General features: G+C 44.0%; 4 protein-coding genes, 2 long non-coding RNA genes and 1 other non-coding gene across 11 annotated transcripts; 4 read left to right on the forward strand and 3 right to left on the reverse strand.

Moving 5' to 3' along the window:
• Positions 1-34,032: 34,032 nt before the first annotated feature.
• LOC126866795 (frizzled-2-like) lies at positions 34,033-162,184 on the reverse strand. 4 transcript variants are annotated; one of them, XM_050620754.1, is made up of 3 exons: positions 161,858-162,184; positions 105,676-105,828; positions 34,033-39,966 (listed from the first exon to the last, which is right to left on the reverse strand). In XM_050620754.1, exon 3 carries the CDS (start codon positions 39,916-39,918, stop codon positions 37,696-37,698), a length of 2,223 nt encoding a protein of 740 aa, XP_050476711.1. In that variant the 5' UTR covers positions 39,919-39,966; positions 105,676-105,828; positions 161,858-162,184; the 3' UTR covers positions 34,033-37,695. The 4 variants fall into 4 exon arrangements, with proteins under 4 accessions (XP_050476711.1, XP_050476709.1, XP_050476707.1 ...); XM_050620752.1 differs by lacking the exon at positions 105,676-105,828; XM_050620750.1 differs by lacking the exons at positions 105,676-105,828; positions 161,858-162,184 and adding an exon at positions 125,798-126,443.
• Positions 155,201-172,606, forward strand: LOC126866805 (uncharacterized). The gene is made up of 3 exons (XR_007690044.1): positions 155,201-159,461; positions 159,526-159,712; positions 171,809-172,606. It is a non-coding gene; the product is annotated as an uncharacterized LOC126866805 (long non-coding RNA).
• Positions 172,607-190,277: 17,671 nt separating this feature from the next.
• LOC126866797 (kelch-like protein 17) lies at positions 190,278-199,048 on the forward strand. Of its 2 annotated transcripts, none has more exons than XM_050620757.1 (9): positions 190,278-190,508; positions 195,117-195,237; positions 195,361-195,526; positions 197,269-197,462; positions 197,679-197,896; positions 197,959-198,141; positions 198,216-198,294; positions 198,362-198,540; positions 198,630-199,048. In XM_050620757.1, the coding sequence occupies exons 1-9, from the start codon at positions 190,312-190,314 to the stop codon at positions 198,829-198,831; spliced, it is 1,539 nt and encodes a 512-aa protein (XP_050476714.1). In that variant the 5' UTR covers positions 190,278-190,311; the 3' UTR covers positions 198,832-199,048. The 2 variants fall into 2 exon arrangements, with proteins under 2 accessions (XP_050476714.1, XP_050476715.1); XM_050620758.1 differs by having other exon boundaries at positions 197,679-197,848; positions 198,630-199,035.
• Positions 196,238-197,098, forward strand: LOC126866802 (probable small nuclear ribonucleoprotein E). The gene has a single exon (XM_050620762.1). The coding sequence runs from the start codon at positions 196,338-196,340 to the stop codon at positions 196,620-196,622; it is 285 nt and encodes a 94-aa protein (XP_050476719.1). The 5' UTR covers positions 196,238-196,337; the 3' UTR covers positions 196,623-197,098.
• A 1,636-nt stretch (positions 199,049-200,684) lies between the features above and the next one.
• Positions 200,685-213,695, reverse strand: LOC126866799 (knirps-related protein-like). The gene is made up of 3 exons (XM_050620760.1): positions 212,944-213,695; positions 208,136-208,213; positions 200,685-204,483 (listed from the first exon to the last, which is right to left on the reverse strand). Exons 2-3 carry the CDS (start codon positions 208,211-208,213, stop codon positions 203,287-203,289), a joined length of 1,275 nt encoding a protein of 424 aa, XP_050476717.1. The 5' UTR covers positions 212,944-213,695; the 3' UTR covers positions 200,685-203,286.
• Positions 213,696-216,795: 3,100 nt separating this feature from the next.
• Trnap-cgg (transfer RNA proline (anticodon CGG)) lies at positions 216,796-216,867 on the forward strand. The gene has a single exon. It is a non-coding gene; the product is annotated as a tRNA-Pro (tRNA).
• A 36,323-nt stretch (positions 216,868-253,190) lies between these two features.
• On the reverse strand, positions 253,191-258,210 carry LOC126866804 (uncharacterized). Its single transcript, XR_007690043.1, has 3 exons — positions 257,869-258,210; positions 254,529-254,576; positions 253,191-254,297 (listed from the first exon to the last, which is right to left on the reverse strand). It is a non-coding gene; the product is annotated as an uncharacterized LOC126866804 (long non-coding RNA).
• Positions 258,211-288,358: the final 30,148 nt, after the last annotated feature.

The following is a 288,358-nucleotide window of genomic DNA, read 5'->3' on the forward strand; positions in this document are numbered from 1 at the left end:
TACCGATAATCATTACCAGCATAAAACGGAATTTTCTTGATTACCAAGAGCAATTATCGTCGACGGAGATTTTTCGGTTGCTTTCGAGCTTGCAATTTCTATTGACATTACTGATGTTGGTCAATGTCAAAGGGTCACACCTAAATGACCCACGTTCGTAAAAATTTATTTGATCGATTGGTCGCGTGTATACAAACAAATTCGCGTCCACTCTAAGTACAACGTTAGGCGGCGCCGTGCCGCGACGCCGGCCATCGATAACGAAAATCATGCCATGCCGCGATCGTTAACGGGGTTCTAAGAGGAAGTCGAATAGATTGCACGAGGAGAAGGGAGAGTACAGTATTAGAGAGAAATGGAAGTCGAGCAAGCTTAATTGCTTGTGGCTTGGACGAATTCGGATGATTAATGGTATCGGGGATTGTCGCGTGGATTAGATGGATGGCGTTTCAAGGCTAGCAGAGTAACATGGGTTGTACTGTTTTAAACGGAGCTTTAAGTCCCCATGGCGTGCGTAATGGAATGTCGCGTTGCATAATGGAAGCGAGCGCATCGTGGTGGGTTTTGATGCTTTTACGATCGCTGCAATATTCCTGGTGATCGTAAAATTTCTCGGCTGTAGAGTTTCGTCATGTTTTACCTACGTTCTTAGCTCTTATGCCCTTTAACCAGCGTAATCTTTAAATTAGTTATGAAACTACGAATGCTATATTTATGAATTGTAAATCATGGTTTGTAGTGGTTATGTAGTAATTATGAAGGGCGATAAAATTTTAGAATCTTGTAGCGTATATCGAGAAGAGTAAAAGATGGTCAACAGAAATCTTAAAATGAATATTTTCAAGAGAATGAAAGATGAAAGCTTGTTTTCGCGTTTTTAGAGCATCTTTCTTCCTTTTCAATAGAAAATCTGTAAATTTTCCAGCAATCCTTCCGCAACTCTAATCTATATAATCTAGGGTTGTATAATTTGAATTTTATTATTCCATTACTATTCTACTATTGTATATTCCATGAATGTATTCTATTATTCTATTATGATAGAAGTACATTTACGTGAATCTGCCGAGGTACAGACAATTCACATAACTAGCGCCCACATAATAGGAGTTTAATAATTCTTCCCACTAACTGCAACTTTCGTATAAATAATAGGAACTGATATTCCAATCTGTTGGCTCAATTTTCTCGGATTCGTTTCATCCAACATTGACTAAAATTTTGTTTCGATAGATGAGATTCGACGGTATCGTTGCTCTATTAATAAGATAACGAGATTAATTGAAAGAATGACGGAGACAGGTGGTAATTAACCCACTTCAAGTTACTACTAGTTCAACCTGTATATTTGCTCTAAAGAAACTAGACACTCTAGCCATGAAAAAGTCAATTCCTGGATCAATTTCACATTATCGCTCTTCTCTCGCCAACTCGAAAAACCTCCCTTCGTCGAATTCACCTTCTAAACGCTCTTACAGCCCGACGAAGCTTCACTACCAACTATATTTCACATCCCAATTAAACTCTCTGTTCAAACGGAGCCACCCAAGCGCAGCGTTCGCGCGTTGGGTCCGCCCAGCACCCAATGCATCAATCCACCACCAAGCACGAGCAACACCCGAAGAAGCAAAAAAGCCATGCATACATTCAGACCGTCGACCTTGCTCGCCAAGCGAACCAGGTTCGCGTTCTCGTGAGGCCCCGGGGAACGGGTTGCCGATCAGGGATTCCCGAGCCGTCACCTTCGGCCAGCGAAAGCAAGGATGAAAATTAATGAAACCACAATTGGCGTTAATGGCTTCCCGTGGCACCAACCGACTCGAGAGAGTGAAAGAGAGAGCTTCTCGTTGCTCCTCGATGCTCGTGCATCCTCGTTACGGATAAACGTGGCGATTTTCGAGGGTCCAACACCGTGTTGCGATCTTACGATGAATGCAGAAACACGCGTGATATACATTCGTATTGACTTTGTTTCTATCCGAATATTTAAGAACTAAGAATAACTTCGGCAACTGACAGTTTACGCGTAGCAATCATGAGATCTTCCTACAGATTTTGGGGTCTATACGGGGTCTTAAGGAATTCCTGCAACTCTTTCGGAGGATCGATTCTAGACACCGAAACATATACCAAAACTAGTACGTAAAATCGCTGAAAATATACTTGTAATAATTATTAATGAGCACTAAAGTGATATAGGAAATCTTCAAAGGCGTTTTTCTGTAAACTCACCGTAACGTTTCTGTAATACTGTAAACTCACGTTAACGTTATTCCATATTTTTGATTCGTCTTATCGCGCGGAATCACATTGCTCGATTATACCACAAAATACTTTAACTTCGAATGAATTTTTTCAAAGTCAGTAGCCACTAAACAAGTTGCATTTTCGCAGATCTCCGAGTTGCATCGTTTACGTGACTGGCCGTTTGTGAATCATAGCTAAGAAAGAGGTAGTCACCACGTGACAGCCGATTTGTTTGAAAGGCTCGGAGGCAAGGGATATCCGCGGCTCGCGACACGATCCAGATCCGAATTGGTTGAAGAAGATCGTGGTTCTGCGTTGAACGTGTGGCTCTATTTATAAATGGGCGCCGCGTGTGCGGCCACCGGTAACACGCTCCGAATCACTCGTGCCCGATGTTAATTCATTCGATTCTCGGTATCGCGAGCTGGGATCTTGTCTTTAACGCGTTAAGCCCTCGGCCTTGACGTTCCGTGTAATTACACCGCGTGGTCGCCGCGCGGTGAATCGCGCATCCTGAAACGAGTCGAGCCGGAGTAGTAATATAACGTGGCGCGATGCCTTTTAATGAAACTTCTTCTCTCGAGTCCTGACGAGGCTTCAACGTCGCGTGGTTAACGATGTGAATGGTGAGATAGATAGGAAGATTGACCGGGTTGACGTGAGGTTTGTTATAAATACGCGAGTAGAAAAGGGCGCTCTTTCTCTTTCTCTTTCTATTTCTCCGGTTTAAAGATGGTAATTATAGTTAATGGGTAGAGTGCGAATTTTTATCCATTCGTAAGAAACTCAAAGGCGCAAAAATCCAGAAAATGCATATAATATGCAAAAATATATAAAATATCCGAAATACGGTACTCGTTATAATATTTAGTAGATGAAATAGTTCCCTGCGTAGATGCCATTTATTTAATCGTATTTATTAAAACATGAATCTAGAGAAATACCCGCGGTCTATTAATAAGGGAGCAGTCGAGAATTTCCAATGTACATCAACGAATAGTCGTAGGAACCTGTTCGAAGAGTAATTTTGGGCGAATTCTGTAGTAAGATAAATTTTATGTATCGTTCGAAGAGAATGTTTGAAATTATGTATAGTAATATCACTGTATCTGCGGAGGAGGTAAGCGATTGCGAGCGCATGTGTACACGAACTTCCTGTTTCATTTTGGATGCCTCTATACGCTGCCAAAGTTTGCCTGGTGAAACCGGAAACACCCTGTATATAGCGTGTTTATCGAAGCGGATGTACATATAAGATATTACAATGTAGTCTCAACAAACAAATACTTAATCTATGGAGGGAGTTACGGCCATGTTGCGTTGAAAGACTTCGTGTGGATCGACTGTGGTCTGTACCAAATATACACATACATATGCGTTAGATCAATTTTACGGAATTCGTCGACAATTAGATCGATTCGAAAATAACTGGCTCGGTTATCCACTGGTTATTAATAAATAAATTCTTCAAAAATAGAATTGCTCTTTCACGTAGTACACTCGTCCTGCGGTAATTTAGAATTTTGTTACTTTCCACTTCCATAAATTTTACTTTATAACACGTTGCTCTACAATACGAAATATTTTTGGAACAAAGCATTTCTCTAAAAAGTCTTTATAAAAGATCGTCGAGTCTCCTATGCGTTAAATTCTTCCTGCAAACGCTTTACGTTTCTTTATTTTCTAAATCAACCAAGCACACCTGTTATACTTCCTTACTTGAACCAAACCTCGCCAAATAAACCCACGACAAAATAAATCGTAAAAACGCCAAGCACGTCATTAAACCGAGCCACAATCGCCTTCCGAGTAACACGGTTGTAATAGCAATTTTCGAAAAGGAACACGTGTACGTACGTGCGAGGGACGTTCGTGCGTCTTGTTAATTAACTCGCAATCCGGTAATTGGCCGCGATAATAAGTTGCAGTTCTGGCACGCGGGGTCGTTCTACGGCTCATCGTCGGATGCTATCTGGTTTGCCGATGTACATCGTCGACCCTAGGAAACGTTAGAACGATAAAGAGGTTGCAGGGTCAAATCGCTTTAATCCTCCTTCCTCTTCCTTCTCTTTTTCTTTTTTTTCTTTTTTTTTTTCTTTGAATGGGTTGTCTCGAGGCGCGGTCGCGTTAGCCAAGGATGAAGAGATTCGAGATACACGGCTGGGAAAATTCAGCCTCGAGATAATCTCCAACCCTTCGGGTTAATAGCCTGTTCTCCTCCGAAAAATTTACCTTAATTCTGGCCGGCTCTCTTCGCAGCCGGAAGTCGTGCCGGGCTACTGCGACTTCTCATCGAGAAGTCTGTTGATGTCTACGTGAAGCCTGTTCTCGCGTGTTTTATGTGGTGAAACGAAAAGTTTACCAGTCGTAGACTCCTTGGATTTGTTAATTGTAGGATGATATTGAGCTCAGTGTATTCGTAGTTGTAAATTTCCTAATTTAAACAGTATATGATGTTTAATGTTTATGGGAAAAATATACATTATTACTCGTTTATGCCAACAGTATACACTATGTGCAGCTTATGTAAGTAGATCTCTGTTAACAGTATGTTAATTTTAGCAAAATGTTTTAGCAAAACAAATTCATGGCAAATTGATGATTAGAAGCAGTTCTTGTTACCACTTTATGAAACCAACAGACTATAAATTTAAATTTTCTATCGAAAGACGTAGTAACAGTACGTAAGTACCGATGAAATGGCATAGATTTACCTTAAAACACTTTCCCTGATAATACATGCTACTAATTATTATAGTATCGATATCGCTTTACAGTTACAGCCTCCAGTTATCCTTATTATATCGTAGATATTATTCAAATTTTTACTAACATTTTCCATTCTCACACCAAATGCGAGCGATTTTTCTAACCCGACGATGCAAGCCTCCGAATGCAATTACAACGTAGAAACGATCGCGAAAATTTGTACGTCGACGGTGTCCAACCATAATCATCTCAAAGCCATCCAACTAAGCGCAAACATTACCCACAAAGATACAGAACCCTCTGTCACCCCCTACAGGTCTCGATATCGCGATAAACATCCCCGAGCGTGTCATCGTCGACGCGAAGGGACGCGAATCGAAGTAGGAACAGAGAGGACACGCGATGCCTGAATCTGATCTGCGAGCGGCGCGTCTCCCGGTCCTCCATTTTCATAAATCAGCAAGTAGCGATCCGGAATGATTAATCCTCGACTCGATAGAGAAAACAGGGGGAATGAAAATGCAAATTTCGATCAGGAGGTCCCCGGACGCGCGACACTGTACGCCGGCACCCGTCGAAAGTGGATGACGAGCCATCCGCGATTCCGCATGCAATCCATCCGCCGATCGGGGAACTCAGTCGCGAATAATGTCCTCCGGCTGTCGTGAAAGTAGGCGTCGCCAAAGCGTATGCGTACATTAGCATTTAGCAATTAGTAGGGAACGGTATTCCATCAGCGTCCCTCCGTTTCACCCCCGGTTTCACCCCAAGTTTCGTTCGTTCGGCTGCCTGCACGAGGATTAAGAGCGCGAAAACGCACCCGCGACCGTCTGCGCGATCGAGAAGGGTTGAAGACTCTGTGTGTGTGTATGTGTGTATGTGTGTGTAAAAGTGGTGTACGCGCTCGATCGTAATGGTATAAATATGGAGTACCTGCGAGTTAAAGGCGGCCGCCGTGTTTCGCACTTTCAGCAAGGAATTTCCGCTTTTCGTTGCGTTTGTCGCGCGAGACCCTGTGAGGCGGGCGTTTCTCAAACGCGGCCGTTTTTCATGTTAATGGCGAGGGTCTTCTTTCGCGAGGAAACTCGCGCCTTTCTCACGTCCATGCTTTTCGCGATATATCACAGACTTTAGTTTTTCTCCTTTTTTTTTCCTTTTTGTAAGGAAAATGTTTGCCGATAAACGGAAAGAGTTGGAGAAATATGTTTCTTTTTCCATCGTTTTGATGAAATGTCGCGAACAGAAACGTAAAGTTTCTTCGCGAACAGGTATCGAAATAAAAATGTTACGTTGTTACGTTTATGAACAAGTCATTTCCTATCTATCTGTACGCTATTGCATGTCTTAGCAACATGTTTTAACGAACCTAATTAATATTTTTATTTAAAATCTAAAAAGTTCCAAAGCTTTTATTGCTTTGCCTTCGATGTCCTACTCTTTAAAAGCCTGAAACCGCATCCCTTCCTCGACTATCTTCGACATTGCCTTTCTACGCATCATTCCGCCATCGCAAAACCTACCCCATCGCTATCCACGCGTTGCGCCGTCTCTTTCCAGCGGATCGTAACCGTTTTCCCATCCAAACCACCGTTCTCCTTGACTTCAACCAGAACTTCAAGACATCCGTTCCGTTCCACGAACCACAAACCGCGCCATACATAAAAGGTTCCAGCATCTGCTCAAGAAAGATGTACGGAATAAGATATATGTATATTTCAATTTGCTCGCTCTTTTGCTTTGCTTAAGAATGCAGCAACCGTAAAGATCCCGTCCGCTCTTCCACATTCAGCTTTCGTACGCTCTACAAACAGGGATTTCTCCACCGTGCAACGATATGAAAATTCAAGTCAACGAGAGGTTGGTAAATATCTTAAGCCGTGTAATGGAATGTTCGCACATTAGCGACAGGCCATTAATATGGTAGTCGTATTCGCGGAGAGTGGCGTTTCGCTTTTTAGCGGACAGTAAGTGCCCGGTCACACGAGCCTTTTTATTACAAACCTACGGTGAAGTACACATTTGATCCAGAGAGGTATGAAAATTATTTTCTTGCTTTCAATGCATCTAAACGCTCTCACAAATATTGAAATGTGATTGTTTTGTAGAATTTTGCACGAGAAAGCATAGAAGAGTAACAAAAATCAAAAGTAATTTACAACCTATCATTTTCTTTACTTTTTGCTATAGAATCTTCACATCGAGATTCTTCGTTTCAAGATACTTGCACATACGTATGTAAGGAAAATAAGATCTCACTGTTCGTTCAGACAAAAATTACAAATTTCACTCTACTTTGAAAATTACAGAACTATCAAAAAAAAAAAAAAAAAAAAAAAAAAAAAAAAAAAAAAAAATGGAAGGAAGCAAATAGCTTAAAAATAATAAGGGGGTTACGTGCAGCAGAAAATTTTTTTCACAAAAGTTTCAATAAGTTGGGTTTTTCTAAGAGATTTATAACAGAGTCTTGTATTCGTCTGTTCAGCGTCATTAGCGAGTATTTGGTCAAAATATAGCTGAAACTGCTTCGATGAATTAGGTGAAAATAGATCACGAGGTTTGGCAATAATTATATGTAAATAAAATTCGGTTCTAACGTGGATTTCCTTAATACGAAATTGTCGCGCATAATTATACTCTTCTTTGATAACAAAAACCTTCAGATTCATCTAAAACGAATGTCAACTTTACGCGACCAGGTTTAAAAGAATACGTACAACGTAACGTTCATTGAAAAAACGCTCGTGTGGTCGAACCCTAATAATAAGTGGGTTACCACGGATGTACGCGCGCCCACATACCCCTCTGTATACATAATTGTTTGGACACGAAAAGCTGCGCGCGTAAAACACCGTTTCCTTACTTGCCCGTTTCTTCCCTTTGTTTGCTCTTCCATGTTCGTGCATCGCGCCAGTTAAATTGATTTTACCTCCGCCGCTTCGTGTATTTGTCTTCGAAAATACGGAGGAATTCCGATCCAGCGAGAAACAATCGAAGCCACGCCTCGTTTCGTTTTCATTTGTCCGTTTGTTTTCCTACCTGGCACGGTAGCCGTAATGCAGCTCGATAAATACCACTTATAAATTCTCTCGGACGATCAGGGCTGAATTTCTTTCTCCCGGAAATAATTAATGAATGGACGTTACTGTTCGTGTCAACGTATTTACACGAGTGAATGATTTGCCCGTTCTTTCAATATTTCGCTACGAATCGAAGGTTTTATCGAAAAGCTTCAGAAATTTATTATTATAATTAGTTATCGTAAAAGAAAGTTGCCGTTTTGATATAATATAAGTACTCCTTTGAGAAAAAAAAAAGAATCAAAACTAAAAAGTAGAACGTAACGATAAATATAAAGCAAACATTTTATCGAGGTATGCCAAAGGTTTATTATTAATTTCACGCATATGGTTACAAGAAAGGAAAGTCGTTCCCCCTTAATGAATTTTCTATATCTTCGAATAACAACCAGCATTACATGGAACAAGCAGTATTCGAATCGTACAGGCAGATCAGAAAAAAGAATTAAACAACGAAGAATTAATAAAAAGCAACGAAGCGGAGGAAGAATCGTCCCATAATTTTTCCTCGCTGCGTTGCAACGATTTTCTCTCTATTCATTGAACAACTGCGCTATAGAAACGATCAACGACCCTTAGATAGCATTAACACAATGATCCCGCTTAATAGGTTTAGAAATGACTCCCGACTCATTAAAAAAAGCTGGTGCACGTTTTGGCGAGCACGATTCTCTCTTGGGGAGGAAGAGTCTCGTAAAAAACTACCCTCGAAACGCTATTGACAGCGTATCATCGAACGATCAATGTAACCGATGATGGGACATCGTTAAACGCGTTTCTGGCTCGTCTATCATCGTGCAGCGTGGCTCGTTCACGCTTCCGAAAGCTTTTATCGCGATGCTGAACACGTTACAACGTATTACATCATACTCGACACCAGTCGTCCTGACATTAACGAGCAATAGTATTTTCTAGCGAGCTTTCGCTACCACATCCTCGTCGACGACTTGCTCGAAAAACTCAAACGGCCTCGTGAACGAGCAATAATTTCTGCTCACGTGTACGTATTGTTTGGAAATATTTCTTGAAATATACGAACGTACACTATGTGCAACGCGATGTTTCGAAAGCAATGGACCTAACCGCACAGTGCTTTGGAACAGAGAAATGAAGTGAGTACACGTTATCGATTGGGTTACAGGAGATTGCGAAAACGCTATTCTGCCGATGAAAATTAGTAATTTCGGTAGTATAAAAAGTGGAATTCGAGGTATGCGAATTCTATTAAAAAAAAACATACTTATTACTATAATCAAAATTTAATTTAATTACAAGTGAGACAAGTCAGATAAAATGAAAAAAGAATAAACACATGGCTGCGCAACTCCTACACTAGCAAATTTTTGACCGTTAATATGTCCGACTTCTCTTCTACATTTACAACAATACTTTATTCAATTTAGCTGTACCAAACGCATAGTATGCATGGCATTCGGTATCAAAAGCGAGAATAGAAAATATCTGTACAATGACTGTATCGTCAAAGTAAATAAAGAATTTATCCGTATTTTTTCTGGCCCATTGTCTCTGATCGGATTTGATCGACTATTCGCTTAGGTAAATCGGACTGGATTAAGCTGTCTGTTTCTATGCCAGCTTAGGAATGGAACGCGGTAATCCGACACCCGGTTAATGCTCGACAGGAAGTCAACGGGAAGACGAGGAGAGGAGGCACGGTCGATGAGTGATACCGGCCGCTTTACAGCTATCCCTTGGGGAAAAAAGCTTATAACGCTTTTTCTCTACGTTGTATCGCTTTATAGTATCATTTTTGGGAGTCTCTTCAACGAACAATCCCTTTATGCTAAATTTTAAAATTATTTTCCTATAAAAAACGAGAAATACGATTTGTCATATTTTCGTCACTGACATTCGTTTATCCTCCAATCATTTCGAAAATATCTTTTTTTTTCGCTTTAAAAAATTCGAAGGTCCCGAAGAAAAATCATACACCAGGCAAAATGCAGGGTGGATCGGAAGGAGTTTCTCCTCTGCGAGAAGGGGCGTAGAAATTTCCGATTAAAAAGGCAGGATATCCAACAATTTATCGTGAATTCTCCGGCGTGGAAAACGGTAAAGCGAGGTGATACATAGCGATGAGGAGAGGGGAGGGAGGGAGGGAGGGCTCACGTACGCAATTGCATGCGGGAAGAAAAACGCGAAATCGTGATCACTCTGCCAGTGTTTGCATTGTTCGCGATTTCTTCCCGCCAAGGCGATGATGATGACGACGCTTTGCCCCTGGCGTTTGCTATGTTCGAAGGAAAATGGGAGAAAATGTCATTGGCCGGGTGCGTGGAGCTCGCGTGCTTTGTAACCGCGCGCGATCGATCCTCAGACGCGTTCACCTACAGCATAGGGGTGCGAAAACGATCGTACGTCTAATGGAAATCGGCTGTTAGCTATCTCCCGATGGTTTCTCGATTCTTTAATGAGAATCAAGGGTGATCAGGAACCTTCGAACGATAGTATTATCGTTAAATCGAATACGCGTGTGAATCCTTGACGAAGAACAATGAAACTCATCGTATTCCTTGTTTTAATCACTGTACCACTTGTTTTAGATAAACGCGATTGACTGTGCTTTCAAAAAATTACCACTTATGGTTTTACATGGTTATACCGTGTCTGTGTTACTCGAACAATTTTGTATATTCTTATGAAAATATCACGCAACTGTTCTACGTTTCCATGTTTGCAGACCTTTGTGTTTATTTGCAGTTTTCAAGCAAGAATTTCAAAAAATATAGGATATTAGAGTTTTCAATTTATTATAAGTTGATATACACATATTTTGAAAACTTTGATCGTCGTAAACGCTCTGATATTTTAACAAGAATATAGAAAATCGTCAAAGAAAATATAAAAGAATCGAATGTTAGAAATAAAATTTCAAAATTGCGCGATTAAATCTACATTTCCAATGGGACATTTACAATGCCTCGACGTATTGTCACAAGATCAATAATAGCCTAACATCGTATCGCAACGCCCACGTCATTCTCCTCGCTTCGTCTCGTCACATTATTACATTGTATTATCATCGCGTTATTACAAAAAGAAGAAAATTGAGTAGGTTGAATATAATGCAGTAAATACGTTAGAGAAAGTCTACGTTTACTTAAAATGCCATGTGTATAGAATGTACCTTCTGTTCTTGGATTTCATACAAAGAATGCAACGATATTCGCGACCATTTCAATTCAACGAAATAATCGAGCAAAAGATTTAATTATTTGAACGCTCTAAAGATCGTAAATTATCTTGGAACGCATACGACAAAGAAAGTTGAACGCGTAAAATTAAATTCTCCTGTTACACCAAAGAATGTTTTTTGTTGGAAACCGGACCGTTTCCGGACGGAAGTCGAGGTAAAAACACGGGCGTAACTCGCAATCACCGTTCATATTGCTTGTTGTTCAAAGTAAGAATTGCGAGAGGTAGTTGCGGGCTCTGGCAATACCTGGACAACGTTGCCTTGGTGTTTCCCTAATCCAGGAAATTGCTCGTCCCAGCAGGGCGATTCTGTCACGTGTACGAGGCGAAATGAGTTTCCACGGAAGAGAAGAAGAGGTACATTTCCGAGGAATGCGATAGAGAGGAAGAATATTGGACGATGTTCCCATAGATTTACGTGAAATCGCTGAATTCGAATGTTAGCTCTGCTGACAATAGCTTTCCCGATAAAAAGCATCACATTCAGATTTTTCTAATCCTTCGTCGCTGTGAAAAGTATTTCAGTTATCTTTGTCGTACTAAATTAATCGACGTTCTTATTAATTCTTTTCTTCGACGTTCTACCGATGAGAAAACTCTTATTCGGTAAGAAACTCTAAATATTTGTGAAACTTTAACAAAATACGAGTTCCAACGACAGACGTTATTGGAATTCCAATATCTGGAGCTTTCGTCACCCGATATTCTTTTCTATTATTTAAACGTTCTACCATTCGATTGTTCTACCATCGAAATACTTTATTATTGAAATAGTACATTTCCTTCGTTACGTTAATAACGAAATTGGTATCGGTATGAAATTAATCAGTGCGCACAAGTGTCTGGTATGTAACGATACCACAGAAAAAACTTGTCAGAAAAAAGGAAGAAACGTTTTAGAAGCTAGGAAGTGATAAAAATGTCTCAACAATTAGAAAATCAAGAAACGAGCATTTCTCTATTACGAAAATATCAACTATCTTTATCTATCTACTAATTCTGACACTGGACCTTACACTAACTTCCAAAACGCTATCTTCAATGGCTACCATACATGGAAACGATCACAAAAAGAGCCGAAAAACCCTCTTCACTCCATTTAAACAGTAGCATACAATACGAAAGACGCGACGTCACCATCGAATGGCCACGAAAAAATCGAGTGGCGCTCGATCGCATTTACGGACAAACAAAACGTATACCAACCGGCCCCAATCTGAGCTCCGATCTCGGGCACGAAACAGCCAGCTGGTAACAAAGGTGACCAGAATCGCGGATCATAAAATGCAGCAAAAATAACTCCGAATTTAGCATCGTACACGGGCCATAAATCCACGCCGCTTCCGACGTTAAGAGTCGCCCGTGCACCTCGATCGGCCTCGTGTGCAAGGTTCTTTGACCGGTGTACGTCGAAACGTTTGCGAGGGTGTGTACACGCTTTCGCTATGGCGCTATAAGCTTTGTAACTTTCGCGTACGCTGGCCTCTGTACCTGTGATCCAAGGGGTTGGCGAAATAAAGCGAGCCACACAATGGTTAATAATCCTATTTCCTATTTATAAAGTTTCGATCGTTGGTTTTGTTGCATCACAACGAAAAGGGATCTTGAAAAACGGCTTGGACCTGTGCCGAATGAAAACTAATTTCGAAAAACAATCGCTTATAAAGAAACGATCTTGGAGGTGCATTTATCGTAAATAAATTATCGTCGAATGTTTTATCGAACGTCTCCTTAAGCCACTTACGCATTTTTTACCTCTATATTTGCCTAATTTTAATATTCGTGTAATTGGTTAGCGCTTGTTCAGTTGCTATTTTTCTACAAAGATATATGTAGAGGAATGCTATCACAGTGATTGAATTTTTGAATATTTTATTCTTTGAATCGCTCAAGTTTCTGTTACCATATAGCAATATGCTTAACATTCTTTTCGCTTTTAGCGTGCCAAAGATATGCCGATGATTTTCAAGTACAGGAAAGTTTAAGAGATCAATGCAGTCAATGCATATAAATGGCGCATTACACGAAGAATATCAATAAACGACTAACATATAAACATAATAACTCGGTATCAGAAACATGATCGAAGACTGAATCCTGAAATCATCGATCATTATACCCTCCCCCAGTCTTGTATTCACCGATTTGTTCGTACAACAAGCAAATAGCTTAACCTTCCTGTTAAATTTTTACTTCTCTGTTAAAGCATCGAACGTCATTTATAATTACAATTACAGCGTCGTTCGGTAATTAAAGGCCTCTTAAACAAGATCGATATGATCGAGTCTTGAGAGCGAAATAAACCAGTCTGCTCATTACATGGAAACCGTGTTGCGCGGCATAATTAATCGATCGAGCCAGAATCAATAAAATTTCTTTCGATCGTACGATTATGAAGCCCATAAAGCGTTCCATAATCACTGGATCTTCCAGTCAATAAAATTCTCAACCGGTGCCGATCACCGAGGAACATTTTCGCTCGATCGTTTCAAATCCGCTTGATAAAATCTCTTTAACCCCAATTTCCTGCAGCGAGCAAAGAGAAAAAACGAACAATGGTCATTTAGAGGAAGGATACAGAATCTGGTTAGACTTGGTTAGACTGAGCGACGCTTAAGCGCGATTAACTCGCCATGTTATGTCTCCAGGATCCTGCGGGACCAGTTTACGAGACGTCGCGTCGTTTTCGTATAGCGCGAAATTCGAAACTCGATTCTCGCAAAGTGTTCCCGTTGAATTAATTCGATGGTCCACCGCGAATATTTACTGCTCGTCGCTCTGTGTATTTTTCGGTTGCCCAAAGTCTTCTTTACTTTCTGTTTTTAAATCAGTGATTTATAAAATTTAGATAGCGATCCTTCTCCTTTCTTTATGAGGAAGACGAACTCTTAGGAAAAATCAGGAATGTTAAATTTTAGGAATTGAGCTCTCGGTTCCTCTTAAAAATCATACTTTTTAAAATATTAATCCTCGATCGTTATTATTAGGCCATAGCTATTTAGTCTTTAGCTATCTAATTTTCGAACATTTTTTTCTAATTGATACTTTTTATTTTACACTGCGGAATACGTTAATGACATTTGTCGAGTAAGATTTACAAGTTAAAATTAACCTTCTCAAAGTGCAACAAAAAAATGGTACAGAATTTAGAATAAATTTTTGTTATCACAATCTTAAGAGACACTCTTAAGAGACAACGATATCAATCGATTCAAAATAAGATCTACTCGGACTATAAAAGCAAAAAATTGATCTTTATCAAATATAATATGAGAGTATAATTGCACGGTAGCTTGCAATCTGTAGGGTATAAATATAGCCAAGGAAAATAAGCAACATGATCAAGGTAAATCTTTAAGCGAACCCATAAAACATCGATCTTTATGATGTTCATGAAGTATACGAATTACGAGCGTGTTTCGTATCATTTTTAATCGAAGCTGAATATCCGATGCGTGCAAAGATTCGCGTTGTATGTCGATCGTGAGGATAGATATTAAACGCAGAGCGGTCCTTGGCGGCCAAGATGGATCGTGCGAAAACTATAACGACGCGCGAACAAGACTTTCACTTACACGTCGAGACCGATTATACAATCACGCTCGATCTTCCCTTAATTATGGCTCACGATCGCCGGTCGAGATATAACAAATTACCGGATCTTAATTTTCTTCTTCCTTCCGACGTTTCCTCGAACTTGCTACTACAAACTACGAATAAATACGACGATGTGAGAAATTATGGGTCTGAAGGGAGTTGCTTCGACGCCATAGCCAAGTATCGAACCAGTTGCTTGCGAAAATTGTATCGCGCAACGATCGTATTTTAGAAACAACTTACGCGATAATGGAAAGTTGCATATTCGATACTGAAGTTTCCCTCGCTCAAACTTTTTATTGTTTTCAGTTGACACATTTCACGAGACGACCGAGACTCGATATTGCCACATGTGGATCAATTCCTTTTATTTTCTGTATAAAGAGTTAATTATTAGCAAAGTTCAAATATTTCTCTATAAAAAACGCTGGTATATAAATTAATTTCACGCTGAAAACGTGAATTGTTAAAATTGAAACGAAATATTACATCACTCTCGCACGGTCCATAAAACAACTTCCAACTTCGCTATTTAATTAACGTTTCCGTAAAATTAGCAATACTACGCTCTTGTATCTTTATTAACTTGGCTTCCAATATTCAAATCGGATTTTAATTACTCAATCAAGTGTTTTAATTCCAAAGCAACCAGACTAGCCGTGTGGAGTTAAATCTTAATCTCTTAAAGAAGAGACAAGCGTTCGTTTTAAAATAAAAATTACTTTACCTCGGCCTTATCCTTCACTGATGATCGATCAACATCCGCACTGTTCTCGACAAAAACAAGAAAATAAAGACGAAACGCGTCAGATTTACGGCAAACATTAAGCCTCCCTCCCAGCCCCGGTGAAACGTGGCTCGTCGATAAATCGACATCGATCATTGTTTCGTCTCGGCGATCAAGGGGGTTGACGTTAACGACGGAATTCAAGCCTGGATGGTGTTGGCTCGTAAAACGGAACCCCTCCTTTTCTCCAGGCTTGTGCACTGTGCACGGAAACTTCAGCCGGTCGGACGGCCGCGAAACTCGAAACCCTGGCGTTGAATCGAATTAATTGAAATGGCCGGAGCTATTATAAGAAGTTGCGGTGCTCGTTTCGTCGGGAATCGGATCGATATCCCCTGACAGCAGGATAGAAAGAGAGAAAGAGAAAGAGAGAGAGAACTTCTCTCTCGTTCACGAGAACCAGTTTGTCGTCTGGCTTTATTAAAACATGTAATTACAATCTTATTATAAACTTATCGTCGCTCGACGGCCCCTCGAGAAACGACACTCTAGGCTACCGGTGAAAATTACTTGTGCCGCTTTTCTCCAGATCACGTGAACCCGATCGATTATTCACGGCTCGTTTCCTTCGATTAAAAGACGAGATTGTGGCGCGCCAAGAGATTCTTTTCTTTTTTTACTTCTTGTCGTTTTATTCGCTTTTGTCAAACGAGCTAGTTCGTACTTAATTTTAACATCGGCGGATACTTTTCTCTGTTATGTCGGGATCTATTTACATTAATCTCGAGGTCTTGCTCGATCAGATTTAACACGGTCTTAATGATGGCAAATTTAATAGCGACGATTGCTACGAGAGTGAAAAGGAAGTTGTAACGTAGAGGTTGTAGGGAGGATCTAACAACCGGTGGTTTATTTGTGAATTATTTTGAAGAATAAAACCATTTAATGAAAAAGAGGCATTAACTTTATTGCAGACGAGCAAAAAATGCACCAAGTTTCCACTACGTCTACTTGGGAATTAATGAGAGCTAACAAGCCAGATAAATCTTCTAAGTTCTATAAAAATATAATCGCGAACGCAACCAATTAGCTCATGTTATTTCCTATATAAATAATAATGTATCATATGATGATACAGTTAGTAATTTTATATCAAATAATATTGCCCAGGTCTCATCACGTGGAGGTTGTTATGTGTGAAGACCCACCCTAACCACATCCTATCCACCCTCCTTTTACGAACAAAAATTTATTTAAAACATCAATTTATAAACGAATGCTCTTTTCAGTGTAAATTTGTAAAATGTTGCATCTTTTTGATCGTTTTACAAAAGAAAAAGGAGCAAAAGGAGCTATAAGGAAGATCGACGCGAAAGACTAATCCTGAAGATAAAAGTTGGAAATTAATCATAAAAATAGATAATTGAATTAAATTTTAAACTAATGATATAACACTATGTGAGACGCTTGTTTATAATATATCAAGAGTTTTACTTTCATATCTTACTTTCATTGCAAAGGAAGGTGTAGAATAATCGAGAGTTAAAAAGAACATCAAGAAAAAAGACAAAAATAAAATTAAATACGTCTCACAAAGAGTTACATTTATTAAACTTAAATCGACGCGAACTATCTTTTCTATTACACCAACTAGAAATACCCATACTTAATATTAAGATTTTTTCTAAGCAATAATTATAAATCTAAACCTAATCCTAATTATAAATCTAACCTATCCTATCTATCGTCAATTTAATGATTTCGATAAATCTTATAAACATCTGACTGTAATAAGGGACGAGAAAGGGATATTGCATGGAACAAACGTATCTTTCAAAATATTGAATATTTTTCACGAACTTTAAAACATGTTTCTCGCCTTACTAATTCCATCACTGACCAACTAGAGATTTCGTGGAGTCCCTACACATTACAAGTCTAAAAGTTTTATTCAGACTCTATATATGTACGTATATTGAGATCTAATTATTCTTTTATGGTTTCTATCTATCTAACAATCTGAATATAATATAGAGAGGGAAAGGGATATAGGAGATTCGAGTCTTCTTTCGTTGATTCCATGATTAGTTTCTGAAACAAACTCAAATTATAAAAAGATTAGATAAAAACTTCATGGGACTCAATGAAATTCTCAATAGGTGAGACTCAAACATTTTTGTGTACTATCATTCTTCCTTCTTCCTTTAATTGCTTTCCATAATTCACAGTGTTCCATTCTAGAATCTTTAACATTGCTAAAAAAAGACTAACAGCTACCGCGATATTTTATTCGCAACGCTAAAGCAAACACGATTATTATTTTACCGCAACACTAATCCAAACCGAAATCAACACTGTCACAACTCTAATTCAAACCGAATTTAACATTTCTTCGCAACTCTATTTGAAAGCGCGAAATTTGGACCACATACTTCGCAACTCTAATTCAAACAGATATTAATTACACATATTAAAAGCGAGCATAGTGACAAAATAGTAACAAGAATGACTTCCCATGCTCTGGATAATCCAGAAGATGAGCAGTCATTAGTAGTTGCCCTTTTCTATGGCAGTTTGCCGGGCCTCTTCGGCTTATAGCCTCTTCTTTTTTCGGGCGCAATGCCCGCTGAAACTTAAATCTAAGCTCGAGTCTTTCTAATCGCAAACAAAAGAAAAACTTATAAAGGTAAAATAAAAATATAAATCACAGAAGCTGATTCAAGTGCACATGGATTGAGCATTCGCATGTGCGTGCTCGAGCGATACACGACCGCGGAATTCAAAAAACCGATAGGTAAAACCTTAAACGAGCGGCATTCCCCACTAGTTCTAGTTTTACTGACGATTTTTCAAATTAGATTTCCTGAAACAGGTTGGTCACGCGAAAACGCGCCTACCCGACCATAGACTGTGCCAACCTGCCCGGCCCTACCTACTTATAATTAACAGACACACCAGAAAGTATGCTACCTATCCTACCTAGCCCTATATTTAAAAATGGCAAAACAAGCACACCAACACACTCACTCCACGATTCTCTCACATACTACCCGGGTGCAAGGGCCTACACTAGAGAGCACGTCCCGGGACGCCTCCGACACCCGAGTTCAGCACGCTACTTGCACACTCTAATTTACGTACCATTTTCCTGAAATCGACTGACGAAAGCTAGTAACCATTGCGTAAAACGTAATAAAAGTACACGTAAATTTCAATTTTAATTATGAAAATTAATAACAAAAAGATTAAGTACATCTTTTATACAGACGTTGTTATTATAAATGATTACAAATTAGACAAATTTAGTGTTACTATCATAATTTGATCTGATTGGACGAATATTTGTGAATTGTTTTTTTATTATTTAAAGTTACAGCGAATAAAGTAATAATTGAAACGACGCAATTCCACAGCCTAACCACACACACACACATAATGTGGAAAATACGTCGTGCACGATATACTAACGCATCGTCAGTCGCTAAGAAATATTTATAAGCTTATGAACTATGGTCATCGTACTCAATGCCTTTTCTTCACTCAAGTAACACCTGGGCACGTGAGTGAGGTCCTGGCAAAAAATACGGAAAGGGTTAAACCTGAAAATCCTGAGCTAAAAACTGATTAGTACATCTACTTTACGTCTACCGGACTAAAATTGCATCAAAATAATGTAATAATATTGACTTTATACTCTACTTTACTAATTTGATTATTGAAATTATCACAGTAAAAGAAAAAAACTGACAAGTAAGAAATTTATTTAATAATATTGATGCAAATAACTTCAGGCGATCTCTTCGTCAAAGCACATTTTTGGAAATATGTAAGCAGTGTTGTAAACTCGTTGCTTTGATTCCAAAATTTGCCTGTCGCGAAGTTTCTTCTTGCACATGAAATTTCACACATTTTTATGCGCAAAAAGGCGAACTCTAGTGCCTTTGTGTTTTAAACTTTACTCGTGTTCATAATATGAAAATCAAAGAATTCATACGTTAATATTTTCAATATTATTTCTAATAATATTATTGGATAATATTATTATTTAACTTCTGCATATATCTTGGTGAACAACAACTTTCAATCAAAGATAGTTAAACAAATTATTAATAGTATGTGGTTCATATTAATTATTCACATTATACTAATATCATTAATATAAAGTGTAACTCGTCGATGTAGTATCGTATGTAACATAATAAATATAATAAAACGTATTATAATAAATGTGTAATACAATAAAACGCGATGTGCAAGAAGACCTATCCTGAACTAGTAAATAAAATACAGAAAACAAAAATATTACTACTCGCGGGTATAATAAATACCCGTGGTCACTATGCTGGCAAAAAGATTCTACGTAATACAACCAGTCACCCGTGCCGATTCGGACCTTTCATCCTACGACATGATTGAGTGACCGGAGGAACAAAAATGCATGCAACTTACAATTAGATGCGTAGGACGTTGTCAGCACTGCTGCAATAGTCTAGAAGACATTATCAAGGAAGAACCATCAAAGCTCATGGGAGAAGTGGAGGGTGTGAAAAATCTGTTACAAAACATGGATTGCTGTAAGTTACTATTAAACATTATGATTATTTGAGAAATTTGAAGTAATAAAAGACTAATCTCGATTAAACATAAAATTATAAAAGCCTTGTATTCAAAAATTGTAAATCTAATAGTTTCTAAATTTGCCCTAATCATATTCTAATTAAAGACTAGCAATTAAAGAAAAATATACAAAGATACTTACATACTTGGCTTTTGAAGCATCATTTGATCCTCTCAAAGAACTGGTAAGTGGTAGACAGTGGGGCAGATCTGTATATAATGTAATATAAAATATAAATAATAAAATATGGAACGTTATAATTTATTGAACAAAAAAATTTCTCTTCTAATAATTCCTAATTACTAGAAGAATTGCAACTCTAACTCAACAGTTCAAGATCTAGGAATTGGAAATCTAATAATTTCTGAACCATGTTAAACGTCTTTCTTCTAATTCAATATTAAAACTTTAAAACTTTATTTCAAAATTTAAATTACAAAAAAATAATACTTACACTCTTAAACTCGTGGAAAGGTTTTATCCTCTTGAGCATTGATCCTAATGCCGAAAACGAATAGTATTTAAAAAAAGAGTATAAATAAAAAAAAGAAAAATAAAGTACTATTAACGCGCTCGTTTAAATAAAACGCCGAACAAACACTGAATCTAATTTCGCGTATGACTATTGCAATTAAATTTAATAAGAGCTATTGTGCTCTAAAGAATATTAAAAAGAAACTATTGCGTTGCAAACACTGACTCTATCAACCGCATTGCACGTTGTCACGAACATTCTCTGAAAACAAATCTACATTAGTAGCGAGGCGGAGGGGAGTAGGGGAATAAGTAAGATATGTTTTGCTTTCATGCGTTTTTTCTTTTGTTGTTGTCTATCGAGTTATTTTGAAAATACTGCTGTTTTTATAAAGCTATCGAAGACAAGTTACGTTGTTGTCATTCATTTCTCAAAGTATCATAATGAATATTACGCAAATGAAATATGTATTTGTAACATGCGAATAAGTAGAAAATATTACTTGAGAATATGCAATATTTTTAAACATTTAGAGATGCTATAAATAAATGTATGTTAATATAATATAATCGATTTCAAAGATTATACTCTAGGCTAGTTCAATTTCTTGCTTATATGTAACAAAATTTGACAAATCTACTTTAAATTTGAAAACTTGTCTAGTAATTCGCTTTGTTCAACTATTTGGAAGTCTGTTTAGTATTGGCATTGAAATAATGAAATAATATTCCGATAATTTATCTCAAATAAATAAATCATTCATAATATTCGACATAGCAAAGTAATTTCTATAGTCTTTTCTAATTTCATGTCGGTATTCTCGAAAAACACAAAGTTATTCATTGTTCTACTATATTACACATGAACAACGAATCATAAGATCAGGGATGAAATATGTATCATAAAATAAATAATTGTATACCAAAAATTACCAATGATTCAATGAAAGGGCAATATAAACTTATCCATCTCCATGAAAAAGCATTAAATTAAACATTGACCGTTATGGCGTCCATATTGGAATTCCTGTTTCTTGGCGCCAATAACCTGCAAAAGAGAGAATCAACAATTTGGAACAAATATTCGAAATTAAAAAGAATATTATATTAAAATCAAACAATAATCAAATCAAAATCTGTGTCAAAAGCAAGAATACAAGTTATTGGTAACTCTAATGACCAAATACACGATCGAAGAAAAAAGAACAACCGAAAAATGCAGAGGCTATTCAACTGTCATTTTAATCAATTAATAACTAAAATAATGCGTATTAATTAAGCAAACTAAATAGTACAGTGTAAAAACAGCAGAACAACGGTAGTAATACAAAGACAGCAACGACGGAAATTCTACGTAATTATGTACCTGCCGCGAGTTGATACACCTTAACGACACGATCTTCGACCTACGAATGCCACACCGCGCCGCTGTTTGTCTCACCGAGCGAATTATGTAAAGTGGTGGGGATGTTCAGCCCGGTTGCAAGTCTATCGCATTCGAGCCGACGAATTTCTAGAAAAAACTATGAGCTATAGGAAATGTTTACAACAGCGAGGGACAAGAGTGGTGTTATATTACATACACATACGAATTTGAAACACGACTATATTACAGTAGAAATATTATTCGTTCTCTTTAACGTGACCAAATAAAATTCATATATATTATTCCCAATGAATATGCGGAGAACGTGTAATTAAAAGTAATGGTTTTTTTTAGTATGAGACAAAGATATATTTTTGATGGAGAGTTTTAGTTTTATGTTGTACGAGTAACACTATTTTAATTTAATTACTTATTACTATTCGTATATTATGCGTTATGAACGGGTAATGGTATAGAGAACATTGTTTTAATTAAAATCGTAATTAGAAAAGAAGATTGAAATGAATGTCTAGTCTAGAATAAGTTGTTCTTAAAGCTTATGTCTAAAAAGTAGTACCATATTTAGTCGCATTAAAGCTATCTATACATATTCTGTAATGAAATCGTTATTAATTATTATTAATGAATATTAGCAGAGAGGACCTAGTATTTCAAACATCCTTCTTAAATAACGAATAGCTCTGGAAATAGATCAGATTGAGACACGCTGCATTTTTTGATTAATCAAGAATTATAGATAAACCTTTTTAAAATAGACAAAAAATGTTTCCAGGTCACGTTATTGAAATATATTGAAAGCGGGTGACCGCAACAGTAAATCGTCAAGCATCGTTGAATTCATTTTTCTCTACCCTAGCATGGCATCAGAGGAAAAAAATTGTATGATTTGTGACTGGAGGTTTTCCCACTGTGATGTTTCTAAAAAAAAGAATCCCAAGGAACCGGCGTAACTAAGTGCCAGGAAAGAAGTGACAGCTTTATGGGAACCATACCCTTGACCTGAGCTTCCAAGCACGATTCAAGCTTTAGCTTTTGCATTCGAAAATTCCTCGCAAAAATATTTCGACCATTACTTCTAAAGTCTATTGGCGAAAAGAATTCGAAAAAAAGATTACACATTTGCTTTATAAATTCTTTTGAATCTTTAAATTGCCTGTTTTCCTATATCACCTATGTATTACATATGTATACATGTATATGTAATACATTACCTAAAATCCATTCTTTTGACCTATGAATACATGTATGAATAAGAAAAAATTCAATTGCTATGGTTTATGAACCTATGTGTCTTTAAGGAAGTGTATAATTACTTCTGCAGCTAAAAAATTTAAGGTCTTTCTACGATATAGTAGACTATTATAGTAGTACAGATCGTAATTATTCTCTGCATCGTTTATTAACGACACGCACTTATTAACGCGCATATGTAAAAAAATTATTTGATAAAAGTTGTCACAATCTTGTTCTTATCCATACGTGTAATTTGTTCAGGTACTTCTGATGAATAACCTGTTATTACGCAAGAGTAGATTGGTTTTTCTTCCAGTCTACATCTGCTACATAATAATCAGGCTGTTGCATTTTTGTCGCGATCTTTATAAAAAGATCAAAAAGTTGCTTATATTATAAACATACGTTCCTCTTGACGTATGATATAAAGAATAATCTTTATCGAAGGAGTACTTTTAAAATTTCTTTTTAAATTCTAACGAACAACTTCCCATACTTTATTTTTTTATTACAACTTGTGCTCATTTAAAAATAATTTCGCTACATTCTTAAACAGTGCAATTTTTTCCACATGCTTTCTTCATCTATCCATAAATAATAAAGATTTACTATCCATTTAAGTGCCTCACCCTGCATATAATATGTATATCCTTGTTCGCGAAGGTATTACGACATCCCACAAGAAATACGATTTTCTTTCCATATCTACCAGCTATAGGCGATCATTCTCATTTTCCGTCTCGTTACTGCACTTCGTACATGTATCTTTTCATATACGTTTTAAACTGTTGTTCCCTCTGAGTTCTCGTCGGTCATAATTTAAATCCTTCGACTTGAGCTCGTTAGAGCGCAATATAACAGCGAAACTGAAACGATAATTTACACCGATATTTATTAATAATGATACACGTATCATCGCCATTTTTATTACTATTTTTATTATTTGCCACATATACGCACATACACATGAGCTATATAAATAATAATGGTACTTTGTACTTCTAGGCATAGAAAATAATTTTAGAGATAATTTTTTAAAGTATAGATATTTTATGACTTGTTGTAGTTTTGCTCTTTTCTCTTGGATTATTGTTTATACGATATATATTCTATATAGATAAATAATACCCTATTTAACGTTCGAGTGCTATAGTAAATTGTTCCATTAACGTAAGCTCGATTCTTTGTTCGTGCAAATTTGTTATATTAAATATTTGAAAGACGTTAAGAGCCTTGTAATTCTTGAAGAATCTTAATAGATTTAATTGGGCTAAAGAGCTTGGATATCTGGGAAGGCTCGAAAGTCTTCGGATTCCCAACTCTTGTAGAAATCTTTCAGCATTTCTGCCATTTCAACCAGGCGTGGATATAAAATCGTTAATTAGAGTAATCTCCGACTTAAGCGCGGTCATAAAGAAAGAAGCAATTACGTTACTCAAGTCATTTACCATCGCTACGTCAATACCATTTTATTAGATCTTGTTTTGGATCAAATCGATCTATCTTTTACGTTTGAATGATGCAAGTGAAAACAACTTCGTAAAGTTTTTTGCACGATCTCGCACCACGTTAATAAAACATATTTTTACTCCTTATAGCTTACAAACAGTCGGTGTATCGGCTGGAATTTAGATTGGACAACCTGAGTTCGTTATACTTTCCAAGACTAGTTGGATAATTTTATGGTTTCGAAGAACTACTCGCGCTCATAGATAAAAGTATAATATACGACGCTTACGTACTTTATGGACATGAACACGAGGAAGTAGCTTGACATTTCTAGGGATATTTCACAATCTAAAGTCTCCCGTGAAAATAAATAAAAATACTAATAAATTTCCTCAAAAGTGAAATTACTCCAAACGCACGAGTCATAGATAATGCAAAAGCGTGGAAACATTACCAAAAGACCAACACAATCATCCAAAAGTCTGTCTACGTTTACTACCATTATTCACAGGATAGAGAACCCACATCATCCACAGTACACATACACTAATGGTAACGACCAAATGTCATCCTCCACTGTCCACGTCTCTTTTCCACCCTATTCTCGTGAATCACCTGGTCCAAGCGGAGTTACACAAAGAACAGGAAGACATCAGTACCCCATACACTCCACTTATCACTCGTGTGTCCTAATGGACCCTCGAGCAAGGGGTTGCCGGCCGATCGATCTCGCCATGAGGTTAACTCTAGTCTAACCACGTAAATGTTGCTTCAGCCGCGTTATTCGCGACTACTTGCTCTCGAAAATCAAAGGAACAGCGTTAAACGAGAATAATTCGGGAATGAGTGTGCGGATTCATTGGAGGGGCGAATAGAGAGGAAAAGAAGCAGCGAGGATATTGCTAAGATTGGAGCGCCGTGTGTGGGCGTCGTAAACACGCGGCAATTTATGTTTCCATTTAACGTCTCTCGTCACCGTGTAAATTCTGCATGCGACAATGCGCGTCTCGTAAACGATCTTGATTTTTCGCGATTCGCCTGATTTATCGGAATAGTCTGTAATCGATCGGTAGCTTGTCTTCGGTAAACTGAGAAAGGAAATTTAGAAATTGAAGAAATTAAAGAGCTAAAGTTAAGGAGAAGCGAAATGGAGTTGCACGAAAGAGATTGGATGTTAAAAAGTTTGAGAACAGAAGCGATATTAATGCCTGTATGAAGACCGTACAACATTTTTTCTTAGTGACTAAAAAAAGAGAACTTCAACCTTTTGCTTGCGGCACTGAGCCACCCTTATGGTACGAATTATAGTTCTAATTCCATAAAATCAGATTGATTCGTAACACAATTTAGAATTATTAAAAACAAATTATGTATACTGTTCCAATACTATTTTTTTATTAAACAAAAATATCTGAAATGTCCAAAATGTCGGATTCGTTATAACGGATTTAGACAAAGTAGGTTTCATTTCCATTACTACTCGTCAAGGAAATATCAAAGCTCGTCTTGTAAAAGTCACAGTATCAAAAATACATCGAACACAATGAAATCATTCGCAAACCAATCGCGTTAATATCTCTAACATTCTCATTTAAAATTCCATCGATTTCCAGGAATAAGAAAGGGCACACGACATTTTTTAGTTAAAATTCCGACAAACGTGGCGCGATTTGACTAAGAACGGCGGAGGGAGCGAAAAACTGAAAGCCTGCCGGCACGGGTGAGATTTACGTGGGCCCTTAACTCGTCGTCCCTTTCGGTTATCTCGCGCCACGAGGACGGAAGGTGTGCTTCAGAGAGAAGAGCGGACGCGACGATAAGCAGCATCTTGTTTCGGCGATAACACGTAGACAACGCGCTCCCGGGGGGGAAAAGCTGTATACACACTTGTGGGAACACAATTCAGGGAAACGTCTTCCGTTCTGCGGGCCGGTGCGGCGTCACGACGCCTCATGCGACACGCATGTTTCCTCGTGCTGACAGTCAAACGATCCACGGATCTCGTCCTTGGAACCCCGTGGCTACGGCGGCCCACACAAACTCGTGTGGCCTCCAGTCTCGCGAACCAGAACCGTGTAAAAACCACCACAAGCCACGAGCTAGCGAAACGATCCGCGAAAAGCATCGCGAGCAAAGTGCTCTGGTCGTTTAGCCGTCGACATCCTCGTACGAGAGATCGTTCTGGTTCTGGCTACGAGAAAAAGTCGGTTTCATAGAGGGGTAAAAAAGTCAGAGAGAAACGGGACAAATGGCAGAAGTATCGCGGTGGAACAGATGAATTTTTTGCCAAGGAATATTGAAATAAGGAGGCTGAGTAATGGATGACCTTGGGGATTAAAAGATCCAGGCGTGGTCGAGATTTGCATTGGAATTAATAGTTTGAGATTTGAGAGAGATTGGAATGACAGATGGAAGAAGTTTTTAGACCTTCTTGAATCCTTTTTCTCAATATGTGCTGTTAGCAGTTAAGTATAAATTTGAGATTTTGAGGAAAAATTTCCCTTAGATTTAAAAATAGCAAAAAAGGTTCGGCACGCCGAGTGAACGAATCTGATTCAAATAAAAATGGTGCTTTTTGTCCTGCAATCTATAATATTATGTACTTTGAACTCAGGCATTTAAATGATCTTTAGCCTGCCTATACTGTCGATATTTAATTTTTAACATGGACTATAATACGTTATTATCAGGTTACACGTGTTAGTACATTCACAGGAAATCTACTCCACTCGCTAGAGGTTTTTTGCAATCGTTATTCCGAGTTCGTTCGACGATTTAATAGCCTTGAGTAACCGCAATCGAAGAAAAAATCAGCTTCATAATGCCGCGATCGATCGACCGTGACGGAAACCGTCTTCGGTCGAGATTTCCGGCCGCGACATCGTGGCAGACAGGTCCTGGACATACAGACTTCTATCGTCTTCTGTCGAATCTATATTTAACATGACAGTAAGATCCAACGACGATGTCCAGGCATGCAGTGTAATTTCCGTGATTCGATCTGTTGGAAGACGTTGTTACGTGGAAGTTTAGAATCACTTTCTCAGCTGTATCTATGCTGGGTCTTCTGCTAATTTATGTTATTAATTCGAAATTAATTCTGCAAATATCAATAACGATCGTTCTTATTTCGATAGATATTTCACTCCAAACTAACATCTTTTGTAAATTCTCGTATTCGATGAAACACGAGCTATATAATATCAATACCAACTATTACTATTTAATATTAAAACAACTATTAATATTTAATATCAAAGCAACAGTACATACTAATTAACGTCATATTACATAACATCGAAGGGGGTGAAAATTTGGAATTTCATAAAATATCTCGCATCGACTACAACGTCAATGGTTCACAGACGGTGTCATGGGGCTGACGATTCACGACGGATCAGCCTCGTCGAAAAACAGCGATATCGCGAGCTTACGACGTACCGCGGACAGCCGCCCTAGTGAAAATATTATTTCAACAGCGTCCACGAGGCTTTACGAGGCCGCTATTATCCCGAAGCCGCCTCGTTTCGTCGCTCTGACGCGATACACGCGCTCTGCCACGAGTGTGGGGTGATCTTTAATTGAGCGTCGATATCCCCGTTACAGGGGCTGAATCTGGAGCGCGAAACGAGGAAAATATGTTACGCGGACGTTCAGCGTAGGGGGTTTGTTTGCTGAACCGTGAGGCGTTCGAGTGTATGAAATCTACACCGATGCGATGCTTATCGATATTTGTTTTATAGCAAGTAAAATGTTGTTCGGCGTGTGAAAGGGCAAAGAAAGTGTTTTAAACGATACGATTAATAAATTGTACGATTACAAGTACCTGACAATTACAATGTGGCAAGAAGTTGAGAAGACAGTCGGTCTTCCGGGGTATTGATCGAATATAGAAGACGGTCAGTCGTTTCGGGAAATTTTCCAAAAACAAAGTGGATACATTGAAATAATTACTCGAGAAATATTTCATGTCGTACATAATTAAATAGCGATATTATAAATTAAAGACCAGGAGTAAGAAAGAGAAGCGATTCCGTAATATTTTTATCGACTATATTTATATATCGTCTAGATATATAAATAATATTTCTCTAGATGTTTTCTACGAAACTTCCTTATTTTGTATTATTACTATACAAAATTTTGAAACGTAAAGAACTGACAAGCATTATGTATTAGCCGCTTTTAGTGCTATCAACTGAAAACACATATCTGTGTACCCTCTGATAAGTAGACATGTAAATATGTCCTACATTTTTGGGACATGCTACGTCTTTCCACTACAATACATATTTTTGCTCTTACAAACGTAAAACGAACAAACGTTGTCCGATATTTCTCCGAAATATTCGTATTTACAACTTTCTCCAAAAATGTTGACATTTATATAGCACGCTTTATCGTAAATCTATCTATAAAGAATCTATAAAGAATCGATGATAATTTGTAACAAATTCAAATTTTATCAGACGTAAAAATTACGAATGTTATGTTCCAGAATTAATTCGATATTTAACCATCACGTACTAACGTTATTGTTACAAAAGATTGTCATTTAAACTAATTCATCGATAGGTATGTTATTCCACTCGAACAACGACAATTGACATTCCAACCATTGCACTACTTAAATCACAAAATGTCCTTTATCTATCGCTCCAAAAACTATCAAACCAATCGTTTGTCCTGCCTAAAATCCTCGCTTGCTCGACATTATCCTCGCACCCAGAGAGCTCGGAAACCCCTTCGCATTTACCGAACATTCTCTCTGCTCGACTCATTTCCCAGAAGTGTCGACGAATCGCGAGAAGAGTAACAGAGATGAGGTTAATCGAGTCGCGCTCGCTTGGCCCGTTAATCCGTGGCCACAAATAATTAATGATCAGCTGCGTGTCCCGTCGTACACGCAGCTGTTGGCATGGCAAAAGAGGATTAACTGTACAAGGGAATCGAATTTGAATGGAGTCCAGGGCCTTCGAAAAGCCCTTCCTCCGCCGTCGTGCGCATTAATACGCGCCTCTTCGAAGCGATGCGCTCACGAGTGCAGGCGCAGTCGACGACCATCGGCGAACCCTCCTCATGTACGCGAGTAAATTCGTCCAGGAATGATCTTAGGATGAATTAGAGCTAGCGTCGCGGCCGTTTATGGTCACCGGAACGACCCGTTTTATTGGCCGATAAACGGTTTCCGTTTTGACTTCCAGCTTATAGGAACGTGCTTTGCATCACGACCAACCACAAAGTAGGAATTTTCGATTTCTTTTATGTACTTTTACTGGTAGATTAAGCGAAAGACCCGACTTTTAAAGATACGAAAAATGAAAGGAAGCCTTTTGTGCAGTTTTTGATTTATTTGCTTTTCATTTCAGTGGCTTGTTTCCTCCATTTTTATTCCTTCCCTCCCTCTTTTCCCTGCCTTTTTCGATGAAACATAGCTGAGTATTGTAGGTCTGACGCTAGCTATAAAGCCATAAAAAATGATTGCTGGAGCTCTGTTCGTACAAGGTTGTTCTATGCTAATTTTACCAGAAGCTTGTAAAAAGTTTCCACTGTAATTGAAATAAATGGTATTATAGCGGGGAAAAGGAGTGAAAATTAATTAATGTCACCAATATCGAACGAATTGAATAACGTCGTGAATTCTGATAAAATATCCGAGGAGAGATATCAATTATTAAACATTTATAACCACTTGTTACATGATACACGTTATTTTTCGATCATAATGCCGTTCACCACGGAGCACGATTTTCTCGAAAACAAGATAGAGACGTGAATGCAACAGCTCGAACTCCGATTACGCGTTATCGCAAGGCTCGTTAGATTTGCGCGTGTAGGCAATTTATGCGTATGAACGTTACCACACGACCATCCCTTATCGCGGTGTCAAGGGTCGTCCCAGCGTTGGGTTTGCCTCTCACGTTCATTTCAAGGGAGATTAATCGTCACCGCGACCATAATCTACTGCTGTATAAATTACCAACTCTACGTATTAAGATACAAGTGTGTAAATTGAATTTTCTTCTCATCGAATCCCGTACACGTACCATCGTCTTTCACAAACGACCAGACGTTCGTTTAATCGACCCTTGACACGGTCTAAACTGAGCATCTATTTCCTGTTAAAGACTTTGATGTTTATCTGGAAATTATTTTCTCAAGTATTTCAAACTTTTCTCAAATCTAGTTCGTCTAAGGAGGGTCACGATTTTAAATCACAAGAATTAAATCTAAGACACGAATAAAATTTCTATCATTTCAATCGTAGCGATCTAACCACGTGGAATCGTCATATCGGCGCAAACTTAGAGAAGATGGAGTTATCATGCTAATCTAGATTTGGAGCCTATTTGCGTCAATGAGCGCATATATTTGGGGGAAAACGGGAAAACGGGAAACGGGAAACGGGAAACGCTTGCATGCCTCGATACGATCTAATGTTAGACAGTTTGGAACGTAAAGTTCGAGGTCCCTTCCAAGCCGCATGGAAAACGTTCGTTCTCGACAAACAGAAAGAGCCTCGTCGAATACCATTTCTACCACCGTAAATTAGTTTTCTTAGGCGCAATTAGTCGTCGTCGATCACTGAGACAAGCGTTCGCTACCGATCAGAGAAACCTTTCGGCAAATCTGCTCGTAAATCGTTCTCAGGCCTCGTTCCTCCGGTAAATAATGGAGCACGAACGTCTATTTTCGTCGGTGGTAGTTTTCGTCGACGTTATGTCGATTTCGTTAGATCGTCAAAGCTACAAGGGCATGTCTCTCGTACGTTCCTTCGGAACTTTAAGAATAACTGTTTCATGCACGTGACTACACGGAACTTTCAAATTAAGAGTTATCGTCAGACGATGGATAAATTTCGGAAATTTACGACGAAGATCTTTTTCTGAGAAGATGTATGTTGTGATTTCGACGTGCTTTGACTTCGTATCGCGTACGTCAAGAAATTAATCTCGATGGTTCTGAGATATTTATTTATTTATGGAAAAAGATAACGAGAATTACGCGCTACATATAGGGTCGGGACATTTACGATCCATTCTAGAACATAGAAATTCTTTTTAGATTCTGAAAGCCTAAACATTTATATTAGAAGATAAATTCAAATAAATCAAGCTAGTAAGTATACAAGTCTCGTGTTCATTTTCTCATCAAAGAATCATTGTTGGCTTGTGAATGCGATCGTTAATTCTAAATAGCTCTATAAGCATATAATCGTAAGATTCTGTTCCCTCTTATAATTCCTTTATAGCATCGAATATTGAAACTTTCGCGTTACGTATTACTACGATATCGGTCGGAAGAATGAACTTGAAGATTAAAGGATCCCAAAGTATCAACGCGGAGTAATATCAATTACCTAAAAACAAGCACCAATTACTCGAATATTCCAAGCAAGTGAACAGCTCGGCCCAAGATGCCGCACATAAATTGCGCGAAGGCCATCAACAGCCAGCAAACAGCTTAACTAAATTACCCTGATCTGCAACTGGACGCGACAAACGCGACGCTCGGCTAATTAGGCAAAGGATAGCGCGGCGGTTGAACGTTCGGACGACACGCGAATTACCGACAAGATGGCGACGGTCGTGCGACAATCCTCGCCGTGGAAGGCGCATCGTGAGCTGCAATTAGGGAAATCAACGCAACGCGTGGTCAGTTAACTTAACGAGTGAATGACTAACGGAGATCCTTATCTTCCGTAGCAGGCAACGAGGGCGGTAAACGTCCGAGAGCTTGGTTAATACGGTTTGTTTATGGAGGCGATACTCGACAGTACCACCATAAATTCGACGACGCCGGGGGTTGTGTTTGCACCCGGTGCTGACTGACGCTGGCAATGACTCATGGAATAAGGGTGGCTTTGCTTAGGTTCCAGGTTAAACGGTGATTTTCACTGAGCCGATTCGTAACGACGTGTAAATAGTCGGACGTACTCTGTCTCTCGAGGACGGACGAAGCGGATCGCCGTCTGCGTTTACATTAATTTCCAGCAGCCCGACTGGGATTCGAGGGTGTTATAAACAACGTGGCGTCTCCGCCGGAACTTTTGTCTCCAGACATATCCTCGTAGGTTTCCAAAGATTCGCGGCTTATCCATGCGAGTTCCATGGAAGTTCCTATGAGAATACAAGTTTCCGATTCGATCAATTCGCGCTTCGAAAGCTATTGTACGCGTACAATTTTTAACTATTTATGAATTGAACTTGCGATTTCGTTTCGTTGGAATAAAATTCGCCAGGCTATTTTATCATTGTTATCTACTTGAATGTTGAAATAAATGTAGCAGATTCGATATATGGATGATCGTTAGTAATTATCGTACATAATTCCGAACACGTTAAGGTATAGTCACTCAAAAGCCTATAACGATACTTATAATAGTAACATGTTAAATCAACGCTCGAAGACGTCTAATAATAAACACGTAAACAAGTCTAACTTGTAGCAAGTAAAACTCACGATTCTCAGTAGCATCCTCATCAATATCAATGAGAAACTCCATTTCCCTCATTTTCATTCGAATACAAAGACTCTTATATCGTATAAAATAGAATAAGTACTTGAATATGTAGAAATGCAATATCCTAGAGTCAAATGAAAAATTCAAGCAACTTGAATAAACATCGACGTCGCAAATACAAATAAGTACGTAAAACTATCATTTGCGTTTGAATTCTTTCTATGGCGTCATCCTCTGGTCGGGTTACTTTGTTCCACTGCCAGACAGAAGAATGTAGCCACTTGTTCGAACCTCTTAAACAGGAGGGGCCTTTTTTGTTTTATACAAACTGAAGTGCGCGTCTCCGGAACCCCTGTTTATATTCAAGCATGATTTAAAGGACGAAATATTTACTCAACAAGATTTTACGTCAAATAATTATGACTCGAGTATCCTTTGGATCGAAATATAAGTATCTTCTAAAATTTTACTTTTAAAAAACAGTATGCTGAAGAAACAGAGCTTGTTTGCTTTGAATTAGTATCCATCTTGAGATGTCCAAAGATGAGAGAATTATTTTCGTTGTCTGTTCGCCACCAAGTGGACTCAATCCTATTTCCTATACTTCGGGTTCTCTGTTTTAGTATATTTATAGATTACGTGTCTATTATTTCACGAAACGATACGAATTCTGTGGCAAATATGAATCGATCGATCGATCAACTTACCTGCCTTTCGCGTCGCAAGTATAAATCCTTATTTATCAAGAAAATCACTAAAAGAGTAGGAGTAACGATAACGATCGAGAGGATCGAGGAAGACTCTCAGGTTGTACAAGCAATGAACGCAAAGAACTTAAATAATAATAAAGTATATTAAAAATCGTATACAATTTTGATTTCGATATATGTATATGTATAACGATATGGTCATCGGTCGTCGGTTACTCGTTAACTATGTACTATGGCAACGTAAAAACTTGTATAAAGATGGCGGTCGAGCGTAAAATCGGATCAAACAGAGGATCCACAGTATTTTCAGGAAAAAGAACATAAAAGCTGAACGAGGAAAACGTACTGAAGAAAAATAGAGGGAGACATGATTATTTTGAAATTCCATATATACATATACTTCCCCTGTCACAGATATTTTTATACACATATAAAGAAAAGAAAAAACGAAGGAAAAGAGAAGAACGAGAAAATAAAGAAAGATCATACCCTAATGAACCAACTCGATGGATGAAATTCCGGGACACATTCGTTACACACAGTATTTTCCATTTTATTGACAATCATCGTGACAAAAAGTGGCTTACAAATACTCGTTATAAACTCCTCCCTCTCGTTTTTTTCTAACGTCGCGTTCGTTCTTTTCGTCGCATCAATCGTTCTGCCATCGCGATAGCAGCGCACTCTTTCTTTTCCCCCTGTCTCGTTCACCCGCCTTTTTTCCTCTCCGCCATCGCCACTACCATCGTTCCATCTCGTCTCGTCATGCTCTTTCTCACTCTTTCCCCCCGTCACTGGTCGTCCACGAACGCGACATTGTCCGTTTTCGCTCGTAACAGCTTGGCGTGATATGTGACACTAAAGGTTCTTTACTCTCACTACTTTACAACATTACACGTGTACGTTTTCGTTTGGCAGGGGTCCCCGTCCGGGATGCGATACGGGTCGTGTTATCTTTTTTGTTCTTTTACTTTTTAAGTTGCTTGAGGCAGTTATCGTTTTTCAGTCCGTTTATTTCTTTCCCTTTCGCCCGTCGTTTCTTATACCTTTCCCCCGTTTCCTTCCCGCGTGCATTCCCACCTGCTCCACTCGCAAGACATCTCGCGGGTCGATCGCGAAATTTTCACAGACCAGAAACACCAGCAGCGGCCAGTGACAATGGAAAAACTACATAGCCAAGGTTTCTCTCTCTCTCTCTCTCTCTCTCTCTCTCTCTCTCTCTCGGTGTTTTCTCCTTCTCTTTGTGTTCGGTGACGTTAAAGGAATTTCTAATCTCACGATTGCACGCGATTCGGTTTCCGAAATGTCTTGCGAAAGGAGCAACGATAAAAAATACACTTTCGAGAATCGTACTTTTCCTTCTAGTCCTCCCCTTTTCTCCTTCAGCGATTAGAAAAATTGTGAGATGTCGACATCGCGTCGCAGAAGCACGCGCGTCCTCGTGTCAAGGTCCCGCACATACTTTTACGATCATATATGTATATGTGTGTGTATATATATATATATATATATATATATATATATATATATATATATATATATATATATACATACATATATATATATTTATAATGTATCTATAATATATATATATTTACGTACTTAACCATTTATTCGTTTATCCGATTTCGCACTCTGTCAACAGCTACTTGTCTATTGCGGACACAGAAGACACGTAAACGTGTATATGAATTGTCATTTTTTTCCATTTTACCTACGATTTAGTCTTGGGATGTACAGAAGTTGTTCTTGTCCTCGTTTCTACGTGCGAGTATGTACGATAGTGTAGTGTATGTGTGTGTAGTATCAGTGGTATTGATATATGTGCGTATGTGCACAACTCCCTAAATCTCTAACTATCAGAGACAGAAAGCCATGCGAGGTATAAAAAACAAGTGTCATTCGGAATCGTGTTACCTCTGCCATCTTTTCCCTTGCAATCTACGCGTGTCCCTCAAGATGCGTGTGTATGTATATATATCATATACATACATACATATATATATATATATATATAAAACGGTAAAGGTTAAGGGGGGCTTCGTTCGGCGGAAAAAAAGACACGTTTGACACCCGAAATTATGTTTTAACGTATGTGTACATACCGTAAGCACACGTTTTTATTTTCTTCCCCGACGCATTCACGATGCGATTGACGCGTTCCTCCGCCCGCGGCAAGACTAGCGGCTCTTTCGAAGCTTCTTTTTATGATATACCCACTGTTATTTGATATCAATTACTCATTGCACCAATAATTTGACACGAGTTCTTTTTCTTTCCTCTCTTACGCCGTGTCAACGATCGATTCACCTTCGAAAGATTGGAAATGGATTTCATAGCTCCACGGACTACACGGTTACACAGATGCGTAAAAAGGAACGCGTAATCATCGCGACTGCGCATGCTCGCGCCTGTACATTCGTATATCTCGTGTCGACCGATAAATCGTTTTTTGATGATCGTTTCCTTTCCATTTCTCTTTTATATATTTACAGCGTTTTATCTAACACCTAAGAATAATATTTACAGTTACCTTCGTTCTTCGCATTCTTCTCCTCTCTTTATACGTCTCCGCTATACACTTGCTCGTCGTACTTCATACGATCGACGACGGTGAGCCTGTATTCGTGGCTACGAGTACTTTCATTGGTCGAGGATGATCAAATCGATCCTTCCCTGTCTTATACGTTCGCTTCGATTCTTTCGACTAGCGACTAAAATCGTATGAAATTATAAAAACACGCGCTTTGGAATGCCGGACCACCGCCGTAACCCTTAAGTAACGACATCTATAGAAAGTTTCTGTTGTACACCTATACTTCTGTTATGGCTAGGTTAGATAAATAGACGAGACGATACACGTTAGACGGACATGCGGACTGTACGAGTTCCGCTACGGTATATAAGTAAGAAAGATTACAGATAGATACGAATAAGAGACAATTCTCTGTCATACTATCCCATTCGCGCCATATCACACTTATACGTTTACTCTACATCCGATCCACGCACTGTCATTACAATCTCACTACACCGGCCGGTCTCGAGCGCCATTTTTTAAGTGTCGCCCTCTGGAACGGTCGCTTCAAGGATCCGTACCATCGTTGCCGCGCTTCGATTCGAATAGCGTTCGCGATACCTGTTTCTTCGCTAATTATCAGAATTTCACCGCTAAATTCTCCAAAATGGTTACAGAGTTAATCGTTAACCTACACATGTAACACGGGATTGAAAGTGACATAGAAAGAAGTAGAAAGGGGTAGAAAAAATGAAGGCGACTCGAGACCCGCGGGAAAGACACGTACGGGCTAATACGTATATTCGGTAATCGAGAAGCACCGTCGCGAGTCGTCGACGCTGTTCGACGCGCGTCGCAAAAAGCCACACGCCGGCGGTACCGAGAAACGCGCACACCTTCGACCCTCTTTTTTCCCTTTCTTCCGAGCCTCGTCTCAGCGTTGAAACGACGACGACCAACTTGCTATCGGAAATCGATTCATACTTCGGTGGCCTGAGTATACGAGGGTGCGAGCCCGTGTGCCGGCGTGAGGGGGCCCGTGGTTGACGCCAACGACCTCCTCGAATATATAGTAGCCGCCGAGTGTGGCGTGTGTGGCGCCGTGTGTGGCGCTGTGTGCGGCGTATGCCTGCGCGAGGCCGAGGCGAAGGGCTAAATGGGCCCGTAGTTACTAAGGGCGGAAGGCCTCTCCTGTTGCACCGATTGCTGCTGTTGTTGCTGCTGGTCGCAGCCCGCGGTGTTCATGTCGCCCCCCGCCGACTGGTGACGTCATACGTGCGACAGAGGAGGTTGTTTGAGGACGTGATGATGGAGATGGTGTTGGGACGCGCTTGCCACGCTGCCAGGTGGAAGTAGAGCGCTTCCAGGGCCAGGTGCCGGTGGATACGGCACTCCGACACGTCCTACGACGCCCTTGATGCTGGTGCTGCCGATTCCTCCGCTGACGCCAGTCACGCCTGCTACCATACCGGCGCCACCGCCTCCGTGACCGCCTCCGCCGCTTCCGCCGCTGAACAAACGCCTCCACAGACGTTTCCACGAGTCGACGGTTTTGCCGCTCCAGATCCACACGCCTGACGTGATGCCTACCGCGAGCGCCATAAAGTACTTGAGCATCAGGACGAAGTAGAGAGGTCTTGCCCTTGGCCGACACGGGCAAGCCAACGAATCGAGCCACTCGTTTCTTAACGACGTTTCGTACATGTGACAGGCCAACACTACTCCGGCTGGTAGCGTGTATAGAACGCTGAACACGCCGATTCGTATCATCAGTTTCTCCAGTTTGTCCGCTTTCGCTCCTGGTTGTCGCTTTATCACCGATCGAATTCTGAACAGGCTCACGAAACCCGCCAGAAGGAAGCTGGTCCCCAGTAGAAGATACAAGAATAACGGTGCCAGAATGAAGGTTTTTATTCCATCCGGAGCTACCGTGCAGACTCCTGCTACTGGATCCCCTGCTACTCCCCCCGCTAGATACGCCGAGAAAGTTTGAATCGCGGGTACCAGCCAAGCTGCTAGATGGAAGTACTGGGAGTACGAGGCTATAGCTTCGTTGCCCCATTTCAGTCCTGCCGCGAGGAACCACGTGAGCGCGAGGATCACCCACCAGACCGAGGACGCCATGCCGAAGAAGTAGATCATCAGGAAGACGGCTACGCAAGCTTCCGGACCCTGTGCCCTCGACTTCAACGCTGGCCCGTCGCAGGCTATCTCCTCGTGGCCGAACACGCTTCTCGTTAGATAACCTATCGATACGAGGAAGTAGCAGGCTGACAGGAACACTATCGGTCTCTCAGGATACTTGAAGCGCTGGGTGTCGATCAGAAACGTGGTGACGGTCACGAGCGTGCTTGCGGCGCACAGGCCGCTCCACAGAGCCAGCCACACGGCCGCGAACCCTCGCTCTTCGGGGGTGAGAAACGCCCCGTGGCACGGGAGAGCGCAGTTCGGTACTCCGGCAATGTCCTGAATGATGCTCCGGCCGATGCTTATCGGTGGCGCCGGTATGACCCCACTTACGGCCATGCCTGCCAGTCCAGCCCCGTTGCCGATGTTGCCGGTGCTGCTGCCGCTTATCGGTCCCGGAATGACCGTGCCCCCCGCCCCCAGGGGTACGAGGGGTGCCCTGCACCGGCACACGCAGTCCCTCGCCCTTTCCCCCGGGGGATGCTGGCAGTTTTTTTGGTTTTTGCCTGGCTTGCACCGCGGTGGCTGGGTCGTCTTCGACGGCCTGGTTGGGCGTGGTGGCGCTGCTGCTGGTAAAGGGGCGCTACTCGCGGCTCCTCCGTTTCCGGATCCATACCCGGTGCTGCTAGTACGATTGTCTTGTTCCATGCACAAGTTCTCCGGGTCACCATGGGCTGGCAATCTTTCACAGGCCATTCTCTCTGGCCAGGAGAATCCATACTGTTGCATCAACGGCGCGCAACCTGCCCGTGCTCTTTCACAAACGCTTCTACAAGCTGGAAGAGGTTTAGTGTACTCGGGCAAGCATATCGGGGTATACATCGAACAGAGGAAGAATTTCAAATCTGGCGAACATTTGATTTCGACCAATGGCCAGAATTGGTGCACCTCTAAGCCAGCCTCCTCTTGGTTGTCGTGATTCAATTCGTTCGGCATGGCCGTTAGATTGTAACCGATTCCACGACACATTGGGATCGTGATCTCCTCGCATCGACCGTTTCCGTTAACAGCTCCACCGCCTAAAGACGAGTGTCCAACGCCGCTGCTTCCACCTCCAACCACGCTGTTACCAGAACCAACCATGCTACCGGAAGCCGAGCCACTGCCAGGCACGACGCCCACCATCGACGACGACGAGGCAGAAGAAGAGGAGGACGAAGAACCGCTCGATACCGAGCCCACGTTGCTCACTGGACTGATCGCTGATTCTAATCGCACGTTCGGTAATACTGCCAGCAGCAGCAATGGTAACAGGGACGCCATCGTTCGGCTTGGAAGCAGCTTCGTCCGTCGAACGAGTCCCATTTTCCAACGTCGCTTGCTTTACTCCTGCGTGGATCGCATCACTCCGGCCTGAAACACAAAATATTATAGTGTTTTTTAAACGTTTATGAATATCGTGTAGTTCAAGTGGTATCAACCTATTCGGAATTCATTTACGTGAAATTTATTTTTTGACTGCTTGGTCATCAACATACGCCATGAAAGAAACACGAGACCATTCCGGGATAATTCGTGCAATTTTTCATGTTGCCTCGCGTTTTAGCACGTTTCTCGTTAATGCGTGTGTCACTGGTTCTGGCCAAACACAAAGCGTTTCAGCTGGCGCATACAATGTATGCGTATCAATTAGGTTAATGGATGGACGTTAACGCTCTGGTATCTTCCAATTTCGCTGCAATCGTGTTTCGTGGAATACTGCTTTTGTTGCCCAATTCATGGTCGGAACTGGAGCGTACTGATAAACTATCCGATGTACTTTAAAATAATATAAAGTTATTTAGCCGGTGGATTTTAACAGAGAATAGGCACGCGAATAACACAGAAATTTATTCAATTTATTCAAATTAGAACGATCAGACTGGCATAATGACGATCAATTTTCCGGCATGCGCGAAAGACTTGGGAAGAAACAAAGACAAGATTTAAATAATCGTTATTATTCGAAATAAATAAGTTTTAATTGATCTTTAATTAAATAAAATCAAAAACCCCACAAACCACTATCTTTGCCGCTCATCATCCGTCTCGCTCCGTAATCAGCCATCCCCTAAATGTATTCCATCCTCCATACGTTTTCGTTCGAACAGGATGCAACAAAAACGTGTTCAATCTCAGAGGCCCTTACGGTGGTCCTAATTAAACCCGGGAACGAAATGGTTCTCGCCAATGGAAAAAAAGACATCGGCCAGAGTTGTAGCTAGCATAAGATTATATAACGCGAACGGTTGAAGGCGATCAACCGGCCGGTGCTCGTATTTGCATAACCACCCGCCGAATCTCGATTCGTTCGTTAAGAGGCCGCCGAAAGACGCGACCGTCTGCGACCCTAACGAACACGAAGGGCGCGGGGTTCAGGTGGCTGCCGCATAAATCAACGTCCGACGAGGCTAGATCCTTCGCTAGAGATTCCAAGGCAAAGGGTATACACACTCGCACGAGCTTCTATACGCTATGTGAGAAAGGAACGGAACTCTCGATTGGCACGCCATGCGCGTCTCTCTGGATATCTCTCGCCGAGAAAACAGAAAAAGAAACACGACGAAGAAGAAGGTGGAATTGGAAGGTGGAATAGGGCAAAGGAACGCGTGGAAGCGGAGCAGGCACGACGTGACGAGCGAATACGACGAGAGCAGAAAGGTTAACGTGCAATGGAGGGAGCATCAGCCACGGGACGACGACAGTCGGTGGATCTTATAATAGTCGGGCCGCGGAAAACACGTGACCGGAGCGAAATGTTATTGTAGGAGGCGGTGTTAGTTTTACCGTTTGTTAACTGCTAGCACCCCGAGACGCACGCGTTCCCCGAGCTATTTATACGATCTAAAACCCGCCACTGTGTTGCATCTTCGCGAGAACGACTAACTTCTGCCCCTCTCTCCTCGTCTCCTACGAGGCTACGTGTGTGGCTCGTGCCGGAACGGAGATTGACGCGTGCAAGGAAAGGATCAGGGAAACGATCCTGAGCGACGTAGACTCGCTGCATCGGCAGATGGAAGGATTGAGAGAGAACGGAGTTAAGCTGACTTCACACAGAAATATACAGTACTACCGCTTACAAGAATCGATTCAACGATGCAAGTAGAAATTAATATTAAGGATCTAATATCAATATAGCGTCGTACTTTTCTAATGAAATTAAGAAACCGAATAAAAAATCGACTCGATCGGTTTAACTTTCGAGAGGCTCGTGTTTCTACCGTCCTAACATTCTTCTGTCGTTGGACGCGCACGTACGAGTACGTTCGTGTGAAATTAGCCTAAGAAAGCGTTACGGTGAGTCAAATCGTGTGGCTGTCTAGTCGAGACGGATGTGTATTTTCCTCCCTTGCCCGGCTTCCGGTTCAGAGCCAGGTCTAAGCCATCCAGAGAGCCTGTATTCGACGTTTTGCGGTACTAAGCCGTTCATTCGTCATGAACAATGGTATTCAAACGAAATGCTGCCTCGAGAGACCGGGACGAACCGGGAGGATCGAGGATCCTTAAAAAGCTCCAGTCTGTAAAAGTTGCAAATATGCAAGTAGTCAACCTCGTCGATCGTCGTCGTCTCGGAGTAGAATACTCGCGAAACTCGTGCATCCAGCGTTGGTTTTAACAAAGAAGGAGCGTATAAAAGGCGTCTCTATCTCGCAGAAGCTCTGTGCTCAAACACGAGAAAGGTCAACTGGCTGGCATGTTAATTCGATATTCATGGCATTCAGTATGCAGGTTCGTAACGTCTGAATGGACGACTTCGATCGGTCTCTTGCGATGTCTTCGCGTTCGACAGCACCTTTTTTCGTTTCAGCCACCCTATATCGTGCCTCTCTGATATTTGAAAACACGTGACTCATGCGAGTGGAACCCACGCCCGCTAAAGACACCCCTTGAATTTAAGGGGGAGCATGTGAACGTGCACCTTTGGACCTTTGGTGTCCATTTTTTGGTGTTCACGTGACCATTTTTTACTACGTAAGTTTAAAAGAACGATGACGATTAGTTCGATATGACTTTAACTCTCGAGATCAGTTATACCAATGTATTCTCGGTGAAAATTCATCGACTAACCTTGTCATCCAAATATTCAAATTTCCTTCGAGTATCCTTTTTCCCAATTCTCGAGCTTGAAATATCTAGAATATTAAGAGAAAACGACAGGAATAATAAATAACCGCGACACCTGCAACCTTCTTCCAGTCTGGACCGACATCGAATCGAAAGGATCATCGAGCATTTTCAAAGAGTGACAAGCGGATCGATTAATCGCTCTCGTATCATTCAGCCCTCCCACTCACCGCGTCTCACAAAGCAATTAAAATCAACGAACCTGCCTCCAATACATCTTTCAGAGTCTCTAACGTAAAACAGCGGACAGGAAGAGAACGCGCACGCCTTTTCGATTATTAATCCACGTGGCCTCGTCGTCGTAATTCATCCAGCCAAACGAATCCCACTCGTTCGCTCGCGCGAGCACCTTATAGCGGAACACGGTCACGCGCGATTCGACCGATCGATCGTTAATCGTCGAAGAACAACGTGCGGCGCTTATTGACGCGTCAGAGAGGCCTGGCCCACGACCGGGAAATTATCGCGCTCGAAAACGCGATACTCCGTGCTTCATCGCCGCGGGAACAAGCTATCGCTTATTATTCCGAGCTCACCTTCGCGCTCCTTCCCTCTACGTGACCATCGTACACCGCCATTCACCATCTTGTCTCGTGGAATACGGCGTGTTCGTGATGAAGATGATGCTTTCCCTCGCCCATTCGCGCTATAATTTCCCATTAAGGTACATTTTCGCGGGATACTTTGGACGTTCCAGAAGGGGAGAGGATGGTGGATCGTGTCGGGTAATGAATCAGTTTTAAAGGCCTCGCCCTTGCCAGGAATACGGCTCGGCCCCGCTGCCGGCGTTGTTTGGCTTATGATTTACTCCTCTCGCATGCAAATCCTCCGTCACGTCCTTCCGTTTCTTTCTGAAGATGTGGGCGAAACGAGAATACTCGCCAGGAAATTTTTCTTCCGACGTCTTGTGATTGCGGAGGGGCGTTCTTTATTTAAGGGGTCGTGGTCCGTTTGGCGAATGCTCGTTTTATTCTAATTTTTTGCGGACTTGCTTCATCAAACGATAAGCTTCTTCAATTCAGGCGCTTATGACTGTGACAGTAATTATTAAGCAAAGGAATTATTGGTTTCAAGTAAATCATGGTCAAAATTCGATTTATTCGAGCAACTCTGTCGACGCAATCGTTGAATTTCAGTTTTTACGTATTTCAATAAACAGACTAACGAACAGCGTTTGGAACAAATATCATCACCTAAAGTAAAGACATTTCTGATAATGCAAATCCAGCAGAAGTGGTATTTTAACAGCAACAAATGTTTAGTAGATATATATACATGTATTATTCATACTTCGTTTCGATTTATTTACTGGCTTCTTATTTGAATATATATTGAAGCATCATATTGAACCACATATTGAAGCATCGAGATATTAAGTATATTTGATTGACAGTTGCATTTCAATGTAAATGGTTCAAGTGCCTTCATTACGTTATGAATACAAAAAAGATAAAAGCGTCGGTATAAATTCCAAACCACGAGCGATTTTTTAAAGCTGTTGATAGATCACGTACGAAAACAAACGTCGGCAGAACGTTACGTAAAAAGAAGAGGGCCCGACCAATTGGATTTCTGAGCAGGGATTCGAACTCGAATTTTTCTTTCACCCGTGCCTGACTGCTTTAACCAATTAAGCTGTCCAGCCTGTCAACAGATCCTTTCCCCGTGAGTCACACGCTCATAACGGCCTGATAAATGCGGGCGTCCTTGCTCACGTACGAAATTAAGATTTAAAAACCAATAAAAAACACATCAAATTTAAGATCAACCTTTCTATTACCAATTAGAAATACTCGTCTACGACAATGGTATTGAAAATTCGCTTCACGATTATGAGAAACGTTATACTCCGTTAAGTTTTGCCACTGTTATACGCATACTCGCTGTTATTCCCAGCGAAACAATGAGAACCACAGCAATAATTTTGTATGGTAATTACGGTAAACGTTCGGATACCAGCTATTATTCCAGGAATAATGAGTTGATTGATGAATAGTTTTAGATTCGCGTGCAACAGTGGGGATCGGGTAATTATCATTATCATCGGTACTTCATCAATGTCTAATTTCTACTGGATTTCCATCTATATTAGGACTGGAATACAGAAATTGAATAATATCGGAATTTCCGAATGACATTATCTTCTTCCATCGGAGACAGCCTATTATACCTGTGTTGCGTTGATTAAAGAGATTAAAGAGATATCGTGCATTTCGTAATTCGATTCATCGTGATAAAAAAAATCAGAGATTGCAACTTCAATTGCAACGAAAAGTATGCCATTATAGTCGCCGTGAGAGAACTTTACAAACATCGATAAATACGTGTCCGCTTTTAACCCTCGTGCGTTTTCTACGTGACAATCTGACAGGTTGCAATAAATATAAAAAGACAGGCTACGTCTTACATTATTCCGGAATAATGCGAATAATGTTATTTCAGAATGCACAACAAACGTTCGTTCTTCTACTGCTTACTTGCTTACTCTCTTCCTTCGACAATTTTTAAATTCCCTCCTTTTCCGATTTCTTAGATCTCGTCAAATATCTAGAAAGAGCAAAAGATATTTTTCTTACCGCATAAAATGCGATTCGAGTCGCAAAGAGAATTATCTCATCACTGCGTTGATTTATCATTAATTCACTGAGTGAATTAACGAGACATGGTTGAGATTCGAAAAACCTGGAAAACATTTAGAAACGACGAATAAAACTCTATACTCTTTTTTAAACCTGAATAATTCGGTACACCGAAGGCGCGAAAGCGGATATCTGAACTGAACGTCAACCACGCCGTAACAACTGCGTTCGTCGTACAACGAACACTTTCAGTTGAAAGCATGACGCAGCAAAAAGGGGGTCCTTCCCTCCATCTTGTCAAAATACCGTCACTCGGGATAACAAACCGTAATTGAAACTAAATTCCATTGCACACAAGGTACAGGCGACGCGCGTCGAACGCCATCAAGAGATCCTTCGTGGAGCGCGCGTGTTCGCTCGAGCGAATCAAGGAGGCATCAAAGCTAAATGAGAAATCATCCCGGGACACGGAGCTGGTCGATTCGTCTCGGGGGCATCGCGTTTTCTCTCGATGGTCGCCTCGCGGAGGGGTTTCTCTGATCGGCGCGCGAGAAGCGGCCAATTTGTCGACGCCAGGTGATCATAACTCACGGCGAACGAGCCTGCGCTCGACGAGGACGCGGCAGGAAATCGCGTGAAAAGGCTCCAGGCTCGAGTTCACTCGCCTCCGTGGTCTTTGATCTCTACAACGCGTGGTCGTCGAGAAACTTTTCATTTTGTTGTGCGCTAACTTAGAAAATAAAACAAAGGTCTTTGGAAACAAGAATAAGTCTTTTATTCGAGAGAAGAATCGAGAATAGGACGATCAGAGCGAAGGTACGCCGAACCATCCACAGGCTCTAGAAAAGAATTCTAAACGGTGGAAAACCTTTGTCCAAGCGAATTTGAAGGTACGGCGAACTAATTTAATTCAGTTTAGTTCAATTCCTAATTTCTAGAACAAAACTGCGATAGAAAATAAATTGACTCGCGATTGACTGAAAAAGCATAGCAGGGTTAATCGTTCGTGGTCGCGTTTCCTTTTTCGATGGCGAAATATGCGAAATATATTATATCTGTGTTCTTTGCAACAATTATCGCACAAGCATAAATTAAACGTATAAACTAGTCTTCCATCTAGAGACAAGCCTATTCCGTAGTTCGGTTGAACAAAACGTAGGGTTGTGTCAAGCTCGCGATAAGCAACGTGGAAGTCGCGTATACCGAGCTTTTCAATTTCCTCGATTCGCTACTTACAAGGGCGATAAAGTCCGCTTTCTACGGGCCGCTAAATACAGCAGGCGGAATAATAACGCGTCGAAACTCCATTACGATTTGAAAGGGGGCTCGAGGCAGACAGCGGCGCGCGCGAAAGGATTAACAAGTTTGTTTCACCGCGCAGACATTTAACGCGCCGATATATAGCCTTCTCTCTCCATGCAGCAGCTCCCATGCACGGGCTGCTTCAATTATTAACATTCCGCGTCGAACCCGTTCCAAGCGCGCGTATTCAGCCTGTCCCGCGGCGCAGCTCGCGTTTACTCGTTCGCTGGCTCGCGTCTAGCCCCGCAATAAGACGAACGAACAGAAGGGAGACGCTACCACAGACCGCGAGAACGAGACTGCGAGCGATTTCGTTGTTCGTGTGTCCCAGTTGCTGCCCTCCCCGAACCGTTCTCTCCGGCTTGAATTCATGATTAATGCGTGTGACGCGCGATTTGATATAAAACCTGACACCGCGCGCCGTCAGTTTTGCCAACTAACGAGCGCGTCGCGCGAGCACCTTATCCATACCTCGCCATAAATCAAAGCGATCGCGCGGAGATTTATGCATCTTTCGGGGCCATAGGATTTCTTCTTTCGGCCTGTGTGTGGGTCTGCCCGAGTCTCGTGGTTCTCGTTTCGCGAACAAAGAAACGCGTTTCTGGGATTGCGTATCTTTGATGTATGGCTGTTACCTTTGACCGGAGGCTCGTGACGAAATTGTTGGAGGAGCGTTCATCGAGCCGAGATTTCTCCTGTTCTTTACGACGGTTTCTGGGTTTTTCGTTTAATTGAAATTCTACGTGTCGGTAGGTTTTTTTTTGGAAGATTTATAAGAAGCTTGCGTTACAGGGTTAGACGATGCCTGGAGATTTCTCGAGATTTCGCAATCTCTGAGAATGCCCGGCTTAAATTCGATTCTAATCTCTTTACTGTTACAGGCTTTCGAGAAATCTGACAAAATTCTCTGACACTTCCCACGACGTCTGTTTAACGGAAGATAAGAATGCTTTCGAAGGAAACGCAAGAATCAAATTTTACTCGATCGACCGAAACGATGACAAATTTATCGAGTGATTCGTATTTCTCTGCGATCTGCCTAGATTATTCTTTGCTTTAACTTCTTGCATCGATTTAATGGTTTCATTTTACAACGTGCAACAACGTATACTCGTGATACAAATTATAAATCCTACACTTGGTATCGTTGTAAATTCAGTAGTAGATATCCCGCACTCGTAAAACAGAAAATTACTCGATAAAAATTCATTCTGTGTTGCAAAATTCTTGTTTACCACGTTCGAAAGATCGACAAGCAGCCATATCGAACAATGCGTGAAATTAACGTTAAATTAGTACACGTTCTTGAAAAACGTACGGTATGTGTCAATGAGACAAAACCTTAACGTTAAAATTCCGCAAGGCAAAAACTCTATACACGAAGCTAGAACTTTTCAAACTAGTAGAGACAATGTAGGCAGAAAAATCCTTCGTAAAACTTTTTCCTACCGCGGAGCACGATTTCTATTCTAACGACGTTAATTCACTCGGTTAATAAGCAGCCAAGCTAACTGAACGTCAGCACGGTGGAACGCCGACGAAACTCTTTCTATTTCGAACAATATTCGGCAAAACGAGCAAAGCTCTAGACACCTGTTGCGACTCTAACCGGAAAACGAGCCACTTTTCCCCGGTAAAAATCCGCCCTCGCGACGAACAGTCGCCACTCCGCCGTCCGAGCTGCTCCAGAAAACAAAAATCCTCTGCCATTCGTTTAGACCAGCCTCTGGCGAACCATTCGCGAATCCGCCGACTTCGTCCTATTTTGATACCAGTGGAATTCCATTTGTGTGAACCGTAAAAACAAGACTCGGTGATCGATCGATTCGAGATATGTCATTCAACGAGGCTCGTTGAAAATTTCATGAAAAGTAAATGGAAAAATTAACTTTCAGACAAATAATTGCATAGAACGCTACCAGGAGTATCTAAAATTTGAAAAGTATAACGTGGAATTCGCTTAGCCGAACTAATATTTCTATCGTTTAAACGAGAAGCATAAACGAATTGTCGCGATACAACAGAATTCATTTCGACGAACAAATAGTTTCTACGTTCCTACATAATTCGCTAATTTTCTCCATTGAAATTCAAACAGGTAATAGGAGTACGCGCGCAGATATGTAAATGTGCACTCGATTAACCAAAGTTTGCTTGATCAAACACCAACTGAAACGTTCCAACAAATGAACTTCGACTACATCCCGTTTGCTCGGAACTTCGCGTGGCTCGAGTTCGATTTACGGAGCAAAAAGGGTACGTCGTCGCGAGAATCGTATAATTCATCGCGAATAAACAACGAGAGGCGAAATACAGGGTCTCCCATAAACGGTGAAATTAATTCCTTCCGAGAAGCTCGATCGGGGGCAACGGTGTTAATTATAGACGAAACATGCGCTCAACGTTCGATCCGTTCTCTCTGGACGGCGAGATCTTCGTCCCGATTGGTCAAGAGGAAACCTCGAGGCGGAATTTCAAATCGGCGTCCCGTCGCGCGACGCGTCGTTGCATGATGGATCGACAAGCGGAGAATAAAAATCGCCAAAGGAAACCGCCACGAGTTATAACAGCAACGAAAGTGACGAGGAACGTCTTGAGAAAGAGGGAAGAGGAGAGAAATCGTGAAACACGAGTGACCTACGGGTTTCGTGGAAGCCACGAAAGAAGAATAAATTCTGTCGAATAAATTCTATTCGCGCCCCGCGACCACTCTTCTTCGTCCCCCTTCCCCCTCTCTCTTTCCTTTTTCTATACACGTCGACGTTTTTGCATAAATTATCCTGTTACCACGGGAGGTCTGTCGCGAGGTTGCTCCTTTCTCGATAGGGAAAATATTTGCGAGCGTGGGGAAGCGTATCCGGCGACAGAGTGACGCTCGTTTTATTTCGCGCTTACCCGGCTCGTCTCTCTTTTGCGTCTCCCCTTTCTCTCCTGCTATTTTGACTCTCTCTCTCTCTCTCTCTCTCTCCCTCTCTCTCCTCTTTTTTACTTTTTTCTTATTCTTCGCTTTACTTTTTAGTTCTTTTCTTTTTTCGTTCTCCGATTCTTGTCCTTTGATATTTCGTTTTCTTACGGAGTCGTTTCGATTCCAAGTAGACGCGGGGAGACCTTGACAATCTCTCGCGAAAATATACGAGCGGAGATATTTTTTTCGCGCCAAGAGAGTGGAGAAAAGATCGTAAAAATTCGAGTTACGATAAGAATTTGAAGGCTGTTTCCTGGGGCGGGATATGTCCCTTCTTGAAATTCAAGGGTATTCCCGCCGCCGCGAGAGGGCAAATTGTTGGCGCGTTTTTCGAACACGGAATGGTTGGTATCGAGACGCGCATTCTTCCGCGTAGACCATAAAATATTCTTACCAACTTGTGCAAAGGGTAGAACTTAATTACGATATTTTTTGCTTAACAGACACGAAATAACACTATCAATTTACGAAAGTTTACACAGTTGTGAACGTACAGCGGAAAAGAACACGTAAGATTACGATTCCTTTTCGTACTCAAAATATGTTATCATAGCTATACACAAATTGAAGCGATTCTTTAAAATACAGCGTCGTTGTGCCGTTTCCAACTCGCATAATCTAAAAGAAGATTAAACAACTTCCTGGAAAACATGTTTCTCGAGTTCTTTCTTTTGAACCACTCTATATGAGCTATAAACGATATCAAGGTGCTATAACTTCAAAATTACATCTCAAGTCTTCCAAGTAAACGTTGGTTTGCGCTAGCGTTTTATTGTACGTAATTTACATAAATTAGGATAAGACCTTGGAGTTGATTAAGAGTTTCTGGAATACCCGGAGGAGAAGTTCGGGGATGACGAGATGGTATCACGAAGATGTACCAAACTTTGCGTAGGTATATATCTCTATAAATCGATTCAAATTACTCGCAACATCCACAGGTACAGAAAGTCATCTTGTACGGATTTAAATGACGAAGCGTTAAAAATATAGCGGAGAGCAAAGGAAGTTAACAGACAGGTCTCTACTTTGAAACTCTACACCTCCACCTCGATATCACGTTTCGCGGTTAGGTTTCACGCTTTCCATATTAAAAATAACGACATTAATAAATTGTCGTCTCACGTTGTAAAAGGCGTGCGAGCAACAACGTTCGAAAAGATGTCTCGAAATGATATTCCAATAAATTCGCGTACATCGTTCCGCGACATCGATACGTATGTACTTTAGCTGCAGCTTGGTCCAGATCGGTGTGATTAATCGGCAGATCGACGAATAAAAATTCATTCGAACAATGCCCGATTCTGCGACCTCTACCCATGTTCCTAATTTTCAATATATGAATTTTAATCTTTACACTTTACACGACTATTTGGCATTTTTTCAGAATTATCCGCCAATTCTCAATTTTTCGTCTCGTCGATTCATTTCGTCGTCGGATTGACAATCGTCGATGCAAAATATCATTTGCGGCAAAAGAAAAATTCGTTAGTCGTAACATTTATATAACGTCTGTTTCTAGGACGAACGAAACAGAATCAGAATATTAAAAATATAAATTGTTCGTATTTTCCTACACTTGAAAGTATCGTTCGTTTAATTCCACGGTTAATCAAATATCAGTTTCGTTTTATGTTTATTCTCCTAACGATAAATATAAAACATCGTCTTACGAAAAGCAGCAATGAGATGACCAACGACATACTTCACCGGTTAAATGACTTCAGGCCTTAACCAAAAAGGAAAGAAAATGTAGAAAGTTCTTGCGAGGCTAATCACACGATTAATGGCGGCAATTAATTAAAATTATGCCCGCTTGTTTCGTAGCGATCGATCGGATGAGAAGCACTGACGAGTCGATGCGGACAAACGGCAGGTAAAATATATCTGCTGTCGCTCGAAACATTTTGCACGGGACGAAGATATACGTCGAACGACTGAATATGTACAACGTTACGAGAGAGAACTCGCCAAAGAAACCAGAATTTTATATGTGTGCGCACTCGATGAAAAATCGTCACGGCGTTTCTTCGTCGCGTCGGTCGATTCTTCCAGGACGTCCAATCTCCACGGAAGTCGATCTCATCGCCGATTCCCTTCGACTCTTCGGAATGACGCGATTACAGCGAATAGTGATTTATCGGTAGGTTACTTCAGGTACCGCGTTGTGCAACGAAAATTAAGTGCGACGTTTCGCCTGGGTTTTATTTAATTTGACATTTTCTTTTATATTAAATTGCACTTATTAAATCGCTTTCGTTTTCGATTAAAAGATTAAAACGATTAAAAGACACGAATACTTGTTCGCGATTTTTGTTACCTGATAAATAAACAATTTCTAACAAATAAGGGTCGTTTAAAAATGGAGAATTAGTATCATCTACTAAATCATATCAAATTCTCTTGTGCCACTCTACACTGTGCAAATTCTATGATTATTTTTTCACGAAGGAAATATTCTATCCCATATTCTATTTAAAAATTCGAAGATACGCTTCAATTGCATATAGTCTGCACTCCAGTTCCACCAAATTTTTCTTCAATAGATAAAAATAAAAGCAATTCGTGTTTTTCCAACTTGTTGCGCGTGCAACTTCAAAAGAGAAGTTGAGCTTCATCTACAAAATGTACGCTACGCAAACAGAACGGATAAATTCGCTAGGTTGTCCTCATAAAACGTGCCGTGAAAGCGCGTCGCGATTCGCGCGACACACGGCCGCTATTTAAGCGGTCATTAACGCGATTCGTGTAAACACAAATCACGATCCGCGTTAATAACCGGATGTCCCAGCATTAATTAACGCCGCTGGCAGCCGTGACACAGCGCGACGGGAAAGTGCCCCGTAAATTCGAATTAAACTCATCCGCAACGCGCGATCGGCATGTACGAAGCCCAAATCCCAAATTAAATATCGGATCGTAACGAATCGCGCCACAGATTCTTACCAATGGACCGGCCGTTAGTTTCCCTTCCGTGCAATGGAAAACCACGATTAACGGGCCACGGTTTCCATCGATACGCCGTTTGCGTAATTTTCGCGCGCGTTGCGTACGATTTTCGCTAAAAAGAAGCGAACCGAATCGAAATCGAAGCGATCGAGGCGCGATACGCGATCGAACGTGGTGCATCGGCCAGATCGATGAACCGGCTGGCAACGCGTTTCCGGTCGAGCTGTCTGTTCCGTGAATTCTACGCGGCATCGTCCATTTATCGACGAGGCGGATCGCGATTAAAATGGCAATCGAAACGCGAGCATCGGCCGATCGCATCAGGAAATTTGAAGGTACGTACCCTTCAAAGCCAACGAAAATGTGCTCTATGCGCGGCTTACGAGCCTGTAAAATATCTTTTTTTCCGTTGCATCCTACCGATCGCTGCCAGCCGTTGCTAATAGGGATCGCGAGTTAGTAATTTTTCTTGTCTCGGGATCTACGGATACGTATCTAGCTAGAAATTCGAGCGTTATGTATTCGATGCGGATGCTAATTCTGGCTGATTAAAACTGTGCACGGCGGTGATGTGGATATTACATCGATGTAATCTTCGGTGGTAAATTTTTTGTAGAATACCGATAAGGAAGATCGTACATCGACGGTGATATTTCGATATAGGATGACACAACCGTTGAAGGCTATATATCAAATATTTTGATTTTACGATTAACATGCATACGCTCTTCTCGGAAAGATTAGATATTCGCTTTTAGCCAGATAGAAATACGATTAAATATACTTGTTTGTTTTTTCAACTAACAGATACGGCACGGTCTGTTCTTGGAATCCTAGTAGGAAAATGTAATTTTTCGCAAACTTATATTTTATTCCGCGTAAGTCGATCGATTTATTGTTCTGCGTCGATAAAAATGTACTTGTCGCGGGCGTTTCTTTGCCGTGATCTTCTAGCAAAGACGTTATTGCCTACGGCATGGACTCTATACAGCATTGCCTACAGACATTTCATCAAGCTCAGCGTACTCTGAGAAAAACACGACTACAGGGTCCACAGATGATCGCTATATCTCGCCTTGTCTACGATCTCGTATCCGAGTTAAATTAATATAATCCCAACGTTCTCCACTGCGAGTCGTGCAATTCCGCTTCCATTTTCTCGCGGAACGAACGCTATCAAACTTTTCCGTAGCGACGGTGAACTTTTACGATGCTCGGTCACCATTTTTCCGTATTACTCGCCGCAACCGGAACCAGGATGCCGACGATATTACCCACGGAGTGGAGGCAGGGAAGCCCTCCCGGCGTTTGTATACTCGTTGCTCGGCGTTATCGCGAAAAAAGATGGGCGGTTTCGCGAGCGTTTCTAAGATTGGCCGATGGAGAGAAACCCCGAGAGCCAAACGGATACGAGAACAAAACTCGATTTCGCTCGGTGCTCGTTCCCCGGACGAGTTTATTAAAGCCATCCTCCACCACGACGAAGAAACACCCACGGTGTGGCGAAGAAACAGAGAAACGCGACGAGAAAAACGCGCGAGAGGTGGAGAGAAACGGGAGGGCAAGTCGCGAAAGGACCGATAACCGGAACTATTTATTAGAGGCCCCGGGGGCGATACGCGCTCGCGAGCAACCGAGCCACGCTTTGCCTTTATGAGATTATAAAGCACGCTTTATACGCGTTTCCATGCGGCCTCGCGACCCATGCTCGAGTCTAATAACTCTATATATCTTTGGTCCGAGACAGCAGGCAACGGTGGCGGACGCCCCGCTTCCTTTTTCGAACGCCTGACACGCGCGTAATCGCGCGAGACGCGACCACGATCGACAGGTAAAAACCGTGCACAGGTATTCCCGATAGTCGCCCACGTCAGCCAGCTAATATACGAGCTCTTCGACGCGCCGAGCAGTTGCCACCGTGGAATTAAGCCACGTCGACGGCTTTCCTGACGCGTGCGTTTCTGTTTCGTTCGAGGGTAGAAATTGATACGTATGTTACGAGTAGAGATCGCCAATATTCACGCCAATCCACCTTTTTACGCTCGTTTTAGTACTAGGAAATATCACTTTGGGTATTTTATATAGACGCCATCCTGCACTCTACACATTTTTCCACCTCGAAACGTCCCGTAAACGCGTAAAAACCCACGGTCTGGTCACGAGGGATCGACAGTTTAGTTTATTACGATTGCGTTTAGACAGTGACAGAAGATCTTACCGTTACGCGTTTGTGGTAATCGTTAGAATATTTCATTGCGTTCAGAAAAATATGAATTTGCATGGACATTCGCATCGTTACGTGGACGTTAGAAACAGCTTCTAGGCTGACAGAAGAAGCAAACTGATTAGTCACACTGAAAGTACTGGTAATTGGATGATTAAAACCGAAGATAAGATATTTTTCTTCCATCAAAGGTTGTAAAATGGAGTTGATTTCGCGCGAATCTCGCAACGCAGAAAGCAAAGTGTACGAAGCTTTATCGCTATCGCTTGATCGCTTGTTCCGAAGCGTATGGGAACCTAACCTTAAGTCGGCTGGCAAGACATTTAGAACGAATCGTTGAGCTTAGGCGCATATGAATAATGGATCGGTCATATGTGCCGGTATGTTCATCAAGTGAGAAGCAACGATAAATGCAGAGATGGTATCTTTCCAATACACGTATCCTACCACGTTATACAAACAACTTAAAATCATAAAAATTCCTTCGTAATAAATAAACTTTTATCGATATCCGCATATCTTTACAATGTTTCTCGTTGCCATTTTTACGATTTCTTTCTCGGAAACCGCAACTTATTGATTTTTCTTTTCTAAAACGTAATCTTACTCGTAACATTTGTTTTTATTTTCGAGAACATGCACGAACAACGTAACGTTTTCTTCGTAAAAAGTAACATCCGACTTAAATCCTCGACTCTGCAACGTTTCACTCGCGACGAAGGACAAAGAGAAATACAGCACGGAAAACGAAGACTCGAACCCCGGTGATACTCCAACGTATCGTTCGCCGCGTAACTCGACGAAGACAGGCAGGAAATAACTTTCCAATCCGAATTTAACTCGGACACCAAGCGACTAGCCTTCCGCACCTCGTTCCCGACGCCTATTTCCCCTGTCAAAATTCGGATACCTTCGACTCGGCAATAGGATACGACACATGGCCGACGCGCGTATTCGACGTCACGAGAAAACAAACACGTATTAACGTTACAGTGCGGAAGACTCGAAGGACCGCGGAGAGGAAGAGACGGAGAGAAGACGAGCTTACGGTTTCGAGCTACGCGCGGTGAATTTCTTTTCAACTTTGAACGAGAAACCCTCCCCTTCTTGCGGTCTCCGTCCAAGCGAACGGGTTCGTAGCCGAGGAAAGGTGAAACCCGAGAGTCCGCTGCGTCGCGAAGGAAGTGGTCGGGTATTGGGATCCACTTTAAAGTTGACACCTCGCGCGTTGGCCCGTTTTCTCGTTTCGCGTTTGCTCGTTAAGGGTTGGGGTGGAGAGAGGAAGAACGGGCACGCGGTTAGGCCGTTGCCGAAATACCGGTTGCGTGTTTCGGTGTGCGATTACGATGGCCGTCTGCATCCTGATCACGCGACACCGCCGCGCGTCTCCTTTCCTTTCTCTTCGTCTTTTCTTGTCTCTCCCTCGCGAAACACTACCCCGGGGATAAATGCGCGCTGCATGGACGGCGGGCGTGAAAGAGCGTGGCGGAGACACCGGAGAACCTTCGTCCAGAGCCGCGTCCAACCACGTTACAACAAAGAAGAACGAACCGGCATTTTTCTTGCTTCTCGCGAAGCGGCTTTCGGTATCGTCGTTTCGACGATTTGTACGATGCAGCGAAGGTACGTGTCTCTGATCGAACATCCGTTAAATAACAAATGAATCGCGAGTAAGATATTTATTTTGAGAAAAGAATTGAGAACTTTCGCGTATCGAAGCGTTTAATGAATCATCGGGAATTGTAAAAAAAAAAAGGTTGTTAACGTTTGTCTGCAGCGATGGCAAACTATCGATTACATGCTATAAAGCTAAAAGAAGGCTCGACGAACAAATTTACGCACCTAGCGAAACAACCGTAAACCGTAACTTTCGCACTTTGCCTCTCGCGAGTTTCTTCTTTCCACTACTCGAACCTAACGCGAAAAACCATCGTCAAACTTATCTGCCGCCGCATCGCCATCAAATTTAGCTCGGCAACGCGTTCACCCTTCTCTACCAAACGGCTTTCGAATCTTCGACCACGAGCACAAACCTCGGGAACATTTTCTCCGGCAATCGCGCGGCTGACTATCGCCGTGACATTCTACCCCGTGAAACGCGTCAGTGGCCGAGCGAGCAAGCGCACAACTACTGGCATTTCCACCGCGGAACAATAATCCAGGGGTTAATGGCAGCGCGGTGTGCCACGAGGACAGAAGCGGTTCGCAGTCGCTTTTGTCCCAGCTGGCGAGTTTACTGCTCGCTCGTCTCGTCGTGGGGCATGAGTAAACGCGGCCAGGAAAGGATTAAACAGGCACAGTCACACCGCCAGCCCTTTTCCATTTTTCCCTAGCTACGTGCTTGCCGTAGCTTCTTCGCGTTTAGTCGACAATTTTACCAAATTTTATTTTATTCTATTTAACGTTTCTAAGAAAATCGAATCTGCAGGCTTGTCAGGTATGCCGTGAATTTATCTAATTCCCAACTAGACAAAAGTAGAGAATCGACAGGAGATTACTCTACGTAGAAAATAAATAGAAAAAGCAGCATAAAATTGCTTCGTCTTCGAGAAAGTGAAAAGCGATAAAACGAATCTGTTAACTGGAAAGACGAATTAACTCGTCATCCGGCTTGTCGATACTTTGAATTTCGATAGTAGCTGCTTATATATTCGTGGAACAATTTACTCTTTACTGCCGCTACTAACGAAAAGTAGATTGTAAATGTCCAATAATAATCATGATGATGACGACGACGATGATGATAAAATAATAATAATAATAATAATAAGACGTTCAGGAATGAAAAGCGACGCGATCAAATTTTACTCGGCATTTGATTTCCGTTGCTGCTTCTGCTCCAAACGACTCAAATCGAAGCAAAGTGAAACAAATTTTAAAAGTAACTAAAATTTCACTGTATTTTATTAACTGGATGGTGGCCGCGTTTAACGCGTCCCTAGGATCGCATGCGCGCGCAAACTCAATTTCTCTTGCCTCGTACCTAACCAACCCCTCCTTTACCACGTTTCCTCTCGTTCCGTTCTCTGTATCTTCCACCGATCCACCACGTGCACGCTAATTAATTAGCAGTGAATTATGGATTCGCTGGGCCCGTTAATTGGACCCGTCGCTCCTCCCGCGGAAACGACGCCCGATGGCGTGTCCGCTTATGTTCCGCGAGCGCTTCCTCCTCGCCGTGGCAACCGCCACGATCGGGGCCGTGACTCCTTCCTTCGGGGCGGATGCACCAAACGACCCGGTGTGTGTATACGCTCGTAACTCGTGCGCTATCGACGTTATCGAGCGCCGTTTTGCCGTGCTGGTGTCTGACAGGGCCGCAACCACCGACCAATCGGCCGGGGGAATCTCTCGCTCCGTCTCTCTCCTTCTCTCCCTCCGCTGGTTAGAGTACCACGGTGAAATTGCGGTCGAGGAGGATTCGTGTTCGGGAATGCTTTTGCTGCATCGTTGCAGCCAAGCTCGTTGAAGCGAATTTTATGGTTTTCGGAAATTTTCTGCAGGAATGTACACGAGTACGTGTAAAGAGAAAATTGTATTTGGTCGTTCGATAAATAATACGCTTTTACGTAGACGTAAGTTTCTACAAATATTTTGTTACGTGCGTGTTTCTTCGTAGGAAATTATCGTAGGAAATGCGATAATCGACGCAGATTGTCTGGGAAACGATCGATTAATCGACAGTTCGCGTTTACGGGAAACGATGGCGTAGAATATTTTGTAAAATACAAGTTATCAGGGAAACGATTAATCGGTTAAAAGTTTCTGTTTATCGGGAACGACGATCTAAAATATTCCGTAAAAATTTGTAAAACCTGTTTGAGGGAAAATTGGAGGAAAATTGCGAATTAATAATCGTGTCGATCCTTATAATCCTAACTTAAAATTCGTTGAAACGCTGCCTCGTTATACGATAGCTTAATATTCTTCGGGCAAATACCTCGTACGTGGAGCACAGGATTTCTCAGCGAAAATAATTCCACGTAAGCTGAAAATTTTCTAGAATTTACGATCCCTCCCTTAACAAACTTTGAATATGAATAGTGAACGCTGAGTTTGTAAATTTAAATTGCGAAGTACAGGGTGAGAATAGGAATGAATAATATTGCAAGAGGTATGTGGCTGCTGAAAGAAGAATATTATTTCATAGCGTCGAAAGAAGGGACGCTTTTATTAGTTTTTCTTCGCCCCTCTTCTATTCACCTTTCCTCTCCGTGAAATCATTTCGTGTGCCGACTCACTATTTCGATTCAACTTTCGCGTATTTTTTTAAGAGCCCCTGCCTTTATTTCGATTATCTCACAGTCATCGTTCGTGCGGAACAGTAAATTTGCGAAATCATCTCCGACAAACGAATATATTGAAACTCTCTTAAGACGTCTTCGCGAAGAGAAAGCTGAAAGGGAAGAAGCCCTTTTTCGTTCATTTTGCTCGTTTCAATGCCGTCGAATATTGGACGAAAAGCGCCCTACGCTTTTCTTTATCGATAAACCCGCAATTCAAAAACGTTCTCGAAAGTAGAAAGTTAAACGGAAAGTCGCTTCACGAGCGAGAAGATCGCCGTACTTTGTTGGAATTTCGACAAGGGTCTAAGGGAGAAGTTATATCGAAAATGGTTTTCGTCTATCGATAAGTCGAGAGCGTTTATTCGAGACGCGGATACTCGCAGTTCGTTCGTTATAAACTAAATCTTTCAACGACTGGCTTGAAAACCTATCGGATAATAAAGTACAGATAGAGTCGCTTCTCTATAAAAAAAAAAATGCGTCTCTTCGTGTCTCTTCCTTATGGAAGTTTCGCTCGCCCCTGTAAGACACACATTAACGCTCTCAAAGTACTCCAACTGTCCGCAGAGCAGAAACCGATTCGAAGGACGAAAACAGCGCCTACAGCTTTGTCAGTAACGACTCCTATAAACCCCAATAAAAGGTCCCCGTCCCCTAATTCTTACCGCCCACGCACAAAGAGGATCGAAAGATTGTTCGGCAAACGAGGCGTCTAATTCCAGGAAGACACGAAGAAGGAGGTGGTCAGCCCGGCGCGTCCCTGGTCAGAGCTGGATAGAAAGCTTGCAGCGTGTAGTCGTTTTACCTGGCTGTTCGTTCTCTACTCTCCTATCTCTATCGTTTAGCCAGCGGCCAGGGGAGGCGGTGCAACGATGACGCGCTGGAACACCGGCAAGTCGTTGCCACGGCTGGCTGTTTACTTTTCACGAACAACCAGCAAGCAAGCGCGAGCAAGTAAGTAAGCGGCGGAACGAGAGCGAGCGAGCGAGCGAGCGAGCGAGCGAACAAGCAGAAGAGCAGAGGCAAGGCGTGCACCGGTCGTCCTCTTGGCTCGTATATACTCTGGCGAAACCAGCTCGAAAGATCGGCCAGGTAGGGCGGCGGGGAAGGTCCTGGACTCTCTCGACCTCGGCCGCGCGGATAGAGAGGAGATGGAAAGAGGCTCGAGACCGTAAATCATCGTCCCACTCTCTCCCCGGGCTCTGGCGAGGATCTTGTGCCTTGTGCCTCGAAGATGACGCATCTGATGGAAAAGGGAGGAAACGAAGAACAGGGGAAAAAGGGGAGAAAAAGAAACAGAAGCGAACGAGGCGAGGCGAAACGGAGAACGACGCGAGAAGGATGGACAGATATAGGAGGGTAGAAGTTGGTGAGAGAAAGAGAGGGACGAAAGACGGACGGGACCTCTGGTTGCGCGCTCGTTATACCTCTCTTGCTGCTCTTATCCGCGACGATCTGTCTCCTACCCACGGCTGGCCTTGAACCCGGGGTGCGCATCGCCCAACGAGACCCAACGATGGCCACTCTTCTTCTGGTCTGTACCAGGATAGCGTACTGGACATCGCGTACTCGTCGATGCCTCTTCTACGAGGTATCTGTTCCTCGTTCGTGAATCAGACGGGGTCACGTACGTGTAGCGTAATGGGATAGGTGCTGTAGCCAAGTAAGCATGGTTTTGCATGTATTCTCGAAGAACGGAATTGTTCGTTCATAGGGGAAGCGTAGTTTGAAAGGTTCTTGCGTATCTACCTGACGCGTAAACTAATTATTTTGTCAAACTGTTGTATCCTATAGATACCAATAGAAAGAGCGTTAACGAAGGATTGCAAGTTACAAATTAAAACTTACCGCGAATATATTCTCTGACGCGGTAATAACAAGTTTGGCAATAAAACGCGTGAAATTTTAGCAGGATTTATGCATTTCTGCAGGATCATTCTATTTGAAAAAAATTTTTTTTAATAGAATTATCGAGGTCTACAATTTACAACCGTCGAGCGAATTATTGGGCGAAAAAAGCCAGATATTAATTCAATTCGTCTTTTGTTTCTGACTTACATAATCTTGAAACATTACAGATAATCCTCTGTCTGAGAGATCGAGGCTAAAGTTGGAGTTCAAACTAATCTCGTTACCAGTACAACCTGTCTTTATCGAATCTCAACTATAATCCACGTCACAAGCATGACTCGATGTTGCAAGGCAAGGGATTAATCTAGATCTGCCTATCATCCTTCCAACAGGATGATTACGAGGCAATTTCGTTATATCGTGTGATTTTTGCAATACCGTCCATACTGCTCGATAGCCTTTGGCACGAACAGTCGCTTTTTCGAAACCTAGCAACACAGAAATTTAATTAACGTACTTACTCGCTCTAAATAGAGGGATAACGACGTTTGCGAAAGATCTGGTCCTAGCTTTTCCAAACTCGACTGCCTTCCAACTGTCGATCAACGATGGTTCTTAAAGAATTTTGTTCTTCGTGTATTTACAAAAGTAGATAGAGACGAGAAAAGAGACGTTTAATATTTGAAAAAAATGCTCAACGTAAAATTTAAACGACAGATGTTCGATCACACCGATAAGAAATCTTCTTCGTATTTTGCTCAAACTCGAGATATTTCTCGACGTTAGAAAAATGCGATTCGAGAAAATAACCGAAAGAAAGCAAGTAACGAAAATAACGAGAGAAAATCGGTGGAAATCCAGGACACGCAGTATACGATACGAAGCTCTCTGTTCGAGCAACCGTTTCGATCGATCCTCACGAAATGGAACCCCTAAGATAACTCAAGCTAATCCAACCTGACTCCTTTACCCAGACCTCGCAGACCCTCGAAAGGATCCTAGGACCGAGTTCTATAGGGCGGACACGAGGGCAAATAAATTTGCCGGATCGGTGTAATATCAGGGAGGACGAATTTCGCGGCGGCCGCGGATTCCACGGATTCCGTTCGGTAACTTCTGCAATTTGTCTCGCGAGCCACTCTTCCTACGCGCTTCGGGAGTCGTTTAGTCGGAGCGGCGAGTTTCTCTCTGTCTCTCTCTTTCTCTCTCGATGCCGCGCAATTTATATCGTCGAGAAAGTCCGCTCGAGATATCAGTCTTCCCGTACGTCGCATTGTTTCCATCGAGGCTATCGCTGGTCCCCGGCGTTCGAATATTTCGCGGCGTCACGCTCGTTTATCACGAGAGAACCGTCGCGTCGCGTCGTCGTGCTGACTCGATCGCGTTCCACCTTCTTCTCTCTCTCATAATTAAGTGACAACGAGCCGTTTAAAGAGTTTGTAAACACGAAACACGGCAGCCAGCTTATCCAAGCACAAGCTAGCATCCTCTCATTAAGGCAGCCCTGTGCTCTCCGCATCCTCGCCATAAATCCGACTATGCTTCCTAATTAAGGGCACATGTAGACGCCTTGAGGATCGTGGAGCCTGTCTTTCCAAACGGAACTGGTTCCCTTTAGATGGACCTTGCGGAGATTGCTTTTACATCCTGGTGTATATGGGGTGCGGTAGGCCGAGTAGCATAGAATAAAAATACGGTAGAATTTAGCTGAACCAGTTGCGAAACGGTTCTTCGGACCAGTTCAGGATAAGAGCAGTTTCGTTCAATCGTCAACTAACAAAAATTCTGGTTGGAGACAATACGACTCTGGTTGTACGTGGCATTCGTTTTCCAGAAAAATTTTCGAGAAGTTACAAGACGTTTGCCGTGTGTTTAACAAGAAATTGGTATATACGGTATGAATAGCAACTTTAAGCGTACAACGGGCGTTACATACGATCCCATTAAAAGTCAAAGTTTTGTCAAACACTTGTAAAAGTTCCAGATTTAGGGTCTTACAACGGTGCTAACGAAATCTCGAAATCTCTCTTTCGTACAACAGACACGGTACGTACATTCATAAAAGGTGTAGTAGATAAAAGTGTGGTTAGTATGGAATACTTCGACGAACTATTACGGGTACAGTCTATAGAGGAAGATCATTGGACTTTGCTCGAAAGCCTGAATTTTCAGTGGAAGCTCGCGACCGATCGCCAAGAGGTGTCTCCAGTTATGCGGCCGGTAACGGTAAAGCGGTTAATTCTCGACCTTCACGGCTTGTTTTTGCCGGGCCCTGAGGAGGTGAAGTATCCAAGCGGAGGGCCAGGAGAGAGGCAGGCTGGTTTCCACGCGGCCGACGCCAATGCAAATCGCTACCGATGCATCACCGAGCTGTCAACCGTTCGTTGCTTCGCGATAAACTTTCCCGCTCGTCCGCTCGAACCGGCCCCCGCCGGGTAAACAGAGAGCGACAGAGGCAGAGAGAAGGACAGAGGAGAGTGGCTGTGCACGACCGATATGCACGCGTGTGCATGGTGCGCGCGACCGCGACCGCAAAATAAAATTTACGCCGCTGTAAACGGCGAGACAATGGTCACGTCCGCTGAAAATCGAGATTCGAATCGTTTCGACCGAGCTGAACCTCGGCTCGTGTGGTATCTGATTCGTTGCTAGACGAATGTCAGGGACTTTGGTGTCGCGAACGAGAAATTCCTTCGGTTTTAACCCCGAACTGCCGTGATTAATACGCTGCCGATACTTATGCAAATTTATGCTTTTCACGGACGTAGCTATAAAAACGAAGCTTACATCTACTTTCGATATTACGCGTCGCTCGGCGCATTTTTACGTTTTCGAATTTTCCACGAATACGTGCAACTTGGAGAATTTATTCTATTACGGTAGGCTGATCTTAACGTACTTATCGCGTTATATAAAAAACAGAAACTGAAACGAACTACTCGAGACGTCAATAAGTTAATCCAATCTGTTGCAAGTTATCTATGATCCAACGATAACAACCGAGGCGTACATTGAAAAGCAACAATTTTACAGCGTACTTGGTAGACTTTGCAGAGATAAAAGAAACTGCTTTTAAGCTGAAAAGAGTAAAAGGTGCGAAGGATAGGCGTTTTTTAATCGATATCGCGATTGGAGTACCGCGGATGGTTCGACCCGAGGATTTGAACGCGTGGCTACCTGTTTTGAAACAGGCTGTATGGGCAGCTTGTTTGAAAATCTGTTAAACAAACGACGGGTAGCGTGTTCGACGAGAAGCGGAAAGAAAAATCTTGTATAAATAGTGGTCTGACGGTGCGTTGTTCAAAAAGGGACAAGCAGATAGGAAACAGCAAGGGGAAAAAAATAGTAACCGGTTTGTAAGTCGATAAAAAGAGTGTCTAGTATACGATGTTTATCTTATCTGTTTATTCAAGTCGTGTTTACTATTTGACATGATCAAGGTAGCGTTTGATCAGATTCGACAAAATCGCTGAAGATAAGCACTGGTTTGAACCGCGATTAGCCATGTTCTTCTCGTGTTTTCTTAGAGATTTTTTTTAATCTCTTCCCCATTTTTCTACGCTCATCCTCCAAATTCTCTAGATAACTCGCCGTGTAATACGGAAAATATCAGAAAATAAATTTTCACTCTTATTAACCTTTAACAACTGATACGTATCACGATACAGATACGGTACACTAACAAGGACGCTGTTACGTTTCCGGTAAAATATATCGCTGTTACGGATTTATTACGCGAGTTTGCTGTAAATTTTAGATAACAGATATCGAGATAACAAAATTTTGTAGAACCGAGAAGAAAAGTCAGACGCGTTTCTTCAACTACGCGAAAAAATATATCGTGCAAAGTGTGTCGAATTCCGAAACGGTAGCAAAGGATCAAGTTTACGTTACGCTTTCGTCGAATTTACGAGACACCGATTTCCTTACGAACGATTATCGGTGCAACTTTCTAATTGTTCTTTTCATACGCGTACAAAAGATGTCAAGCAACGAATAACCTCTTTCCATAGAGAAACTACGTCCACCGGAGATAAACGAGATAAAATCGCGAAACTCCACCATAGATCGTATTTGTACATCTAATAATACTCGTACTACGAGGAGTATCTGTCTGAAATTTCTTTTAAGAAATGTATAAAAGTTAAAGAGACGAAACCCATACTAATCTCAAAGCATCGCACGTACGTGACACTGTTAGAGCAAAGACGTTGTTAACCTCCTATTTTCCTGTTTAACGACATACAGCCGTCATCCACATAAAATTATCTCCGAATACTTTCCTGACAGCGCTTATCTGTACTCGTCTAAGCTTATCTATCGGTCGTTTGACATTTCAAATACGTACACGATTTTTAATCGTTCCCTCCGTGGACGAACGTTCACCCTCGACGAGATACCTATCGATTTTCCGTGACAGACACCGTGCGCCGAGGATCTTTTCCGCGATTATTTCGCCTCGACGCTTTCACGTAAATGCGAATTTACAGGTAACACGAGTGTCTGTGTGGCCGGAGTCCCGGTCTCTGTCGTCTAAAAAGGAACCTCATTCATCGCGACTGCAAAACGCAAAACGCGAAACGCAAAACGACGATGATGAAAAGCTGATGAAGGGATGTCTGAACGCGTCCAACTGGATTGCGAGCTTTATTAGACGGGATAACGCCGGATGGCAGAATCGCACAAGGCGCGCGTTTGTTCCATATTTCCGCGAAAAGAAGGCTCGTCCGCGCGACCTGTCGATGGATCGAACCGAACGATAGCTTCCTCGAAATCTGCCGCGGTTCCCTTTAATCACGCGCCGACGATGAATGCAGAGAGGCGATATTATATTCATCGGGGAAAACGGTTAATCCTTTCCCATCCGGTTGCTTTCGAAACGTTTGTACGCCGATGGAAATGCTGGAATTGGAAACGTAGCTGATCGATCGAACGTGAAATTAATTGTAATGGGTAGCGAGGTTCGATGAAAAATGTTAGAAAACGTGCAGTTTCCAGACGAATTTACGACAACTGGAGGAAACAAACGTGCGTTCGTTTCGTGCAAGAACGATCAGCATCGTCAATTTCGTCGCTCGATCTTTCAAATTGACAAGAGGTGGAAGAAGTCGCGTCGACGTAGACCGCTTCAGCGACGTCAAAAATATCAAAGCCGCGGAACGAGTTAGAAAATCAGATTGCGTTTAATCGAAAGCGATAAATCGTTTGTACGTACGAACTACAAATATATTTTTCCGGCGAATATCTCGATCTAAACAACCGACGCTGTCTCGTGAAAATATACACTGTGATTAGAAATTAAAACACAGAACCTCGACGCGTTTGATCCGCTCCGATCTACCTCGTAGCTACCTTATTACCGACGAACCAGGCAGAACCAACGAACAAAATATCTTTCCACCGTTTTTAATCCATCCACTTCTAACAATTTTTCTAAACTCTTTATCTCCCCCTCCAACTGCAATCTCGGTCAGATTAGAACACCCACTCTTCCCTCCGACAGCAGTCCCGTCTTATCAACGTCGAAGGCTGAAACTGTTCGAGTAGCAATCGTTTAACCCGTGTACTGACAAGCGCGCTAAAAACAGCTGGACGAACGAGGCTAGCAAGTACGTCATTATTTTGCGGCTCGTTTAAGGAAACGGTGGGTTTTTCGAAAGCCGGTGGACAGAGGGAAAAAGGAACCTGTTCGTCGTGCACGGTTTCTCCGGACGTATGCACGACGCGGGACGCGAGCGGAATTTCCTACGACATGACACGCCGAGAAATCTCATTCTCCCCCGTTTCTGTTCCACCTATCGACGGTCAGTCGCGGTTAGTTTCCACCGAACTGAGAGCCGAACGCACGCGGTTTAATTGATCCGCGCAACAAAGCCAACCCTTCGTCGACCCGGCCTGACCAATACAGGACTTGCGAGGCCGTTTCTTCGGGCGGACTTCTTTCTTGCGCCCGGGGAAAACGCTAATTAAGACTCTCCCCGTTCCTCTTCCTTTCTACGGACTGAGAGAGAAAGAGAGAGAGAGAGAGTTATCACGAACGCGGCGCAGCTCGACGTCTCTGCCCCGACGAATCGACCGCCGCTTACCCCCTTTCGCTTTGACTTTGCCTTCGAGGAATCATCGCCGAACCGTTTCCTTCGATTCCTTGCACGTTGATGGAGGAGTTTTTTTTTTTTTTTTGTTTTTTAAGAACGTCATTGAAGATGGCTGGTTGATTCGAGAGTGGGGTCGAAAATGTTCCTCCAGTAGCTAAGTTTAACGTGTATACGAAAGGCGAAAATTTGGGACCATTCGCTACGTAGTTCGTCAGACTTGAGAATTTCTTTTGAGGAAATTTCTGAGAGAGGATTTTCTGCCAAAGGGAGAAAATTAATTTCTAATTGGTAAGACGATAATATGGTTTATTATAATATTACAAAGTGGTCTTAAACTATTAGTCGGTGACGTACGAGGAATCATGTATTTTTGGACAGAAGGGTTGTTCGTGTAAAATATAGAATTTAGAGTGGAATTTAGGAAAGGACGAGAATCGATAATATTGAATTTAGAATTTACGTAGGAGTAGTAGGTGGCATTTTTGTCCTTATAAAGACTACGATTTTCAGAGGTAGATGTTACCATTTTATATCGTGCCTTCGAAGAATCGAACATTTTGTACCTAATGTAGCGAAATCTACGCAACGAGATTAAGGAACTAAGGGATTAACGAAAGACGAAGTCGACTGGTCTAACCACTGCAGCCTCTGACAGGCTCATTTCGAAACAATCTACGCGATAAACGCAAGAAAAAAAGTCATCCGTAACAAACAGCTTAACTCTTTCAACCAACCCATCGTTCACCCATCCCATCTTCCTCCTGCTTCCAGGTAAAAACCACATTACATAACTCGAAGGAAAACTTATATATTTCCTGGCAATTGTAGGGAATTGCATCCCGCCCCCCATGAAGATGAACGTCTATTCCGCACGAAAATACAATTGAATTCTCCTTGATGGTACCCGTGGTGGTTGCTGGAGGTTGGTATTGATCCGGAAAAAAAATTTCAACTGCCGGTAGGAAATATGCGGTATCCTTGTAGACACACCATCGCGACGGGAAGACCGTAAGGGGAAATCTTATGGTGCGGTGACGACGTTCCTCGTTGGCACACGGTCGATAGGGCCGCCACTCCACCAGCCAGCGTCGCAACCACCGTCATTCCACCCACCATCGGCCCTCCCCTTGGAGAAGCTTTCCGACCGTGCTGGTGCTATCGACCCAACAGTTTCCCGTGACGACTATACGTAAAATTTCGACCAGCTCTGCCAACCATAATCGTACTAAAAATAAACCTACCCGTTCCATCGTACTCGAGAACTAGGCTAGATCGAAATGGGAAGAATGTGAGATAAAGACAAATTCCGACGGCCACGGTGCATCGTCGAAAGAAACGTAGAAACGTGTATTTGATTGTCCACGCTGGGTTTAAAAGAGGAAGTTCAAAGAAGCGAAGATGGGAACATTTTCGATGAAACGCGGTGAAACGCGTAAGAAACGATTTAAAATAACGCGTAATAAATAAATATTAGCGCATATCGTTGCATTGTAGTATCTGAATTAATATTGGAAACATTTTTAATCGCCACATAAATACGTTACTATTCTTTCAAGCAAAGACCATCGTTACGCCATCGTTATAAAATTCCCATCGGATAGATCGTAATATAGATATAAATAAAACTAACGTTAACAAATATATCGTAATTTTGATTAGTCCATATCGGAAAGATCGAGAAAGATGCATCGAATGGGTCGTGTTTTTTTCTAGAGACGATACATCAAGCTTGATGGCGTAAAAGGGAACATTATTCGAGGGAATTACAGTCATTCCAGCAGAGAGGAATGTTGGAAGGAGTGATGGATGACTCCGGCGAACGTCTCGAAGAATATGCTAAAAGGAGGGAAGTGGGACATTTTACGGGACTCTATTTTCTTGTATCGCGTTTACTGCCACGGGAGCCTTCGGTGACTATTAAAATTCTGAGTCTTGAAAAAAATGATATCGGATCGTTCTATATCGAAGTTCCGACCGTAATATGTCGTTCAAAGACATTCGTAAGTATCACGATTATAGCTAAAGATTAATCGCGATTAACGTCTCGAGCGAATCCCGTTACTTTTAATTCCTGCAAAAAGTTACAATAGGATAATTCTACGTTAAAGTTCTCGCTCTAATGGGATACGTTTTATAGTTGGAATCTTTCTAAAGACATTATCTTGCGATTTAACGCGGTTAACGATTATAACGAAGTATCTAATTATTCAATAGCCGTGCGATTGCAAGCGCCGATCAAGGATTAGCCATAGGTCTCTATCTTCTTCGTCGATTATTTATCTTCCAGCAAAAATCTCACAAAACCTCTTTGAATCTCCATCCTCTGAAGATACTATCGCGTAGAAATTTACGCGAAGCGTGTTTTTAAAAAGCAATTGAAAATATTTCGGACGCTCGCGCGAAGATTAATCATCGATGTGACGATTAATTAACTCTGAAAATTAATGTCCGACTATTGTCAAGATCTGGTATCGATCATTCGGTATGGATTTTAATCAGTAAAATACACACGTTTGCGTAAATCAAACAGGACTTTAATTATATTTCGATTGAAAATCAACAACCTATGATTACCAACCTCTCATTAGCGATCGGTGATTAATATTTATTATAATTACCGATTGACAACCAATTCCATAAACCGATTAAATCAATCACGATTTTCTACGGTCATGTTGTATCTTTCGATAAGAATACGCGAATAAATCAAATGGAAAATTCCAGTCCATCTATCCGCGTATAAATTGCACGTATCTATTAATCGCAATTAGATACAAAGATTCGCTCGACGAACGAAGAATTATATACCTGTTGAATGTAATTGTTGTACGATTACGATCTGGCGAAGCTAAGAAGACACTAACGTGGCGAAATTTCAAATTGAACGGTGAATGGAAAAAGAGAAAAGAGTACGAGGGAGACGAGATCTTAATGATTAGCAGAGGAGTGAGTTGGTGATTGGCGGAACGAGCGTGCAAGTGAATGAGCGGCCAATGGAGGGAGCCAGGAAGAGAAACAGGTGCAAAATATAGGCGGTGTGCGTGAGAGCGAATATTAGAGCGGGTAGCAATAAACTGCAATAAAGATCAGATTGTATGCGAAGAGTGAAAATTCTTTCTCGCCCAGCCTACCTACGCGCGGCATTAATATTTATAATCTGCTGAATGTTATCGGTTAATAGCGCGACACGACGTTTTCGTATTATAAGAACTCATGTAGGTTCTCAATGAACTCTATCGCGAGACACGTGATAATTTAGGTGGGCTATTAGTTTGGCTACCGGAGTGGAAAGAAACACGTTTTCTTTTCTTTGTACACCTTCGTTCTACATATATTATACAAGTTGGTTATATATGTTCTTTTATCCTACCGTAAATATAGAAATAGCAAGCTTTTTCAAAAACAGTAATTTACACGATTTTTTAAACAGCTATCTGTATAGCGAAAGTAACAAGACAGGAAAATACGTTTCATATATTTCGATACGTTTTCCTAAAATTTATCGAGGTTGTCTTAAGAAGTCGAATCTTCTCTATACGATTACCAGATACTTTCGAACAAAAGTTTGCATCTCGTGACATCTTGTTTCGAGTCGCCGTGTGTTTCACACAATGTAAAAATTGAACGCCAAGTCGACTTGGAAATTTGCTAACTTCGTCGTTAGAAATTTATTACGATTAAAAAATCATGATTTCAAATTGATTCGTACGTACGACGAACTCGCCATTCTCGTTAGTATCCAGAAACTGGATATCGATAGAGGATAAACTCGAATCACTTTCCAAATGGCAAGTCCATTATTACGCGATAAAAATATAGTTGCATTTTAAAGAGCGATTATAAATCACGTTTACAAGAAGTATAGGAGATTTCTAGACAGTGACTAGCTTCCATAGAAGGACAGGTTTCTCGTTCGAAACCTTCGCGCAGTTAGCTCCAATTTTTTCGTCAGCTTGAATGAACCAGGCAACGATCTAGGGCTCGGAGAAAGCTGCAAGAATTGGTTGGATTAGAGGAACACGACGAGCGTGCAATGGCAAGAAATAGAAAAGGAGAGAAAGAACAGAAGCCAGGCAGGTGTGCAGGAGGCGTATATTACAAAACGAGGGAACAAGGTGTAGACAGACCTCGTCTTCGAAAATTCTATTAAAAATCCCACAAGCGAATTCAACCCTATATACTATATATATACGTATACGTCCTGTAATTTACGAATTATTTATGTAACTGCCTGTATCTTATTTTATCTATTTGCCATGTTCTTACGTTTTATACGTAATAACAATAATAATATGTCTATATATATATTTATAATCGTTGGTCTTTAGGTATCAAACGATATTCAAATGCCCAATAGAATGCTACTTTGAAACATCTTGAGACACATTCTCTAAAAACTTGGTCCCTTTGAAAAATTCTCAACAATTAGCAATCAATTTCCGAGTAGGATGTCTCGGTAACGTAAAGAAAAATTATAACGCAAAATTATACTCGACGGTTTCTTTTTTCTTTTCTTTTTTTTTTTTTTTTGCATACTCATAACTCATTTAAAAATTTCCATGAAAGGAATAAAAACGTCGACTCTGAAGATCGATCGAAGAGCAAAAGCTACTCATCTTCCAGCATTATTCGCGCAAACGGACCAGAATGAAGGGCAAAGTGGAAAAAAAGGAAGATAGCGGCGAGATAAGCATATAATCGGCGGATTCTCCTTTTTCCAAGGATTCCGCGGGGTAACGTGACACCGGTAGGAAAAATATCACGAGTTTCACTCGCCGCATGAACATGGACCCGACAAAGTAGCTTTGATCCTTATCGAACGCATGCCCCGTCCGCACGGAATCGCGCGCCGGCCTTAAAAAGCTCCGTAACGTTTAGCAGTTTCGAGTTACCTCTGGGATTCAAAAGAGCCCGCGGCGCGCTATCGACCACCGCCTAAACAAATATACCACGAATATCCAGAATTCGCCAGGAAAGGTAACACCATTGCCGTTTTACCGCAGATTGCGGAGAAATTTTGCGAACAATAGAAGAATCGTTCGCGTTGAATCTGGCAGGATCTCCAAGATGCTCGATAATAAGGGATATTCAGGTGGTTCTTTCAAAGACCCTAGCGAGGAGGTTTAAAAGAGCTTGCGGTTTTGCTTTTAACTGGCAATTTTTCCACCTTTTCGTCTCTATCGAGATAGACAGCTATTATTACGTTATTATATCTGTATTTTGTTCAAAACGGATAACGCGTTACGCGTCGTCGATTAGTAGATCAGTAGAAAGTACTTCGTAGTCGGGTAAAATCGTCGAGAAGAAATTCAGAAATTCAGAAAAAGATTTTCTAATTTTTTCTCCGATGCGATCGATAATTATGAGAAACAAGGAGTCGGTTATTAATTTATTGCTACGAGGAAGCAGCTGGAGCAATGGATTCCTAATAGCAAACGTGCAACCTCGACGCGTAACCCTAAGAAATTCCTTGCCGGAAACCAGCTGGTATCGACACCCCTCTTATCACTCGCCTGTACCGCGATCACGTTCAACCATTGAATCGACTCTTTATTTGCTCCTTCGATTTCCATCGTGCGTCCCTTGCCTCGCCCTCTGCTCCATCGTAGCACCACACAGGAGCCACGGAGACAACAAAGGAACAATTCTTTCCCCTATACCGCGGCGCTATCTCCTTTATTTATCTATCGGTCATTCGTGGAAGGAGACGGGGCGACCGGCACGGATTCCACCCTCCTCGAACGGAAAGAGTTACGATCGGCGATCCGGCCAGGATCCACGGAGCACTCCTGACCTCTCGAAGGGGACCTCTTGGCGTCTCGATGCAGATTCCACAGGCCATGGTCCCAGACTTATACCACGACGCTCCACGGTCAAATGGAGAGGAGAGACCAACGAGACTCGACGAGAAGGAGGAAGAAAGAGGAGCAGGGGGGAGGAGGAGGAGGCGGAGGAGCGGAAGAAGAGGTAAGAAAAGAAAGAAATACACGCGAAAGGCAGAGGCTGAACGAAGGAACAAGCTAACCGAGCAAACGGCCGGCAAACCAGGCTCTCGCTGCAGGGAAGAGGGAGAGGTAGTCGTCTCGCAACTGGTGTTAACTCGCATGGCTCGAGGAGAGGAGACCACGAAGAAGACAACGACCAACGACCACGAGCAGCACGTTGGCCGGCCATTTTTTTCGACCCTTTTGCGGCGCGCACCCGTTATGCAGATACGTGGTGGCTCTCGCCGGTGTGTTCCTCGAATCGTGGCTTGGCTGCTGGGTTGCTGCCCACACGGACGAGTCGAGGGGGCACGAGCGCGCGAATTATGCGGAATTGTGTAAGCCGAAGTACACGAAAAGTGGGCCTGGCGCGTAGGAAAGTCGCGTGGGAGCGAGACCCGGACGAATGTCGCGAAAGTCGGAGGAAAATTTCGCTCGTTTCGTTTCCATCGAGCTATCTACTCGCGAATCTCGTTCTTGTTTCTTCGTGTGTGGGTATACGAGTGAAAGTATGTGTGTATGGCGTGGATACGTGTGCGAGTACACGTGCGTGGATGGAACTCGCGTATTAAGCGGCAAGTGGGTACGCGAAGTGTTTGTTACGTTTGCGAGGAGTAATTGGCCGATCGAGTAGGTTTTCATAGACAGCGAAAAGTGTATTTCTTAACTGATGCTGCGTTTGTTGAAACGTCGCGATAGCGAGTGAGATGCGAGTATGCGTTTTCTCTTTCTCAATTTCGTCGAACTCCGACCGCTACGATCCTTTAACGTCGCACGCATCAATTGTGTCACGACATTAAAAGGCAATATTCGTAGTATAAAGGCCGAGCATAAATTGAAAATTCACGTTATAAATTTATCGGAAATATCGTATATACGAGTTGATCTTAACGCAAAGTTAATCGTTAATTTTCGGATATAATCTTCGATTGAAACGTTGCTCGGCTAATTTTTCACGCAAGTTATCAATCAAGGGTCAATTAACGTACTGCAAACATCTTTTTCAGCCGATTCGCGTTAACGAATCATGATTATGAAAGAGAAATCCAAGGAATTGTTGCACGTTTCTCTGTCGTTAATTCTTCTTCCACCTACAGATTCTACGATTTTACGATGGTGTAGTTTACGACGATTAGTCGATGCGTTGGAAATTCTTTTTGCGTCTCTGACTGTAAAGAGCTTCTGCGAAGTATCCATTATTCCAACACGCGTTTTGCATCTCAACGAATCAGTATGTAAATTAGATTTATTTATGTTTTTCCATGGTCGACGCGTTTACGCAATGTATACTTATTATTTCGCTACTTTGTTCTTAACGGGTCCAACAGACGCGCGAATCGACAAAGAACGTATAAAGTAGACAACTCGCAACTTACGAACCGGAATATAGATCGATACAGTGGAACTGGAAATATGAAAGTAAGAAAATTGAAACAAAATATTTAGCGGAAAATGTTACGGCAAAAACGATACGAAGAAGGTAATTAAACTGTCACGCGTGGAGATATCGATGGTCTTGTTGTCCGTGAACGAAGATAAATGCGCGCAATAATCTCTATATTAATCCTAAACGTTGTAACAAATCCAAGCCATTTGTCAAGCGATTTGAATTAATTAAAACAACCGCTTGTAGCTGAATATGACTAGTTTTCTTAACGCTATAACGAACCTGCAGCGGCACACGGCTTTCATAACGTGCTCTCCTTTGACTTTCAATTTCATCGGGACGCTCGAAACCAGATAAAAGTAAGTTCGTAGAAACGCGATCACGAGTTTACCACAAGTCTGCGCAAACAGAAATAAAGATTTACCAATTAGGAGGTTTTATTATCTAAAAAGGACTCAATAACGAAGAGAGAAGAACGCGCAAGGCTGTAAAATAAATTTGAACTCTGATAAATCCTGACTTTTAAGCTGACTTTAACAACCGATGACTTAGTTCCACTGACCTAACCAAACATCCACGAAATCCCATTTCCTAGACTATAATTCTCCACGATAAGGAGCCCGTCTCGAAACGACGAACAAAAAACCCGTAAACCCGTTCGCAAACAATTTCGCTTCTCGACGATTTACGTTCTCCGATTTATCTGCGAAACGATACCGTTTTATTAAAATTCGTGAATGCTTAATCGCGCGAAAGGCCATCAGGGTCTACAAGATTCCATCGAACAATGTACCAACACGCGTACGATGTACAATTTTAATACCAGCGTTCTGTGTTCGCCGTTTAACCGTTGGTTTTATTAAAACTCGCACGCTGAATCCAAACCTTCGCCCTTCTCCGTTCACCCCTTTGCAGCAGGTCGATCTCAACAGACAGACCGCCCCGATATACATATACACACGCACACACGTGTCCCGATACTTTGCCAGCAACGTCCAGGCAAATACTTAATTCCTGCCGTTCTATTCGGCATTTAACACGCGATTTCATTAAGCGAGATGCGTTGCACCGTGGAAAGGTTAATCCAATGTGCGCGGGCTTCCATATTCCGAGGAACGGGGGAAACAGAGCTGCATACAGAGAACCAGAAGAGAAGAGAAGAGAAGAGAAGAGAAGAGAAGAGAAGGTTGGTTGTGCCTCTCGCGTACGTCGATTACGGTTTCACCTGGCCATCGGAGGGAAAGAGACGGCGGTATAACGGAGAAGAGTCAAAGAGACGGTGTCGCGTACGCTTCTTCTCGCTTGCCTCTGTGTGTACGAGTTCGCAGAGCGGCGAGGTGGAGCACGCAGAAAGGGAAAAGGCTGTGGAAGGGTGGCGGGAAGGGAGGCGCGGCGACTGCCGCTAGCTTGACGCGACATGAAAAGCGCTCGCTCAGTCAGAGGGGGCGGCGGCGTGGCAAGGAGAAGAGAAAAAGTCCCGTGGCAGAGAGCGAGACACGCCGTTCTGGCAAGTTTTTCCGCAAAACAACGGGGAGGAACAACGGCGACGCGGGTATAATGCCGCCTCGTTAAAAAATAATTCATTTAACCACAATGCTTCGACGATGTGCGAAAAAAGCAAGTTGCACGAGCCTACACCAACACCGTCGTCGATACAACGCGCTACGCGCATTGGTGAGCTCACGGTGTAGACGTCTGTCTCTCTTTGTCGTACCAGCGACCGAGAACCCATCCCCTTTCGTCTACTATACTCGGCTGCTTACAATAACGAGGCGACGATAGTAGGCGGCGTGTATAACAAGGGAGGGCAGATCCGCTGTAATTAACGCAATAAATAAGTATCGTGTCCCGCGATCGCGAAAACGGCAGACGAACAGAATTTGTTGCGATCCGGAGGTCCTTTTTATCTCTCGACTTTGTCTCCTCTTTGGCAAGGCGCGAGTTATCGGTTTTTCGTCAAGGATATCGTTGGATTCGTCGTAGTTGATGAGCGAATACTCGCGTAGAAGGTACGTAAGGTTAAGTTGGTTTATCGCGCCTGGCAAGGTTTCGTTCATTCGTAGAATTTGTCCATCGGTTTTCTTTTTTTCTTTTTTTGTTTCACGTTTGTGCATATTTATGTCGTATAAACGTTTGATCGGTAGGTTCAGCCGCGAAAGTTATAGTTATTTGACAATAGCGCGCGATTGTTTTACTGGTTAAATTTTTCTGTCGAGTCCGTGCGCTTGATCCACGTTTGGTTAATTTTTATGTACGTTGGTACGTAACCCTATATTCGTTAGGATAGGAAGTCGTAGCAGCATGCTTGAAAAGGAATCTCAGAGAAAAAAGCTGCCCGTAGGTCACGCTCTTTTAAAACGGAGCTGCGTTCTTTGGATCAGCACGGCGATGCGATAACATCGGTCAGCGTTTGATAATGCGACTTTATCAGATTTTATATCCGCCAGTCCATTAATGGCAGTGCTTGAAAGTCACCGACCGTAACGCAGTACATATTTAGTTTAAATTGTTCAGATTACTTATCACTTACCCGCTGCAAAAAGAGATACATAAAAAGGCACTAGATAATAAACGAATACTTTCCGCAGAAGCGCGAAATAACTAATTTGTTCCAACAACACGCTTGTTTCCCCCATAATTAAAACACTCAAGAACGCTTTAACGTTTCGCGATCTTCTAACGTCCTAACCAGGCGATAAAACACGAAGACAGCTAGGTATAAAATAACAAAATTCTACGAAGTAATCTCGGTTGGTACGTACTACGCGTACCAAGATCCTGCAAGTATATATATATATATATATATATATATATATATATATATATATATATATATATATATATATATATATATATATATATATATATATATATATATATATATATATATATATATATATATATATATATATATATATATATATATATATATATATATATATATATATATATATATCACGTAAATATAAATATAAAGTAAGGAGAGAAAGCGCGATATCTCTCCGTACTCCGAAACAGCCTCTGCCGGTGGAAAACCAATAAAATCAGGAAGCAGCGAAGTACGGAAGAGTGGAGCGTTCGATGCGCGACCGAGAGAAGACGCTTCCGAGCGAAACGGTTGAATTATAAAATGTGTTCGCCGAATGGTCGTCAATTAAAGCGTCATCCAGCTTGAATAAATTTATAAGCTGGAGTCGACGGTCGATAGGACGGGCAAGTCGCCGGTGAATGGAAACGATCCCCGCGATTCGAATGATAATAACCTTCCCCTCGCGATCCTCCCGCCACCACGCACCACCACCGTCGTCCTTTCTTTTTTCCCTTCTATTTTTGTTCTCTTTTTTTTTTCCTCGACGCACCGACCGATCCGCGAGCACGGTCTAATTTTTCTTTTTCTCTTTTTCCTTTTCTCTCTCTTTTCCAGAACAATCCAATGTAACCATTGTCCGTCGGTTGAAAGCGTGTCACCCACAAAGAGACTCGCAGGCTCGCAGCCCGCTTTTCGCCCTTTCCAAACATTTTCTTTTCTTTCATTAAGCGGCCTTTTCACACCGCCTTCGCCGACAGACCGTTCACCTTTGCCTTTCATGGGGTTTCACGGGCCAGGGGAGCCGAAGAGGGTGGACCAAAAAAGGCCATGGATTCTCGGGGAACCCGTTCGCATAATGCCAGACACCTCCAGATGTAGGTTTACCGGATACTAAAGCGTGGAACGCGGCTTTTTGCCCGGGCCCAAGTGGGACGACGCGCGAAACGTCGTCGCCGATAATGACCGTTGGCCGTCCTCCTCTCCTTTTCGTTCGTTTTCTCGTTCGCTCTCACCTGTACTATCCCGAGAAGCGACTCGTGCCCTGGCTTCTTTTCTTCGTCCTCTCGTCCACGGACGATGACGGGACACACGCGGCGCCCGTTCGGTTCGATCGGTCCATTCTCGGCGAAAAAACGCGGGAACACCACCCGATCGAGCCAGAGAGGGGAAAAAGAGACGTCGAAGAAAATGACAAATGGAAGCTAGAAAGTTGGAACGAAGAGTAACAGGTTATGGGAGCGCATAGGCGTTGTTGTAGCTTTCTACGCTCCAGTGAAAAACTCTCGTGTGTAATCACGTGGTTCCGTGTGTATGTACATATAGGGATAACGAATACGCGCAAGAAGAAACAGTTGTTTCTTTGAAAGAGCGCGCGCACCATCGATTCTAGTATGCGATATATTGATATTTTCTAACGAGTTTTTTCCAATTGTCTAAATCGATAGAACGTTTGATCTTTGTCGCGAGGCAATAGCACAACTCTCAATTAACGACTTTTCTCGGAGTAAATGTCGAAAACTTCGACTGGTCGAAATATATCTTCAGACATGCGATTAAGCGGAATAGCCAAAGCAAACTAAACCAAACCCAAAGTCACGCATCAGCTTTTCGACTTTGCTTCGAGCAAATTCCTCGATCGAAAGTTATCGGAAGGGAAAGATCGAAGGTCACCGGGGAAAAAGATTTGCCCGATATCCAAGAATAAAGATATTTTAATACGACCTAGCTAAAATAAGAACAACCTGTTAGATTCAAAGATATAATAAACCTTGCAAATATATCTCAGAGAATGAAGTTTAAAGTGCGAATAGAACGAATAATAGTACGATGATCCAATATCTTAAAGATATTCAAGAGGATGGCAACGAATCAAGACGAGAACGACGGCTTTGCCAATGGGACACCGGTTAACAAGCGCGTCTATCGAAACTTTCCAAACGAAAAATATTTCTCTCGTCCGTGGTGTGCGCGCAGACCGTACAAATCGATCGACCATTGCTCGCTGTAAAAAAGCATCGTTCGAACAATCTACGGAGCGGCAATTATTCCAACAGCGACCTCGACAGCTAGCGCGTAATCGAGGCTAAAAACGGAGCTGTCTTGGACTTCGTTCGATCAAATCTGCCCAGCGAAAAAGAAACGAAAAGAAAAGAACGAAGAGAAAAGAGAAAACACGCGGAGGATGGAAAAGAAGATTTGGCGTCGTTTATCTCTCCGGCTTTTTACGACTATCGTGGCAGCGGCAGCTTCCTTCCTGCCTTCCAGCGAGTCTCCGCGCTCTCGTTAAATTTGCACCAGGCGACGTAGATATTTGCGGTCGTATATTTTTTCTTCGCCTGGCGCACGCGCGCGTCTCGCCACCAAATCTCGCCCGATATTTATTCCTGCGTGTCGTTCGAACGGAAACGCGGCACGATAAACCCGCGTAAAGTCGCGTTTCTCTTCCCGTCGCGGAACTCGAATATCGCCTCTCTATCAGATACCCGGGCATCCTCCTCTTCCCTGTCGCGATAACGCGCCCGCGTACTTACAAGCTTCAGATTACGAGCCTCGTCGAGCCACGCAAACCGGCGTGTGCAGGCGTTAATTATCGTCGCCCGGCATTACGTTACTTTCTCGGATGGAAAACGACTACGCCGCTGGCGGATGTCGACGTTCGCCTCCGACATGAAACCAGACATACGTGGTGATATTGAATTATTCTGGTTTCAGAGTTTCTCATAGAAAAGTGAAATTTAATATGAAATTAGCTGACAATTGTTTTTAGCTGTTGAAGTTGTCGTACAACAGCTATCATGGTCGTAGAGAGTATGTGGTATAGTTTAGAGAAGCTTTCGTTATAACGTATGGTTTAATAACCATTTACTTACACAGCTAACTACTATGTATACATACGATTTAATTTACTAGGAAATTTCTATCGTAATCCTTTGAAAGGAGCTATTTCGTTAATAAAATTTAATAGTGATTTTGCTTGTTTTTGGTTAACGACAACACCACGGAAGCCTAGGAAAGTCTAAGGAATCCATACACAATCGTATATTCTAAATAAAACTACAGAATACGTTAATCACAGTTATCTTTGCGAAAAGATGCAACCGTTGGCAACTATAGAAAATTTGTACAATAATCGACCAGAATGCTAGACGCACTTGACGAACTGTTATATTTTGAACAAAACATTTACCATGCTGAGTATTCATTTTTCGTGCAAAATGTCAATATCCAATGTACGAAACTGCACTCTATCTCAATATACGTTGACTCGTATCTGGCAACGATTCATCGAGAGATTCCATTGAAAGCAACCCTGCACTTTCTGCGTAACCTCGAAACATCGTCGATTCAACTCCTCGGAGGACTGTGCTCCGAGAAGCCTATATTTTAACCAGAAACGTGGCTGCGTTTAACGGGCGGAACGAGGTAGTTACGAAGAACGTATTCATCCCGTTGTCCCTTGCTTCCTGAAACGATCCAAAAGGACGTCGACGACGCGACATCACCCACCTGGGTGGCGATATATCACGAGAAACGAGCGAGGATCGACTTCTTATTGGCTTGGCAACTGGCACCGTCGACTCGAGCAACATGACTAATTATCGCTGTCCCGGTTCGGTGCCGTCTAGTTTACCTTTGCACGCTTTCCCGCCCGTCATTTCTCACGCGTCGACGCGACCATAGGTCTCTCAGTATTTCTCGCGCGATTCGCACGCCTTTTACGCACCCGCCAACCACTCTCGAACTGGTGTCAACTCGAAAAACGAGCGTGCACGCTGCTGTCACCATACGGCATCCGGAAAGGTGGTCGAAACGATCGTTCTTTTTACGTGGGTGCTGAGAGCTATCCGCCAAACGATACAGTGGCTCGCAGAAGTATTCGAACAGTCGCGATAGGAAGCTCGTACGTGTATATCGTGTGTGTTAAATGGAATTTTATTAACGCTGTAACGAGTAGACTGCGAATTTTCAAGCGTTCATGGGAAATTTCGAGGTACCATATTTTCAGAATGTACGCAACATGCAAAAAAGTATGTAAATTCAATTTTTCAAATTAACTTTCGTACAAATATACACAATATCGGTAGTCTAGTACGAAGCACGACTGTCACGACTACGTCGCTGAAATTTAAGGCCAATCTGAAAACATACAACAGTATTTTTGTAGAATTCCTTAAAGTGTAATTATCAGAAATGTGGGAATCGCGCGAAGATCGAGAAATCGATAAAAGTTGGAAATAAATGTTGGATTTGTCAAATAGATCGTAAGTAATACTTGATATACAACAAGTTTGAAACTTTCCAGTAGGAAATATGACAGTCTGAAACTCGGTTTCGAATAAATATACGCACGGCAACGCTAGACACCGCATCTAAGACGTCGAATCAAAGAGACCGAAGAAAGTCTATTTATATGGTTGCTATTTAAAGAGAATCTATTTAATAACTCATCAAGCACACGTGCATTTGATACTCCAAGACTCGACAATCGACTTGCGACCATTTCCCATCAAAGGGGATATCAGAAGAGCGTTTATTTATATACTGGTTCACCGATAATCCAGCTTCAATTAGCACGGCCAAATCAGCCGGGGAAAAAAGTAAAAAAGGAGAATTTCTTTTGTAGGCGCCTCGCTTTCACGGTGTCTTTCGGTCTAACGACTTTCCCCATTTTTCTCGGTTGCCGTTTTCACGGTTCGTTTCACGATCGACGATACAAAAATACTAGCAGGTACGTTGTTAGGGTACACAGCGGTAGACTGTTGCGACTTGGGACACACGAAGGAACCGTTTTCGCTTCGTTGACGCCAGAACCTGAGAGTTTCATCGTACAGCTCCGTTTGCGGTCATTTTTACCACGTATGATCTGCTTTCGGAGTTTGTACCGTACCTTTGATATTACTCTTTCGTCGAATCATATTCGATAATACCTTTCGTTAGCTTCGTAATTAATCGAGGATAAAAATGCGTGCAAAAAATAGAATGCAATTTCTGGGAAACTACGTGCCTGTGGTAGTAACAAAAATAGAATAAACTGGAGAAAACAAAAGAGATCGACGATAGATTAACACTTAAACAAATAAATATTCTATCTATCGATTCTAATGAAATAAGCAAACGAAATGTTTCTTTATCTAAATTCAAAAAAAAAAAAAAAAAAAAAAAAAAAAGAAAAAAATCGAGAGAAGGAAGAACAAAAGTAGGAAATGTTGTACGTCAATTTTGTATTTCAACAAAGATATAAGAACTCGTCGCAAGTGTGAAAGTTCTAGGAATAAGAATATCGAGATAACAAGGAAGAAAAAGAAGAGAAGAACGTTGAAAATGACTGCATCCGGAGTTCTAGCGCTGATCTTCCCCCTCTGTAACGATCGGTGCCCTGGACGAGACGACCAGCCTCGTCAACTTTGTTTGCCGATGACATCTGTGCGCTCTCGTAATTGCGTACCTGCTATTCATACGCGATGAGACTACGACTCGAATAAGGACTTCTATCAAGGACGCGTGTATGTACGTCTATGCACGTCGAACCTACGTTTATGCAAATAACAGCAGCCAGACTTCGCGTCACGTAACCAACTCGACCGCGAGAAACGCGATTCTTTCTCGCTCGACGATTGATTGCTACGGACTGTTACGTTCTTGCGTGGTATCTTGACGAGGGTTTAATTGAAACGTAGGAATTAGACGTTCTCGATGGGGTTGTAAATGCACCAGATGCGTGTTGCCTTGTCATTTTCGTTTAGCCGATTACCCGAAGACTCGCAAATTTATTCTCGCCATCGGGATGGATAGATCTCTAAGCATAGAAATATTCCAATATTTCTGGCTATGGAACATTTTGTTTCTTTTCTATTCTTTTTCTCGGATCGTAAATTTGTACCGTAGAAGAAGAAACATGTACCATTAATAAATTACAATGGAGTTCGAATATTCCTAGGAGTATTTCGACTTATCGAATAGCTTTGAATTATTAAACATTTCTAATTAAGTAGTTTTACGACAGAGGAAGATGATTCTCGAGTTCTCGCGCTATAACTCTCTAGTCCTCGCGATGGTCGTACGCTTCCATAACTAGAATTATAAAATATTACCTTCGTCGAAAGTTAATCGTCCAATTAATAACGTACACGATTCTAAATGTCAAAATGTTCGCACGGATTACTCATCTGTCGTATAATAGACAGGAAGATGACGAACAAACAACGGTTGTCTAATATTTTCAGGCTAAGGTAATAATTATTTAACGGTTGTAAGTCGAATTAAACGAGTAGGAGTTAAGATCGTAAATTGCATATTTCGTAATAGATTCTCGTGTAGTTCCAAAGGACGTTAACAAAATTCCCCTGAAATTTATGTAACAAGTAATTTAAATATACGAAGCGCTACGAGAATACCTGGCATCTGAAAATAACTAGCGACAAGACCTCTGGTTCGCGATGTGTTAACACATTGTTGACCCGTCGCGAGCATACTCGTATTTTCACGCACAAATGTTGTTGACCGGCCGCGAGTATACTCGCGTGCTTGTATATGCATCGACTTACGCAATTATTAAAATACATTAAAACACGAAATTGACTAAGTTATTATTACATCATTGTTTGATATGCTAAATACTCCTTGACCTTTCGGGTATCAGCGAATCGATCGAAGTTTAAATTAAATTTCCTAAAATTCGTAAATCTTAGTAGAAGGAAGAAGTCCGAATTACATGGAAATAATTCTACGGTTTTAAAATGCACGTTCATCTTTGTATAAAACAGCTAGTCGACGATGTTGTTATCAACTATAATAATTTCGTGTTTCTACGTTGCATTCTTCTTAAAATTCCAAAAGAATCAGAAACAACCTCTGCACAGAATTTAATATTCTTGCACTATTATTATATTACGATCTTTATTCCTATCAACGCTAACGTAAGAAACAGACGGCTGCATAAAAATCTTATCCGCGAGCAAAAACACGGTAAATAAGATAATGGTCATAAATCATAAGAATTCACTTATCTATTAATTTAAAAATGACTCACCACAAACCCAATTCCGATTTTAGAAAGCGAGACCTTACAGATAAGCGGAATCGCGATAGCGCCGATACTCGTTCATTGTGCACGTAGAAATTTTCACAAATATTTTACATATAGCCTTATTATTTGTATACGGGAAACCGTGCAACTAAAAAATAGCAACTCGGGAAATTTCTACGATCGGCATGTGTCGCAAACGGAGCAATTTAGAGTAAAACATCGACTGTTCGAAACAATGGACAGATGGAATGTATTCGACGCGCTTGTTACCGAAACAAAAATCACCGAGTCACGTGGCCACACAGCGCGAAGATCGAACACGTTCCACGGCGATTTTCTTTTGCCTTCGAATCCTGACAGAAACACCGGCCACTTTCACTTCTTTTCAACAGCTTACGATTGTTTCCTTTCGCAATGTCATCTTTTTCTGTTTTCGACTCGGTCACATTGGAATACCAAACTAATCTTTTGAATATCGACGCTGCCAAGAATCGTTCTACAAGATGTTTGTATCCTATACAAAGTTGCTACGATTCGAACGATCAGAATTAATGGAATTTAACCGGAAACTAAACGATCACGCCTCCTCCTCAAATAAAAATTTCTATCGCGCAATCATAAAGATAAGATACACGACATTTTGTAATAGTCGGAAGTATCGCTTTAAACCGGATCGTGCGCGTTCGTAAATATGCGAGTTTTCGTTCTTCTCATAACGAAGCATCTTTCTTTTATTTTACTACGTATTAAAAAAAGGAATACGGTATAACGAACGTAATATAATAACAGTAACTATGCGCTAATCTTGACTCCTCTCTAGAACTGTCCAGATTATTTCGCGCTCCATCGAATTAAAAACCATATTTCTACCATTTACGTGTAGCTATTCGTCTCAATTTGTAACGAAACCGATTTGTACTCGCAAATAGTCGACTCTGCGTAAATACGTATACGGTACGAGACAATGGTAGATACAAGCAGGAATCGGCATAACCGCAAGCGTCGTTGCGACAGCAGCGTCTGGTGTATTTCGAAAAAGGCTCGGACTGCCTCGTTTACCGAGGAGCTCCGTATCCCCTCGGTGTATACCAAAACCATCGGTCGCGATTTGCATGGATGATTTCGCGGAGAGGGACACGAGAAAAGAGGATCGGCGGGCGTTTACGTTAAAAGAACAGCCAAAGAGAGTCAGGGAGAGAAGAAGGGTTTTGGGAAAGAGATTCGGGTATATAGGCATCGGAAGAATGAAATAGAAGGGGAATTGGAAGCAAGGTCTGTGTCGTTCGGTATTCAGAATGCAGAAACGAGCGAGGAAAGAAGAGAAAGAGAGAGCGTAGGGTGGCTCGGCAGTTTGCGTGCATGTGTTTCTCGTTCGTCCCTATGCACGAGAAGAGAAGAAGAGTCCGTGGAGACCCGCGCGAGTCGACCAAGAGAGGAAAAGGAGAAGAGAGGATCGAAAAGACTCGAGATAGAAAGAGAGAGACGGAAGCGAGAGGCCGCAAAATATATGCTGCATGCTCGTGGATGCTCGTTTGCAGCGTGGCCGTGGAGGGACGGAGATAATCGCGGGTATACCGGCTACGGATAGAGCGAAACGGAAGAAAAGGAGAACGTGAAACGGTTCGCCGAGGAGGCTGGTCAATGGCAGGCCGGCTATCGGAACACCCTTCTCGAAAACAAAGCCGGATCTCACCTTGATTTATCGCTGAGTGCTGCTGCCGCGATACTGCGTGCTCTTGCTCCAGACTACGCTGCCGCCGGGGTGAACTGCCCCGGCGAAAATTAATCCATTATCAGGCGAACGAAAACGGAATAGCTCTGCTGGTACAGAGTCCAGAAAACACCACTCGGCTACTCTATACTCTGTACGAGAGACCACGACGCTCCTTCCGGACTCCCTCTCTGCTCGTGTGCTCTACTCTTTTTTGGTCGTCACCAAACGACTAACCTCCGTCCGTCGGAATCGCGTCTACACACTATACACACAGTGCTGCCCGCCACTCTAAATCGGCTCTGTAAACGTATGCACGGTGCACGGATAACGTGTGTCACGGCTAGCAATCGAGTGCTTACACACGGCAGCGGATCACACAACGCGCGCTACGTCCCTACGTCCGCGTTCCCATCCACGCACAAAGACACCGGACCCACGTATCTCCAAATATTTTCCTTCGTGCGCACGCTCCCGGACTGGCTGTGCGAGATAAGTACGTACACGTTCGTTCGTTCGTTCGTTCGTTCGACAGCCACTACGAGGCACAAACGCGATGCGATATAGATACACGTGCGAGTCACCGTACCGAGCACGAACCACCCCCAACATCGGTCCAGAACGCACTGACGTGAATGCAACCGAGGAAACACGAAAGCGAAGCTCCGACCGTATTGGCGTCTAGAGTGGGGGATGCCTTTCGGTCGAGTTCGGGACGCTTCGGCGAGCCTCGCGTCCCCTCTGCCTCCGCCACTCCGCCACTGGATACTTTACACAAGCGTAGGATTCTCCCGTTCTCTATGTATATACGCTCGCGCCATATACGCTGTGTAAGAGGAGTCAGTTCGGACGTGTATTTGGACTCTGCTCTTCTCTCTTTCTTCCTCTATCCTATTTCAACTCTCTCTCCTTTCTCCTTTTTACTTTCTCCCACCACTGTCACTCCTTTCTGCCGTAGTTCGCGCGAACGCCAGCTTCGAGTACATGCACACCTGTTTACGCGTATACGTGCGTGCACGCGACGCGTACCACCTTATACCCTCTTGCGGCAGTCGCCACTCACCACACGCGCGATGACGTCACGCTGGGCGCCGTGGCGTGGATAACGAGATGGCCCGAGTCTTCCCCGGGACCCTCGATCGCTAATTATCGTCCTAGAGGTTTCGCCTCGTTCCGCGACCGGTTTGCTCCTTTTTCCTCCGTTCCCGGCCTGCTGCCCGGCAGACAGAGAAATCGTGCGGCCCGAGGAGGCACCCGGCAGTCACCCTTCCCGGCCACGGCCGACGATTTTCGTTTCGGAGCGCTCGTTCCACGGTGGCATTAATGATGTCTCGTGTAGGTACAGTCACGACCGGTTCCTCGGGACCTACCTCCTATCAAGATCCAGTATCTTCGACTAGCGACTCGGAGGACACGCCAAGGGGCAGCCGAACAATTCCCATCTAGGGTTTCACGCGGTGTGTAAGACACGTCGTCCTGGTCCACACGCGATCCCTCCAGCTACGCTGCAAACGTACAGACGGACGACTGTGCGGTGTGTTCCCAACGAGAGATCTGCGGACGAAATTCCGCGAGCGTGGACCGTGTGAGTGCAAAAATGAGCATCGCGTCCAACGTATAAATAACGAAACAGCCGTGTTGTAGGTGGCTGCGAGGGCCCGTGCAATAAATAACAACCTAGCGGAGCACACCTGCAGCGACAAGGCGTGTCCGATGGACGATGAAGTTTAACGTCCCTCCCTCGTTTATTTCTCTGCCCAAAGCTATTGCAAGACGCGACACCAATAAAATGCTAATCGCCCTTCCTCGTTACGTCGCGCCCTCTGCCTTGCCTTCTATCGCGACCCCGGCAACGGGCTGGTTATACACGCTGGTTATCTATTATTATTCATATCGCGTGCATTATCGTGCATTATCGTACAGCGTGTTTACCGATTTGCACGCTATAAAATTACCGTTAGCTGATAACATCGCGTAACATAATTTGTTCTAATAGATATCCTGTACACAAATACGTTCAATCTGTTATACTCGAAATGACAGCATTTTAATATTCAAATTCATATTTTTCCATGAAAATCAAACACTTGCCACGTTTCTTCGCGGATAAGTCTCCGCCTTTTCAATTTACCTATTTAGAATGAATCACTTCCTTGTCGATCATTTACCGGACACCCTGTATACGTCGTACAGGAATGGCTCGTTCCCCAACAATGAGTTCTTTGAATTGTAGCGTGACTGAGATAATTGGACGTATCTGTTACGATGAACTTTTTTCTACGATGAATGTAATACATTCTCTGAAGTTCATTTGAATATCTAAATACTTAACTGCCTACGATCTCGACATCCGCCTCTAGCGTAACTAATCCTCTCAGCCCACCTAACCTACATATTCTTAAGCAATTATCAATGACATTCTGTATCAATTACCATCGTTAATTATGTAAGACGTAAGAGAAATGTTAGAAAATCAATTAGTTTCGCGTTAAGTTGTCCGCAAAGTACCGTGAAGGTTCGCGGTCTATTCGACCAGCAGAGTTCTAGAGAATGTACGATGTCCCCTGTTGTAAAGGCGCCGTGTCCTCGGCGTCTCTGTGGCACGAAAGGGAAGTTGGAGCCCTCGGGCCACGGTTACTTTCCCCGGCGCTCCCGGAATAGCTGGAGAAACTGAGGGTAGCTTTTTTCCCGCAAGGCAACGAGCACGGGTGCATAGGAACGTCGAACGACAGAGGATTGGTTCTGATTACGATCTCGCGCCACCCCAATGCGAGGAGCGCGACGGTGACGACGACTGTAATTCCGAGTACAAGAAAGGTAGTTCGTTATGACTTTTCCATCTGTGGGTGCGAGAGGAATCGTTCCAAGGAGCTGGTCGAAAGTTTCAGGAAATCAAACGTTTGGTGCGTATCGAGGTTGTGCGTGTGAGCTGTCTAGAAAGCAAATTGATCGACTTCGTAAATTGAGAAACAGGAGAAAATAAGATTTTTGCAAGCGTCGTTTCTTAAATTAAACGTACACGATATAGGAACATAATACGTAGAAGTTAATAAAGAAACTAGCTTAAGTCCTCTCGCGTAGTACTAAAAAATTCCCTCGCTAAACACCAAGCTTAAAATAAACGAAGCTTTACGAATGACAAGTCGATCGATCGTTCTATTGGGCATAAAATTGCACAACTTGAAAACTCGTCGAGTCTGTAATATCGTTAAATGACAAATTACGATACAAGAAAGCCACGATCACGTGCATGTAAAACGGAGTCTAAAATTACGTTCTATCAATTTATATTCGCGGCGAATAAAAACGTAGACGATTGTAGTATGTTGCACGCATCTCGATCACGACGCACTATCACGACAAGGTATCTCAGATTATCCGAGTACTTTCATAGCAGGCTGTAATATAGTAATCGAGCAAGTCTCTCCGCGTGTCGATTATGGCTCCTTGCCAAGGACTCGTGCGAAAGAAAACTGCCAACGGTTCGCCTTACGCTCCTTATTAAATCCAGCAAGGTTCAGCAATTCGAGCGAGAGTCAGTCAGTCGACCCGTGGATTTTCGAGAAGCGGAGCACGGTGATCCCTTCGCTCAGCCCGATACGATTTATCGAAGAAAGGAAGGATATTAATTAACGAACCGACGCGGGAAAGATTCCCGCGGACAATGGGCACAAGTTTTTCCAACGTCTAGCTGAAAAGTCTCTGGCTGGCGAGGGGAGAGAGAAACGAAGAATTGTTCCGGCGGCAACAATGCCCCGGCTAGAATTCGCCGTCGAACTTAAATTTTAAGAGTCACTGGCACGAATAGACTTGCCGACCTCCGTTAAAAAGCGTTTTTTCCGCCGCTCGAATGGACCGCGAGCAGTTCGCCGCAGAAAACCCTTACTTTCCGCGCGACGAATAATTTAAGAGAGAAGAAGATGGCAACTCGAACGGAAGAAAACGAAGAGAGACGGCGAGAGACCCGGTGGAAAAGTTTTTGCGCAACTTCTTCCTTCTTTTCTTTTTTTTCCTTTTTTTTTTTCATCATTTGTTCGCCTCTATCCATCGATTTCCCGAACGGCGATCGACGTCTACGACGGATTTTCCTCGGCGACTTTATTGTGGCGGCGCGCTCCTTTCCGAGGATTCAATTTCATTCTTTCTCGTCGTCGAAAGCGGGGGTAACCGGACCGAGGGTGAGCGTCAAAGCGAAAGTTTCCATAATAACGCCTTTACCGCCGATACTTGTGCGTCCTCGTCGCCGACAGAAAGCCAGGAACTTGCGCAAACGAACGTGATTTTTGCGGGGTCACCGAGGCAAGCCACGACGAGACAAAAGAATCGAACTTCGTTTATGGATCACGATATATGTTACAGTAGCGCCCACCAATTCTTGGAAATGGGACTTGAAGTGAACTTCAAGCGTGCCGAATGAGATAAAGCGCCGAACGAAACTTGAAACCGATCTTTATGGATTGTTCGGGCAGATATCGATACGCACGAGTTCGTGTTCGCATGTGCCATGTATCGGCATCACAATCGCGCTCAACCTTCCTCCTTCTTTCGGTTGGATTTGCAAAAGTCACCTGCCCGGGCAAGCGTTCAGTTTCGCTCCCAAATGCGGACGCCGAAGTACGCACTCGGTACTACGAATATAGATCAGAAAGAAACTGAATTACACGTAACCGATGAAGTTATTACCGTAACGTCAGAGCTCATATTTACGAGCTCTTGTCACTGTCAAACTTTCGAAAATGATTATCGAGGTTCGTATAATTTTTCCTGCGTGTCGCCGTACCTATTAAGGAGACGTCGACGTTACACTGGTCTTCTCGCTTAACGCTTACATCACGACGGAATAGTTGAAAGAGCAAGGAAACTCGCTGCTTTCTCGTCTCTGTCTCAAGCAGAATGGTTTCTACGAAGTCTTCGAGAACAACGACTACAGACTCTCTGAAACAGAGCTCTTCGTTACCAACGGAAGTTCTAAAGTTGGTTCTTCTATTCGGACGCAGAAGCGAGCGAAAAAATACAGATTCCCTGAATACTTTCAGCAGGATGCATTCGATCTAAAAAATGTCGTTGTTCGTTTAATTTTACGCTATCTTTAAAAACGGAATAAACAAGAGAATTGACTATAACACTGAATCACGTATGACCACCTTCCTTTCCCATGAGTAACATCGAGTTTCCCAATACATGTAGCGTTCTCGATGAAGCCTCGTCGACCACTGTGCCTTTACAACCAATAGAGCGGACCAATGGGGAGGCAGGGGAGGGAAGGAAATTCTGTTTTCCCGTGTTTTTCAACGCGTGACAGAGCGAGATCTATCGGGATGAAGTCTTCAGAAGCGGCACGGCAGGTCGGAAATACAGGTTTTTGTCGAGGTATGGAGAAGTTACGACTCTTCTTCTCCCCCGTAGCTCGAAACCCTAAGCACAGACCATTGTTGGGTCACGGTTGACATTCACGGCGTCCAGGCGTTCCATCGGCATCCTCGTCGTCACCGGGAGGAATCTCCCGGGAGAGAGGCCTCCCAAGTCACAAAGGACCTCTCGCTTCTGCACCCTCGAACTTCCTGCGCCGTAGAAGCCGCTTTAGAAATCCCCCGAAACCAATTTATCTTGAGAAGCCTGGGCTAAGCTAAACGGATTTTCCCTTGGCTGGCATTAGACGCTTTTATTCGACGTGAAATTAGCTTACCGACTCGCCGGATCGATCGTCGCGAATTACTCGCTCGCTCCTCGTCCAAAAACGGGGAGAAGGAGCTACAGGATCCTCTCTGAATCAGGACCGTCCTCCTTCTCTCCCCTGTCTCCTTCCCCTCTAACCCTCCAGTCCCGATTCTCAATCGCTCCCACGCGTTACCCGGCAGCTTCCTGCCACGTTATTGTTTCGCCGTGCGAATGACGATTCCACGTTCCGGACTAACGAGCGAGTAATCCAGGCGTCCAGCCGCATCGCGAAGAAAGGATCGCGTCTAAGCGACTGCGCTATACTCCATCGTGAGATTACCACTTCCTGCGACCTATCTTCCACGGTGTACACGCGTTGACGCGTGTATACGCTTGTCTCGCTTATTGCACGCGTACACGTGTATATGTGGAAGGTGTGTGGTGCGCTGACCGACGACGACGACGACGACGCGGCCGGGTGGTCGGGACCGACAGATAACGCGACCATATCGGTGCAACGAGGAACGCGATCCAGGTGCATACTGCATACACGCGAGATACGCTGTCTGTTTTTTCCCTCTCTTTTTCCATCCGTTCTCATTTCAGTCTCTCTTACAGTCTTTCTCTTTCTCTGTTTTTAAGCTTTCTATTGTAACGGTTTAACGCTCGAGCGTTCCAACGGTGTCGTTCGTTATCTGCTTATGGTTAGCGATACCGCGAGTTACGAAAGCGCCCGTCGTTTCTTTCTCTATTACAGCGGCGAGACTTCGGTGAGAAAAAAAGCTTCGACAACGAGCCTCGAGCCGGCAGTTACACACAACGGTGACAAGAATTCTTCAGATACAGCGATTAAGTTACGGGCTAAGCCACTCTACGTTTCGTTTCGAAACGCGGACTCGTGCAAGTAGCGGCCACGTCGAGTCATCCTTGCTTTCCACTCGAGACTACAGGCTTCGAAGTCCCAAGGTTCTAAAAAGGAAGAAGGGAAAAAGAAGTCAGAGGAAGATGGTAGAGACAGAAAGGGAGGCTTAAATGACCGATAGACGGACGCTGCGGGGTTCCGTTCAGGCCCAACCAGTTTCTGGACACCATTTCTCGCTCGAGCCTCCCCGAAAAAAGGCGCAGTTACGCGCGTATTTCACTCGAAATGGACTTGTTCCTTTCTTGCCCGTACCCGAAACGGAGCTTCCTCTCTATTGTTCGCCACGTGAGGGAACGTACGCGACGTTCCTCCACCCAGGACGTTTTACAAAAGTTTGCAAACACTGTAGGCGATCTTCCGAACACGCACGAGCGAACGGCGAGCTCTGTCGCACACGAGGATGACGAACGAGGATCGTCCTCTCGACCAACCACCGCAACCACTCTGTGTTTCAAACGTGGCCACGGTTATTTTATCCGTGAAATCTGTCCGTTCGTCGCTGCATTGACAGCTACACGGACGTGGAATATATTATGAAAATAAAGAAGATGGCCTATCTATCAGGAACGAGAGGAGACGTCCTCCTCCATCTTGTTCGAGAAGTATCGTGTTTTTTCCAGTCGGTACGCGTGTTCGTGGATTATGAGATGTTTTTTATACCGACTCACGAAATAATTTGAACAACTATCGTTGAGTATTTTTACGCCTATACTGTACGCGTTACGTAATGTATTTCCAAATTTTCTACACAGTCATCTTCTTTAACAGTCGCGACGAAAATTTCGTGTTTTAAGGTCTTTTAATACACCGAATCTGTTAGATTTTATTTAGCGGATCGTACGATTGCTGTCTCGAAATTATGTCGACGAATTATACCGAGATATTGCTCTCACCCACGAATCCTCTTTCAGCAGCGCAGAAGAAGGGAGACTTTTCACGGGCAACTTAATAAATCGTCTTCCGCCTCTCGCTTCGAAGAAAGACTCTCTCCCTCCGGACGATCTCGCAGATTTCCGTGTGCTCGCCATTGGCTGAATCGAGCCGCGTCTTTTAATCGAAACATCGTCTGACGTGGAACGAGCAGGTGGCAGGAGCTGGGAAAAAATAGACAGGGATAGGATATAAAAAACGCAGTCGCAGAAGGAAAAGGGGAGGTCTCTAATAAATCGCCCAACAAAGGACAGTGAAATCGAACGACTCGTGGACCTAGTAGAAACGTTCTTGAGAATGTCGCGTGGATACATCCCTCGGGGTAACCCGAGACGAGGAAGAAAGGGAGGAGATGCCAGAATAAGATTTAATAAATGCCACAGGCCACAGGTAGGCGACGTCTTAGCACCGCAAAGCCGCCTACGAGGAGTCAGATTTCCTCGAGACTTGGATAGCTCTCTGCTCTTTCGCGCTCTCCTCTCGTGTCTTCTTAACCAGCGCATCCGTTTCGTTCGATATACGCGCACCGTACGCCAAGCGGACACCTCGCGCGTGTGTCCACTCGTTTCGCGATTCGTTCGGCTACACGATGAAATTCGAATCGAATCGAATGGAATCGGATCATCGCGATACGTTGCGTTGCGTCACGTTGCAGCGGTGGCTGACGGCGCCCGCGTCCAACGCGGCCACGAAAATTTCATATTCGGAGACTTGAACGCGTGGACGTGCACACGGTACAAATGTCGGGTGAAATTATTCGAATCGGCCACGACCACCCTCTCGCTTGTCAGACCCGTGGAACCAAGCTGTCGCTCAATGCGGCTATTCACGCTCTAGCGAAAGTTCGAGTTTCAAAGGAGCTTTAATTCGCGGCCATTTTTATGCAAAGAAGCTGATCGCGCGGCTGCCCGTCGCCGTTGGGAACGAGCCAATTTAATTTCGCCCTGTCTTCTCACTTTTTTACTACGCAATGGAAACGCCGGCTTTTCACTCTCGAATCGTTTAGACTCTTCCTGAATAGCTAGTAGTTGTAAGAACCGTATACAGCTACGTTTTATATCGTTCGTTCCTTTTAGAATTCTTCTCAATGGACAAATACCCGAAGTAACCGAATAGTTGAGGAACGCGACGCGAGAGTTTCATGGTCGGAATTTTATTTTGTCGTTCATATCGAAACGATAAAAAGCGAGGCTACGGCTATCAAAAGTAGCAGCAGGCGGATTAAAAACGATCGCGTCGACTTGGTTCCGAGTGACATCCGAAAAACGCGAAATATTCCGAGGATATTCGCGGGAACAGCGTGTTCTCGCATACCAATGAAGTAGAGCTCGTTTGACGTCAAATGGGCCACGGTGTTTCGACGAAACGCGTTATTTTGTAACAGAAAGTATTCAGCGTGGAAACCGTAAACACCGTCGCCGAGCAATATATTGGCTGAAATGTGGCTGCTTGTAAAATTCTGGTCAACGGTGAGTCGGATTTTTGCGTTCGATCCTCCAGCCAAATGGCAATTGTATCGCCACTAATAACGATGCTTATCTCCGATCGTTTGTTAGACATTGAAAATGTTGTTTCCTATGGTCGTGCCGGTAAACGCGCTCTCACTGATATTAGCTATCAACCGTTGCGACTAGTTGCTCGAAAAATAAGCATACGCGGTACTTCTAGTCACGATTTGTACTAACGTAACTCTTTCAATTCCTACGTGTCGTTAGTGTCGCTGGAAGAACGATACGAGCAAAGAAAGCGAATTTTTTAGAAAATCAGATTTATCGTGGAAAGTCTGACGCGTGTTGTCGATTACTCGACTATTCGACCATCGACAAAATAGCGTTAGTTCGCAAGTTAATCGGTAGCCTTTGCAATGAAAATTTATCGATTATAATCGACTATCTAGCAAGGAAAACTTTCATGTTTCGCAATATGCAAGTTTAAGAATTACTCGAGATCTTTAGAGACTCGATTCTCGGTGAGTCACGAACATATTGACATTATGCGATCGATGTTTTCTTTCTCGGGATACGTATAATAGGATGTTCCAAGAGCGGTGTATATTTACCGAACTATCGTATAGTTGACGATAGAAGGTTATGAATACCTCTGTGACTCAGGGTAGATAGAACGATACGTAATTGACACTGTTCGTTTATTTGCAAAGATCTTTGATACTTCCAGTTCCTACGAAAGACCGATAAACTATTTACTTGCTCTGTTCAAATAGGCATTTCCACTAACCATCGTTTTCCCAAGTACTTTTACAAACTCTGTTCTACCAAAAGTTAAAGCTTTCTAAATCGTATTTTCTAAATTCCTGACGATACGACAGTGAAAATTATTTCCATAATTAGGCAATCGTCGTGGCGTTAACTCGCAAACGAGATCCAACATCGACAGCTTAAATGTTCCTCATCATCCCCAAAACATCCGCCTACTGGCACGCTCCAACTATCGACGGTCACAAATTCTTTTTCCATGATAGCTGCGCTCAGTTCCCTCAGCTTTCGAGCGTGAATAAAAATTCGAGATTCACGAAGATACATCGGAGAACAACGATTAGAGTAGTAAGAGGAGAGTAAAAAGTAAAGGTGACGGGAAAGACGGTGGGCGCTGTTGGTGTGGCACGGGTTACCAGGCCCGCGTCCATAATAAAGTCGTAACGTACTTCTCCCCGTAAATTCGACAGAATATTACGGTACACCGGGGGACGTGGGGGCCTGTTTCGTTTGCCGTAAAGTCGCGGCCGGTGATCAGCGGGAAATTTACCGACGTGTCAGATCTCTTCGTAACCGAGCACCCTGGTTCCACGCTACGCCCGTCTTCCACGCTCGTTTCACGCGGTATATCGTCGCGTATATTAAGAGAAACGCGTCGATACTCTCGTATTACGTACGATGTCTCCCTCTCTCTCTCTCTCTCTCTCTCTCTCTGTCTCTGTCTCTGTCTCTGTCTCTAGTGAAGTATCTGTTTCGATGGGGGGTCCTACGACTTTTTCGTCTTCGTCGATCGCTTATTTTTCTTCTATTTTTTTCTCCGTTTTTCATTCTTCTCGAGATTCGACGTTTAAGGAACAGGAAATGCCGGAGACTTAGCTTTCTAATATGCATTCGCTGGCGTTCGCTGGAACGAAACGAAACTGTTGACGACTGGGTTATCGTACACGATATCTAGCCGAGACGACCACTGTGCCGCAGGGTTTTCCCTGGGAACAGATATCCTGATTTCATTTACAAGCGACGTATCGGCGGATTAAGATAATTCATTGCTGTTTTCTGTCTGCGAACGATCGGACTCGCTCGGAGAAACTATCTATTTCACGGGTTGTGTGTGCTCTTGTTTGGCTTGTATAAGTGCAATTTGGTAAATAGCGGTCGTTAGGTGGATATATCATCGAATTTACGCGTTTCTACGATACGGTGATATCGATAGTGATATAAGAAAAATGAATTGCAACTCTGATAACTAACAGTGGATAATATCAGCTGGTACGAATAATTATCCTGTCTTTGACGATACGTAAATGAAATAAAATATATCTTTCTAATATTTTTGTCGTTACAAAACAAAATGTTTTCTAATTTCACGCAGACAATTCCGTTCTCTTTTCTAGAATTAAGATTACTATCGAATAGTCGGCGTTTTCGACATGTATCCAAGATATTCAAAGGATCGTTACAAGAAATTAAATTCAATTAAATTACATCGCAAGCTATACGAGCTACAAGCAGCCCAACCAATTTGATATTCACAACGAAAAATCATTCTATGTTTCGCATGTTTCTGTATGTTGCATTGCAACGTAATATTTATATGATACAAGACCGTCGTATTTGAAGAGAACGAATTTTTCCGAAACCCGATACACTTAGATCGATTAACGCAAAGCCCGAGAGAAACGTGTGGTATCTAGAACCGAACAACGAACGACTGCTTATCGAGTTGGAGCATCTATTCTCGAAGCACGTTTCTACGGTCCTCCGTAGGATGGTCTTCGGGAATAGACAGCGAGGCGGCTATCGAGCGAAACGCATCTGGTCGGTCCTCGCGAGCCGTTAGGAATTATAAGTTACAAGCCGATTTGCCTTGGTGCATATCCTCGCAACGGATCGGAGCTCGCCCGACTTCTCCGCGTGTTGGAAAATGATCGCCGGCGTGGGCGTACGACGTTTCACGCCGGTGGTCGGATTTTTCCCCCGTGAAGAATCCGGAACAATTGATTCAAGAAGCGGATGGTCCCTGGTCAAGAGATCGCGCGATCGAACAAGGGATAACCTTCTTATCCACGGACAGATTTTAACGCAAAATCTAACACGGGTAGCCCCAAACGACGTAGTTTCCGCTCGACTTGGTTCACGGTAGACTTCCGTTATCCGGTCTCGTTTTAACCGGTTTCTGGTTTAAGCTGTCGCATTTTTGTCGAGATGAAAACAACCGACCAGCGAAAAAATCATTGGCGCGTTCCATAATCGTCCGAGTTGCCGCATACGATATACGGTATCGCAAAAATATATCTTATTTTTCTAAATTTATTTATCGCAAGCAGATAGTATAAACGACAATCGCGAACCTCGAGAAAAGTTCGAGGAAAATAATGTTCGCAGTTCTTTTATTCGGTCGTTCTTCTATGCACCGTAATTTATAGCGTTGCTCGGTACGACGGCTTCTGGGCGATTCGCTTGCGGAAATTCGCGTAAACCCGAAAGATCATTAAGAACGATTACTCGATAACGACTCGGTTCGAACAGTGATAATGATTATTTCAAAGGTTCGGTCCCGTAACAGCCGGTTAATGCCGCGAGTTCATCGCGCCAAGATCGAAAATCGTTATTGCACAGCGTATTACACGAAGCGTGTATTTACAGGTACAAACTATGTACATACGCGGTTGCGAGTCAGAGACGAGATAAATAAAGATAAGATGAGAGCCACCGCGGAGAAAGTACTACTCGAAGCCGCGATAATGTACAGTTGTACAGCGCGGTTTAATGAGCGGCTACGTTTCGTATGATTTACACGAACAGCGTTGGGCCGCGAAGAGAAACGAAGCAAAAAGGGAGAGAAAGAGCGCCATGACTCGAAACGCGGTATCGATGATTTACGCGGATCGAGATTAGGTTGGAGATAGCCGAGCGACTACCGCGCAACCGGCGCCCACTCGTAAATCCTCCTAAGATCTTCCACTTTGAATTTCTGTTTGCACGATGGAAAAAGAATCCTTCTTCTCTTTCTTCTTCTTCTTCTTCTTCTTCGTCCTTTCCAGCGTACTTGTCCCTCTTCGATTTCCATCGCGTGTACGACGCCTGTTCTCGCACCCGTGAAACGCGCGTCTGCCCCGTTATTTATTGGCGTCGGACGATCAGCCACGAGAATTTCCGTGTAAACCGTCCTCCAATTAGATACGCGCGTGTTACGCGACCGGAATCCAGCTTGTTGATCCGCGTTTCGACGTGGATCGCTCGTTATCCGCGTCGATGGCGTACCCGTTTCCACGCGGGTTAAAGAATCGTTCGCGTGTACCCTAATTTACGATACAGGCGAGCGTCATTCGCGCCGTTACCGGCGTGAAACTCGCGGTTTAATTAACGGTTCGGAATTATTTAGCGACCTGCATCGCGTGTGAGAACCGCTCACGACGGGGCAGCCGGGCTTTTTTGGCCACCAGCTGACAAATGGCCCGCGATACGGTTATCGATAGGCTTCGTTAATAATCGGCCGGACCCGTGCAGTTTCACTTTCTGCTTCCTGATACCGCGGACTGATTAATCGCGCGCCAGCCAATTCTTGTCCGTGGGATGATAAAGGGCATATTAAGACTTTTCGCGATGAGGGCATGCACCAACCATTTGTAAGATGTAATACATTTATCGATTCTGTAAATTGGAAAATAAGGAAAAGACTGTTACAAACACTGTTCTTTACAATTTGCCTTACAGTTTACTATTACTAAATTACTAACGGCAATACCGCTATCTAGTTACCATTAGAAAGACATACATTAGGAGTTTTTTCTCAGATTCCTTGAAAACTAGATTTATATACGAACGAAGCAATTTATCTATGAAGTGTTAAACATATCTGCATATGGAACGTTAAAATTAGTACGAAAGTGTACAAAAATTACTCGTTGCACGAAAGAATCATTAAGGGGGGAAATGTATAAAATTCGACGGTACAAACAAAAATGCCAGCTAATTTACTAGTTTGTTTTTTTCACTATGAGAAATTGAGTTTTCGTTAAAAATTATACTAATTTAAAGTCACACAAATTATACAGATATCAATTTAATTTTCTTTCAATTTACTAAGCGCATTAGAGCGGAACCGTCCTGTCATAGCAGGGTTACCAGCAAGATGGAGTTTTCCACAGATTGGCCTGTCTGATATAATATACTTGTTTGATTTAAGTGGAATGTCAACGTATGATCTATGAACATTCCAGCACGCCTTATACCCGATATCCTTAAAAGAAACTTTTTCCCATAGCGAGCCATTTCTTCTAAAATAACGGTTTAACGGGAGTGTCGATACTTCATCGACATCTTTCGTGACGATATTTATGGGATACAACCGTGTCGTACAATTGAATTAATTTCGTTAGTAAAATTCGACGAGAGTCGCGAGTCATAAATTTGCTTGTCTAGCAGCGATAAAGTCGATAATGTACCAAATAAAATTTTCCAAAACAAATTGTATGAACTACGAGTCATTCGATTATCCCATTCTCAACTTGTCGATTCATTAATATTATTAGTTGGTAAATTATCCCTTGTCGTAACTTGTCAATTCGCTAATGTTACTAGTTGGCAAATTATCGCGCGGAAAAGTACCGAGAACTTACCGCATACAGCGTGCGCTGTATGTATGTGCATACCAAGCCGAAGACAGTCTCGGCTCGATCGCGAGCGAACACGCGGGGCGTTCCTCGAGCCTTGGCGCGTGAAAAAATCCCATGAATTATTTAAGATCGCAGGGCGTACCGTGCGCGCCAGTGTTATTTTAATTCGTGGGAGTATTTTCATATTCCAATGGGCGCCACGGCGCAATGCAACGTCTATCGTCGTCGATCGTTCGATGAATAGACGTCCGTGCTTCCTCTGTAGCATCGGACAGACGCGATCGTCTGACTCGAGTGGCAAGCGGAAGCCAGCTTCTCCCGTCTCTCTCGTCGTGGAAAAAGGGAGAACTCGGACCGACCGTCATGGAGGACGCGGTTGCGAGGGGGTTGCGGAGGGTCGAAAAGGGAGAGAAAATGGCGAGGAGTGGAAAAGGCGTGGGCGGAGGTTCGTCGAGCGTTCCGTATTCACGACCAGTCAAAACAATCGTGTCAAAGAGAACGTTCTGCTACTCGTGAATGGGATAGTCAAACAGCATCGTAAAACATTACAGCTCGACGATGCGATCGAGCATGGCGAATGATGGATCCTCCTGTAACGAGCTGACCGATCGGCTCGAGTGTGTACCTAGCGGTTCGTTTAACGATGGATCGCTCGAGTGGTGTCCGTTCGATGCGTCTGCTTGTAAATCCTAATAGAACTTACTCTGTTTTTTTAGTTCGCTACTTGTCGAAGGTATTTTTGCGTGTGAAGTTTACGTGGGTGGCTCGGTAGTACGTACTTAGCGAGGAACGATATCGCTAGTTTGGTAGAAGAGCGAGATAGCCGAGGGAAGGAGATTTTCGAGGAAATCGAGGTAGAAGATTATCGATTACTAAACCAATTCTTCCTCTTCCTAACAGTCAAATGTTTTTATATACCGCTGGTTAAAAACGTGCCATCGTTACGTGTTGCATAGAGACGTCATTGCAAAGTAAAACAAACAAATTATCTATATTATCTAACGGGTAAAACGAACCTCTGTTTTCCTGTATTTCTCGTTGCGTTCGTAAAAGTACGAATTTGCATAAGTATCTGCGATCTAACTACGATATACATCTTACTAAATAGCTTAGGTTTAGAAATAAATTAGGTTTGCAGATATTTAAAAATTGATGATTTCTCAAACGAGGCAATATGTCTTCGTGGCGGAAGGGATTAGATACTTTTCAATTCCATTTCTCTAGGCTCGTTCGAGAGTAGGAGGCACGACCACGCGTGTCGGAAGGTTCTATGGCATTTTATTTATGCGTACGATTTGTGGAATTTACGGCTACATGTGATAGAGAGGACAGCTAGATAAGAACGACCCAGTTCGATATTTCAGTGGCGGAGTGTCATTAAGACCGGAAGCGGATAAAGGAGATACAAGAGGAGCGGATCGGGTCATTCTCTCGCTGGCTGTCTCGCGGAATCGATCCCACAGATGGTCCGGGGCCGAATGCCAGATCCGCTGCTGCGGATTCTATTTTCGGAGACGAAAACGTCGTGACTCGTGCCATTTCTTCCACAAAATCTGCTACACCGTTCAACATCTCCGTCTGGAGGATATCCATTAACTTATCTGTCAGTAAATTAATAGCTCCGCGTTGGAAACTTTTGGACGAAATAATTATCGAGTAAAGAAATATTCCATCCAGAATTCATAACGGAATTCGTACAGTCGAATTTCGTCGGAGAGAAATCTTATTTTTAGTGAAAAAATTTTTAAATTTTCAAAGTTATTTTTGAACGAAGATTGTACGATGTGATAGGAACGTCGATAGGTATTAAGCTTTCGTAGGTTGTTTCGTAAACTGGATCGTTGACAAGCTAAACGAATTGGAAATTATGGAATGTGGAAATACCGCCATACCGATACCATTATATTTACGTAATTGTTTGTCGAGTCAAATATTTGAGACATTTTCGATAAAGATAAATATCCAACTTCAATTTCCACCGTAAATTTTACTACACGATGGGGAAGACTATATTTGTCTAGAGAGGGTTACGTAGAAAAGTCTCATTTTCCACGCAAGAAATTGTAACCACGATTCGCCTCGCTGCTCGAAAGATCTGGTTTTATTTCGAAATACGAATTTGCCAACGTTAAATCGTACGAAATATGCCCGAACTATAAATTCTCGATATATGTTTCACGAAGAATTAAAAATCCTCGCGTATACGGTCGGAATTCTTCGAGGTTGCATTTTCTATCGCAGTGGTATCGATTAAATATTGCCCGGGAAACACGAGACACGAAATAAAGTGTTAGGCGACACCGGCGGTGGCGCAGGTATAGAACGTTCTTCAAGCGCGTCTACCTAAGTAGCGGCGAACGCCTCGGCAACGAAAAAAGCGAGGCTCGAAAAGCGGAAACACGAGAGGGTCCAACGCGACCGTGGCGCCTCCGCGCAGAAATCCTCTTTTTGCGCTTTACGAGGCCCTTAAATCTTTCAACGGTGTCCGCTGACCGTCGTCCATACGAAGGAACGCCCTGGACGATGCCCGTTCAATCTTTAACGAGCGAATAAATGATTTTTATGCCGGGGACCCGCGATACATAAAACGCGCCACCACCAACGGGGGATGTGTCTCGGACACGACGTAATTGAACGACGCACCGACGGCCACACGGTTAATTCGATCCGCTGTACGAGCCGCGACCGATGATACTCGAGTTACGACACCGAGTCAAGATTTTCACGCGATACGAGGAACGATCGACGATTACGAGGCGATATGGTGCAGAGGATCCAGGTCGCAGAATCATTGGAGCATCGGGTACTTCGTTCGTCTTAATGCGGAGACGACGACGGAGCGAAAGAAACGGCGTTGAAAATGTGCAAGGGTCGAACGAGGATCGTGCGCAAGATAATTTTTTAATTTTTACGTCTAGTGGAATTTTATGGAGTATATTTAAATCAGCGAGTCGATTATCATCGGAACGTCGATTAATGAAAAATTGGGGGTGATTGCACGCAAGGAAGATTGGAAAATGAGAATACGATATTGTTGTATTGTTTATGCGAACGATATCGCTTCTGTTTGATATTAATATTTATGAAATGCGACAGTTTAAAAGTACGGTGGGAGTACTGAAACGAACGAACGAATTTTAATAGATTGGATACGGCAAAGGCGCGATAATTCGAACCGTAGAGTGCAACTGGCCGACGTATTGTTACCTCTAAGGAGAGTAATAAATGCGAGCTATCTGTCTCGTTTGATCAATTATCATTTGATCACGGAATCTCAATGATCATTTATAACCTAAGTCGTATTATGGGCTGTAACCTACTCGCTCGAGGAGATCAATTATTCAGCTGGTTGCAACTAGAGTGGCGTAAGATCCCGGATGATCTCATCGATCAACTTGATCGAATTGTCGCCCACGCTCTTATACTATACATATTATGAAACATTCTCTCCAGATACAGCAACAGTCTACTTATTACAACGTACATTATTATCGAAGAGAATTTCTCCATGAATTTATAAAAGTATCGCTCTTGTCAGAATATCGATAAATCGAAAGATATTAAAATATCGTTTGTCTTCGTAGTTATAGCTTCGGTTCTCGCGAAAATTCGTCGACTATACATCTTTGAACGCAAGGGATTCCTCGGTTATATGTTCCTTTTCAGCCATACACCGCGGTTAAAACAAAGAAATCGACAAAAACGTTCTTATCAGCTTCTTTCCCGGCAATCTCCGATACCAAATAATTCGCAACATGCAATATTAAACTGTATTCCGATCATTTCCGTCAAGTGCACTAAATGGGCATAGGAAAAGAGAAGAAGAAGAAGAAGAAAAGAAGAAAAAGGGACAAGGAACGAACACGTTCGACAACGTATTACCGTCTAACCGGGGGAAGCCAAAGTTAACCGCACGTTTAATACCAACTTCCTCCCGCTAAATGCAAAGTAAACGGTGCACGGGGGATTACAGCCGGCAGGAAAAAATAATCGAAAAGAACCTTTCGCTGGATCTATTGTATCTACAGAGAAACGGCGGCCAAGGGATACGGTCGGCTTAACTGCGTCGGACACGGAGTGGCTCGAATTCTATTTGTTGGATTAACGGAGTCGGCCGGTATCGGCCTCATTCCACCCGTTTCACGCTCGATATAGACTCTCCGGGAATCAATTATCGACGTTATCCCGGTACTTCCACGACCGCGTCGACCGATCAACCGACCGCCCATTAATCGAACCGACAATGACCGGGCAAATGTCTTTTCGAAATCAGACAGCGAACAGTCGCTTATGACACTCGTGATAACTGAAAAGTACACGAGATGGGTACCAATTAACCGACTGTTATTTATGCGTATTCGACGCAACCAGCTTCTCTTCGAGTCGGACATCCGAATTGGATAGGTAACCGACTCACGCCCCAGCTCGCGTCTTTTCCACTGCGTTCGTTCGACCAACGACTCGCCTCGTTCTACCTTAAGCTGTGTTCTCACCGAGGACCCTCGTTGTTGGCCGCTGTTGCCGTATGTTTCAAAGAATATCCAACAGACGTTATCTTGTAGCAATGTTTTGCCCACGCTGTAACAACCGACGTATTCAGAGGGAAGCTGCATTTTCGCTGAAGCGACATCCACGTACGTTTTGTTGCCTGCTGTTGCGACACGTTCTAAACGGTATCCAACAAACATCGACCAGTAGAGACGTTTCTTCCTCGCAACAAGTTGTTCGCCCGTAGATGCGACGTAAAACGATCAGTGACAGTGGAACGGTACAACTATGCGACGAAAAGAGGGAATTTTCGTTACCGGTAGCGAAAACGCGAAAAAAAACATAAAAGGAGAAACATTCGACGGCAACCGGCAACTTTTCGAAGAAACATATAGAACATGGACAAAAATTCCCGATCGTTCGGCTAGGACGTAGTAGCTTTATGCGCTCTCTCAGCCCCTGTCTACGCGTACAGAGTCCAGGTTTCTCTAGGCAGAACCAGCTCGTTGATTCTCCTCGATGGTAGCCTGTACACACGACCAGGCCTGGAATCAATTATCGGCGTTTTCCATCTCCGTGCAGGCAGCGGAGGCGAATTCGATGCCCGTAGCTTGGATCAAGGGTACACGGGGATCAGTCAGAGAACGTACGAGAGGAACCACTTAGATCTGACGCGAGACCCAGCGGGATACGACGCGATGTCCTGGACAGCCTGGGAGTGTCTGGAGAGAGCGTTTGCCCGGATCGAGGTGGCCGTGAAGGCGAACGATCGACGTCGTAGAGGAAGCGAGGCGTTTAGATGGAACGACGGAGACGGGTAGAGAAATGGAAAAGGGCTAAAAAGGAGGAAACCGTGGGGAGAGGCTGGAGAAAGAGAGAAAGAAAGAAAGAAAGAAAGAAAGAAAGAAAGAAGAGAGTAGGCCCGTGGGTCCTACGTACTAACTTACGGGCCCGTGTACCTTGTATACCACACGCTGAGTGACTTATGACGACCGATACGCCAGCGGTTCTCATCGTGACCCCTTGCTGCTCATCGCGCGACGATCTAACCGGGACCAGAACGTAAACCGGTTGTTAAGCAAATACCGGGGCTGTCGTGGTGGCTCGCTTCCCTGAAACCAATCTCTGGCCTGGTGATTTTTATGCAGCGCGGACTCCGATCGACCGACCCCCTCCTCTTTCTCGTATTTAAAGATGGAAGGACGAAGAGGATGTTGCGAGTCGAGCAGGAGTCGTGTTCTTCGAGTTGGATGTTGCAGAGAAGTTTCAGTATTAACAAGACAGCGTACGAAATGGATACGAGTCGATACGAACTTTCGTTTATATGGTACTCGTTCGATCGCGGGACGCCAACCATTTAATTAAATAATAAATTTCTTCTCCTTTTACCGCCACTTATTACTGACTTTGTCAATATTCGAGGAATATCGTATAAATTATTTACAGGTGGCAGAAGCGTATACGTTTTACCTTCGAAAGGCATACTAAAAATTCGAATACGATATCCGAAAATCCATATCCGAAAGCGAAATCAGCGAAAACATTGGAAGCCAAATGCTCGTTACAGCAACTAGAGAATGAAAAAAATTGATATCTGGGTTGTGTTTCTCCGACTGTCTTGGGAAAAATATAGATTTACATAAACCTCCATAGCGATTGTAGCGGTAAACGACTTTACAAGCTGCTTGTTAATACGATAATGACGGAATGGCATTGGAAATGCAAAATAATCGATTTTTCTGCCAACAAGTTACAATCTTCGTGTTTCATAAATGACTCGTGTCTCAGAAGCAATAACGTTCGTCCAGTTTTTCAGAATTTTAAACGCTTAGTTAATCAAACAACTCTGGAATTACAAAGTACCTGGACAGATCGATATTCCACGACGTTTGCAACGAGTTCAACATTTCGTATAAACAACTAGGAAAAAGAAGTGACAGGGAGCGCTCGATTAAAACCAAGAATATTAAGTAACACGGTGTATAATTTGAATACTCGTTCGTCTAATTATCTTCCAGCGTACAAACGACAATTTGAACGGGCGAGTCAATCAAGGAGTCAGTGGACGATGACGACGAGGCTAATTAAGAGCTGCGGGGCGGCCAATTCCGACGGACGTTTCGCGAACGCCAGGTGAAACGCCATAGAACGAGATTATAGGCGAGCGAGCCTCGCGAACCAGACCAGTTGATAGCCAAAAAAGGAATGGAAATTGACCGAAGTCGTTTTTTGTATGCCGGTTGCGCAAATTGTTTGCGCGCCGGTATCGGTATTAGTCATTTTCCAATTACGCTCGATAACCAAGCCGAACGTTCACCCGCCCTAACTGCATGCCGCAATTCGCGGCATTACGACACGATTCGATTCGCTGTGTTATATCGCAAACGAGTTCTTCTGCAACGTCCACGAAATCCAACAAAGAGAGACGCGCTTTACCACGCGGGCTGAATTCCAGATGAAACGACACACGTTCCTTCGCTTCTCGTCGCACCTATTCGCCATACTTTTGAACGACTAACGACGCTTTCTAAGCGATCAATCGGTCCGTTCGAGTACTGCCGGCGAGGTGAAGCCGATCTGTATGGGATCAAAGAGCCACGGTGACTCGTGAATTTGTTTGAACCAGACGCGATCGATTAGCTGGATTAAGCATTTCGTTGGGAAATGTAGGTTAGGCTGGTTTGAGAATTTAAAACGTTCTTCGGTTGGTGTTAGAGTTTCCTTATCTTGTAATTCTTTGACTAATCTCCTGGACGAAATAAAGTCGGAGAAGTTCGTTCGGAATAGTTGTAATACAGAAGTTGATCGAGGTTCTATCGGTTTATAAACGTTGATAAATACACTTCGTAAATACACATTTTATTTTTCTAGAATAAGTATTTCTCGTTTAGAAGTAATTCTCTTCACTAATTATTAATTGCTTATTTTCAATCTGTTCGATCAAATTTATCACATCTTTCCAACTGATCTATATTCTCCGCGAATAACACGTTCCAAAGTAAACTAGTCTCGCAGTTTGTACCTTACGCGTGGTCATACCGACCAATTAAGAGATGACGAATCTACGAGTACAAGAATCTATCGAAAGTTCTAAAATCCGTGACGGATTGAAAACGCTGTTCGATTTGTTTGCGGGGACACGAGCAGTCGACATTCCAGAACGTTTACCTGCTGCAACGATCGCGGGAAATCTGGAAGTCCGTTTGTCGATGTTTATCGAACTCCGCTCGCCCACTCGTTTCCGAACCGCGTGTACCTGCGGTACCTCGTCCCAGTGTGGAGAACGATCTCTGAACGAGATTAGGTTCGTCACGTTCGCGATCGAGTAGTGCGAGCTTTCGGTCCGGGTAGATTAAGTTGACGAAAGGTTGGCGACGATAAGACGACCAGGAAAAAAGGAACGAACAGGACGTAAGAGAAGAAGAAGCAAAGGAAGACGAAGATGGATCGATGGAAAGTTTCGAATCAACGACGAAACAACCGATGACAAACCAAACGAGCCGAACGAGCCGGAACGACGAGGTCCGCGAAAATTTTCGAAGGGCTTCGGCAACTGGCTCCGTAATTATCGTACTTTATCGCCGGGCGACGTTGTTCGCGTTTATTATACTTGCAAACTCGAGATCCTCCGATCCTTCTGACGCGGATGACTAATGAACACCCGTTCGAAAGGCGTGTCTCGAGTTTCATAGCGTAGTAAATCGAACCTCGAATATCGTATGGGGCCACCGAGCCACGCAAGCTTCTCCACCTCCGCTGACCCTTAGGAATGCAAAATATTACCGAGAAAGAGGACGCTGCCCCCTTGCGCGCGCCGAGTCGGAGAAAACGAACGACTCCATGATCGCGAACGATGTTCGAATCTTAATTTCGAATCAGGCTGCCGATACCGCGAACGTTCGTTCCATATCGTGGAAGATCATTTCGCTTGTGAACCTTGTGGCTCGATTAGGTGTCTCGAGTCTTCGAACGTTTGACGAATCTCGAACGTTTGACGAAAGTCTGGAAAGTTTCGAAAGCTCGACAGGCATTCGTTATCTTGTACGGCAGGTACCTTTCAATTTTTATGCTTTCATAACGTAAGACGTCGAAGATCCAAGATATCGGCTATTTGTAAAGATTTCGTCGAGATTTGTCAGATTTCCAAGATCTTCGAGATTACTCACGGCACTCTCTAGGTGGCCAAAATTAACGATGTAAATCCTTCGTTCGCTAAGATATCGAAAAGTCTGAGTATCCAGAATCGCTAAGCTGCAACAACAGATATATTCCTAGAAGAGTATTTGATCTCGGTCAGCAGAGACGGTAAAGAGATATTTCTCGATTAGAATTTCGAAAGTATAACAAGAATATAAAAATATAAGTCCAGATACTTATGAACAGCATTATACTTTCATATATTCGAATCTATTCAAAGTGTTTCAAAGCGCATCATTAATCGCGACTAGCCGCGTCTCGTGACTCAGCCTCGATCGCTGTTCACCGTTGCCCAATTAAGTCGTACGAAGGATAGCTGTATAAAGCCGCTCTTGGTCGCGGAATCAATAGATAGACGAGGTTGGAACGCGTGCACGCGCGTTTATAACACACGTGTATTACCACGGCGAGTAGATCAGTGTGTATACGCGCGCATAAATCGCTGAACCTTTCGACCAGGGCCGCGATGATGGCCGACGAACGAGCGTTTCGATCGTTCGAGGGCGTGTCTGTTAGGTTTGCACAGCGTATTCGACAACCAGCTTTCTCTCTCTCTCTCTTTCTCTCTCTCTCTCTCTCTCTCGTCTCTCCTCAGATTATTTCTCTTAGCCTTGTTCATCGGGATGATCGAAAGCGCGGATATAATCTTCTTTAATTAACGGTATCTACGTGTATCGCGGATCCTCTCTCCTAGAAAAGGATCCCACCGACGTGGCTAATAAATTTCATCGGTCGACCGATAAATCCACCGAATCGGCGGCGTTAATCCGTCCGTTTCCCCGGAATTATCGTTAGTAAATCACCCCGGGACTATTCGTGTACGTTCGTCTATCGCGCGATTTATTTTCCAACGCGTCGGTTTCCATCGCTCCACCGCTAAGGTAGGGTTATTCGAGTCGAGTTAAGTAATTTGCCGTGTAATTCGCCAAATTCGATTATTAAGCGATCTACGTCGGAAAATAGACTATCCGGCTCGTTATCGGCGACGCGATAAGCAGTGAAACGTATCGCGTACACTGACAACTCGATGGCCTTAGTTTTCTACGACGACGTAACTTGTACTCGACGAAAGACGTTTGTCCAAGTAACTTTGATATTCTCAGTTGTAATTATCGTAATTCAGTAGCGCGTGTATACTATATTCTTGTAAATTACCTTGTTACCGATCGATTCAAACAGTCGTACTTTATCGTATACCTACGCCTTTTCCATATCTTTCGTTCCACGCGATTCGGCCACCCTTTTTCGTGGCACGCCTTTTTAAAAGGCGGCTGAGAGAGTTGTGCGTTTTCTAATAGAAACACTTATCATGCATCATCGAACGGGTCTTGGTGATTTCGTAATCGGTAGGTGCACTGCTACCATGGACTGAGAGTCTCTTAAATCTCATAGACTCGTGCTCCTCCTACCTCTTTGTATGTATTAGGTTCGTAACGAGAATGAACGTAGGCGTTTGTTCCCAGAAGGGAAATTGTTTATCCGATCCGTGCTCGATCGGTAATCGAAGTTACGTCTAGCAGGGCAACGGGTATTTACCATATTTCGATCTATACTTGGGCGCTGATTAAACTTCTCGTTCATTTATAACGACGAATAACAACAAGTTACAACGACGTAAGACCGACCGACTCAGCTTTTAGCAAACTCTTCGATTCTACTACGCGCGTCTCATCTTCGGTTGTTTGGCGACGCTACAAGTGGAAAGTTGCAGGGCTCTCGCGAACAGTGGCGTATCTTGCGTCAAAAGAACGTCTCTTTGCAAATCTTCGAAAGCCACTCCTCTAAATTTACATTTTTTAAATTGTGTCGTTATCAATGCCGAGCAGCGAAATGCAAGCAAAGTCACTGGGAAATGTGAACGTGGCATTCCACGTCCGCGCAGGGTCTAAACCCAGAGCACGTTCGCGTCCATCGCTAACGACGTGGGAGGAAAATGCGTAACCGTGTAAAACTCGTCCGTAACCGGCCAAGTCCTGGAGGGGGATTGGGTTACCAGGGGGTAGCGGAGGGCTGGCACTTTCCAGGGCACTTGTGGTTCTTCGTTCACACCTCGACCCTCCTCTCTCCGGTAACCGTGTGGCGAGAGAACTCTCGAAGGTACGAACAACGTCGACGTAGAACAGAAGAGAGAGGGTTGAGGAACCTAAAGAGAAAGAAAGCAGTGAAAAAAGAACGACGGAAAAAAGGACAGAGGAGAACGACGAGGAAGAAGCGAGAGAGAGTGAAAAGAAGGAGAATTTATCGCGCCCACTGGCGTAGGCCGTGACAAGTCCGCGGAACTCGACCGGTTACACGCTCATTGTTACAAGCAGCAGCGAGTCTATTAACGATTTCGGTGGCATATAAAGGATTTTACGGGCGTACCCTGTTTTATTCCCGCGTCACGAGCTGGTCGAACGAATCACCGTCGTTCCGAGCTCTTTAGAACGCGTCTCAAAGAGAGAGAAAGAGAGAGAGAGAGAGAGAGACGGAGAGGGGAACGAAGATTCGAAAGGAACGAGGACAAACAGGGAACGAATTTATCCCGGTACAATGCCATGGGTACAGCACGCGATACAGACACTCGCGATCTCGAAAATTCAAACGACATCGTACGCGCGCGTATTATTTCTATAACGAGACCAAGCGCTACCGCTTACGTGCGAACGATTTCGTTGCACCGGCTTCGAAACTGAGCATCGATTGACGCGTTTAGCCGTGTACCGGAGCTCCGTAGTCGGAGAAGTTCGTTGCTCCCCCGTTGTATTAGCAAAGGGCGGAGACCCTGCACGTACTTATTTCCAGCGATTTTCGTAGCCCTTCGGCTCGATTTTCGTACACGGTACACTTTTAGGCAGAATCGACGGCAGCTCGCGTCTTGGAAGTTTGCAACTCCTCTCGTCTGTATTTTCTTCCATTTTTCTACGATATTTGTTTTTTTTTTTTTTATCTTTATTCGCCGTTTAATTGGTTTGTTCTTGGTCTGTTGGATAATTTGTTGTAATTACCGAAGCTGGTGTTTTAAAGTTTTGTTATCGAGCGTGAGTCGGAGAGGCTATAATGCAAGAGTGTTATGGTGGAGGGATGTAGACGAGGTGCAAGTTTATAAAATTTATCGAGACACCTTCGTTGAACCCTCGCGAAACAATGGAATATCCGGCACGCGCGCAGACGTCGTAAATCGGGAAAACAACGAGCACGGATGTCGTAAGTTTTCCAAGGGCTGCGATGATTATGATAATTATTTGCACTGTGTTCGCGGTCGTGTTCGAGTAAATTCGATTAAATATCGTATTTCCGTGGAGGATATCCCTTTGCTGGAAAGATTGCATATTTTCAGAGGAATTAACGTTTATCTAGTCTGTTTAATGGTAACGCTAAAATAAATCTCTGACGGTTAAAATGGACGTAACAAGTAGATAAAAATGAGATTCTTCCAATTTTACTCATCTTGAGACAAACGTGCTTACTTATTTCCGAACGTTTGAGTGAATTTACACGAATTCTACGAAGCATAAACTTAACGATACTCGATCGTCGAAAACACTGTCTCGATTTGATTCGCTGCATAAAAATCCAGACGTATTTGCACCGCGGTTATTTCTCTATCGAACGACCACGAAGATCCGTTCTCGAAACCATGTTTGCAAACCCGAAAAATATGTCGACCACGGATCCACAAACAGATCCAAACAGCGTAGCCTAAAACCCTAAGCAACGATCGAACCGATCGTCGGTCCGAACGAGTCGAACCAATGGAAAGCGTCAACAAACACCGGAACACAGCCACAATTGTCACCGTGTCGATCGAGCAAAGGGAGCTGATAAAAAGCGAGCAACGCGATTTTTCACGGAGCATTCGGGCGAAAAGCTGGGCCGATCGTGTGGCGAATTTCTCGTGACGAGCGTAAAGCAACCGGGTCGGCTGCCGGAGAATCGATGACCTCGGGCGACGCGACGGGACACAGCGAAGAACAGAGGTTAGAGAGCTCGAAGAGGAAGAAGAAGCGTAGCGGACGCTGGAAGCAGCGCGGCACCGATGGGAAAGGAGCCGCCGTGGGCCAAGTGAAATGGCGCGTGCCCGCTGGATTTTACGCCGCGTTAGCTACGGGTCCTCCCTGTCGCTACCTCTCGCTCCCTCTTCCTCCTTTTTCTCCCATTCCCCGACTTCCTGCTTTCCGCGTTCCCGTTTTCTCGCAACGATTATACGTATATACGTCTTAACCCATCCGTATCGGCGAATGAGATATCTCTGGATGTAATCTCAAGTTCGTGGATCGTTTTCAACGAGACGTCTCCTGTGTTTAAGTCGCAGTATTATTGGAATGGCAGTTGGAAGCGAATGCTCGATAGGATTGATCGTCTTTCGAACGTTTTAGACGTGGAAAGATCAAATACTCGAGATCAGCGTGGAAGAAGAATACGAGAGACGAATTAAACGTTGTTCCGCGTAAGAGAAAAGAACAAAATAATGACTTTTTAAAGTACCTTGTCCGGCTGTTCCAACAAACGAGGACCATAAGGCTAAGTAAGTCCGGACCTTTTAGACGCAGGCCATAAAACACAGCCGCACCTGTCGAAATTCGCTCTGCGATAGAATCGGGGAACCCTCCGCTGACAGTTTTCGACTATCTCAATCGGCTTTAAGCTTTCGATTATCTTCCTAATGCGGCTAGAAAAATTTGCTACTACGAGAGAGAAACGTAGCTGCAGAAGCCGACAAAAAGACGGTTGCGTCTTGCCAGAAAGAAGAAACACGCGAAATATGCGACGCAAAGCTTGCCATAAACGACTCTGGTCGCGGGACATCTCATAAACACGAAGGAGTTAAGAATGTTCGAAAACTTGGTCCAGCTCCGGCGCGTTTCGCGACACTTTGTTCCTGGCTGGACGTCTCGTCGGAATTATAATTTTTCCTCGCCGGGGGCTCGGTCGCGCGCGATAAATCTTCGAAGGAGGGCTCGTCGAGCGAGAGGAATCTTTTTGGCCGGGCTACGCTCGCGGCTAGGGGTAGAATTAATTTATCATTCGCTCGGGGAGAAAAAGAAGGAGAGAAAAAAGAGGGAAATACAGCCGGGTTCCGGGCGTACGACTTAAAAAGCCCTCGCCATAAATCGTGCGCTCTCATTTACGGCGGCCCGCGAGGATATTACGAGTATAAGGAAAGAGCACGTCGCGAGAGAGCCACCCCCGTGGTTTCACGGATCCAGACCGGCAGCAGCCAATTCGTGCAAAGAACGTTGTACACGTTACTGAAATTTCTTCTGTGATACACCGCCACGGTAACGAGCTCAAAGCTGCTAACGACGCCTTGTTACCTTTGTATCAACTTGAAAATGAAATTCTCTCGTCCGCCAGTGTGGCAGACTCGTTGGAACCGAGCCACTGTCAGAATTCTATTCGAACGTTGCCTAAAGGATCGCGCAGTTTGTCTGTTTCGCAAGCAGACGAAACAAAAATTCGACGATCGACGTGTACGCGTATGCGCGCGTGTACGTTGATGAAATTAAAATAGTCACGTATTTGCAGGCGAAGCTGCTCGTGCTGCGCTCTTTACGCTCTTTACTGCGAGTTTTAGAGGAAAGAGAAACGAGGCAAGAAGATGAAAGCAGAGAGACGGACGGTTTTATTATTTTATTGCGGCATCGCGAACGAGCTACTCGAGCCAGCTACGAGACAATGAAGCGCGTGACGGGCATATAAATAATGCCAATTTATCCTCGGTTACGAGATACCTATCGCTTGCGTGGCAGCCACCAAGGCACGGCGGGGTACCGACATCGGACAGGACACGATCGGTCCACGGAACAATCCTCTGGATCCGATGCTGGATCCGGTATATAGGATAAAACGAACGTCGTCCACCGATGTTTCCAACGCACGTCGTGTCTTTCCGTTTTCCGTTCCTTTTGCTCTTCCCTAGCCACGATTCGATGCATTAATACGATCAGTGAGTGTCTCGACATTTACACCGACTCGCGAAAGCATTCCAACATCTATGCCATATCGTAGGCAATTTCAACGTTCATATTGTACGGATTATATAAAATATTCTGAAAATTTTCATCGATTCTTCTCTCTCATATTTACATATTTGCTTTGCCAGGTGATTTTACAGTTTTATTTTAGTCGGTGATTTTATCGTGTAACAATTTGCTCGGATGGCTATCGCGAAAGGGAATTATTTGCGAGGCCGGAGTACCATGTTTTGCGGCTGGGTGTGACAAGGTATGCCGGGAATCGTAATCGCGGTAGGTGCTTGTTTTGGCTTCGACACGGTATCGTTTGTAGCGTACACGGTCGATTGAAATCATTCAAGGATCACCGGTTTAAACTTTATCGCGTGTGTACCATCGCGTCGTGCGATTATACTAAATATAACTTGTAGCATCTACGTAGCGATGTCTCGTTTATTTTTTTTCATTTCAGAGTGGTTCGGGGGGTATTTTCGAACGTCAGATTTATCGCGTCGATAAGACAACGCTGAAAGAAGAGGCTGATATTAAGACATAATCGAATTTTCCTTTCGAATAGGTAGCTATTTTTTCAGCAAATTATCGACGTACTGACAGAATTTATATTTTATCTTATATAACTATACACATACATATATATATATTTATTTATATAATTTTCTTCGTTTTATATACGACTTTCGAAGACTCTAAGCATACGACGTATACAGTGAGATCCAGATACACCGACCGAAACGATTAGAGCGAAAATTCGAATGCATCGTTTTGACGAGAAAGATAAGGAGCAATTATCCTTTCCCGATGTTAATGTATCCAACTTTAAAGATGTTGAGAATTCGATAGTCCTTCTAGTCCTTGTTTTTTTTTTTACCTCGGTTAGGTTGGACGAGGAGGAGCTGTCGTGTCCCGATTTGCAAGTATAAGAAGGCACCGGAAATAGGCGAGAAAACCATCAACGCGTCGAAAATCCTGCGGTGACAGCCTTTCACGATTTCAATCGTGTTTTGACAGGGACTTATTCGTTCTCGTAGGGATTTAAGCCTCGTCTATTCAAACACTTTGTCCGATTAATTCTTTTTCGACGCTGAAGACACACAACGCTATTCTCGAAGGCGGTAACCTGGTCGTTCCTAATCCAGAGCGAGAACGTTCCCTTTAAATCGTCAGTTCTACGATTCTCCCAGGGAACACGCCAAGTGACAGGCTGTGCGAGTCGAGGCCCGAAATCTTTACGAGCTAGGAAAACCCGTAATCCTCTTTCGGAGGAAGAAACGTGTTATTCACGACCGCGCTTCGACGTGCCAGACTTTCCAAGTGTTTACAGGTAAAGATGAGAGCCGATTCGCCTTTGCGCGTCAAAATCGGAATCTTCTTTTCCCTTTTCTCCACAACTTTCTTCTATAAGCAAAGTAAATACTAAATATTTATCGAGCGTTGCGCTTTCCGCGATTCTACGTTTTCAGCGATTTGATTCTCGCTGCTCGTTTCTTTCGACGTTCGAAGCGCAGACAGCGAGGAGTTTACGCTTTTTAGCAAATTTCTAGCAAACCATCCTTAACCTTAACCTTATCGTTTCGGTCGTCAAATTTCCCAATTTCCAACAAGATTAACGCCGATTAATTTCCAACGAGGTAATATAGATATCAAAATCTCGCAATTGCCCGAAACCAACGCACGGATATAAAAATAAACTTAAATTCCTCGTAACTAAACTAAATTCTACGAAACAATTGAATTCCTCCCTTCGTTCGATCAAGATACACATTCAATCCGCTCGTCCAATCAGGATCACGGAAGCTGCTCAGGTCTCCAGGCTCGCCACTCGCCGATGTATACTAAACGGTAATTCGCATTCAGGCAGCATCGAGCAGAGGACAGCGCACGAGATCGCAGCCAGTGACGACATTCGTGTCGTCCGAACACGGCGTGGTTAAACGACGGCTATCGAAAAACGGGGAAAATCGTAGAAAATACATTCCGTGCACCGGAGGTTTCGTGGTTCCGAACTGGTCGTGCAGCATACGAAAAAGGGGCCCGGAATACGTACGGCGACTACTAATTATTCAACCATGCAAACCGAAAAAAACCGACTCCGTCGCCTCTCTCTAAAGAGACAGATTTCCATGAAATCGTGGAAGGTATGAACAAGGAAACGTCAAGTTGTCAGTAACACTGTATGTATAATACAGTGATAAAAAGAGAAACAGGAATAGAAACGAGAAACGAGAATGGTATCGTGAAGTAGGGATGAGGTGAGAGGAGGTGGAAAGGAACGACATTGGGTCTCGCACATAGCGAAGAGAGTTTTACACGCTCCTAAAGATTGACCTCGACTGTTTCAGACGCTCTGTATACTATAAATAACGGGAATGTACGTATGTATAATATAAAGATAAAAGGACAGAAAACGAGGATAGTATCTCGAGGCGAAGGGGTGGAAAGGACAAGGAACAACGCGTTGGGTTTCGCGTACACCGAAGAGAGGCGTGTAAAGGGAAGAGGGGCAGGGAAAGGAGGAGGGGGAGAGAGAGAGAGAGAGAGAGAGAGAGGAAAAAAACGTGGGCGAACGGGAGAGAATTTGCATGAAAATACAGAAAGTTTCGAAGAGCGTTTCCCTTAGCGGAGTTCAGTAGCACCGGGCGCAGCGGGAAGCGGAGCTTGTACATACAGAGCGTTTCACGCGAGCCGCGACTGCGGGTCTACAAAGGCGGCGTAGGAGCTTTTCTGTGAACCGTTCTGCCGTTCCGATATGTATATAAGGCGGGAGAGTTTTTTAACGAGCAGCACGGACCAGGAGCGCGCGTGTTGAGGCTCGCGGGTTCGTTTTATGTAAGCGCCCGTGTGTACTACGGGAGAGAGCTCACCGCTTTTGCCGTGTGTGGCCGTACACCGGTAATGGCGCTACCGGTGATATTACTTCTCCTCTGGCCTTCCCGAGTGTATTTTCGATCGCGCCCTCTTCCTCTTCGTTTCTCTACCAACCTGATATACCGTAAGACCGTTGAAACGCGATTTTCGTGGGAATTAGCGCTGTTTAACGCGCGGACAAGTTTCCCGTTTCGAGAGCTTTCTGCAATTTCGCTTCGTTATCATAATGTCGAGGAGTTGAGTTAAGACGCGGTGCAGGAAAGTGCGCGTTAAAGTTCTCGGGAAATCGGAGAGCAGCAATACATGTACAAAGCTGTTCGTAAGTATCGGAATGCTCGCTGGTATATGCCGAACGAAACAATCGGTCGTCAAGAAGATAACCGACGAAATGGAAATTTTTAGTCGTACGATAACTATATGTTAGCGTGTAAAGTACACGGAGCGAGTTTGCGAAAATTATTTGCAACACGACGACCACGATCTTCCTATCTAAGCTCTATCGGGGGCACCTAATTGTCTATAAATTTTCATAAACATCCGCAGTTTACTGTGACGATGTGCCGACCTCGAATAGATAGGAACGCGGCGATTAAAGAGAATAAAAAAGACGATGTTTTGTTTGGTCGACCAAGATGAACGTATTCTCCACCTTGATAGAAAGCGAAAGACGCAACGTCTCGAGTAGAATATTAAACGCTTATCGGCGGTCCTATTCGGAAAACGTATCGTAACTTCGTTATCGTTTACTCCGGTGTCCTTTATTTTAATGTAAACTAATTAAACGCCTATTCTAAAAGCCTGCAGCCTTAAAAGCTTCTCGAGAGAATTTATCGCCGTGAAAAAGGGAAACTCTCGCGGAAAAGTTACAGCGAAGCGACCCGATAAATAGCAGAGAGTTGCTAGAAGAAACGATGGATATTTCGTAAAACGTTATATCGATAAAATGTTATATAAACTACGTTTAATGAAAATGCTGTACGAGCTATTAATTCTACGAAATTTCCTAACGACCCGATAGATACCAGGAACGATTACTCTTTGAGTAACAGGGCTTTAACGAGCTACTTAATTCCGCTAAATATGCTACACAATTTTCCCTCGCAAGAAAATTGTCTTCTCAACTTGCTCTCCAAGTTTCTTCGGGATAACCATAATAAACTCAAGGATAATCCCTTTGATCTCCATCCTCCGTGAGTATCTGTAATTTCGCCGTAATATCTAACCATAGTTCGTAGAAGGGATAAAGGGTCATAAAGGGTTCTGCTCATGGACAGAGTCGTTTGGAAGTATCATATGCGGCTATTTCCACTCGAAGAGAGGAGAGGAGAGTGGAATTGTATGGGAACGGGCGGGGGTGGTGGTGGTGGAAGAAACATTGCCGTGGATACTTTTCGTGGATACGCAAAGGGAAAACGAGGTCGCTGGATGACTGTCCATTGTACACGCGATGGACCAGCTACTGGCAATGGGTTGATAAGCCAGGCAAGTCAATTTTAAAATGGACCGGCAATGGACCCATCACAGGGCCCAGTGTGATTTCACCTGACGCAAAACGCAGATGTGGAAATGAAACGCAACGCGGCTTTGCCTGTACTTTCACATTACTCTCTTTGAAGCTCTTCTGCGATCTAATTATCTTCAGCCACCCGAGTAATATGTAATTTTCGAAAGTAGGTGTTTCTGCAGTATTTTCTTGGATATGCGTGCGTGTGTGTGTGCGTGTGTGTGTGTGTGTGTGTGTGTGTGTGTGTGTGTAAAGCGATAAGTAGAGACTCGTTGGGACACGCGGGCATCTTCGCCAAAGACAAAGTAAAGGGTGGAAACACGCAAGACAAAGCGGAGACTCTCAGAGACATCAAAGACGGGGCATAGTTGTGGAAGTTTAGTAACAGAAGCCGGTGGATTCCTTTGGGACTGATCCTCTACGCTACACGCGTTTATAAACATCGCGTAATTGAGTCGCGGATAGTATTTCAATCTCTAAATGCGTTGAATGCGCTAAGCCTCGGCAAGAATCGTCGGAATTTCACGGAGTAACTAGAAACGCCAATATCGATTATCCGTCCTTATTCCGTTCCCTCGTACTCCAGATACGCCATTGTTCATTTTTACCGTTATGTGAATCTCGACGTTGGATACTTGGAGATGTTGTGGCTGTTTCATCAGTGCTTTATACGTTACGAAATAAACGTGTTGTCGTATTTCCTTTGTTTCAATAAAAATAGTCTTTCTATGTGCGAAAATTACTACGAGAACTAACTGTATATCGATTGAACTTGATACGAAGAATCGAGCGAGTCATCGAAACGAAACGAATTGAAAATATACTTTCGGCCAAATATAACAAATTCAATCCGTTACTGTTGTCGCTCTTCTATCGACAGGAACAGCGAACGTTTTGAAATGGGCTATTGATATTTAACGACTAATTAACCGTGAACTCACAGCAACCGCAACTTTGTTACCGTTTCTTTCAAATTTTATATTCTTCTCGTAACTTGTATATAAGACCGTTACTTTACGATCGATATATTCGAGATACAAGGTGTTAATTACTTCGGAATGGAAATATATATTCGAGGAAATGAAACGTGAGAGAAACGATAAATTTTAGGTCTCGGTAGGTAGATAAATGGACGAAGAATTCCCGACTTATACACATGTCATTGTAAATTCGTTACGTCGGATTAAATTTGTCCGAGACTTCGGCCAACGCTTTCAAACGGTCGACTAAAACTAAAATCGTGTCTTATCTGACGTATCAAACGTCACGGAACGAATGAAATAAAACTCGGTAGAATCTGCTTTCCTGCTTCAACGTGATCGTTACGCGTTAAATTCCGGAATTCCTCGTTCGAGTGTCTCGATAAAACTTAAAACTCGTGTTTACAAAAAACTTTCACCCGTATCTCCAAATACATCGCTGATAGAGGGAAACGTGTTCCAACACCTAAGCCTAGCCGAGCCATATCCAGCTTCCGACAGCATTCCCGATCTATCGAGATCGATCTATGAAGACATTTTGTCTCCTGTATTAGCGGTTACAAACAACTTCTAACTACTCTCACCTCTCTTGCGTCGTTTTCCACTTAACGACTATCTACACAAGCTTCTCCAAGTATAAATCGTAATTAAAAGAAACACGTTAGCACGTCGAGTTTGTCAACGGATCAAAATATATCTCTCCGTTGCGAATCAGCCGTATTTTCCTCGACTTTCGTCACCGTTCTTTTTCCAAATCTTACTACTCGAACGTGTGCATGACGCGAATTTCAATCGGGAATTTTCCAATGGTTTTTGATTTCCACATTTCCCACCTAGCGGATACCCGAACTCGAGAAGACTGGGTTCCACGACGATCGAACGTGCTCGCGATATAAATAAGTATATACGTACCGACTGCAGCAAACTACGATCTTCTACTCGAATGACTGCAAACGATATTCGGTTAACGTAACTTTCTTTACGATCGGTGCGACTCGTGTTCCTCGGTTCTGATTTCCCTGGATTCGAAACGAACGATAAAGACGAGGTAAAAGTGGGGAAGAGAAAACGCGAGAGGGAGACAGAGAAAGTGGTAGGTCGTTCGATCGAAGGAAAAACGATCGCACGTTAGATGGATGGATAAAGGGGTGAACGAGGAACGGAAGAGGCGATGGAAGCAGCCGTTTCCAATATAGGAGCGTGCGCATACTGGGGGTGAGCGGATGCCAGGCAAGAGTAATATACGTTCGTTCGTAGGCAAGACTGATGTGGCGACTGCGTACAAAAGTACAGACAGCTTTATTTCTCCCTATCCCTTGGTCCGCGTATTTATCATACGTAGCGTCGTTTCCATTCGTATAACGATCCATCCATAGATCTTGCAGCTGCTGATCCTCGACCGCAGGACAAGCTGGTAATCAGACGCGAGAACCGACTCGTCTACCGACTAACGTTTGTCTTCGCGTTAACACGCGAGTATTAAACGCGTACGTACGAACGTAAGTTGGTCGCAACATCGAAAGGATACTTTCATGCGGAGCAAAAAACCGGCCCCGATTGAAATAAACGTGGCGACGGATCGGAGACCACGGCAAGAGGAATTAGTTCTCCGTGTGGTGTCTCTTTCTCTCTTTTATTCCGTAGGAGAGGCACTGCAGAGTGGACGTGTCGCGTGCACGAGGACGGTAATTCAATGGAGTACGCGAGAGACATTCTTGATCGTTCGTCTCGGACGTTGGAGAGGATCGTGAAGAGCAGACATCGATTAGCCTGTGCCACGCAGTCCACTGGAATTTTCAGACGCCTACGCCTGTAGCCTGTCGTTTTCCACTTCGGCTGTTCCTCTCGACTCTTAATAATAATACCCGGTCTCTTTATACAGGCTAGGAATAAAGGAAAAGGTTGGATGATAGAGGAAGCGGAAGACGAATAGATGAAGATAGACGTGGAGAGGAGAGCGTCAGGGGAAAGGAATCGAGGAGATATTCCGTTGGCAAAGGGGGTTGTGGACGGCTCGAATGGCCGATATTACGGCCTCGGGCGGTAATTCGTATCGAGTTTTCCGTACCGTCCGGCCAACTCGATCGGAAACGCGATCAAGATGACGAAAGTAATTTTCGGACGATCGAGAGACGCGTCTCGTGCCGCCGGCTGATCCCCGATAAGGAAAATCAAACTGTACCGGGTGTCGACCGTGAAATTTATTCCGCTACGTTCCTCTCGGCCCCGTTATATCTGTCTCTCCTCTGCTCGCCACCCGCCCTAGGAAACGCGGCGAACAGTTAGCTTTGATCGAAATTGCCAATCTAGCCTCGATATTTCTGTCGTCTTTGTGCCGGACAGAAGTCGGTCGAACGGGTCCTATTCGAATCGAGAGCTAAGAGTTTCCATTCAGGCTCGATGCGAGACGGGTCTTTTCGTTTACCGAGCAGATGGCGAGTGTAGAAATACGAATTTAGCTATCGAGATAGCAGGCAAACTATTTCTCGTCGTATCCGTCGAATAAGCGCATTCTATCGGAGACAGAAGTCGAAACTCGCGACGAGATGAAGCGCGAGACTGGTTTGGCGGAATCGACCATTACTCGAATATAACGCGCAGTTACGTAAACTGTCCATACGATCCATAATTTAAGGTGATCTGTAAAGAACGACGCAAATGCCGATATATCGAAATTCTATTAATCATTTTGCGTACATGATCCGCGATGACGTACGCGAGTACAAATACGAAGACTCGATTTGATAGAATTACTGTCTCCATTTTGGACGCGTACCACGTAGATTTCAATCGAGACTACTGCCATTACGATCCGACCAAACAAGCGCAAAACAAAAAAAAAAAAAAAAAAAAAAAAAGAAAGAAAAACAGACCGATCCTAAGGTATCTTAAATAACTACGAATTTTAACAATCGCTTCTCTTCCTCCCTCGCTTTCCGCTCCATCCTGCTGTACTCTCGTTTTTTATTACGCGGATCCGGCGAATTTTCAACGCGGAGGCTAGTAACCGTGGAGCGACATATTGGGTGATAGCCTGGCCGTGCTAATCAGAGGCATTCCCCGGCCGACAAATGGCAATTTAACGCTGTCGACCGTCTCGGTCGATATTCGAGCGACCCTTTGACCGTCGACGCTAATGCATGGCCGGCCCTTTATTTCCGGCTGTCACCCCGACGGGCCGACGATACGCTCGACGTCGTTCGTTCGGTCCGAAGCGGTCGGACGTGGGTGCCCGCCGACCGACCGACCACGCTTCTCTCTATACGTCGCTGAAAAGGACCACGCCTCCTAGCCAAAGGATTTAATTACGAATTAATTGTGATGCACAGGCGCGTGGGTAATTCCGGCGGCAGGTAATTGCGCCGCTGGATACCTCGTGCCGCTCCTCTCTCTACACCTGTGCCTCCTTTCGCCCTTTGTAAACCGCGCCCTGGCCCCGGTGTCCTTTTATCAAAGCCATCCCTCCAACCCCTATCGAACCATCCCTCCTCTCCGAGTCGATTGCAAGCTGCCTTATTGCTTCGATCGCCGCGACGTTGGCGTCGAATTTCGATCGATGTCTTCTACGGCGGTCTCGCAAGAGCGGAATGCGTTTGGTGGTCAGGATTCTACGGGTATAAAGACACGGCAGTCGAGATCGCGTGTACCGGCCGCAAGAAAATGTACATGTTTGACGATCCGTTTTACTTTGTGCAGGGTATTGGGTTGTGATTGATGGTAATACGCATCAAAGGTGGAATACGGTTGTTTCAGCGACAGATAGAAGAAAATTTCAATGGCAAAGGGACGAATCCTCGCGTTAATCGTCGGAAGAACGTAAACCCTTGAGCAAATTAACCCAGAAACAATCCTTTTTTAATTATTCCTGCTTTCACGCCAATCTCCGATCCACGATCGCCTCTTAACCTTTCAGCGAACGTATATTTTGGCAAAGACAATTTCAATTACGTGGATAATAGTAACGTATTTCTCTTTGCGGAAAATCGCAGGATCGCGCGAAGGAGCAACGATTCTTTGAATGAAAATATTACGATATCGAAGAAATTAGCAACGCGAATGACTCGTCTTCTCATCCAACGATCTTCCAAGTCGCGTTACTTCCAACGTTCTCCCTATGTCAACGTGTCCACAATCCAGGTTCCCACCCTCTGTGTCCCTCTATAGCATGCAACAGCATGTTTTCACGGAACTGCACGGTGCTTACATCGCATCCGCCCTCCGGTCACCGGATCGCGAGCGAACGCCGCGCTCGCATATGCGTTTTTCGGGCTTTCAATGCCCCGGTAACGAGTGGATTGCTCGTGTGTGGCTCTTCTTCCGCCACGCCCAAACGATCGCTCGAACACGCTCGGGCTACGCGCATAATTGCGAGATAATGCGCGGGTGGCGCGTACCGTTCCATTGTCGGTTGAACTCTGGGCTGCCAGGTGTCCCCGGGACCAGGCCGCGGGACAATGCTCTCCGACGGATAACAGAATTTAATGAAGCGGGACCGCCACTTAGAGACGTCGTGTTTCCACGACGTGACAGTGTGTCCGATTCAAAGCGCTCGTTACGAGGGGGCGATCCGTAACGGGGGCACGCTCTGCTCTTCCCTCCCTATGGACAAAGAGGGACGTCACCCTCTCTCGATGGACAGAACGCGTATACCCTTCTCGATAAGATGCTTTTTCCGTTCGGACGTGTCGCGTTTACGAAACCAAACGCGAGAAACAGCGCGCGTCGAATCGATGTGCTCGTTCCTCGGATGGATTACCGACGTTTTGCCGTCTGTAACGATCTATCGAGTATCCTACTGTTGGGGCAATTTGGGAATTTTGTCGAACCAAGCGCGTAATCGCTGTATTTGTTTTTGGTTAAACGAGTCGGATAAAGGAATTTATTGCTTCGAGGGCATTTTGTAGATACGTTGATCGACAGACTGTGAATGTTTATCAGGGTCGAATCGTAGTTCAACGTAGACGAAAATTGTTCTTTTTACTAATCGTCAGTGATAGAAACATATTTTTCTCGTTTTGGATGATTCTGCGAAGAAGACGCAATACTCTACAAGGAACGTTAGAAGACAAAAATGACGTTACTCAAATCGATAGATTTCTGATTCGAGAGTCCCGAATTCCGTTTGTATAGAAGCTCGGAGGTTTACGTTCTATGAATTCTAAGCAGCGTTTTCTATATTCTCTCGATCGAGAAAGGTGGTCTGTCCTAGAAACTGCATAGACTATCGAATTTATCAAATATACTTTTTGAATGAACCTTCTACTTGTATAACCAGGGACGACACCTCTAACCGAGTCTGACATCTTCTTATTCGGATACAAAGAATGTACGAATTTCAATCGCTACAGTCTGCGCAACCAGATCTAAAATATAATCGAGTTGCCCCATAAAGGTTCTTTCATCGAAGGATAATTTCAATCGCTGCAATCTCCAAAAGAAATCTCAACGTTTCTACGCTGAAAACCAATCATCGTGTTACATCGATCTTCTTCTTAGACATCCCAGAAGAAGCTGGCCTACCATTGCGATCGCAGTTTCTCATCTACCTTCCACGGATTCGTCTTGTTGTATTTCTTACCTGTTAGCCGGTGTCCGATCAGATAGCGCTAAATCGTCTGCCGAGCAGCGTCCCTCCTTACGTGCTGTGTCAACAACGAGAGATTCCGGTCATAGTTGCGATTTATGGGACCAATAAAAGAGATTCACCGGACGGCAAGCGGAAACTTCGTCACTATAACGTTCGATCTATCGATCCATCAACCACTTCGATCTGCCGAACTCCCGAAACCAATAATTAAGTCCCGGTCAACTCTACTCTCTTCCATTGAACTTCATTTCGTCCGCAACTCGTCCTTCCTTTTTTCCTCTACACTTCCACTTCGGAACAACGATCACAGTGGCTGAACAGTTTCCACTAGAAGGTCCATACGAGATCGTTTGTTTCCTGAAATCTCGCTCGAAAGCGCCAGTCCTTTGTGTCTCGACGCCTTTGTCTCGCACAAACGACAAAAACTAATGGTCCATTTCGAACAAGCCGTCTCTTAACCAACAGACGAAGCGACAAATTTACACGATATATTTCTTCCCCTTTGTTCCTCGATTCCTAATGCACGCGATCTGAGCAACAGTCTCGATAAGACTCGATCTAACGTCGAAGGAATGGATGCGTCGCGTTGGCCGGGTTGCCGGTCTGGAAGGCGCGCGAGAAATGCCCGCACCGCCCGGCGGCGCTCGCTTTTATCGACGCTCGCGAGAACTGCGCGCGCGAACGCGCGCAAGCGTGCACTTTCTCTCTCGCCATCCTGCTCTCTCTATCTTTAGCTTCTCTCCCGTTACAACCGGCAGAACCCGCGTTCCTCCTCCGCGATACTTTCACGCGCGTTGCTCGGTGTGTGCGTGCCAGGAACTCGAGCGCTCGCGCAATCCGGCCACACGGCGACGAAACGCGACCGCCGATAAAGACGCGTCGCATCGCCTGTACGCGACTGCCCCTTTCGCGCGGATGCGTTTCTTTCACCGCCTCGCGCCATCGATCTGCCGCGACTTCCGACCTTTCTCAAGTCGAGAAACCGCTCCATTCCGTACCCTCGTCCTCGTGGATGAAACGGGCCAGCTTTTCGATTGTCTCGCGGATCAACTTCCACTGAACTTTCGTATTCGATTATTGTCGTATCTCCGGCAAGTACCGTAAGTGATTTTTATTCATTTTGATATTTCTTTGCGGTGATTTTATTTTGACATTGGCGTTGAACTATAGGAGTATTATATTTCATATCATCTGGTTAAAAGAATTTAATTTAAAAGAACACAGTTGAAAGGGAAATAAGTGATTCGATCCAAGATCGAAAAGCGTTAACGACAGATGACAATAGTTGTTTGTGACAATACTAACGATATGTTTAATATCTACAGTATAATAATAATTTCTTAACTATTATTTTTTCGAGAGAATCGAGCTATCAATGTTTTTCATGCAGATAAACATAATTCAAGAATACTCGAAGAAAACCCTATAACTGAGAAAGATAATCGAAAAGAAATACGTGCCTTTTCTGTCGAAAGTTTGTGATAATAATATTTGGTTTAAATACGGAGGAATGCGAAGAAAGAAAATGGAGATCTCGAGGAATTCTTGGTAAAATTCTGAGCGTTCATCTCGTTTGACTATCATCCAATAATTTTCCGTTTTCTACGATACACGGTTATGGAACGTGAAACTTCCAACAATTAAGGGCCACGAATACTTCTTGAATCTGCATTGCAAATGCGGAACGTGTTTTCTTAGACGTTAATCACAATGAACGTAAAAGTGATGGCTTTTCATCACTAATACATTTCTCCCAATGTTGGAGCGTTTGTCCCGATATCGCCTTCGAGCCCCAGACGAATTTCCTTTTGTCTCTTTGTAGCGTCGCTTCTTTGTACCATCAAAGTGAATTTCAACGCAAACAGTTAGAATTGTGTACTTGGATCCGACGAGTAGAATGATCGAGAAACGACAGCCTGGTTCGTTCGTCTTTCGCCCAAAATTCTCATATACGCCAAATAAATACAAATTTCGATGAATATTCCTTTTTCTCGATTCTCTTTCTTGTCGAAAAACTATGGCGTACGCTATACATTCGTTTAAATTTCCATAGTTCGTATTCGAACGGCGAAACGCGATAAGTTTCGTATTTACATCGACGGATTGGTTAAACAGGACAGGATAATGATTCAACGTCGTTCGTGCGATGAATAAAAGAAAAGAAACGGCTACCAGATTCGCTTGGAACGAAATCGGTATAGCATTCGTAATACAAGCGACACGGAACGAATCTCGTGTAATTTTAAATAGCAGGCTCCACTTGTACGATCGAGACAAAACGACGAGTCGACCAAATTGCACGAGGTTTTAGTTCCAATTTTTAAATATTAACCGTGTTTGAATCGATAATTATAACGAATGCCTCTTAAAGGACTTTTGTTCTTTCGATATTTCAGAATTTCATAACGATTCAATTATCTGAGTAGAAAATAATACATATACGTGAAATGGGATAATCTGCTGATTCGCAACTCGTATAATCTGTTTTCAAAAATTTACGCGAATTAATTAATTAATTAGATTTATCAACATTCTAACGAGTCGTATCTTGCGAGTTGTAAAATTTATCGATGGTATTAATCGATGATGAGAATACCCAACGTTCTGATGGTGAACCTATCAGTGAAATGATATTACTCGCGCTGAATGTTTTAATAGCAACAGAATGATACTATGTAAACCGAAAGTTGACGAGCGGAAATTCGTTGATAACGTTACTCTGCGGTTCCACCGCGATTAGAGATGAAATTTTAGCCAAAATGTTAAACAAAATTTAAGCGTGTCGTTTACCTCCAACGCAATTTAGGCTAATTAAAATAAAATGTCGAGCGTACGTAGTGGCTCGTTAGCGACGGAATACTGAAATTTAAACATGTGTCACGCATGTTACGTGTTCGTGAAGGGATTTACCAGAGACTTGTAACCGTGTAATGCCCGTGAATAATTGCATATAATGTGCACGTTGTAAAATTAAAAGGGTAATGTCTTGCGAGGACTCCCCGCGTACTTTATAGCTTCATAAACTTCACCAGTAAGAAAAATGGCAGCGTAAAGCCTGGAAATATGCGCGAACTATGTGTATCTACGAACGAACGTGCTTAGCCGTTCTTGGTGCGAAGAAATTCGTTCTCGAAGATATGAAAACGTATGGAATGGGTCTTGAAAGATTTATAGTTCCGGAGAAATAAGGTTTCCGGCGTTGTTCTTCTATTTGTCAGTAAATTTCATTGCTGCTCCGAATACAAAATAAAATAAACAAATACATATATCGTTGTAATATTTTTACGGCAATTGGAGACTGACTTGCTAAACGAAAGAGTATTAACTTTTACATTCTGTGAAAATCGAGAATTTTTTATGCTCTTTTAAAATTTCTAAATTACGTGGTATGTACGATTCGATTGAAGCGACTGGAATATGGAACACCTGATCTTTAAAACTTGTCAAGAACAGGCAGTGTTTCCTTTTTAACGAAGGTAACGTTAAAGTAACGTTTCGAAGGGACGAACGGATATTCATATCTGCACTTCTTGCAATTTCTTCGGATGGAACGTCGAATGAAAAATTGAATACTCCGAAAGACACCCTAAAATTATGTTAACTTTTAACCGGATCGTCCCCTAACCAGAGATTTCCATAATCCATTTAATTCTACGATAGAACTAGGAGAATTCTATTCTTGTATTTCGCTCGTACCTTCCATTTAGCCAAAAAACATACCAATTTCTTCGGAATTTTTAAAAAATAAAATTACGATATCCGTAGATCCACAAACTCTATCTTACACGAAGTAATCGATTAATTTCTCGCAAGCGATTCTTGGGAGAGTGTCGATTATTCGATCAATGTCGTTCGGAGAGTGGCTCTCGATCGATCTCGATGACACGCGAGCGCTCTGGTGGTTCGATTCGCACGAAAATCTTTTCCACTCGATCCAAGGCCGTTCGATGCAGATTCCTCGCGTTCGACCATCATCGCGAACGCTTCTCTCTTCCAACGAGTTATTAATATCTTAATTACATCCGACTCGTTTTTGCGAGGACGTCTGGTCGATCAGTATTACAAGACAGGACGAGATTTCGCGGGATTAAAGCCCACGACGTCCGGCGACCGATCGTCGATACGACCTCGCGTGCTTCTGACGTACAGCGTGTGATTAACATCGTGTATCGTGTAACTGGCCTTCTCAATATTGAGAACACCCAGCTGTTCTCTCGTAATCCGCTAACTTAAGAGATTCGTTGCTAATGAAAGCTAACTATGCGTGGTGCAAATTTGAGCGAATGCCAAAGTATCTGTTAGTTTTGGTGGAGGAGAAATATCGATTTGGTGGAAAAATTAATTTTCTATTCTTAAGGATATTAAGATGCTTGATCTTAGATAGCTCACGCGTCGATATTCTTGGTAAAACATCGTAAAATCTGTGCAAAATTCTTGCAACACCTTCAGAAGATTACGATCTTCGATCAAAATTTCTATAAAAATGTCGTTTTCAACGAAATTTCGAAGTTTTCAGAACAATGGAGTAGAATCGTAGAAGACAACAAACATTAAACATTTGTATAAGTATTTAAATATTTGATACAGCGAATCATTGTTAACTAAACTATTGAAATTCGTGATGGTCATAACATCGATTGTGGACAGAAGTTCAATCCCAAGGGTTTCATACGAACCGTAGCGTGTGCGTCGATGCCACTCTTCTAACTATCGCGATATACTACGTTATGACTAATTGGACCAAATATGTGAGATAACTGTTGCAAATATCGATCAACTACGCTGTCAGATATTTTCAAAATCTTTTTAGGAGTACTTTTAAACAGACGCTACAAAGCTCATCGATAAAGTGTAGTTGTTACACGCTACATTAGATCTGTACACACGTGCCATGTTAAACGTGCATTTCTAATTTTGAGAATCCAATTTTAACACTTGGATGTCTAATGAACACCCATCAACTACCTACTTCCTCTAACTCCGGTACCTTCCGCGAACTCCGCTCGACTCCCGCGCAATGCAAACTTATCGACCTTTTTTCGCAGAAGCAACGCAAATAGCTCGAAGCAGCGACTTTTAATTCCGAAAACAAGATGCAAGCTCGTCGACATCGAAAATTTCGCTGGCAGTAACGGGATGATAAATCGGATATATATGTATGTGTGTGTGTGTGTGTGTGTGTGTGTGTGTGTGTGTGTGTCTGTGCGTGTGTGTATACGGGGGAATAATCGAGGGTAGCGAACACACGAGGTATCGATCAAATATGTTAAATCGAACACGCGGCCTGCAACGGTGGTTCCGTGGAATCGGAATTAATCGCAGGCATCGCGAGCCTCCCCGATCGGTCGTGTAATCAATTGCATATTCAACGGCACCAGCGGCTGGAAAAAAGCGCGGCAAAACGCGCCTGGGCCAATATCAATTCATCAAGGGTTAAGGGATAATTCGCAGCGGCATTGCGGCGTCACGTGGCCGCCGATTATTGCTCGCGAAATGAATCGTAAATTTTCCCATATACGAAGAGAGTACGAAAAAAAGGCGAGAGAACTATCGTTGGCCAGTACGTGGTTTTAAACTCGCGACGAGAAAAAATACAGGGGCGAATGAGAAAAACGACACGTGGGTAAACAAGCGAGTGGCAAGCTCGGTGCAAATCGGCGAACTCGCTGAACGCGGATAAACGTTTTAATCGCGGCCAAGTACGCGGCACCTTTTCCTTTTTCTTCGCCGGATTATCTCACAAACGACTCTTCGCGGTCTTTTAATCGAGCAATCGCAAACATTTGTGTCGGGAGGATACGTTTGTTCGCGTACATCGCGGCCTGCGTCGTCGTCGGCAGTCTCTTAGACTGCGCCATCGTTTCATTCGCGCCGACAGGTCATACGCTACTGTAATTAAGCACGTGATAATTTGCCGGATAAGGGGGCATTGTGCGGTACGTATAGTTTTTGAGTTTACGAGGGAGGTGATACATGGAGCTGGAGATTAACCTCCGCAGGGTTGAGCCATTTCGATCTCTGCGGGTTCTGTTAGTTCGAATATTTTAGTACTTTGCCGTTATTTCGTTTATCGCGCGTGTGGCTATTTTTATATTAATTAAAACCGTCGACACTCGTATATTTAACGTAATTAGGGATATTACACAGTTTGCTCGGTGAATAATACGTAAATCCAGAAAGCTGCCTTTCTTCTTAATTCGTCGAAGAAGAAGAATCAGTTCGCAGGAAGAAAATCTACGATTCCATTCAGTTGGCCCAACTTTGCGGATGCACGATAAAATTCACCATAGACTCTCTTCTCTCCTAATCTATGAAAAACGAACGATCTCATCGGACGAAGAAAATCTACGATTCCATAGAGTTAGTGGTGCTCTCAGCCCATAAAGATACAAGGAAACCACCCAATCCGAGGAGCATTAACGAATCGAGCCAATTTTTCAGCGGGCGTGCGTAATATTTCGACGCGGCACGCCCGACTTCCATTTAACGCGATAAGCAGCCGCGCTCGTGGTGGCATTCCTTTCAACGTCGGCAGACGTAGACCTACCAACAACGCCGAGAGAGAGGAGAACCCCCTTGGAACTCGGGGCCCCGTATCTGTTTAGAGACGCGAGAGCGTCTACTATATTACCGCGACTAATGGTAATGACGCTCGTAATTCTCGGCGATAGTGGCAGGGGCATGGGTCGAAGGGAAACGTGTCCGAGGCCCGATACCAAATGAGTTATACCGTCGAACCGGCTACTTAGCCGCACGATGCATGAGGTATCTCTGTGCGCGGAGCAAACTCGAGCGAAATCACGCGAGAAAAGTATCCAGAGGAAACAGACGGGGATAAAGGACCCGATTCGTTTAAATGCTAAGCCTCGACGCGTTCGTGATAGGTATTTTATGGAAATCATGAAGCAGGGAATTACAAGTTTCCGCAATTAACCTAAATATTCCTGAATTTTTCCCCTCGCGTTATATTAAATGCCATTTGTCCTTTATTTAGAACAAAATGCATAAAATTATTTTACCGTTCATTACGTACTTGTTAGAACAGTTTGTATTACCCGTTATTATTCGTTCGAATAAATAAAAGAAATTTTCCTCTCCTCGAGCTCGTTGACGATCGATCTATCCGATGATGAACAAACGTAATATTCGTCGGCGATTATTAATGTATTGATTTCAAAGGTATAAGAATAGCGCGTACGTTAATGCCGTTTGCCACACCTATCGACGTCGATACGATACCACTAATGCATCAGCAATCGACGTACACGTTCCATAAAAGCGAGTATGTGGAAATTTAGCGTCGAAGGAGCGGCTATCAGCGTACGAGGATTCGATCGTGGATATTTATGCGTTCGTGGAAAATTTTAATTGCAAAATTCTATACGACATGGAAGAATATACAAAATATTCGATATATCCGTTACAATATTTGTAGGTTGAAGCAAATCTTTCTTTAATTCCATTCGTACAAACCTGAATATGCATAAATATCTACGGTTTAATTACTGCTGGCTGAAAATAAAAGTGGTGGAAAACGAAGAGCGTATCGAACGTGGAGAATTCACGATGAAAAAGAAACGATATCGCGTTATAAAGATGGATATTCACGAACGAACGAACGAATTAATTTTTCATTATCTGCCACGTGCAAGTTAAAAATGCAATTTATTACGAATAATCACCTCGTTGCCACCGTTAAGTGGCATGCGATCATCGTCCCGGCAAAACATTCGTACCGCGAATCTCGCTGCTATCGAGTCGATGCACAGAAGTGTCGGTACTCCGTCGTTACGGATAAGTGGATACATTTATATTTAGACTCCGTAGAATAGTACGAAGATTTGTTACTCGCTTATAAGAAAGAGAAATGTTATTTATAGCTTCTTATCGTAACGTAATAGAACGTAGTTGTTCATTTTCATTTATATCGAGCTTTCTTTCGTCCGCCAATTTAACTTTAGAGTCACACCGCGTTACAGGGCTAAATGGCCGGCAGCCATAAAGAAAAGAAAGGTATATCTGTAAGGGGTGACGAAGAGACCCTAACGCTTATTTATGCTCCTCGGGCATTCTCGTTTAGCGATACGATTAAATGCCTGTAAATGCTTCTTCGACCGTCAGTTTGGTTCTCTCGCGTGCGGTATCGCGAGCGTTTCGGCTTGGTCGCGTGAGCGAGCGTACAATGGGAAGTCGTTGCAACGCGGCTAGACTATGGAAGACGAGGAAACGAGATAAGCCATACTCGCGCGCGATGCGTCCTGATGAATAGCTGGTGAATCGGCATTGAAGTCGTACGTGACCATTGTGTACTGGAACAGTGGCCGCGTAGTTTGCATTGACTTGGTTCTCGCGCGACGGACACCCATTGTCATAAAAATCCGCACGCGAAATTAATAAGCTCTGGGGAGGGTATGGTTGCATTGAAAGCTTGTTACTGCCTGGGTGAAATAGTGGCTGGCGATTATCCGTGGAATCGAAATAGTCTTATGAATAATGCATCGATGTATCTTGTATGGCTGGTACACTTTGTATTACGGTAGATTCGCCAAGATTAATATTGCTTGGTACTTCATTGGAGAACCGGTCGATTTTTAGAAGTTGCATTTTTTTCTTCGTTGCATCTGGTTTCGTATTTATCGGCCAAAGATCTATTATTGATCGATGGATCAAATTGTGCTTGATACGATCGCAGTGGCGTTTGAAAGAGACGAAGAAACGACTACCATCGCGGCAAATCTTCCATCGGAAAGTGAACATTTCACCGACGCGTCTACTAAATCGCTAAGCACTGTTTCGCTACGTCGATGACAACTTCTTCCAGACTATATACGCACGAATAAGCGACAGTTCTAGAAATATAGAAATCGATACGGTCCAGCAATAGTTGCACGTTCGTCTCGACGTGGCATCGATGGACCTTAAAGGGTTCGAGGGGTCGGATTAATTATTACGAGATCCGCCTAGCCTAGCGGCCTCTTACTTTGTACCTGTACTACGATACACAGGTCAAACGGTGGAGAGAGCTCGTAAAAATCAGCAGGTCTTCCTCCACCGGGAAGCTTTTTCTCGCGGGGCCACACGTAGCGTATCAACGGCGGTACACACGCGTGAACGGCCCTTCTGGCTAGATGCATCATGTGGAGCATCTTGTTCTTCATCTCGGTGACGGTCCTCGTCCACCCTCCAACCCCTTTTTCCTCTTTCTTTAGCGCTGCCGCGGCACGAGAGGCTCGCCCTTCCCATCCGTATGCAACCGGCAACTTTATGCTCTCTCCTTCGCGTTTTCTCTCCCACCTCTCTATTCTCCCCTCTCCTTTCTCTGTCTCACTCGACTCTTTCTTTTTTACTTTTTTTGTCGAAGCTCGAAGAAGAAAAAAAAGAAGACCAAGGAGAGTACACCGCCGAGGTAATCAAAGGGGTAGGTGTATATTCGTGGGTACTTTACCCCCTCCTCGAAACGCTCTGGTGCTCTCGAGGTACACGAGGAACACGCGGGAGCGTTGCCGAACAATCGTTTCGGGAGCTTTGAAGTTTCCTCGGCTACACGCCCCCGTCGATCCCCCTTAGCCTCGTCGTTCCATCAGCCACGTACCCACTCGCTTCGTAGGGGACCAACGCGGGGAGGGAAATAGGTCCCGACTCTCCACCCACGTAGTGGCACAGCGGCAAGTATACAACGATAATGTCGTCGAACTGGTGGTACGTACATTCTGTTTTACAAAGAGGGACTCCGGCCCATCGGTGGGAGGAGGGTCGGTTACGGTACACGACGATGGTGATGTGCCGATGGTGATGGCGATATATACGATGGCGGTAGAAGTCAGCCACGGGATATACGCACGATGGGTGGCACGGGTGCTTAAGGGGCTAATTACCGCTATTTTTCCCTCGGAGATTCGCACGATGGTCATCGTGCACGTTGGATGGTACCTGCTTTGATTTATCCCTCCGCGGTATCTTTACGAGATAGAGAGATAGAGATAGAGAGAGGGAGAGAAACGGTGCGCGGTTGGGCTTTGTGACGACGCGTCACGATAGGCGTACTCCGCCTCGGCTCGCTGTGTTCCATGTCGCGGGGGCTAATCAACCAAAAAGAAGCTCTTCTTCCTCTTTTTGTCTTTGTCGCTCTATCAGCGTACCTGGCCTTGCGTTTTCGTTCGTCGTCCCTTGTCATTCTCTCGCGTCTCCGTCTTCATCTTCTCCATCTTCGCTTCTTTTCATCACCCTGTCTCTCTCTCTCTCTCTCTTTCCCTCTCTGCCTGTTTGTCTGTCTGCCTCTCTCTCTCTCTCTTTCTCTCTCTCTCTCTCACTGTCTCTGTCGTTCTGTATAGAGAAGAAGCTTTCAGAAGGGGCGGAGGTGTGCTCCTCCTACCCGTAGCCGCGTTTCTTTCGCGGCCGTGCCGCGAGAAGCCTTTGGCTTCCGATGCCGCGTATGCAGAAAACATCGCGGAAGTGGCCACTCATTGTCCCGGAGTGGCAGTCGAGTACAGCTTTGCCGACGACGGGGTAATTAGTTCGTATTATACTTTGTGACATCGTCGGGGTCGGCCAATGAAGCCGAAGAGGATCCTCCCTTCCGCTCGTGCACTCTCTTCGTCTACGCCTCGTTGCCTCGCTTCCTCCTGGCGTGCTCCTCTTCGAATCCAATTACGATTTCGGTCCCCCTGCTCTCTCTCTCTCTCTTTCTCTCTCTTCTATTCCTGCATCGGACGCGGTGGACGTTCCGCGTGCCTACGGTGAAAATCTCTAATTTCTCCATCTTCCTCGCGCTTGTATTATTCTCTCTTTCGTTCCTCGATGGTTCTCTTTATGCACGCGTCGCTTCCTCTCCTTTCGAACTGTTCCACAGCGCGATAGAGAGCGACTCGAGTGGCCAGAAGGACCAGCCGGTGCGCGAAGCTGACCGAAGCCTCTTTGTCGACGAAAGATCGTCGAGTATGCCGCTACATCGCGAGTGTGCAACACCCCGGAGCATCAGCGAATCGCAAACATTCTCGACGAGGCTTCACAGCCACAGCTATATCTTTTCGTGGCCACGTACGAGTCAACGAGCATGATACGCGTGATAAAACTTGCGAACGATATCGGGCCTTTATTAGGAACGTTGAAAAATTGGTCTGCCTTTTTAGCGGAGAGTCTCGTGGCGTGTGAAACTCTTTGAAATTGTCGCACTCGAGATTTGTTGGAGTTCGAGTTAGTCTTTTGGATGCATCGAATACAGAGAGGTAGATTTCGTGGAGCTTTTTCGATGAGCAGACCTGTTCGAGGAAAGATACTGGAAAGATTGATAGTTTGTGATATTCGATGATTGGCTCTTGAAAATGATATTCGTTCTAGAATATCATCAACGAGTGGCAATGGTAGTTTATATACCTGAGCGAAATGGGAGCTGTGCTTATCGTTTGGTGATAACATAAGAAAGGAAACGGTAAGAATGTGCTGAGTTAGAGGAGATAGTAATTTCTAAGTAATTCGATTAATTGAAAATTCCCCATAGTTTGACGCGAAAGTTTAGGAGCGTACGACGAACAGTGTGCTGACACAGGCACGAACGTTTCGTGAATATTTGCAACGAGTCTACGATATAGAAATAACGTTACTTTTATCGTGTAGTAAAAATTCGATCGTTATCCATGATTATAATAAACCTAATTTTCCGCCATCGGCCTTGGTAACCTCGCCAAAACGATTTACGTGTAACTGCTTCTTGTTAAAAGTAACCCTTCGTTACCGTGGGATCGGATCGACCACGAGGCGCGCGAGTCTCAAAGATATCGCATCGATGATAATATAACATAAATTTCCACGAGAAAAAGCACGCTCGCCTCGAATCGTTGCGATTCGAAAATTTCCCGTGGGCCACGCTTCTGTTCTTCTTTCGTCCGCCCTGCTCGCCTCTCCCATCAGAGATCGAATCGTCGACGTGGTAGAGTCGCGATGAAACAAGCATTGGAAACGGAAACGCGACCGGAAAAAACTTCGAGTCAAGGATCGAAGCGAATCGGGACCGAAGACGTTCGCTTCGTCGTGTGTAAGAAACTGACGGAACCGAGAAAAAGCGTATTCTCCTTGTGTTCCCCCTTGTCCGCCGCCTGTCACCGACGTCGCCCCTTTTTTGCGTTTCTTTTTCGACGAATCTCACGAGCCACCCCCGTCTCAAAGCGACGTCTCTTTGGACGTTCGTGAGAAGAACCGTGAGAAGAAATTTCCAACTGATTCGTGAGCTCGCGAAATGGTTCGTCGAACGATTATTCGATATAGACGAGCCATCTTCCTCGTGCGTTAACCGGCAAAAAGTTCTCATTAGCTTATGCTTCAGGAATATAATACGCAAACCAATCATAAAGAAATTACAATGCCTTAAACCTTGGACGAGTATTGCCAACCTACTTTTTCTCTTTGAACTTCCTATTTAATGGAATTATATGATTCGCAGCTTCTGCAATCGATCGACTTTCGTACATTTCGTACTGTCATCTATGAGATCGTTTAGATTAAGAAACGCGTGAAACGATCGCGAGACAAAGATCTTGAAATCAAAGTGGGAAGGATCGACGATGGCAACCATCGAGTTAGTTCGCAACGAAAGAATAGAAAAATTCGTTGAAATATGGAACGATCGTTTGGTTAACGTTTGCAGATTAACCGCGATGGAGATACGAGTGATTCGTTTCATTTATGGATGCCAATTGTGTACGGACAGCGATGCGTTACGATGTGCGGTTTGATTTGCAACATTTGTCTTCAGAACGTTGCTGTACGTGTTTGACAACGCCACGAGGAAATTGAATTCGCATTGCTGCGAGATACGGACGCGCGGAATATCATTTGTCGATCGAAACAGAAATTTAAGGATGATTTATGAATCTTCGTTGATTAAACGTTACTAGTCTGTCGAGCTTGACTAAGAAATATCGTTTAAACGACAAAAAGATATAAAAGCTAATTCCGATTTTCGTTCTGTGGCTTAAACCATATTTTCTGTTTAAACTTACGAGAGATAAATGATCTACGATTGCAACTTTTTACGTCTGAAAAGCGCGGAAAGTTTAAACGGAAAGCTTAAACTTTTTAAAACTCTAAACTTCCACTGACCCAAACTTTCCATTAAACGTAAGAAACAGACAAACCCTCGCATCGCAATGGGACGATAAATCATTCTATACTCTCATTTCCACGACAGGCTGCCAGTGTAGTCAGAACGACCAATTCGCGATCTTTCATAGAAATTTTATAGATTCGTAGCGAACCATTTTTTTAGGAATTTAGTACAGACGTTGAAAGCTCGTTTCCTTCTATTAATTCGTTTATCAATTTCCCCTATAATCACCGGTAATGCTAGTTTTAATTGTTCTTAAGAAGTATAAATAATACGACGAGAAATCTGAGCCACGTCTATTTCGCTTATCACCAATACGCAAGCGTAACTTCCAGCTTGCGTCGCCTGTGGAATAGCGGGCGAACGGTGAAAATTGCTGAAGCAGCATCTGAAGCATCGGTCTCTGACTCGCTCGGTCGTTGGCGAATGAGCTGGCGAACCTACGCAGCAGAAACTAACCAACATTTTCACCAGTCTACTCTCGAAACAATCGTATGTACATATACCTCGAGTGGCACGATACATTCCTAACATGTACGTAATCTAAAACTCTGATTATCATTCAGAGGCGTGCGTCGACGTTCATTAAACAGAGTCTGTTCAACAAGCTCGCTGACAAGCCATCGGAACGAAAAAAAAAAAAAAAAAAAGAAAAACGTAGCAGCAAGAGCGAAAAAATAATGCGTTTCGTGTTTGGTTACTCGAATGGATTCCGAGGCATCGATCTCGTCGAACGAACGCTCTATTTTCCACTTTTTCTCTATGGCACGCGCCCGACCAACGGACATCGACGTTTCTGAATAAATCATTCTCGCGATCGAGTATTCGTTTGCGACCGCCTGATTTCCCGACCCGCCGAAACTGCCGAACGAATCTCTGCGATTCGGACGTGATCCTGTTGAAAAAGTCGCCCCGGTTAAAGGGTAAATTCAAAGCCACTCCCGATCCCCGCATCACACCGCTCCTCTGGCCGTGTCCTATTTTATTCTAGAATTAATGAAACACGGTAGCGTACGCCTGTGGTGGTGGTTCTTGAAAACGAGCCTTTCGCTACTCTCTGGCAATTTCAAACCGCGTTTTTCAACCAGACGGCTCAAAACCAACCATTGCCGCAGAAACAGTTTCGGTGTCTTTATCACGGGCCGGATTATTTATCACTGGCGTGCATCCGCGGACGAATCGCGTGACGGATTTATTCGCTGCCATTGTTAATTGCTCGTCAATGTCCCACGGGATGAATGTGGAACACACGGCAGAAGGGAAAAGCGTTTGGCGCGCGAGCTCTGGAATGTCCAGGCTTTATTCTCCGAGTTACGAGGTCCTCCAGCGTGGCTGTTTCGCTTTGCACTGACCTAATCTGATGTTTACCGACATCGCCATTCCCGTTTTCCTAACCGAGAGAAACTTCCAGCTTTGAATTCGCCGCGAGTATCTAATTATTCATCTGTTGCTTTTCTCTGAAATTGTAACGTTGTTCCGTCGTTTCGTTAAGTTTGTTCCGAGTTTTTCAAAACTATCGCGTTAATCGAGTGACTCTTTTCTAATAAAAATCTGACAAAAATAAATTTATAGATGATACCGTATACAGTTAGTGGACAAGAAGGTCTTTCTAGAAGTAATCTCGATTTATTGCCAAGGCTGCCGTATACAATAGTGTGACAACTAACGGTACAAGTTACAAATTACAGACTATACGTTTTTTTCTAATAGGACTTTTTCTAATAGGACCGGATAGCTTGTAATTTGCGACGCGTGCAAAATTTCATTCGTTCTATTACCAAACTTATTTCTATCGCGTAAAGTATAATTCAGTATGTTCGTTTTTGAATAAATCTGGATTACACACAGGTAAAAATGTCCAGGAGTACTCAGACGCGAAGCGTGCAGGTAGCACGCAGGGCGACAGGGTGCGCACACCGTGTGGGTGCAAGGGTCCGCCGTGGTCTCGCCCTTTCGCGTCCTTCTTGCGCCATTCTTTCCTCGCGGCATCGGCGCATGAACGAATGCTAGACCAGGCACGCGTGCACGCACGTACGCACATCGGTACGAACCACACGAATATATACACGGGCGAAAGAAAGTCGCGTCGATGAATTCTTTGATCCACGCTGTAATTAGTTGGTGGCAAGGAACGCGCGGCGAGCGCCAGTTCCCCGTTAGAGGAGGCCCTGTAGCAGCAGAAGCTAGCAGCCAGCTAAGGGGTGGGTGGTAAAAATGTTTGAGTGCCGATCAAAGTAGTACGACTGTGCCCTGTGCCGGACTCGGCGGGGGCAGCAGCCAAGGGTGGCAGTGCTAAGGAAAGAAGAAGAGAAGGGGCTGGACGAGAAGAGGGGAATTCACCCCCGTCGTCGACGCCGCCACGCGCTATTGCCGGCTAGCGTGCCATTGGCGTAGCTTCCACCGACTTTTTCCTCTTTTTCTTCCTTCTCTTCTTCTACTATCTTTTATTTCCATCCTTGTTTCTTCGACGTACTTGCTTTTCTACTTGCTCCTCGATAGTACGTGTCTCGTGTAATGGAACGTTACGGGCGAAGATTTTGCGCAAGTTTCGCGGTGGAATGCAGGCGCAACGAATCTCGGTGATTCGTCGCTGGGATACGTCAATACGTCTCGAGGGGTAAACACGAACATTGCGCCCGGCCGTAAAAAATTCTCGGGGGATCGACGAGTGAGACAAAGAACGGTCCAAATAATTCGAGACGGCACTACGCCAGTGTTAGAGAGCGCCGTATGACACGTCGAGAGCGGCACTCCGCGCCCTCAAAGCACTGCCGCCATCGTCGTCGTCGTCGTCGTCGTCGTCGTAGTCGTCGTCGTCGTCGTAGTCGTCGTCGTCGTCGTAGTCGTCTTCGTCGTCGTCGTCGTCGTCGTCGTCGTCGTCGTCGTAGTCGTAGTCGTAGTCGTTGACATCGTTGTTCTTGCGTCGTAACCGTCGTACGCATCCTGTAACGGCTTTGCTTCCACCGAGACGCGTATCAGTGTGAGAATTTAATGCATTCGCAGGAAGAACGACGATAGATAAACGGAACGCAACACGACTCGCTCGATTCCACTTTCAATGCAACATTCCATTCTCGTGTATCTAAGATATCGTGGTTTTGGTTGTTTATAAGGAATTATATTTAAGAGATCGTTTTTTCGGATCTTACGAGTGAGGAGAGTAAACCGAACGCAGAATTTTAGGACTTGCAATTTACACTTTGTCCAGTGTGATGGTAATTGGCTCGTTCGCAGGACGGATTTCTGTTTGATCCTTTCGGTGAATTCATATTAACATCCAATTACGCAACAGGCCTCCATCTTCTTCCTTTTGCAATTACAGAGACATCTTTTTTTTTTTTTTAATATTTTTGATAAAATTAGCTTTAATTTTTCTCGAGATCCAAGTACGATCTCCTAATTTATTTTCGTTATACCATTTCTATGGTCATTCAATTCGGTGAATTGCGGCTAAAATATTTCAAACGAGTACCTTTAGTAAAATCTTTCGAGTATCAGAGATGTTTCTTCATTTACAACAACGATGAAGAAGCTATTACACTAACCGTGTTGACATATATAGACGTAAAACTTGAATCTCTATAAGATAGAGAGGAAATTTTAATCCTCATCTCGCGAAAGCGTTTTCCCCTGGCTCGTCCTGGAATCTCGGAAATCTGACTAAAATCGTTAGAAACATTTCCAATAAACGCATGGTGGCGCGTGGGAGAGTAGGAAATCCGTTTCGAGAAGTCAGGGATTGAAAGAAGAGCGCGGACGCAAGTAGGTGTATGCACGCGCGTGTACACGAGCGATTTTATGCTCGCCAACCCTCTTTTCCGCGCGGCGTAAACCCTCAGACACGAGAGGGAGCCACGATGGGGGTTGCACTTTCAGACGTGAATTTTCACGAAGCGAATAAAGCGTGTTAAAGCCCGTGTTTTCATGACGCTTGCACGCCGCCACGCTCGAGTAATATCTTAATCCTCTTACACGAGAGAATGGTAACTCAAACTACGAGCGTGGTCCTTCCTGAAAAGTGGGGCGGAAGGATGTATCCGCTGAAGGAGAGATCGCTGATCGGCAGATACACCGTTAGAATCTGCTTATGACGTATAACAGCCTTTCCAGCCCAATCCTGTTTACTTTTAATTTGTTAAGAATGCCCGCGTTTAATGGAGTGAATTTAGTTACAGCGTTTCCTCGTTATATTTATCATAGCGTGTTTTCAGGGTTATGCCTGTTTCTCAGATGTAAATTCGATCTTTGCGATCGGAACTAATTTTGATATTTTAACTTCATTCGTGATTCCACGAATACGTTATATCTTCTATATAAAAATCTTAAAGTTCCTGCGCTAACACGTATTTGAACAATGATTCGACTGGAAACAAATGGCCAAGACTAAATTTGTGGCGGATCGGTATCAATAGGACGCAGACAGGTCGAGGCATCAATGCGGCGCAATACCTGCCGGGCGATCCGCTAGTACCAACCGCCAACGCTAGAGGGCTACGACGACAACGAGTCCTTCTAACTCGCTAGTGGTCGAGTATACCTGCGACTGATATAAATACCGCACCTAGCGAGACTCCACCTCTACGTCTAAGTCAGGGACTACCGGGCATAGCCTTACTGGCTAGTCGACCGGTAGTCCCGGGACGAAACGCACGACTCAGGTATGAGGGTACGCGACGTCAGGTTAAACGGCGGCGCGACTTCTCACGTTTTGACCACGAGTCGTAATCGTACAACGACCTGGACTTGATATTCGCCATGGAATTGTCGAGCGGGAAACTACGACAATTTTAAGTTCAGGTCATTGTACGGTTGCGACTCGGTGGCCAAAACGTGAGAAGCCGCGCTGCCGTTCAACCTGATGTCGCGTATCCTCATACCTGAGTCGTGCGTTTCGTTCCGGGACTACCGGTGGACTCGTCAGTAAGGCTATGCCCGGTAGTCCCTGCCTTAGACGTAGAGGGGGAGTCTCGCTAGGTGCGGTATTTGTATCAATCGCTCGTATATTCGACCGCTAGCGAGTTAGACGGACTCGTTGTCGTCGTAGCCCTCTAGCGTTGGCGGTTGGTACTAGCGGATCGCCCGGCAGGTATTGCGCCGCATTGATGCCTCGACCTGTCTGCGTCCTATTGATACCGATCCGCCACAAATTAAAACGACTCGGCCGATTCGCCCACTTTTACAAAGTCGCAGCCCGAACAAGATAACGAAAAGATACAAGGAACTATATTATAATAGAGCAAAGAACTAAAATACGAGATCGAAGGAAATTAACCCCGACAAGAGAGCTCCGGTTGAATATAAGATGCGCTTTCTCGAAGCGAATTATTCGTGCCTCCGCTCTGCTCTCGCGATTCAACAGAGACATTAATACGATCAATTTAAACGCGGCGCGCAAGCTGACGAAGGAAACGGGGGCGGGGAGGAGAGGAAATCCAAGATGAATATTGCATAAATTCGAAACTAACGAGGAACGAAGCCGATCCGGATTCGTAACTTTGTACTTTCATCGGGGGTCGGCGCATATTGTCTTTCTTGGCCGTGACGCCGGTGGCAAAGGGACGGCTAGGTAATATACGCACACTGTTGTGCCAGGAATCGCGGCAAAAGGTCCATTTAAATTTTAAAGTGGCTCATGAAGCGACGATCTGCCGAAGCCTAGGGCTCTCTCTCTCTCTCTCTCCCGAGCTTAGCGCGTACGACCGCCACAACCCCCCTTTCGGGCGAAAAGCATGGTAACCGCGATCGATTCGCATGGTGAGCGCCCCCGCGAATTCCGACGGAGGCATCGGGTCCAACCCCCGCGTGCACCCAACGCGGCAGTAATGCACCGAAACGTAGTTACAGTTTGTAACTCTATTTTGAGGGACATGCACGATGTACGCGGGCTGCGTGTTCCTCCCTATGGCGGCGGAACAGCTCATCCCGGCCCCCTTCCACCGGCTCGCAATATTCTCTGCAGATAACGTTAACGGTTATGACGATGTTGAAGTAGTGCGAGGGAGAGAGGGGGGCGGGATGGCGTCGAGGGGTGGTGCAGTAGTGTCGAGCATAGAGTCCCACCCGCTCTCTGTCTCCGTATATGTATGTATATATATATATATACTTATATATATAATTTGAAAATTACCGACCGCGTTCAAGACCCAACCCCCTTTCTTCTAGCGTCGCTTTCTCCGCTTTGCTCGAAACGCCCGTAACATCTGTGTCGTAATTATTCGGTGCACGCTCGCCTCGAGAGCGTTCGACGCACCGGTTGATCGATAGACCAGCGTTCGCTCGTTCGTTTGTTGTTCGCTGGTCGATCGTTTAAAGAGGTTCCTCGAGGGGCCAGTCGGAGGGTAGTTGGTTTACCAGGAGATGATCGCTCGTTGCCACTGAAATCGCTCTTTCGGTAAGACAAATTGGGCGACGAAGGAGACGTACGAGTTCTTCGTCTCGAATATAGGGAACGTTCTTCTTGGTCGTTCTACAGGGGGAAGCAGTTTACGGTACGAAGAGTAAGATAACAAGCTACGTGAATGGACGGTGATGAGTCTCGTTCTCGTTACGGAAGAATCAACCCCTTTCTCGCGGTCGATCACGCCAGAAACAAGATAAACCGAATTACATTGGACGCAGAGAAGCGACGATCGTAAATAACGGATGAACTAGCGTTAACCCGATATTCCAACAGCGGCGACCTGTCGTGATTTATGAAACGGTCCTAATAACGGACGTGAGCGTCGTAAATTAAGGAGGCGAGCATCGCCGCGCTTTAATCCGCCCGTTGTCTTCCCATCTGTTGGCGCGGATCATTGCACGTCGCGTCCACGCACGGCAAATTCTTTCCATCTGATTAATTTCCTAGTGGAAATTAATCACCGCGGAGGGGCTTGCGAAACAGGAACGCCAGGACGAATTCGGTTCGTCGATCTACGCGGCACACGACGCGTCGAGAGGCCAGAGTACACGGCACACGGCAGAGGGTTTCGAATAAGGGAAAGCCAGAAAAGGGGGTTAGGGGGCGGCCTACTGGAACCCCTCGAAATATTGATTGACATCCGGGTGACAGATTTTGCTGGCCACACACCACCCTTTTGCTCGTACCGAGAGCTGCAGCGTACACCGAGCCTCCGAGGCCACTGCTACACTGTTCCTTCCATATTCTTTGTCATGCTGATTTGCAGCGGTGCTCAAATGCAACCTAACATCTGCGCCAATATTATCCGCACGTATCTGAATCTTTACGCTGTGAATGTCGTTTTAGATGACTAGGTTTAGTCGGGGTGGAACGGAATTGCTACTTTGGTTGTGGTTTGATGAATTTGACGCCATCGGGAACACGGATAAGATAACGGTGTAAATGTTAACGGTAAAATCGTCGATTATCTGTCGAACAAGCACGAATATAATTAACCGTTGATTAAATATAATTATCCGTTTTTCAAATAATAAAAGATATATGTTTCTACGTACAATTTCCAACGTTAGCGATTGAATTTATAAAGATCTCAATTTTCTCTCCTTATTTCACAATGGAAATGAGCAAACCTTGATCAAATACAATTACCAATAGCGTATTGATATCGATATTCGCGTCTTGTATTTTTCATCGTGCATTCCATGTAGAGACGATGAAAAGAACGAGAATCGAGGATGAAACACGAGCGATGAACGTGATAAGGGGGCGGGAGAAAATTAACCCGTCGCAAGCGTACTTCGGCGGAGGAAACAGAAAATACGCTAGTGAAATATAAAGGATAAACGAGGTTCTGTAATCGAGTTACGTCTCGTGATCTTCTTTTTCGAGGCTGCTCGTCGATCGTGCGTTCGTCTCCTTGTGCCGCGAAGACTGGTATTAACGACCTTAACGTTTCATCCCCTACGCGAATCCTTGCTTCATTTATTTATCGGTGTTACGTATTTTATATTTTCATATCGCCATTATTCCCTATGTTAATTTACTAACGGCGGAATATATTAACAATCGATAATTGATGTTCCGCGTAAAATAATCAAATTGCGAATACGAGATAATGGTATTTCGAGTAATACGAATAATTTAAACGATATTAAACGAATAACGCAGAAATAATAATCAGACTATCTTCGACGTATTCTCGACCGTAGCTCGTCCTAGTTATTTAATTTTTTAGCTAAGAATCACGTATATGAAAATAATTCAACGTTGTTATATTTGGCTGTTCTGCGTAACAACTTAATCCTGTGTAAAGCGAAATCGCGTGATAGATAGGTCGTTGATTATGATAACGGGAATCGACGAAATTACACGAGTCATCCGCGAGATATCCAGCGGGCAACCGACCTGGAATCAATCGAAAAATCCAATAACAGTTGGTTTTAGCGAAAACGGATACGAGCAGAGCGCAATTACGCGATACGTATCGTTGACGTGTCGAGAGAGAACCATATCGGTAAACTCGAAACGCCATTGAATTTCAAAACCTAAAATGTAATTTCCACGGGGCGGTCGACGGGAGATTCGTTATATTCTACGCCGATGGCGTGGTCGGGCTCGTGCACGACTCGATGCGCAATATTTCGATGTTCTCTCGCTCGAATGACCCGTCCGAGCTGATAAGGTACGACCCTTCATTGGTCCACACACTGCTCGTGAATATATATTTGAAATATAAAAATTCTGATGCTTCCCAGCGGCGTTACCACGAACTGGAACCGATGAAAGATTTGGTTGCAGATGCACGGACCTGTTCGATGGAATCGAATACCTTGATCGGAAATGTAGAAAAAGTCTGTAAGGGACGCGCGTATCGTGAAAGATCGTTTTGGTCGTAGAGAAAATTTGAAGATTTTATTTCCTCGTTTGTAAAAACATTTTTTTACTCGCAAAGTGTCGTCCGAATTTATTCGAATACAATGACATTCGCGCGCACAAGCGTATGTACGTGAAAATGTAGAATACTCTGTCGAACATCTGCACCGCGTTTAACGCCTCTTTCCGAGATACGAAGAACGAAAGGGAAACACAGGTCAGTCCCCTAAAACTGATCAAGAAACGTGTATCGCGATCGGACGGTTCGATCCTTTTCTTATTTAAAAAAAGAAAAAAGAAGGGGAGAAGAAATTCGACAACGTCGAACTCGTTCGTGTACTTCAAACTCTCTCTTATCTAAAAATAGGATTATCAGTTTATAAAAGAAATCCATACACTTGGGAAAATATAATTTACAACCCAACTAATTCGCTCTAATGGAATGTTGTAACCAGCCTGGTCAAACATTAAATTACCATGGTACTCTACTAAACGGTTGAAGAAATACCGCGCGAAGTCGAGCGAACGTGGACTGGTTCGTGCAACGAGCCTGATGTCTTGAGTTAACATGTCAAACCAGGCGGCAGACAGGGACGAGGACGAACAGGCAACCAATGTGGCGTTTGTTTGCCAGCCACTCCGCTATCTAATAACGTGCAATTAGCGCCAGGGGTATAATTACAATTAATACTCGGCAAGAATTACCGCTTCCAACTAAACGCTTCGATAAACAGGTTCCACGACATCGTGGAAGAGAGACGGACGGACGTCCAGGCCTCGCCGAATACCAAGCCGCGTTGATAATTCACCTGATGAAGCCTCCGAGACGAAACGCTGCGCTCGTTATCGCGTAAGGTTTCTATTTACCATCGAGTTAGCCAGGTATAATCTGCTGCAAGGTGCACGGATCTCAAGCTGCCGTCGCAATATACCGTTATCAATACCTGGAACCTGGCGTAACGATTAACATAATCACTGTCTCGACGGAAGCTTTCTCTCTTTCTCCCTCTATCTCGTTTTCGTTCCTGTACAAGCTGCTTCGATTCTCTTCTCTGCTACGATTAACTTTTTACCTTCTCGTATCTTGCCCTTGGATCCGACTTGTACCGCAACCATGTTATTAAGGGTTCTGCTTCAGGGAGGGATATTATGCCAGAATACTCTTTCGGTTTGCTTCGCAGATCGCGTGTTACCGGTGGTCGGTTCCTTCGCGAACGATTCAATCCGGTTACAAACATTAAGCTCTATCTTGTTTCCACGACGAACCGAGAATTATTAATTGATTAGAAGTCTCGAGCCGGTGATTTGTTCGACATTTTAATGCGACTTTGTAGAGGAAATTGCTCGTTTTTTAATATTCGATGCAAGAACGATGTTTTACTTGCCTTGTAATTCGCTTTTAGTTATGTATGTCGTAGTGGAACGGAAAGTGATAACGGCAAATATTTGCATCTAAAAGACGCATACGTGATCGTAAAGTGTATGCTACAGTTTTATATCCGACATAAACCGATTGCAGGCTATGGTAAACCGATCGTCAAATATTGTTATTATCGCGATAAAATCGTTACGTTGGAATTATCGTTATACGAGATTTATCTACTGATATAAGATCACATCCTTTACGTTCGTAAAGAAACCAAATAGTAAGCCTTCGATGAACGTAAAACGACCTGTAAAGTGAATCGATTTAAAGTTACTAGAAGCTCGAGCGGAACAACATATCTGATATTTTTCAAAGTATAATAAAGATACATCGCTTTGCACTAATGAAGTTTTAATAGTTAAGGAAATTTAGCTTAACGCTTCCTATATTTACTTGTCTCTACTTGGCGCAGCTATATCAGGTATATCGCGAAGTGGTAAAGTATATTTCTTCTAGATGTAAAATTATGCGAGCAGCACTTCGCTTATGACGGATAGTGTTAAGAAATAATTGATACCCAACAGAGGGTGTATATTGTCAATTCGTGGCACAAGAAATTCACACTTCGATGACTGAAAGGTATCTAAAATGCCAAATTGCAAATTATCACGTTACGTGGTAATAGAAACGTACTTGTCAAATCATAGAACGTTGCGAGGGTAAATGAAGATAAAAAAAGGTTTTCACGATTAACGTTGCCAGTGCACGATTCGAAAAATTCCACCTTCGATAATTGCAAAGTTAAATAAAATTTCGAATTGCACCGTGAATATAGTTGTCACTCCGTAACACGAAAAGTACGGATTTCCGTAATCGCGAAGCTAAATAAAACTGGAAAATGCAAATTGTCACGCGATACCGTAAACATGGTAGTCGCTGTATAACTCGAGAAATTCCCATTTCAAAGCAGACGTTGCTGGCCATCCCTGTGTACATAATTGCAACCCTGTCTAATGACTGTCCATCAAAACGAACGGCTATCTGTGGAGTTTCCGCTTGGAGAGGCCGGTGCATTCGCATGCGGCTTGGTCAGAGTCCGGTTACACGCATCATACCGAACAGATAAGAAAGGAAATCGCGATGGCCGGGACAGAGAGGAGGCCTGGTTGCGACGCGATTCTCGCGAGGCCGCGCAGGACGATGATTGTCTGCGACGGAGGAGGCAATTGAAGAAGTGACAACGGCTGAACGCTTCTGAATCATGTCACACGTCAAATGAATGCTCGGAAACTGTCAACCGGTCCAATTACGTCTTCATATCAATGGCCGACCCACCGACCCACCGTGCACGCCTGTCCCACGCGCAGCCTGGACAACCGACTTGACAAGTTCGATGGAAGCGATGAAAATTATCTGATCGGCTATTACGCGACATATCAACGCGCGTTTACGTCATCCTCCGTTGTCAACGCAGGCCCAGCCTCAGCACTGCTGATCCACTGACACATAGAAGCAATTTTACGACCCTTCGAAGCTCATTGTCGATTACGAGCGTCTGACAATGCCGCGCCGTGAGATTCTTGTCGGATGCTGAACTCACGTGTATCGTTTCACATTCTGCGTGGGCTGGTCGCTTGTAGTGGGCAGGAATTTCTATTTTTCTTTCGAGCAAGTCGGGGAGGAGGAGTTAGCGTTTTGTCACAGTCCCTTTGTCATTGCGAAACATTTGGTTTACGAATATCGTGCTACTAGCTAAAAATATACGAAAGCTTTTTAATCGACGGGCTGAAAGTCATACCGATGTAAACCACGTATTTGGATCGATAAATATATCATCCCCTTAGCGTTTCACAGTTAATTACGTTACGATAATATTAATTAAATCATCGTTAATTGAGTTTATCCTCTGACACGATACGTTTTTATCACTTGGAACGATATAACGTATCTTTTACGATAACGAACACGGAAATTATTAGGTGCAATTTTGATCGATTATTTGTAAGGGAGAACACGATTAGATGGTATATACGTTGAAACAAAAATTGGACGCATTACTGATACAGCAGTGATTGTAATTCCACACGAGGGTACACAAACGGTTTCTTTAATGTATGTGCATTACTAAGCTCGAAATCACCAGGCTCGCAGCGTATTTCGGAATACGGCAAACAATCGTCTGTAATTAGCATCCGGCAGTATTTGTTCACAAGTAATTACCATTCGTTTGCATGTGAAATGACGATTTAATAACTAATCCCTTTATAGCGTCATTTGACTATGAGATCTTTTCGCATTAAACGAACCACAAAAGATACAAATAAAGCGCAAGATTTATGACACGATCGTAAAATAGATAAGAAAGCCTTACTTTCACGTACGGACAATATTGTAATTTAATAAATTAAAAATAGCCAATAGCGGCTCTTTCTATTTCTACGTTAACATACTCCTTTTTGTTGTAAAGTGACATTAAAATAAAAAATCAACAAAAGCGTACCCATGTCTTTTCCTGTAATTTTCATTTATGGTAATTTGAAAAGGATAACAAAAGTCAACAGACGCTAGGCATCTTCAAAATACCGCGAATACCAACTATCTGCCGAACTTTGCTAAACGTTTGTCCATTCGCTTCTAAACATCTAACGCGAAAGGTGAGTGATAAAAGGCACCGAAAAAAAGTCTCGTTAACGTCCTGCTGAAAATCCATTCAAACGACTATTTTTCCAGAAACGTTGGCCATAGCATACAACGAGTAACTACACAATAACTGGTCGATAATCACATAAGAACTCGGCAGAACGAAAAGATTAATAACTCTCGACGTTCGTTTTGGTCGACGGCGAAAATCCGATTTTACAGGATTTCAATTTGCAGAGGTCATTATAAGAAATTGCTGGACGTTCTAGTGGCGGCGAAAAGGGGTCGGGGTTTCAGTAACCATTAGGAGGCACAACGTGTTTTTAACGGTAGTGTCGCCTTTCGTCGTCACGGTAAACATCGACACGTTTGCTCTCCCACGTTCCGTTAGAATATTATAAAATTACCACTTGACACGCTGTTTTACGACTGCCACGATGATTGCGTCTTAATTCACATATTGTATCGTCCTAGCCACCGATTATCCACGGAGAATTCGTGAAAATGCACTACATCCATCACGTTCTCTATTACTGATTGCAATTTATTAGATTTTTAATTATTTGTATATTAAACAATCCAGTGCCAGAGTTGCGATTAAGGAACGTTTTCTTCATTATCGTCAATTCTTTATCTCTTAATCGCTACGATCGAGATCAAATACAGCGCTATATTTAAACTGATGCAAGAAATATACCTGCGTCGCTCAAGTTCCACGTTTGTCTCTGCTAAATAGCTGGCAGTTCGTAAAATCTGTGGAAATTTTTGGAGCATCGTTAAGAACAGATATTTTAATCCTTTTAACATTTCAGCGTTGAAATTTACGTTCTTTATTCGTATTAATTAATTTAATTATGGACTTAATATATTGGATAAATATCTACTGACTGTATATGATTTTGGTCGCATCTCAATTCTCACTGTATTTATTTCGGTGTATCCCAACAAAATTTAACGCACGGATCTATCGATAATTCGTCATTCGTCAACATAGTCGGAAGCATTTTCGTGTACCATGCGATGCGCATTACACAGACGCACCCGACTCAACCAAATGGAATTTCAAATTCTCTTCGATCCATTTCGCCAGCCTCCGACCGACGTACACGTGATGGATTTTGCCGTGTTCTGCTTGATTTCTGACTACGAGCAATGGAGAATGAAGTTCTTGTAGCGACGTCGAAGGAAGTACAGATGTGGAGATAATTTAAAACGCGGATACCAGAGGTTGAAGGAATCCTGGAATTTTAATAAACCGTGTTTCTTAATGGATGGTTCGAAAAATAAGCGAGGTTTAAGTAGCGTCGTATATTTTAATGGATCGAATAGACAGGAATTTTCTATCAGTAAATGTAATCTAAGGTATTTTCCATATGCTGTAGTCGGAAGATCGTGAGAAACTTATCTTCCTACTTGATCAAAATCAAGGATACGATGAACGGATAATATCACGAGATAAATATTATTTAAACCGGTGAATTAGTTATTTGATTTCAAATTTATATTTGTACAAGTGGAGTTAATTAACTTGAGACTATTTGAACTCGAATAACGGATATTTGAAATAGCGTCGAGATGACGCTTGTTAAAATGTCCGTAATGAGAAAGAAATTTTTTAGAGAAATTAAACTGTCTAAAAAGGATAAAACAATATAAAGAAGGAATAGACAATTTTGAAAAAAAGAAGTGAAACACGAGAAACAGTAGCCTTTAAATTCGAGTGTCTGACTCGAAGCAGAGTAGCGTGCCAATGAAGACTTAAAAAATTGAAATATCATTTCGAGTCGACTAAACAATAAGTTCTCGTGGTAAAACAATTGCAAATTCCTCGAACCTAGCTTCGTCTCATCTAACCCGAACGACGCCGTAAAACGAAACGTGATGAAACTCTATCGATTTCTTTGTCTCTCTCTGATATTTTTACAGAGCTCTATCGTAGAAGATGACTAAGATCGATAGGAATCCCAGGGAACGTATGAGGCGGATGTTGACCTCCCTTCTGCGAGACTCGCACGAGACGCCAATAAGAAAATATCCTTGTCGCCTGCGGAGACTGTGCACTGTGCACCTTCGGGGAAACAAGCAGACGCGTGACGAATGAATAACGGGCTCCGGTGTCCACTTTAAAATCGGAAGCGATAAATCGTCCCGTGGATCGAACGTTTCTAGCTACCGTCTGTGTCACGTGGCTCGTCCTATTCGAAGGATAAGCAAACGGACGAGAACGCCATGCGACAGACAATACACAGTTCCGTGTCTAGGCCCTGTCTCTCTTTTCGTTTCAACGACCGATAAATCGGCCGTTAAACGCTCGTAAAACTCACACCCGCAGCCACTTGTCGCGTCGGTTCCGGGGTTGTTGCGGACGATTACAGCACATCTTCGAGATTCCTCGTGGTCCTGGTTAGAATATACCGAATTAACCACGCCACCCGTGGTGCGTTCGAGGGTAGCTTGCAAGCTTCTCGCATTTCCAAGTAGGGATGAGCCGGAGAAGCAGCGACAAAAGAAGGCACGCAGCTTTCTTTCGTTTACGAACCGTGTCGTGCCAAGGTCAAGCTGCTTCTCCAATTGTGTTTATGGTAATAGATAAGTAATGCGGTAAACTGGGCTCGTTTGAGTCACCTAAACATCGATTAGTATGCAATTTTGAACTTTACACAGATCATCAATCCTGTATACTATGAAACATTGATATAGTAACGAAAGAAATGTCTACTTTTTGACAGGAAGTTAAGATCGAACGTCTTTGTAAGATTTGAGAAAACCGATAGAAACGGAAGGAAATAAAAACGAAGAGAAGAAGATACGATCGAGTAAAGATCTCCACGACTTCTCGTCACGTTGCAAATGTTGCGAGGCTAAAACCAAGAAAAGCTGCTGACAATGATGACGATGAATGGCTTGCCGTGACTCGTTTTTTGATTCTTCGTGGTGTACAACTGGCTACTGTTGCTCGTCCTTTGGTGCCAAGGATATGATATATTCTCTGTACGACACTATCGCGACTAAATTTATCGTCTATTGCAAATAATTGAACGACAGTTAATTCTATTTATTTACGTGGCAAAATAATAATTGTGGTAAAATCACAGAAACTCTTAATATTTGTATTATATGATATATGATGTACTATATACGATTATAAAGTAAATAACTTAATTAAGAACGTCTCGATCGTCCAAGTAATCTTCCCGTGTGGTTGTCACGTTCGAAAGACGTCTGTTGAACGCGTCATCGGCAATCGCCACACCTTTATAAATCACAGTTTCCTGCTGATGAAAAGTATCCTCGTTACGAACAGATATTCTGCCTAACGGATGTTTTCATACACGCTATAAATCGATAAGATGCGATACAAGCGCATCACGCGAAATACAAGCGTCGCTTGCTTGGTTAGAATTTTGCTGGATCGCTTGAAGTTGAACGCGATGAATCTCGATAGACACGTTGTTGGCGAATGTGCCATCGATACGTTTGAACAGAGCGAACGAGGACTGAAGCTACAGACCTCTTTACACATCCAGGCCGAGGACTTGGTAACGACAGCCGGCGAGCACACGCTCTATGGATCCTTGAACGGGTGAGACTGAACAGCCGGTGAATCGGTGCTGCAAGACACTCTAGACTCTAGACACCTAAAGCACTCTACACGCCGCCTACGAACGCAACCAAATGACGTTTCGCTGCGATACGCTGACGAAGCGTCGGTATTCCTTCTCTTCTCCTCGACAAATTGATGGTTCGATCCATTATACGTTTCAGTTTCAGTGTATGGTACCACGAACTGTTAGCGATTGTATTGTCGTAACAGAGTAACGAAATTGTAAAGTCCGTCGGTAATCGGAGTATTTGTGTTTCAGTCGTTGGAACAAAAGAATTAAAAAAAGAAAAAGAATTAAAACGCACGAGGACATAAAATCGGAACTTTATGAAAGAAATGTTTAATACAGATTGTCAATGTAATAATTATAGGTCTAATTGATACAGGCATATATGATAGAGAAAATGATCCTAGATTTTGAACAAAATCCTAAGTGTCTGTCGCTTGATTAATTAGTTCGAGATACGCGTACGACGTACGAATTAAACAAGTTTAAAAATCTTTGCTCGCTCCTCTATGATTTATATCGAATTGTTAAATATTCGAAAACATTTGTATTTTCAGAAGGAAGAATGCCTGGATAAGGGAGAAATAATTTGACATCTCTGCAAACATACTTAGCAAAGCAAACTCTGAGGGAGCTTAAACGAATCCCTAACTCGAATCTAGCATACGTGACACTGCCCTAACGATCGCGACAACATCGATCTTATTCCCGAATATATCTGGCTTTGCATACGATTATTCTTGCAAGCATTCTGCACATACTCGCGAAAACGTCTCATTTCTGCAACTAACGTTGCTTCGTAGTTTGATGCGAGTGCATCGAAGTTGGGCGCGATATTGCAAGCGTTACAGAGATTGCTTTCCTTCTGCATTGCGCACTTGTGCATTTCTGTGTGCACTCTAGCAGTTCTGCTACATTAAAAGATCAGAACGTTGCCACGCCTGCACGAAATTCTGATCCATTCTTCAAACAACCGACTCAAATATCAAGTACATTCCTCTTCCAATATCAGTGACTCCATTTATCTCCTCCTAGGATCGTACAATTTTTCAAACGATAAAGAAACTAGGAGATTTCGTTCATTCGCTTGCTCGATTCGTGGAAGTTGAATTGCATCTATATTTGAATTATTCTAACCTCGCGAAGAAAAATAGCCTGGGGTTATTTTGCAAGAAGGTTCCATTCTCGCCCTACCAAGTTGATTATTCTCGACGATGCTTTTATAAGAGAAAGCAAGATAAGAAAGTGAAAATATATTCTCTTTTAAAAATTTTATAAAGTCAGAAACGTGTTCCGTATATTTCATACGTTTATATGTTCTTTGAGTTTGATGCAGATAATTAAACCATCGATCAAAGACAAAATGTGCAAAAATAAGAATCTGTAGAAAGTCGTAAGTTAATGGATATGTAGAAATAATATTACGAATTATTCCATTGAATATAATTCGACGATGTAATTCCTCGATCGAGGATAAATGTCCAAAAATGACAAAATCCCTTAATCTCTTAATTCTATGCCGCGGCAAATATTCTTCAACCAGTTTGATAAGACGGTGAACACAAAGCGGTTGGACCCTTGAATTACGACCGAATCAATGGAACAGCCGCAAGGGAAGCGGAGTGTGAACAGCGGCAATGTTCCATCGTACGTATCCAAATATTGGCCCATTACATGATCATAATGCTTCCTCACCTCGTGTATTAAACTCTCGTTCCGGGCTCCGTAGAGTTTGCCCAGGGATGAATAAGGTAGACCTGTGTGTACATGCCGCTCGTTCTGATCTAGGCCACGTTTCCTTTTGTGTCCTGTTATCGGCTCTTGCACCTCGCACAATGCTTTCCCGCGAACACATTGTGCATGCAGTTCAACTTCTCTTGGACAGAGCCCTCTGTTACTCGCGCTGTATTCGTTTTCTTGCAACAAAACGACCACTAACTCCCCGAGAGAAAGAGAGAGAGAGAGAGAGAATCGCTGTTTCTCTAGTGAAAATCACACAAGTTCCTGATACCAGCGTTTCGCGACAAACGCGAGTTCTCTTCCTCCATTTACAATAATACGCAGCTAGATATCCGGTCCCTTTCAAGGTATCTCTTCCTTTTCTTATTCTCACCCTTCTTTACTGTTGGCAATATTCGTATTTTTCAAATACTCGTTTCTTTCTTCGCAAGATATTACGTACGTATACTATACCAGAGGAATATTTTTCTTAAATTCCGTAGGAGAAAAGTTGGAAATCTCCTTAATAATTCTTTGTATCGTTGTCAAAATATCGTAAAACTGCTCTAAATTTTCTTTCGTCGCGTTTATTTTATATATTTTTACAACACGCAACCGTATTTACGTTTGTACGTATTACGTTCGCATAATCTATACGTATCGTATACTGGAGCGTTGACAATATCGAAGATTATGGATCCGCGATGATTAATTTCTTAGTTCGATGATTAACCATTGATACATGGAACTACGAATATCAAGATCACGGACAAAGAAATTTCGCTGTGTTTCAATTTTTACAAATATCGTTCGAATACATTTGCAACGTTGAACCATCGAAATCGAAGCGTTCAACGGTGAGTCAGTAACACGAACTAGAATTGCCTCGGAGGACAAATAACGCGACACGTAGTCCGGCTTGTATTCCAATTTAGGACGTATTTCCTCCCGCGTCGTATTATTGATTTCCGCCCTTTGTGTCGCGTGATCAAGAAAATTGCCGTCGCGCTACCGAGGAAGCACATCAATGCCGGGAAACGAGCTCGACGAAGGGGGGATGGTGGTGCATCTACCCCGGAACGGGTAATGCACCATCCGCCGCCGATAGAGCAACTGCACGCCAGGTCTCGAGCAAACGAATTCGCCTCCGGTTGTTCGTTTTCATTACCTAATGATCGGTACGGTTCAAGTCCGTCGAATTTTCTCTTTTCGAGTTCATTGGGAATTGAATAGACCGCTATGGCCACAACCGGTCGAGTGTAACTAACAGGTTTTGGGTGGAAAGGTGTGGAAGAACAATTTTCGCTGAGCGAATTTCATCGAAAGTATCCTCTCTACGTATAGTCGATATAGTTGGTCGGAAACAGTAGCTTTGTGGAAGTTAGAGAGCAACGCGGTTTGGTAAGAAAGAGACAGTACGCAGTAACGAACATACAGCGGTGGGTAGAATTTTCGAGTAAGGGGATGAATAGGGGTGCCTTGACCACGATATAATGTATCAAAGGGAGATATGATATAGCAGTATGATGGTGCAAAATATTTGTTGGGATCCCCGATACCGAACAAAGGCAAGTCTCTCTCGATTCGAATACAGTTTTGCACCTGGATGACTCGATTCATAGTCGAGGGTCTTTCGAACGTAATTCGAATTCGAGTGCCGTATCAACTTCTATTAACATCGTTACTCCGCTTTTCTCAATTCTTCTACATAAAACGCGCTTCTAAATAACATAATCGTAATACTCGTTTAAATACACACTCGACGATCTCCCTCCCGTGGTTGGTTTCTGGTTGGAACAAGTGGAAAGGCCACTTTAAACGAGGCGATCATGCAATTAAGCGTTTCGATTTTCGCGAGAGGCAAACGTCAGCAGCGTCGTACGGTGGAAGCGGCAACGAGAATAAACCGAGACGGGAGGACGGCGAGGGTTGGTTGAGAAAGAAAAAGAGAAAACACAGAGAGAGAATACACCGTCCCGTGGGATCTGTTGGGTATTGTTGAGGGGGTTGTTTGGTTCGTCGCCCGTCGTTCGAGGGCGCCACCGTTTTCCCTCTCTGGCACACCTCCCCTTTCCGTTCTCGCCCCCTTCTCCACTGCCACCTCTGTCCATTCCTCTTGTCAGAAAGGAAGAGGGGCACCTTTCCATGGTGGTGGGAGGGGGGGGGCAGGTTTAGCTCGGGACTGTCACTCAGTGATGGATGATTCTACCCCAACGCGATCAATTCGCCTACCACGCGCGTGTACATGCCTCGGGGGTGAAACTCACCCTTCGTGCTCTTTCCCTTCGCCCTGTCGCGAATCGCGCCGCTTCCGACCGATCTAGCGGAAAGACGAATTTCTTCGTTGGTTACGTGCCATCGCTGGAGGAATGTCTTTGAAAGCCACTCCCTGCGAAAAGAGGAATAAAACTGGGAGGAAGAAGCTCGAAGGATACTAAAGGCGAGAGGTAAATGTCCCTTTAACAATCTTTTTATTGAAATTTTCCTGAGATATTAATGGAATATTCATAGCACGGTAGACGCGGAGAACTACAAAGCACACACTGTACAGGGGAGATAGGATACACGGTTTGCAGGCGTATCGACTCGGCCAGCCTGGAACCAGCCAGGAATCAGCCAGAAACCAGCCAGAAACCAGGGATATTCGATGGCTTAGCGTTGACACGATAACACCGGTGTTGCGAAGCCAACGTCAATGGTGAAAATGCTAATGATAACGATTCATCTTTTCAGCCAGCGAGGTTCCTCGTACGCGCGTGCCTTCCACCGCACCGCGAGGCGCAATCTAATTTGCATAGTAAATTTTAATCAATCTAACCGCGAAGCCGTGGTATACGCACGTACTTACACAGAGGTATCGTGTACACGTGTGAGCAGGTTGCGCGTGCATTGCCTGTACGTAGTAGAAGCACGACGGCCAGGTAGGTGCACACGATTCGGCGTGGTTGGGAGCTTGTGCCTCGCGTTCACCCCGTAATTACTTTCCTCTGCCGGTGCACGTCAATTCAAATTGCTTTCGAATTACCTAACGCTACGCGGTGGGACAGAGCCGAAGCGATAGGCGTAGACAGAGAGTGCAAAAGGAGGAAAAAGGAGAAACACGCGCGAGCACAAGCGAGCACACGCGTAGAGCAATAGAGAGGGGGTGAGGAGCTGACGTAAAAAAAAAAAAAAGGAAGAAAAACGAGAAAGAGTGTAGGACACGAGAAGGGGTGGAAGCGAGAAAAAGTAGACAGAGGGGAAAACGGCCTAGCTCTCTCTTTTTCTGTATCCACGACGATGTGTGCTTCTCGTAACAAGCTCGAGAATTACTCGGCCTCGGTTCCGCTCCTGGTTACATAGCCACAGGCGTTTAGTTCATCGCTGTGCTGGCTGCTGCAGCTCGACCTGCCTAAAGAACTGAAACGACGGTTCTTTGGATTATCGTTGCGCGACAAAAGATAACGGCGCTTATCGCGTCGGAACGTTGGGGGAGAGAAAAATTCTCTCTGAAAACGCGCACACAGCCGCGTATTGTCGACTCGCGCCTCTACGTCGAGTGGCTAACCGGATTTCTTCTAGGCAAACGGTTTCCACGCGACGACAACTCGCATTGTGCCTCTTCCTCCTCTTTCTTTTTTCTTTACCCCGCGATTTTCACGGCGCTCGAGAGTTATCTGCCACACAATGCTGATACTTATCGACGCGCCAACTCCACTTCCTTCGGTAATTTCGACTTACTGATGCTTATGGAATCGTAGGTATTTGTGCAAATTCGTATTTTCACGAATGTATCAATTGAAGAGTTGGAAGTTAAGCAGAGGTCTGTTTCACCTACTGAATTATAGTATTACATTATAACTGAATTGTATTATAACGCGTACGTCGACTATCGCGTATTTTTCTGCATTTTTCTGCTATTCGGTGACTACCGTTTCCTGTCGAAGAATCCATTTCATAGTTTCAATGTCAATTTTTCGAACGAAGAACGTATCGCGATAAGACGTCATGTTTAGAAGCAGAAGACCAACCAAGTATATCAACGTACAGTTCGAGAACCTTCGATAAATGATCGCATCGAATCGAATGCTCGTTGAACGGAAGAAAGAAGAAAACTCAATCGGCTGTGTAAAATTGGTTGATGCGTTCCGCGTACACATTTGGGAACAAGATTTATTTTAAAACACCGGACTGCCCCTAACGATCCGATAACGTTAGGATGAATTTTCATACACAGTGAATGGTATATCCGATGATACGTAAACCCTTTAACATCTTCTCATTTTGCTTTCCACGATTATAAATCACGGACAAGGATCGGTGGTCATTCCCCTCTGGAGTGTCTGCAGAATATCCAAGTATCAAAGCGTTGAGGGAGCTATTACGTTTGCGTGATATCGCTCGGGTATCCCTGATCGATTGTCCATTTACACGAAGTTACGGTCACCGGACAATGCCGCTAAAATTCCACGAAACACGAAGAGAGCGACTTCTAGTCTGCGGACGCGACCGCGTTAATTAGCCGTCGCTTAATCCCCGTTGTAGCTCATTGCCTCTCGATCGTCGTAATCGGCGATTTACTCTGCCAACGTTGCGATCTTAACGATGATTTGGCAAGATAGAATCTCGAGAGAATGAGACGCATTGAATTTTAATCGAGACCGTCGCGTCGTCTCGCAAACGGTCCGTCGCGACACGGAGACGCTTAATAACGGGCAATCGAAAGTCGCGCACGTTTTCCACAAAATCGAACGTTTAGACACGAAGAAGAAAGAAACGCTGCCAGCCAATTCTTGTACTATGAAAATAATCGATGAAGAAGTTCAACGATAACAAGAAAATAAAAAGAAGGTTCGTTACTCACCGTAGAAAAAAAAGGAACGCACTCGGTCACGAAGTCTGGAAAGACGAAAGAGCGTAGGAAGACTTTTTCACCAATTCGTCGGAAATCACCAGTTCGACAACGTTTTCACCGATCACGGAGGCACACGTGAAAAACGGGCAAAAGTTGGTATTCACGGAGATGGAGGAACACTCAAGACGAGGAAACCGGCACTTTCGGTGGTGTTCGTTGTGTGTACGTATACATATACGTGTAGGTTAACCTTGAAAAGGCAACCCGGTTGCGACGATACGCGAGGCTGTTTTGGGTGGCGTGCTGGTGCAGCGGGAGCGCGACTCCGGCTACGCCTCCTTGTGACTGCCACGCGAACCAGAGAAATCGATAGAATGACCCCGGCACATGCGTGCATCGTGTCCCCGCGTCTCGCGGAGTCCGCGTACCAGACCGGTAGGAGGTAGCGGAGGAAACGGAAAGGAGAGGACGAAGGAGTAGACATAGGAAGACGAAGACCGGCAGGAAGATGAAGAAGAAGAGTACTAGACGTCTCTCCCCCAAAGTAATGGGAATTTCTTTTCCATTTGCTTTTTCTTTCTCCCCTCTATCCTTCTTCTTCTTCTTTTTTTTTTTTTTTTTCAAGCTTACCTCTGTGTTTCCATCCCCTATTTCTCCCCCTAACTGGAACCCTATCCCCTGGCTCTTTAGCCGCTCTCGGAACGCCCTTGCGACTCGTCTCTTCTTCCGGCCGCGTGTACCGCCTAACAAAGGCTAAGAAGGTCTAGGAGAAGCCGAGTTTATCTTACCGATGAAAATGGCTGCGGTTGCTACCTAATCGTCAAAGTGGTCCGAATCGACGAACGCTCGCTTATCAACGTTACACCAAATAGACAGAACAACCAACAAGACAGTTTCTCTTTGAAATCTCTAGTGTCCCTCGACGTCTCTGGCTCGCGTTACCTTCTCTTAATTAAGCTAGCCGTTTTACCGCGATTCGCATAAAAACGTCACTATTTTTTCTCGCCTCTGTAATTTCGTGGGTAGAACATCTAACGAGGTCGTATTTTGTCCGCTGTTCGGTCGTGCTACGCCTTGTTTTCGTCGACGAGGGGGAAAGGGCGCGAAAACGAAGGAGCGAGAGCAAATCTAGCAGAAACTCCACGAGGAAGTGTTCGTTTGCACACTTTAGAAGAGAGTTTACCTTTCGACGCCACGAGTTTCGACCGTAGCTGGCGATGATCAAAGCGGTATTATAATTTCGAAACTTACTCCTGGTTAATTAAGCGCGACGAATTCTGTGAGAAGAAGAGGAGTCGAGGGTTGGTGACTAACCTCCCCCGCCCCCCCCCCCTCATTTCCAACGGGCAAAGTTTAAACGTAAGACAAACACGAACGAACGTGGCTGGATAAGGTCCAAGAAATTTATCGTTTGGAAAGGCTAACTGGCGGCCACGCGCACGGCAGCTTGTAAATTCCAACCCCCGATAAATTCAGGCGTACACAACGGTAAATTTTCATAAGGAAGAAAAGCTAGCTCTCACAGTGCTTCCTTTCGCCGTATCGGTCATACACGTGACAATTTATTACCGATCGGGGCTGAAATCTTGTTTTTCAGCTGCACCGGATGAATCGGGGGGGTAGGCAAACGTTTTAGCAAGCGGTGATCGGTGTGCTTGCTCTTGGATGAAAATCGAAACGGGTTTTCAAGCGCGTGATATCCGGAAAAAACAAGAGTTTCGCGTAGCTTTTGTACATTTTGCGATGTTTACGAGAGTTATGAGCCGAGTTCGACGTACGACATTACCGCTGGAAGTAAATTGGAAATCGATCGAGGTTATTTGCGAAGAAAAATTAAATTACGATCGTAGCTATTTCGTAATACGGTGATATTTCGATTAAGCGGCTTCGTTGCGAGCAAAGTAGCTGGGATGAATCGGGAGTTAGGGAATAATTGAGCCTTAGGCTAAATCGGCAAATGTTAATTGAAATAATATATAATTCGTTGATATCTCGTATTCGTTCTACGTTTTTCAAGCTCGTCACAGAAATGAAACAAACGAGAAATGATTTATATACATCGAGACGATATTATATTCCTGACAATAACGGTTCGGAATACTTTAGAATTATGTGGAAAAAGAATTGTATCGTAACTGACAATGAAACTCAGATGAACAAGAACCTCGGTTAATCCATCAAGTACCAAAGTTGCATTAACGCAACGTTTCATTTGTAATTTCATTTTATAGTTATTTCACATTACTGAATTCGACTGAATTCACATTGCCATTATAATAGAAAGAAATTCTAAGAATTTCGTTGGTATTTCTTCTTCCTTCTAGATTTCGCTATTTCACGATGTTATTTTATAAAGTTTGACAAAATTAGAGCATTTTACAAAAATACGATATTTAAGTCACGAAAATATCTCTTATTTAATAAGTAACTTGTACAAGTTACATAATATCTTTAACCAATCATTTTGATTTGTCGTTAATTCCACTTTAATAACCGATCACTGCGATTAATCGGACGCCGGTTGATTAAACCTCCGCTATATTCGTATGTCACGACGAAATTGCGAATCCTAGCTATTTAAAGCATTTCTATTCAAGACTTTGTTGCGTTCGTAGCTTGAAGTTTGTAGCAGGCTGATCACGAGCACGAACAGCAAAGTAAAAAAATACAAGTAGATCCGTACGCTGCGGAAAATTTTTGCGAGGGTGGGCAGAGCGGGGTGACTGCGAAATGTGCAGAAAGGCAGGATGTACGACATCGGAAGACGCGGCGTCAAAGAGGAAAGGACTAAAGGAGAAAGAGCAGGACGCTGTTGGATCTGAGCCAGGCCGCATTTTCGAATAGATAGGGACGTTGCAAGTCCTTGCCAGAAAAGAGATTTTGCATCGTGGCTTTAAGCGGTGCAAGCGTAATGGCGCGGAATCGGGTACGCTGGTAAAAATTCTCGATGGGAACGCTCACATAACGTTTCATGCGCGATGCTCGTTTTTCCTTGTGAGACGAACGAGACTGGACCGAGTTACATCGTTGAAATCCGCCTCCTTTTCTGCTGCTACTTTCGAACGCGAGATCTTTCGCGAATAAATACCACAGTGGTTGTAAGATCGAAGATTTCTTCTTGATCGTAGCACCGCCAAGTACGGGAAATAAACGATTCCGAGTACCACTTGCGGCTGCAGTTTCTATCGTGTCGTGTTCGAGTAGTACAAAGTGAAACGGAGATTGTACTTTTAACAACCTTAGAAATTTGGTGTTTTCCGATTTTCTTGCGTAAGCTGGTATAAAAATGTATTATACGAATAAGTCGAACAAGACCTATGTTCGTTATGGCTGTCTTTCTGAATAATCCACTAATAAAAATATCTAAAAATAACGAGTCATTAATAAAGTCAAACAATCTTTACGTTTTCATCGACTCGTACAGCGCTTTATCCCATCCGGATAACGTTCCCATATTAATTTCCCACTACGAATATGGAAAATCCGGCTAATAGAACGACGATTACCCCTTTTATCGAATGACTATGATTATTCCGTGCAATCTGCCATTGCACCCACTTTGAAAACGTATCTAAAGGCTCTAAAATAACCGGGTAGATATCGCGATACGCTCGACCCTATCGTCATCCCCTGTACGCGATGACGAAACGAACTTGCCGGAGTAGAAAAATCCTGGGTGAACGGGCATGAATCGAAACCGAGAGAATGGACGTGAGAACGCGTGCCGGCCTAATAAATAGGGAGCTCGAGTAGCGCAGCCTCGCGAATGGAAGCGGTTCGTCTGTTTTACGAGTGATTCCGGCAAATTTGAAGCAAGAGATTGTAGTTGCCCACGGCTGTGTGTACAGCGAGCAGCGAGCACCGAGCTGAGGGACGAGAGAGGTGAGAGAGAAGAGAGGAGAGAAAGATTTAGAAGCAGGGTGGAGGTTCCATGGTGTCATGGCAACACCCGCCGCGATAGAGAGCGCCTTTGGCCCCCTTTTGCACTGCCAACACACTGTCGTTCGAACGAGAACGTATCACGGTGTTCGAGGAGCCTGTACGACGAGGTTAACGGCGGCTCCTTCAAAAGGAGAGAATCGGAGCGATCGATCTCTCATCCCCCTTTTCTGTCCTCGATACTCGTGCACGGTCATCTTATCGGCAGAACGGTAGCATCTGCCGGGCATATATTGGAAAAACGATAAGGAGTACAGAAAGAAATTATACCGGTCATAGAGCGCACGATTTCCTTTTAAAAGCCACCCTCCCGCGAGCCGTATTTCTCTACCTTGATTCCTCGCCAATCTGATTCCTCCCTCAATGGGAATATTCTGTTAAGGAAGCTCTGTTTGCTTATCGAACGACTACGTTCCGTCGAAATATTTACGTCTTTGCTGGGGGATTTCAGACGGATATTGGCTCGCGTTTGAGTTTCACGGATTGGAGATGTTCTGGCCATTTTTAGTAGAGCGTGGTACGTTGTTACGGTAGTTTGGAGTTGTTGTAGTTTCTTCTTTTTCTTATACATGGCTAAGCTAGGTAGTTTTAGAAAGTGGATAAATAAATAGAAAGCAAGAAGAAACAAACGTGAAACGTTCAACTGTACGGCATACGCGTAAGTGGCAAACTGTAATAATAACCGTAAACTGGTATCCTGAATTCCAGTAAAGATTACGTGCGTACATTATTTCTTTCGGAGGCAATTTGAGAGGTCAATTCGAAGCGTGAAGTTGCTAAAAGTAGTCGATATACGCAAACGTCGGACGAGGTGTATCTTCTAAGTTGCAAATAATCTAATTTCGCGCTAGAAATATCCACGTAGTAGTAATCTATCTTACCTTGCATTGCCTCGATGTCTTCATTAAATAACGGAGGTTAATAAAAATAGATGATGTCAAAGGACTGATCAGCGGGAGTGTAACTATACGATGTATCAACGATATAACAAACCATAAAATAAGAAACTGCCATTATTAGTAAACCGTCCAATTTCAACCTAAAGATCATTACCGACTTCGATCACTGACGAAACAAAACTTGTTCCACTCGATGAATATCGTTCAACTTTGTGCCTTTCACAGGGAGGAAATATTTTATTACAAAGTTTCAATTTGTTCATAAAAGGGTCGTGTTCACGTAGGCGTTAACGAAGTATTCTTACGGAGATCGTAACCCAGATATTCGGACGGTATATTTCTTCGACCAGACTCGGATGAAATGTTACAACGCGGCTGGGAATTTAGGGTAGAACTTGGGAACCCGACTGTTTTCTCTAAAACTTTTAACACCGCGGAGTAAACACGACCGCACACTAGTCGCGCTAACAAAGTCCCTCCGGTTTTATCACCGTGCGCGAAAATTCGCACGCGTATATTCGTTGGTTGCTAACGTAAACATTCTATAGATGCCATTCTCCGCATAGTTTTCGTCGAGGGTGACACATGGTCCAATGGATAGAGAATAGTCAATTGCAAGCAACGATTCCATGTATTCTCCCAAATGTAGAGTATTTATTATGATATTTAGAGTGGACGAAACAAATTTCTGCGTTTCTCTAGTTACGCTCATAAAAGTATAAAAACGCATGAGAATTCGCACTTTGTTAATAAGGTGTAAGACAGAGCATAATGCGAAAACACTAAACAGTGTGCAACAGTTACATGGAATCGAGCTCGTAATGATATCGAAAGAGGGGTATTTTTCGTCGAAGAATGAAGATCATCGACGAGGAGCCACCCTCGTGTCGAGGGGTGGTCAGGATGCGTGGAGGGTGTTTTGTCTTTCGCCAGCACTCGAGCGAATTTCGAAATTCGGGTATATGCAAGAGGCAAGCGTCGGGCCGCGGCTGAGGAAATCTGAATTGCAAATCTGGACGCAATTAAAAGTGTATCGTGCGAGAGTTGCAGGCCAGGCAGCCGGCGCGCGCGGACCGTCGGGGGTCGAATCCGCAATTAAGGCGAAACATTATATAACGATCGCAATCGAGGGGTGGAGCACACGGCGCTTGGCTCGGCGACTCTTGTCCGCGGAAATTAGCGACCGCTTAAAAATCGCGACACAGCCAATTAATCACAGGGCGGTGTCGCGAGATGCGCGCGAAAACCGGACCCGTGTCGCTGCTGTTTCGCTAATAGGAAATTTCGTAACGCTCGTTTGGCCGCTCTCGATCGCTGTTTACTTTAATCGATTATTTTGTCGCAGTGTTCGATACAGCTTTATTTCGTTGGTAACTTTCGAGGACCCAGTTATAATCCCGAAAAGAGGGATTGTTCGTTGAATAACCTATTGAAAGCTGCAATTTGTGATATGAATTGTTAAATGGAAAAGATTCGCTTATTGATAGGATGATATTTATTTCGTAAAGTTTTAGTTATGATTCTGGATAAGGTTTAGGAACAAGTAGATTGGACATGTTTATGCATTTATGCATAAAAAAGATTTCTCCTTCAGTTCCATTTCTTCGATTATATTCATAAAAATATAAGTCTACATAAATTTGTAACTTATTTATAACAATCTATAGGGAATATTTGCAGTTGATATTTTCTGCTTATATCTTACTCTTCTTTTCTAAACAAGTTGTAATCTCTAAAAGATAATTGTTTGTTAAACGATCCATTGAAAGCTACGATTTGTAATACGGATTATCGAATGGAAGTGTTCATTCGGAAGAACTCATAGCGATGGTTAAGATTTTAAGGAAATTTAAGATTTTAAGGAAATTCTGAGAAAATATACAGATATTTCGTGACGTTTAATAACGCGATCCCCTAGTAGAATATGTAATTCCACGATACTCTATTTTACATATCAGATACAACTGACTGAGAAGATTCTATCCCTGTAATAAATATACACGACGAAATTTTCCTCGTTATAGACATTCTCATCACCATCGATATGAAAGTTACACGCTATAAATTAAATATTCATATACCGAATGTACGGATGTTTCTTCTTCGCATAAAAGACGCAAATATTAAAAATACACAACGCTATAAATACGTTAATTAAAATCATGCACGTGCACGAACCATGCATAAACAGCTATCGCTAAATAAAATCTCGCCGCTTCTATGCAGCAAGCCGGTAGTTTCTCTCAAAGACGCTAACTTTAAACCACAACTTTGCGATGCTAACTTTGGTTTTGCATCGTTCACCGCGTTTGCCGCATAGCTGCGCGATACAGACTTTCCCGGACGAGATTTAGGTTACTATAAATATGAAGCTTATGATGTGACTTAACCGACCGACCAATTTCATTAGTCCGGAAAATTTTCGGTAAGAGCCTGACTACGTTAATCTACGCTATACGTGTCAGGTTAGTTTTAACTAGATATTAAGGCGGCCAAATCGATAATCCAACGATAAGATATTAAATATGTCACGAACAAGTAATCTCACGTACGACGGTCAATTTTCCAATTTAATCGTGAAACATCGTCATGACGATTGTCTCGAAGCGATCAAAAAGGAAGTTCCTGTTAAATAATTCAAATAAATCGGAAATACGAGTCTCTAATCATAGAAAGATGGAAGATTTCGCGGTGGTTCTATCTGAAGTAGCGTCACCGACTTCTGCTTGAACCAATATGCGCTTTTACCGCAATTCACATTTTGTTCTCTATAGAACAAAAAGGTTTCTCTCGATTAAATCGACGTTCATAGGACGTTTCATTTACCACTCGCGAGTTACAACGTTTCTATAAATTGTACATTATTAAGTTGTTTAAATCGCACGAAATTTAAAGACTTTTTATTTCGTTTTTCGCGTTTCGGCATTTCTGGGTTAAAAGCTCGATAATTATCGGATTTTTACACTCAGTCAGGATGCTGTTCAAGTCGAGCAATCAATACACTGCCATGCAAGCTGCCGTGCATTCGATATATCGCGGATGATTTTTGAAAAAAACGACTACAGGAGGGATTGGTGGGAAAGAGACGAATAAATTTGACAAGAGGAAACGATCGCGATAGGAAAAATACATGGTCTTTTTCAGCTCGATGCATCATATACCAAGCACTATCGAATCGTGCGTCGTCGTTGAAAGGGCCGGCAAAAACATCGTGACTCGTATTTTTGGTCTGCCAGTTTTTCAGCGATGCGTAAATTTCAAATAAAATTGTGCCACCAATTGAATCCGCCAGAAGAATGCGCAATGAATTTCGTCAATTGCGATTTATCGTCGCGCGAGTTTTTAAACGTGTGACGAACGGGATGAATAAAAGAGAGGACCGTGAACGGTAGATAAATTTCCCTCTTTTCCCGCTATTTTTTCCCTCTTTTTTTCGCATTTTTGTCTGTGGAAAACAAAAACGTAACGCGCGACCAAAGTAACAATCGATTAGTAGAGTTTCCTGTGAACCGTGACAACTCTATGTAAATTATTGTCGGATTAAAATCTCTCGTTTTTAGCTTTAGATAGTTTCAGTTGTTACTCCTTTATTTCTTTTGAAACGAATCACTCAATTTTGACTCTAATAAATGATGGAAGTAGCGAGTGCTTTCAGAGTGCTTTCAGAGAATGATTTAAACGAACGACGATGGAAGAGGTAAATTTTGGGAACGGTATGAAAGATTCAAAAACGTGGAGCAAACAAACAACATAATTTTAGACTTTCTTTTCGACAGCATAATATTCATTTACAGACGAATGCGAATGAATTTTTCCTTTTACTCTTGGCAATACGTCCGGGAAAATATCTTGCTCTTATTTCGATACTGAAAGAAGAAGCACCGAGTCTAGAATATTTCGAAGAATTTTCAGGAGATTGGTTTTCATCGATGAGTTCTACTAGTCTCTATCCAATGTTGTTGCAATCTCTTTTCTTTCATTCGGATTGTACGAATTCCGCGATATTATCGATTTACCAATATCTCGAATCTTCATTTTTAATCGTCCATCTTCATTATCGTCATTCTTAATCAACGTGGAAATTTTTCAATACCAACTTTTCTCGTTTTTTCATTAATAACTTATAGTTGCAACATTAATAATTGCTGCTGAGAAAAAGCAGCGCGAAAATGTACTACAAAAGGAATTTTAAAAATATAATCAAGAAAATGCGAGCAAAAGATAACAAAAGAGTATGGAAAGAAATGTCGACAGTAAACGTAAACAGCGCCGTAAAGGGGATAGAAGGAAACGCAGGCAAAGTTCCTACGAGCGAAAATACAAAAGACAGACTCCAAGATATTCTTGAATCTAACTAGCCGAAAAGAGTTCTAAAATATTCTAGGATTCGCAGGATTCTAGATTTTCGTAGAAATCTACGTTGCTAGTGCAAAAATGTGGCACGATATATAAGACTAGTAGTACAGGATTATTACAGGATGTGAACTGCTGCTGAAATTTCCGTCTTTTTTGCTTAAAACAAATTTTCTCCGTGTATTTAGTTATAATACCTTAATACCTTGATAAAACAATATATAAGTTACTCTCACGAAGGAAAGTGACTGGAATTTCATGAATACTCATGCACCTAGATTGTGCAACGTTGCAGGATCTTCAACGTTCTTTTAAGCAGCTTGTTACGAAAAAATTCCATAAGATATGCAATTCGATTATTTGGAAGAAAAACAACTCAGAATTGTGTATTATTTTAGGAAAATCCTAAAGCGCTTTTATCAAAAATCCAACGACGAAGGTAGGAAAAACTTCGGTACAGGTTGAATTAAAAAAAGATTTTCTATATAATCTATGTAAAGAATCAAAGTAATCGGACGTTCTATATACTACGATCTAATATATACATCCCTCTTTCCTACGAAGTTAAAAAATACCAAGATAATTAATGTATCGATCGATTCTACTATGCTATTAAAAAATTATTAAAGCGATAAAACATTGTTCGCGTGCCTCCCTTTTACTTTCGTATGAGACACGTGTCAGGCGTCATGTTTATGGCTCATTTCCGCAAAGTTGATGCGAGCGGAATAAAGAACATCTTATCGTATTCACGCGCTTATGATTGCAGGTGACGATTGCCGGACGATGTCGCTGACAGCTTTATAACGACACTGGAAAATAATCCGCGCTCTCCTGGATCGACTACACCGAGCTGTTTATTATTCCAACCGACTCCCAGTGACAGACCTGCGAATAAAGGCGATCCCTGAATACGTTTTTAGATTACGGATTACATCGAAAACGATTTGCACGTCGTTTGCAACTGCAACCAGAATGTTTGCCGAAAATTAGATTATCGCTTAAATCGAGTTCAGTTTCCTTGAGCTCGATTGAAATATCGATAACGCGTCGGAAAAATAAATTGTTTATTATTTATCGATGTAAGCGTCCGGCTGTTAAGAAATTTAATTATTTTGCACGGATAACAAACCACGTGTTCCATATTATATGAGTAGCGACGAAAGTGTGTGATTTTTAGACCACAGACAGGCAGGATGCTTGAAAATTTATCGAGAGTGGCATTGGAAAAAAGCGGCACCGATTAACGTGAAACCTTAGACGACAGACAGTAACCGAAAACCGTGAAACACATGTTCGATTCTCACAGCTCCATTTTTTCGAGGTTGATACCGCTCGCTACCAAGTTGTATACGCAGTCTGGTTGGAGTACACACGATGGTTTCGAGTGTTCGTCTACAAACAAAATCCGGTATGACACGCCATAAGCTATTGATTTCAATGGGGGTGGAGTTTCGGAGGGGGTGTACGTACAGTCGTGAATTAACGTTTGGTGTATCATCCGCGTATCTTATTGTAAAATAATCAGTGCGCCATACCAGTGTGTTACATTTAAATAAAAAGGTGATACAGGTGTATTTTTGCAAAAACTACGAGATATTATATATAAGATGCTTGTTTTCGTATAAATTATCAATCTTCGGAACCACCCCACGATGCTTCTCATATTTTTCTCAAATCGAAGATTCGTCGTTTGCATTATCTTTTCAACGAAGACCGCGTACGCACGATCGAAAGTCAAATTGATCAAATATATTTTCTGACAACTTTATAACACAAATTTTTTTATACATTTTATACATTTTATAATACGTGATGGAGCGGAATACGTAATATGGCGCTTAGTATTTAATATTTTAGAAAGCAAACCAATAACTAACAATAACAAAGTCGATTAGTTCGACTTCTACGTATACATCATACGTGTCATACAAAACAATTTGGAATTTCATTGATAAAGAGGGCATTTAATCGGACAATAAGTGATCGTGCAATTCGATCTTTTCGCTAGTAAATTATTTTTATCTCGGCAAAAAATCAGCAATATATTGTACTCGTAATTGGCTAGGAGAGGAATCAGCGAGCCTGCTTGGACGATGGTGAATTAGAGACGAGACGAGGACGTTATCGCGAGCGCGGCCAGATCGCTTTCCACATCGACGAGCTCTTATCGTTCTTTGCCGGCAGAAAGAAATTAGAATTCCTACTGGAAAATCAGGGAAGATTATCGTCGGGGGAGGGTGGGCCTCTGACTGGTGGAGGAAAGAACGAAAGAACGAAAGAACGAAAAAAAAAAAGAGAAGAGGAAAATGTATGAATGAAGAGAGAGGGTGGTTTGGTGGTCCCGTTGGGGTGGGGGCGAGCAGAGAACCAGGGAAATAGGCACCAACTTTGTCGCGTCTTTTTGCAAGGCCAAAGGCACGTACGAGTCTGAATATATTAACGAAGCCGCGCGCTTTGACTCACACCGGCCGCGGCGCGTAATTTTTAATTACTAAAAAGAACCATGCCTCCACCGAACGGTCTTCTTCCGTCGGTAGCCGCATTCACGGATATCCCGTGCCCTCGTATATATCGCGTGCCGCGTGGTCTCGCCTCTACATATGTACGTGCACAAGCTGTACGCGACGCAAAGCGAATACGAGCGTGCACAGAAGCGACTTTTTTTCTGCGATTCGCTGTCGAACACGTATCCGCGTTCGTTTCCGGCTGTCTGAGCGCGCGATAACCGAACCGGTGCTGAAACTGTAGCCCCGGAACATGATAATTGATGCAGCTAATTCATCACGTCGCCAGCCAACGCTCGAATTCTCGAATCATGGAAATAACCATTGGTCAGGCGTATTTTTGCACCAGGAATTGGCAGCTCGATGAACGTGAGAAACAATTCGCGATAACGATCTGTCGAAATTCGATGTGACCGCTGAGCTGATTTTCATTTTTTTACTTACTCTTGCACGTGATACAGATGCCCTATTGTATGATATGTGTACGTATAATTATTTTGACGGAAAGGAGCAACGCTTAAATGTAGTTTCTGACCATTTCTCAACATTTGGCACCAACGTAGATAATTAGCGCCCAATTTTTCTTAGAACGCAAAAGATTAATCTCGATGACGTTGATAAATTTAGCGTTCGAGTGACAGGCACTTGCATACAAATATACAGCTTCGTTTGTCTTACTACGATTACTACAAATTTCATTAAACAATATTAGATCGTTGTAGTGGAAAGAGTGAAAACCCATTCTTAGTCGCAACCGATCGTTCGCGTAAACGCTCCGAATGGTCCGGAATCGAAGACGCTTCAGGCTGGAAACGTTCGCTGAAACAAAACGCCGAGCAAGGCGTGAAACGGGCGACTGCAGCGATTGTTTCGCTTGTTCGTTTTGATTCAAACCGACTGGTTTATCTATGGAGCGTCGCACGCGAAACAAGAGAAGTTCGTGTCTCTCCATGGCGTCGTCGACGCTGGAAAGTTGTGCCACGGAATCGGACGTTAAAGCCCCGGCACATCGATCCGCGTGTCGCGCCTCGTCGTCTCTCTCCCGATTGTCGGTCCCTTCTTTTACGCGTGTACCCGCCGTCGACGCGAAATCGATTATGAAAATACACGGAGGAATTCTATGGAGAAAAAGGTTGGCGTGTCGTTGGACCGAGGCGCGCAGCACCGGAAGCGACTTTCTCGTACGACATTTTCCTTCGACGCTTTCACGGTCGCGCGGCTGCTTTCTTTGAACTCGGCTGTTCCAGCGCCGGATAATGGTGTTCTTTCGAACTTTCAGACCGAGACGCAACTTTGAAAATCAGTCTGCCGCTCTTCTATAGCTCGATAGCGGAGTGAGAAATAGAAAATACGGAGGGTTGAAAGCACGAAGAAAGCCAAGTTCACCTATATTGGCACGGTCCCCCGATCACGCGACCGATTCATACGTCCATGGTAACATAATACCGCGTGGCTTTATTTGCAGAGCATGTCGGGAAAGCCCTCGGAAATTTCGTCTTTCATATCAGGGCCGTGCACGGGTCCGCGAGTGCAATATAGTTCAGGAAAGGGAGAAACGATAGGAGAGGAGGGGAGCCACATGCACAGAGAAGGGGCAAAAGGTAGCGAAATTCAAAGCAAAAGCGAGTTACGAACAAATAAGGAAAACGTATAAGGTTAAATTCGTTTCATTCTTGCTGGGATGGCAAAGGCGTCGAATGAAAGGGGGTGGTGGTTGAAAAAATTTACATCGCCGTTGCGAAATATCTTGAAGAACCTTTGCGCTGGCCCGTGCACATTTCTCTCTCTCTCTCTCTCTCTCTCTCTCTTCCTCTTTCTTCTTCTATTTCTCTTCTCTCTTAGTCAGGTGTGTAGGTGTACGTGCACAAGCCTCGCCTGCGTACAACCCTTTGCCCTGGCGCCCTTGCTTTAATTTCAAACAGCGTGTCGGTAATTCCCGCATCGCAGCCCTGAAAAGTCTGAACCGTAAAACATCTCTCTGTTTTTCTCCGACCTCACGTTCTCTCCTTCTTCTCCTCTGATTCTTGCCATCTCTCCGTTGCTTTTCGTTCCTCTGACCTCTGTCTCTTTCTCACGTCGATGCCGTTGCACCAGGCAGATCTTGAAAATTCACAGTTCCGGTGTCGAAGAGAGAGAATTCTCGCAAGGCAACGGTGGATTAAGGGATTAAAGGATGCGTGCTAGGGCTTTGACGTTCTCGTTCTCACTTCTCTCAGCGTTTTACGACAGGAGCATCGCTTTCCAAATACCCTTTTTCTTTGCCCTCGTCCTTGCCCCCGGACGAACCTGTCCTTCCACTTCTATTTCTCTCGCTCTTTCGTCACCTCTTGGTCTGTCTCGTCTATTTCTCTACGCTCCACCCTGCGTATAACACGGACGGCGTATAACGGCGACGGGAGTGGTTCAACCTTTGCCTCTCTTTGAACCTTCCACTCTCCTCTTCGAATCGACTTTGCTCGTTCCGCGCGTTAATGTTTTACCGAAACGAGATCTATATCTCAAAGCATACACGTGCTACCGATGCTACGAATCGGATCCGAGGAGAAACAACCGCGCGCACACGTATCACGAATCGTTAGCTCGTACTTTCTGTGGCAACTCGACGACAGATCGACGATCAAACCCAAAGGACTGGCGGATCGTTTGAGAAGCCAACGGAAGGATCGCGTCGCGGCTCGTAAAGCGATTGCTAATCGCACCGGTAGACGCGAAAGGAATTGCAGATCGAGAAACACGCGATTCCTCTTTCTCCGCTTTCGAGAGTTTATACCGCGACGGGGCTAATAAACGAGTCGACGAGTATTGTGCAAGGCTCGAGAGAACCTGAGGATCTTACGATCGGTATCGTTTCCGATAAGGATTGATGATAATCAATTCCGGAACGGTCGAGTGGATCTCATTTGCAAGGTTTTTGATATCGAAAAGTGTCTCCGTTGCGACGATTCTTACGCAGAAATCCACTCGTTCTGCTAACAATCGATTCTTTCGCCGGTAATCCCCGATAATTACCCCTGTTAATTACCGTTGGCGTTCAATCGTCCAATCAGCAACCCGGGTCACCGAGATATTACCGCCAGAGAATATGGAAACGGCTTTATGAATACGACTGTAACGGAGGGTCGCGTCTTTCGATCAAAGGGCCGAGACGCTGCCAAAGGCGGACATAGATCCCGTACAAACGATCGCGCAATTAAACGTTTAATTGCGCCTACAAAGCGTGAACTGTTACCAAGCCGAGGATGCTGCGGCGAATGTTCGATGAAAGAACCGGGGAATTTGGATCGAATTCCTTTTGTCGGGACGAGGCAAGGGTGAGAAAGTTGAAAGGAAGATAATTCGTCTTGGTATCGGACTAATTCCCACTGGTTATCTAAAATCGGAATGGTTACGCTTAATTTAACAACGAATTCGGCCGAATAATAGCGTCTGATTCGGTATAAAAGTTTGTCAAAATGCTGCTTTCCTTATTGAAACTGAAGACCGATAAACTCGTCGTAACGGCAGATTTTCAGCACGATACGGAATTGCTAAAAATTCATCAAAATGTTGCTTTTACGATAAATTATGTGTCTATTTACTTTTCTAATATTATTTTAATTATACCCATCGTCGTACGATAAATATATAATTGGATGATTGTACGCGTTAGTAATTTCGACGTTGATGTCCAAGATAATCACCGACCAGAGGCAAAAAGTCGGGGAAATGTATCTTTTTTTTTTTATAATTATTCGAAGCATCTTATCGATTGCGGTAGAAAATCGCTTCCTCGGCAGCCGGAGGCAAGCGCGAGAAAGTTAACCGGGAGGATAATTAGCGAACCGATCCAGCCAGCCAGTCAGCCACGTGAATTCGTATTAACAGTCGGTTGGCTAAATACCTGGCATTGTCGAGCGTATTCGGGAACTTGTGTACCTATACGTACACGGTTCGTATTACTATCTGCGGTCGGGAATAGTGGTAGATGTGGGATCCAATCGGGACATTGCCTTGGGGCAACCCGGGGATCCCCTCGATCGAGGAGGCGTCAGTCGTGAACCGTTTCATTGGTTCCCGCCACACGTGCACGCGTGTGCAATGTGCACGTACGATACACACGGATTGATGCGTACTTTCGCACGGGACACGCGTCTACACCCTTGAATATCGAGCGCGTTTTAATCAGTTTATTAACGCGTAGATCAACGGTGACCGACGACTACCGGAGCTAAAATTTCCGTTAGTTCGATGAAAATTTACCTCCAGCCTTTGTTAATTTGCTTTTCGTCGCGAAATTCTACGCAATCGCTATTATACACTTCCAACGTAGCGTTACGATTTTGTTCGACGTTCCGTTGCAAGAAATTCAAGTTTTGTTCCGTTTGGGTGCCTCGGGAAATACCGACGAACTACAGACAGAACACGATAAAAGTGTCGACAGGTCGGAAAGGATGCGAAATCCCGATAGGCCATATACCCGTGGCCCTTTAGGATATCGGGTAATTGAAAAAGGTACATTTGACCATCTTGGGTCGATAGCTGTAAAACGCGCGTACGCCGTGGTAATACCGAAAACTCTGGTATAAAAAAAGAACGTCTTGATGGAGAGAGAGTTCAGTCAGTAGTCAGTAGTCAGCTTTAGCAATATCTTACGTTATGTTCGTTGCACGGTGACGATATACGATTGATATACAATTTAACAAGAATCTTCTTAATCTTTTTCGATCGCTCTCAAAGATCCCGATCCGGACGAGTGTCTCTTTAAATTGCTGATATTAGCAGTAAATACTAAGACTAGATAACGATCAACGTTGCTACCCACTTAGTCGTTTAATTACGATTTCATCAAACTTGTCTAACAACTTCTCTACGTTCGCTCTATCGGTTTCGACGTTAACGCGTTCGATCGAAGAAGATCGCAGGGCCCATCGTTGAAAGTCAATTCTATCTGACAACGGAGCGTAAATACGCGCGATCAGCTTCGAACGCGATGAATATGAATGAGAGCAGCGACGCGGCGCGCGTGCTCTTGAAATTGCGCCTGTGAAATTCGAGCGCGTGTTCGAACGCACCCCTCGGTCGAAGCCCGCGGCGCAGGGTTGTTCGCGCTTTCGAATACCTCCGTGGATATGCCAAATCGAATGTGACGTTATAATGGATGCGGCATTAGCGGTTTTACCGGCTCGACCGAGATGAGAATTGCAGGGGAAAACGCCGATGGAAATCGCTCGTAGTTACCTTCGCGCGCGAGCAACGGGTTTTCGAGCTGGTGGAAACACGCGTTGTTTGTACTTGCTTGAATAAACACGGTGTTGGATCAACCGGAATTTTTCCGTTGCGACTGGTTAGGTTTGCTCGAACGATAGGTTTGATTTACGATTGTTTTTCAGGGCTGTTATTCATCAAGGGATACGCGTTCGGCAAGCTCGATTCACTAGATTAGAAACGAGCAACGAAGGCCATCTTTTCTCGATGGACACTCTGAAAACTTTGTTTTGTGATTTGTAGGTGAGAAGATGATACACGGTGCATGTCGGAAATTTCTCACGAGAGTTTTACCCCTTGCCTGAAAATGTCAAGGCACTGCAGTGGTGCGGATCGTACATCAAATTCAACAATGATAGGTTTCGTCGCGTAATGTAACAAAATTTACTTTCGTCCGCAATTTCAGTTTTCATCTATCGAGAGTCGCTCGGTACAAATTATTTAGAATATTTCGGTATTGTCTAGCTCGATACCCTACACGACCGAACTAAAGAGCGTCAAATAAAGAAACTTTACGTACTTAGGACGATCGTAAGGCGGCAGATCGCTCAAGGTTTCTACGGCTGAAACGTATCTTGTTCGTAAAATATTGTTCGTTAATTGTTCCTTCCCAAAAAGAACATCGATAGTGCTGATTGTCCGCAGCCAATTCCAGATTAATTCGTTGGAATATTTTCGAGCGGAAAGACGAGGACAAACGCCCACGGAAGCCATTACCTAGCGAGTATTGATTTCTAATAGTTGGTAGCAAACGAGAACTTTTAAGCGATGACCAAAATAACTAGAAACGCAACGACGAACATACAGAATGGACGACGTCAAGAATCACACGCCGTACAGGAGCGGAGAAGGACGGGGGATAAAATCGATAACAAACGATAAAGTTGCTCTCAATGAGCCAAGAAGGGACGATCATGAGAAAAATACGTAAGCCCCCTGGTTCAGGATATTGACGTATTAAGAAGAGAGAATAAACGTTCCCCATTACCTCCGTCGGGGATCTTAATTGTGCCGGTATTCAGCGTGGTCGCAGACAGTGCTACAGCTTTGGAAATCGACAAGAAATAACGATCTTGTAGACACAATGCTCCCCGCGAGAACCCCTGAAAATTCCTCGTCCTCCCCTCACCTCGGGTAATTGGTCGCCGCGGGTGGTGAACTTGCTCTTCGTTACTCGGTCGGAATGGTCGTTATACGTTTCGACGATTCGAGGACCGAGTTTCGGAGGACGATGGCCCGCACCGGTTCGCAGGATCGAACACCGGCCCCGATTTCCCTCCCTTGCCCCTTATGACGTTAGCCGATAATCGAAATCGTTGAACGCCGTACAAAACTCGAGCCGTTCGAGTCGCAACGATTCGCGCGAATTCGAAGGGGAGAACGCAAACTCGGCCGCACGTGTGAGCAGTCGCAAATTAAAAGAAAGCAATAAGAGTCACTTTGGCTGCACGAATCGAAGCTTCCAAGTTGTCGATGCCTGCGTGTCGAAAGGGGACTTGACAAAAATCCAATTGCCGTGCCGCTGTCGGAACGACAGCGAATGACTTATTTCTCGCTCGATTCGTTTCGACGCTCTAATTCTGTCGGTCGGTTGGACAGGCGCGGTAAATACTTTCGCGAAAGGTGTCTACTATTGCTTCATTGGCGACAAAATCAAATTTTCGTAGCATAATCCCTGGGGATCCGTCGATTAGGATGCGGAGTGGATGAGACGCGTGGAACAAATTAGATACGAGTAGAGATTTATCGCGCCATGGGATTTCGTGCTGTATGAGTAGCAACGTCGAACAGAATTTCCGACTGCTGTGTTTTCTATGATTTACAGTTACGAGTTTATTGTAACGTGTATAACGAACGCGACAAACTTGTAATGAAAATGGCGAAATTAATAAACGATAGATCATTAGAGCGGATAAATCGACCGGTAAAAAGCCGACTTCTTGCCCGACTATCTATGTCGTAGCTACGCGAAATCATCAAAATCGAACCTGACGAGAGAATCCACTCTAGCAAGGGTTGCGTACCATCCTCGCTAACGTGGCACGATCGACGTCGACCGATAGATCCATCTTACATGCAATATCTTGCCGTTTGGTGGTGGAGCGGACATACGATAAACGCGGTGACGCAGGCGGGCAGACTTCTCCTTCTTTTGGCTTGGAAGTTGCCCGTTGCGGCGGTTATTTCATTGCAGCCATCAATATCCTTTTTCCGTGGAGTACGTGTCAGCCGAGAGAGTGACAACCGGCCGATGGCAACGGAGAAAAAACACGAAGCCACCGGCTCGGTCTACGTGCGGCGCGAGTTTCCATTGTCGTGAAACGGTTCGTTTCTCCCGTGTTCGCGTCGTTCTCTCGACTCTGCTCTCTCACCATTGACAGTTCGAACAGAGGCGAAGTGTCGACGATGGTCGGGGTGCCGATTCGAATCTCGTACTCGAACGCGGACACCATTCATAGGAGCATAATGGGCTACGAAGGAGAATGGAGGGACCACGTACACACACACATATATATATACGCGGAGCGTATCTCTCTGCGAGTATAGGAACCGTGACAGTAATAGAGAGAGGAGGGCTTTTGCGACACACGGTCACACCATGGGATAGATCCTGTGGAGACAACTGACTGTGTAGAGTCGTCGAACGTACCCCGTGCGACGCCTGTCCGCGCAAAAACGGAAACCCGCGTTGACGTACACCCCGTTTGAATTTCCCGTTTACGTCTCTGTTAAATCCTTTATTAACTATCAGCCCTCGAAGGGTGCGAACCAGCTATGGTCTATCGATATCGCAGTTTAGTGGTATTCGGATGAGTTCGAGTCCAGACTGGTAGTCCAAGGGAATGCTTTATATCGTTTTCTCTTCGTGTACACGCTGTCGAAACGAAGATTTATGGTTGAAGTATTTTTCGTCACTTCTGCTATTCCGGGTTCGACGTGTAGTTGGTTACAAAAATATTAGAACGCGTTTATATCGTGTTATAATATATATTTTGAAACGTTTTGTTAGCGCGTGGTGAAATTTAGCTGTCACGATCACATTAGTTATGAAATTATAATCTGTAGTCGTAAAATTTTTCGATCTGAAAGAATTTAAACAGGAATGTTCCATTCGTAAACTGTTACTTGTTGCCAAATGTCAAACTGTTTGTGGGAATTGTTTACTTGGCATACTGTTAACAAAATGTCGTGAACGAGTGTTTGCGGCGGCCAAATTATTTGAGAACGAAACGGCGTACTGTTGTTTTCCGCACAAAACGTTTAAAAAAAGTATTCCCAGTGGTTCGTAAAGTAAGTTAAAGTCGTTTGAGAATTCGGTTACGTTTCGTTATTTCGTTAGAGCGGAATAAATTGCAGCAGCGCGTAACGAATCAGCTTACACCGAGAAACCATTTGAACGATAAAATATTATTTTTACAAACGGATAAACAATCGTTCGAGTGAAAATAAAAGATATTCGTGCACACCGGGCATTATTCTAACGAGATTTCAACAATCAAGCTCCCTGTTCGCGCCACCGCGTATTTCCATAAAATTAATTCCAATTTTTTTCTCCCTCCTCCGTAGACTGCAGGTTGAAACTCCGGGCACAGGCAAATTCATAACCAGCCGGTTTATAACGAATTTACGCGTGATCGCTTTATTTCGCCAGCCATCCGATCGGTTCGATATAAATTGTCCGTCCCGGATGGCTGTGCATAAATTCCAACGGCGCGTTAAACGTTCTCGGTATCGTTGGCTGATTTACGTCGCTGATAAATCCACGAGCCTGTAGCACGACTTGGTCGAATTTTCCCATGGTTGACGTTCGTGGCTCGACGTTAACGCCATCATTTGTACATCTCGCGGCGTAAAATTAAGCTAGTTTGTCTCGCGCCGTGCAGTTGCACGGTTTACGAAGGAGAAAAGAAAAATTGGAGAGAGGAAAAAAGAAACGATGGGGTGAAAAAAGAAGAGAGAGAGAGAGAGAGCGAGAGAAACGGCACAAAGTGGACGTTCGTGAAAAGATAATGGAGCGGACGGATACGTGAATGTAAGTGGGAGTCGTAGGAAAGCGTGTCGAGCATTGTTCCGCGTATTACACATTCCCTGTGTCGCGTCTTTAGAAAAACCCTTTCGCCTGCGTTCGCAAGGCGGATAGGTGTGTACACGACGAAAGGTCCGCTTTCCCTGTCTCTCTTCCGTGATGCAAGTTTTGTGTTTACATCACGCAAAAACTGCTAGGGAAACGATGCCTGGCGCGCGGCGGCACCGCCACCGGCACAAGGTGAATAGGATGCACGAGTTCCCGGTTCGACTGTCGTCCAACTGCTTGAAAAACCAGGCTTCCAGATTCGATTCAACCGAGCGAAATAGAGATTCCTATCTTCATCGAGCCGCCCTTTATCAAGGCCCGATAGCGAAACACGCGATGCTGTGGTATCGTGTAACGTAAAATGAATTAGATACTGGTACGAGAAACAGAGAAAGAGAGAGAGAGAGACGATTGGTGGGACCAGCGTCGTTAAGGTGATAGACGAAGAATAGAACGAGGAAATTTCGGTAATTTTTTCCGTGCAAGGATCGATGCAATTATCGAGAAACGACAGCGGAAATTTCAAAGGAAGTTTTCGAGAATGAAGGGCGTAGCAAGTGTTTGGAGGCCGAGAATTCTAAAGAGCAGAGACACATGCGTCGATGAGACTAAGTGGCGGTAGCGAGTGTGTGTTTGTTTTGTATGGAGAGCTGGCCCTTCTTAAAGGGTGGACAGTGGTGAAAAAGAGTTTAAGGTCCAGAAAGAGAATTTTGAGAGAGCATTAGCAAGCGGTGTGTGTTTAGAAAGAGCAAATTTTAGCAAGCGAGTATCCTGTATTTTTACTTCCTTGTTTGTCAACGCGTATATCCAACGCGCATCTATTTTCCATCGCATCAGCGAATCCTTCTTTACGTTTAATTCTGTATCATTTGTTAAAAATGTTTGCACGTCTGCGGAGAAGAATTTGTACCGCTTCAATCGCTTGTAGCATATTTTCATACCGTGCTTCCAACTTCCTCTAATTAAACACGATTTCCACGTTCTAAAAAACGCTGCTCCACAATCTGAACGTCTCTACAGTCTACAGTATTTCCTGGAATCGCTTCGAGCGAAAGAAGTGGTTTTTCTCTGAGGGCACAAAACGATCCAGCATTCGGCATGCCGATTATTAAGGCGGTCTCTAGTCAGCGACAATGGCGTTGCTAATAATTACTCTGTACAATTGATATTGAGTCGCGCGCGAATGGCTCGCGACTCGCCAACCGTGCATTTTCCATAGATATCGCGAGTCTTTTCAGCCAAAGCCACGGCGCGGCGAGTCGACACAAAAGGAACGGAATGAAAGTAGTTTACAGAAATGCTTTCTTCGTCAGGGTCAATTTACGCGAAACAGCGTGAGAGCGAGGGACGAAGTCCGTGTCGCCTCCTTTCGTCGGCCACTTTTATTCACGCTCCGCGAAATGAAGTCCGCTCGAAGGAAATTCTCTCGACTGTGTCACCGTTGCGCGGCTAAGAACATCTGATCCGGTCATCCACCTTAATTAAGTACCCATTTTTTTCTGTCCTTCGATAATTAATCCAACCCTGCCTTTCATTCCCGGCCGTGTGCGTTGGAAAAATGAAATCGGGAACAATAGCAGCTTTCTTAACGCGGACATCGACTAGTCGAAAGTAATAAACCTTTCGATCGCTCCGTTATATTCCATGCAGCTGTTCTTTAAGGGTTTCTTCGATTTTGTCGCAAATCTGCAACGAGTTGTAATGCAGATAACGATATGGAAGAATTTATTTTGCAAACTCCAAGAAGAGCTATTGCAGTTGATGCTCTTCTTTAAACGATTCGTTCTACGTCAATATCGTAATATCTTCAGAAGCAAAAATGAAAAACGTCTCGAGTCCATTTTTCTCCACGAAATTTCTTCCTTCGGAGTGACGTTGAGCATAGATCGATATTATACTATCTCTGCTTGGGGCGACATAGTTCTTGACATTGTCGAGAGTCTAATCATTCGATCGCCACAACTTTCTGGCGTTGAAAATACGATTTCGCGCGGTATACGTATCGCATCGAATTATTTGTCACCGTGAGACACAGTGCGCAGCATCGACGCGACGTCGTTGCCATCGGTCATCCATCCATCGCCATTAGCTTTTTCCTCCTACCTCTGTAGCGTACACCATTTTTCCTCTCTATGGCAGAGACAATTTGTAAGATTGCCGATTCGTCACCGGGGACACAAGCGAGCAGAAAATTCGCCGAGGCAATTTCGCGACTTGCAACGAGAGCCAGAACAGGGAAAAGAGATAGGCAAAAGGTGGCGGGGTTGGGGGTATTTGCAGTGGTCGGTTGCGAAATTTCAATTACGCGTGTACCAGAGACTGATTCGATTATCGAGACCGGCTTGATTACCGATTCAATTGTTGCAACGAGTGCACCGAGGAATTTGTTCCTGTTTGCACCAAAACGCAGCCGACGCATCTATTATGCATCGCGATCCTCGGCCCATGCTTGTGCTCGCACTCCCTGACACCTTTCCCCGTGTTATAGCGTCGCGTCACATCGTTCTATCGCGCGGACATCCCGTGTAATTTTCTCTTCCCCGGCTGTTTCCCGTCTCTTTCTCGCTTCATTCAGCCTTCGTCCGTCCCCAGCTAGCCGCGTCTCCCTCTTCGCTAACCCTCCCCCTTCAACCCCCTCCAGCCAGCTAACTTTTATTCTCTCCCGTTCCCGATGCGCGGCTGTATTTCCGAGGGCGTTAAACGACATAATGCGGCAATTTTGTTAGGCGCTAGCAGCAAATTCGCGGAGGTGCGAATGGCGGTGGCTCTTATCCTAGAGGGCCATTAAGTGATCTTTCTCCGATTATTACTGCCAGCTAGGGATATTCCATTTCCAGCAGTTGGGAGAAAAAAATTGCCTCGGATATTGCAGCGTTGGAAATTCGCGTCTCATCGCCGACGAGAAGACACGACGACGAGAAGGTCTTCCTCGTTGCGTGCCATATTATATAAAATTATGTAGGTTCCAGCCGGTGTACCGGGGCGAATTTTCGTAACCGTCGTTGACAAACTGCTCGGTAAACACCGATGGCGCCAACGCGCGAGCAAGTACCGTCGCCAAAGCTTCTCCGGACCTTTTTTCTTTTTAAAGGAAACTAAACCGATTAAGAGTGAAATAGAATTAACTTTGTTTTTAATAACACGTGGCGTACCTAGTAATAAAAATTTAATCTCGCTGTTCTCCTCTGATTTGCATGACCCGAAACGAATGTTATATTTAATGGATAATGCTCGATATAATTTTACTACTTTTTGTAGTAAAATCACGCGCTTTATGAACAAAGATATCCTAAAAGACGCGAACATAGAGAAAAAGTAAAGAAAATAGCAGTATTCGAAATATCGATCCTTTTACATCTTAATTACTTTTCGTTCCGCATTTTGATGATCTTTAAAATTTACATGTCTACTTACATATACGATGAGAACTTTCAGGCCAGAAAAATCGATTCCCTTCTATATCGATACTGGGATTTATCGTTCGATCGATATAGCGATCGTTAGACCAACGATCGATATGATTGCATCAATGGAGTTGTGTGGAGCCACAAACGAGTATCCAGCTGTTCTTAGTCAATGGAGGAGCAAAGAGTCTACTTTACCATCCACCGATTAATTCGAGACACGAGAAACTTTACCATGGATCACTACGTTTGCGAAGAACAGGTGTGATGTCTATCTGTGATTTATCATTTCCATCGCGTAATTATTGCGGTACCGTTGAGAATGATACGAGAAGTTAAATGAGAAGCTTTTAGAGATAAAGCACATCGTGTTGGAGCAGCGAAAACGAAAGTCACAAGTTACGAACATTAACTTGCAATTAGATCCTAAAGTAATTGTATTCTTAACGAATGAAAGACGAATATGATTGATAATTGCAGCACGTATCTGAATAAATTTCTTATACGTTTCGCAATTAATCGTATTCCATTGGCGACGAAAGTTTCATTTAAGACAAAAGTCCTGTACAGGTTAATAAATAATATTTTATTCCTACGATACAGACATATGTAGTCTACGTAGTAACTATGCCGTAAATGTGAAAAAGAATCTTTGAGAAAATGTAGTCACGATATTAATCAATTCAAATATCCACGGAAAAATTAAAAAATGAAATTCACGGGAAAGAAAATACACGAATCCCGATTTTCGATTCTTTCGACATTGAAATTCTATTAAACGTAAAAATCTCAAATGAAAGTACCGCGCTAAACCAACAGCGATGTAACGTTAACAAACAACAGCGATTAGAAGCCGTCGATAACGGAAGCTGAAACCGAAATTCAAGCGTCTGAAAGACAATCCACTATGCTCAAAAAGAATCACAGCGAAGTCGAAAAAGGGCATCCGAAGGCACGGAATGCGAATAAAAGGACAATCTCATTTTGTCGAGGAAACTAGGAAGCACCGCATTGCGGCAATATCGCGCGACCGAGCGAAACCTCGTGGAAGCTCGTCTCGAAAACAAGGGACGCCAATGGGAGAAAGGGATATAAAGCGAGACTCGAAAAGAAGAGAGTACAGCGAACGAGTGGATCTTGGCTTCGCCGCGATTTAAGAAGAACAAAGGGTAGAATGTTGGGTAAACAGGGAGGAATGGAGGCGAATAGCGGGCGAGAAAGTTTGGAATCGGTGTCGATCGAAGGGCCAGGTTAGACGAAGCAGCGTTCGTTGCTAGCTGGAACGAGGCAGCGCGTGTATCCTTTTTGATCGTGCGATCGGTGCTCCAAAGAGGATCTGGCAACAACGGCTGGAGGAGGAGTGATCTTACAGGAGCATTGGCCACACGAGAACGAGAAGGAAGGAGGGAATCGACGTTGGTGGAAAGAAGAGCACGGCCTCACCTGAGGAGAGAACGAGAGGAGAAGGGCCGAAGAAAGCGGCGGGTCCGAAGCAGGCCTGGTCCAGCGCTCGTGAAACTCGTCTCGCACAGGAGAAATACCTCGCGTTCAACGTCGGAACTTCCGGTCGAGTACGGTACACTACGCGTTTTCCTCCACTTTCGTCACGTTTCTTCCTTTTTACATATTTTTCTTCTTTCTTCGTTGATGTGCGATACTCGCGGGATTGCGTTCGCGTTGTAGAATAACGGGAAGCTGGCAGAGAAAAGGGGAGAAACGAAAAGAAAAGACAAGCGGGAGGAAAGTTTTTGACGAAACAATGTTTCGCCCCGTGGGAGTGTGAGATGCCGAGGATCGGCTGAAAATGCAGTGTTTCGCGTGCGAACACAATACTCGTCCACGTGTGCCACGGAAACAACGATTTTGCCCGCCGCGGCTCGCTTAGATTCCTCTTTCGAACGTTCCTGGGCACGTTCGCTCGCTGAGATCGACGAGAAGGTGAGAGCAATACAACCGACACTGCGTTCCTCGTGTGACGTTCCTGTATTTTGGACGCCGCGATGATTCATTTCTCGAGACGCTCCAATGGTTCTCTAAACACGATCGAATTTGACAGTAACGGCGTTGGACAACGATCGTTAGGTTCCGCGCAATTCATGCTGGTAAACTTGTGTTTATTTATACGCGGAACGATACTGAACGTGATCACAGCCGACCGAACAGGTATATTCAAAATAAACACGCAGTGACGAACACAGTTGTGGTTTGTGCTTACACGGAGATCGATCGGCAGAAATTATTCCTCCAAACTCGCCTAGAAACGTAACTATACATTTGTTTTAATCTCTTGTTTCAAACTTTACGATTTAAAGATCATTCGGATTTTTAACAACGGTCGAGCTTCGTTGTAGTGCGAATAGTTTCAAATGTTTCGTGTAATGCATATAACGTATTCGTAAAAGAATTCCTTACATGTTCGAACGCTTGCGGCAATTCTTTCGCTACAGTGTGTTTTAATAATATCCGTTTGAACGTAACATCCATTTCGAAATACAAAGTTGAATAGAAAGTGAATGTTTAACAGTGCGTGTACGTTCGAATTCGAGATTCGTAGCATCGTTAATGAGTTTCCTGCGACGCGATCTGCTTAACCGGAGATAAACAAAACCTTCGTCTAATGATTTTTTAATCGAATCAGAGGCGACGTTGGAATGCGGGATGATGGGACGCGTTGCGAGGAAATCCGTGGAAGGGCAAATGACCGGGAATCACGCGGAGCCCTCGAGCTGTACCGCGGCACGATCGACGCGCGTCACGAGCTCGAAAACTACAAAACCCGAACTAATTAAAAGGGAATCAGCCAGCCGTCGTGACACAAAATTCTCCGTGTCGATCGACCGGCCGTGACAGAACGACACGGACAAAGAGAGCACGCGGAGAGGAAGAGAGACGGGGCTAGAGCGACGCCGCGTCGCGACGCGGTGCAAATCAAATATTAATCGTGCAATTAGCGCCGATTGTTAATCGGTTTTGTTCTTTTTTTTTGGTTACATTGCTCGGCGAAGCTCGTCAACCGGTGCCGCTGGTGCGACCGGAAAGCGTTCGAGACGATGACACACGTTCGGGCATTCGTGTTCCTCTCCCTGTCATCAGTCACAGGTTTATTCTTGGTTGAGGTCCCCGTCATTAATTTCGGATTATCGCAAATTGTACGAACTCCGCTTCCCTCCCCACCATAGAGCGGCAACTCCGCGCGATCGGTTTAATGCAGGAAGGTGCATTCGTTCGGTTGCTTCCGTCTTAATTGGCTTGATTGTTTCCGAAGGACGGTTAATGAGCAAAAGTTTTGTAGTACTTAAGGGAACTTACTTAGGTACCGCGAGCAACGTGTTGGATTTTTAACTAGCCGCAAGTATGAAATACCGTACACTAATTGTGAAACATTTAAGTGAGATGCAAGTCTGAAGAAGTTTAGGAGAATATCGGAGCTAGCTTCCCATTACGCGTATAAAAGTTTATGCGGTCTCTTTAAATTTAAGAACTTACAGTTCTATGAAAGACGCAAGTTAGAAAGAAAATGAAATTAGAATTTCGTGTCAATGACTTTTGAATCATCCTGCGGTAAACATAAACATTTCTATCAAACACAAATTTTATTTTTATTCTTTTTTTTTTCTATAATATAGAATTTAACTTTTGCGCAGTAGGATTTAACTCTAACTCAATTATTCGTATTTATTTTCTGTAACAATTTTTTTGTATATCATAGTAGAAATGCAAGAAATCTTGAGAATAAAGAAATAATTGCCGTTTGAATCGTTCCTTCCGAGTTCTTCGCCATTTCTTTTTTCACGCGCTATAAATATAAAGCGACTTTCAAATTTTTACCTCGAGTAATAATTACAGATCAATTAAATTAAAATGAATTTGGTATAAGGTCTTTCCCTGTATAATTAATTCCCTGTATAATAGTTGTGCCCTATATTTGCCGGCCACTGCACGGCCGAAGAAATTACTACGGCGCAGATATACCATATAATATCTCACTAATTAACTTCCAGTGCCGTCTGCCACGCAGTTGCTGATTTTCGATTCGACCAACATGGGAACTAGAGCCGTCGCTGTGGGGGCGGCACCAGGAGCAGCGGGGGTATCTGGCGAGGCAGGTTTAGCCGGCGTACCCAGACTTCTGGAGGACCTGGCTCGACTTTCCGAGGACAAAGACACAGCTGACATTGTCTTTCTGCTAGGAAGGGACGAGACACCGGTGTACGCTCACAGAATTATCCTCCAAGCGAGGTCAGTACTCGAATCGTTTCGTCCTTCTCGACCAAGCGATTCCAAAACCGTGGAGTTAATCTCGCTGGCGCACGCGTCGATACCTTCCAGTTGATAAGGGAAAACATTTCAAACCCGACTTATACACAATGAGACAATTTATATTATTTTCGCTTGCTCTCGATATCTTTCAACGCCTCCAGGGACGCGAACGAGCTCGACGCATTCCGATGAACGGAGCACGCGAGATCGGAAATTTTATTAAGTCGAAGGCAACCGTTCGAACGACGCACCCTGGGACCAAATTAATTGTTAATCGTAATTTTTATTAAAACAGATCGCGTCTCGTCGAGCGATTCGTAGCCGATACGGATTTCCTCGGAGACCCGACAACTATTCGAAAACACGCGTGAGATAAATCACACCGGAGACAAACACGCTCACCCGATACAGAGCTGGGGAAATATGCGGCCCCGCTATTTTTAGAGTGCACCCGGCGAAAAAGAAAAGTTGGAGGCAACCGAGACAATGGGCCCCGTCGTATCCCAGAAAATAGAGAATTAACGTAGAAACGTGGTGCTCCGTCTTATCCTCGGTGTAGTATCCTACAATGGAAATGGAGAGACGGACATAGCATAACGAAGCGGATTCGCGTTCGAAAATATTTTCGAAACACCGCGACTCGCCTTGGTCGCCTTCTCCGAGACGCGAACTTATTTCGCGGTAATTGCGTTACAAACTTTCCTCTCGTCGCTGAAACTGAAGTCGCGGGTACAAAGAGGGGTGGAACGAGGGAAAAACGAAAAGAATAGCTAGACGTTAACTTTCCTGCAGAATTGCAAACGAACCCAACGGAAGGGAAATGATAACTTCGTTAAATTCTTCGAGTCGCTGGAGGAACCTAGGTATACATAATTCACCTATCTCTCCCGTACGCTTTGCATCGTCCCTTCCGCTGTTTCTTCCGGAGCAAGGGAGAAAGTATATCCGGTCGGCAGGGACAATCCAGTCGCGAAACAAACGCTCGATCGGGCGAAATTCTATGAAAATTCTTGGTCGAACGAACGGTTCCCGGGAGAAAAATCGCCAAGTCATCAAAGTTTCTTGGGAACGAAGAGAAGGAGAGGATGGCGAAGTTCGCGGCAGCGATGAATTTTAATTAAGGGACTCCGATTGTTACGGTGAAACGAATCGATCGAACGTTCTAATTAGTTGGATAATAAGAGGAGAGGTACTCTTTTCTTCTGTTAGGGACGATTCATCCGTGACGAGCACGAGTCTCTGGGCCGCATTTTCGCTCGACGGATTTCTAATTGCTGTAAGAAGGGCTCGGTTTAATATTAGGTGGAGGGGCCTTAGCTTTCGAGGCAACGACATTCCACTGGATAGGCTTGATGCTAATTGTAAAGTCAATTACGATATTCCAGTGAACCCCTTTGATATCACGGCGTGGAAGGGAACGTCGGTCCTTTTGTCATCCCCCCTCTCTGTCGCTCTCCTCGCGCCTCGTTTCGTAGACACCGGGATCGGAAAATTAAGTTACGCATGCTCGTGACAGGCGTCGTCCGTAGGAGAAATGCATGGACAATACGCGACCGCACTCAAAACTCTACGCGGCGCTCTCCAGTCCGGTGAAAATCCTGACAAAGAGTCCTGGTCCCCCGTCCCACCGCTCGTCCCTCTCTCGTAGTCCTTGTCATTTCGAAATGCGACGCAGATGAGAACGATGTTTGACGGCGAGAGAAAAGAAATTGAAAAATACGCTCAGGCTTCGGTGATGTTCAATGGCACTCTAACGTAATCCCATCGTTTCTATCGATTCCCGCGTGCAACTGACCGCTATTAATATATCAAGTACCGTGTGTACTCTTATCTGTTCTATCGAATTTGATTTATTAAAAAGAGCACTTATTTACGTGTAAAAATACAGGTAGCTAGAAACCAAACCGTTCCAATTATCGACTCAACGGAGAAAGCAATTCCAGTTTCATCGACAGACCCACAGTGCCTACCGATGCAAGTGTAATCTCGACGAGACCTAAATTTCAGCTCGAGTTCCATTGCAATCTTCCGAGATAGAAGCTTCGAATTTCGAAGAACGCTCACCAAGAAGAAGATGGATGTTCAATTGAAAAAGAAGCATTCGTTAACGGCGTTTCTCGCCAGTAATCATGCATTCGATGACAATGGTATACATTTGAATGTGGCGAATCGAGGCACACGATCTGATAATGGACCGAAGCGTGAGACTGTGGTGTTTTACCGGTACGGGAAACGAGGGGTGTGGCGCGAATTTGACTCTCGTGCACCGGAAACGGAGGCGGTTTTTGCGCGGAGATCGACGGAGCCGCTATATAATCGCACGCTTGGTCGTTAGTAGCGGAGCCCGCGGCGACATTCAACCCTTGCCGCCGTGAAACCAAGCAGCCACGACCCTCGTTTCCCGCCACCACTAGGCCCCTTACCCCCTAACATCCTCTTTCCACGTCGAGCTCGTGAACCTACGGTTACCACCCCCGTGACACCTCATCGTCACACCAGACGCGCACGCGTTGCCCTATTCTTTTCTCGGCGTCACTCGCTGATATTTGGTTTTCTTTGATTCCACTGCGGCGTTCGCCTGTGATTAGGGAAAAGCTTCTCTCCGGGAACGACTTCGTTCCTCGTGTTTTTCACCCCCTTTCCTCTCTTCTCTTCTTCTTCTTCTTCTTCTTCTTCTTCTGCACGTTTTCTCTCCTTCTTCGCCTCGTTCTACCGAGTACCATCCATCACACAACCCAACCATCGTCCGCCGCTGCCTTGATTTTTCCTCTTAATACTTTTTCATTTCTTCGCCGGTAGTACGGTTTTTGTGCGCCGATATTGCCGCGGCTCTAGTCAGAATTGCCGGCCACGTTTCTTAGAACAGGCCAAAGATTCTCAAGGAAGAAAGCCCTTGCGACGCGTCTGACATATCCAATTCACCTCCCCCCGCGCAAATTTGAAAAGCAGATTTAACGATAAATCATATGGCGTGCAACGGTGTGCTTGCCTGTTAAACGTACGAGAAAATCGTGCAATATCCTCGATACTCGAATATTTCCCCTGTAATTTGCGGAAATAAATACGCGAACTATCGCTTTGATATTTGTGCGAGTCCGCATCGCTTCCCAACTACAGACGAAAGCATAAAGGTGGAGTTTTTCGGTCCGTTAAAAGTCGACCCACGGTAAGGTCTACATCTACACGCGCACCTCTGGTTTCCTGTACGCGAGGCTGGTGTTTTTAATTTTTTTGAGCACTAGTTTTCCTCTGTCGACTCTCTCGGCAACCATGTTTCGTGGCTCGGCCCCGCGATTTTCCAACTTTCGCACGCTCTCCTGTCGACGAAGCGGAGCGTTTGTTAACGCGTCGGTTATAATATCAAAGCACCCGGCGTGCATGCCTTTTCCATGTGCACCCGGTCTCTTTGACGGATTTTCTTTTGATTCGATACGGACTACGCTGTTGGTGTATCTACACTTTAGCCCTTACCTTGACGAAACTCGTACCCGCGATCTCTTCGTTTCTAGCACGCGAAATCTTTTTACCTTGCGCTGCCTAGTAGTATTAGAAGACTGAACATCAGTGTGTCTTCAGTGGATCCACAAAGTACTCGTTTAAGGGTTCGTCGGTCTTTTCTAATTTAAATTCCACCCCTTTACCGTCACTGTTTCAACTTTTAATCGTTTCTTTGGTTAATCGCAATATCAAAATTAGAATAATTTCGCGTGGCAAAAGCTTTGCTCTATGCTAATATCAGATTCGAAATATTAAAATCGAATAGTTACGATATCCGTAAAACACCATAGCGTAGTCATTGTCAGGAGTGTTTTAGAAGTAGTTTCGCTTAATTGCAATTCGAACGGTAGTTTCATATGGTGGAAATTTCCAATCGACTTAGCCCGTTGCTAATATGAAATCTAAAACCGAATAGTGAGAAAATCGATGGTAGACAATCGTGAAATCATTATTAGAGGCGAACAATTTCGAGAATATACTTTAGATATTGCACAAAGAAGAATATAGGAAATGCATCGATGATTTCGAGGTAAAAATAAGAGTTCTGTTCGTTTCTGTACTCGTGGATATTTAAAAGCCTCCCTTTTATGTACCTAGTCGCATTGTACGCATTGTAAGAGAGGATGTACACTAGAGAAACCGAGATCGAATGTTCTCCCAATGGGTCACAGGGAATCTCCGCTTTCAGCACGAAGTGCTAGAGAAAGATTTGTTCTTCAGAGTTTCTCCCGTACCTGGGGGGCTTGCCGTAGGAAAAAAAGGGACGAGAAGTGACTTTTCGAAGGTTGCCATTAATTTGTAGAGGAACGAAAACTAAAGCCCGACTGCGTACGTAGCGAATACTCTTGTGGCAACAGAGCTTCCTGACGAAGTCAATTAAGCCCTTTTGTAACAAGAAACTCTGCCAGAAGTAGTAGCGAAGGTGACGAAAGACGAAGTGGTGGGTGTGTTCGTTAGAAGGGTCACGCATCCACGGCACATTTACGCGAGCACGATTCAAAGCAGTGCACTTCTCTTCCCTGTAACTCGTATGCTATGGTAATTATCGTTCGGGAATCGATACCGACATCACTGCTTCGATTTCTCTAGATGCAAGAACTTCACAGCCGCGAAGAGGATCGGGACACCTGGAAATCCAACGTCAGTGCGTATGCTACATGCTCATCCGGAGACTTTTCGACAGTTCATTCACTATATATACACAGGCAAGGTAAATAATATCTCGAATAGATTCGGAATTTATTGTGGTGTTTGGCACGTGAAAGAATCTACCGAGAAAACTTTCGCTTTGACCCAAAGTCATGGCTGAGTTTCATTCGTAACTGTTCCGTAGATTATGCTTCAGGACAGTGGCATCTTCGAGATGTTGGGACTTGCTCAAGAACTAGGAGTCGAGGAACTATGGAGAAGTTGCGAGGAACACGTCTCCGCTACGCTTAGCCCAGGAAACGCGTGTGCTCTTTTGACTGCCGCTCTGGATGCCCAGGAGCGTGTTCCCGGTAAGTTATTCATGGCATACTGTTAAAAGTTTGCCTACCGATCGATCTGCATTCTCAAGTTTGCTGAATGTTTCATCTGATGGAAAATGAAACGGCAATTCAAACTTGCAATGGTTGGTAAGTGTGTGTTTCTTCTTGAAAGTGGAAAATGAAAAATGTCTAATTGAAATATAAAACAATTTCTTAGTAACTGAGAATTTGCGGAATATAATTAGTAATATTAGGATGTTTGTGTATATATTTGTTTCTTATGTGATATTTGATGACTATAATGAACGTGTGTATGTATGTGTGCAAGTGGCTTAAATTATGATATTATTCTATACACTGGATAAGAAAATTAATTAAACCGAATATGTAAATATCTTGAATCTAAAAAATTACAGTATGTATGGTAATTGTATTACATGATTAGTTATCGACCGTGCTTTTCGTTGTGTAACTGACATGCTCGTCACGAAGGCAGCACTATATACGGGATTTTATGAACTCAGTGATACCAACGCCTATAACGATAGAGTTTATTTTATCTCTATGTTTCATTTTCCCTAAACGTATTAAACGTTACAAATGTAAATTTGTTAAGCCTTCCAAATCTGCCAGATTTAGAATTTCGTAATCGAATTTCTTGAACCGAAATTTAACCGATATGATTAAATTTTAAAACGCATTTTAAGCAAGCGAAAGAAATAGGGAAAAATGAGAACGAACAGTTGGTACAACCACGACGCCACATTTTCCGGCGTCTAGCTATTACCAAGCACGCGTTTATCAAACGTTGCTTACTAATTTTTGAAATCACAACACAAAAATGTCGTACAAAGGACCACAAAAAGTTCAAAAGGTGATGGTACAGCCCATCAACCTTATATTTCGGTACCTGCAAAATCGTTCGCGCGTGCAAGTATGGTTATTCGAAAACATCAACCTACGAATCGAAGGTCACATCGTTGGATTCGACGAATATATGAATTTAGTACTGGACGATGCTGAGGAATATAATCTGAAGACGAAGGCCAGAAAACCACTTGGACGAATTATGTTGAAAGGCGACAATATAACATTAATACAAAATACAAATCCAGGGGCAAATTAAATTGTTCAACTATAACCTCAAGTTATGACCCAGGACAAACAAGACATATTACCTTATAACTTGTGCAATTACGCACACTAGAAGTGACTTAAAAGGGTTTAATAAAGATGGAGTTAACATTTTCCAAGTTGTACAAGTTGTGATGCATCTCTCGGTATAGTTAAGAAGAACAATGATTAACTGATAGTTACAAGTTGTAACTGAAAATACTATCGGGTTAAAGTGACGGTATTGCTTTCTGTTGTGCAACGTATTTGTTATTGTAATCTTGTAATAGAATAATTTTTCAAATAACTGAATGAAAAAACTATGCGATATAAGTCCCACTTGTGTAGATACCATCAAATTGTATCAGATCTTGTATCTCAGTTCATTTCTAACTTTAAGAAGAATTTCAGATGTAAATTTTATATGATTGAATAATTGCTGTAACAGATATGAATTAGATAAATATTTAATAAATATTTTTGATTCTAGGTTTGTGTTTTATTTATATTTATGCTTTTGCCAAAGTCCTAGCTGAATAGTTATTCTGATAAAAATATAATTTAGAAGTCGCAGAAGTTAAGTATTATTATTTAGATTATATTTTAATATCACTATCGATCTAAGATAAGTTGTTAACAAAGATCTTTCGTTATCATAGGTGGTAAAGGAGCTTGTTCCTCCTTCATCGAAAGATGTTTCGCTTTCATCGGAGAAAATGCTGTAGACACAGTGAAAACAACGGCGTTTTGTAATCTTCCAAAGGATGCACTGGTGAAACTTATATCTTCGGACTATCTAGGGTTGGAGGAAGAAGATGTTTGGAGAGCTGTACTGAACTGGGCAAAATATCAGGTTCTTTTTCTTTGAACATTCTATTCCGTTTCCGAGTACTTTGAATCCGTTGAAAATTCCAAGAAGACTTAACGCTCTGATCATGCGTATGTCGTGCAAGGTCTTAGACCTTGTGTCGTATACGATTATTACCGGGTCCTTGGGTCCTTAGGTTCTTGGATCGGAATTTAGAATTACGAGTTAAGGAACGCTTAACCGTACGGACCACGCTCCTAGGCAGGGGTGACGCAGCCTACTCAACACTGGACAGAGGAGGAACGTGTGAGGGTTTGCCAACATTTATCAGGAGTGATAAATCACGTTCGCCTGCTGCTAATCGACAGCCAGGTCTTTGCGGAGGAAGTAGAGCCAACAGGAGCAGTGCCTATAGAGCTTTCCTTGGAGAGGTACGAATTTTTCAATCCCGATCGATCAAGTGGCTCAAAACCCATAAGGTATGGTTTGCCGGGAAATTTTCTTATTCTTGGAGGCTTTCGATTTTTACGTTTTGTTTTAGATATAGGTATGCAGCCCTACCAAACAAGTACGCGGAAATCTGTACAGATAAGAGGTTACAACCAAGAGTAAGTCCATTCCTATTTCCTGGGTCGCAAATTCTGTCGCGAGATAAGGTGGGTTTCCAGCGTCTCCTCAATCAGTGGTATGGATCACCGAAGCAAAGTTGGCGATTGGTATATCGGTATGTATCGAGGAAAATGTAAATATTGGAAGCATATCGAGATCAACACGATCCTAACTACGAACGCGTTTCAGTGCCTCCAATCATGATTACTCTGCAACAGCGTTCCACCGACATTGTGACGGGGTTTGTCCAACATACGTAATTGCGTTGGTAAGTAATTTACACCTGTCAAATGAATAGTTATCTATAACTAACAAAGAATGATGTAATTTTCTAGGGAACTCGAGGAGAAATTTGTGGTGGCTTTAGCGACGCACCATGGGGTAAAACGAATGCTAAAGGGCACTACATCTCTTCAGAAAAAGCTTTCTTATTTACTCTGACCAATAACCAAGATGTTCCTCCAACGAAATACGACATTGTAAAGAAGCCTTTTGCAATTTGTTATCATCCGGAGTAAATATTATTTAACTAAGTATATCAAGATATGTTTGAACACATCGAAATGTATCCTAATGATTAAACTGACTCAAATACTTTTATAGCATCGGACCAATTTTCGGAGCAGGAGCTGATTTACTAATTTCTAGTAACTGCAACGTGAACAAGGAAAGCTATAGTAATCTTCCCCATAGCTACGATGGAGAACACGCCTCTAACACTGTACTTATGGGAGACTACCATTTTTTTGTAGTAGATTACGAAGTCTTCACCCTCAGCCACCCAGCTCCCAAATCTACTCATTAACAATATAAATATTTTTCATTCCATGAGCTTGTACATATATGGTTGCATACTTTTTTTTAAGAATAGTAAATTTAGGTAACACCGTTAGTAAGTTGTTCAATTCATAAATGAGTAAATTTTGAATATGAACAGGGTATAATTTTACGAAAATAAAAATGTAACTTTTTACGCTATTCAAAATAAAGAATGAATTAAACTTACTTTCGGTTTTTTCAGTGTTAACGAATAGCCAACGAAAACCAATATTGGCACTACAATTAAAGACTCTAGCTCTCGATAGAATTAAAGTATGCCAAACAATGCTTTGTGGCCTGCATAATGAGTGTTTGATATGCTACGAACGCTACGGTGCATACGCCGGTGCATAGCCCGATTCTCACGGAACTCGTTAAACATCGCGTTAAATTGCCATGAAATGACTTCGAAATCTAATCTGTATTACAGTGGCGCGTTCGAAAGTAAACGTGAAATGTGAAAATCCACGGAAAAATGCGAACTACTGAGTATGCATTAGAGTAGAGTATCAAAGACGCCGGTGACACGGATGTATGGTCGATAAGTAAAATCGTACCGATTCTACTTATCCTTGGTTGAAATTTAAATTTCAATTTACTGCAAAACTGTGTGACAATTCGAACCACGTACTCCAATTAAATACGCAAAACATGAAAATTTATTCACCACATGAGCATTAATTGCTACTTTCTCTTTAAATAATTAATTAGAATACTCACCTTTTCCCTCCATTTTTGTGCTTATCCATTGCTCCAAAACTTATCCTAAATTTCATCCTCACAATAGTTGACAGGAAGATACAGTCGTTTCATTCAACTACGTTTTGCTTGACACAGTTTGTAACAAAACTGACTACGAACACGCACTATTAAAAATTCACATCAAAGTTTATAACACGATAAGATTAATGTTCCAATGAAATAGATGCAATGCAATGTTTGCCACTAACTGAACAATTCAAACTGCACTTCGCTAGTCAATGCCTAGTCATTTCGTATCTACAATATACTTTAATCATTTACGAATAACAACTAATATAATTTTAAAAATTAAAAACTTCTATATAATAATAAGAATGATTATTTCACTTAAGAATTTTAATCGAAAAAATTACTTTATTTTCAGATTGATATATTTTGTACTTTCGCGTGACTAAGACGGTTAAGCGTCCACTTCGAATGTTCCATTTTTCATATCTCGGTTCTGTGTTCCTTCTTTTCCGATAGTTAGAAAAAGTGTAATGGCGCGAAACTTCGTTGTTGCATCTTTGTCTTATTATTTGTCAATTATATGTGGATACATACTGCTTTGTAGGTGAGTTACGTAATAATATAGAATATTGACTTTCCTCTACGCAGTTCGTGTAATATTTGCAGTTCTCGCAGAGGTATTGCGAAAATTCTGGTTGGTTCACGCACATGCGATTGTTTTTTATGTGCGAACTATACGGGCGCCTGTCGAATGCACGACATATCTCATAAAAATATATTCTATCGAAACTAACTCATTTGAATATGAATTTTTAATATTCTTCGCGATGGCCTCGTCAGTTGCGTGTTTTTGCATTTTCATACGTCCAAAATTTATGCCACAAATATGTTGAATAGCCACGTCGGAATGTTGCAAGTTAACACGGCCATGTTTTCTATCGATTAAATATTCCACAAGTCTTTATTCTTGGCATTGTCTTAATCGTTATCTTTAGAGTAATTGTCTCTCCTGAAATGAACGAAATATCTCGAACGTTAATACTTCGGGGTATTAATATCTCGAAAAATTATTTTAACTACGTTTTATTCCTTTTTTTTATCCAAATTTGCAATTTTTTTAGGAATCACCAACAATTCATGGAGATGTAATTAAATGGCGCTGAGAAGCAATCGGAGATGTCGTCGAGTAATGTAAGTGAATTGAAAATAACATTCGATTAATTTCAAATTAATTATGTATTTTTAATCATTTTTTAGCTTTTTTGTTAACGTTATCATTTGCATTTGTTTGTACCAAAATTCTGTAAAATAGCTTGGTCTATATTAACGCCTTAATTAACGCTCTATTAACTAGTTTAGCGCGGCAGTGAATGGTGCCTGTAACTCTAATAAATCGATAATTTTACTATTTATCTAATAATTATTACATTGTAAGTCGTCGTAGAGCCGTTTTAAAGAGTGTTCACTGATCAACAACGCTAAGTTAGTATCCTTCCAACAATATCGCTAAAAACGGGAGCATATTCTGATAAAAATTGTTCAATTCACCAACAGCCTTATACATTAACCTAGGTATTGGAACTCCACTGCTATGGTTTTTAAATGTAATTTGTATTTACAAATATGAGGGCCCAGGAATTCATAGATTTGTACTTTACTTGTGAAATAGCGTGGCTTTGTAAGTAACGTATACGTCGATAATTACATTAAGTACATTGTAATGTATTACATTTATCATTCATTTTCTTTTGACGAAAAATGATTTATATAATTATTTAAACTCGTAAAGTACATTGCTCAAATTAATTAGTGTTATTAGAATATGGTAACCAATACCTTTTGCAATGTGCAGCATGCATATAGTATTTGTTATTGTCATAGTAATCCTAATCATATTTCTCTAATTATTTCGAGCATTGTAATTGATCGATTAGTCGCTAATATCTACTAGCTATATACAAGTAAGTACCTACTGGCCCGGGTCCCGTTCACGCAAGTCCTAGTTACCTAACTATTATTTACACCTCCGTTCTCTGTTTATTTGCTACCTGAAATATTTCGATACAAATGGAATCATAGCGTGCCTGTGATAACGACATAAGTATCATTTAAACTAACCTTACCAGGCCCGGTCAAATGAGACCGGTTTCGGTCTTCTGTTCATCTAACTTTATGTAAATTCTTATATTAACAGAAATTGAAAAACAAGAAATAACAATGAATGTAAATACAATTTTAAATTAAACTTTGAAACCGGTCTCATTTGGCCGGTTCTGGTAAGGTTAGTGTTAAGTCAAGTAGGGAAAATTGCATGTGTTCAGTATCGCAATATGATCAAGGATATTAACCATTAAAGGAAATACTGGCCATTTGTTGACTATTTTTATAATTAGCGGTAAGGATAGAAAACTATTGACAATATCTTTTCGTTGCACCGTTCGTGCTTAACGAAGTGTATTTAATGCGAATGCATTCGTTTTTACTACATTCATATTTACACACCTCTTATGTACGATTATCTACGCTTTTACTACTTTCGTTGAAATATTGGATTGTCCTCAAATATACAGTATTGTTCGTTGTTTCAAAATATTGTCGCAGTCAGGTCTGTGAAAATTTCCCTAGAGGACCGACCCAACACAAGCATCTCAAAGGAATTAAAGAGCTCCATTTCGCGCGACGTGGCGTGAATCGTGCACGATCTAATGTCTTACTAAAAGCAAATCTGTGTTCGAGCAAGCTATGCTTGGACAACGAAGATCGTAAAAGTATCGTCCACGTTGTTTCAGCGAGAGCGCGATCCTGCAATAATGGTAGGGCACTGAGGAATTTCACCGAAATGTTCTGGAATCGCCATGAACAAAATCGAGCAAGGCCTGTCGTGATTACAATTCTCATATCGGTGGAGATTCCTCAGGCGCAAGGATGTGTAAATAGGTGCGGGACAAAATCAGAGAAGGGGCGGTAGAGCGGCAGCGACGGAGGCGTTTACATTGGCAGGCGTCGAACGCTTGTAAGATAAAACGGTTGGCAACGTTCTACACGTGTACGGCGGTTTGTAACGCACGTTCCGAACACGTGCACCCTGCAGTTTGACGTGTTTATCAACCGATGCACTACGGTTGCACTCCGTCGTTGCTCTCCTGCTTCTGCAAATGCGTCAGTGCCAGGTTCTCGGGTTCTTCTCTTCTTTCTCTTTTCTCCATCCTGACTCCCTTGTCTCTTGTCTTTGTCTACCCCATGTGATTGCCGCACGAGCGCGCGCGCTCGTTAATTAAAGCGGAGGACTCTCGTTAAAGTCGATTGGTTATTACACAACCAGCCATCGATCGGTGACTCGCGATCCTTGCCGTGATTACCCGGAATTGAGACGTTAATCCTTCGTTCTTCCAGTCTCCGTGGATATTTATGCGGGATTGCGTTCAACTATTCGGCGCGAATGATTTGTCTCCATGCGTATCTCGCAATCAGAGCCTGATCCGATAATTCCTACTTCGTCAGAGAGCGCAATTAAAGATACTGTGCGGTTCTGGCAAACTCGCTCCATTATTGAACGTGCGTTGAAACGTACAGATAGTCAGTTATGGCGGGGGGGGGGGGGGGGGGGAGGAAAATGTAATTTATTACGATATCACACGCCGTATTTGGCAACCGGTTTTTGATTAACTTATTTCGACGCTCGAGACGAATTATTCCGTCTGTCGTTGAACGAACAAACGATATTTCAATTCTAGGTTCTCGTCGTTAGATCTATGGGCGCTGATTTCTTCTTTAAGGGGGGACTGCCTCGATCGCTCACGCTCTCCATGTCTATCTCGTCTTCTTCTGTTGCATCATTAATTCGTGTGGCCGTCCTTTTCATAGATAGGTCCATAGGGTTATCTTGAGGTGGAAGGTCCGTTTCCGATCCTGGACTGCATAGTGGCGAACCACTTTCCGAATGTTCCTTCACTATTGGAGAACCTTCCGCGTGTGTTCGTTGACTCTTCAACACTGCGTCCAGATAGACTCTCTTGGTATACGTCTCTCCAGTTTCTTCGCTCGGCGAGGTACTCTGTCTCGACGTCTGAACATTATTGTTATGCGCATATCTATCATTGTTGTTGTTGTTGTTGTTGTTGTTATTATTATTATTATTTGCACACGAGTGTTTATTATCGATGCTAATGGTCGTGGTAGTGGTAGCGGTCGTAGAGGGACTGATTGGACTGGTCATGTCTTCAACGATGGGTGAGTGTTGTAGTAGATTCGAAGAATGATTTGGTACCAAGGGGTGAGAAGTTCCGTGTGACGTTGCGTATAAATGATAGGGTGAGAACATGGTGAGACTCGGCGGTGGTAGAAACGCGGGTGGAATCAGAGACATTCCACCGAGATGAAACCCGAGGGGTAAACTCATCATTTCTTTGCTGAGCGCTGACAGATCGGCTACGGAGGGTTGTAGGTGTGAATGCAACGGTCTAAAGCCTGGGTGACCCGAGAAGGCTGCTCTTCTTTCGGATAGTTCCACGGAACTGTCGCTGTTGTGCGATTCCGGGGAACTAATACTGGGGGATGTCGAGTTCTTGTAGTCGTCCAAACTTAGCATCAGGACATCGTCCTTTCGTTGGGCTGGATGAATTCCAATGGGCGGGCTCATAGGTTTTCGTTGTTGCGTCAATGGTTGGTTAGGAAGATTCTGTTGATAGTGTTGCTGTTGTTGTTGCTGTTGTTGTTGTTGTTGTTGTTCCTGTAGCAGACAATGAATTTTGAACCAGTTTGATCTGCGGCCGTATCGCGAACCAGATTTTGACATGCCCACGAGTAAACATTTCCTTAGACGACAAGCCTTGCAGGCTGTTCGATTCTTTTTATTTATAACACATTCTCCACCATTTTTGCATTCGGTAATACTGCTTAGATTGTTGTAGGATCTTCCGAAGAATGACTGAAACAGAAATATTTCGTTGTTGCTAATACGACAATAACGCAGCATGATAATTTTATTCGTGTTAATTACGCCGACAAAAGGAATCAAGCTTCAGCTGAGGACTACAAAGGGAGACAAAATCTAGAATGCTCTTTAAATGCAAATTCAGAGGTCAAAGATTCGCTGGGAGATCCGCCGCGGCTGCAACGGCATTGTGACGCTCATAATGAGTACTGCAAAATTGTTAGATGGTAACAGTGTGCTCTCGTTGTCTCATTCATGTTGTATCGCGGAGAACCAGCCGGTGTAGGCGCGTGCGGCCTACTGTGCTCGTGCTAATTGCCCAAATGGTGCAATTCCACGATTCCGACACCGTTGCCTTTCCGTGTCGGCGTCACGAAACGGTCTCCTTTCGTTTACACATATTCTCCCTGCTTCTTTTCGATCTACTCGCGCGCCTCTTCGACACATCGATGCGTTCTACTTCCACACGATTGCATCGAGTCGAGAAATACCTTCGATTCGAATGGAATTCACTACACGGCGAGTTATGGTTGTTCGTAAAATAGTTTCGTTCTTTGTATGGAAATGCAAGAGGGTTCTCTTCTTTTTTTATGGAAAAAAATGGTTTTATTCGGTTATGTAAATTCAACTTGTCAGCAATATCTCGCGTTGTTATGCGACGATTTGCGTCCACCAATGCATTTATTTGGTGTTCGTCAGCCTCAACCGGCCTTGCAGAACGTGGAGCAATTTTCAGATCAAAATTACAGGAAAGAAATTTCGAAAACCAATTCTGACACTGGCGTTTAGTCAACACGTTCTCTCCATACACGGCGTACAATCTTTTTCTTATTTGTACAGCATTTTTATTTTTACGGTAATGAGAAAAGCCAATTTCGATGCGACAACAAACAGAAACTGCTTGACAGGTTGAAAAATATTCTTTTTTAAACGAAGCTTGAAACCTCAGTTGTGAAAACGTATAATGATTTTGTATGTTAGAATAAAGCCGGCTACTTATAAATACGATAACGAATAAGCTAATAGTTCGAACGCGCCTGTATCGAGCGAGCAACCACGGCAGATAGCGAAAAGCTAATGGCAAAGTTTTGTCTTACGAAACGCGTGCAATTTAAGACCTCGTTCGTTATGACAGACATCGAACGTATCCATTTGAAGCCCAGTCCCAAGTATTGCGCCCCGAAACACCTACGATTTCCTGTCTAACCTGATAGAAAATTTCGCCCTTCTTAGTTAATGATCAGTCTTTAAGGAGACGCAGGTCTCAGCGTGTACGCGACATCCACTTTCGCTTTTTCTGCTCGTACGCACGCTATATTATTAATCGTTTCTGGTTCGTTTGTTCTGAAAACGAGCTCTTCCTGCGTCCCAGTGATCCCGATGCGCGCATTGCCGAGACCCACGATCCGCCACCGTGTTCCACTTGACTTTGACGTTTACTTTTTAGTATAATATATCATACTAGGTATAATATAAAAAGAACTATGCTACGAGGTCGTAAGTTATAGTGTTATCGGCGGCATCGACTGATTTCGCTCTTTTGTTATTCCCCGAAATCCTTTGATCCTTTAATCCCTTCTCGGTGTAGCAAGAAACATGGATACTTGGAAACTTGGATTAAGCGTTTTCTGAAGTCAAAGCAATAGTCTTTTTGTTCGTCGCGGTAAGAACAATATTGAAACATAAAAATTCGGGATCGCAGTAAGATCAAGTCGCATTTGTGATTTTCTGCTGGATTAATTTTACAATTTTCCTATATCGTGGCCTGTGCTACATGTAACTATATGTAACTGTGTCTTTCTCGTCGTTCGTCCATCTGTAGCGTCATCCCAGTAATCGTCATTGTCATCGTTATCGTTCAAATTTTTCTCGTTCTAAGGATGTAAAGTTCGTTCGTGACGAGGAAACAAGGAGATCAGGGGACTATGCGCGACAGTTCAGAAGCGATGACACAATCGAGAAAATGCTACCGTTATTACCTGCCCCCCTTGTGGCGCGCGCCTCGTGTTATGCAAACGGTACAGCAGTTTGAAACTTCAAAGTGCCGGCTCGCGCCTTTTCATCGTCAAAACCTTCCACAGTTGGATTGTGTTACGGTTTCCTTTCGAAAACCGCCCGATAAATAGACCGGCTAATTACGCCACGGCTGAACTTTCGTGGCCTAAGAAACGTATCTCTGACTCACGCCGTGGAAAAAGAGAAGAAGAAGAAAAAGAAGGAGAGGAACGACAGAGATCGAAATTCGTTCTCAATGGACGACGATAACGAACCGTTGTACCGTTTTCACTGCTTCCATACTTCTTTCTTTTGGAAGACCTGATAAACCGCGAATCGCTCGCTGTTTCGCTACATAGACTATATATCGATTCGTAATACGAATTCAAGGACCGTGGCGAGTCGCGCTCTTCGAGTTTTCACCGTGAACGATATGCATCCCGATCGTGAGACAAATCTACGGTAACGGGAGACATTGTGGCCGCGCGAGCACGTGCACGCGCGTTTCGTCAATTCGCTCGGATCGCGGAGCGGCTTCGAGGCGGTGCTTCCGGCGCTTCGCACTTGTCTGCCACAATTGTTTCCGCCCTAGTTCACGATTACGTCAGCTCGACATTGTTTCGTTTCGTTATTTTCGTTTTCAGGCCCACCGTAGCATGTCAGCTCTCCCCTCTTCCACCTTCCTACTATTCTACTCGGCATCGTTTGCTTTTACGCTCGACTCGCGGTATAGTACGAATCGACCGTACGGCTATTCATTTTTCTTCGAGAGATTTCGTAGGTCCGATTTGTGATCGAAGAATCGATCGTCGTATATATATTTCTATTTATATTACACTTACGATGTCAAGAAGATTCGAATGACCTACTCTTTCTAGAATATACAATTGTGTAATTTTCGGCCCATCTTTCACTGATTATTATTTTAAAGCTATTAAATTGACTTTTAAATAACCGTGATTGGTTATAGGATATATGTGTATAGCCACGTGTTATTAGAGTTCGTTCGAACGAATCTTTATGTAGATTTATTTTAAAATATGTATAAACGAATCGTCGCATAAATAATCGCTTAGAATAGCGTAGATCATTTTAATCAGGAGAAATCAGTCGAACGGTCGATTGATGTTCCTTGAACGTCCCTTTGAAGCTAGAAATTTTGGTTCTCCTTACAGAGCGATCGCCGAGCGGTTCACCAAACATGGTAGCTGTTACTTTTGGGGCGGGGGTGGGGGGCTTGGTTGACACGCATGCCTAGTCAAACGTTTAACCTCGGCCACGAAGCGGCTCGTGAAAGCGATCAACGTTTCTCAGTTTTGCGAAATTGTGGAAAAGATCGCCGCCAACAACGTGCAGAAAAGAAGCAGAGGAAAAAAGAAACCTGCTGGAAAATGTCTGGAATCTGCGTTCCACCGTTTTTCTTTCGCGATCTCTCTCACGATTTCGTTCAGATCGATACGTTCGAAATAGTTGGACGAAACTATGAAGAACGGAGCCTGTTACAACCGAATTACAAGACGATAGTGCCTTTCAATTATCCCGGAATCGATACGAAATATCACTCTGCCGTTTCAATTTGATCGCTATCTCGACCGTTCGAACTTCCACGAAACCCATATCGTATCGTTGAAATGATCCATAGCCGGCTTACCTTGCAGCCCTCGCAGGTGAACGCGCCAAAGTGGAAGCCTGCCGCGGGTTCTCCGCACACCTTGCACTGTTGATTCATCTGCAACACAAAGAATATAACGTTCTTTTGAAGTTGCCCCGTTTTATTCGAACAGGACGTGCTCGTTGTTTTCACATCTATCGATGCAACGAAGCTTTGTCCTTCTAGGTAATTCGTAATTCTTCCGACGATTACAGGTTTCCGTCACGGTAAATGTCGAAACCGAGGGGAAAACAAAATCGATGTCGCGTAATGCACTCGCGTATATTTCAAACGTTCGACAAAATCACAATGCAAGCCTTATCGTGTGCCCACAACCGATCGCACGATTGGGAAAGAGAAGAAGCTCGTTGCGCAATTCGCCGGTTTGCGCGGTACGCGCGAATCGCTGGATCGTGCAAAGCGGTGCGTGTTACGTTCAACGAGCGGAAAACCCTCCTGCACTTGCTTTTTTTTCTCTCTCACTCTTTCTTCCTCTTTCTTTCTATTCTTTCGCGATGGTCTCTCTTTAGTCTGGCTAGTTCCTTTCGCCTTCTTTAGTCGCTCGTCCAGAAAACAGATCGCCGCGGTCTCGTTTTCACACCTCGCCGCCTCTATTCCTTACTTCGTCTTCTTTGCGCCCGTAGATCGTCTAACCATTTGCATAATGCTTGAAGTGACATCACGCTTCGAAAATTTTCTCCATGGTAACGCGCATTCTCCACTCGTTCTACCGATCGAGTTTTCGTCGCTCGTCGACAACCGCGTTTACGCGAATCCCGATACGCTTCCTCTCTTTTTTACTTCTCGCAGTTGTCGTCCTTTTTACTCGCCGCCGCCTCCGCACCACGTGAATTACAACGAAGAGGGAATATGGGACAATAGTAGTGACCCACATACGTAGCCCGAGGGTACCTGGAGTCGGTGTCACCTGCGGCGACTTTCATACATGACAGACTGTCGCTAAATGGGAAAGTAAATCCCAGCTAATGGAAGAGACATCGATTGTTTGATCAACGGAGTCTCTCTTTCCTGACCTACACCCCACAGTCGTTGACACTTCTCATTCGCGGACGCTCGATGCCTCGACGTGCCTACGCATACTTTTAATTCCGCGTTCGATTCTTTTCTGTTTAGACACTAACCGCGCGCGTCCAACCTTCTCTTCGCCTTCGTCGCCTGTTGCACTTCGTCGTCTTCCTCCCCTGTTCTTCCTCGCCTATTCTTTCTCGCCTCTTCCTCGTCGCCCGCAACTTTCATAAACGCTGGATCTATCTACTACACCTATTATCGTATAAACTGGCTATAATAGCTGGCGAATACGTCCGAAACGATCGTTTTCTACTCGAAGAATGCAGAAGAGCGAAAGAGAAAGAAAGGAGCGAACAATCTTTTCACGGCTTAGTGCTAACAGTATTGCTACAGAGCATTTTCGAATCTAGCGGAAAAACTGGCGTATCCACGTGAAGCAATGATCGCGGTTTGTTTGCTGGACCTCGACGATTGCCCTCGCGAAATCGATCGAACACGGCAATACCAGGACGAAACGTCGAAGATAGAGAACGAGATAAATAGAGAGTAACGGATGGTTGGTTAATTGATTTTAAACGACGTCGTATTCTCGTTAAACGTAGCCCGAGGGCCTTGTTGATATTTTAAGAGAGGGAGGTATCTCCTTTGATTATATCGGGCTCGGCTCAAACATCCTCGTTCTGTACTATTACTTACCGATTGATGTTCCGTACTAGATCGATCGATCCTCGGAGTCGAGGAACGTTCGACGATGCGCCCGAGCTATCGCAACCTGCACTGATTGCAGGTGTGCATCCGGTGAGCCATTCAGGGGGTGCCTGCATTCCCGAGCGCTCGATGCGAGTTGCCAATGTTTAAGAGTTTAAGCCATATTGTTGCGCTCGCGTGTCGCAACGGATACATCGTGCGGAGATACCCGCTCTTATGAGCTTAATAGAATACGAGACGCGAAAAGAATGATAGATGATTTAACGTTCCCCTAACAAATGACTTTTAATTACGGTTTCTCCGTGGGCACAATAAAACTGTTGATTAATTAAGCCGGCCTCGCATTTGCGTCGATAGATCCTGTTTAGAAGTTACTTAACGAAATTGCCGTACCCTCTGCCGCTAATGGTCCTACAATATACATGTTCGAACGATAATTATTTCAAGTAAACGTTGAAGATTCGCTTGATCGCTCGGAGATTGATAACGGAAAGCGTCCGTCCATTGTTCCAAGGAAAAAGTGAATTACAAAGGGAGAGAAAGTTTACCTCGGTCGTTATTGAAACGCGTAACTTATACGAAAAGATTATTCGATCGATAATTAACGAACAGACGTGCCGTTCGGTTTCCATCCGACCACCTTCGACGGTCTTCCGAAGTCTTGAAACGGTAACAACGATCGTCGTCGAGATCTCGCGGGTGCAATCGTCCAGCTAGTCGATCGAAGCCGTGAGAATCGTAACGAGTGCCGCAGTTCCTAGCTTTCAGCGCGATCTACTCTATCGCCGATAGTGACGCCGATCATCGTTCGATTCTACGGAAAGACACAGAGAGTGGACGGAACGAGAAGGTGCAATCGGCACCGTTCAAACGTTTAAAGGGATCAATCGGAGTTCCTACGGTGCCGCTCGGTGATTGTCCTCCTTTCTAGAGCTGACCTTCTCGATAAAAACACTTACCACGACGCTCTTCCGCTTTGTGTCTGGCACACACAAACACACAAACACACAAACGCGCGCGCGCGCGCGCGAATACACATGGAGGCTGACAGAAGATTTTGCTGAAAGCCACCAGTTACCATCAACGCCACTTCGCGCATTAATTAAACGACGACGCCGTGTGCTGACCAATCGATCGCGAGGAGAGGTTTCTTCGGAATCGCTGGATTTTTTCTTCATTTACATGCGCGTGAAAGTCGGCGCACGGCTGTTTTAGCGGAACTATTTTAAATGACCGACGCCTCGTTACTTTCGTCGCGGCACGTCGTCTAAGCACGACTGTAGAATTTTCCTTTTTCCCACGACGCACGCTTACGGAAATGAGTTTAGTTCCGTTTTCAAACACGATTTTGTACTGAATTACTTCTCCAGTGCTTTACGATTCTACGATCATTTAACTTGCCAAATCTCCTTTAAAGCTTCCAGCCTATGATGTTCGAGGATTTTATGTTTTTGGATTTTTAAGCTTTCAGATCGTAAAAGAGAAAAAGAAGTGTTTTGTGTGCTGCAGACCGTTAGTCGTTTTTTTATTAGTGAAAGACGGTTAATCTTCGATTTCCTAAATACTCGAGCGAAGGTTGCCGATTAGAGGTAGATACAAGCAGGTAATTGTTCTACCGCTAGGAACTATAATTATGGAGGACCATGTATAATAAAAAGCGATAGTAATTGTCGTCAAACCCTGCGATTTAAACATTTTTCTGTTTTTTAATTTCGATCAAATTTTTTTATCTGAAACGGAATTCGTTATCTGTTTGGAACATACTATCCTTTTCAATTCGTTCTAAAATTTGATATTACTTACCTATGACTTATGTGAGTAAGTGATTTCCTTTTAAATCGCTTATTGACCGTGTATCGATATAACGAAATCGATAACTTGACAAAAGGTGGAGTTAATCGTTTCCGTTTCATTACTCTTGATACGAAGTGTATAGTATCTTGAAGCGAATAAATAAATGTACGTATGAATGCTACAACAGATACAATCGTGTGCAAATACTTTTCGTAGCTACTGTACTTTGAATATTTTATATATTTTTCTAAATACTTTACGTAAAGGAAAAAGTTCGAGATCTAGCAACGATCGACGGATCGTCAAACAGGTTCATTCACGTCACACGTGCGGCGTCTTTCGACCTCATCCTCGCGAAGCATCGCGATCTAGTTTGCAGAGAGCGACTTCCGGTCTTTCGAAACGAAACGGCGTTCCGCAACGCGTGCTCCGGCGATCGGCCTTCGAACGATGCAACGTGGACCGTTTGTTTCCGATGCTATTATTCTATCGCTCTTCGATAGGCCAGTTCGTACAGATTCGTATCAAACTATCGCGCAATGCGCTGTACATGCGCTATTGTATGACGGTCGAATATGCTCGAGCAGAAACGCGACACGATGCATGTAATACGACTCTCTGTCTCTTTTCCGTGTGTATCGCATCTAAATCTCTACGATTTCATCTAACTATATAATATAATCTCGTTACGGTATATTTCCAAACGATAGATGTGAAAACTAGGTTTCACATGGAATCTTATCTTGAGTGACACGCGGTGAGAATAGTTCCTCCTCGGTATCGTTAAATAATTAAACTTACGACGATACGATCTCCTCGCAGAGTATCTAATGAATCGAATAATTAGCCTAATCACGATACCTCAAGGCTTTCAGTCGAGTTAACCTTATCGACAACGAATTCTCATGTCGGACACGTTTTCTATCGTTAAAATCTAGTCGATAAATGGCGCTTTTTGTATCGTGTCACGATCGAAGACGAAAGAATCGGTCGTCAGCACGCGCTCGAATTACGAAATGAAGATCGTCCTTCGGTTTTCCCTCTCAACTTGTAGGCACACCGGGCGATTCGTTTCTAAACGCGACGAATGTATCGCGAAATAACGTGGAAGAAAATACCCAGCGAACGTAAGATCGTTGTTATTAACTTACAGCGACAGCGCGATACCATTCGAATTAAACGCGATGAGGAAACCTGTAATTGCTAGTTGTCAGATTCGGGAATCGCTTCTCCCAGTTTTAACCGATCACCTTTCGTAAATCAACGTGATCACGTACCTTGAAGACGGAAACGATTACGCGAGATTCATCAACGACATCTTCGAAGGATGATCCTTTACTTAATTACGATATAGCGTTCATCATGACACTTTGTCATCACGATGTTTAACAGATCCGCGACACTGACGATCATTTCTACGCAATCACTTGGAGCGTCGGGTATCACGAACTTATCGGGAATCATCCGATAGATAAATCCAGTTCACTTGTAAACTCACTCTCTCCTCCTACGGAATACACCAAAGACGATTTCACTGTACGACTTACCAGTTGTAATCTTTCCCGTAACAGTTCGATCACATGAATTCGTAAGGCCGAAATAGAATTTAAAGGCCCGCGACAACAGTTCACGTCGTACCTCGAAACAACACTTTGATCCTTTCAAATTATTCTCCAAACAAAAACCGGGTCAACCGTCTTCGAGTTTGCTCTTCTTTCGACTAATTATTTAACGACACGTCCGGGTATCCCCTTGATCAAATCGACTAACGGAAGACATGACAGCAGAAGAAGAAGAACAAGAAGAAGATTCTTGACGCGGCGATGACCGTTAGGTGAATGACTTTGGATGGCGAGGGTGTCCACGTCGATTCTTGAATCAGCCCCCACCTCCAATTATTTTCTACGGTCCCACTTCGTTCGCTCGATCGGACGGCCGCTCGATCGGTCGGCCGCTCGATCGTTCGTTCGTTCGTTCGTCCGCTGGATGAGGCTCGTGCGCTCTCGTAAGTATACCTCGAATGGGCCTTATGGGCACACTGTGCGTCGGTTCAGCGGAGAAGCGTGCAGGGTCCATCCGAGGCACAGGTGGGTCGCGGGTCCTCTCGTATCTTTGGTGGGGGGTCCTGCTGGTCGACCGGAGGGATTCTCTTGGCCGACGGGAAGGAGATCCAAGGGAGGGGCTTCGCTGCTCTACCCTCTCTTCGATCTTCTCTTTCTCCTCCTTTGCTCGGACCTCCTATCCTCTCGGAGAACCGCCGGACTTGTGACGCGTACCTGCTTCGCATCCAGTTTGCACACCGGAGTTGACAGTACCGATAACGATCCTCTGTTCCCGACCACTTTTTTCGTCACTGCCATAAATGCATGGTAGGGCGCACTCGAATAAACTCAGTTTGGCTGAATACGAATTTAGCAAATTTACCTACCTGATTTATTATTGACACGCATTGGCGTCGTCGTCAAACCCTTCGTTATAGCAAGCGAAGATGTAGTAGATTTTGTACGCGTAAAGCGCGTAAATTCCTTATTGTAGATGTTAGTCGATCATGAATTTATAGTAGCAACCTATAGAAGCTTATTGCAGCAACCTTCGATTAGTAACGTGATCGTGGGCTTTTTTGAGTCGACACGTTTCAACAAAAGGAATCAGAAATTCATATCTCCGATAAAGATGGGATAAAGTTTCTGGCGAGGAATAGCAATAAGTGTATCAGCGTGGAAATTTTGTCAGTAAACTGAATTTTTGGTGCTTTGATTCGTTGCCTTAGGTATGTGATCGTAGTTTGTTTGTTGGAATGTTGACCAATCTCGACGAATACTACCGATGATGATAAACATTATGTGCGAGTCGCTGAAGAATTAAATTGGTCGACTACCTCGTCTAGAATCTAGAAGTTTCTTAATCGTAATGATCATCGGTAATATTGATAAATATTGCCGACCATCGACGACAAACGTCCGATTTTTCATTGAGCTTTCAATAAATATAATTTTACTTTATCCTATGCAATATGGACGGAAGTATGGACGAAAATTTGAACGATCAATTATATAAAATTATTTAGAATCTCAAGGTAGAATCAAAATCATATTCGACAGGTTTTTACTCATTGGCAAATCATTTGTATTCATTTACCAAGATTGCTGGTAAAGCAAAAAAAAAAAAAAAAACAAATAAAAAAGCGAAGAGTAACATTTTAGAGGTGATGAATTAATTAATTACAACGTGTTTAATCGCGTGTTAACTTTGCACCTGTACGTCTACCGTGGTAAAGTCTTTCTTTACTTCTTTTACTTTACTTGCTCCCTTCTTTTTTCACTCTTTATTTTTGCGCTCTACGATACTTACTGATGTACAATTACCCATAGTTCGCAATTGGTCGTCGCTTTAGTTAATTAGTTTAAAAGAAATCCCTCGTAGTCGTGTCAAGCTCGCATCGCGCATTCCTCGTCGCCTTTCATTTCTTCCACTTTTAATTCCACGAAATCACGCGCGCTGACGTAATCTGGACAAAAAAAAAAAACATATTTCGAAAATGATAATTTTCACGGGGACTGTCGTAGGTTAGCGTCGTCATCGTGCTAACCAACCATACATTGCACATCAAAGAGCAACAACGTCATTAACGAAGCTTATGAAGATAATAATCAGGACGAGTCTGTCTTAATATTTGAGAAAGTATTTAAATGGTTTGTAAATCTATTTTTGTACTAGATAAATATTTAATCACCTAGCGTTGCTACCTTTTTCGTAAACGAGTTTTTTTAGCCCTAAGCTCGATCTTCGACCTTCGTTTTACGGTAGTAGGATTTATAGAAACAAAGGTATTCCACGGCCGCTTGCCATACTGTTACTATGGCCATTACGTCGCAAGCAAAACTCTATCTGAACGAACTGTACCATAAACGCGCGTGTACTTTTTACGGAAGAGGGATGATATTTTTATGGAATCGCCTAATCAACCTCGATGTCCTTCGGAATGAGTGTGTCATTCCGCGGCACTGTAAATGTATACAGTTGTAAAAATTGTGACAGAAATTTTTTTTCTCATTTCTGTCATTTTTTTTTTTACGATGGGTCTGTCGGAACGGTCGTTCTATAACTTTTTACGAGTTGGAATTGCCGTCCGTGGGTCGAAAGAAATAACCCACGACCGTTAGATAATAGCCAATATAATAGTAAAAAATGTTAGAAACATTTTATATTTTTACCTTTTTAGCCGGTCATTTTTGCGCACTAGAAATTTTCTGTCGCTTCTTTGTTCCGTATACTTGGCAATGGGGAACTTGGACTTTCCCACGGGGAACCAAGTATTGCGATCATTAAAACGGGAACACCTTTATAACCCCCGTATAAAACTATCAAAAAGTTTCGTCGTTACCTGGAGACGATTCCTCTCGGTAAAATACTCGACCGTATCAACGAGTATTAAACGCAGGCGGTTCATAGTTGGCGTAGCAAAAAATACTTCGAGTTTCTAGCTCGACAACTCTGACGCGACCCTAATTACGTTGCAGCGATGAAAAGCAATCACGCACTTTCTGACCTTTCCGCAACTTTGTTGCGATAGATCGAAACGGAGGAGTATCTTCTTGCTGGCAGGGCAATTGCCAGGTCGAAGACAACACGCAATGCTAATCGCGAATGCAACGTTTCCACCACAGGTGGCGCCACGCGCATCAACTCCGAGGATCTCGCATCCCCGGCTCCCATTCGAACGAGCTAATTAACGTTTTATCTTTCATCCGCTGGACAATCCGCTCAGGACAGCGTGGAACTTTGAACGGGTCATGGCAAAAACTAAACCGTTGACCAATCTAGATGGAATCAACTGGGGGAACAAACCAGAGGAACGTGTATCGATTGTTCGTTGTCGTTTCAGCGTACGATTATTTTTCTCGCCTTTAAATTTCTTAATCGATCAATTGTCTCGTGATAATTATGTTCTTGGAAGATGGAAGAAATTTATCTGTGTAATCGATCGCTTGTTTTACACGTGTCAGGTTGCTCGGACGGGAAGAATGCGCGCGTGCAGTAAATTATTATAATCAGTCGATCGCGATAAGAATTATTATACATGTTAATTGGTGGTTTTTATATATGGTTAACAAAGAGACTAATAAGTTGGCTCGTTGGTCTAGGGGTATGATTTTCGCTTCGGGTGCGAGAGGTCCCGGGTTCAAATCCCGGACGAGCCCACGATGGAATTTCTTTACTTTTACTTTTTACGAACGCGTGTGCGCAACACTTTCACGCAGCGCGATTTCAAACTCCATTGAACGTGCGTAGCTCGCGCGCTATAGTCGCGTGTCCCCGAATGTCGCGTGTTAGATCTAACGGTTTGTTTTTTCCCCTAACGTTGATGGTTTTTTCTTCGTCAGTCCTTTTCGTGCATGAGTAATAATTAAATATGTCTGTTTATATCTATGTCCTTAGTAAAGGTTACCGATGATTTTACTTGATCAAAGCATTAATACTCGTGTTTGTTATTTTGTTGTTAACTGAAATGCCGTCACGTGAAATCGCGCACTCGTTTGGTACAATCGTTACCGTGGCTCGCTTATTATTGGAATAATTGCCGAAAGATAGACAAGACTCGTACAACGTATCGGATGATTTTACTGCGAGTTTCATTCACCTGAATCGTGGATCGGAATCGAGTCTGCTCCCTTGGAATATTCGTTGGAATTTTTCGGAAGGTTCGTCGATTAATCTTCGTATCAAAGCAAAATTGAATAAGCGTTTCTTTAGGAATAATATACGAGTATTTTTATAAAGCCTTTTATAACTTTTACCCACTTTCGTAATATTTTAATCTTAGTATATATTGGTCTTGACAATGCTTTCCAATGCAATTACATCGATTTTTCTCAGAAATTAATGCATCAAAGTCGAGAGTCGCCAATGATTGTTGCGAAATTACTCTTGTAAATGAGCGAATGCATCAATTTTATTTAATCAAATTCGCAAGTCATTTTCTTGTTTCCAACACCCTCGATGCAATTCGATAATGTCTTTTGAAACCTGTTTTCAGCTCAATTTCTTCTCTGAACATTAGCGCCTGTATATTTCTGTCCTTTCTACTGTAACCCTTTCTAATAAATCTAATAATTCTAATAACTCACACAGCTTCCGAGTAATCACGTATCTCACACACTCTAATTCAATAATATGCAACATTTTTATTTCATAACTATCCAACAGTAATATTCTTGACGCTGTAGAAAAGCACTCACGTTGAAAGTGTCCGCGTTGAAAATCCTTGAAGAAGAGAAGAAAAATTGCTGTCGCGCCAGTGGGCATAAGCCAACGAGTGAACAGAACGAATGAAATAAACCAGCTTACATAGTAGGAGCTATAAGACGATCATAGTTGATCGATAGCAGGCCCGTTAACGATGACGCGAGTTCTAAAATCATCGAAATCGCGGTTGAACCGTCAAACGAGTCTCTCATAAGTCAAACTGATCAACTGCACGTTTCATTGATTTCTTAGTTTCGTTAAATAAGCGTACGATTGATAATTCGATTCGTCAGAAGCGAATGATCTATTTTTATAGATTCTAACGTACATTTAAAGAGCAGCGTTTATAACGTAACTACCTTTCCGCACATATCGATTTATACAGTTGATCGACGTAGCTTCTAAATGTTTCGAGTGTCCAAGAGACAATGAACGCCCGGTGTCAATCTATCACGACGATTCTTTCTCCGTTAAGTCGCGACAGAAATAAACAGTACCAAAACACGCGTACCCGAAACTCGTTTTATTGCCACTCTGTTGATCGACCGCGAGAATTCGAAGGATTTTTTTTATCAAGGCCACCTCGTTATGGACGACGAGTCGACACTGATCACAGGCGATTATCGACGACTATATAAAATCAGCGGATCGACGTTTTATAGAAAGACAAGAGCATTAACGACGGGATAAAAGCCTATCCTTTTTGCAATAAATATATCTCACGGTGAGATAAGAGAGCAACCGATGTGGTTAACGAACAAGCGCTTCGAATACGTTTCACAACGTTCGGTTACGGCGGTTCACCGGTGTTTACTGTGTAAACAATTTGAATACACCACGTTGCGTTACGCTCCTCTCTTTTTCTCCTTCTCCCTTTTTTTCTCTTCCTCTCTTTACATAACGAAGCAGCCTCGCAGAGCCGTGTGGCTATTGTGCATCGCGACAGAGACCCGCGATTCCACTGATACAATCGTAGTTAATTCGGGGCAAAAGTTTCGACACCTGACAGACACCAGACGCGCGAACGAAAAAACCGGCGAGAAAAAAGTCTACGCGCGAGTTACACAACGATCGACGGACGTAGGACGCGAAAGGGGCCATCCTTGTTTCTAAAAGTGAATGTTTGGCCAAAAATGTAGGAGCAATCGGGGCCATGGCATCGTTACACGGCAAACGAGCCTTAGTTTCGACCACGATCGAGCACGAGCTGTTTCGCGATTCTTCGTCCCGAGTTCTTTCATCGACGACCAAAAGAGCACGTCCGACCAAAGAAACCAGGATGCGCTTCCATTCTTTACGCCTTTTTTCGACCCGGTGATTAAGTAATACGTAATTAATAAAGGCACCATTTCATTCTGATTTTTTATCGTGCACGAGAACACGCTCAAAGTAATTACCGTTCCCCCTCCGCGCAACCCTTGCCCGACTATGGTAGTACGCTACTCGACCGTGTGTGTCCGTAATGTTGTCTACATCAGGTGTACGACAGGGTCGGCCGTAAAATTCTGAACGTGCAATTAGGGCCAAGTCGTTAATTTATTTTTCTCTACGTGTGGCCTATACTTTCAGCGCCGTCCCTGCATTGTCCCGTATCGCATCGCAGAGACACGAATCACCGCGTGGCCTTAGGTTCAACAGAAGATGTTACTAACGATCGGCGATTAGGCATTGATAATTTTCGGTAATAAATTTATTTCTAATATCGTTAGCGTATCGATACGATAGGAGAAGAAAAAGTAAGGGTAGGTCGGGGCATTTTCCTCGATGCTTCGCCCGCCGGTTATAAAACTAATCATTAGGTAGGTACCTATCGGAACACGCCAATTAGCTCTCGTTAGATACTCTTTATTGAAAATTTAATGCGTTTCTATTCGGACTTAATAACGTTCTAATACCACCTTTTCCCATGCCCCCGTCTATCTCGTCATTCTCTTTCTTCCTCTTTTATTCCATTCTTTTATTTCTTTTTACTAACGTCCTAATTAGGCGAGAACGACTTTCCGTCAACGAACAGACGCTCGTTATTTATTACCTCGTGAACAACGACAGCCACCGTTTACTTTCGTCTAACGAACGGTTAAGTTTCTCCGATTCTAGCGCAAAAATCCACGCAACACCGCACACTCGTTATTACATATGCGCTGACGGAGGTGCGCTCAGCCTCGCGCACCTGCACCTACGTACGAGCCCGAGCTGCTTGTGGTTACTCAGAGTCGCTTCGCGGCCACCTCTTTCAATTACCCGGGTCAGCCCGAGGTCGATGTCATTTATGCGCTCTGAAGGCTCCGGAGCTGGCGCGCAGATTATACAACGATAAAATATCGACGCGTTGACGTTGAACGGCTTTTTACAGACACGAAATCCTCCGTTGGCCACGTTAGCCGCGGCCATGTTTTGCAGCTTAACTTTATCGGCCAATTAAACGGCCGGTGGAATATTTTCAAGTCAAACACCGGTTGCTTTCGTTAAGACGAGCGAGTAACGACACCGAGCCAATGGAATCTCCATAGGAATCCCCCACCTCTTCGCGTATTCTTCCCTTGTGCGCGCCAGGAATTTTTGCTGCTTTCAGGAAGAACCGACCTCGCCGTTTGTCTCGCCATTTAGTGAGTCCCTGCTGCTAATCACCGGGGCAAACGCGGCAATCTAGTTTCGAATTTTTCGGTAGATACCAGCTTTTTCGGCTGGCAAAAGTAGACAAACAGGAAGCGGCGCGGGTCAAGCGAACTTGTGAAAGGAGCCAAGTTTCCACCGTCCGTCCGTACGAAAATCTTCTGGCAAACAGACGATAAAGAAATACTGTGGGAGAAGGTAGCAGCTGCGAAAAGATACGAGTTTCTTCGTCGTAATTTCATCGTCGTAACGGATCCTCGATTTGGTGGAAAATTGCAACCAAGTACATACCGTCACCTCTCCAGTCGAAGTATCCTGATATTTTACCAATCTCCGAGATACCTCGAAATATTTCAAATTCTTCGTTTTTTCATCACGTTGGATGTTGCTAAAAACTTTTAAATACTCGTGAATGTAAAAAACTATCGTGCCATCATCCTACAAGGACAATAGTCTCGTATTTAGATCAACTTTCCTCCACAGATCGGCCAGAATACACGTGTCCTATTTCATCTCGGTACAGCGAATAACATTTGTTCGTGCGTCGCGTTACTTTCACCCCGGATCGTTCCCGTGTCTCGCGCAGGCTGAATTCCTCGAAGCTATATCGCGTCAGGAGTTTAATTAAAGATGGTTCAGCAGGAAGAATTCCCGAGGAGGAGGTTTCTACGCTATGCGTGTACTCGTCTCGACCAGTCAGCTCGAGCCTGGGTATCGGATAAAGCCTCGGCTGTAATCTCGGTGGCCGCGAAAATTTCTCCTCGGGCTGTTTTCAAAGGATCACCGACGCGACCGGCTAGAGATACGCCAAGTTAAACGCGAGGACGCGAATCTTCGAGGAGAGGAATCGACGGGAAACAAACACGAGCGAGAGCTAATTTGGCGAGAGACTGCGAGAGACGTCGTCGGGGGTAATCCCGGTATGCTGGATGCTCCGCGATGGAGTTTCTCCGTCGTGGCATCTCTACTGAGCGAGGTGCGTGGACGAGGTAATGTGGGAGAGGTCGGCGTAGGTCGGCTGAGGTCGCGCACGAGGCACGCATGCCGGAATACAGGGTGCTCGTAAAGTCCCGATTAGAGAAGACGAGAAACCGGACGATCGTTCTTTCGTTCGTTCGCTGTGTTCGGTGTATTCGTACGTAGCCATCGCGGAAGATAGAATTCCCGGAGTTCCAGGTAATATTCGAGCCTGTTGGTCCGTTGGTGTGCACCAGTGTTGGTCCCTTCTGTGCGGTTGGTCAAGGATCGATACATCGGGGGTTTCCAGCGTGGCGGGGACCTCGGGGTTAAACGTCGAACGTATCTCAACAGGGCCAGGGAGAAGTCGTAGAACCACACACGTAATAAGTGTAGAAGACCAGGACGACCGGTCAGCTTTGTGATTTACGCAAAGTAATCCCATTACGGGTCGCGTCGCTCGTTAACGTCACTCGCGTCGCGTCTCTTCCAGCTTCGACGTATATACCGTTTCAACCGTTGTTGCGCGAATTCCGCTCGTCGATATTGCAAAACGATATTTTGATCGATCGCTTGGACGATCCAACGATGCGTGATATTCCCGGGAATAGAAATTTTCCGGTGTTCGGTGACCGAGTCTCAGTTAGGGTTGCACTGCAACGGAGATCTAGCGGATACCGCAAGATTCAGCTGGGACGAAATACGCGATACGCAGATCGTAAGAATCAAGTTCATTTATCTTCACCGAATGTACAGGCTTTGCTAGATGCGTATTGTTGCGAGTTCTGGTTTCGTCGTTACTCATTGGTCTTTATTTACGATACGATGGAACATCGTTTGTCTGAATCCATCGGAGGAGAAGTACATCATATAGTAAAAGATCGCTGTTTCTTGTCACTAGTACCATGTTCATACATGTGATAGCAGACAATATAAATAAATTTGGTCGATAGAAGTTTGTTCAATCGGACACTAAAATCTTATTCCTGTAAATAGAGTTCCACCGCATATAAGTTTCGAGGAGCAAATAAGCAGAGAGAAACGTAAAAGAGTAACGCCTCAACGATGTATATATATATATATATATACTAAATACGTAAAGCGAAAGCGGTCAGAAAAGTTGAAACTAGGTAGGTGGCCGAGCAATGACAAAGCAGAATCGATACACCGCGATTTCTGCTTTTTTTACCTGTTAGCGCGGTGTAAAGCCATTCAGAGGCGTTTAACAGCGCCCGATGGTCACAATTAGCTACATCCGCGGTCGACGGAAATTTTTATCGTCGACGAGAAACCGTGTCCTAGAAGAACGCCGCTCTCGTCTCCGAGTCTCGTATGCGTCGCGAAGAATTTTCAGCACGGGTGGTCGTCGGAGGAACGAGGTCGGAGGAACGAGGTCGTAGAACCCTCCGCTGAAACTCGAGCGATGATTGAATAACGTTAATAACAGCTTCGGCAGCTGTAACTTCGCTGCCGGACCGCGTACACCTCGTAACTTAGGCCGCGAAGAATCGTTGGTAGACGTCAACGCTTACGATCGTTTTTACACCTTTTTCACCCATCTCCGACGAACGTTACGAGCAAGACGCGTGGAACAAGCGGCACTCCTTCCTGCCGTGATAAAAATTTTGTTTCTAACTGCGTTGCATCGCGATTGAAACGCGATGAAAGCGGAAGAAAATGAAATAAGTAGAGAAAAGAGAGAAAAGAAAGGACGTTGGGATGTTTAACAGCGGTATCTCTCCGTTTAATTTGCCGTCGTTGGCGACTGCGAGCGCTACAATGTAATACACGACGGGGTTAAAGAGTTTACGGGAGAGGCTATATATATTCGGCTTGGAAAGCTTGGTTACCGCCTGAATTTTCAGCCGCACCGGTATAACGTTCGGTAATGGTCATGGGACGCGACAGACGGGAAAAGCATCTCTGTCACGGACGTTAATATTTAGCCGAGGCATCTTTGCGGGAAAACAAAGTGAAAGGTAGTGCTACGTAGCATCATCATCCTTCGGGGATCTTACACGGCGACGCTGCCCGGCTATGCACACAGTTTATATGGCCTATGAATCACGCAGCCGCGATCACCACGTTTAGCTCACCTGGGAGCTAATTGAAACTTTTATTCGTAATTACGCATCTCTCTTTTCCCTGCTGCTTTTTTTCTTAACACGCTTCCACGGCGCGCCTTATTCCTCTCTGTTTTAAGCTGCGTCTTCGCTGTATGTTCCGAAGAACGAGACATTCGGAAGCCGCACTGATCAACTTTGGAATAACGATATGGTCGCTTTTATTCCCGCCTATGTCACATTAAAATACTATTCTTTAGCCATAAAATGATATTAAAATCAGAAGATGGACAAAGACGTACTTGTCTCGTTTCCTTCCTATGACCTTCGCACGAGACAAAACGCGACTTATTTATCGTGTCTCTACCGGTTGTTTCCAAATGCAACGGCGAACTTGTGAAACAGTCGACAAACTGTATAACTGTTTTTCTTTGGTCTTTGGACCGCGCAGCAAGCCTCGTTACTGGCAACAACCAGCAACTTTCTCAAGAAAATGGAATATCAACATCGTTGCGGGCCCAGTGAGGACACGGCTTAAGTCACCGCCCTGCCGGCGTGTGTATTTCATGGTTTGTAAAATAGCGGCGCGGCGTTCAACACCGAAGAGACGATGGTTCGCCTGTAAAATAGCGGCTGACACGTCCGTGCCGACGTATCCACACTCCGGAATTACTTCGTACGCTTTACTGGTACTTGCGCGGAGCCTGTAACGGGTATAACGCCGGTACGTTGCAGCTGCAACGATACCCGATTTTACTGACGAAACGCCGAAAGGCTCGACGATTAGATCGGTGAGTGATTAGCGATGGCATTTTTGCCGGCGGACGTTTTCAACTGTCTTGCAATAACCATATACTTTCCAATAACATCGGGAACCCCGAACAGCGTAACGAGGTGTTGGTTCGCACCTCCGACGAGTCCCGATATTCTTTACGTTTAAATAACTGTTTACAACCGCGTCGATCTTAAATCAATTTCACGCACGTTCCGTGAGAGCTCGTGGCTTGTAAACCACCGGCTAAACGATACTCGGTTAAGCGGCATGATTAATTAACGCTTTCGGTATCCGATCGGTCTGAATTCGTTCGGTTAATAGATTCCTCGATCGTCGATCCGTGGACAGGTTCATCGTTCGCGATTCGTCACGATCTTTAATCGACCGTCGTATTTGTACACCGTGCGTATCCACTGTGTAGTGAACCGTGATGTATTACAGTGGCAACCGTACACCGTGCATTGTAGCGCAACCGTAAAGAACGGCGGTGACGTTTAATTTTGCCGAAAAATTGCTTAAAAGGTAGGAGAGGAGAGAGATAGGAGTAAAATCAAATATTTATCGTTTACAACCAACTATTAGAACAATCATTTTGATATTAATGTCATGGGATAAAGTAGGCATTTAAAGTCTTTCCAATGATTATCGTCGACATTAAAATTATTTTATTATTGACTAATACTTGAATGTTGATTTAACGAATTACTTCGATATTAATGAATTAATCCGGGACACCAAGATTAAACAGTTTTACAACTCTGTTGTTGATTAAATAAGAAGGAAACCTAATTGATTATCAGTCATCGCTAAAATTACTATGCTATATATTACATTGACAGATCTTTAGAAATGGTAGGCTACAATGGTATAATGAGGTTTTAAATATAGTCTTGACAATACCAGAATACCTACGAACTTCTACCGGGTCCCACTTATTATATTTCGGTCAACCATTCAGACCACATGAAAGCTTATATCTCTAGCTCTGCTATATTTCATCCTCTTATCTAAGCTTCTTACAAACTATGAACATAGTTTTAAAATCGTTACGCTTGAAATTTGGGCATTACCAGAAAAGCCTAGGAGCGTTGCCAATCGGAGTATAAATTTTAGTTTGTAAGCAGCGTATACCAACTATCATCGTCCGCCACCTCGGTAAGCTTATTCTACCTGTTCGCTAGCTTCCACGATCGTATTAGCTGGATTTCGCACTTTGACCGCTCGTCGGGCTGGCTCGGCTCCGACCACGATAGAGATATATATCAAGCGTGCAGCACGCGGTCAAGGCTCGCAGCTACCCCCGGTGAGGTCTTCATCGGCTACCGCGACATTGAGGAATATTCCCCTCTGCACCTATCCCGTGGTCTTCTTGAGGAATAACCTCATCGTACGGCGAGTCGGAGCCGATGCTAATCACTGGAGCGCGCGGTACTGCTCGCCACGGCAACCAAAGTTACATTATCCGCGTGAAAAATAAAAGGAGCCCTGGCTACTCTCGCCGCTTCATTAGCATACGCTCTCTCTGCAGGCCTTTTCGTACCTATGGTACGCTCGTCATTAGCCTGAGACGCGATTAATAATTGCCCAGGACGGTTAACAGTCGATGCTTGTTTCTTTATCGTGCGTGTACGCGTCTCTCTTCGCCCATCTCTTCCTCGGTTATACGCGCGAGCGATCGCGACTGTGTTGTCCGTTAGGCCCGCGAATAATCGCCGGTAATTAGACCGTGGAATCGAGGCATCTTTATCACCCACGACCGTCAGAGGGATTATCCCGGTCGTTTAACGTCGCGCTTCTCTTTTTGTTGCGGCTACATTTTCATTACGGCTGACATTATATTTCACTCGCTCGAACGGGCCGCGTAATTCCAATTGAGATGGATCGCGATGCAGCGCGATGTAAGCGCGATTTTCCAACGTGATTGATGCGATTAAACGTTTCTCGGAAAGACGAGTTACTGGAATCGAGTTGTTAGAAACAGCCTGATACAATGTGGAGGGACTCGAGGGAGGGAAGATGGAATTGTCGATGCGAACGACGAAGGATAATTAATAAATTCGCGCTTTTCATCCGTTTGACTGAAAACCATGCGAACGTGGTATTACGTCAGACAGTTTATCGGCGATCAAGGCAAACGGATCGCGAGGACTATCGGCTACTACGCGTCGTGATCTGTCGAGCTCGCGCGCGTTCGATCATCGCGGAAACCATATTATTATTAAGCTTCTCGATAGGATACACCGTGTCGACGAGGTAGCGTTTTTGAAAACGTGTCAGGTTTCTCAATTATCCGTTGCGTAACTCTTAATTACGATGCTGCTCGACGTGCGATAATTCGTTACAATGTATGCTCTCGTGGCCAAGATGCAATCCTACCACTTGGATAAACGTGAACACACTCGTATACCGATTCGACGAATTTCGTACGAGCCTCCGTGTACCATCCTTGAAGCGTTACAAGGCCATCGATGCCTAGGTGCCATTATTCAAGCGGCCGTGATTCGCAAAATAAAATATAGCCGGATATGGTTGACTCGTTTAATAGAAGAAGAAGAAGATGGAAAAGGAGGAAAGGAAAGGATAAAAAAAAGAGATGACGTATGGATTCGTCGTCGAACGGACGACCATCGAATCTTTTTGATATTCCTGAAAAGCGAAACGCGCGTGTTGCGAAACCGTATACACATGTACGTAGTTGATGCGATTAGTTCGAAGCGAGCATTCATAAATTATCCGGATTAACAGGCAATTTATTAAAATTCACGCGCATATTTTATATGTATCATCCGTGATCCTCATAGCGACTGCCAGAGGGAACAGGTATGTCGTGATATAATATCGTGATCCGCGAAAAGATCCATTTGCTTAAACCGTTAGCAAGATAGGCGCGGCAAGCGCCTTTATAAGCACGCCTCATCTCGCCTTTCTCTCCTATGGGAAATGGCGTTTTAATTATTACCCGACGCATTAACCCTCGCTAACCCATCGCTACGCACCTGCATACAAGCGCGCGCCACGTTGCGTAGGTGCGCGCGATTTCACTATAAAGATACATCTCACGTGGAAGAATTCCTCGACTTTTTCGCCGATTCTATCGAGTTTTCGTCTTTCCGGTACAGATATAGGTAATCGCGAACATACGATCTTTCTCCTCTTTCTTCCTAAGGGATGTTCCCATATACATATGTTTTTCATATGTATCTTTTTCAAATGTATGGCGTAACAATCTGACCGTATACGGGTTTTAAAGGAGTAACGCTTTATGAAATTTTTAGTTTACCGCGAGACGTTAACGAGTTGAGAATTTTCCAACGAGAGTTAACGAATTTCTTTTACTACGAAGTAAAGTTGAAAGTTAACAATTTATAGGAAATTCAAAAGTAGAAAAATATATAAATGTAACGAGAAGGTACTCCGATAGCTATAAACGGCAGTATTCATATATCTAACATAACGCGACGAAAATTTCACATTTTCAAAAAAAGTAAAACGCGTCGAACTTTCGAAACGTTTCCAAACTCCTGCCACGCGTCGTAAGACGAACGAGCCAACTCCGAAGTAAAACGCTTTGCAAGCAACTGTCCGGTTTCCTGTCGGTAATTACACGATCATTGAATCCACTAACCGTCGACTATGTTAAGCAGGTCGCCAATAAACGCCCACGCTTGCACGCGCCAACGATCGACGACGCCTTCCAAATCATCGTTCTATTCCCGACCTTGCCATGTAGCGATCTCGTACAGTGTAGCCATTTAAAGCAGTACGAGAAAACAAGTAGCGAATTTAGATTCGCCTCGGTATCATTTATTAGGGGATTCCCATTTCCAAGTTGGACAATCGTTCTTGGTTCGAGATATCCCACGGCTTTAGCTAGGTAGCTAGAAGGCGCGGTTGAAATGGCAGCCGTTGAATGGAGAGCTCCGGACATGCGCTTGTTCGTCCCGAAAGAAGTCCACTCGCGGAGAACACGGTGGTCCGCGCCGATGCGAATGCAAATGAGCCAGGTCGGCCCATATAGCGGGCGCGCATAGTCGGTCACATTAATCAGCCAGGGCCTCACCGACCAAATCACTCGCTTTTTAACCCTCCCTCTGGCCTATCCTGTAGCTTATATACGTCCGCTTGGTTCCACGGATCGGAGTGTCGCAAATATTATCGCGAACCCAAGATTCTGTACGACCGGTTCTCCGGCTGTCCCTTCTCCTCGAGATAATGGCAACGAGGCTTAAAACGAACCACACCGACTCGCCACGCCGCTATGCGGTTGTTCGGCTGTCCACCGAAATACTTTGTCTTCCGTCCCCGGCCAGTTTTGTAACTATTTGTTTCGCCTTTCGTTCTCGAATTCTTCCTTCCAGCCTACCGAGATTCCACCGTGAAGAGGATACTCGAGCAAGATGCTCGAGTGAATAAAGGCACGAGCCTTCTTCAGGCTCTCTCTTTCCTCGATTTCCGAACGTACAACGGATGCACCGTAGTCGTTCTCGATCGTCTACCGTGTGATTTTCGACGATGTATCGGCGATCTTCTGCTCGTGTGTAGTTTCTGAATTTCGGCGAGTCTCGCGTGCACCAATTACACGGCTAAATTATCGACCGAATTGGAGGAGCCTGGTTAAAGAGGATTTCCAGGATTTCTGCCGGTATCGGGCCAGTTTGCCGCTCCACGATCGTTCGACGGCGCTTAAACCGTGCACACGTCCACGTACACGTATACACGCATACACGGACGAATTGCCACGAGCAGGTTGTACTTACAGAACCGTATTCGGCGCCACTTAAGCGCCGACAAACTTATCCGTAACTACTTCACCGGATCGGCTCTCTCTTGAACTTCTCTTCTGGTGGGTACAGGCCGAACGCGGAGCAACGTATCGAGAGCAAACGGCTCTTCCGGAAGTCTTATATGGTAGGCGAAGTTAAGTACGGAGTTGGAACGGAGTTGGGAATAACTCGGAGCGAATGGGCCTACGAATGAGTATCGAGCGGTCCGGAGTCGCTACGGTGGAAATCAGGAGAAAGGAAAATGATGCTTTAACAAAGCAATAACGTAGGTAAAGAAAGGGTTATAGACTCGCAAGTGGCCACTTAAGCCAAGGTAAATGAAAGCTTCCCCATCTAACGGTCCGTTCGAGCTTCCAATTGTTAAATCGAAACATCCAAGACGATGTTTCGTATCCTAACTCTTCTGTCGTGATCCTCCAACCGTACTACCTGTATACTGAGTGTTTCCTATCGAGGAACGTATCGAACGAATAGGAGAAATTGAAATTCGATCGATGGGACTTGGAGACGGTTTAATTCTTGTTAAGGAGAGATTGTAAATGCAAGTGCATATCACGTTCCTGAATTATTTGTAACTTTCCCTACGTTATTTTCTACGATGCTACTCGTACAAGTTACTCGTACGAGTTACTCGTAGAGGAACGAGGATCGCATCCTGAAAATGTACACACCGACGCAATCCCGTTCCCGAGAGTCCTTAGCTCGCGAGGAGTATTTCCCATTCGAGACAAGGTATCGCACGTATTTCTTCGCACAGTGTCCCTTTCCTGAAGAACCCGTAGCGTCGTCCCATTATTCGCATTCGCTTTACCGCGAAACAAAGCGCACCTTTCCCCCTTAATAGTCGCAGATCTGATTGCGAGTACCACGAGCTCGTTTCTCTGCGAGTGTTTGCTGCAAACGATTATTCCAAAAAAGTCCCTTCCGATTACGCGCACTTAATAGGCTCGGACTTGCACGGTAATTGCCAGGTTAACTGATTTTTAATGACGGGTCTGTCGATTGCTACCGCGACCACGCGCGCTTCTTGTTCTTCTTTATGCCTCGCCTCTTTCTCCTTCTTCTTCGTCTCCCTCCTGTTTCCTTTTTTCTTCGTCTTCGCTTCTCCCCATTTCGTTTTAACGTGATCCTCCCTTACGAACTCTACGATATTCCTCCTCTCGTTCGGACCTCCTCTCATTCTGTATTCCCTTCCGACGTTTCAGTTTTTTCGACTACATTTGGTCGAAACGATCGTTACCATGCCCGCAACCAGTCACGTATCGTTTATTAAAGCGCGTTATGAGTTTTTAATACCACCACCGCCAGAAAAATCAAGTCCGACCGTGTTATTATTATACCTATTTCACGTTCCTCGACTTATTTCGATACTCCTCGATCGTTTCAGTTTCTCTTATAGGAAGTGCGCATCGAATGGTCATCGTAAACATGGTCGATTACTTTTCCTTTCTCAATCGTATCGTGTGCTTCGCCTGGCTTAACCCTAACACCGATCGACGTTAATCGTTCCATCGTAATACGAGTCGCTCGGAAGCCGTGCTGATCAATTTTATAAATTAAAATCGACAGAAAAATTACAATTATCTATGCCGTCTTCTAGCGATAAATAACTTTACGAAGATAAGATCTCTTCTTTCGGATGTCGAATATCATCGTATACGCGAATAGTCTCTTAATTAATAAGTTTATAAGAAACGGAGTCGACCGACTTCGTTATGCTCGTATGTTGTATTATAACGTAAAAACAAAAGCTTGCCATTTTTCCAAAGTAAATCTCGCAGTTAATAAATTTAATCGATATTAGCATTTTTCTTCTGTCAGAACGTTTCAACACGTCATTTGCCGTAACAGATGATTAGCTACGAGCGTTAACTCGTTAGGTATCTAGGATATAGTATATGCATTTGCCATTTCTCAAACTTTTAACGCGAGGTCCCGCGATTTACAATCCGACGAGGCTGTTCGCGATCGTGGAGAAAGAGCCGGATCTATAAACGCGCGTTGCCGGCGACTCGAGAGACCCCGAGTGGCCCCCGCAGGACTAAACTATCGGCAAAATATCGCTCTTCTATATCTTTAACAAGTTCCCTGCCCGTAATCACCGTTCCGGCATTGCTTCTACGTCAATAAATACAGAGTGCCGAACGACACGACGCCGGTTACGTAATCGTTATTGCAACGTCGATGTCCGTGACTGGTCTTTAAATTATTAAAACATCCTCCACCAACATCGTGTAGACGACATAGTATAACATTTATCACCGCGCCGCTGTTATTCAGTGGTGCTAATGTATTATTCGTTTATTTCCAATTCAAGGATTCGAGAGTACGTAAAGGCCGCAGCAGGGAATAGTTCGGCTCTAATAACTTTCGTTAATGTATCTCGAATTTACGGAATCGACGCCAAGGCTTCCGGGGCTTCGAAGGAATTTGGGTAAACCAGCTACTAAATCATCGCGATAATTCTTCAAATAATTCGAAACGCGCAAGCAAATCGGAATGGAACTAGCCGACGAAATCGATAGGTTAGTCGTATCGTTGGTTGTAAATACAGAGACTCAGGGACAACATTCACAATTTCGTATAAAACACAATTGCATTTTTTCAAAATTTTCAAGTTTTAACGTTAAGATAATTGATCGACACTCCTTGTAAACCTTGTAAAATTATATAATTTCATCGGTTTCCTCTACCTTTTGTTTTGTGGAGTTAATAACATTTGGCGAGCAGGCGACTCAACCAGCTATCCCGACTAACCATCGAACGATGCTTCCTCAGAGAGAAAATGAAACGATATCAAAGTTGTATAATGCAATTATTATTACGTAGCATCCTCTGGACTTTTTTAATCGTCGTGGGCGTTCTTGGTAGGAAGTCGAGTAGATCCGTGACTTTTCAGACCGTGAGTTCATACAATACCTTCGGCCGTGACGGTCACCTAGTTCTGCTGTTTCTTACGTTCATACAGAACGCGAAATCATCGTACAAGTTAGTTATTAGAGGACGAGTCTTACGTTGCTGCTCGATGATTGCGGTCTACATTCATTACGTTCGTTCGTTTATGTCGTTCATTGTTTCGAGGATACGTAACACGGAGAGCAATTAGTAGGCGAAGATAATAGTAATCGGCAGCTGGAATTCTCTATTAAGGTAATTTGTACAGCGTTAGATGAGTATCGGATAATAGTTTATTCTTTAACGTGCTTCTTACGAGGTGAATTACATTCATTAACCGAGTAAACTCGTTTATTTTGGATAAGAGTAGATAAGTTGAGCGACTAATAGTAGTTTCTGTTGGATTTTGAGCTTCGCTTTCGAACAAATGTTGCGCAAAATATAACGTACAGCAGTACACACGTTTGAAAGAAAAAGAAAGAAGTCGGCCATTGTTCTGCAACGAATAAACGTAAAACTGTGCGATTAATTAATTCCAATTAAATTTACAACCGCGATTCTAACGATTATACCACGTTGGATTCGTGTTCGAACAATTTAAACGAAAACAGAGAACCTTCTGTTACTTATCAAATTTCGTTTCCTGTTTGGTCGTTCATCTATCACTCTTTGCGCGTATTATAACTTGTTATCAACCTTCGTCCTTTCACATCGATTCATAGTGGGTGGATGCGTAGACACATGTACGTTACAGTCTATAATAAATGTAGAATAGCCTTGAATTACTTTTATCAACCGCGTGTATCGCAAGGAAAACCAAACTACAATGTTTGGAACGTCGTATTTTATCGAAGCTCTTGCTAAAAATTAGCGAGCATTCCGTGATTTATGAAGAAGAGTGTACAAATGTACGTAGAATCGTATGCAAGTTACTCAGTTTGCCGCAATCCGCTTCAGACAATGGACATCGACGACAACGTTGCTAACCTCCTAGTTTATTACTCCACGCAAGACACCAGACTTTTACATCATCTTGAGAAACTCATTGATCTATCCAGGATCGAAATAAATACTTGCACGCGAAGCATCGTAAAAGCGACGACAACCGCCATCAGGGAACAAATTAAATTGCGAAATGTTCGATTCAGCGTGGTAGGAGAACGGACGGTTTCCGTGAGAAGTAAACGATAGCCACGTCGCCATTTCTCATCGACACGCAAATCGTTCTACATATTCGCAACGTGGTCGAGGCGTGGACACGACAATGGCGCCGGAAATGACTCTTAATGTTTTTTCCCTCGTGCATCGTCATCCGCGGCGCGATCTTTTTGCTCGCGAGATTACGAATCCTGGCTTTGAGCGAGCGGTAGATCGGACGAATGGGGGAAAAGGACGGGCTACGATGTAACGGAAATCACGCCTAATACGTTGACACCCATGCAAGTTATTACCTTAATGTAGCTCGTTGGCTGGGGTCCGTCCTGCTCCAATGGCCCATTCAGACGAACGCGAAGGAGCCCGAAATCCGGTCGCCGGAATGAGCCATTGTGTTGCCACAAAATGCAGTGTCCTCACAAAGGAGTCGCTCGCTGCTACCGTGCGAATGTTGCGACATAACAATCGTTGCAACGATGCAAGCATGATGATGCAAAGCAGAACACCGAAAACAGTGAACACACGAGAGGACTCCCGATGAATTTCCATTCATACACCTTGTCTTAGATACTGACAAAAATATGAAGGATTTGCTTGAACTGTATAGAAGAAAAAGGGTTCGCAAGAAGGTTCATGTTCGCTAATTGGAAAGTAGGTACGCGCACGCTGCTTCTCGTGAGATTAGTCTGGTAGGGTTTGTCGCGTTTATGGCTACAAAGTGGAGGAGCTAAACTGGTTCTAGTCGCACGATAGCATTCCTTTTCTTCTTGCCACGCAAGGAATATGTAAGGCGAGTTACTCGTAAAAAGATTTTCAAGTTTCGACACTGTTGGCTACACCAGGGAAACAAGCGCGATATATCAAAGCAACGGGGGTGTAACGAACAACGCACCGCGTCGCCAATAAAAACTTGCAAACGTGCACGAATCTTATTAATAAGCGCGTGATAACCGGCGGCGGTTAAAACTGGCGACGTTTACGAGAATATTCCCCGTGGCCCATCTTCGTTAATGCATCAAAGTAGTGGGTCGTAGCCGAGGTAAGATCGGCACGAACGAAAGAGCAGCACGCGTTATTAACGTCAGTACACGGTCTGGCGAATAAAACGAAATTCGTACAGCGCGTACAGTACGTCAGAGACTGCTGGTATGCAAATGGCGGACGGAAGAAGGCATAAAGCGGCCGAACGATAAAATAAATCGTTGGAGGCGCACGCGATTCGGTGCGCCACGCTATGCTGCGTGCCGCGGCGCTCGATATACATTTAAACGACATAGTAGTCGCACGATGGAACTTTATGGACGCTATTAAGCGGCACTGAGGCAACGGCCTGGAGATGAGGGCCGATAAAGACGTTGTCAGCCAGCAACCCTCCCTTTTTCGGGACCTCGACGAAGCTTAAGCTCTGTTGGATGTATTCTCGCATCCTCGACTCTCCGTGGCTGACTCGACGCGAACGTTAGTCAGGATTAGAAGGGTTCCCTGGCTCCTTGGCCTGGTCTTGAAATTCGTTAACGCGAGGATGCGTTCGGAGTCTTGGTTGGACGAAGCGAGACAGAGGCTGAAGGAAAGGTAGCGAGATGAAATAGAGAGAGGGAAGGACAGATGGATCTTCGTTGGTGAAAAGGATACGATGCATTCCAGGAGATCGAAAGGAAGGCACGAGGAGAAATATTTAGGGCTCGTCGGTATAATCACGCCGTTCGAAGGTATATTTTATTGCCGGCTCCGTGCCGGTACCGTACAGTCACTATCGTGTGTGCCGCTTTCCGACAGGTGCGACTATGTATTCGGCCAGAAGCCGCAAGGACGGGTAAAACGTGCGCGAGCTTTCGTTCCTTTCTTTCAGACTTTTTTCAGTTTTTGCGTGTAATACGCAGGTACGATATAAGTATATATGTTTTTCGGTGTTCGATGAGAGAGAACAGGCCTGTCGAACATGCTGCGTTTATGGAGAGTCCGTGACATCCCCGCTCGATGAAAAGAATATTACCAGACGTGCGTGTATCGCGCTGCGGCATCGGGCGTATAATTAAGACGGTCGGTCAACCAAAGATTAATGACGACGAAAGTATCCCTTTCAGGGACCCGGAAACATCGACAAAGCGAAACGAAGGCGATTTTCATTCGTTTCTGACTTGGCCGGGATGATATCCCTTTTAAAGACGTTGGTAACGATTATATCGATGTCTCGCGCGTTCACGTTCGGCGCGTAATTTCCTCGGGTATTTCGAGTTTTACGGCTCGTTTTCCGTTCACTTGGCTTCCTCTTTGAATATGCAGGCGCTGCCATCTTTGCATCGTGTTTAAATCTTTGTTTTTTCCATGATCAGAAAACAGACTCACGGTATCGTTACGATTCGCCGCTTTAAATCGACCCACCTTATTCGAAACGGATCACGCGTAACGATACTATTCGGCTGCGCAAGCTGTACACGGCGAGAAAATCTATTAGCTGGTCGTATTTACGCACTCGTGTAAATCGTTCTGTCTCTCGGACGTTAAATTGTAATAGCGCACGGTAATCGGTATAAAATGGAAAAACGAACGAATCCATGGATCAAACGTGGTCGACTGGCGAACACCGGGATAACGGGCAATGAGGACAAGTGGCGAGGAATCTTGGCGCTGCTGGATGACCGGTTAAAGGTCCAGATCCTTGCGCGTAGACGCGAGAAAGGAACAGCAAGAGGAGAAACTAGTTTTCGTCCCCGTCTTTGTCCCTTTCGTTTCACGGCCACCCTCCTCGCTCATGTTTCGCGGCGCGCTCGCTTTCGACCGCAAAACTGGTCCCGGAGCTTTCTTGCCCGCTAATCGACTTAGGTAGGCAAGCATATCCCGTGAGTAATATCATCGCATTAACCCTGGGTCCGTCGGTTGCACGCATAAATAGAATCGTCTTTGGCCTGCGAGCGCGATCTCGCGAGGTCCCAAGAGGGTTAGTATAAATGCGTGTGCGAGAGGTCAAGTCTCCCCCTCCCCCTACCCCTTTACGCTAGATTGATACTTTACGCGATCTAGCCGCGGGAACATGTACGGTGGTCTGCGAAAATGGGCACGAAGATCGTTAGACGTGCGCGCGTGAGCGCGTTTACTCGGCGCCGGTGAGTAATTGATTTTAAAGTGCGCGACACTTTATGCTCGATTCACGAATTACACGCTATTCTCACTGTTCTGCCTCCTTGTGCACGCGATCGCCCCAGCAATGGAACAGAATTATTGGTTGGATCAGGGGGGACAGAATGTCGGTGGGTACTGGACGATGTTCCGTAGGAGTTGGAATTTGCGTGGATGACAAAGCATCGAGAATCGAACGAATTCTATATATTCTATTTGATGAATCTTGCGCAGATTTTGGTTCCGCTTGACAAGAATATGTATCGTATGTACTTAATACTAAAGGCAATTGACCGAGGTGCAAGTAGCAGAGTTGTACAAAGAGTTTTAATTATAGGAGAAAGTTCTATCGTTTGCCATTTTTATTACCGAATATCTATAAATGCATATAGTTTCACTAGCCGTCTTATAAATTCAACGTTTCTAACGTCTCATAATCCGACAGTTCGAAAGAAGCGCAAACGTCTCGTCTCATCGTCTCCAATTCCATCGTGCTCGTTTTATGGTCCCCGGGGTCGCGGTTATTATTTAAGAGCGCCGTTAAGAAGTTCAAGCTGGTCGCGACCGACTCGACCGTTCGCTTTCGAATAATTCCGCACGGGGCACGTCTCAATTAGGAATAGCACGCGGATCGATCCAGCTTCCATCAGAGAGACCACCGCGACGACGTCGTTAGGAAATGTCTCCAAATTGGTCCAATTAGAGTTCCCGTTCGTGGCGTAACGAGCTCGAGTCGCGGTCAGATTGTGGGCAATTAGCCGTTCGATTCGTCCGAAGAGACGGCTCTGAGACACGGGAAAGGTGGAAAGAATGTCTCCCGGACGTTGAATGTTCCTTGGAACGTACCGAAATCATCTGGTTAATCAACGTTGCCGTAACCGGAGAAAGTATCGCAAAAAGAGTTCACAGCTACGATGCAACGAGACAGGAAACAACGAGACAGATTAGAGCAAGGCAAGGTTATTCGAGTCGGTATCTGTATTTAAAAACAGACTGTTTCGCTTTATCGCGGATTCTGTTCTATGGACAGCTTCGTTACTGGGATTATTTTGCAGACGATCCCGACACTTGGAAAATTATAGGAAGTAATTTTGCGAAAATTCGTAGTTCAATTTGCGACTACGTCTCCATCGCTGATTGTTTCGTGTCGTTGCAAAATAGTAAACGAGCTAGTTTGTGAATCACGCTAACAATAAAATGCTTGACAAATTACGGTAAATTCGAGCATTACGAGGCTTGGGCGACTTAAACAACCCTACGTTACTATATCCGGATTAGAAAGGCGATGGGATTTGCGAGGGAAATGGCAAAGCTATTAGTCGATTTGAGATTCGGGTTGCGTTCGTTAAGTTGGCCGATTCGATCGTTTGTATCATCGTAGACCCGGTTTGCACCCATTTACTTGTATCGCGTGTTTCCTTGAGCCGGCCTTTTACGTAATCCTCCCACGCGGCGAACTGGCGCGGCACGGCGAGTGGAAAACGAGTTTCGAGCGGGGAATTAGCCCGACGGAGATGTGCCCGTTGCTCGTGTGTATCGCCTCATGTGTATCAGTCCGATGATTCATAGATTTCGAGGCGTGCTAAGGCTTTCCTGCCTGCCGTCCCACATATCCGCATCCACCACGTGCGGATGTAAAATTGCGCGCGGAGGAAAGAGTGTGGCAATCGTCTCGCGCGCGCCTTCGCGAGGATTACCGTGTGCGCCAAGCCTTTGCAACAAACCGATTTTCCTACGAAATACGGGTACTCACGTTCTATTCGACAGGTTAATGCCAAAGTTCCTGGAACTCGAGCTCTTACGACGTCCTATGATGTATTTAATTGACCGTATACGTGGCCATTATTGATTTCGTTTCTATCGATTTCAAACTATCGATTTCAAAGAGGATAAGACCTGTTTGCCACGACATTGCTGCATACTCTCGTTGCGTTAATTTATCGAAGATCGGTACTAGAAAGATTCTGTAACTCACAAACTCTGAGAAACCATTCCGAACTAAAAGCGTATTCCAATGTAAACAGACCAGGTATGCAGCACCTTTTTCTCTTCTCACATCGTTCTAGAACTTGTAAATCCCCACACCGGGCGGAAACCTTTTATCTTCGGAGCATCAATAATTTCTAACGAGAAAGAAAGAAAGAAAGACAAAAGAAACAAAAAAGGCAAGGAAATAAAAAGAAATACACGTCCGTTTTGAAAGAGATAATCATTGTTCGATTGAAAAAAGACTCGAATGGAAGCGTCAATTAGTGATTCATCGCTATATCCCGATCCTGCGCTCTCAAGGAGCGAGATATCGATCTGCCCGACGATCGTCAAGATCGCCAAGCATTGGCCCGGTTTTCAAATCCACGGTACTATTACGTACCTAGCTACGTGCAACGGCGAAGACGACGTCGAAGCCGACCCCGAACGCGGAGGATCCTGAGACAATGGGCGGCCGATTGCGCAAGATCTCCTTCCGCTGTCGGGGCACCAGTGTGTTCTCCGTGCACGAGCCACAGTGTCGCAATTCTGGCAAAGGCAGGATGTCGACGAGGCTGCCTGGTGCACGGTTCTGTGCCCATGCCGATCCTGATTCCGTTTGGACATCCTTTTGGTCTCCTCCGCTCCCCCACCCGTCGTGAATTGCGTCGTTCTCCGTAAACTTCTATTCAAATCCTTGGCGACGCAGGTCCGTACAACTCTAGGTAATTAATCAGCAAGCTGCACGATCAGAAGTGAATTTCGTAACTGGGTTTCTGGGTTGTTCCCTTGGAAGAATTCTCCCCACCGATTGTTTTTTAATCGATGTAAGGATTCTTGTTGAATGTTAACGTTGCGATATATATTATGTATGGTGCAATGAAAAGTTACGGTACTAGACGCGGAGAAGTAAACTCCTCGTTGATCCTGTTTCTTCGATCTTTCTGTCATATTGTCGCTTCTATATCGGCAAACGATGGCGAGTTTAACGTTTCAAGATACGCTTAGACGTGAAATTGAAGAAATTGCGTACAAGCTATCGAACAAGGTGGCTTTAGACGAAAGAATCTTTTCGTAAATCGCAGTTAGACACGATATCATTGTTATACGCCGTTATATGTGGTCCGTCGACGACAATCGTCGTCTTTCGAGAAATTCTTTCTCATATCCATATTTAAATTTTCCACAAATGCATAAACATCCGCAGTCCCATAGCAAATCATTTGCTAAACGCGTTACCACAGAAGTCGTGTACGGATGCAATTCAGTCGTGACTGCGACACGTGTAAATCCCGACGAAGACGGTGTCCAAGTAAAATCGTAAATCCATTGAAATCAGAAGAAACGGCTGGCGTTGAATATTCGATGAGAGGGATGTTACGAGGCTCGCGTATATGTTCTTCGTCCTAGATACGGTTATAGTCACGGCATTGTGCGCGCGTTCCTCTTACTTACCTGGACCAACAATCGCGCGTCTCCGTCGCCCGGTTACCGGAAGCAAGACGGCAGAGACGCCAAGGGAGGGATATAAAGAGGCTGCGTTTCCGGCGACGGAATCGACAAGGACGAGTCGGGACCTCGCGCCAGATGCATCCTTCGCTGCACAAGCTAGCGGTTTCTTTTACGTGCTGCGACCGGCCGCTGGAAAACGGAACTTCGCGGCACGATGAACACGAGAGTACACTCGTGCGACCTGTCGTGACGATGCGCCGCTAACAATACGGATAATGCGGATTTTCGTAACGCAGCAGGAAAACGGGGTCGCGAAAGATAGATTGACTGACGAATACCTGCGGATTTCTTCCTTCCATAAGCGCGCAACCGTTCAGCAACGGAAATACTCGTAAAAAAGACCGACTGATAAAGTATTGCGACGTGGCTTTGCGCACTGCAGTCTGATAACACGTCGATCGCGTACCGAATGTTAAAACTATTCCCTTGTACAAAAGTCTTCTCGTATTCCTCTTATGAGAACGATCGAATATCGTGCAAAAACACAGCGACTCGCTAATAAACGCGGGTCTTAAAATTATTCGTCCGAAACTCTGGAGCTCGTTAAAAACGTCACAAACGACGAAACAGTCGTAAATGCGAGCGACGTTCCCTCTTTCCTTCTGTCAGCTAAGGCGAGCGAAAGTTTTCTTTCCACCTATCGTTCGGAGGTGGTGTTTTTGACAAACCTGCCACGACTCGTGCACTCGTTCGGAGACCACGTTTTTCGTATTCATGTATGCGGCCACGCCCCGGTAGTAGTACAGCACCGGGCCTGCTTCTTGCCCCAGCGTCTGGTCTACTTCATTAGCGCGGACCAACCGAGCATATACGCTTACCAGGACTTTACATACCACATGAGATAGACCGAACCACCTCCACATCGGCTGCGTGGCTTCGTTGAAACAATATTTCGTTCGTTGAAAGATCTGCCTGGACGAAGGGTAATGAGTTGGCATTGGATTAGTAAAATGAATTGAATTATTCACCTACGTCTGACTTTTCGGGGTTCTGTCTCAGCGATTTTATCTCAAGATGCAACTCCGATTGTCTTTTGCTTGAGATTATTACACACGAATCGGTCGTATCTTCCAATGCTTCGACGTCGTTTCGTCATTTGTTAATACCGTGATTTGTAAGGTTAATTAGAATGCAAATGCAAATTGTAAAATTTCATTATTACTATTAGATCAATTGCGTAAACGACAGAGAGAAACGCGAATTTCTTGCTGCTTTTAGATTTAAATTTTCTAATCTAGTTTTTCGATAAATGTGACAGAACGAGACGCGCGAGTTTCTGAAAATTATAATCACCGCAACGGGACACATTTTCCACGAATATCAAACGGTCGAGTCGGTCGAAGCTCCAGCTTGGGACGATGATTATTCAATCGAAAAGTGCATTATCTGTCAGTAAATTTTCTAAAACGGTTTCGCTTTCTCTGAAACGGTGGAGCGTAAAATCCGCGGGAGCGTTCGAGACACCGCGTCGCGAAACGATACGTAAATCAAAGTACGAAAGGTTTACGAGAGGTCGCAGCCAGGCAACGCCGGTTTTACTCTTGTTAGATGGCAAATCGGAGGCATCGGGACCTAGGGTCGACCGGCATAACCGCGTTTCACCGCAATTAAACCGCGGAGCACCTGCCGCGTGTTCCGTTTGCGTAAATGTAACAAAAAGATCTGTTCATTTGAAACGCGGTAATCGCGAGTTCTCCACGATCCTACGAGACTTTCCAAGGAATCCTGACGCGGTAGAACGTCGATTATCTCTGTAGCTTATTCGTTGAAACTTTATCGCGCAAGAAAGAGATCCAGGCATCTTGCATGTAGGCCAGTTAACGTACTTCTACGTTGACTGCTTGTCATTTTATAAAATATGCGCTTTCTACCGCTATCAGATGGACTGGGGGGACAGTAAATTCTATTTTCCTTTATTTTTCGTACAAATTTTGCAAAGAATCGTTATTATTGGTCCCTGAGTTGCATATACTTCTATCGGGTTGGCAACCATTTTTTTATCAATACCACCTAATGACAAAATCCGTAATCACTTAGTCGCCAACCCAATATATAAACATGGGACAGTAATTTCGCAAGATCTCGTGGAGATCGGGGGAAAGTTTCATAAAATTCCTATCGTATCGGTGGTCCTTTCCATAATAAAAAGAGGTATCTTCTCTTTTCGCTCAGAAGCCCGCAGGAATTCCGCTTCCAAATTGTTCGATTAACTTTTTTAAGCGTTCCATGACACGTCGTAATTCCCGAGCGGACGGGCCATGTTATAAGTTGGTATGTTTCGCACGTGCCGGCCGTGATCGAGGATGAAGGGACGAGAAGAGGACTCGGTCCGGCGAATTATTCGTTTGCTCTTGAACGAGGACGAAGGGAGAAGGGAGAAGGTAGAAGAAAGGAAGGAAGGAAGGGGGAGTTTCGAGATAGGGACACGGGATGCCGAGCATGCCGTCGTGTCGACCCGGAGATTAATGGTGCTTTAATAACGTTAATTGAAGCCCTTAGAAGAATCGATACGGCGCCGATCGGACCGGTATCGTTTCGAGATACCGATCGATCTTATGATAAATAGTCAGCGGCACTGCGGGCGACCGCTCCGACGCCTTCGCCCTCGAATGAGCACCGATCGGGAACCCTTTGCCCTTCCATTTCAACTCTTTCTTTTATTCCGCTGCCCCGGAGTGAGCTCTCGCTCTCTTATCCCTCTTTTCATACTAAGTATCATAAGCGTTCACCTATAAAAAGGCAGGTCGCGCGAAGAGTACTCTCTTTGTATCCCCTTGTTTCCAATCTATACCCTTTCTTCCTATTCTCTTTATCGTGAATCAACCATTCATCGGAGGTGTTTGTTCCTCGTACAAGATATTTCGAAATTGGTTATACACGCTACCCAGGAAGGCGCGAACTTACAGTAAAAATTGTAAAGCTACGTTATTTTTTTTCGTACGAAGCTCCGTTTCCGAATATTTTCTGAATTCTCCATATCGGTCTGCGCGTGCTCTCGATTCGCAGATTTTTCTTTCTGAACATTTAAAAAGGAATAGTTGCAATAGTGCAAAGTGCAAAAGTGCAATACGTAGAATAGAATCATATTGATAAACGCGAAAGTCACTTCCAAGAATTGTTTCACTAATAAGAAAGCGTTCCTATTGAGATTCTTCTTATCGGTTGACGATATTATTTTTCATTCCACGAAGAATCAAATTTTCGCTAGAATCACGAGAAGCACGAAAATCGAAAAGAATACTCGGTATTCCGTAAGTGTCCGTGTTTCGCGTGAGAATCGAAGACAACGACGAACGAAGAGGAAGGCTCGTGTCGGTTCGGCGCTCGACATTTGCGTGACAGACCGAAAAGTGGATTGCATAAATCATCGCGCTCGGTCGGGAGAGGAAAGTGGAGATTCGCCGTGACGGTGCGGGGCGATCGTCTCTAGCAGGATGGGTGCATTTAGCCGAGATACGAAACACCACGGCAGCCACAGTCACGGAACGAAACGAACGCGCGTAATCCTTTCTATCTTGATAAACGGGCCGCGGCTCGCGAGGAGGCAGCGCGATTCGGATTGGCAAAGTGTCAGCTCGCGACCATGACCTGCCAGCAATAAAGCAGTCAACAATAGACAATGGCGATCCCATGCTCCACATACGCAAAGCACGGTAGGCACGCGCTTGCACAGTCGGCGTAGCACGCAAAAGGCGAGGGAGCGAAGGTGATTACTCTGCGTGCTCGCCTGTGCGTGAGCAGTGCGTGTGCACGCGCGTGTGCTCTACGCTCGATTCTCTTAGGCTAGTTCCACACAGAGATACGCTATTGTTTAAGAGTATCAACGCACCTGTCTATTTTTAGCAAGACGTACACGTTGATCGTAAAATCGTGGATAAATCAGATTGCAAAGATTTATTCTTCCCGACCATCGTTGTTTCTTGCGATGATACTTTAAGAGATATTTTAAACTATGCGATAATAACATTGACGTTCGTAATTATCATATCTCGGCGAATTATCGTGTTACTCGACAATCTCTTTATCATCGGTGTGTACGTGGTAGTACATGCGGTAAATATGCGGCAATTTAAATTCGCAGCCTGGTGATTTTATCAGGCATTGTAAATTTTTTACATAAGGACGAGAAAACAACGAAATATTTATTCGCGCAACAGCATACAGTACGTGTGTCCGATGGTTTCTCACTCGTACAGTCTCCTTCTCGATTCTTCGACTAACGTAAGAAACGAATGACCAGAACCCTACCAAGTGGATATTTCATTCGTAAACGCGTATCCCCGTGTGAAACTAGCTTTATCCGCTCTCGTCACTGGCGTCGTACCTCTGCACTCTCTTGACTAAAACCATTGTCGCTAATTGTCGTGGCGTAATCGTGCATTGTCCGCGGATTAATCGTCATGTGAAACGTCAGAGCGCGCGTTGCCATTGTTGCTCGACAGGCAGAACAGAGAGACACCGTGCCACGGGGAGAGAACCATGGACTGGCAAGTTGGTTTTCGTTGCAAGTGTTACACGGCCTTTTACAATTCGGTGTGCGAAAGTAACACGGCTCGATAGACGGAATAGAGATGGTGGGTAGGTGGTAGGTAGGTAGATAGATGGACGTACGGATAGATAGGTGTTTCACGTAGGTAGACGCTCCTCCCTGTGTCGTATCGTCGCGGTATCCCAGTCACACGTGGTTGTGTGTCGTGTGTCGGACATCGTGACCCGAGCTTGAAATCAATTGTCAATGGGGCGGTAACCCGGGGCGAGAAAACTATTCGATCCGAGTTTCCATCGGCATCGATTGCCTTTTGTTCCGAGAATTGCGCTCTACGGGCGAGCTTCGTGCTCGAGATCGTTGTCGGCGTGAAAATTACAGCACGCGGCTGTTGCTGACGGATTGACAGTAGGCGCGCGATAACTGGTGCCGTGCTCTTTTTTGTCGCCGACGGGCAGCTACGCTCGTTACGTCTGTATCCTGGCTTAAGATAGAGTCAACTAGACAGATCTTTTGTAATCAGTTGAATGCGTAATTAATCGCGCAACTTTGTACCCTTTGTTGCGCACGGTAAATCACTTTTGATAGTACTGTCAATGATACGCTTACGACGTTTTAAACGATCAATTTTTAGTAGTCGCCTCTTTCATTTAACCCTGTTACGTCAGCGTTAAACAATACCGTTTCATATAACTAGGGTTAAGAAAAATGTGAATCGATCGTTCGAACAAACGAAACAAAACGAAACAAAAAGTACATATATATGTCGCGAAGCTTAGAAAACGCGTAATTTAGTGTGGACTGGAAAGGAAGCAGAAGCAACGGTGATCGGGTTTTCGGAGGGTCGTGAAAGGCACAGGCGGATATATCGGACTGCCTCGTGCCACCCACGCGAGGGCTTTTCACGCCTCTGACACGACTAGTTCCTTTGCCGAGGCACCAAAAGCCGTCGTCGATGTTGGCCCTTTGGATATCTCGGCCGTGACAGATAACACAATGGCTCTAATACGGCGCACTGTGAAAAGGGTAAAGAGGTACCCACGACCACGGCGCCGATGAATGGTGGCCACAAGAGAGAGGGGCTGCACCTATCTTATCGGATCTCCGAGTTGCGCCGCATCGAGCAACTCTTTGACAGTGGTGCCCATTGTTCCACGTGGTTTCTTCGACCGTTCGCTTTCAGCCCGTGATCCGGACTTTTGCTCCGATCGCCTTCTGATCTTACCGTTTACCCTCGATCTTGTTGTCTATTGCGTTTCTTCTACCCGTCCGTGAATCTTTTCTGCCATTTGCGAGAATCTTTTACAGTTTGGACAGCGAAACGTTACTCTGTTCTATTCATATTCGAACAAGAAAAACGAATAAATTATAGGAATTATACAGAAGCCAAACCAATTAACTCCATCAAGATCGGCAGTTTGATTTTTAACGAATTAGTCTGCGGAGGGACAAATTTAGTCGAGAGAATTCCCTGTAATTTTCCTAAGACGAATAACAAATTTGTGAAATGTATATAAAAAAGTATAAGTATAAGTATAAAAAAGTAAAGAAAGTACCTTGAACGAAAGTAACGAGTGAAATGTTTTACGTCGAACGACGATTGAGATACGTGAAAAGGCCGTAAAACTTTTTCTTCGGAATCATGCGAAAACTCTGTAAATCTTATCGTAAATCAGCACCGTAACCTCCATAAAAAGCTATTCAAACTAAAGTAACGAATTTCGTTTGGGCTGGCTGAAACGAACCGCTGCACTTGACAGAAGAGGATCGTTGTTCCTGGCGTTGACTCAAGAAGAATGGACGTTCGATACACACACCCACGTCCCGATCTTTTTTTCCGGTGTTTCACCAGGAGGTGGTTTGTTCCCTGTGAAGGGCTCTTTCTTCGTCAATGCAGAAGAACTACACGGTTATACGTGTCCCACGACCGATACACGTGCACATTGAATACACATCGCGGCACCGGAGTGGATTAGAGATCTCCGGCCTCATTGTGCCTGTCTCGTTAATGGCTGCTCGATCGTTTCCATAAATACTCGGGTGGTCGTGGCAATTTTCTCGCGGCCAGCTAGTATCTCCGCTCGATATCGAACGGCGAGCGTAACGCCTTCGATTACAACTATAATAGAACGCCTCCTCGGCCGTGCATCATCGACGTTGAATGACTTAATAAAAGAATTTCGATTACGCCAGTCGAGATTCCAGCGGGCGTCGCGGGCGAACAAAGGGTCGGCCGACCTCCCACCCGAGGCTGCCCGACTCTCCGCTTTGCTGGCCGCTCTTGTCCGGAACTCTCTCCGGCTGAGGTGCGAGGAAAAGGCCTTTCCTGGCCAGCTAATGGCACGGATTTATGTGGGTTAGGGCGTCGACTCTCCCGTATGCAAGAAAATCTCACTTGCTTCAGCACGAGAACCGTGACTCATACGCGTCTGCCCACCTAATCCGGTGCTCGCTTGGCTCGGTTACTCGCGTCAAGGGAAAGGGGGCTGACAGAGGAGGAAGAAGCACAATGAAACGGGCGAGAACGACAAGTTGGACGCGAAACACAATGCGGGCGTGGGTCCTGGCAACGCGGCCAACGAGGCGAATCTCGTCGCAATTTTTTCCTTCTTTTCCCTTCGTTCCATCCTGCTTTCTCCTCGGATTCTTTTCCCTGTCTGTCTTTGGTCCCGCGACGTCTCCTACACTTTTCCTTTCGTTTCGCGCGTTGTGTCATTCCGACTCGTGTTTTCGCTGCGTCTTTGTCATGCCGATGTCGTAGATCGCGTCCGAGGATGTCGTCAAGCCCTTGCGCGAGGCATTTGCCTCTTTTTACTACTCTCTTCCTTTCTCTTCCTTCCTTTTATCCTTCTGTCTTCTGTCCGCTTTTTGTTCCATTGGACCCCTACGCTTCTCCTTTCTTTCCAAATATCGCGTCCGTTCAACGCGCGTTTTCGTTGCATTTTCGCCGTATTGGTATCGCGGATCGAGTCTGAGGACGTTGTCGAGCTGTTGCGCAAGGATTTTGACCTAGCTAAGCGAGCGCGCGGAGACGCGCTTCGCGCCCTCGTTACGTCGCGTGCGGAAATCCCGCGCGGACCTTGAAACCATTTTCCAACCATCGAGATCGACCTGCCACCGCTCTCTCGCTGCTCGCCAGAGCGAAAACCAGCGCCATTCTTGAAAAAGGAGCGCGGCCTTTTAGACGCGGCCTCGAGCACGCTTTTCGACCACGCGATCATTTTCTATGCCTGTATTTTATACAAGTACCACAGAAACGTTTCGAAGAGGATCGATCGATTAGTTAGGCGTTTAAATAGTCTCGTGCCTTTTTACAACTTTTTACGAGTTTTTGACTTTGAAGCGAGTAATCGAGGTTAGCTTTGTTCGTAACAAATTTATCACGACGATCATCTTTCCAGATATCGTGCCTAGTTCTTACTGGATAATTGGAGCGTGGATTTTTACAAGGTCTGGGTTTAGGTAGCGATAGAATAACGGTGAGCTAATTTTTTTTATGAGTAACGATAAAGTTGTTTCTCAAATAAAAACGTGAGTAATCTCAATTTTTACAAAGGAAGGCACAATGCGTATATCGTAACCTTCTCGACCGTAAAATGAGAAACGATATGACGCAAACGACGTTGGTTTTTCGAACGATTTTACCTTTTACAAAAGTAGAAGCACGTTTCTGCTCGAACGACTTAACAAAGTTGATACGGTAAGACCTGGTTTATTTTTGCAAGCGATCCGAGTATAATCCGAAAATTTGTATGGTTGTACGGTAAAACAGACGTAATTCGTTGACAGTAGCAGGACGGATGAAGACGAAGGGAAGAGAAAATTAGTCAGGAAGCCGCGATAGCGTGTGATTTAACGGTATGCATCTGGTTCGATCGTTCCGCCCGTATTTATTGATATCGTCGTCGCGTTAATCGTCCTTATCGAATCGGGGCCGATGTGCAGCTTTACACATGGCCGCTGTTATACGCCGATCGTCGTGTTACAGCCGTGTAGAGCGAAGAATGCAGGTATACACAACTTGAGCACCGTCGAGGCCCGGTGATTTACGATTAGGTAGTCCAGAAATCGACAGTACATTGCCAATAAGAAGAAAATAAATGTTTGCAACAAGGCCTGGCGGGCACGATCTACGACTAAGTAAGCTGATACGCTCCCGTGAGCGAGTTCGATCCGGCAGGTTCTCGAAACACGACGTGACCTTCGTGGCTAAGATGTATCGAAGGGGTAACAGAAACTTATCCGATCGAGAGTGACGAGAAATTTTACCGCGGAGACCTTATAACGTTGCTGGAATCAAATGCCAGCGCCGAATCCGCCATGTAAATTTACCGTGTCCGTCGATTAACGATAACATTAAGTCAAACATCGTAGAGCACGATGTACACGGACACGAGAGAAAGACAGGCCTGGCACGAAAAAAGAAGAAACCCCGAGCGTAGCAACGAGAGTGGAGAAGACGCTCGAATACCTACTCGAACGTGACTGGGGGAATGGAACAAAAAATCTCGTTTCTTCCTTCCTTTTCCTTTTTGTCCCAATCCTTTTACTCTATTTCCTGGTTGTTTATGCCGATCGCAATAAAAGTGAAACTTCAAAGTGATCCCTTCGCAGGGTAAACACGAAACCGCCCTACGTTTCTACCTAATCCTTTTTTCTACTCATCGGGACATTCGGATTTTATGGCCCGATGGCGACCACCTGTTTCGGCATAAATGCTCCACGTTTATACGCAAGGGAAAGACGATCATCGTCCACTGTTCGAACGGTGTGCTTAGGATACGTTTTCAGACGATCACAGGTGCCGACAGAGAAGGAATTGCTCCTTTTAGTCGTGTTAATCGCGTCCATCTGGTCGAGGTATTGATCCATCCGACACTATCGGTATCAGCATCCTCGCAATTCGCTTTGAGCGACTGACGTACGCGCTACGACGCTAATCACGGTTTATTGGTCGTCATTTATAATTACCGCGTACCCTTTGGTAATTCGCTCAAATTTTACTGCTGGCAGACAACGATTTGAAACTACGCTTTCTCCGTGTTCGATTTTACGGATATGGACGTCCAACACACGATAGACGTACACCGCGAATGGGAAACAGTGTATTCCACGTGAGCCTTCGTAAGAAATTACGAAGGCAACACCTTCGAACAATGGCCGCCAGGCTTGCACCCACACGTTATTCGACATGACATCGTTGCCGTCACCCATAACTGTCTCCAGAGCTTCGTCATAAACTGTAACGAGCTACCGTGCACGCCGGCTATTTATGACCGCGTAAAACCAAAATTTTACGCTGTTCCCGCGCGTTACGCCTCTCGATCGTATGATCTTGTTAAAGAAGAGTCGATCCTCTTAGATGAAACGACCCTGCTCGACTCTGCGCTGTATTTCTTCGCGCATCCTCCTAACGCGTGTGCGTGTATCTGAGTTTTGAATAAATTATAAGGTACTTCATTTCGAACTTTAAGGTGGAATATAGAAGCACGACGTTGAAATTTATATAAACCGAAACGAGAAAGTTATACAAGGTATACGCGATATGGAAACATTGTCGGGACATTATTAAATTATTCGTATGCGATACAGATTGATCGTAAAGCGTTTTGTCCGAATATATTGAAGTAAATATTTAAAAAGATACAGTAAGCGACTAACCGTTTCCGTTCGGCAAGATTCTGTTTGCGTATTACCAATTCTTAGTATTATCGATTTAGTAGCGCACATTATCCAATTTCAATAAACTAAAATAGAATCAAGACACAACTTTCGATATCGCGTCTTCTGTTTCACTGAAACGAAAAGATACTCAGCCTCGTAATCTTCGATAACCTCCGAGATAGATATCCTTTGGATCTCGTTGATCGCGCGTCGTCTAGATCCAGACGATAAACTGAAAGATAGAACGTATCTGATATAATTCGTAATTCATAATTCGTTCGCGAAACTCCTATACCGGGTATAGAGTAGAAATATCTTAGTTTCTATGTTGTGAAAACAAAAAGACGTTGAAATTACGACAATTAAAGTCCAATTTATTCCTAAAATTGTGCCATTTTACAATCTCCGTTAACGTGCAAAGCCTCGAGGCTGATGTCCGTCATTTGCTTTGTGAATCTTTAAACTTCTATTCCGTCTGGATTCCGACAGCGACTCGCAAGCGTCGTCACGTAGGTTAAATCGGTTATCATACGGTAGTACTCGCGGTGGAATTTCGCGAGTGTGTGTATGCGTGTGTGTGTGCTCTGCTCGTGTGCGTTGTTTCGTGCGTGCGTCGATCGTGCATCAGCAGATGACACTTGCCGCCCTGGTCACGCACAAACTATATTCGTCTCACCGTCCACACAGGGGCATACGGAGTAAAGAGCGACCAGCGGTCGGTACGATGCGATGGTGTAACAGGGACGATCGTGTGCGATACACGCACACCGAATCCGCTCCGGCGAGGGTGAAGACACTTCAGGGTCAGACATCTGCGCATCGATATGAGGACCTCGTATACCGCTCGCACCGGCTCATACTTATGTTACGCTTAACTGGCAGCCACGGCTTCGCTACCGCTTCTTGGCACTCGGTTATGTCCGTGAGATTTTTTCCAATACACGGCTGCTCGTATTAATTGCTCGCAGGAAATGTTCACAGGCTTCTATCTAGCCGACGCGACGTTCTCCTACGAGTCCTCTGAGAAATCAAAACTCGTCAACACCGATTTTTATCGGTTTCGTGATCTCATCGTAAGTACACGATCAATGTGCGAGTTTCAAGAAATCTATTCGTCTATTCGTCGCGGAAGGATGACCCGAACAAGATAGATTTAAACAACAGTGTTCGCTTCTTTCTCTTATTCTTTTTTCCAATTTGTCAAACTGATTTATCATTTTATTAATTCGTACTTAATATTCTCAGTACGAAGAATGGAATTCGATCTACGAACATACAATTTGCCTTTATCGAGTCAATACCGAATGCTACGAGCGTGACTCGATACCGTAAACCAAGGGCTTGAGAAAACAGTGTCATAAGAGGTGTTGCGAAATACCGTGTTCCAAATACCTATCTTAGTAATTTATTACACCTACCTAAAAACGTTCTCTTCGATTATCCTCCAGAGAACGCAGCTTATTAACAAGGAAACACCATGTGCAAGTGACAAACTTCGCTACTCCGTTATCCCTAACGAATATACAGAAATCCACTAAGGCATCCACCGTTCAATTCGATTTCACAACCGCGCTGTGTCACGGAACCGGTATTGGAAAACGGCAGAAAAGTGTCGGTCTCGAAAAAGTGTGCGATTTTTTTCGACCAAGCCGGAGTCACGGGAGCAACGCGACCGCGGGAGGAAATTGTGGAGGCAGACGCATTGTCATGTGCGAGTACTGCGCCGGGTATGCGAGCGCGATATGCAGGCTCGCATCGCTCGTCTAGAAACCCATAGTTAAGAGTTAGAAGCCCACACGGTAGCGAACATTGTTATTCAAATCAGGCATTGTCTCTCGGCCGGCAGATGCTAATTTTTCGGTCCCCGCTTATTACACGCTCGACCGTTTCTAATGCGTTCGGATGTAGAGCGCTCTGCGAGCTTTACGAACCGTAAGCAGCGTTCCATCGTGTTCGATACCGAGCCGATTTCACGATACACGCGACTACTTTGCTCTCTACGCCTTCGTTCTCCAGGTTCTTATCGTTTTCTTTAATAACAGACTGCGAGAGCCTCTGCTCTCTGTATACATTCGGTAATTATTATGTTCGGGTCTTAATTGAAAACAAAGGAGCCGCACGTTATGAAGTTACAAGAGAACTTTCTCCTGCGCGTGGATGTTACTGGCTCGCGGTTCGTTACACCGCTTGGTGAACTTGAAATCGATATTCGGTCCGCGTACGCCGCAATGGCGTTGTTTATCGTCGTTTCGCACAATCGCGTGCCGAATTTCTGAACGATCCTCGGGGCGAAATGGTTCGACGATGATTCGTAAGGTTCACGAGGTTTCGTATTATACAATAGGATATTTCGCAGTTGTTCCATTTAATGGGTGAGTAGGAGCGAACCGAGCGTGTTCGTAAAGATGTTCTTCTGTAACGCATACTTTTACACGTAAATAGAAAGTCTATCTAATCGAAAGCTCGATTATTACGCTACGTGTACTTCCCTCCATTTCTCGGCGGTAGTTGAGGGTTAATTATTTGAGCTCAACCGCGATATTACTATCCGTACCTCGTTCATACCAAATTTCGATTACGGCTTGAAAGCTTCTCCAACGAAAAGATGAATTTCTTAACGAGAAACTTTTCTACCGTAGGTAACCGACCAAAGCTACCGTCTTGCCGAAGACGAGAAAATAGCGTGCCTATCTTTCAATTAAGCTCTTGTTTCTCGAATTCTGCCAAACATTTTTGAACTCTCAACTACCCCCAAAACTAGCAGGCAAATATCCCGACCGCGCTATCGATCGAATGCACGGTCGATCGTTCGGATTCGATCGGCAATCGAACGGTGGCGCCGATCGTGCTGGTACGTACGTGTCAAGCGTAACGCGCTTCGGCGCTGCGGGATATTTTCGAAGGCGAGCGATAGAGACATAAAGAAGGGACGTGCGACATCCTGCCCCGCGGGCGGGCATTGGCGAGGTATAAATCATCCGCGCGAGGGATTGCATTTCAATGCTCCGGGCTGGATAAGTACCGAGCGCGTAGAACGCTCGGCTCGACTCGCTCCGAGACCGCCGATAGTCGACTGACCGGACTAAGCTTTTATGCATCGTGCGCAACGACACTGCCACCGGCGTGTCGGAGGTGCGCATCCCTCGTTACAGATGCAGGGAACGCGTATCCGGCAAGCCTCCGTACCAGGACGACGACGAGGAGGGCCAGCTCTCGGAAACTCCAACCAACAGACCCCACCTATTCTCCTTTCTCTTTCTTTCCCTTTCTTTCCTTCTTCTTTTTTGTTCGGTTGACTCACCCGCCGATTCGCAGCCGAAGGGAATCGGCAAGCACGAAGCAGAGCGGCGCTCCGTTCGACGCGCACCTCGCTTTGCATCCAGACGATCGTTTCCTAGGCGCACCTGTCTACAGCTTGACCCACGTCTAGCTGTACTCGGCTTCGCCGATTTTCCCCATTCGTTCAACGGTAAAAAAGTGAACTGATCGGTCGGTCGTGATACGATCGAGATAAGAGACGCACCTGTTCGCTTTGTAATTTAGCGTATTTGATTTTTTGGTTAAAGCGACAGGAAGGAGGATGCGCTTAAGCGGCGGAGACGCGCGAGGTACGATGGGGTGTGACGAACGAAGGTACAGCATTAATATGCTAGAGCGTGTTTGTTTGTTCTGTAAGATTTTCATTGATCGTAGGTAGTAGAGATAAGAGTTGATCGAACTTGAAGCTTTAGAGATACCGTTATTTTTACGTAAATATCGGGGGAAGAGGTTTTCAATCGACATAGTGTACCGTTAAAATAATTCAGACTACTACCGATTCTAGTTTCTGCATCATTGTTTCAATACGCAACGTTCAACTTCATCGACTTAAGGATTCGAAATATTTGTTCTGACTCTTCGATATTGGCGAATCGTTGCATTTCATTACTTTCTACGTACATTTACGAGAATTTATATTTTCAATAAGTGCATAAACGTTCGCAAGCTAATCACGAGAGATAAATTCGATGGTTATTCGAATTAATCGAAGCAGACGATAACGATCGAAAAATGAGGTATGTTTCGTGGCAGCGTCCGTCGAGCACGGCGGATGACGGCGCAAGGTGCGATTAAGTACCTGGTTCGTTGCCGTGATCCGCGCGCGTGGAACGGCCGATAAACGAGCGGCGTGGTTCGCGGCCAATGGCATAAATCTCGGTTCGCGCGGCACGTATGTGCGTGTGGTACGAGCCACGCACTGGGCGTGTCGCACGCAACGCCTGGCACGTGGATAGCTGGATACGCATCGACGACTCCTCTCGTGCTCGCATGAATCGTATGCGCTCGAGCGGCAATGTGCAACGCGCCGTTGCACGCGTTTACACGTATTTCGAAGCCAGCGTTGCTTTCCATGAATCTGAAAAAAAGGAAAGTATAAAAACACACATTCGAGAGACGTTGCAGTTAGTTTCAGGCAAATCGATGAATAACCGCTCTAGCTTTTTTAATTGCCAGCATCAGGACAATTTTGCACGATCGAATCGCTGTTATTAACGAAATTCTACAAGGCACAAATGACGAGCTGGTGGAAGTTTATAAATTTCGCGTACGATGGTATTAGTATAATAACAGAGTAAATCAAATTTACCTGATATATTATCAGCACGATCCGATCCCTTCCATCGATCTTTATAACCTGGAATTTGTACCTGTTTGACGTTACTGACGTCGTTAGTTTAGAAACTATCGTGGATGAGGGTGCTAGCATAAAATTGCGTATCAAGAAAAAGCGTATCAGGATTAGAAATTTGAGATTCTTAAATTATACGATAAATTTCAATCTTAATTGAGCTTTACGAATACGAATGGAAAGTTTATTCTAAAGAAAGCCGTGTTTAATCGCGCGTTTATATAAAAGACAAAGGCTTCGGCGAACAAAATATTTGACGTACATTTCCAACTGACTTGTGCTATTTTCATACATCGGTCGACAGATTCATTTATTATTCCGATAATTCTGTTCTCTCGAGTAAGAACACGCATTGTCTCTCTGTTAGAACACAGGTAGACGAACAAAGTAGGTTTTCTTTTTACTTGCTCGCGTGTACTGCTAAAATATATTCATGTATTATTCAGTGTATGGCCGCAGAACTGTTTCCAACTTTCAACACTTAACGCGAAACACAGCCGTTTCCCTCGTTTCCTACTCCAAAATGCTCTGTTCGACGGTCTTAAAATATGCTCATTGTGACACACGCTCGTCGCCGATTTTAGAGTTTCGCGGGCATAATGATCGAGAATTTCCTCCCGACAGTGTTCCTTTTCCGTTGGTTAATGGCGACGCCGGTTATCTTCATTGTCATGCGAGAACGGACGTGTTCCGCGTTAGCAGGTCTCATTGCACGCCAGAGATAATACATCGTAGGCACCTGTTTAAGAGTCGAGCGCATAGAAGCGTGTACGAAGGGTGCGTAATGCAGCTCTCCGTGCCACGGGACGTGACCAGACGCAGAGCGTCCTGTGTCGATGAAGAAGAGGCACTGGACTCGGATGAGTCAGTCTCTTAGAATGTACGGTGGCGTCGTGGCCGAACGTCGCACGGGAATACGAAACGACTCTACATGAAAAAAAGAGGGATGTGGCAAAAGAAACGTATAAGAACGCCGCTGTTCCATGCTTTTGATACAGGTTACCCGCTTTTCCGCTCGATCTGTGCAAAAATTGCGCGTCTCATACGTTCGTTTGCTCGGAAGGTTCGAAAATTTCAACGGAATTTTTATCCAATTGACATTTTAGCTCCGTTTTAATTAAGAATTTTACTTTTCTTTTCAGAATCCAAGTCCTCCGAGTAACGATTGCGCGTCTCCGAGTGTTGTAAGTATCCAATTTTTCACCGTTGATAACGTTTCATCGAAATAAGAACAGGAGGAACTATGCTATGCAAAAATTAGTTAATATTCTCGAATCGGCTCGATACACGCAAACTCGTACAAGTGCGCGAAAGAATGAAAACTTTCACTGCGATCGGTTATCATCGTGATCGTTTCGCGTGCGATTTTCCGGAAACATAATGCGGTCAACGATCGGCGAGCCGAGTCGTCATTACGATGAGACAATACCGGGCAAGCGAACCGTGATCACTCGTCGCTAAATTATTAGATGACCCACCTCTACCTCTGAACGTTTCTAGATTCCACTCATCGTACACCATTTTATACGCGCCTAATCGAATCGATTTATCCGCCAGGCGTTAAAAATCCCAAGATACGAGGTAAGAGTTGATTAAACGTGCCCGGAAGAATGACCTGGCCTAACCTAATGCCAGTATGTTTGCCCTGGCGAGGCAATCTGCTTTGTAAAGAGGAGAGTTCCCGTAATTCGCGTCAGCTGCTTCTCGCCAGACCTCTCGCGAACCTCGCCGAGCGTGGGCCGATCTTTCTCTTTCTCTTTCGCGGTATAGGCATACGCGAAATATAAAAGTGAATTAGGATTACATCGGCTTCTCTCTATCCAGCTCGTGGTTCGTTTAATTCATTTAATTCACACGTGCCCAATAACGTGGGTTCAGGTGTCGAAGCCAACACGATCTTGATATCGCGATTCGTGCTCGTACCAATCGTTTTGGAACATTTACGGGTACACGTAAGACATTAGGTCGATCGACGCGTTCATTTCGTACTGTACATGAGCAGAGATTTTCCGTTATACAAGATTAGGTAGATAAGAAGGTATTCGCGTTGGTTCATGTACATTCTAACTCAAATGTATCAAGATACTTGCTAATTTCTAACGAAATGTAATTTCATTGTAAAGTTACGGATAGGTGAAACTACGATGATTTTATTCTTCGTAATCGTCGTAATAAGCCATTAACGATTAAATTGATTTTTAAAGGTCAACGCGGAATGATAAAATTGATGTTTCTAATCGTCAAACACTATGAAACGATTTTATTACTTGACAAGTATATAATATAATAAATAGCGATAGTACAGTATATAATGCGGTAAATAGCAAAGTTTGAATACCTAATTTCCATTTACAGTCTACCGATTCTATATGGCAGGACTTGTTTCGAGGAAGATTACCCGAGGATATGTGAGAATATACAGAGAAACAATTTCAGCAAAATAAATTAGGTGTCTGGAGAGGAATTTAAAGTTTCACCACCTCTTCTCGCGATATCCGTAGGAGGATCTGCCATTAACCAGGCAAAGACAGGCTGCAGACGGTTAATTAGGTCGAATGTGTAAATTTTTTCGACTAGACGAAATTGGCTTCGAACCACGATCGACCGGTGTCGTAATAACTAAATGAATCCGCGCGAAAACGTATCGGCGTCGTAATAAATCCTGGCGTATCGATTATTTCAACGTGGGTATCACCGCTCCTATTATAGAGCGTCTATCTCACGTTTCGTAACATCGTCCGTGTGGAATGTGCTAATTAGTTCGAACGACGACCTCGCGCTCATGCGTCACTCTCGTGCAGAGATTTAATTGCACGACCATAGATACGGGGTTAAAAAAGATACACCAGAACTCGCGTACATAGAATACAAAAGAAAAAGAAAGAAAAACGAAAAGAAACGTTATTCGTTAATTAACGAATGTATCGATCTTCGTTAGACCGGCCGAGCTGATAGCTCGATCTCGAACGTGTCGACCCTGGCACCTCAGCACGCACGAGGCTCGAGACGGCGGATTCGCATTTCGTAATCGACGTCTTGAACTTTTACGCGAAGACACACGATCGCCGGTCGCAGAAATGAAAATAAGGCAATAATACGTTCGTGATCGTCGTGCTGCACTTTCTCGCACCGTTCTGACTACGGACTCCCCCCCTCTTTCCTCTCTTTCGATCCTCTCTTTCGTTCTATTATCCATTCCTTTCGCTGGACGCTTCTTTTCCTTCTTTTTTCCCCTCTTTCGTACTTTTTCTTTTTTCACCGACCCGATGTTGCAACGAAGACGTCAGAGGTTTCTCACCTGGCCAACGAAAGTTGATTAATCCCCGTCAACGGTGTGTTCGATTCATCGAATTTAACTCGGAGGGAATCGAGCGTGCCAGGTCTTTCCTAGGACACACACTGCCACCGACGGTCGTCGAGCGAGGAACATAGGTGGCACTCGATTAAAGTCGTTCTCAAGCGGCTTCGTGGCGATTGGATTAACAGGTGGATTGGGTTTCTAAATGGCTTCCTCCCACGGTTTGCTCGTGCCCTCTAAACGCGTGACGCGCGCTACTTCGTCGTTTCTTTTCATCTTCTTCTTTATCCTATTTCAAATTTGTACCTCATTCTTTTTACTCTTCGTTAGTGCCGCGCATCGAACGTACATATAACGAGATATATGGATCGACTCGTATACACAGCAGAGCGTGCAATTAACCGGCCATGGAAATTCGACGTGGCTATCGCGGTGAAAATGAAATGTAAATACGGATGTGTCGCATTACGCTACCGGCCCGTGTATAATTGCCCACGATCCGAGTTTGAAGTCAATGAAATTCGCTATCACGCGGCGACTCGATGACGCGCATGTATATTCAGGACCGTTTATGCAAAGTAACGCCAATAAATATGCAACGATGTAAATGTCAGATATTTGTACCGCGTTTATGGCCGTGCCACGACGCTAGTTACATACGTGCCGCACGTTCGTTATATTTCCGATTTAAAGAAACGATTATTTTCCGGCATACATATGTATCGGATTCGGGTTATCGACATCGATCTCTTTTCTTCGCTGATCTTTCGGACCTGTCGACGTTATTAAAACGTCGTTGAAACCTTCGTTCGTATTTGCCTTACTCGTCCATGTTACTAGGTACGTGTCGGAAATGGCTATTTCTGTTGTTTTTTATCGTCAGTTCTTCCGTCAAGAACGAGTAGTTTGTTAAAAATTACATAGATTATTTCTGTTAGTTACTTGAATAACTTTTTAAATAATTGTTCCAAAACTTAAACATGCATGTACGTAATAAAAAATACAAAGAGGATGGACAATCGAATTTTCTTATGAAGTTAAAGTTGTATAAATTAATTACGCAGCGTGAAGTTCACGGAAAAAAGAAACGGATTTCTCGGCGAAGCGTTAGAGAAGAACCTTTTTTTATTTCAACTCGTCCCGATTCTCTAAACGCTGTTCGTCAAAGAGATCCGTGTTCTCGCAGACAGGCATCTACGCCACCGTGGACGTAATGGAAATTCAAATTTATTCCCACTGCCATTTGCGCGGGACGGTTCATTAGCACGGTCCGCAGCGAACAGCGTGTCTTTAACTACCTGAACCGGCCAAGCGGCGGCGATAATTTAATTATTACGTTAGATTTGCTAATTCGTCTTGAGAGGGTGGCACCGGTTCGCGGGACCGCTTTTTCTCGGGGGTGGTTTAAGTAATGAGCAGCAAGCTCCTCCTTTCGCCGATAGAATTCACTCTCCCAGTCTTCCAACGACTTGCCAGCATTCCTCCTGTTGCCTCTTTCATCGTACTTTCTTCGTTTCGCCTCGTCGACGCTTCTCTCTCCTGTTTCTCTCTTTTTACGCGAGGGATTAACAATCTCCGATCAGAAGGAATTGATTGCCGCTTCTTCTCACCTGACACGCCCACGTATATGTTTTTCTTCGTTTGCGCCGCGTTCCTCCATCTCCAAATCGAAACCATCAAATTAGCGAATCGTAAAGTTAAAATGGTATCGTCGTAATCGTCACTCAATGAATTCGAACGAGACACGTGTAAAATAAACTATGTATTACTGTAATATACCGGAGACGATATCCGTTCGATTTGTGGATATCTACGGTAGTTGATCTATTTGGTGCGTTCTATCAATTTGATCGAGCTACCCTTATCCCTACACCTCTATCACCATACGAGGATAAGCGATGTTGTCCGATTTCTACAGGAGAGCAATTTTAAAATTCACTATATCCACGCTCCTAAATTATTTGATTCGTAGCCAAATTTGCGATCGTCGCTTCACTTTCTCCATAATTTTAAAAATATCGCTTGCCGTAATAATAAAATATCGTGCGTCTTAGCCGTTATACCTTCCCACGACGGTAGCGCATTTCTTCAACCAAATGTTTGGACCTTACATATTCTTTCCATTTCTAGCTATCTCGTACAGAAATATTTCCTTTTAACTGTGACACGATATAAAAGTAAGAAAATCACCAAAAGTCGAAACTTATCATCCTTTCCTGTGATCCTCGTAATCGTTCAATTTATAGATATGTAGCGGCACGCGAGCAGGACACTTCGAATCCTGTTGTTTTGCCTCGGAGTATCAAGACCATTAGGTTACAAGTATCGTAAGGATCAATGAACTCCGAGCAAAACAATGTCGCCGCTACATGCAACCGTCAAACGCAGTCGAGTTCAAATTTTCCGGCTGTCCCCCGATCAGTATAAATAAACAGACGCAATCAGGAGCGAGAGAGTTCATCGAACAGAGTCGAAGAGCATTAACGTATAAAGCAGTATCGCAGTGATCTACAAAGTTTCTCCGAGTATCTATCGGGTATTTATTTCGTGACTTATTTTTGTATCAGCGACTCACAATTCGTCTGTAATTTACTTATTTGAAAATATATTTAACGCATTGCTATTGCAATAATTCGCTTTCGTTATTTTCGTTCAACCAAATAGAGACTAATCCTGCACAGATACTTAACGTATCATTTGTCACGTTTTATCGATCGAATTAAGCTACCCTGAATACGTTATTCGTTGGTTTCTCGAGCGATTACGTGCGCGATTTTCCCCTCTGTCGAACGGTGAAATTGATCGAGTACTCGTATGTACGTTACACAGACGTATGTACGTACGTAGGTGTATGTAGGCGCGAACAAAGCTGAAACGCGATGATCAGGAGGTATCGGCACAGGTATATCGTAACAGCTCGATATAAACCGTGGCGCGGTTTCGAGCGTTCCGCGCGGAATATATATATCGTTATTTCATAATGGCCGCGGGTGGTGCGCTCGTCGCATATCATCAGGGCGAATTACGAAAGGAATTGGCCGACCTCGTGTGCCGCGGGAAGCAAACGTTCCGAAGCGATTGGTAACGACCTGGTTACCATTAGATTGGACGGCAGCCATGAGCCGCGAGGCGAAACGGAGGCCATTCTTGGCAAAAATTAATTATAACATAGACGGGCTGATTAATGACCGGATAAACATCGGCTTTCGGATCTCGGTTTCATGAATTATTCAGCCTGCATCCGACTTTGATAGTTCGTATGAGACGTTTAGAAACGGTAATTCGATGGCTTGTTACCGTAATTAGATAAACTTCTGATTGATAAGGGGTGATATTTTATCGATTGTCTTTTTTTTATTTTGCGCGTGGATGAAATTGTATCTTTTCATGATTCGCGGTAGCAAAGTTTTATCGTTTCGGGAGATGTCGATTTATGCAACGAGGTGTGAGAATCGAACGAGCGTCGTTGCGATTTTTAGAAATTACATGTTTTCCAGGGAACATCTATACGAGTAATTTAGAAAACTGAAGATAACGTATTTGATAAAGTTGCAAAGATTTACCAATGTCGTTACTATTATCTCCGGCTAGCGCTTTCCCAACTACGGACATCACTTTTCCCGCGACACAATTTACAATACCGAATCAAAGCAAATTGCCGTGCGTACCGGTCGGCCAGTTCGCATGCGTACAGCTTACAAATGCCCGACGATGGCTCCCAATTACGTAAAGTTATGACATCTGTGACACAATCCTGTGCATGCGTGTATGGAACGCCCTCCTTCCGTGACGGTCGCCGACGTCCACTGACGCACCTCGATCGAAGCTCTGTTTAACTCTTTTTCCTCTTTAAAATTCCATTTTAACGCTTGCACACATCCCTTTCACTTTTTTTACTTTTTTTCTTTCAATCTCCTCCAATTTCGAGATTTTCTTCATTTTCCACTTTCTCCCTCCTTTTCATCTTCTTACTTTCCTCTATTGTTCGAGATTGTATCATCTTTGAGATTTTTATTTGTTGCAATGAAATTATTTTGTAAAAATTTCTTAGAACTTTATTTGGTTGTTTATTTTTTATTTATTATACATTTACATATTCGCCTGTCGGCTTAGGACGCACTTCCTGCTTTGCATCTTTGTCTCATGAATCTTATTTGTTTTTTACGTTTTTACGTTTAGCGTTCTTCCCCCGAAGTAACGTGCTGCTTCACTAACTCGTTACAACACATCACGAATTTCGTTGCAAAATTTCATTCGTTGCAAAATCTCAATTATCGATATTTTTTCTCGGCTTTTTTTCTGGCATTTTTCGCAACTTCCCGAGTTTTCCAGGGCACAGCTAATTGCCACTGGCGACATTCGCTTTTTCTATTCGCGAATGCATCCGCGACCGCGTTACATCGTCACCATTCGCACACTTATTTGCGTGTCATCTCGTTCGGCGTATCCTCGGTCAAACGTATTGTTCTATTGTGTCCTCCTCCGTTTCGAATCTTTCGCTTGTCTCTGGAGAATTTTTTCGAAATTCCGTAATTACAGTCATGGAGTTTTATTTCATGTAAATCGACGCAAAGAAAGACGCGTAAGTGGTTATTAAAATAGATACTGCTTAATAAACATTCGTGTCTGAGGAAATATTGTTGAAACAATTTTACTATACAAAAAGATACTACAAATCTTCTTTTAACCAATAGGTTAACAATTAAATATAATTATGGTCCTTTACTTAACTTTATTCCATTCTTTAGGTCATTTTATAGCAAATCGTATTTTTCTCTCGTTGGAAAATTTCATAGATACATACGTGAAAATGTGAAAGAATCGTTATTAATGTGTGTAATTTTTCGTTTCAATTGTATATCGAAGGTTTCCCTAAAACGTTAAAAATAGGAATTAAAAGGAACATCCGTAGGAATTAAAACGAGCTCGAGACGCAAAGAACTCGCGTAGCAGGATTAAGACATTTTTTAATTATGTATACCGAATTGTATGAAATAATCAAACTATCGAGATTACGCACATCTACAGAGACATTCGACAGCGTCGGTGCTTCTTCTTACGGTGCAATTTCAGCAAATGAAAATTACATTAGAAATTGATTCTACGAAAGGAAATTTATAAGAAAGTATTAGACGTCTTTTTCGCTTCCCCGTAATAAGTTGAGTCTTCTCCTTTCAATTGAATTTCACGTGATGATCTCTAATGCTTAGAAGGCGTCTCGATGCTACAAAGTCGATTAGAAAATCTAAGAAAAGCCGAACAAACTTTGTTCCGCTCTGCTGCGTCGGAAAGATCGCGCGATGCCGCTCTGACAGGCGTTAAAATCACTGGAGAGCGTGACGTTCGAATGCACCAGATGCGCATCGCGTGCACTGGGCGTTCATGATTGCAAATTGCGGGAAACATTCGAAAGCATCCGGGGCTGTCGCAGGCCGATGTTCCCTGATTTTTCTTGCACGATGTCGAACCACTCACGCGGAAACTGCTGTTCTTACTTAATCGCCAATTAGCTGCAAGTGTAACTCTGAGGCATTTGCGGTCTTTCGGTGTTTCGATCGACGTAGACTGCCGTAACATGATCGCTTGCAAAGTTGATTAAAAGTGACTGACGTGTTTGGTCAACTGACCTAGAAATTACATTATTTCTGCATTTAGGTATAAAATTTATTGGTCGTAGGTGTATATATACAGAGTCTCGTTAAAACATTTGAATATATACAACAATCTTTTTCTGTAAATACGTTACGTTTTACGTACGTTAGATAAGTTTGCAAAACTGAAATTATACATAAAATACGTACATAGCACTGTAGCACTGTAAAAGACTTTCGATAGTCGATTATTCGATGTATTATATTAATAAGCTTCGTTATTTAGTTGGGCCTTTCGTACTAATTATATATTTAAAAGGCGATTACTAAATATACGTTTGCTGTAAATGTTTGTAATTTCTACGTACAATCTCAGATTGGTTTGCAATTTTACCAATACTTGGTATAACCAAGTCGTGTCTCGTTACGGCATTAATGAAGTTTAAAAAAAGTTTCGTATAATACGTATAAATCTTCAGGAAATATTCGTGCGTTGAGCGTTCAAATACTTTCCATTTCTTTGTTTTTTCCATTTTTCTTATAGCCTTAGTCAAACGTGGATATAATCGGATTTACAGAATACATTTACAAGTATCGTATGACATAGATTTTCTATCGATCTGTTACATGGAATTCTATTGGGAAACATTGTCGCGTCGTTTAACTTTTCCTCTCAAGATCTGCTGCTCTAATTTCACATCAATCTTAAACTCGAGAATTAAACGTAGAACGCTCTCGCTAGTCTCCTCCAATTATGCGAATGCTATTCCTAATTTCCGTGTTCAAATTTCGCACGTTTCCCCTGCCACATCATCTCACCGTAGCCCCGTTTTCGAGTTATTAATCGCCACGCTGAGAGAAATCAACGTTACAGCGGCAGAATCTCGCAACGGATCCCGCAACCGGCGTAATTGGATTCGAGCTTAATACATTTATAATGCAAAGTTATTAACCTAACTAACGTATGATCGCCGCAATTACGTGGTTGTGGGTTTTGCCGGCTTAACGAGCGATCTTGAGAAACCGTGTGCTGCCCTGACGAAAGCAGTCTAGTGGGCCGGTCGACGACGCCGACCGAAAGAGGGATCATCCGTTTCTTCCTTCGATCGAATCGCCTTTACGCTATTTTCCGCACGTTCAACGACCTATTTCTCTATCTCCGTTCGTGGAATGTCAGCTACTCGTTTCGTAAAACGCCCGCACGAGTCCTACCATTCGAATTATCAGAGAATATGCAGGATTGTTAGATAGTCAAATGCAATGGATGTCGAAGTTTAACTTGGGCCGATATATCTGTACGTATATTCGAGTATACGCTGGCTTACGAAAGTATTTCGGCACTTAGCGTAGATATCGTATGTATTACATAAAACATTTTGATTAAGAAAACTTAGAAAGATTTGCAGAGTCGACGTGATAAAACGTACACGTTTCGTTATTAAACGTGTGGTACATGTCACATTGTACTGTTGGTTAGGTTTCTAGAAAATCGTTAAAACGTAACAGCATCGTGCAAAATGTCAAGCAAGATTCGTACTGCGATAAAACATTATACGCATATCTCCGATCATTTTGACGATCATTTCGAGTTATCAATATCGTTTGTCGACTTCGAAGCTCGAGGCTCGGTTTCCTACGAATAATAAAAACACGTAAAATCGTAATTCCAACGTGTTCGTTCGTTCGATCCGTTCGAACAATGAGACATGTTAAACGATGGAGATAAAAGAGAACCGATCGGTGAGAGGTAGACAAAGAATATGATTTCGTTTTCATATTCCGGGGGCGGGCGTGGCGACGAGCATGGCAATGAGCCTGGTCAGCCTTACGACCGGAAGCGAGGGAGGCACACGCGCATCCGGTGATGCGAGACGTCTACGCAAGATACGATCCTCTCCGCCTTCTTTCGCCGCGTGCGATCAAAGATTTCCCCTCAGATTCGAGCGGTTCGATCCGAACGATGACTCGCCGCGACGGTCTTACTCGTCGAGGGAATACGACGCGGTAAAAAGCGAAGGTAGAGCTCGTTTATCTTGTTTCATGGTCTCGAGCAAGCGTGAAAGTCATTTGCAGGTTCATCTTCCTTCGATGGTTGTTTCGTTGGTCGCCGTGTGCGAACGTTTCGTAATCGTGAATACGGTGTTCTCGTAGCTATATGCGACGTGAATTCCGTCGCTCTTTGTGGAATTCGTGGCTGATACGGAATTAAGATGCTTCGGAGTTGATATACGAGCCTCTCGAAAACCAAACCCATTTTTTGTAGCTTTTCGCTTTCGTTATCTGGATACACGATTATCCAATTTTCGTAGAAACAAATGATTTATCGACGTTAGTTTATTCGCTGCTGGAAGCTGACACGAACAATTGTAAATTTCACGAGATAATAGTTGTAACATCATAATTCCCACCAACTTTTTTATCCGTGGTGGATACCGAGCGATTCGTGCTACTCTTGGGATATCCAAGAATGGATCAAATTCGTTCTATTTCCTAATTGCAAATACGCGACAGTACGACCACTGCGAGAGGGTCAAAGATGCTCGATCGGCAGCGAAATTTACCTCTATTAAAATACATTGCATATTAAAATTCGCTTGGATTATTTTCTTCTTGTTACAAGTTTTCTTCTAACTTGCAAGCTTTCCTTAAATCGCTTTAAGCGATTATAGGTATGTTAAAATATTCTTACTCAAAATTCTTACTCGAGCACGGAACTCGGAAATTCCTCAAACTTTCCTCGCAAAATTGCAACAAAGTTTACCATCGATTAGGCAAGGCTATTCCCTGGGAACGAAGAGACACGGTTGCAAGAATACCTTGCTAAACTTTTCTAATCAAAGTTCAAGCAACGGATGCACGTATCAAACGGGTTGCAACACGCGTCCTACAGTCGTTTCCCGACGGTGCAATTGTTATATTGTAGCAATAAGAATTGCATCGTTGTATCGCGGCACGCGATCGAAGTGGTCCCCTATTGGTGAGCCTAATTGCAAGAACCACGGTATTTTCTCCGTCGCTTACATAACGAAATCGACTCTGCCGCTGCATCCGGATCTCTTTCCACGTCGAACCGATGTGAATCACCCCTTCACGCGAGATCGATCCGTGCTTCGCTCTCTTCTCGATCGGACCTTCGTTTGATTTCGAATTTGCACAAAATTTAGAGTTTATAGGATCTTAGATACGGAATTCGAGAGAATTTCAAACTTTTTAGAAATATCAGGAAGTTCGTAGCCTTTTCTCCTCCTTGCATTTTCATGCGAATGTCTCGATCAATTTCAAAATACAAGACGGGAGATTTTCTTCTTCGCTCAATTTCTAACGATTCAACCTAATCTGCTCGATTTTTCAAACAACGATATTTCCGTCTCTCCAAGGTTTATCAAGAATCGATTCGTATACAAATATACGCGTCCAATGAAACCTGTCCTTTTCCAAATATTATTCGCGCGAGAATCACCGCTCGAAAGGTCCGAAAGGCTAGTTCGAAAAGTCTGCCCTGCGAGCCCATCGGCATTAACAGTCGGTTCGTGGTGTCTGGAAAGGACCGCAGCTACCGCGTACGCATAAGATGCAAATGGTGCCACGTACGAGCTACCAAGACGATTTGCACCGCGAGGTTCGGCATTAGGGGACACGATAACGCAGTGACACTCTTTGAGACCCGCAACGATTTATCTGGGGGTTGTCGCGCGTCCATGCGACCGGGCATCGTGCATCACTCGCCGCTGAGGGACGCGTTGCAAGCGGATGCGCGACGGGGAGCACGGTTTCGAGTGATAGATCTCCTGGCCGAGGTGAAATATACCTACTTGGTGTAGCGTGTGCTTGGCACGCAGCGGATTATTCGCGAACCCTGGGAAGCATCCGTCACACGGGACCTGGAGTGAATTTCCTCACGACGACCTTTCGGGGAAACCGCAGAAATTTGTCGTAATTTCGTTCAGAGACGTTGCTTTATTTTTTAAACGTCTAATAGCGTAACTGTTTAGAACGGATATCTTTCAGTTCGATCGAAATTTAAGATACGCAGGACGTGCGAGGAATTTCGTAGTACTCAAAGGAGAAGTAACTTCGTCGAAGAGAATTTACTTCTGGTGCAGTTCGTGGTACAGTTTGACGAATATTTTTTAATTTGATCAAGATTTGGAAATTTGCGAGACAAGTTAAATTTATTGGAAACGAGTTACTTTGAAATCGTCGAAGAATCGTATACGTGTGATCGAATCGTTATTCAAACTCTTTAAACGAAGCGTATAAACTTTGACGTAGACGAAATGGTATATATCGTAGCAACACGTGAAATTTCTCGATTCTCAGGAGCAACGCGAGTCGGTAGCACTCGCCGTTAAACCTTAACGATACGATAAAAGATGAAAGGTTTTTGGCACAATAGAATACATAATAAACACGAGAAAGAAGTCACCATTGGTGCGTCCTATTTGGCGAAAACACTCAAGACACAATCGGTTCCCTTCCGAAACTTCGTCCAACATGCTAATTGTTCGAAACAGCAACAGCTCACAAAACCTTACACAAATTCGCGGCAAAGAAAAGATGGTTTTGCCGGGGTCCGTCTCGACGAGAAGCGAAGGGGACTGTCGGCAATATATTTTCAACGCGGCCCGGAGAGTGAATATTTAAATTCGAGTATCGTTATGCGCTTCGTGGCGCCAGCCTCTCTAAACGGTGCTGGTGTTGTCTCGACGAGCGAGCAGTCTCTCACTCCGGAGAAAAAACAAAGGGTTCCCCGTGGCCACTCCACCTGTCACGCAGTCGAAAACGCAAGACCAGTGGCAGTGTCGCGTAACGATTCCTCGCCTCCGGTCTGCGCGTTCCTCTTTCCCTTTTTTCTCTCTTTTTCACCTCTTTCTCATTTTTCTTCTCTTTCTCGTTTCTTTGTTTTTTTTTTTCGTCTCCTTTCGTTTTCTCGTCGCCGGTTGCCCACGTTCGACCGTTTTCTCGGCGCATTCAGCGGAAATATTAAAATGCCCCGACGAGTCGTGCGCACGACAATAAGTTCTGTCGGCGCTCCGGACGTGCCCTGGATACCGGGCGTTCGCTCTTAAACTACCATCCGCGTATACCGTTTCCCTCTTCGTTCGTTCCTCGCGCCTCCAGAGGGGGCCATCTCGCTCGACCATAATTCGTCGGGGTGTCCCCGGGGATTGAAATGCACGCGGTGCACATCCTGTCCGGGAAAATTCAAATGAGCCTTGGTATGCTCGAACTCTGTCCGCCCGCAACCGCTACGAAACCCTCCGAGAGAGATTTGGAAATCCGCTCGACCGCTTCTGACGGATGGATTGCGAGACACGCTCCGGGACCACGAAAAGAGATCCGAGTGATAAATATCCGTGCACGATGAGCAAGCAGGTTTTTTCGTGGGGAGGAAACGTGGGACAGTTGGCTTGTGGAAACGTAGCGAAAGTCGGATTGCAGGAGTGGGGAGGGTTCGTTATTGATATTCCAGGGTGGAGTTTCGAAATGGTGTGGGAAACGGAAGTCCATCAGGCAGAGGATTCGATGGTTAACCTCTTTGTATTCGCCACGGAAATATTTCCCGATATAATTTTGTTCGTACGTTATTAACGACGTTACCGACCACGTAGATAGTTCACGTGGCTGTTTCTAATATCTAAAACGTGGGATGTTGGCTCGCGTAAAATACAAATTAATAATTCGCGATGTTTTAAACGATCGATCGAAACGCGAGACGATTGAAATATTTCGTGCTTCGACGAATAAATATGCGATTTCGTTCAAGAGGATTTATTGATTTATGATCGTTGCAACGTTTACATCTTTAAATAACGAAATGTTTGAAGGAAAAGAAAACGAACGAGCGTTTAAATACACTCGCGTGTCAGCTTCGGTGTCATGTTCGGTGCGTGCGCGCTCGTTGGCGCCTTTTGAGCGCACAGCACCGAACCGACCCACCTGCGAAGCAAACTATGGTTTTATCAGCTTCTTCGGTTCAAGTCGTCCGATAACCTCGATGTCTACGACAGAACAGCAAACATTCGAACTTTCTTATCTTCTTTACCGTCGATTGACAAAGATCATTTGCGAATTCCCCCCTTAATCCACATTAGCCTTGGTCAAACGACAGTTCTTCGATGGATTCTTAGCGCATCGCAAATCGGTGCATCAGGCTAACCATTTGATTCCGACGTCGCTCGTTAAGTAAAGCAACGAATCTAGAATGTTCGACGAAGTTAGCGGATCAATGGATTCTGTCGACTTGGAACCCTGACGAAGAAATAAGATTTTCGAGTTTGTTTCTTTATTTCGAGCATTTCTAATTGAGGAGTCGAGATGACAAACGTGGTGTACCCGAGAAGCTTGGAATCTCGATAGCCATATATTTCTGTTCATTTTGAAAGCTAGAGATTTTTAATATTTTTGACACAATTTTTACATCATTTAGCACTGAACGCTATTTCGAATTTGCAAGGTTTATCAATTCAGAGAGAGAGAGAGAACAAACGGAAAGAAATACGCGATGTGTAGCCTTTTTGGTATATCGTACTTTCGTGTTTTATTACGCTTTATCTTACAATAGCCAGAAAAGTTAAAATAAATTATTCCAGCCCTTATCCTTTTTTCTCTGTACCTCATTTACCACTCCAACCCCTCAATTTTCTTCATTGTTAATAAAGGAAAGTTAAATACGACATCAGACTCACCGGTATGCTCGTCCGAATATCGTTAACGATTCGCCGAGCCCGTTCAGCGAAGTTCTGCACGCAATGAACCAACGAATCTGCTTCTTCGAGGTTTACCGGTTTCTTCCGATTAACTTCCACGTAGTTAAGCTCTTTATTCGGGTTAGTTACCGTCTTCAAATTCGTTTCCTTCAGTTTCCTGTGCACTGTCGTCGGAGTTTGAAACGACACGCCTTTCGTTAATGCTTGGTCGGTTCTGTACATGCGGCGAAATCTTATTAAAAAGTATATTTTTAATCAAAGATATTCGTCCGTTTAACATTTCCTTGTAATTCATACCTATTATTTTGCACATGTTGTCGTACGCAAACTGCCGCTAAGAGACAAAGTGCGTACATGGGATTCTTGATATAGTGAAGAGGCATAATAGAGATCGCCTTACTATTTTCGATTTCGCTGGTAGAATCTACCGCGACCAAAGAATTTTGATAATTTACTTAGAATTTCGCGAAAGACTTCGCGTGGCCGGAACGTTGCAGTGCTGTTGGTTTGTTTGAAAAACGATTGCAACTCGCCTATCGATCGTTTTCTTTTTTAAGCTATTACGATTGCCGCTCGAAAATGGTTCAGCGCCTTCTTGCTCTAGTTTCACCTTCCAAACAAAATAAATCTTCGGCAAGATTTTCTCGTTATTTTCGCACAGAATTGCGTCTATATTTGCGTATGCACATCTAATCTAGAACAGCTTTCGCGAAGCGTGCGAAAAATGTTCGGCGTTTCGAAAGAACCGTGAACGATATTAAAACGATCGTTCGCGGAGGATTCGCGCTAATGACAAGCTGGAACAAACGGCACGTAACGAGGATTAGCGCGATTTTTAACGAGTTTCGAGATTACCGTGGCTTCGACCGTGGGGCGCAATTACGCATGACTACGTAAACGTTCGATTACTTGGTTTCACGTCGGCTCGACGCGGCCTTTTCGCGCCTTTCACTTTCCCGCGCTTCAAACAGAAGTCGCAAGTTTAACTGCTTTTTTTCTGCTCGTCATCAGGACGAGCGACATTAACCTTAATTCCGATAATAATACGCGTAGACGTTTTAATTGTCGCATCTGCTGAAGCGTGAACAGGGAAGTGTATAAGGCATTTCCAGCGCTATATAAAATAAAACTAGAACTAGATATACAGTCAGCCACAAAAATAGCCGTATTCTTTGTAAGAAGCCATTTTTGTCAATGTAGAAGCTACAGGGTTTCACATCGCAGTCGTTTCACGATACAAAAGAGCGACGTAACGCAACATAGCTCGACGAAGTACTATTAAAAAACCGACTCAGTTTTCCACGCATTACATCGTACTGTGTGTTTTTTTTCTCTGTTTTACAATTTTTTCATTCGCTTTAGACAAAACGCGTTGACGATCTCAAATTTTCGATAGATGTGCGCTGTGCTCTTTCGCACCCTAATCTCAAGCACCTCTAGCGCTTGAATCTTAGTCGATTTAGGAATCGATCGACCAAGCTGAATCCGTGCGATTGTCCAAAATTCTCGGACGCGTAAAATGTAACAAAGAATATGAGTACGACGATATGCGTGGAAGAGAAGGTATTTATCTAACTCCGTGCTCCATTTAAAGTTTAAGGGAACGCTCTCTCTCGAGATTCACGGAGCGCTCGTATTATCCGCGGAAATTGGTTCTAGCGAACGCGAGGTCAGGAAAGACCTCGCCGACGCGAGGATCGCGTGCAGGACCGACCACTCATCCACACTCGAGTATTAAACATAAGTGCCACTTACCTATGCCTGATCCTCACGAGCTACGGTCATCTTCGTCCCCTCACCCCTAGCTCTAAAGTTTCGCCGTTTCTGATCCCTTGGCCTGCCCTTGTTGTTGCCGGCACTGGCAACGTTTCTCGCGATCCATCCCGTCTCACCTCGTGGCGATTCCCGTGAAAAACGGAGTCGTGGGGCAACCCGCCGTCGGCTGATTCACCTTCCGTACCCCGCAGAATATACACGCACGCGGAACGGTATCTTGGCTAACCCCTAGACCTTTGCTCCTCTCACGGTCTCTAGCGTTTTTCCTTCGAAGGTGGTCGAATATTTTGGGTCGCGTGAAGTTATTCGGATCTTTCTGATTTTTCGCTCGTTACAGCTATTACCGCAGTCGAATTACACGTTACACGTGGTCCGTAGAAATTGGAAATCGTATACTTATGTAGTGTGAGATATAACGACCAACTCTTAATTTCTATTTAAACGCGTTATACTCTAAGAATTTACTATCAATGGTGTTTCGTTTACATATGGAAATACTGCAAATATGGGAAATTCGTATGCAGATATAATTTATAAAATAGATCGACTCCTTACTAAAAATTTCCTAGCGCAACCATGACCGAGTCGTGAATTTCTCACGTGCCCTTTCACTTTTATCGATTCCGTCGCTTCACCCCTGAAACATACCAAATGCATTATACAAAATACCAAGTATATCGATCAATTTTACCACGTCGCTCTATTCCGTCTCCGTAAATTAATAAGTTATTAGGCCAGCTATCTCTCGAGCGTTATCCCGAAGCGATCTTTCTGTGGAATCTCGCGCGAGTTTCCATTCCATCGTCCTCGCCTCCGTCGTAGAATAAGCAGCAGCTTCTGGCGTGCACGAGCTCGGCGGCGAGAGAGCCGCTCGTCGTTCCGAAAGCGTCGGCCTGGTCTCGGGCGAGCTGGTGGCGCGAGATCGTGAGAAGTACTCCAGATCAGCGAGCAGGATCTACCAGGTACATATCGCGAGGCTGTTAGAGTCAGATCGCTAACAAAGTGAGGATCAAATAATAACACGTTAGGATCGCGGAGCCCGAAGATAGATGGCGCTCGGTGTGAGTGAATAATTTGATAATGGCGGCGGCGGGAGCGACGCCGACGTAGCGCTTCGTAGTTTTCGCCCCCGCCGCCTCCTTCTAGGATCGTGGACGAGAAGAAGAGCCGGTCGAAGAGGGAAGATGATCTCCGATCGTTGCTCGAGATCTAGCACTCGTTGCCTCTCTCCCTTTTCCTTTCTCGTCACACCGTATTCTCTTCTTCCTTCTCGTTGCTTCGACACCGTCTTATTTTCTGCTTGCGTCTCGCTCTATCGTTTCGCCCCCTCGTATTCCCCCATCCTTCCTCCACTCGACTGTTACTCTCGATCTTGAAAGATCATGCCGCGAGATCACGGGGCTATTCGTGATATACCCGAGCCGCGGACGGGTTATGCGCGTACCACGAGATCGCCTCTTGCTCGCCCCGTGTAAAGGGATATTCCGGTGTTTTCGAAATTTTTGCAGACGGCCTTAATGGCGGATGATTGTGTGCCAAAGGTAACCCCAGGTGAAAATGAGCCATCCGACCGCGCTCAATCCTCGTCGTGGTTTGGTCGAACAGGCCTAACCCTTGTAGCAAGCGAGATCCGAAGGATCGAACGGTAACCGTCCATCGTACCCGTGTTTTCGTTCTCCCTCGCCGGCCTCCCTCGCTCTCCCCTTTAGAGACGGTGCGATCACGACGCGCGTGCAATTTTGTAGCACTTTAGAGCGCAATAACCGTCTCTAAGGCGGCACCGAACGCGCTCGAGATACGCCTTGCAATCACGAAATCGAATTTCGAAGTTCGCCAGGGACGATATTTCTGCGAAGCTCCTGCATTCCCACGCCGAAGCTTCGCTAATCGTGGTTATTCTCCATTCGATTGTTATTAATCCTTCGGTCCTCGAGTATGGATATTAGGCAGCATCGGGCGAGAAACGATCGAGATACGAGAAGCTTCTTGTCGTTTATCCCTATATGTATCGTATAATAAAGTACTTTGTTCCTCGCAACCATACAAACGTTGGCTCGAGTTAAAAACTTTTTCTTCCGACTCTTTACGATCTCTTTATGTTTTTACTCGTTGTCACGCCTTAAGTATATGCCATAATGTATTTCCGTAAATATTTAGATCAATAACATCTATTACATTCTATTATATAAGCAAGCCTCTCCAATTTCCCGTATCGTCTCGTTCTTCATCGTGCAATTTCGATAAAAGCGTCGATTCGTATTTCCGATATCTAAAATCAAACACCAGCGAACGAGTTAGCAGAAAGGTAGAGCATGTCGTGAATGTACGAGATCGTGAAAAACGATGACGCAATTATTCGAAATCGTAGCGATTCCCGCGGCGCGCACCGTGCGCATCGCTCGATTTTCCGCAGCGGAGCGCGTAATTTAAGCCGGTCGCGCGTACCGGCCATGCGAAGCGGCGCACAATTACTCGTATTTATACCGGCCAGCCGGCTCTAATTGCCTTGTGTAATTCTCATAATCGTAAATACACGCGTCAAAAGGTGTTGAAACCGCAGCACGCCTCGGGGAGGCCGGCGCGATAAATAAATCACGGGGCAAACGCGAGATACGTAATCTAATTCCGCGATACGGGTAGCGAGAGGCTCGAGCCGACCCGCGAGCCTTCTCGTTTTAACGGAGACGAATAGTTTTACGCAGGATGACGTTGAACCTAACGTTTCAGGGATCAAGGTGATCCTTACCGGGCTTTTGCTTCGAAACGGCGTCACACGGACGACGGTTGCCTCTGTTTTCGCCTCGTCTCACGATCCGAACGCCTGATTTCGCGTTAACGTGCTCGCGGCCGAGATTATTTCGCGAAGTCACGTTGACTCTCGATGCTCGTTCCACGATAATGAGTCTTTTCGTCTCGCTTCCTCCCGTTTCCACGCGCTTCTTCTTCCTTGCGCGCCACCGGTGAATCATAGATGCCACGGCGAAACGCGTGGACGTTCGATCTCCGTCGTTGGTGCGGATTTTTCGCCGAGCGTCTGTGGGAAACTATTCAAAATAGCCGACGCTCGATCGAGAGCATCTCGTGTTCGCGTTCGTATTCGTGTGCTCATTGTTGTTGCACAGGGGTGGGAGGTCGCGATTTTGTAAGATCGCACACCTCCGTAAATTCCCCGAAGATGACTTTCGTGAAGGAGAGAGAGGACGATGGGACCGAACGAATGGGATTTCTCAACCGCGGTCATGCGAGAGGCGTTCCGTCTCGGAGAACGATTTGTTCTCTTGCTTCCGGCACTGCTCGCTACTGTCGCTAATAAGGAACAAGTTGCAACTGCCGTGGGTATAGCGAGGATACGGAGTGCGGCTCGATTCGATGTTCTCGTTTCGTTCTACGGGAATAATCCTTGGAATACGTTTAAGGGAACGTTCTGTACGCGAGAAAATAATATCCAGTCTGTGAAATTAACGTTTTAGTCTTGTTTATTATCGGACATTCGAATATTGAACTTTACATTAACTTTAGAAGCATGAGAGAATACGAGTGTGGTAAGTTTCCTTTACGCAACAAATTTTCCTACCTGACGAAGGTTGCCGTTATTGGCAATATCGTATTCACATACACATATGCTTGCAATATGCAAAGATACAGGAAATTCGCGAAACGTCTTTTCGCTACGATACATGCTCAGAAGGTGAAACGAATCACTTAGGTTCCGTTTCTTGAATCGCATCCGTAAAAATATGAATTTCGCGTGAAAAAAGATTCTTCTATCCGTGAAAATAACGAAAAGGTTTTTTCGCGACACGATTGCGACACTGCGACAGGCACACCGAAATTCCCCTAGGTCGAACATTGTCATTCAAGATCGCGGGCAAAGGACGGTCGCGCGAGTCGTCCGGCTAATTTCCATTAACCAAGTTTCACCGAACGGGAATCGCGTTCCATTCTAATCGATACCCGGCGCGAGGGGCCCCGGGCAAAAGGCACGCTTAATTCTAAAACGTTTCTAACGATCTCTCTGCTTGATATTCCTGCGACGAGCGCGAAATGGTGGCTCGGAGTGGCGAGTGTCCGGTCACTTGTCGAATTTGATCACGTAGCGTTTTAACGCTTTACATTGAACGCAGCGCGTGCTCTGTGTAGAACGTCGACGCGGTTACGAGCCGATACACGCCGATTTCTGTGTGCAAAGAGCACTATCGTGCGCGCGCGCGTAAGCGAGCGATCGCACAAACGCTCGTGCGTACGCATAGAGACGAGACACGAGTGTCGAGTTGTAAAACAAAGTAGTTTCCAGGGGACGCGGACGTTCCAGCTCTCGTTGGAATTTATAGAAGACACACGTCGAGGACGATCCGTGAACGCAACCTTTCGGCGCCGCTGTCCGATTCGCTTCGGGGAGTGTTTATTGACGCGTTTGATAGTCAGGTGAATCATACTTGATCGAGTTCGGGTCCGATGGAATATCGTATTCCGTGGTCGCGCGTCTGCGTTGCGTATTGTTCCTCTGATTCATTGGCGATAAAAGTTTCGTGGTGGTGGGTCTCGTTTCTGGGAGAAGGAAATTAACAAAAGGAGATAAATCAGGCGCGACGTTAACCGATAGTATTGTTTTCTGCCATTTCGTTCGAGAATCTTGGAGAAAGTACGGGAAAACTTCATTTATAGAAACGATGTATCGGTTACCGCTCGATCGAACGAATTCTCACACGGTCTCGCGTTATAATCGATTAACTGATAATATCAACGAATTAAGCGAGCGACAAGTTGCAGGTTGTAGAGCGTGATAGCACATTTTTGAATTTTACGTCGAAACGATCGGTCTTGTACATCTCGCTTGTTCTATCGTCAAACTTGACGCTATACGAGAGAATTAATTAACGACGATAGCAAGAAATTTTACAAGAGTAAAATCGCTATCACGGGTGATACTTTTTACGAACATAAAACAAGATAACATCGTTGATAATTTACAGTTGTTGTGGAAGAAAATATTGAACGAAAAAGTATGGAAAAAGTACGCCAGGTAGAGGAACGCTAATACGGCCGGCTACGTTCGATCGTTGCGACGAATACGCGTAAGTATGAACCGTGGCCGAAGCCTACGAGTATCACTTGTAAATTAGAAGTTACACGGGTTAGACCCAGAATCTGTGTTGCACAACGTCGGCAGAAGCGACGAGCTCTAACGAGCGACTGTTGTCAAACGTTGTCGTGCCGGTGGTTGTCTCTGCCCGTACGAACGATATGCAAATCGGCCGCGACCTGCGCACCTAGAAAGCGTATAATTACCGCGCCGCGGTATTTTAACGATATGTTAATTGCGCAATCGGTGTCTCGTTGTAATTAAATTAGTAACTGCCGCGCCGCAGCGCGCTCTGGCGCACGCACGTTGCCTCTTCGTGCAGCTAGCATCGTCGAGAAGGTATCTTATACTACTCGCTGGGATACGTGAAATCGTCGAATCGAACTCTCGTCTTTTGTTCGTGCATCGAGCGAACGTACGGGAGGCATCGACTAATGCGCACGGCGAGTGTACTCACGATATGTCGAACGCTGTCGGACCTGCGCCCGTGAAAATCAATTGATATGTGTCACGATGCTCCGAAAGCTTCCTTGAAAACGCACCGGATGCACGATGGGGTGTTGCTCGGCCGACAGGCATTGTCTCGGGTCTCCCTCTTTCATCCGACCGACATGTCGAATGCTGGATGCATATCAATTTATGCCCCATCTCAGAATTCAACTCTCCGCGTCGGGGAGCCTCTTTCTCTCTTCCTTTCTCTCTTCCTTTCTCTCCTCTCTTTTCGTACTCCCGGCGCCTGGCCGACGTCCGGCGAGGCATTTCCTTTCGATATCACGTATGTTCTTACGATTCCCGGTGTACCGGCCTCGCGTCGCAAGTAAATCGGTTCTGCGGATTCCTCGAATGGAAATATCGCTGGATCGGTGGCGATGAGAGCTTACGTGACGTTAGAAGGAAGGGTCGCATTTTTCATTACAGTTGCGTGCGATACAAATAGACCGAGATCGTTTCAACGTGTCTGTTGCTCTCGAAGAGCGCTAGTTGCGATAAATATGTTACGCGGAGCCAACTAAACGTAACGCGTGTTACTCATCGAGATCGTACGAGTAAAGTTGGAAACACAAAGTTGGAGATACGCGTAGACCGTTTTTAACGCTTCATTGTACGCTCAACGCGGCTATTAATACCGTAACTAATTTTTTACTACAAAAAATATTCTATCACTTCGATGTACATCTCCAGATTCGTTCGAAACGTTACATTTAACGTAATTATGGTAAACGAATGGCGCAACAACGCTAATGGAATTTCGAAATATCTCGTGTAATACATACTCGCGGGAAGAGTCCGCGAGTGCCGCGATACTTCCGCGAGCCTACGCACGCGTATCAAAATATCATCACTCGCGTCTTTCTTTGTCTATCTTCGCCGAAGATTCTGCTCCACCGATCTCCCCCTTGGAATTAAATCGTCCCTCGGCAGCAAAATACAAGGTTTCACTCGCGCGAAAGGAGACGTCGGAGCCGCGTGACGCGCCGCCAGTCGCGCAATTAGGCGGAATGATTGATTAACGAATCGCTCGGCGAATAATGATAGAGCAAGCGCGAAGTGGCTCGCAGGCGGCCTGGATATCGTCGAGATTTCGTGCGAGGGGCGAAGGGGTGGACACATCGCCGCCGTGGATTCATCACGCCGCCCCTGGCAGGTCCATCAGTATGCGTGGGAGTTGGCGTTTCGAGGACCAGGAAGTGGGTGTTGCTGCACTCCATAATTCACCGGGTGTGTGCTCGTGGCCTGCCTCCGTGCTAGCTGGAGCTCGCGCGCTCCACCGATCCTGCTTGGTCCACGATCATCGAGGCGGACGTGTATCCGGACGTGACGCGGATGAAGACGTTGCCGTGAACGTTTCCAAGGGGCGCAACACGAAGTAGAAAGGTACAAATGCGGCCGCGTTTCTAACAAATCGTCGCTGAGCACGCGCCTTTAAAGGACTGTACACAGGAGGGTTCGTTTTAAATGGGAGACGATCGCGTTGTGGACTTTTGACGATTTAGTGCCACTTATTCCATCCGTCGTTTAACGATACTCGAGTCGATACGGTTTATGGCGACACGTGCTGGTACTCTATTTTACCGTTTCGACTGTTTATTATCGTGAATTTGAAGTTTGTCGTAAATTTCTTTTTTCATATCGTTCGAGGACTGTCCGAGAAAAGGATAATTGGCTTATATTTATCGAGCTCCCTACTGTCGCGTCGCTTGTATCGCAAAGGATAAGGGTTGAAAAAGGATTACCCAAGGGGTTCAACCATGTTATCTTGTTTTCTTCGTTTACAACCCTATTGTACGTTTCGAACATTAAGAAACACGCAAGGTTCTTCTCTCTCGAACCTGGTTAGACATCCTTTGAAAACGTTAGATATTCCTTTTATTTATTAAAACGAGGGTAAAATTGAAACGTAGGAATTAGCAGGGTGAAGAATCCTACTGGTACTCTCACAAGCACGAGGCTGCTCGAGCTCTTCGAATTCAATTCGATCCATCGCGTTCGATATTCTTGATTTAAGTTACGTTCGGAGAGCATTTGGAAAAAAGTATTTCGCGAGATAAGGACTCGTCAGAGAGGCGAAACAGCCTCGCGAGAAAAGAGAGGAAGCGAATCTCGGGACAGAGCGAGAGGAGCCGCGATCCGAACCGGCGGCTATCTACGATCGTACCGGCAACCAATTACGTTTGTTGAACCGGAAAACGTCGGGTCGTATTCCACGGTGGAGCAGCCGGGGCCTCAAATTATAAATCAGACGATAACCCCTCGGCTGTATCTTCTTCCGTCTCCGTTTCTCTGTACGCGCGTTACATCGAGACAAACGCAAGACGAAAAGAGAGAAACGTGGTCCGTGGTGAATCGTGAGGGCTTTTAAGCTCGTACATCACCGTGTGGGTTACGCCTCTCGTATTTGCTTAGTCGTGCGATCGGCCAGGCGCGGATAAGCGCGGAGATGAAACAATTAATAATCCCAACGAAACGCCAGCACCGTGGGCCAGATGTTTCCTTCGCCAGCTTCTTCGTTTTCTTTCTCTTCTTCTTCTTCTTCTTCTTCTTCTTCTGCCTAGTCTTCTTTCTGCTCTTTCTTCTATGTAAACACACGTTCGTAATCTCTCGCTCTTCCGACGCGCTTGTCCCGGTTTCCATCACTTCAACCCGAGACTTTTGTTAAACAAAGGTGTAACCACACGGTCGAATATGAAAACGCGGATTCGAAAGCGCGATCGCGACTACGCGAACGATCGTGACGACGGTGGATGAGAGAAATTTTGCGCTGCATTCTGATCCGGACTTTCACTGTACCGTATAATTCTACGCGTTACACGTCCACGGATTGTTGGAAATTTTAGGACGTAGACACACTGTCGGACGCTAATAAGATACTTTGTTGGACCGCGAGATCGGCGCACTTCGAGCGATATCGAAGTTGGAAATCGTGAAATTCGTTTGTACTGTACAGCGCGAACGACGCTCTTCTCGTTCGATTTGAGACAATTATTACGAAAGTATCTCGCTGATATTAAAATGGTCGATGTTCCGTATCTCTTCGTATATCTCTATTTGTATTGAAATTAATCTTTCGGTATATTAAATAATAAAATAATAATAATAAAGGTAATAATAAAAGTAGATTCTGATAATCCAATATAGATATCGTCGGACAAAGTTTTGACATTTTTCTGCATTCGAAATTTCGACGATTTCGTCGTATATTTCATTGAAACTATTTTAATTTCCTTCTGCAAACTATTTTCAATTCTAATTCAAATCTCGTCGTTTCGATAACAAAGGAATTACCTATTCAAATATATACGTATATATGTAGATATAAATGAAAATTCCACGATCTTTTCGAATTTCGCATCTAACAGTGCAATTTATTTAACCTAACTATCCGTTTACTATTACGAACACGCGTGCGCTCGTTGATATTATTCCAAAGCACGCGAGCGGATTTATGGCTGGAAATGGTTGCATCCAGAAGGATCGGGCCGTTTTGAGAATCAAGCGTCAGGATCGTTCTCGCGAGGACGTAATAGCAGCTCGTTCGGGACACCAGGAATTGCAAGGTTGCGCGAAGAAACACGCGATATCCCGGCCTGAAAAATGACGATACCGCGGGCTATATCTCAGCGTCTGCACAGGATATCTTAATTATCGGGCAAAAATTAATTACCGTAACGCCCACCGCGTCCGTGCAATGGAACGAAGGCGGCGGGGACTCCCGTAGGGCATTCGTGGGAGTAGAGCACACGGAGCTTGCCTGCGTTTCTAAATCGCCAGGCGCCAACAAATTTCCAACTCTTTCCAATCGTTTAACTTCTTACCTTTTACTTGAAATTTATCCTTTCTTCGTCGATAAATCGGGCGTATTGAGAGCGATAGGCATTTTCGTGGATCTAATAAAAATTTAGCACCTGTAGGAAGTCAGCAAGAGTTGCAAGTTAATCGTACAAATATTAACGAAACGTTTTTAGCTCGATGGATTATATCGATAAGCGAAGGGAAATTGATCTTATAAATATTAAATATCTGGTATTTATATAATACAATTTCGCAATTTTCATTTCGCATTACAACTTACATTTACATATTCTACGTTATCTCTCATAAATAACACTTAAGCGCTGGTACATACACGAACGATTTATACGAACCAGATCTCAATTTAAAGAACGATTTCGAAAGTTGCCTCAGCCAACATATTTAACTCCGATTATCAGGAATCTCAAACGAACTTCATTCTATCCCATTAACCCAAACCTTTCGAACCTCCCGGCACCGAGTTCCGTGATATCTTCTTCTAATTACGGCGACGCGACGTGCTTTCCAATGCCCACAGCGACGCAGCTATCGAAGATCGCGCGGAAAGTTTGTAAAAGCGGCACGTATATGAATAGCCGATTAAATTCCATCGGTGTCCTTTAACGGCGTACATGTATCCTCTTCTCTTGCCCAGTTAATCGAAGATCCATTTCTAGATCCTGCGAACAACGTTTCGCGTTCGTGCTTCTATGAATTTTCCCTATCGTTCGTTCCATCGTATATCGGCGAAACACGGCGCAACTGTATTTACAACCTGGTCACACAAACCTCTAAATGCAGACATTTTTCTCCAATTTTTTCCATTTGGTACGTCCAGTCGTTTCTCAGGATTCGTCGTAATATATTTCACGTAGATATTTCAAAGCAAAACCCGTGCTTCTATATCGTCCAATTTCAACGAGAACTTCGTTATGTACAAATACAAAGTACAAATATGATCGAAATGGTTCGGAATGCATTTACGGACACGGATGCAACGTTTGAACATCGTTTACAGGAAAATAGCAGCATGCTCCTTCGTTGCACTCGCATAAACGACACAACGTCCGTTGAATTGACAGCCGTGTGACCGAGCTGTTATAAGCCGACCAGCGGTTTCGTGGAAGCGTATCGACGACGAACCGGCACGAAGCGGCGCGGGAGAGTAACACGAGTAATTTCAGCGATGGAAACGGGGCCCGGCACGGTCCGTCGACGGATGGTGGTGGTGTGGGAGTCCAGGCTGTTTGGGTTCAAAGGTTCGCGATTATAACATTCCGGGCATGCCGTTTCGTGTGCATCAATTCGGTACGCCAGTTCCCTCTTTGCGGAGTTCACAGCCGCGAGAGGATCTCCTCTTCGACTCCCTCTTGTCTTTGCTTCCCTCCCGCTTCGTCCCTCGTCGACGGTTTCGCTCGACGTACGAAGCTCGAAAGAACGGCGTGCCTGGGCTCGTTGGAGAAGGAGAAGCAGGGCGATCCTTTCCAGGAAGGATCAGCTATCCGAGAATCGGTAAACGCTTCATTTTCCCCGCTCTCTTTTCGCCGGCCGTTCGTTACTCTTCTCGCGGCTACTTTATCCCACGTATGCACGCGCTCCTTGGGGTCAGCTTCCGTTTCTTCGTGAACCACCCGAGCGAAGGTTGTGAGAGGGAATCGTTCGCGAAAGAGAATTCTCGTCCGAAGAGCAGCTTGTCGGGACAAGAGCCGAGATAACTGTATTTTTCACGGTAAACATCGCAAACGGAGTATAGACTTTTTCGATATGAGAAATTTGCGTCTTGTTTCGATTTGCGAGCTGTTGTATCCGACGCGATTAAGAATTCTTGCTTCGAGAAATAAACGAATAATCGAGATGTTCGACGACGAACTCTCGGCGAGTTTCGTCGGTGTAGGGAATTTTGCTCGTGTAATTACGAGGTCGTAAAAAAGATCGGATGTATTTAAATATGGGAAGTTTAGTTCAGATTTAGATTTGGAAGATACGTATGTTTGATGTGATTATAAATTCTCGTTCGAAGAGTACGTAATTGGCCAGGTCTTGTGTTTTTGATTGATGACGAGATAATAACTAGATTGCGGATTTGTTTAAGTATGCAAGGTAAAATTGATGTGATTATAAATCTCGGAAAGAGAAGAAACGAGCAACTGGAGTACAGATACGAGGAAAATGAGTTTTTGGTTGATGACGAGGGAAATATAGGAGAAAGGAAATTGATAGGATTTTGATGAAGAAAAATGTACGAGCAACTTTTTAGAGGAAAGGAAAGGTACAGAAAGGGAGAGAGGTTATGTCAGCGTGCTATTAGGCAAGAACGTGTTTAGTCATAGGAAGGTTTAATTGGTGAAAGGGTTACTAGAGTTGCCAGAGGTTACCGCAGCTGATTTCAACCATTGCTCGCAATCATTCTGTTTGAACCGAATGATATATGCTACGTCTTATAAATTAAATCAATTTCCATAGATATCTTCTCGTTTTCGTTTATCCTTCGTCGTTAGCTTTACTTTTCGTATTACACAAAATTCCATCTCGTGGGTCTACCGACCTGATCATTTAACCCGTTAACTGGATTATTACTCAATCAGAAACTTCTTATCGAATTGGAATTGGAATGGAAAGTTAGCAAAGACGGTTCGATTTAGGAATAGGAACGTTCGAAAAATATTACTACACGCTCTACGAAAGGTATTTTCTTATGCTGCGCATCCTTCGACACTCCCCTCACTTAAGAATCTACGCGCCTGAAACCTTTGTTGCGAATGAAATTCGCACGCTGACCTGACAAGACCATTTTCCGTGACCAATGAACGCGCGCGAGAATCGTTCGGTTCGCAAGCCGCCCTCGATTTTTCCGTGTCCGTCGACGGATAACGTGACCGACGTGGGTCGAGATTACAATAAGATGACGTCAGCCGAACGTGTAGTGGAGAAATAGGAACGCTGTAAACTAGATCACCGCGGGATTTATAGCCGGCGTTGCTTTTTAACCAACGGCTTTATCGCTCCATTGTCCCGTCGCGTTTTGTCGGTCGAGTAATTTAAGCGTTTGGACACGAGGTCACCGCTCGCGGTCAGCGTCGCTCTCCGTTGCCGATTGAAATTCACATCATCGTAAAACGTGAAAAGGAAAAATGAAAGGAAGAAAAGAGTAACCATACGAGATTATTCTAAATCATACCGTTAGGATTCTACGTACGCTCGCTGGACTACGGATCAGCTGGCGAATAAAAAGAATATTAGCGTGTTTACAACCGTTCCTCTGGGTTTTTCATTTGCCAGCGTGCCATGCGTAACAGATAATGCTCCCTTTCCATCTGTCTCGAAAAAGAATTTCGTTATTAACTCTCGTAACGTGGGATTATATAGAAATCTCGCTAGAAATCGTATTAGAAACGCTTAATATCGTGAATATCGTCGTCGTAGTTTCTAATCCAAAAGACGAAACGCGTCTCATCGAAGCGTATAACGATTCGGAACGATCCTCGAGTCGAATTCCTCGAAGGAGCCCTGTTCCCGCGATACTTCTCGGTGAGTTCGAAGCGGCGCGATCCAATGATGGGCGCATAAATAACGCGGGAAATGGACGACAGCGACAAAGCTAGCGCTGATTTCGCTAGTAAAGGCAACGGCGCGCGAGCGGTGACCGGCCAAACGGCCTACCGAGATGGATTTATGCCAGCGTCATTAGGGATTAATTATACGCCTTGTCAGGCAGCTGATGCCCGTTCTAGCGGGCCAGAGATGGCCCCGCACGCGAGAGTTGCTTCCATCTCGCGCGTCGAGACGCGTCGCGGAACGAAGAAGAGAAGAGAACGATCGTGGAACGCAAAAGGGAACGCGAAGACAAGCGACCACGCTTCGAGACAAGCAACCTTCCCTCCGTGTTGGTGGTGCGAGTGCCAGTGACTCGTATGATTTACACCCCGGTTGAATATCGCGAGCGAGTACACGAGCGTATTCCGCGCCATCGAATAAGCCACGCGGTTTATGTTAACGTTCGACGAATCGTCCGACGAACGATGCCCGACTTGTTCCCTAACGAACACCCGGTGAATTTCATTGGGCATCGGGCAAGATAAACGGCTGCTATTCGCCAGCATGATATGATATACGGCGGAATCGAACTGGCTACCGCGGAATCGCGAATTTCAATCGTGCGTGAATAAGAAATGCAAGGTTATTCCGTGCAGACTGTCCCGTTGTATAGCGTTGTTTCTAAGCGGAATTCCATTTATGGTCAAATTATAGCGAGATTATTACCATCGTCGATGAAACGCGGTCTATCGTTCTTTGTGAATCTAGATCCGTCCGAATCTTTCGTTTCTCAAATTTCGTAACGTCCGAAATAGCTCTGTTTTACTTGACGCGTAATGTCCGTGTACCAATTAAATTTCTATTGACCGATCATCTGCTTAGTAGCCGAATAAGATAAAAATAGAGGTTGATAACGTAAAATTGATTCGCAAGGCGAATCGGATTTTAACATCGTCCTTTTGTAAAACACGAAAAACGGGAATTATTACATTCTTCTCCTATGGTCTTTGTACAACGGTTACGACGACTGAAAGAATCCAATGTGCACCTCTTTGATATGCCTTTGTTCCCGGAACAACGATAACGGATTCCCATAGGTTCCGTCAGGTGAATGAAAGTAGCGTTTAACCGGGTTGAAGATCGTTTGTGCGTACATTTCGTGTGGTCATCAGATTGAAGGAAGTTCAGCCGTCCGTTTTAGGAGGACGACCGTCGGTTAGGCAATTCGCGAAAGAAAAAGGAAACGTTGAAAGACGAAGACCCGAGGGAGACGCACGTCGACCCGCGGCTGAAACGCACCCATAAGCACCGAGCGCTCTAGACTCACGTACTTCCTTAATGCCGAATACGCCATCCGTTTTCTTGCCATATAAGTTTCTATCAAAAGGACGGATCGTAATCGAGAAATCTCGTCGTGCGACCCCATGGGAATACTGGCTCGGTGAAACTCACGCACCTAACCGCCCCGTTACGCTTGAGAACGAACGAAATCGCGGCTCTGACTCATCGTTTCGTGTCAGCGAAACGAATTTTTCTGTTATCCTGCCGTTCTACTACTCGATCGTACTGGCAATTCTACGTGATCGAAGCTCGTTCATCGTGGTTTTCCTCGATTTCGTTACCGGCCAACATGAGGATCTTGTTGCTCGTTGCTGCTCCGTATAAGATTCCTCTTCGTTCAGTTCGTTTAGTGTATTACGTTTGGTAATAGAGCGAATCCGTTGTTATCGTAGCGTTGCATAACGCCGTACAAGTAGAATTTCACAATAAGAAGACTCGAGTTTAAAAAATCGTTCGTTCATCCTCAGCTACGTGTTCGAAGACGCGTCACTACCAAAGTACAAACCCTTTGGCGAACGTTTCCCTGGTTCGGTGCAAAGAACGCGTGAAATTTCAATTTGATCGCGTTCGGCGCGTCTAGCGTCCGTGGAAACGCTTCGTGCGACTAGCGGGCGATGAAAGATTTTGACGAATGCTCGTCCGCTGGAGCCTCGCGTTCGCCTCAAGTTTCTCCTCGTAGCGTTGGAGCGTGCTATACATTGGTCGGTAGGCCGGTCAGATCGTAAGTAGTAAATCGTTTTCTTGCCCCACTGTTTATGCAGGGTGATTGATGAAGTTGCATTAATATTTCCGTAACAGCGGCCTTTACTCATGGTGTGTACTCGTGCGAGCACTCGCGCGCTCGCGCTGCGCTCGTGGAGCATCCATACGTTAGCGGCGCGCAATAAAATATGTCTCAGCCGAGTAGATTTACGATACGAGTAGTCAGGGATATTTCTTCCAGCCATTGTGTCGATATCTTCGATCCTATTTGGTAATCCGTGACACGCTTTCGACGCGCGAACATACGGCCATATTGCATCGGTACGTCGTACCGTACGAATTTTTCCATAGAAACGATAATTAGTAGCCGGTCACCGTGCAGACGTTTCGATAAATCAGTCCACCACCGGGTTCAGCCCCCTCGCGAGGCAAGTGGGTCGTTCTTCTCCCCCTACCGTTACGAAGAAATTCTGCTCTGCATGCACGCACGCAGCGATAGGGCCTGCGGAGTCAGCGAAGAACCACCGGAGCAACCTGTAATTACGCGTATTGCGGATCGTTCTGTTTCTCCCTTTCTCTACCTCGCCGTCTGCTTTACTTTACATCCGGTATCGGGTCCGTGGAACGTTCGCCGAAACGCTCGTCGAACTCGTTCCTATACGATCGTCGTATTTTCGACCCGCTACCTCTTCCACCTCCTCCTGGAGAAAGAGGATCCCATTACACACACGGAGGCTATTGATGTCGTTGATCCTCCTTTCTACCAACGATACGCTCGAACGAAGATATATAAGTATACATTTAGCGAATCGAAAGCTAAGGGGAATCCCTATCTGGGGTATCCCAATGTTGCGGAACCTCCGACTGTCTACATTCTCACTAATCGTGATCGTAATCGCGGTCGTGGTCGTGGACGAAGCGAGCAAATCGAAAATCGGTTACGATCGCGGCGGTCATTTAAATAGCAAGTCATCGCGATAATTCTCCGACGCGAAGATTTATACACGGTGTTACAATTGTGAAGCGGTAGAGCGCTGTCTCTCGCGTGGTGCGGTCGCTTTCACTCGGGAAAGAAAACCCGGCACCGAAACCACCTTAGCGGGGCCGGGGTGACAGAGATCTACGACGAGTAATACACGGTGAAAGCGGAGGAGGCAGATGCGACCAGGTGCGGCTCGCTTAAGATAGAGGTCGAGCCGGATTTCGGAATCACCCGTTGGACAGGTAGACGAGCGCACGGCAGGTGTAGCCTGCAGGCGAGGAATCGCGAAGCGGGCTCGAGCGTTGCGTGGGCGCGTTTCTCAGGGTGGCTGCGATGCGTCACACGCGAATCGCGCGCCAGAAAACAGGCACTCGTGCGACCTGCACGACGACCAAGAGATCGGACGAGGAAAACGAGCGAAAGACGTAGCGTTAAAACGAGACGAGAGTAAGGATAAAGCGGAACGAACGAACAGACGAAG

This window comes from Bombus huntii, chromosome 6 (genome assembly GCF_024542735.1).
Source record: "Bombus huntii isolate Logan2020A chromosome 6, iyBomHunt1.1, whole genome shotgun sequence".
Taxonomy (NCBI): domain Eukaryota; kingdom Metazoa; phylum Arthropoda; class Insecta; order Hymenoptera; family Apidae; genus Bombus; species Bombus huntii.

Bases quoted from the DNA above. Each gene is read 5' to 3' on its own strand.
- LOC126866795 (XM_050620752.1), bottom strand. From the start codon at position 39,918: ATGGGACTCGTTCGACGGACGAAGCTGCTTCCAAGCCGAACGATGGCG.
- LOC126866797 (XM_050620757.1), top strand. From the start codon at position 190,312: ATGGGAACTAGAGCCGTCGCTGTGGGGGCGGCACCAGGAGCAGCGGGG. The intron at 195,238-195,360 runs GTAAATAATATC...ACTGTTCCGTAG, and splicing joins ACTATATATACACAGGCAAG to ATTATGCTTCAGGACAGTGG. The intron at 198,295-198,361 runs GTAAGTAATTTA...GTAATTTTCTAG, and splicing joins CAACATACGTAATTGCGTTG to GGAACTCGAGGAGAAATTTG.
- LOC126866802 (XM_050620762.1), top strand. From the start codon at position 196,338: ATGTCGTACAAAGGACCACAAAAAGTTCAAAAGGTGATGGTACAGCCC.
- LOC126866799 (XM_050620760.1), bottom strand. From the start codon at position 208,213: ATGAATCAACAGTGCAAGGTGTGCGGAGAACCCGCGGCAGGCTTCCAC. The intron at 204,484-208,135 runs GTAAGCCGGCTA...TTTCTGTTTCAG, and splicing joins TCACCTGCGAGGGCTGCAAG to TCATTCTTCGGAAGATCCTA.